Source organism: Eubalaena glacialis, chromosome 1 (assembly GCF_028564815.1).
Source record: "Eubalaena glacialis isolate mEubGla1 chromosome 1, mEubGla1.1.hap2.+ XY, whole genome shotgun sequence".
In the NCBI taxonomy this organism is placed as follows: Eukaryota; Metazoa; Chordata; class Mammalia; order Artiodactyla; family Balaenidae; genus Eubalaena; species Eubalaena glacialis.
In genome coordinates, this window is record NC_083716.1 from 172818400 (window position 1) to 173106757 (window position 288358).

Genomic DNA, 288358 nt, shown 5'->3' on the forward strand with positions numbered 1-288358 from the left:
AAAACAACAATAACAACAACAACTCTGCAAAAATACAAGAGCCGAAAACAAACCTATAAATATGTATTGGATATAAATACATCTATATAGGGATTAATATCGAAACATTAACATTGGTTATCTCTGAAAAGGGGATTGGGATGCTGGAGACAGAAAAGAGGGTAATTTCAAACCCTATAATTTACATAGAATCTGGATAATTTAAAAATAGGTATTATAAAGAAATAACCTGATGGGGAAAAAGAGGAAAAGCAAAATGCCTAGAGGCCAAAAATTAAATATGAAAATTGAAAGTTGGTTTTAAATCATTCCTGTATCTTCATTTTGCTGTCACTTAAGGATATGACTAGTTTTCCTATCCTTTCCCAATTGGGTAGAGAGTGTAGCACATGCTTTTCTCCTAAAATAATGTGGACAAAGCAACTTTTTCAGATTGTATGTGTACTAATGGTTCATATATATATCCCTGTAAGTCCTGTGTGATCTTTAAAAAAAATAACTACAAACTATTTCAAGTTTGCTAAAACCTGGAGTAAAACTTGCTTTCAAACCAGTTTGTACTACAAACACAATTGATGCTTCCTATAAATCTCCCCAATCCGATCTTCATTTCTTGATTCCCACCAGCAAACCTGTCTATTTTATTTTTTCTATATTTACAGCCATAATACATAGTATCACTTTGCATATTTTATATTTTATATAAGCATCATAAAACATTGTTGCACATTGTTTTCTTCCTTATTATTTCTGAGATGTATCCATGTGATATGCATAACTCTAATTTGTTCATTTTGACGGTTGTACAAAAGTCTATTATATGAATATACTATCAATGTTTAGCGCTGGCTAGGACTCCTTTCTGCTGTTTATATACAAGGCTGCCATGAACATTTTTATGTCTCCTTAAGCACACACATAAGTACTTCTTTAAGGTAACATGATAAGAGATCTTTAATTTTACTAGATACTGCAAATTTGACGGTTGTGCCAGTGTATTTTCCCACCGACAGTAAAAGAGTTCCCATTGCTTCACTGTCCCTGACAACACTTGCTATTTTGAAACTTACATTTTTACTAATTTGATGGGCGTGATGTGGTACACTTCCTTGTGTTTTTGTGTTTCCTTGATTATTACTGAAGAGTATTTTTTTCCATATGTTTGTTAGCCTTTCAGATTTCCTCTTGTAAGAAATACCCTTTATTTTTTCAGTGTGTGCATATTTCTATTCGGTAGTCTTTTCATGAGTCTTAGAAATGTTTACATTTTTATAAATTAACGCTTATATATATTAAAAACTTCTTGTGGCTTTTCATTTTTATAGCACTTAATGTACATATAAGTTTTAAATTTTAATATTTGTAAATGTATCATATCTTTTATGACTGTGCTGTTTTCTTATTTCAGTAATTTTCCTTTGCTGAGGTCTGAAAAATGTTGAATATATTCATCTAAGTTTTAAAATACTGCTCTTAAAAGTTGTCTTTAACTCAAATATATTTGATTATGGTTTGAGTTAGTTAGGAATCCAAATGTATTGTTTTCCAAGTGGATAATCAAACACAGTTTTTTAAAAAGTCACTCCTTTCCCTATTGGTTTATAATGACATAACTTAGGTTTCCATACATGAGGGTCTCTTCAAGTCTGATTCAAGGAAATAGCAGCAATATTTAACTTAATGTGTACTTGCCATGTGTCAGGAACTCTGCTAAACATGTTATGCATTTTGGAGTGAGTTAGAATGCATGGGCTCATACACACCAGGGAGCCCTGATAAATGGTCGGTCTTACTATATTACTTATTTGTTTACTGGCTGATGGAGATGTGTTCATCAGGTGAAGTGCACAAATATGCTGATTGACACAAACTGCATTTTAAAAAGCATCCCAAATATATAACTTGCTTTTATTAAACAGGGGAAAAAGCAACACATTTTCCAAAGAGGCAGATATCCCAGTAGCTTTAGTAAAAACCAACATAACATCAGTTTGTTTGACAAAGCTTTTAGAATAAGAAGTGAGCAGTTAAATTTTTAAAGTAGGAATAGAACATCAACAAGCTCTAGACCCCAAAACAGTTACAAGCCAACAAATTAGGCATTGTTTTGCTTAACAACTTTAGCTTTAATGTAAATATATATTACTATTTAGAATATTAGCATCTGAACTACATAATGACTATCACTTTAATTAAAACCAGGATTTCTGAAACCTCCAAGTAGTCTTTAAAGTTTTCCAATATGGACATAAACTAACCCCTGTTCCTCTCTACATATCGAATTTGAAATAATTGTCACAATATATCAACATCTTCACAGGAAGATTTTGAAGGCTTCTGGCACATAAAATGTGTAGTATCTGTGTGACAATAATGTTATAATTATATACAGAAACTATTTAAAATTCTCCTGTGCAATTTAAGTTCTAAAGATTAAAAAACTAAGTGTCCATGTTAATAAACTATTAAAATACCATGAGCGGTCCCATAAACTTGACACTGATTTTGTAATTACATAAAGAATACACAAGACTTGCACACTAAGTGATTCATCATTGAAATTAACAGTTAAACTGAATATACTTATTTGATATCATTAGTTTTCTAGATTATACTTTCATCACAAATAGGCTTTAATATAACATAAACATTTCCAACTAAACTGTAACATTGAGGCAGCAAATGTCAGATTTATGTTTGCCTAGTTATTTATGTGTCATACAAATATAAGTCTATGAATCTTAATTTATCCCTTTGTCTAAGTCATGATTGTAGAGAATGTGTCAATAAGTGAAATCAACAAGAGGTGACTATTTCTCATTTGAGAAAAATGAAAGTCATTAACACCTTGTCTTAAAGTTCTAAAGCAGCATATTCAGTTCTTAAGGCAAAAAAGGCCAAACATATTATTATAAATTATAAATTCTGGTAATTCTTCTTTTGGCATTAAAAGCCACAGCACAAGTTCTTATGCTTTAATAGATAATATATTAGTGTACATCTGAACATACATTTGCTAACATTCTCCATCAGTATGAAGTCGTTCTGTGCAATAGAGCAGTGAAGTGCGGCATGGCAGGCCAACATTTAATGGCCATCCTAGGCATCAAGGGACATGGAGTGGCTGAATCTTGACCTTCCATTCACAGATACTGTATTTGATGGAACTGTAACCTAAGAGAAAGAAACACACTTTGCACCCATCAATTTAAAATGGGACAGCTGTCTAATTTTCAGTTTTCAACAATTACCACATTTTAACTTCTACTTAATTGTAAATGCTAACATTTAGTATTTATTATTCAATAAATTTCAAATAATCAGGAATAAATGTTCATTCTACCATGAAATTAAAAATGAGTTATTTCCACAGCAAACAAGTTAAATAATCCAGTAACACACCTTAGTCTTTACAAAACTACCAAATCAACTCAAAGGACAAGAGCACAAGCGGACTGCAGGCCAAGCTGTTAAAGCGCATTTTTAGCTAGATTAATTCTGGCTCCCCCAAAGTACCTTGGAGAATGTAGAAAAATAAAGCAAATTCCACAAAGCAATGAATTCTATAATTTTCATATTGATGATATATATTAACTTGAAGTTACTCTTCCAGGTACCCCTCATTTATAAGAAAAACTAGCTTTGGTTTTTAAAATGCCTTCATTTGAAGGGCTAAAAAAGTCAAACCTATGACTTTTGCCAAAACAAATGCAGAATGAAAAGGAGTTTATTTACTAGAGAATAAACTCCTAAGTTCCAAAATTCTATGGCAAAGTTTCCTATTTACAAACTGTAAGTGAATAAAAAACACTAAAACAAAATTTCCTAAATAGCTTGAAATTCCAACATTACTTACAGAAATGTAGAAGAAATTTATCTGGATACTGAATAGTAAGTAGGTATAATATTTTGAAATATTACATATAAAATAGGACAATATTTTAAGAAAAATGGTTCATCTCTTGATTGTAATTTGACCAGTTCAGCTTTATAACCAAACATTATCCTCTTTTCATAAGAAGAGAACTGAAGTACAAAAGGCCACAGATTCTGCCTAGCAACAGAGTAAGTTAGTGAAAAGGAAAATAAAGTTGGCAAATTTAGGTTGGCTTTGGTTTCCTGGTGCTTCATTTCTTGCCTTTTACTAAACAAAGATAGATCATCTAAACTAATCAATTTTCTTGACTGTCTTGTGAACCCAGGATGGAGTAGAGTGGTTGACACCATCCACCTGAAATAAAATAGCTAAGCAGAAAAGTTGCCACCAAGGGAAGGAACACTTACTTATCTGCACCCTATTCAGTACTCATGTGGGGCTACTTTCCAAGTACAGCCAACAAACAGACAGGTAATGGCTTTTTGTTATGTAATCTTGGTCTGAAAAGTCTCTCTGTGTGTGAGGGGTTATTTTTGTAATTCTTCCCAAAGTTGCAGTTCTCATATTCTTTGTAAAGTAAAAGAGAGAAAATTTGGTTTAAGCATTTAAAAAACATACTGATGGTTCTAAATGTCTACAAGTAAAAGATGTTAATTGTAACATCATTTATAGAGTGAAAAACTAGAATCCAGTTAAATGTCTACCAGTAATGAGCAAATAAGCTATGGTTCATTCATACAGTCAAATACTATGTTGTCTTTTTTTGGTTTTTTTGGCCATGCCACGCAACCTGTGGGATCTTAGTTCCCTGACCAGGGATTGAACAAGGGCCCTTGGCAGTGAGAGCTCAGAGTCCTAACCACTGGACCACCAGGGAATTCCAAATACTACATAGTCTTAAAAGAATAGCATAGATATGTATGTAATAAAAGGGAAAGCTTCAAGAGACAGATATATATTTAATAGTGTTTTACAGAGGATTCCATTTTTGTTAGAAAAAATAAATGTTTATATACTACAAAAGTGGTCTGAAAGGTTACACTGTACTCTATCCAGAGCAGTTACTCTGGGGGGAAATGGTATTTTGTTATTCAAAAATTTGTTTACTTAAACTTCAAACATGAGAAGATATCATTAGAATACTATTCTATGAATTTTTTGAGGTCAGAGACCTTGTCTATTTTAATGCCACTTCATACCTACTTCATACTCATAGTTATTTTAGTGCCTGGTCAGTGTAACTCAATGACTATTTCTTAGATGAAATATGGTAACTTTTTACAAACATTTATGAAGTAAAAAAGAATTGCTTGAATTTTTTGAACAGTAACCACGGGACACTAGTAATAAAGATATCTTTAAAAAGTAACTTTAAGAATTTACTGATGTAAGCATCTACTAGTTGACTAGTTGTCTACCCTTGAAGTTCAAGAAATTTTCAGGAATATTCACATAGCTTTCTTACTATGAAACCATCATTTATTTTTACTTTTAAAATACATGGAAAGAGCTGCCAACCTGAAACACTTGGACTGTTCAAATTCAAACTAAGGAAATATGAATAAAAAGCACACTAATTAAACAAAATAAGCCAGGAAGATCCTGGGTGACTTATCCAGTTTTTCTCTTCCCTCCAGATTTCTATCTAGCTAACAATAAGTTTTATTTTCTGAGGAAACTCTTAATACCAAGCACTAAATATCATTCATCAGTTTATTTTCAGACTTTTATTTTTACAAACCTATATTCTCCTTATAATACTGTAATAACCTTAGTAAGTCAAGCACCAACAAGAACCAAAAGCAGCCAAAGAAGTTCTCGTGTCAACACAAGTCAATGGTAATAGATGACTTAATCTCTTATTCTCTGAAAACAATCTGCTGTCATACATACATCTTAACATCAAACACATTTTATAAAATACTGTGCTAGATTTATTAATGCTTTATATGAAGACAAGACAAATCGCTTTGACTATATGTGGGTTGACTTGGGGGTAAGGTATGGGAAAAAAGCCTTAAGAAACATGAAACTTCACGACTACATTTACACTAGAGCAATCAACTAGATAATTGTTCTAATGTGAACCAACTATTTAATGAAGGTTAATTGCTCAAGTATGAACAAGAGCCATAAGGCAGGTTGGTACCTGGAGTAAAAGTGAACATTTGGGTGCCAAAATACAGGCAAACACGGAGCCAACTTTCTGATGAACAATCTAAACCCACTGTCAAAATCACTGGAGATTTTATTTGGCACTATAACTGTTGTTCTATAAAAGAAATGTTAGAATGTAAAACAAACCAGAAGAAATGTTCAGAACAGGACAGAAATATGGGACTTAAGCAAAGATCACAAGAAATTAGAGCCTTCTTGTGTCCATTTTTACCACCTTCTGCAATTTTTTGAAATATAATACATGTACAGAGAAGTGCACTGAACAGCCCAATGAAAACAAACACAGACATATATGTAGCCCACCACCCAGGTCAAGAGAATACTCCCTACTCCAGCTCCCCACTGATCTTGTCTTGATTTAAAATTTTGACTTTATCATGGATTTTTGCATTCATTTGTACATTTTAAAATATTGCATTAAGATAATACTTATCTTGATTACTAATTTTTTTAGTTCCCTCTTAAGTTGTGTGCCCGTCTTGCTCTAATACGCCCCCAACAGCACTTTTTCTTCCCCTCTGGAAGTAACCCTATTGTGATTTTTGTAATTACTTCCTCACTTTTAAAAATAATTGCCACCTATGCATGCATCACTGAATAATATAATTTAGTTTTGCATGCTGTCAACTTTACATATCTTTTTATGTCTCTATCTACATTGTTCTGTTGTGTGTATTTTATCCAGTTTATTGCCATTTGATAGTCCATGCTTTGAATATACCACTAGTCTACCATTTTTGGATATTAAGGTTATATGTATTTGGAGCTATTACAAACAATGTTCTTCTGAGTCTTGGTATATAAAAACACATTTTTAGCATATATAAGTAGAAGTGAAGGTGCTGATCTTGAGTGTAGATATCGTGAACTCTACTAGACCCTGTGTCTTTCTTCAGAGGGAAGAAAAAGGATTATGTAAGGAATTTTCACTAAACAGAGTTTAGGAGCTGACACTATAAGGAGTCAGAGCTATCAATAACCTCCCACTGAAAGAGAGGAAATTTAGACTCAATAGAACCTAAAGTAATGAGTTATAAACAGGATACAATTATAGGATCATCATTTAGGGCCTGCTTTCTGTGTTGATTCACATCCAGCTCATTCTGGAAGTAATGAGAATTTTATACGTGAAGAGACTGCCAAATCGGAGCCCATAAGACACCAAGTATACAGCTGCTTGCCTGTAAAATTCTGTTGGCCTAAAAGGCATTTCCAACTTAATGCACTGTTTTCTGCAATTAGTTTACTGAAACTGATTAATATATCCACTGACTTAGTACAAAGGCACTGCGGTTATTTTCTGTTCTCCCATGAGGCTAAGGTACCACTGTTTCTCAGTCCCAGGCTATGAACACCCAGAAGGCAGAGGCTTCATTTTATTCAATTTTGTATCCCCAGTATCTAGTATAATGTTTGGTATTTTTCTGCTTTAAAAAAATATTTATCAAATTTATTGAATTGAGAACTTTGAAACTCATCCTTAATTTACAAGATTAGAAACAGAATTAGAAATAGAATTATTTTCATAAATGAGAATGTACAGTTTATTTACAGGGACATATTCCCCCCCCCACACACACACACAAAATATAGATGTCATGACCTGTGAAATACCAATTTCAATATTCCTTTTGGTTTTTTTTGGTTTTTTGCTGCCTGGCACCTTAATTTAAACTCTACAAAGAATCTACAAAATTCAAACCTACTCCCCTGAATTATTCCTTCATGTTTCCTCCACTCCTGACAGCACACAATATTTTGCCTTGTCACCATGTGTGCCCAGATGGGAGCGCCAAGTCCTCTGTGGGAATGGCCGTCACTCAGGGCTCCACTGAAACCCATCCAGGAAGCTGGCTGACACAGGCAAGGCTGGCTGTGTAGACAGGCGAGGATGCCTCCCCCTTTTTCTCTCTTTGTAGCATTCCTGTTCCTTGGCAGATTTCGTTTTTGTTGAGTTCAGTGTTTTGCTCAACAAGTCTCTTACTCTTCTCTAAATAGCTTCTAAAATGATTAGAGAAGGAATTCACAAAATGAAATGCCTAGGGAGTCAGTGAAATAATGAGCACTTGTCTTGTCTTGGGTGTTGAGGAACTTGCAACCAAGATGACTAAGGGAAGAACAAGAAAGACATTTAGGGAAACTGCAGCCTCTGGGAGGTCCAAGTGAGGATGCCAGGCTCAAGGCTGCACCACATCCTCTTTCAGAGGATGAAGGCGACAAAGGGAGGAAACTCATCTGCACATAATTCCCTGTGACGCTTTTTGGTGTTTGCCCAAGAAAGGGGCACACCTCCTTGCTCTCCTACACATCTCCTACATCCAGGAGAAGCTAGACTCTGGCAGGGCATTATTAAGATTGGAATTTCTGCATTAGGTCTCATCTAAATTCTCTAGATTTTCCCTACATTATTTTGGTTTAGCCTATAAAACTCCTCCCCCCGCCCAACCACCCAATCTCACGTATGGTAGTAACTGATTACTGTAGGAGCGATGACTGAAAACTTGCAGGCTCCTACAATAGTGCAGCTTTTCTGGAATAAAGGAGGGACTTTCTTTCCAAAAGACCTTTCTTGCTGTGCTAACACAATTTTTTAAAATAAGAGTCCAAGGCACTTTCTATATATAGATATATAATAATGAGCAAAACTCGTGTTCTGCACCTGGCCCATGTTTTGGAAAACAGACCTGACATATTTTTAAGTACTCTCTCAGCTTATACTTCAAAAATGACCCCTGACATAAAAGAGTAACTTCTGGCATCTTCCCTATTCAGACTTAAAAGCCAGAAAACAATTTCCCCTAAGTATGAGTTTGACAATGTTGAAAATAAACCCACTGTCACCCATCTGATAAAGAAAACTTACCCTTTTCAACTTGGCAGCAGCCTCTCCAGAACGAATTGCAGTCAGCAAACTCTGTCGGATCTGTTCTGGGTCAGAGCTTTGGAATGTTGAAGAACTTTGTCTCTTAAGGGTGAATGATGGGCCGTCAGTCAGAGATGGCATTTGGGGATTCTGTTCATTATGTGCAGAGTTATTTTCCTATAAAAATAAATGTGAAATATTTATATGAATACCAGGTGAAGAATGGGCCATTATGCAAAACATTTTCATCACCAACAGCTCTTTAAGAACCACCATTTGCCTCACTGGTGTTTTAGACTCAGCTCTCTTTCCTCATCCACTGAGTTATCTCTGCTGCCAGAGCTCAGCTGGAAGATGAGGGCATTACTTTCCCTCATCTTGAACTCAGGAGGCTAAGGAAGGAAAGTGATACCTCTTTTTGTTTCACAAATGCAGTGGTAATTTTAGTGTCCTTGAGTAAATAAAATAATGACGATTTCTCCAGTGGAGTTGGCTAGAAGAGCCAAAGTAATAATAAAAATTCCACAGACAAAAAAAAACCTCAAAAAACCATTTTCATAGTTCCAATACATTAGTGTTGTGAAATTATTTTTGATGGTACAAATGGACAAATATTGGTAATTTCATACTTGTTGAACCTAATATATCTTCTAATAAAGGAATATTAGTGACTATTTAACAGCTTATTTTGTGTTTCTGGAAGTCACAGGGGCTAACTGATGGCCATGTTTTCTTTATTTTTCTCATGAGACTAAAAATAAATATTAGAAATTTCCAAATTTAAGAATCAAAAATTTAATTAAACTTCTTAGGAAGGAATATTTAGTAACCGATTTAACTGGCAACTGTATTCAAACAATCTTAAAAATGTCTTTTTCGAACTGCCAGATGAGTATCTTTATAAAAGATGAGCTAAACAGAACTCAGGCAATTGCTCAAAAACTGTATTATCTAAATCAAGCTTCTGTTGTTTAGAAATGGTATTCCATTCTAAGAAAAAAACTCAGGCTTTATTCCCAAGTAAAGAATTAATCTCTGCATCATATATCGCTTCCTGAATATGATATCAAAGTAATAAACATAAATGTGAAAATATATGAAGAAATAGTTTTCAAGGTAAATATTGCTTTAAAATTATGGAAAAGTCTTTACTTGGCAATATGGTTAATGTTCTGTTACTCTGGGAGTGTTTGAAAAAATAGTATAAAAGCTTCTGGAACTGTCATACAAATATGAAAGTATTCTTTAAACACTATCAGAGTAAAAGTACACAATGTATTTTTTAAAAATTGCATGGGGATTATCATAATTCATACTGTGAATTTCTTCCTGACTATACTACTTGAATCTGGCAAATTATATCATTAGTTGATCAAACATGAAGTCAACAAATCCCTTTTTTGTACACCATTAAGGTTAGATGGTGGTTAAGTGATATTTTGCTCAACATACATATAACTGGAAGGTTGACACTGAATTAACAAAATGGGAAATTAAGAAAATTACCTATTTAAACTCTGGTTTTAATTTAAATTATATATAACAATGTTTGGTAAGCTCAGGTTGAGTGTATATGATAGAAAATACAGAGCTGAGAGATGTTTGGTTATTTTATCTAGTCTTTGATACTGCTTATGTTTTTATGTAATTAAAACTATTTTGCCATTATGGAGAATTGGAAAAGAAAATAAACTCAACCAGAACATCCAGAAAAGTTATAAACAAATTGAGATAAGCAAAACACACAAAACTAGAGAGTCAGAACTATAAACTAGTACACTATACAAATGTAGGAGCAAAGAAGCTTTAAATTTAAATATTTGCTAATGATACAATTATATAATGATGACCTTATAGTAATATCTGATCAAGTTATATGAATTATAATAACTCTGAGAATAAATAATCAGATTCTGTGTATTACTACTCTTTTCTTCCTACAGTAGCTTGATAGTAGATTATGAATTCAGAGTTAAGTAACACACAAACAAACCGACATGCTTTGTTAACCCCATTTAAACCATGTTGTATAAGAATACCTTACTTTTAAAAAGGTTACATTTACCTTGTCTTTCACACCTGGTTGTGGGATGTCCACAAACGTATTTACGGAAGGAATCTTCCCTCCCTCTGTGTCAGTTGGAGCTCGGGCGGATGCACCTCCGACCTCCTCACTGCATGACCCTGTACGACCTTTGCTGAAAGACTGTGACCGTTTCACCACAGCGAGGGCAAACGGTGAAGGAGCAGAGCTGGAGTATGGTCGAGGGGCACCAAAAGTTTTCAGAGTCTTCAGGTTAAGTGTTGCTAACTGACTCTTGGGAAGAGGAACAGGTTTGGGGGCTGCGGGAGGGGGAGAGGCTGCGGGAGGGGGAGAGGCTGTGGGAGGGGGAGAGGCTACGGGAGCGGGAGAGGTTTCAGTAGGCTTCTGATTGCTGTCATCATCAGTGTTTTGAATGTGTGGCTGTGGAGGAGAGTGATCTGTTTTACTTAAGGGAGAAAGAGCTGGCTCTGGAGGAGGTATTGTATCCCTTTCCACCTCTTTCTTTATTAGTTCCTTTGGAGTAGGATTAGGGGCAGCTTGAACACTCTTGGCAGCTGCAGATGTCACATAAAGACCTGAAACTCTTTTTTGCATCTGCAAGAAAAAAGAACTTGGTTTGGAGTGGGGATTTGAAACCCGAGATTTAAGTTTTGACTCCAAAATACTGTTTATATCTTCCAAATTTGGCACAAAAGGAGCTGTGCCAGTGTCTCTCGTCATTTTGGGAGTAGGTTTCAGAGGATTCGACACTGTGCTGTGGGTAAAGCTCTCCTCACTTTGCACCTGATGCTCTGTTCTCAGGGTAGGCTTTGGTTTCAGGTCTGCTTCTGGCTCCTTTGGGCTTTCAGAAATAACAGGATCTTCTGTTTGGATTGCAGTTACTTTCACATTCTCATGAGTGTCCTTTTCTCCTAAAGTACGTATCTCCTGATCATTTTTATACCCTATGGTTTCCGATTCCCAATCTTTCAATATTTCTAGGGATCTGGGAGGCACTATTTTGTAAGTAGTCATCCCAATTTTGGGTATGTACTCTCTTGTAATTTCATTTGAAGGTTTTGGCTTGGGATTATAGTCTTGTCTGTAAAATGGATAATTCTTTATATAAGAAGCTGTTGAATTTTTATCAGTCCCATCTACAGGAGGCAAAAGATCATCATTACCATGTGCACAAATTGGATCTTTTATGGTGAGTTGCTCTTCTGTATATATAATTAGGGCGCCCTGACTCCCAAATTCTCTTGAGGTATCTAAAGAATCTTGTGGGCTTAAAGATGAGTGTTGAGTTGATTTGTTGTTACTTGAAGTTTGCACACTTTCATCAACTTTGACATCAGACAAATTATGATCTTGGTGATTCCCATCAAAACTGTCACAGGAAGGGACTGTCTGAATTGCTGCATCTTGCATTTTTGTCTTTTCTGCACTAGGTTGAATCAGTTTTTGATCTGGTGCTGATGAAGCAGCAAGATGATTTTCCTTGTAACTTCTAGCAGTATCAGTTTTATATGCCTGATAGTTTGATAGTCTGTCAACTTCCATGTCCACATTGTTACTTTTGGCAACACCTGCTACATTGATTTCTGTTCTCCTCATTCCATTTTTCATACTGTCTTCTGTGTTTGTTGGAATGACAATTATTTCATTTTGATCTACTGAGAGAAAAAATATCATAAAGTATATGAAAAAAATAGAAAACCTCAAGTTTTCAATGCCTGCCTCCCCCAAACTGAAACAGGTTGATTTGAATTCTATAGATAATTTTCAGCTACCAATTATACAAAAATTATACAGGTAGTGGCATACAGAGAAAACAGCATGGGCTTTGATATCATAGAGACCTGAATCTGGAATCCAGCTTGACTAATTACAACCTGTATGGCCACATCATATTACTTACCCTCTTTGAGCCTCAGTTTGCTCAGATGTAAACAAAAACATGTATTATATATATCATTTATGTAACATGCTTATTAGGATAGTGTATTGCCCAAAACAAGTACTCATAGAAGATAGCTATGATTTTTCTTTTAAATAAAGACCATATTTCAGTCATTGTTAAGAATGACAAAAGACATTGACAAATTTAAAAAATGTTTTTATTCATCTATTTTTTTCCATTTTGATTCTCTGTCTTTTCTATAATCCCTAGTATATTTATATTTCATATCTAACATTAAAAGGGAAACAATCCCAGCAAATGCTATCAGTTTTAAATAAGGAAGACAACAAAACCTTACCTTTAAGAGTTTTTAAGAGTAAAAACAGAACCTAAGTTGATTGTCTTATTAATTAGGTGTCCTTGCTAAATACTTTTAGAGGACTTTGTTTTCAGTCACAATATGGGTGATTTCAACTACATAAAAACAATCATGTGGGTTTTGATTTTTCTCTGTGAGAAAAAATAACTATTTTTCTCATGTCTGAATCCAGGTAGAGAAAACAACTTCCCTCTCCCCAGCACTACCTTTCCTCTTAATTTTAATTCAGACCTCCTGAAAGCAAAAATCATTTTCCAGTGTCTAGGTTAACAAAGCAACAGTTGCCAGCCAACAACATGATGGCAAAGAGTTGGAATGAGGCATCTGGAAGGAAACACAGGCTTATGAATGTGTACCATGTGTCTTGTACTAAGCCAAGTGATTTATATACTGTGCTCCTCTAGTCAAATGCCATGAAGAGTCATTTCTTCTGAATAACCAGCTAGCCCTCATCTTCAAAATCCTCAGTGGCCTCTCCTTTCAGATATGATTGTTTGCACAGCACAAGTGAAATGTGAGCCTTGGAAGTCAAATTGTGAAAGGATGTCAAGTATTTCTCTATAGTTTTATAATCACTCACTTTCATCTGTAAGATAAAGTTCACTGCCTAAAATATATCATGAGCTATTTAAAATGGGTCCTCTGTGAAAAAAGGAAAAAAGAAAAAAGAAAGATATGCATGCAAAAAAAAAAAAATCATGTTGCCAGGTAAATTTGGATACAATTTTTTTTTTTAATCTTTATATTTTTAAACCCTGCCTAACTGCACAATTATTTGATCATGGTGGTTATATTTTCTATTATGTTGCAAGGTTCCTATATTACATATATAATTTAAAAATGGAATTAATTTTTATTCTTCCCACATAAAATGCAACTGGTTATTCGAATACATATTGTCTATTCAAGTGATTTCTTTTCTTAGTGACTAATAATTAACTTTTGTGATTTATAAAATTAAGGACACGTGATTAGGAACCACAGAAGAGGCACATCTCTGCCTATGTTCTTATTTACTTGGTTCTTAAGTGTTTTTAATATCTATATGAAAAGTGGTACTCTCAATGCTGATATGAGCACAAAAGAATTTAAGAAATGGTCCTGGCACCAGAAAATGAGCCTAAATGTATTTCCTTTTCTCTTGCTAATTTTTCATTTTCCACTGAATATAGGTATATCCCAGTTGCAGAATGGAAACATTTTCCAAAAGAAGGTAAATCAACATAAAAAATATATTTTAAATTAAATCCCCTCTAACAAACCCTAATTTACTGGTTTTAGAACTCTAAGTTTCTATTTTTCACATTTTCTGCAGGTTACACCTACTTCACCATTATCTAACTGAATTTCTCATCAAAATTTCACAATTTCAAAATTTTCAATGATTGTCAGGCCTAGAAACCTAGAATCACTCCTGAATTCATTAGCTAGTCCATCCTCCTACATATCGATGATAATGCCAATGAATGGACAGGCCATTTTTCAAGAATGGCCAGTAGAGGGAGGAGGTATATTTTGTACTATACTGTACTTCCCCCTACTCAACACTGACACCAATATCAACAACCTGATGAAAGTATACAGGGTAGGTTAAAAAAAAAAAAGGAGAAAAGGAGAATAAAACTAGTTTAAGGATAACAAATTATTTTTAAAATCACCTAGAGTTGACAATGGTCATTGTAAATCAAGTGCAAATCAAAATAAATGTATTACGGAAATATACTTGTGACCCTAGCACTAATATGATGCCAAAATCTTAGCAAAAATGATTTAATTTGACTATGATTTTTAAAAGAAGTAAACAGCTTTTAAATCATGACTTCTCAATAGAAATGCTATTGCCGTCATAGCGTATGTTGTAAAAAACTGAGTCAAGAAGAAAAAAGGGGGAAATTATATACAAGTATATAAGTTGTACACTTGTAGCTCAGGATGGTACTGACCATGAGGAAAATGAGTCAGAGACATACATATCCAAATTAACCAACACATACCACATATATAAAATGACATATCTATATCTATCCATCTGTCCATCTTGTTTGTGACATTGGGATAATCCATGTTTTATATATATATATATATATATATAAATATATATATATATCCCTATGTTTTCTATGAATCTTAACCTAGTTTTACATATTAACATAATAGATTGGACTATGAGAATAAGCACTTCCTTCATACCCCCTTAAAATACCATTGTGTATTCCTTGCATCTCCTATTTGTATAGTATCATTTTTCTGAAATTCAATCCTAAATATATATTTTAACCGTATCTCAGTATTCTGCTATAAGGAATTCAAACAAAGTATCAGATATAATTTCTATGATCGAAGACTGTCCAATCCAATTGAGTAGTCGAGACAGAGAACTACATGGCTTCTAGTAATCAAGTAACAGAATAAGTAAAGTGGCAGGATTTGGATAATAGTTGAATGAGTGAAGATAGGTGGAAAATTATTTTCCAGGCAAAGATAAAAATGAGCATAGGCCTAATGATAGAACTGAGTGAAATATATCATGAGAAAGAGAATAAATTGTCTTGATTTGGGTGGGGGGGGGGGGGAGTGGGAAATACTGGTGAGCACTATTACATAATTAGATGGTTTGGGCCTGAAAAATCAGGCAGACAAGTTTCACCTTAGGTATAGCAACCTGACTATGAAATAAAACAGGCTTGGGTTAGGGAGTCAGTAAAAGGAAAAAAGAGAAGTAGATCATAAGTATACACAGAGTATACATCTTTAAGATCCAAGATCTAAGTTAGATAACCTCTAAGATTTAACAACAACAACATTAGAACACATGGTAGTTAGAAGCACATTTTGGAATCAACACGTATTGAACACATACTGCCTGAGTTCAAATTTGAGGTTCACCACTTACTAACTGTGGGACGTCAGATGAGTTACATAATGTCTTTGTGGCTCTATTATCTGTAAGATGGGACTAAAGTAATAATACCCATAAATGAGTTAATATACAAGATTAAATGAGTTAATATATATAAAGTGTTTAAGAAAGGTCCTTGGCACATAGCAAGTGCTATGAAAGTGTTGGCTATTAGTGTTTATAGAACTCACCGTTCTTCTGGTTTGGGCCCGGTGACCTCAGGTTTCTTACACTGTCAGCTACCCTCGCTTTGTTGCTTGAATTACATACCATAATGTGTGGTCCTCTGTAAAATATGATATTGTATGTTATATATTGATACTATTGAAACACACACACACATACATGATGATAAAACAGGCAATAATTTCCAAAGACAGATGGACTGGAATAATCATCTTTTTCTGCCAAATATTAGAAATTTAATAGCAAAGAAAGAATACAACTGAGAGGAAATGCTGCTGTGAAACATTAGCTTTCATATGGTGACCCTGTTACAAAGAAAGATGTAAGAAGCTTGGTAAAATGGACACTTTCCCCAAGACAGTGTCTTTTTGTTATTATCAATTATTATCTTTTAAAGAAAAAGGAACTAAATGAAATGTACTCTCATAGACATTTTCCTTGCATCTGGCAAGTTCAGCTTGTGGCAAGTCAGGATGTGAACTGACTTCACTGGGGGTTTTTTTGGTGATACAAGAGATTAATTTGGAGACAATCCCATGCAAATTATAATAAAACTTTGACAAAATGGTTTATTTTGCCTACTTGATTTCATCTTTATTCATAGTGTGGCATTTCTAACAGAATGTAAGTATACTTTACTATAACTTTCGATTCCTAGGACCAAGGGGAAGGTGCATTCTCTGCTTCATAAAGTTGACTGTAAAAATAATATTAGTGATTTAACATCATATTCTAAGATGCAGAATTGTTTTATATAGCAGTTAGTAAAAATTCCTCAGGAGCATTTGGTGAAAATTGAAAATTAAATATTTCATTTAGGCCAAATAGGTGATAGGCAAAACAAACGCAACACAAACAAAAATGCTAATCTTCATACAAAATAACTACAAGTTATGGTTGATCTGCCACAGGGATACCAGAACTGTTGGATTTGATTTTATTTAAAAACAGTCACATGTAAATTGATACTTTATGAATAAACATTTTTTTAAATGGTTGTAAAAGGGATAAAGTATAAGCTAAAGAAATGACTATACTTGTGTTTAAAATATCAGTTCTACATTTCAGAAGACTAGTATCAATTAAACAAACCACCACCACCACTTCTGGCATACAGACTACTTACTGTCCATCTGTGTTTCTAGTTCCTTGTTTTTCTTCTTTGGAGTTTTGTGAGGACTCTCCAGTATCACTGCCAAGGGCTGAGTCAGGATCATTTTTCAGTGTATTTATTATATCAGTAGATACAGTAGGAATGTCTTGCGACTTCAGAGAAGTATTTTCAGCCTCATCTTTAGGCACTTCACTCAGTTCTTCCTTTTCATCTATCTCTTCAAGGCTGTAATCAGAGCTTATTCCAGCTACAAAGAAATGAAGATATAATCCTAAATATTAATTTGCCTCATTTCATCCTGTGCAATCCTGGCAAGGAAGGAATTTTTAAAATAATAATTAGTTGGACTCTTTTAAATTCTGATTCAAAGCTAATAGTAAAATACTTCTCTAATGGTGAATAATTATGTTAACATATAATCAGATTATCTCAGACATACATCTCTAAAAATAATATGCTGTCTCTCTCGGTTTTTTTCATGGTAGAAAAAAGAGGTTATTTAAGCTCATAAGCTTCAAGTTATATATTTCATTTAAGAATGTATCTTTCAATTTAAATGATTTTTACCTTGATGCAATGGCTTTAAATGTAAACAAAAAGAACACGAGATTTTTAGATTGGCTCCAAGTGTACTTATAAAGTTTGACTCAGTAATTATCAGTACTAACTACGATTGAGAATTATCTGAGCATCTTTTAAAAATACTGATGCTCACCTCTAATCCACATCTGTTAAATCAGAATCTCTGAAGGGAGGGACCAAGAATTTTTTTAAGGTTCTTTCAGGTGATTCTAGTGTGCAACCAAGGTGAAAAGCCATTTACTTAGATGCTTAATATAATTTTTAATATACAAATAGAATAAGTATTATGCAACGAAAATTAATTTTAACTCCTACTCAGTTTGATTCTCAGAGGCAACTTCCCTTAACAGTTTTTTTTCCTCTATATTATCAGAAAGTATAATGAGCATATACCGTTTAAGCAGATATACATACATTTCCTTCTTTCTCTCTATTCTTGGTTTATTTAATATAAATGGAAGCATAATATACCTGATGTTTTACACTAACTATTTTTTCCTCCACTTAACTATGTCTTAAAGGTCGTCCCATATCAATATATGTGTGTGTATGACTCTTTTCAATAGCTGTGGTTAATATTTCATTGAATGAAATTGTTTTATTATAATTTCTTAGCACTAACACCAAATGGCCAACAGGGTAAAAGAGGAGACATCCTAAGCAATTGGTGTCCACACTAGCTGTGAAAGTAAATTTAGACCAAAGAATGAGGTTCTGGATCTGTGCTTATTTTAATATAATTCAGGGCTTCCCTGGTGGTGCAGTGGTTAAGAATCCGCCTGCCAGTGCAGAGGACACGGGTTTGAGCCCTGGTCTGGGAAGATCCCACATGCCGCGGAGCAACTAAGCCCGTGTGCCACAGCTACTGAGCCTGTGCTCTAGAGCCCGTGAGCCACAAATACTGAGCCCACGTGCTACAACTACTGAAGCCCACGCACTTAGCTCCGCAACAAGAGAAGCCGCCGCAATGAGAAGCCCGTGCACCGCAATGAAGAGTAGCCCCCACTCGCTGCAACTACAGAAAAGCCCGCGCGCAGCAACGAAGACCCAACGCAGCCAAAAATAAATAAATAAATAATAAATTTATAAAAATAAGTAAATATAATTCAACACTTCCACTTACATAATAGCAGCTGAACAAAGTTTAGTTTTACCACAATAGAGGGGTAAAAAGGGTAGTATAGCACTGGATTATAGTGATCAGCACATCTACAAAATTTAACAAAAAGTTTAACGTATTTGAAGAATATGTGAAGTACTTAAAATGTATTTCTTTAATTGTATCTTTAAGCATATAGACAGAAAAGTATGCTATTTGTGCTTTTTAATAAACAAATATAGGGAATTTTAATGACATTTTTGTTGTAAATTAAAAAACAGATTACTTAGAAAAAACATTAAAGAATTTGACTTTAAGGGCTCCCTGGTGGCGCAGTGGTTAAGAATCCGCCTGCCAATGCAGGGTACACGGGTTTGAGCCCTGGTCCGGGAAGATCCCACATGCCGCGGAGCAACTAAGCCCATGTGCTGCAACTACTGAGCCTGCACTCGAGCCCACATGCCACAACTACTGAGCCCATGTACCTAGAGCCTGTGCTCCACAAGAGAAGCCACCGCAATGAGAAGCCCACACGCCACAACGAAGAGTAGCCCCCGCTCGACGCAACTAAAGAAAGCCCATGTGCAGCAACGAAGACCCAACGCAGCCAAAAATAAATAAATAAATTTATAAAAGAAGAATTTGACTTTAAGTAAATTTATATATAAAAATATACGTATAGTTATATATATAAATCTTGCTTTATCATGACATGAAATAGTTATTTTGATGCCAATGTACAATATTATGCCTTTACAATAGCATATTACATCTATACAGTAAGAGTGTATTTACATAATTTGAAAACTGTGTATCAAGGAAAAATGAAAGGCCATTATGGTTTAGATGCAAGTATGTTTTATAGATGGCTCCTTGGTATATATTAAGCTCTTTTGGAAATTATATTAACTGAGGTAACATTTAGCAAATTATTGATCTTTCTCCCTATTTCTCTCTTTACCGTCAGATGTGTTTTATATAGATACACTTTTCTTTAAAAAGTCGAGGTCCTCAACTTTCTTTAAGTATGAGGTCCTCACTGAGAAACTGGTCTCAAAGTATGAAGAATGAGTCACATGTTTCAGAAATCTTTTCAAATTATTTTTCTGGGGTTTTATAACTTAGTAGTTATAAGCATCATACACGCTTTCTTAAATATATATATTTGAACTGCATTCCTGTCATTAAAAGTCTTAGAAAAGGCTGTGATTCTTTTTAAAAATTCTAACCAAGAGCACTTTCATACTTCGTTGTTGTTTGACTAGTACAGATTTTTTCCAAGCTTTAAAAAATATTAAATCAAGTTTGTTTTGTATGTGTTAACAGACTTATACTATGGCCAAATTTTAGAACTACAGCAACAGCAACAAAACGAAGTGGGGGCTCTGAACAGTGAATAATTTTCACAAATGTTAGATCGCAACTATCATATTTCAGCTTCACATGTTCTAAGGGAAGAAAATTCACTTTCAAAGAACAGAGTATCCAAAACTTTAGTGTAGCTGTAACATATAACAACTTCCAAAATATGTTTAGAAAATTATAAAAAATCATTTGAAATTGTAATTGTTGAAGTTTCTTTTACACTTACTTAGCTTTCTAATTTAATTTGAATATATTTATCTTAATTTTTTCAGTCCCTCTAAAGATTGCAAAATTGATTGAAACAAAAAATAAAATTAAAAAATTATTTAAAATTCATAAAATGTAATATGTGTAAAAGAAATTTGAATAATTAAACTTAGTTTGTAGCATCTTATAAGTTATTAAAGCTTAAAATTTCACTAAGCCTTTTGGGACACCTTGTGTATTTTTCCTGGAGATGGTCAAAAGGGCAGAATTGTTTGACAGATACTACTCTTTGCTAAAACAGAATCGTATTAGATTAAATCTATTCTGGTGAACTTTTTTTAAAAAAATTCATTTATTCAAAAAAGTTCACTGTGTCAGACACTGCTGTAATTTCTGACAGAGTTGTTTTATCTTTCATTTTTAAAAACTGAGGTATAATTTCAGTAAGATTCATCATTTTTGGAATACATTTTGGAATGTCCAGTTTTGACATCTATCTATCTACCTATCTTTCTGTGACCACCACCACAATCAAGATGTAGAACAATTCCATCAGCTTCCAAAATCCCCCAGGCTCCTTGGTAATTAACTCCTCTCTCTAACCCCAGCCCCTGGCAGCAATTATCCCTATAGTTATGCCTTTGCAAGAATGTCATATAAATGAAATCATACAGCATCTAGCCATTTAAGTCTAGCTTCCTTCATTTAACAATGTATGTAAGATTTAGCCATGTTGTTGCATGTATTAGTTATTTGTTCCTTCTTTTGGCTAGGCTGTAGTATTCCAACGTATGGACAAACTACATTTTGTTTATCCATTCCTCAGTTTAGGGACATTGGGTTGTTTCCCATTTTTGGCAATTACATAAATTCTATAATAATTCACATGCAGGTTTTTGTATGCACATTCGTTTTCACTTTTCTTGAGAAGTGTTAGGAGTGGGATTTCTGGGTCATACAGAAAATGAATGCTTATTTTTATTTAAAAAAAAAAAAAAACCTGCTAATGTATTTCCCAAACTGGCCACACAATTTTTCATTCCTTTAATGAGTGTATGATAGTATACTGATTTTAAACAACTGGTTTGAGGTGATAAGGACTTCTTCTGAGTCACTGAAAAATTGAGTACAATTATTTATGATAGAATTCAAATATTACCTAACTATGAAGTTTTGCCATCTGGTAACAAAAAAATTTCGATCACTTAAAAATAAAAATCCCAATCAAAAGCAATACTGTAGAAAATAAGCCAGGCCTAGATAACAAAAGAGTAGTTCAATAAAGAAAAAATATATATGTATTCTTTTATATTTATATAGTTATATGTTGAAAATAATAAAGTTCAAACAGTTTTGCCAAAAAGCAGAAAGCTATATAGAAGAGAAGCTGAAATCCTTCAGAGCCACTGATTTTATCATCTTACATGTTGCCATATTCATTCACTATGTGATTAGGGAAAACATCAAACTCCAAGAATTTCAAGTGACAAGGCAGAAACTACTATTTTTTTTATGAGACATTTTTACACAAGGAATCAACAAGTAACCAAATCTAAATGTGATGACATCTCAATCTGTCTTAAAGCAGCAGGCAGGGAAGGCCAGGTCACCTACATGGCAGAGGTGCGGCAGCTACCTCGGGCGTTCCAGGGCACTCCGAGAGAGGGGCTTCGGCCGGCAGCTGGGGCACAGCGCACTGTTCGTGACCGGGGAACCCAGGGCCAAGGGAGGATTCTGCCAAAGAAGTAAAATCTGTGGAAATGGCACTTAGAAAACAGAATTAAGCAAGCAGAGACCACGAAGCATTTCAGAAGAAATTAGATATGTTAACTCACAATTAGCCATGCATTAAACAAGAAGAGGTAAAAGGGGGAAAAAAGGAAGAAAAACAGCTATCAAGCAAAGTTTGAATAGTGGCCACGTTTCTCTAATACTTCAGAAATCTTCTCATTTCATTTATATAGTTCGATATTATTTAATAAATTTCCTTTGTGAAACAGAATGGTATCATTGATATTATTCTGGGTAAGACTTGAGAAAAATCATTACTAGTTACCTAATGATAGTGTTTTTAATCACAGAGGAAAGGAGAATTCTATATCAAAATCTTAAATTCCTAAATATCACCTAAGGATTAAAGATTCAGGAGCATTTGGGTGCTTCTGAGTTTTTCTGTATTTGTGAATGTGAATTATAAAAATTAGGTAGTTATATTAAGCAATTTTTATACCTATCAAATTATTTCCGTGCTAAAGTACTGACATAGTAATATTCCATTTTTGATTAAACATTATTAGTCTGTCATATTCATTTACACCTAACTTTAAGCCTAACGATTAAGAAATTTTATCATACTTATAGCTACTAAATAGCTATTATTAAAAATATTAAGGAAGTTAGATTTTTACTGAAATTTCACTTATTTGAAGAGAATCGAAAATAAAACCATATAATAGAAAATATTTCATAATAAATTTTTACCATCAGATTAGGACAATATGAATTCACACCTACGACAGTTGCGTAAAGAATGATGCTTAACACCTTCATGTAAGTTTTCTTCTGAACACACCAAGGTACATTCCTAACTAAGATGTGTCATTCCTCTTGGGGAGAAGATTAATAAATGGCAAAGTGACATTGCATAAGGAAAAGCAGGAGACCTAGTAGGAAAAGCACTCAAGGTACCATCGCAGAACTAAAATTTTGATTTCTGTGTTTCACACTCTGAACTCAGGGAGGGGAATATTTTTCATTTCATACTATATAATGTGGGAAATGAAGACAAAGCATCTGTATCTCCTTCATATACAGAGCATTACGACTAGATTGATTCCTCAACTGTCCTGGAAGTTCTTTCTCAGTGGTTACATGATGCGGAACAGAGGTGTCATACCTGGGCTGGACAGGCCCTCAGAAGGGTTTGCTTCTAAAACACTGTCTGTAGGAATTGCAGGTACCGACTGCAGGGCTAGAAGACAAGAAACACAACTTCTGAGCAAGTCACATTCACCAATGAAACAATTCCTTAGTATCTTAAGTCATTTTTATATAATTCAGAAAAAGATAGCCCTAACCTTACTAGAAGCCACTGTACTTGTCTAGCTGTGATACAGCTAAAATCTATTTTGATTCCCAATCCTACATGTAGTCAATCCTGGAAAGGCAGTATCTTTCTGAATAGACTCACAAATTATAACATGCTCATTTTAGGATAATGGAGCTGTACAGTTTTAAATTTTATTTTGTTATGCAGATTTTTCAAAGGTAGTGAGAATAATCAGGGACTATCTAAGTATTACTATTAAAATCAATTGATTAAAAGCCTAAGTTTAAGGACTAATATTATTTAATAAAAATGTGATTTATAACCTATATCATTTCTATTGTCTATATTAAAGAAAACACAACACTAATGTTAATGGGAAAAGTAACATTACCAGTCACGTGACTATTTTCATCACTTTGTTGCAGGGCTGTTTTGGAGGGTGGGGAAGGTGCTTTTCGCTTTGTCCTTTTCAAAGATGAATTCCCACGGGATGTGCTACCGAGCTGCAGAGAGCCCGTCCTCACTCTGCCTGCTCCACAGGAACTCTATGGAAAACAAAGTGACCAAATAGAATCTCTATTCAGAAATGAACAGCAAACTTTCGGAAGACACTGACCTTTACATCAAACACATCATATGCCAATATGGAACATAATGGTCATTCATTCAAAAAGCATTTACGGACTATCTGCCACGTGTCAGAGACAGATATGTAAAGAAAAGTATAATATGATGCTTCTCAAGAAAGTTAGGCTAGAATGGGACGCCGGCATGTAAACAACTAATTAAAATGTAGAAGACTCATAGGCAATGCAGTTAAAAACTAGCTTTCAAAGAAAAATCTAGAGAAAATACTGGATGTAAAGTAAGAAGTGAAAAAGGGAAGAATATTTGTACATTAAGACTGGCTTGATTAATCTTTCTCTTTTTAGCACAATACATCAATGACAAACATTTCAAAAATCTATATGTCTACCAAAGGCAAGGTCATTTGAGGTCCTTGACTCTATACACAGCTAATGCTCACACTCATAGCATGTGACTGTCAGCAGGCTGGCCAGTGCCTCCTGGCCCATTGCCATGTCATCTTGCTCTTTCCCCTTACAACAAACCTGCTTAAAAGTGTTATTCATAGTTTTTTTTCTCCAATTTCTCATCTCCCACTTGAACCCCTCCAATCAGATTTTTCTCAACCTTTGATCCATTAAAACTATTCCTATCTGTGAGATGATAGAAAATATATCATGGTCTCTGCCCACATTCCTGGCACAGAGCTCCTAAAACCCTTGAACTTTCCTAAGTGACAAGAACACTAGAAGCATCTCTTGTTCTAATATTGGTCTTGGGCCCCAGTTCCTGACACAGAGCTCCTGAAACCTTTGTAATTTCCTGGATGATAGGAGTACCTTTTGTTGTAATGAGGCAACTCTGGATGGGCTCCTGGATGAGGGCTGGTCATGGGAAAGTCATGATTAGAAGCCTGGAATTTTCAGCCCTGCCCTCATTCTCTTGAGAAGGGAGAAGGGTTGAAAATGGAGTTAATGACTGATCATGCCTATGTGATGAGGCTGCCGTAAAATCACAAAAGTATGGAGTTCAGAGAGCCTCCAGGTCAGTGCACACGTGGAGGTGCTGGGAGAGTGGCATACCTGGACAGGTAGTGCGAGCCCCATGCCCCTTCCCACATACCTTGCCCTATACATCTCTTCCATCTAGATGTTCATCTATATCCTTTATCATATCCCTTAGGAAACTGGTCAATGTAAGCAAGTGTTTCCCTGAATTCTGTGAGCTGTTCTAGCAAATTAATCAAACCTGAGGAGGGAGTCGAAGGAACCTCTGATTTATAGCCAGTTGGTCAGAAGTATAGGTAAAAACCTGGACTTGTGGTTGGCATCTGAAGTCCAAGAAGGGGGTCATTGGAATCTCTAATCAATAGCTGGTTGGTCAGGAGCAGAGGTGATAACTTGGGCTTGTGACTGGTGCCTGAAGTGTGTGTAGGAAAGGGAGGGCCGTCTTGTGGGACTGAGCCCTTATCCTGTGGAATGTGATGTTGTCTCTGGGTAGATGGTGTCAGAATTTAGCCGAATGCTGGTATCTAAAAATTGCTTGGTGGTGTGGGGGAAAACCTCCACACATTTGTTGAACAGAAGTGAAATGTTTTGTGTGAGTAGCAAAGGAGACTCACAGGGAAGAAACACACAGTAGGAAAGAACTGGGTTTTTCCCTACATGGGTAGAAATCTGAGTTTTTCCTTTACACTATCAAAGTCATCAATGACCTCCCTCATGACTAAATCAGTGGTTACTTCTTAGAACTCATTTGTTTGACATATTAGCAGCATTAAACAGTTGACCACCCTCTAAAATCTTCTTTTTCTTACATCCAGAATACTATTTCCTTACTCTGCAAAGATCTGAACTCTCTGTTTTCTATGTTGGTTCCTTTTCATCTAGTCCTTGGACATATTCTCTTTAGAATCTATACTCACTCTTGGTAATGTCTGCTATCTCTGGGTTTTATGTATTATTTATATGTTGATGATTTCCAAAGTATGTCTCCATCCTGGACCTCTGTCTGATCTTCATTTAATGTTGAAGCCCATTTCAAACTCAGCAGGTCTAAAACTAAGATCCTGATAATCCTCCTTTCATCTCCCCCATTAAAAATAACCCTGTTCTCACAGTCTTCCCTGTTTCAATAAAAACAGCAAGTCATTCTTGCATTTGTTCATGCCAGAAACTTTGGAGTCACCCTCCCATGTCCCCTCTCTCTCACACTCCATATCAAGTCCATCCTATCGGCTCATTGAGCTCAACTGCTACCACAGAGTGAGCCATCACTAAGAACCTTCTAATTGGATTGCTTCTTCCACATTGCTTCCCTAGAGTCCTTCCTCAATATAGCAGCAAAGGATCCTGTTAAAATAAAAATCAGGTGAAGGCACTTTGTTCCATACCCACTAATAATTTCCCAATTGGTACAGAAAAGCTAAAGTCCTTGTAATGACTTCTAAGGCCATTGGCGACCTGGCCCCTAGATCTCTCTGACCACCTCCTTCTCCAGGTGTGGAGCCGAGTGAGCCACACTGGCCTTCACACTGCTCCTCAAATGTGCCAGGAGTGTTCCCACCTCCGGGTGGTTGCCCTTGCTGTCCCTGTCCCTGGAATGCTCTTCCGATAACTTAATGTCTTACCCCATCATCTTCTTCAGGTCATTTCTCAAATGTCACCTTTTCAGTGAGCTCCTCCTTGACCTCCCCCACCCCGCCTCAACAATTCCTATCCCTCTTCCCAGCTTGGTCTTTATGATCGGCACTTAATCACTCTCTAACATACCACAGAGTTGGCTTCTTTACCTTGTTTATTGTTGCTTCCACCAGGTTTGACTCTAAGGGCAAGGATATTTTTTCCTCCTATTTTGCTCACTTCCGTGTCTCCTGAACAAAGTCTGTCTCATAGAAGTTTCTCAATAAATACGTGTTGAGTGAATGAAAGAAATGAACCAGATACTGCCTTCTTCATTTGCAAATAAAAGGCCTTGATAAACTTGGACTAGGAGAGTATGTAAAGCTTGGGCCATTCCAATCTTAAGAGACAATGTAAGTACAACTAAGGGAAGCGGCCTAGTTCATAAGATGTTTATCAGTCATTATGGTCTTGCTATATACCACAACAAATTTAGCAAATTTACTATTTTGTTATGTTATAATATTCCTGCCAGAGAAGAAAGGAAGCCTGCTCTCACAGAGAAAAGTCTGAGTTAGCTGTCATCACTGCCAGTTCTGTTAGGGACAAAAGCGGAAGGCAGCTCCTCTCACACGGCAGCAGCAGAGTCAGGTCCACACGGCAGGCACTTGGTGGAGCACACCTCTCACTAAGGTTAACTCATGTTAACAAGGGGGTCAGACAGGGTGGCACCAGGCTGACCTTATCGGTAATCAGAACATTAAACTTCTTCCATACCAGTTAGTAAATAGCTGCAGCCACCTATCTCCTCTCCTCTCATCACCCTGGTCCCTCCTACAGAACTCTTCAGACGTCTCCATAATCCAGCATGAAAAGAGTTAAAGCCTGCCACCCAAACCCAGATTTTGATTCAAAGTCACTGAAGCCAATTTTGATTAAATCAGAGGGTAACCCCCCCCAACCCCGTGGGTGGGCCCTCAACTGCTGCTTGGACCGCTGAAATAATTAGGAGAAGGGCCCTTGGCGACAAAGAGCTGAGAAAGAAATGTAGTGATGGATCAGCAATATTTAAATATCATTTTGAATAGGACATAAAGTTTAAATTAAAATCTTCTTATTGATGATATGTCTCTGTGTTCGGAAACCTTCACTTGCTATCCTATAAAAGTAAGAAATTTAGGGATCGTTAGGGAGAAGGCCAAACATTCTCCTAAAACAATATGACACTTCATTTTTTAAAACATTGATCTAAAACATCAAAAGCAGTAGAAGACGTCACTTTATTTCTTGATGAGTTTACTTCTGTAAAGCCCTATTCAAGCATGCCTCATTCCTATCACAGACCTAGTTTATCCATAGGAACACAGTAGGTGAACAATAAGTAATTGGTGAATGCACGCAGTCATGGCAGCATTTGATTTTCCTTCTAATTCCATGCTGAAAACGTGTTTCTCATGTTTGGACCGATTGCTTTCATGTAGTCTGATAACAACCCGTGTTCCCCTTTAGGGCAGGTTCCCAGCCACTGTCATTTATTGGTCTGTTACCTGATAAAAGCAGTCACAACATGAATTTCTCAGACAGTAGTATCTGTTTAGGAGTTAGAGCTCTTAAATTCTGGTTATAATATAATAAAGCAAATAACACAGAGACAAAAAAGGGAGGAATGTATATACAGAGGCTCACAAATTTATATGGACCTAGTAACTCAAAGACAGAATAAAAATAAACTCATATATTTCATTTATCACCCTAGAGGTCTTAAAATAAGCTAACTTTTTTTTGTACAGGGTATTTATATTTCTATGGATAAAGAATTTAAAATTTGTCCAAATACACATATTTCAGTGTTACAAATGCTAAAACAGTTTTAACAGCATTTGTGAAGACAGTTGAGGGAATGCACGTTAGATGGGCAAAGCCATGAACGTCTTGGGGGAGCACATGTTTTATAACCTTATTCCGTAAGATTTACCCCCTTCCTCTATTGTACGGGCATGTCATGAAAGCAAATGGACTTATGTTTCCAGACCAGCAACTGGATCATAGGGACTAAGAACAAAGACCTTTGAAGAGAACATGATTGTCACTGCATGTGACCAGGTCATCTTACGTTACCTGCATCACTAGATTCCATGCTATAATCAATGGTAAGAGCTTACTAACTTGGTGACAAAAATGTAAATTTAACAACTGACATAAGATGGGCCAAGGCAGTTTTGAAGGAATAAGAATGGTGAGTTTGGGCTTCCCTGGTGGCGCAGTGGTTGAGAATCTGCCTGCCAATGCAGGGGACACGGGTTCGAGCCCTGGTCTGGGAAGATCCCACATGCCGCGGAACAACTGGGCCCGTGAGCCACAATTACTGAGCCTGCGCGTCTGGAGCCTGTGCTCCGCAACAAGAGAGGCCGCGATAGTGAGGGGCCCGTGCACCGCGATGAAGAGTGGCCCCCGCTTGCCACAACTAGAGAAAGCCCTCGCACAGAAACGAAGACCCAACACAGCCATAAATAAATAAAATAAAATAAATTAAAAAAAAAAAAGAATTTATAAAGAATGGTGAGTTTAATCAGCATAGATTAGTGAAAGGAATATAAGTTTTGTTCTGAGATATGAGTGATATTAGTATTAGCATTCAAGGAAATAGCTTAATATACATTTCTTGTTGTCCTGTAAGACAGAGAGACAAGAGTTTTTTAATTTATTTTGTGTGTGTGTGTGTTTTTAAGGAGACTTAGAAAAGAATTTCAATCAGCTAAGCAGCAGCCAAAAGAAAATCAAACTTGGGAGTTATTTTGTGTTAACTAAAACATTGCTATTAAGACTAAAATGGAGGAACCCCAGGATCCTATGTCTACAGAAAACATCCTTCTCTTGGGTAAAAGCCTGCAAGAAAGAAGGGGCATTTGAGGTAGAAGATCTAGGTGTTCCTAAATAGATTGTAGCCAAGAAAACTGGCGTGTACCGTGGGATACGTGTAGAATATACGGATCCAGCACACAAGCTTGCTAAGAAGTAGACGTACTAAACTACTGCAGTTATTTAAACATGTCGTGAGTTCCCATATACAATGTTGAAAGAAAGAAAGAAGGGCAAGGAAGGCCACGATGCATTCTTAAGCCCCATTTTGTTCTGTGCACTTCAGGAATATGCTCCTTAATAGGTTCCCAATAGTTCTACTCTTGCATTTCTCAGGATTGAGCTACCCAGGATTTTGAGTGTGACTTTGTCTAACTGGCGAGAAGCTTACAGAGGGTTTGCAAGTTGGAAGGCAGCCAGTGTAATGGTTACCAAACACATAAGCTTTGGAGTCGATGCCAGGGCTTGAAAGGGAAACGTGGCATTTATTGTCCCTGCAACCTTCTGCCTCCTTCTCCACAAACTGGGAAAAGTAAGAGTACCTGCTTCCTAGGGGCTGGGTGCTCACGTGAAATGACCTGTGTAAGGCACTTAGTGCTGCACCTAGTATACAGTACACGCTCCATAAGTAGTAGCTAATGTTATTACATGTAATTTGTCTATTTTCAAGTATGTGAAAGTGTAAAAAAATAAGCAAATGATAGTTGTAGTGTAGAGGTTAGAGTAAAAAGTGTGGATAAAAGGAGGTACTTATTCGAAGACTACTTTCTTTAGTGATGGCGGTGGTGGGAGTCCTATTAGGGTGAGTCTCAGTTATAATCAACCTTAAACAACTTAGGAACTTGTGCTTAGTCCACTGCACAAGCTAAATCCACTGTGTGTAAAACTCCACCTTTAAGTCACCTCAGGCAGCTTCATCATACCTTAAAGGAGTTTAATAAAAGCTAAATATTTAACACCAGTTTGTTAATTCTTAGTGAGGGGTACAGGGAAGTGAGTTATAGTATATAAATCTGAAATATTTCATACATTTAATGTGAACAATTAAAATGAAAGAAATGCTTAGAACTGTCTTTAGCTTTTACCACCTAGCCAAGGTACATTTCCTTTGGTCAAATTATGACTGAAAATTTTAAAAAGGAGTTGAGATCAAATTATATTTAAGTCCAAAGGATTTACAACACAAGAAAACAGACAGGTTTCTTCTTACTATGGGAAAAGCACTTTGGTTAATAATTACAGATATTCAATTATTTACTTTAGTTAGAGTCACTAAGTCTGCCTGCCTTCAGCAAAAACTGCACCTCTAACAGGAATGTAAATCACTGAATTTTACAGTCTGTGAAAAGAAAAATACTGCACAGAGAAACAGAATTCACTAATGAAAGTGGCAAGGTCAAGTTGAAAACCATGCCAGATAGTTGATCCTTCATAATTCACATCCAGATCAGAATTCACTGGTTCAAAATGGAACTAAATTTAGCTGAAGAAAATAGAATTGAATGGTATTCAATAGATTTACTTAGTACTAGCTCTGTACTTGTTATTAGATCACTTATTAATCACAGTTGAATTATAAGATGTGGGTCACTGAAATCAATATATTCTGATTAAGAGTGAAGAATACAAATAGGAAAATAATAAAAAAAGACTGAATCAAAGGATGGAAATACAGTGGCCCAACTTCAATCAATGACATCGTTAAATGTTTCTTTTTTTTTTTTTGGCTGCGTCGGGTCTTTGTTGCTGCGCGCAGGCTTTCTCTAGTTGTGGCGAGCAGGGGCTATTCTTCGTTGCGGTGCGTGGGCTTATTGCGGTGGCGTCTCTTGTTGTGGAGCGTGGGCTCTAGGAGCGCAGGCTTCAGTAGTTGTGGCACTCGGGCTCAGTAGTTGTGGCTCCCAGGCTCTAGAGCACAGGCTCACTAGTTGTGGCCCACAGGCTTAGCTGCTCTGCAGCATGTGGGATCTTCCCGGACTAGGGATCAAACCCATGTCCCCTGCATTGGCAGGTGGATTCTTAACCACTGCACCACCAGGGAAGTCCTGTTAAATGTTTCTATTTGAAGCTTTTGGATTCTAGTTTGTTTATAATACGATTTCCCATGTGAGGAGGAGTTGGGTTAAAGAGAGCTTAAGCAGTTTCATAAAATTGTCTTAAAACTCATATAATTTTCTTTTCTTTTTAAGGGACAGACTCCCATTATCTTTCTCCAATGTAGACATTCTCAATAAATGCTATAAAATATTATAAAATACCTTATAATTGACATTAGGGTTTCCTAATTTACTATGAATTAGTCATTAGTATCCTAATGACTGAACTTTGACATAACTGAAGGTCAAGCTTTAACTCTTAACTCTTGATAGAAGAATTCTAAAATAATTTTACAACTTAAACAACAAATCAATTTTCTTAAACGTCAAAACATAATTATTATACCATAGTGAATGTAATATAGAAGTATAAGATATTCTACTGAATTTCAAAATAGGCAAAGCTCTGAAGGTAAGTTTTTCTTACTACAGTGAAATCAGTTTTATTATTAATTTGATCATAAAATTAGCACAATCTCCTATGAGATGCAAACAGTGCATACATTGATGAGGAAAAAAAGAAAAGAAAAATTACTGTAAATCTCAGCAAATACAGGTCACCTCATAGAAGTTTTGGTGTCCAGCCTTTTACCTTATACCTGTATACACGCACACACACACAAATGCACGTGTGTTGTGACTTGTATTGGATGAAAGCATACATGCCAGTTTCTTTCTTTCTTTTTAATGTTTTTTTCACGCAACATGTTATCTTTTGGTGGGTCCCGAGCAAGTTTATTTTGCTGCCTTGAATCTCCTTGTTCTACACCATTTTGCCCCTTGGACAGCACTTCCTCCAGACTCCTAAAAATCTAGGACTTACATATTCCATTTTCTTATTCTGTCTATAAACCTGTTTTAACATCCTTCATTTATAGCACTGAAAGTCTTGCTTAGGTCAACTTAGATTTTAAAAAGTCATCAGTGAAGTGGTATAAGAAGTAGGGGTGACATTCCAGGTACCAGATGATTGTAATTAGGGAAAGAAGAAATAAGGCAGCATTATCAGAGCCTGGAGCTCTTAAATCCACACTATGTAAGCAGGCAACTGTTCTGCCAATTTCAAGGGTGTTTATCAATCTGCTGAAATAAATTCTACGAGAGGAAGCAATGAGATTAGAGCTCGATTCACTTACAGGTATCTAAATAACCACCACCACTCTTCACTTGTGACTTTTTGAGTTACTAACAAAAAATTAAATCTCTTCAGAGGATTCTGAGTGGCTGCGCTTGCCACTACGTTTCTCTCAAAATCATCTAGTTTTAAACTCACGATTAGTCAATGATAACATCTGTGTTCTCTGGTTAACAAACTCATTAACCTGAGCGTATCTTCCTCAAATTTTCTGTCTTCAACATCTGTTAAGTGATGCCCAAAACACTTGTGCTGACTTTGGTGTTACAGTTAGGAGTTCAGGGAGAAAGATCTCAGTTAGTCAATGTTTCATTTTGCTTTTGTTCTTTAGGGTTCAAAAATCTTTAGAGGAGTAATACCAAGACTAGATACCACTGTCTGGTAACACTGATCAAACCAAAGGTCCCTGCAGCAGAGCACTTTCATCTGTTAAAGGCCAATTTTAAATGACAACAACAACTTCTATAAAAAAATTAAAAAAAAAAAAGATTTTATAATACCAGAGTTGAAAAAGAGTTCTGGAAATTTAATTACAAAACGTTATTCTACAGAGGAGAAACCCAAACCATAAAGAAGTTCAATGGCTTGTTCTTCAAGGTAGAAGATGAAGAAGACAATGAGAAAGATGACCAAAAGCAAAGAAGAATATAATAGGCGTATTACAGATCCAAGACTCTCTCTCAAGCCAGACTAGGGTTTCTTCTGCCACAATATAATTCTTTCCAGCCCTTCTCCACGCATATCAGAATAAAACCAAAACACGAATTTTACAACCTGTGTTACACCTATCCTTGCAAGGGTTTTACATTCTCTCCCTGAGGCAATCTGCTTTCATTTCATCAACCCTCCAATACTTTGAGAAAGCGTGTAACCAAGTCTTAATAGTGGTAATCCCTTATAACATTTTTTAAATGCCCAAAGATGAGGGCCTGAGTAGTATATCTTGAATGAAAAAAGACAAAATGAACCAGGAAAAAGCAGAGATCAGGATCAAGTTAAAAAGAGGATGGTGGTGCGTTTCCCTGGTGGCGCAGTGGTTAAGAATCCGCCTGCCAATGCAGGGGACACGGGTTCAAGCCCCAGTCCGGGAAGATCCCACATGCCACAACTACTGAAGCCTGCGTGCCTACAGCCCGCGCTCCGGAACAAGAGAAGCCACCGCAATGAGAAGCCCGCGTAACCATGGTTCTCTGCGGTCATAGTGATCAAACAGAGGGGTGTCTAGGAGCAGGGCAGGAGAATACTCAACATCTATAGGTAACTGATTTAGGGCCTCAATGAGAGTAAAGGAGAAATCAAGGGAACAAGCTGGGGCCAACTCAGTGCATCCCAGAAAGAGAGTTAAGGCTGTATGGCAGGCATTATCCAAGTGACCTCACCATTTTATCACTGTGGCTCCAGGAAAGGGGCCAGCTTCTCTCCACTCTGACCTCTGTTAACATGCTGGTTACCAGAGAAAGGCATGTCTTTGAAACCATGAGGTCCCAAATGTCACAGTGGTAGAAAGGCTAAGTAAACTTCATACTATGAGAACTTGTAAAGGAAGACCCTAACACTGATTATTTTCAATGATATTTTATTAACTCAGTATACGTATTTCAGAGAGGAAAGCTAGATAAGGAAGATAAATCCACACAAATTCCATAAATGACCTATTGTTCTTTGAATAGTATTGTTCTTTAAAATTTAGCAACTTTATAATGAGCATAGCTCTTTACATTTAGGTCAGAGGTAAAGCTGGCAGAAACCTAAAAAGTAATTGTTCAGAGGATTTTTGTGAGCATTAAATGAGCAACGTGGTTGAGCCTTGTCTGAAATATTAGTAAGTGATATATAAGCATTAGTCATTACTTCTGTTCTTGTGTGACTATGACCCTTTGAAAATCTGATGAAAACTACAATGCAAAGTATATCTTATATCTGGGAAAGCCTTAAAAGAGGAAGAATATTAAATATTATACTGCGCTGGTGCATTTCTCTACTGAATGAAACAAGTCATATTTTTGGAAGTACAGACAGCTGTATCCCGTATATCAAGCTGAAAATGCCATGACAACCACTGTTCCTAGGCAATTGGAGAATTATGTGTGTGGTCCACTTTCTATATAATAAATATAAGTGGAGGTAAAAAAAAAAATCATATGTTATGAGATAACCTGGAGGAAAAAACTAAAAAGGGGTATATTTCTTAAAAATTATAAATACATGCTCTATTACAACAACCTTAATGACTGCATAAAATGACTAGATTAAACTCATTAAGTGAAGCTAAGACCAAATATATACTTGCACATTTCAAAATCACATAACAATCTATCATCTTATCTGCTTGTAAAGCATGATAAATATTAAAAGATGAAATTGGGTAAAAGATCAAAAATGTCAAATATTTTTAAAGAAACAAATCAGCTGTTAAAAAACTAACACTCTAAGTATTAAATTTCACTTGCATAAGACTATATGGCAAAGAATTTCAATTTCTCAACATTTGAGTGTTTGCAGCAGAATGCAAAATGAGACCAAGTGAAATGCCCAATCAAGAGCATTCCTTATTGTGTTCCCAGCCAAAAGCCAATATCCTAAAGAAAACGAGGTGCCATGCTAGTAGCCCGGGAAAAACAATTCACTGTTGTATACTCACATAACCAAGCAGCAAAGCCATACCAAATATGAAAAAATGAAGAATTCTCCAAAAGGTTCTGTGAATTCAATGGGTCAAGATTACCTACAGCTTCTGTCCAACTCTTCTTCCTCTTCTTCAAATGTAAAATAGGCATAAAAGGTTAATTTGTCAATAATACTAGGACATCCTTTGGCCACTGATTTCATTAAATGTGCTCTTCACAGATACTTGGTCAGCAGACACGGGACGAAAACTGGATTTCTGAACTTAGTTTCAATCCCAGAATTCTAAGTCACTTTTAATTTAAGTCAATGCCACTGCATTTCCGACTTCTGTCATGTATGAAGTAAATGACAATCTTATGTGAATAACTATATGCATTTTATGCAGTAATACATGTGATCTAGTCCATGTAAATGACAGCATGAGCCAGCTCTTACATATGTTGTTGTGCAAATGGCATTTCACATCTTCAGGCAGAATCATGTTCAAAAAGTGCTTAAAGAGTACCAGGAAAAACTGCCAGAAATTTTCTAATTGGATAGTTTTCTCTTCCAAATGAACATTTCCACAGAAGACAGTGTATTTCACCTTTACAAAGAAAATGACACAAGACCTGAAACCATGTGAAAAGAGTACAGGGAGATTCAGGGACATGCAAAGGACACTGTAGCAATGACAGTAAACTATGTAGTCTTTAAAATATATTCTTTCGGTGGATAGAATTTTAGATGCAGATATGTTCCCCAAAAAGGTTAAGATAAATTATCTTACTAACTGGGATCATCACTGAATCCTCTTTGGAAACTGCACAATCGGTTGCCAAAATTAGCTCAGAAAATCAACAGCCTTTTATGTGAATATTTTCAGTTGATGCTCCAAAATCACTATCCAAATACCTTAATTTGCCAGTACTGAGAAATGCCTTAGAGGAATGAGGCAAATTATTAAATATAGACAGCCAAAAAGCATAAAATAGATGTGGTTGACAATATTTTTTCCAAGCTACAGATAGACTGACTTATCTGTAAGCCTAAGGCAAATATAATATCAATGATTACTTAAAAGAACATTAAGATAAAAGCTCAAAATGAATAAAACTGTGCTAATTATAAATCACTTTGTTATGCATTACCGTTATTTATCTCTCTAGCTCTGTTTTCAGGCACTACATCCACAAGAGATAAGCATTTGCTATTTCTAATATAATGTAACTATTTCCAACATTTTCTTTCTGCTTTATTGAAAGGACTCTTTGGGGGGAAAAAAAAATTGGAAAAATCAAAATGCGGTAGTTCTGTTAAACAGCGCACCCTTGTGGTTTATCTTACCACCTAAACAATAAAAATTACAGGATAAAGATATATCCAAAATTCTTCATGGACTTGGAAATGATTTTGCCAGGGTTTTTTCCAGTAATTTTTTTTCCCAGCTTGGTATTACTTTTAATCAGTAAAAATAGTGCCTTTTTAAAATTTCAAATTCAAAATGAAATTGTTAAAATAGATATAAAATGTCTACAGTGATAATGACTCTTTGATTTTAAATTTAAAAGAAGCAAACAGTAAAATAAGTAAAATTCATCTATAAACATATGTTTTGCTGAGTTTCCTGAATATTTTCATCTAACACTATAAAAAATTTCAATTCAGGGCTCAATTTTATTTATATGCATTATGTAATGCACACTACCTTTTAGTTATTAGTCCTTAAGCTTTCAATACAACCTTGCCAAAATTCTGGCTTTTTTGTAAAGCTTAAGAAGAATATTGCCAAGAATTACTTGGGCCAATTACTATAAAAGTAAATGTAAGCAATTTTTAAGTTATCCAAGTATTTCTGAAAATTTACCAGATCTACACATGAAATACTAAAATTTTATTGGACAGACATCCTCATTGTATATATCAATACTATACCTGACTGTGTGAAAGCTGTGGTTAAAAGTTTACTTATCAATTCTCTTGAACACCTACTATGTTACAGAATTCCTCTGTGAAACACAATTCCCACCCTCTGGTTTGGAAGAAAAAAAAGGGGGGAAATTTAACAATGCTATAAGCTTTAAACAATAAAATAACCTTAATGTTTATGTTTAGAGGATGGGGTACCCACGCCATAACATGTTATATCCATCAATGGAATATTTATTATGCAGCTTTTAAAAAGGAAAGCCCTTTATGTACTGATAAGGATATCAAAAATACATCATTCAGTATCAAAAAGTGAGGTATAACATAATGCATGTAACATGTGACCATCTGAGAAAAAAATCATGTAGGTTGAATATTGGCTTGAGTATATATAGATTATGTCTGGAAGAATATACAAGAAACTGTTAGTGGTTGCCTCTGGGCATAAGAATTTGGCTAGCAGCAGGGTAGGAAAGGAGAATTTTCACTGTATTTTCCTTTTTATATTTAGAAATATATATCATATGAATATACTACCTGCACATATACATAAATTAAAACAAAATAAAAAGGCACAAGAGAGACAAATTCAGAGAAAGTAAGATCACTCCATCTGATAAGGGGCTAATATCCAAAATACATAAAGAACTCACACAACTCAATAGCCAAAAAAAAAAAAAAATGCAATTAAAAAATGGGCAGAGGAACTGAATAAATATTTTTCCAAAGAAGATTTACAAATGGTCAATAGGTACATGAAATGGTGTTTAACATCATTAATCATCAGGGAAGTACAAATCAAAATTACATGAAGATACCACCTCATACCTGTTAGAATGGCTGTCATCAAGAATATAAGAGCTACGTGCTGGCAGAATGTGGAGAAAAGGGGATCCCTGTGCACTCTTGGTGGGGATGTAAATTGGTGCAGCCACTATGGAAAGCAGTACGGAGGTCCATCAAATAATGAAAAATAGAACTACCACATGATCCAGCAACTGCACTTCTGGGTATGTATCCAAAGGAAATAAAAATAGGATACTGAAAAGATACCTGCACTCCCATGTTTACTGAACCATTATTCACAATAGCCAAGATATAGAAACAACCAAAGTGTCCATGTATGGGTGAATGGACAAAGAAGATGTGATATGTTAAAAAATATATATATGTGATACACACACGTGCACACACACACACAGAGGAATATTATTCATCCATGAGAAAGAAGGAAATCCTGCCCTTTGTGACAACATGGATGGACTCTGAAGGCATTACACTAAATGAAATAAGCCAGACAAAGAATGGCAAATACTGCATGGTATCACTTATATGTGGAATCTAAAAAAGTCAAACTCATAGAAACAGAGGGTAGAAAAGGTGGCCTGGGGCTAGGCGGTAGGGGAAATAGCAATTGGTAAAAGAGGGCAAACTTTCAGCTATAAGATGAATAAGGTCTGAGGATCTAATGTAAAACATAGTGACTATAGTTGACAACATTGTATTATATAATTGAAATTCGCTAAGAGAGTAGAACTTTAATATTCTTACCAAAAAAAAAAAAGATAATATGTGAAGTGATGGATATGTTAATTAGATAGTGGGAATTTTTTCACAATGTATTTCAAATTACCACAATGTGTACTTTAAATAGCTTACAATTTTATTTGTCAATTATATGTCAATACATCTAGAAAGAAAGAGAGAAAGGGAGGGGAGGAGGGAGGGAGAGAGCGAGGGGAGGAGGGAGGAAGAGAGGGAGGGAGGGAGGGGGAAGGGAGGAAGGAAGGAAGGAAGGAAAGAAGGAAGAAAGAAAGGAAGGAAAGAAGGAAGAAAGGGAGGGAGGAAGGGAGGGAGGAAGGGAGGGAGGGAGGGAGGAAAGCAGAGCCCCCCACACCCACCAGATTGTTATGCTGGTAGAGGACCTTGAATGCCTAGAAAATAACAGCCAGCTATCCAAAGTTTCTGAATTGGGAAGTGACAATTATAAAATATAAATGTGGCAGCTTGCCACATTCTTTGTCTTCTGAAGACAAGAAGGGGCCAGACAAGTTAAGTACTGACCTTCTCCTTACCCTCCTGGCCCTGGATTTCCCTGAGGCATGTTTTTAGCAGAGGGAATGGAAGAAAGGGACAAGGAGATATTGTGAAGGGAGACTGAATGAAGGGTTGGTCACTAATTGGATGTGAAAAGAAAACTAAAGAACATCAAAGATGATCTTGAGCTTTTCAATCTGAGAGAAAAAAAGTGAGGTTGATTTTTAATACATTGATTTCCAGGTAGTGATGAGTCAATAAGCAACCGTGAGTTCAAACTGCAAGTGGAACAATATTGGGATTGGAATACAAAGCTGACGTATTCGTTTCATAGGGCTGCTGTAACAAATTGCCATGACTGGGCAGCTTCAAACAACAGAAGTTTATTCTACCATAGTTCTGTAAGCTAGTAGCCTGAAATCAAGGTGTCAGCAGGGCCATATCCCTCAGAAGGCACTGGGGGAGAATCCTTCCTTGCCTCCTCTAGCTTCTGGTGGCTCCTGGCATTCTTTGGCTTGTGGCAGAACCACTGCAGTCTCCGTCTCTGTCATCACACGGCCTACTCCTTTGTGTCTTTGTGCCCGTGTCTCCCCTCTTATACCAACACCAGTCATTGGATTTGAGCCCAACTTAAGTCCAGGATTATCTCATCTCTAGATCCTTGACTTGGATGTATCTTTTGGGGGGACACTATTCAAAACACTACAACAAAAAACTCAACAAAGAATAGATGTTTCCTCTGAAAGAGTAAATAGAGGCTAAGACCGTGGATTCAGGTACCTCCAAATTTAGAAAATGGGTAAAGGAAGTGGTGGCAAAAAAAATATAAGAGAGCTGAGATATAAGAAGAGAATTAGGACCAAGGAAGAAAGAAAGGACCTCCCTGGAGGTCCATTGGTTAAGACTCCATGCTTCTACTGTAGGGGGCACAGGTTCGATCCCTGGTCAGGGAACTAGACCCCATACGCCACACAGCACAGCCCAAAAAAAAAAAGGAAGAAAGAAAAATCAAGACCAAAGGGTGATCTACTCCATCAAATATGGCAAAGAACTTAAGAAAATAAATGCTGGGATGCCTGGGAAGGGAAGAATTCATACGAGCATACACATGTACATGTACACATACCCCCACACACAGAACCACAGCTTAATTGTTAAGAATGTTCGTAATGAATAAATTTTAAAAAGTGGTTCTTCAGCTTCACTAGGGAAAAACAAATAATTCCAGGTCCTACTAAACAATACATCAAAGAACTATCCAGATGTCCAGATCAAAGGAAAAAATAATTAGAAAATTATATAAAGATGTCTAGTTTGCCAAAGGCACATACTAAAAAAAAAAAAAAAAAAAAAAAATTAGTCCTTAACACGGGGGCATCAACTGGTCATAGAGCAGAGAGTGAGAATCAAAAGAAATGGCTTTTGTCGAGGTCACTGGTAGCATGGCCTAGAATTTTAAGAAGCTGACTGTTAGAAAGACAACGTACACCTCTTCAGGCTCCCAACACAAAGGACATTTACTGGAATAGATTGGATGAAGTCATCTGGAATAAAGGTTTGTGAGCAGGGGCTAAGATGTATTTCTATACAAAGAAAAAGACAGACTTTGGTAACCACTCATGAGTATGATAAGTTATACTCTTACAGTGTAGTTTTATGGTAATTAAAAATATAAAACAATCCTGAAAGTGCTACCTTTTAAATGATTCACTATGAAGAAATGCAAACTAGTTATGGCCACAAAATGAGGTCTCTGGGACCCTGATTTGGTCCCTGCCTCTCTCCTCGCTCAAGCTCTGTTTCTTGCACATGCCCAGGCTTGCCACAGTCCTGACATTCACCGCATCTTTTAGCGGGATTCCTCTTGCCTGACTACGGCACTTCCACATGCTTTTTAAGGCTGAATCCAACTACCAAGCAGTTACCCTGGAAAATTCTGTAGTAAATGATTCTATCATTTGAAAAAATAACTATCCTCCTGATGGGCAAGGTGAGACTTTATACCACAACCATTAGGCAAGAGAGCCTTATAGAAATAAGAAGACAGTTTAACAGATGATTTTCCAAATAACTACCGAGTTCCAACATTTTTTATGCTCATTTCTATCTAATCCAGTTGCTACTTTCTAAAGACACATATGAGAGCTTATCAATTACAATTAAAAACTATAGTTAAAATTTTTCTAAGGTTAAGGAAGTACAGAAATGTTTATTAGTTGGTTGAGAAGTGTTCATTTACTTGAGCATTGAATTTAAGCTTCCAAGGGGGAAATAAAACCCTTCAACTAGATACAAGAAAACTTCTCGGTTTCTCAAATACCTCAAAATAAAATTTGCTCTCAGAGTTACTTAAATCATTTGATTACAAGCAACAAAAGATATGGTCTCATGTTCAATCACATTTACTTAAAACTTCACTTATAATTCACCTGAATAAAGCAAGGAATGTACAGACTCCATAAGCATGAAAACTTGTTTGCAAATGGATTTCTACAAAACTGCATGCTCCAGGAAAATTTGGGATTAAAGAGAGCAACAGTGAGAATGTTTGAGAAAAAGGTACACCTAGAACAGTGCCTTGAACATAAAAGTATATGATAGTAACTACAATATATGCTATATAAAGACTCTTTTTTATTATAGAGTATTTATGTATCAGGCAGACACAAGGATTTCCCCCCTGAGAATCTCAGAGTCAGGTCAAGACCCGACTATATCTAGTTAGAAACCCACGAATGCAACATAAAAATCTGTTGCTGTTTAAAAAAAAAAAAACGTGTTCAAAACTAAGTCTTTCCATTCCTAATACATGCATCAAGCAAGAATCTCCAGTTGGGCCTTAATAAACCAGGACTTTAAGGTTTATGGATGATTTATTTGCTTGTATATAAAAGCTACTTAAAACTGACGTATTTATTCTTTACTGCATTGCAGAGCTCTACATATAGAATCTCTTCACAGTACCAACGTTATTAGTAACTAGTTATTCATCTTATTACATATTAGTAACTGTTACTATTAGCAGCCTATGTGGAAAAGGACAAGTTAGTTAAGAGGAAAAATGGATGGTCCCCCGCCCCATCCTAAAAATACAAAACAAAACAAATTTACGTACCTCCTCTGTTTCATCCAGACTTGCGGATTTCACCAAACAAGAAGCTGGCCTCTCCTGGATGTGAGCAAGGTCCTGGGGGGCTCTCTGAGACCCTGGCATTGGAGGCAGTGGAGCACGCCTCTTCTTGGGTGCATCCGATGGCAGGGTGTTTGAAATATACTGTTTGGTGATGGTATTGCTCCTCATAAAAGCTGGACGATGCTTACTTACTAGAGGAGTTGCAGGGGCACTGGCAGTCTAATAAAGAATGAAAAGGCAAAATCTACAGGTAATTCCAAGATGAAAAGCACGTGCACTTAAAAACAGAGTAGAAGAATCTTATAAAATGCTACATAAGAAAATACGTACTTGCTCCCGCTTTTTCTTACTGCGTTGAAAAAGGCTGAAAAACCCTTTATTTTCTTTATCCTTCATAAGGTCTAGGTTTTGTGATATTTGGCAGGACTCTAAAATAGAAGAAAGGCACCTTACTTTTGCTTGAGGGGTTATATGTTCACCTCCGAGGTGAACTGTCCCTCAATTACTTTCCCTTGATAACTTTATCTAATGATAAAAGCTACTAATTATGCTCTACTATGAACCACGAACTCTGCTCAGCACCTCATATTTTAATTAATTCTCAAAGCAACAAGCAAATTTAGTATTGTTCCTGTTCCACAGCAGAGGAAACTGAAGCGACTCAGAGTCTGTGTTTTATCCATAACTACCAACATTTCAGAAGTAAAAAGGACACTTTGAATTAAATGAGATATGAAGTTGCTATCATACAGTTTGTCCCTTTGTTGATTTTGAATTATATATTTTGTCTCAGAGCTAAACTATTCTGAAATATTTAATTCTCCAAAACATGATTCATTATAATTACTCAGCACTCTGTTAAATGTTTTAAAAACTTTATTTCTTTAATCCAGTGGTTCTGAACTGGTGGTGATCTTGCACGCACACACACGCACATCCCGCCAAAGACGTTTAACAAAGCTTAGGGACAATTTCGGTTGTCACAACTGGAGGAAGGGCGAAGAGAATGTGCTACCGGCATATACTGGTACGGGCTAGTGATGCTGCTAAACAAACTACAATGCACAAGACAGCCCCCAAGAACAAAGAATTATCTGGCCCAAAATGTCAATAGTGCCGAAATTAAACCACAATTTAAGCAGAATGGCAAACGTCAAACCTCAAAGTTGTATAGGTAATATTTCATTTTCTAAAAAGTGTTTCCTAATGTCAACTGAAAGGGCCAAAAACAATGACAAATCCAGTACTGCTGAGTCACCCTTGCCCAGACTGTCTCTAAATACCATTTCCCACTAAAAGGAACCATCTCAGGAGCCAATCTGATATGGTTTCTCCTGGCCAAAGTCAGGACAATTTGGGCATCATAAGAATATCTCAATAAATTGAAACATAGCACATATGTTTAATTCCATGAATTCATAATGATACTAAAAAAAATAACTGATTCTCATTGTCCATTGTTTTAAAAATTGATTAAGGGAAAGAATCACACTTTTATCCTGTCTTTTTTGAATGAACTCTATCTAGGTAGACAAATAGCTGACATAGGGAAATCTGCTTTTTTAGAAATATCTCAACTGATAATTAAAGGAATATTTGTAACAGATTATATTTATTTTCTAACTCCTAATTAACCAAGACATTGGCATTGATGTTCTCAGCAGCACTATTCACAATAGCCAAAAGATGCAAACAACTTAAATGTCCATCAACAGATGAATGGATAAAGAAGATGTGGTACATATATACAATGGAATACTACTCGACCATAAAAAGAATGAAACAATGCCATTTGCAGCAACATGGATGGACCTAGAGATTATCATACTAAATGAAGTAAGTCAGGAAGAGAAAGACAAATACCATATGATATCACTTATATGTGGAATCTAAAATATGACACAAATGAATCCACCTATGAAACAGAAACAGCCTCACAGATGTAGAGAACAGACTTGTGGTTGCCGAGATGGGGCGGGGGGGGGGGGGGGCGGGGGAGGGATGGAGTGGGAGTTTGGAGTCAGTAGATGCAAACTATTATATATAGAATGGATAAACAACAAGGTCCTACTGTATAGCACAGGGAACTATATTTAATATCTTGTGATAAACCATAATGGAAAAGAACATAAAAAAGAATGTATGTATATGTATAACTGAATCACTTTGCTGTACAGCAGATATTAACACAACATTGTAAATCAACTATACTTCAGTTAAAAAAAAAAGACATAAGCAAAGATTATTGATGGCTAACATCAAAAAAAGATAACTTGTTATTACAGGTCTCTTAATGGAAATACACAATACCATCCATGAAATATTCTTACCCAAAATATCTCACCCAAATCTGATCAAGTCTCTAGATTTAACAATCAATTTACAGGAAGCAGAGGATAAAGAAACATGTTAAGTGGCACCACGGGATGCAATCAGCAAAATTCTGAATGTGGGAAACACCATAAGACAAATGACCTGGTTTCTTCAACAGATAAGTTGCAAATTTTAAAGAAAGATAGAGAGAGACACAGGAGTGGGGATTTATAAATTTTAAAAACATTTCTCCTATGAAACACATATGGGTTTTATGGTAAACCACAGTATAATTTCAGTGACACTGGAGACAAAGTACTATATATTGACATTTGTGGGATATATCTGTAGCAGAACTTACAGCTCAATGTAAAGTCTTAAATACATAGCCCTTTCTTAGGAGTAAATGTATAGTCTTTTTATTTAAATGAAATGTTTAAAAAATTAAATAAATTATGACAAAGTAGGAGTTATTCCACGGAAGCAAACATAGTTAACACCAATAAATACATTAACGCAATTTTCCTCAATAAGACACTAAAGGAGAACTATATTTCACAGATTAAAACTTCATAAATCTGACGCTTCAGATATTAAATAAGCACTATGCATGCTATACAATTCTGACAATGCTAACAATTAATAATAATAGACACGTGGACAGCACTTTGTGGTTAAAGAGTTTTTCACATGCCTAATTCACTCTTTAGAACAATCCTGTGAGGTAGATGTCACAAGTTATTATTCTGATTCCTTTTTATAAGTTAGGGAATGTAAAGAATTGGAAGCAGATGGTACTATCTCATTACACATCTGAGGCCTTGGTGATGGTGACTAGAGAGTCTGAATAACTTGCACCAAGAAAAACAGACATTAAATAGTAGAACTGAATCCAGTATCCATTTAAAGATGATGTGTAATACCTCTGACTTTTTTTTTTAAGAAATGCTACTATTTCATTTTAAGATAGACTCCTCCACTAATTGAATGTAGATATACAATTAAATTTAGTTGGAACAGTAAATAGAAAGTTCACATGGTGGTGCAGTGCAATAACTATAACCAGAGTACTCATGTAGTTATTTTTGGTAAAGCAATTTCCAGGCACCTGGGCATCCTCTACTCTGGTTAACTCCTAAGTCTTCACCTAAAGCTCACTTTCAGGGATCACTACAAGTCAGAGTTAAACACTAAGACAAGGAGTTGAGCTTACTTAGAAAAGCAACTCAAATACTGTAGTTTCCTATTTCCCAAAGAGAGGCTGTAAATAATTGCACACAAAGTTCTAAGCCTTCTGATAATATCAGACAAAATAAGGAGGCAGGAGCATTTACAACATTTGGATTGACCCTGTAGACTTTGACACTGTAAAAGGAGCTTTTTTTACATCTTCCTATTACAATCTCTTAAGATTATGTTCACAACATTTAATACTCTGCATAACCCACATACTTTTTTTTTAGCTGGAGGGGATATTAGAAATCAATGCATTCAACACCTTCAAACTGAGGCCAACAAGATTATGGAATTTGCTTTCGGTTATGTATGTAGAGACTGGCAAAGTTAGAAGCAAAAGCCAAGTACAAGTAACAGAATGCTGTTGCTGGAAGAACCAGAGAACACTTTTTCCTACCTCTAGATTATTATAGAAGTGGAAGGTGAGATCTGCACAAATAAGGCCATTTGCCCTATCAGTTTGCCAAAGAGCTTGAAAGCTAATGTAGTGTCAGAATTAACATGCCTATCTTCTGATTATTAGCCAGTATACACTTCACAAACATAAGAATTTTCAACTCCTTTGATTAGGCTAGTCTTCATGACAGCCGCTAAAAATAAATAATCACACTATTACTGATGTGGGCTTAATTCTTGGAATTGAGAGGCTCATTGTGTTATAAAAAAAAATGGAAGTGGTAAAGAAAGAAGATTCCAATAATCCAATAATGTATAATGTGTACACTTTATTAAGCTTTTTTTAGTAGGGGGTAATTATTATAGTAATCAATTACCTGAGCCTATCCTTATTTAATGGGGAAACAGATTTCCAGACCTTATTATTAATGGCTAATTTTTAATAAAGTTTTCCTCTATGGAAGTAATATATTTCCATTAAAAAATTCTATACTATAAAGAAAAGAAGGATATATATAAAACAGACCTACTGTATAGCACAGGGAACTCTACTCAATACTCTATAATGACCTATATGGGAAAAGAATCTAAAAAAGAGTGGATATATGTATAACTGATTCACTTTGCTGTACAACTGAAACTAACACAACATTGTAAATCAAAAATTTTTTTAAATAAAAACTTTAAAAAAAATAAAGAAAAGGAGGATGAAAAAAATTCACCCATAGCCCTACCACCTAAAGGTATCAACTCTTAAAATTTTTATGTATTTCTTTTCAGAAATTTCATGTAAAAGCTTTTTTTAAAACATACTGTATTAAACATTTTAAAAGCTTTAAAAGCTGATTTTAGCATAAGCACTTTCCATGTTATTACAAAATATTCACAAACAATTTAATGGTTGCAAACATTTCCTATGATGACTATATACCCTTATTATTCTGAATAACTGTTTCAAAAGAAATAATCTGAGACTCTTCCATGGAACCACCAAGTTATCAGTGTATGTACACAATAAAGATCGTAGCAACATCATTTTTTGTCTGAGAGTCAAGAATATGTTTTTCTTATTCTTAAGATGATATTAATTTTCAAACAATTATTGAAATGTAATTACTGAAATTAAATTCAGAAATCAAGGTAGGGGGCTTTAAACTATTTTTCAGGAAATAAAAACCAAAGATTTTCTAAATTAAAATCTTTTACAGAATGTACATATTAGTAATGATAAGAAAACAGGTAAAATTAGCAGCTTGTTTTCAATTTACCCAATAGAAATAGAGATTTCATATTATAATCTGTTTCTACTGATTCATGTGTCTTACCTTGTAAAGATGACTTATTGAAGGCAGTAACAGAAGTGGCTACAGAAGGAGGGGGTAAAAGAGGGTAAATTGACTGAAAAGATAATGTTTGTTCAAGTATAAAACATCACTGAGTTGAAATAGTCATCTATGGATTATTTAAAGCCACAATCTCAGGATAAAGTTTGAAGTTCTCTATACACAGAGGATGTAAGTAATCATTCTTCACTAAACTTTTATTTCTCCTAATAAAACAGATTTGTGTTGAATAAACTTGCATTTATCTATCAGACATCATAGAAACCAACATTATCTAAAATCTCCAAATTTTCATACATTATTTCTATAGATTTATACTCCAAGCTATTCCTATTTAGAAGATTTATGTAAGTAGACTGATTCATTTTATAAGCCAGTAGATTTTGGGTGCTGAACTTAGAAAAAAATTTGTCAAGAAACTCCCAAATTTGAAAGATAATTAAGACTCAGACAAATCCATGGTGAGTCTATTGTAATTCACACTTCTTTAGAACAACAATGACTTTACATGTAAACTTTAATTTTCTGTTTAAATCTTAAAACCACAAAGAATTAAGTTAAATTACAGCCCAAATATTCATAGGTAGATGGAAAGGTGTAAAATGTGGATGACAGCTAAGAAAGACGTTTTTATTCCAATTTGAATAACTGAACTCAAGTTACATTTTATTACTTTTAGTTTTCTCTTCTTATTCCCAGTGACATGTATTGACTTTACTACAGGATCCATTAACGTGCCATTATGAACTTGAGAACACTTATACATAAACACAAAACATGCACATATATGCACCAAATGAATAACATGAAAAGTCTACTTACCTCTGCTGACATCCATGGCATATAATTCTCTCAGTCCCAGCTCATTAAGAGATTTTGTCAAGTCGAGGGGCTCCTGAGACTGATAGTCCTTCAATAATAGTGTATGTAATGGATCAAACTCACATTTGCTGCATATAACAGGGGCAAGTTCTTCAAGTGGTGTATGTGGGCTAACTCTCACTATCGTCTTCTGCGTTTTCTTAAAATTGATCACTACTCTCACAGTTTTCTGAAACACAGATTAAAGCCAGTTATACCATGATTTACTGAAACAAACTTTCTACAATGAGATAATCTACAATTATATATTGGTACGATAAACAGTATTTTTCTACTTTGTTGTAAAATTTTCTTTTTGATTAATGTTACTTCCTAAATCCAAACCAGATTCTTAGAAATAGTTTGCTTATTAAGTAATCTAGATTAAATTCATAACTCTTGTAAAGTATTAAGTAGATTTAAATCCAAAAAGAAACATAAAAGCCTCATATCTAGTCCTACAGATGTTTTTGCTTTATTCCATATAATATTTACTATAAAATTAACAAACATACATAATAATAGAATTATATATGTTTTATTCTATTTTTTTTAGTTGAGAAATATTTATCTTTCTAATGGTCAGTTGTCTCAATGGGAAAAAAAGGGATATTTTAATTAAGACATTAACATTTTTGAACTTCTCTTATTTGAGGTAAGATAAATGAGTTAATCCATTATAAAGAGCTTAACAGTGTCTGGCACATTGTAAATTATCAATAAGTAAACGTTAACTATTGTGACTACCTATTGTTGTTGTCACTATTATTACTACTACTTTGGTTAATTTTAATATATTAGTAAAGAATATTATAATAGTCCTCATTTAAATATTTAATACTGCTAATTCAAAATTATTGAGAAGATTTTAAGCATCTCCACATTTTAATGTAACTGAATTAAATTCTATATGTAAATGGAATTTAGAAACATGTGACCATCTTAAGTGAAACCTACAGATTGCAGATCTTCAAAGTTTAACATGTATTCATAAAACTAAAATACCATATATAGTCCCATGTTAGCATAAATAATACTATTTCCATTTAGATAAATAGCATGTATATCTTGCTAGAAAATAGCCCAATATCCTGGTTAATATTTAATATTCATATTTTATAGAAAGCAAATGTTTTAGTATTGTCCAAAAAAAGTTAATTTTTTGAAGAAAATATGAGAATGTATTACTCAAGTCATATGTAAATGAACTACTAATTTAATATGTAAACCTTTATATATTTTGTGAAGTTAAAAATCGTTAATATCATTCCTAATGAAAGAGTATTTCTAGAAACCCATAAACTTCTACCCCTGTTGCTTACAGAAAAAGAACAATTTTATAAATAAAGGAGAATTGATATTAGAATCACTGTGGTTAAAAATTTTTGCTTAAAATTCATACATCACAGAAAACTGAGCCATCATGTAGCTCAAATCAACAATAATTTAAATAACTTACAACTACGGCTTACCAAGTACAGAGAAGCCAAAAAATTATTTTAATAAATTCTTAAAGGAATTTGTATTAAAAGAGTATAAAACCTTTTTTTAAATATAAACACTTTTTAAAAAAGTAACTTAAAATATAGATCTTTCATAATTGTCAGATTCTGATACTGTCATATAGATCACTATAGAGCATCTAAAATCTGAAGTATTCCCCAAATTCTAGTTAATCCAAGGATAAACAACTAAGAGAATCCTAAACAAAGTGGCCCAGGAAAACACAATAGCCATGTTTACCTCAAATTTGACCAGGAAAGGCAATTTTATTTCATTTGCAATGAGCTACAGATAATGACTAAAAAAATCAACTTAGTATTTTAGCTGTGAGATACCAAAATCTACAGTGAAACTCTTACCTCTGGTATTATAGGTGTAGGTTTTTTCTTATCCAAAATTTTTGGCTTTAAAATTACTTTTTCTACCTCCAACATTCCTATTGGTGTGTTTGGCTTAAATTTAATGGGGTTCTTTTCAGCTGACAGCAGATCAATTGTGTGACTTGATGGATTTAAGTGATACTGTGCACAGAGGAATATCAACAAGTCCATCATAGGTTTACTGTAAAACAAGAGTAATGTTGATCATAGAACAATTTCATTAACTGTTAAATTTATTGTTTCAAGCATTTTTCCTAGGGCCTCTTGTCTTCAGTAGATAAAACAAGGCTGCAAAATACTATTTGTGAAAGCGGCTTAAAAATCTAACTACAAGATATTTAAGCAGACAAAATTATAATAGTTTAAAACTTCTGAATAGTATTCAAGAGAGCTTGGATCCTTGTGTTGGTTTAAAAATTCTGTGTATTTTATCTGCCAAATTGTCTTCATATCACAGATTTCAGTAGAAGGAAAAGCCCTTCCTTATCCAAAAGCAGTCACTTGGTTTAGCAAATGCTCCTTTACAATGTCATTTGGAATATGAGCAATCTTTAGCTTATAAACTGGTTCTCATAAGCATAAAGTATTATCACCCTTTGGGCTTTAGAAAGCATAGAAAGAATCTACGTGAGGAAGCCCACAAATCCTAAAGAAGAGTGTCGTACAGATTTCTTAATTCATTCAAACAGCATTTAATATTTTCTAGGCACTGGAGACATGGTACAACTGTTACGGCATATCTTCTCTCATAGATCTAATACTCTGCTGGATGGACCAGACCAAATGTCAGCAAACTACAGTCTGCAGGTCAAAGTGGGCCCACAGCCTGTTTTTTGTAAATAAAGGTTTACTGGCACACAGCCATGCTCATTTGTTTACATAATATCTAGGGCTACTTTTGTGTTACAATGGCAGATTTGAGTAGATGTGACTGAAACTGTACGGCCCACAAAACCTAATATTTTTACTATCTGGTTCTTGACAGAAAAAGTTTATGGACTCTTGTGCTAGACAATGAAAAAATAACCAAGTAAATGTATGAGATAATTTAAAATAGTGATTAAGTGTTAAACACTAATGGTAATACATAACCTATCTCTATAGGGAATTGTTAATCCAACTTGAGATTCAGAGACACTTCGTAATTTTTTGCTTCCCTTTCCACAGACTCCAACTGTTGACACAGACTTTTGTTTCCATTCACAGCATCAACAGAACAGTGTGGTCTCCAGTTCTTTTTTGTCTTTTTTTTTTTTTAACATCTTATTGTAGTATAATTGCTTTACAATGGTTTTTTAGTTTCCGCTCCAATTCTTTCTTAACTGTCAGCCTTTAAGGAAAGCATACCAAAAAAATCTTTTGTATTATGTGCTTTCCTCAAACATCTGGAGATCCTAAGCTATTAGATTGTATTTAAGACTGAGGCACTAAAACACTGTGTAAAAGTCCTATTTTCATGAACTGAGGTATATAGGTTGATGGGCTTCATTTGAGGGTAATCAGGCGGCCAGCTTTTTTTTTTTTTCCAATGGGAGGTATAACTATCAATAAAAAATAATTCTCCAATTTCTTGAGTAGATATATGAACCCAACCACCAGTTTTTTAGAAATCTGACAGGGAAATGAGTCTAAAAATCTCACTGTTCAGCATGCTATTTTTAATTTAGTAATCTGTTTTCATATACACCTCATTCCCAGTCTCCTAAGTGGAACTCCCAGGTATGTAGCCTCTCTGGTTCAACATTTTCAGACAGGCAGTGTCCTGCTGGGGAAGGATTAGTTGTCTGGCACTGTGTGGTCTTGAGGTCAAACACTTTATATAGATTTTCAAACCATCCCCTGGATTCAGACCCTACCTCACCCTCACCTTCTACAGTTGTTGCCCATTCTTAAGCCATTCCAGTTGCTTTGGGAAAAAGAGGTATATTGCATAATAGTACACTCACCTCTCTTCTCTCTCCCACATACAAGTTGTACCCATTATACATATACCAAGAAAAATAAATAAATAAAAGACTAAGTCCCTCAGTAAAAAAAATGTTCTCTGGAATATGTTTCAATACCCAAAATACATTTCCTATATCTTTATTAAATGCTTGCACAGTAATATTTAGGAGTTTTATGTCCTTCTCTTGAGCTATCTAGTATGTTCATACATAAATTTTCTATAATTGCCCAAATTTTGGCTTTGGATAGTACATATTTAATTTCATTGAGAGAAAAACTAGCATAATGGTACTGCTGAAGTTCATTTTTTCGTTAACATAGTACTCTATGATAGCAATTTGATGCTACGTACCAATTCTAGATTTGGAAACTGGTACTTCTTTCCCTGATAGTAAATAAACTTAAGAAGGATTAGGTAATGCCTAGAAAAATACAATATAATTATAAATACAGTTAAGCTGGAAGAGGAGAGAATTTTCACTGCCAACTAAATGGAGAGCTGTCCACTGTGGTCTATGAGTAAATGGTGATATGTTCAGATTATATTTCTCTTTCTCTCTATATATAAATGTGCCAACTAATTCATGTAAAAATTCTAAACTTTACACGTCAAACATCTTTTACTTCTTAAATGTACAGTTCTTTAGAATCTCTGCCGGAAATATACACTAAAAGTTAATAAGACAAAAATAGTGATTAGTTTAAAGTTTTGTTTTTGTTTTGTTAACCCCTATTTTTGTGCTACCATTTTTTCATCCCTTTATGTACAAACATATAAACCTTTAAGGAAAAAGATACTTTAAAAAATTTTAAAGATAATAACAATTTGACACTCTTATTTAAACCTTTTGATATGCCTTAATGAATTACTGTATTTCTATCTGTGATATATAAATTTTCTAATTTAATAAAGGTGATGGATAATGGGCCAAGAATATTGTAATTATGGCCTATTCCTTTAGTCAATATGGTCATCTATAATCTTTGCACACTATAGTATATATAGTATACTATACTATACTTTTTTTGTAGCAAAAACGTTGCATGCTGACTAGAACCTTTGAACTCACTGCCTAAATGTTTTCTAATAAACGACTCTTGGAAAGGCAAGTAAAAGTTACAGATCTTCTTTATAACCTTATTCTCTCAGTCTATAATTACAGGTTCAACTTTTTATTCAATAATTCCAGAAGCCAATTTTGTCTAGAAAGTATTCCTATTCCCAGGCAGATAAATGCAAAAGACCAGAAAGTTCTCTAACAGACAAAAATACAGATGGGGATTTAATACTGCCTATGATAATGATATTTCAAATTTCTGGGGAAAGAACTGAACGTTCAATAACTGGTATTGGGAAAAATCTGATGAAAAAAAAAGCTATGTATCTACCTTATTCCTTACACTAAAGTAAGCCCAAGTGGACTAGCTATATAAATATGAGAATATAATTCTGGGCGGGGGGAAGGGGGGGAACCAAAAAGAAATCCATCTTCATGTAGTTTATGTTCTAGAGCAGGGCTGTCCAATAGAACTTTCTGCAATGATAGAAATGCTCTGTATCTGTCCTGTCCAATACTGTGGCCACTCACTGCATATAGCTACTGAGGATTTGAAATACATTGAGCTAGTGGACTAACAAACTGAATTTTTCATTTCACTTAAATTTAAACAGTTTAAGCACACATGTGGTGAGTGGCCACTGTATTGGACAGAGTAGCTCTAGTGCACTGATTCTCAAGTGTGATTCACAAATCAGCAGCATCAGTGTTGCTGGGAACTTATTAGAAATGCAAATTCTCAAGCCCCAGTCCAGATCATTGAATCGGAGACTCTGGGGGTGAGGCACAGGAATATGTGCTTTGACAAGCACTCCAGCTGATTCTGACACATACTATAGTTTTCGAACCAGTGATCTGGAGAGAAGAGGATAAAGAAACAAGTAAATTATATAGTATATCAGATAATGATAAATGCCATGATGAAAGTAAGATAAGGACGGAGATTAGAAAATGTCCTAACTGAAAAAATGACATTAGAAAAGAGACCTGAATGGAATGGGATACTGGGGAAAGAGTGTTCCAGGCACAGTTGACAAGTGCAAAGGCCCTGAGGCAGAAGTGTGCTCCACATGTTTAAAGAAAAACAGAAACCAGCCTGCTGGGGTGAAAACAGTAGACATGATATCAGAGTGATTTTCTTATAGATCTGGGAGGCCTGGTGAAGACTTGGGATTTTATGAAGTGAGGTAGAAAACCACAAAAGGGTTCTGAGGAGTAATGGGATCTATTTTACATTTTTAAAGGATAATATTCTGATTGCTGTATTCACAGTAGCCTGAGGTTACAAAGCTATTGCAAAAATTTAGGTGAGAGAAGGTGATAGCTTAGACTAGTCAGATTCCAGATATATTTCATAAGGAGGTGATAGGATTAAATCTAATGCGGGAAGAAAAGGGTAAGATGACACAAGAGACAGAAAGAGGAGCCAGGCAATGGGAAGAGGCCAGGATTGCAGGGACACTACCAAGTGGCAGCGTTGCTAAAAGGACTCCATAGAAGGCCTAAAATGCTCATTTAAGTTATTTGGTATGTGATATACTTACTAACCTCTCCCTGGTGACCCGCAAACCATCGCTATGGTCCTGGTAGCTTTGAGAGGGGTCAAATCAAGGAGAGAAAGGACATTTCAAAACGTAGAGACTGGAAAATAAGAATCCAAAAAAAGGATATAAAGTCCAAGCCAGAGGCGGCTCCAAGAACATAAACCCTTGGGAATTTACAATAATATTATAAAGGGTATTTATGGAACAGGGGTTCAGGCCAATCTTTCGGAGACCTCAAAGAGCAGAATGACCTAAAGACGTTATCTGGGTTCCATTTATACCTAGATGTGAACTCCTCTCTAGCAGGACCACCTCTTAGCAGACTTTCTTCCCAGGACCTAATACAATGTAGGTCAGGGTCATTGTATGAGGAATTTATAGGAACCAATGATTATTTATCTCTTAGGTAATTTTGCTTAAACATCCATGAGTTCAAACACATAGCAGATAATAATTCTGTTCAGTGTCTGATGCATGAAAAGATGAAATTGTTGAAAGGAGATTCACATGCTTTAAAAAAAACCACATAGGTGAGAAAGCTGTTTTGCTTTTTGTTTTTTAATTAACAAACTTGACTAGTAGCATTGTTGTGTCTAAAGCCAGTACATCTTTACACAGAAGTGGGATATAAGCATTAAGTTGGGCTAAGACCTTATCCGAAAACAGCCTCAGACCAGTTCAATTGCTTGAAATATTTAATTGAAAGCTCAGCATTTGGCACCAAAAGCACAGAAGAGATGACCCTGACCTAGCGGATTCTGAGGGTGGGAATTACTGACTGGCTCTACCATAAAGGAGCTGTAACACTATAAAGGCAGGACCTTAACTTTTAAGCAGGCCCTGCATGCAGTGGGGCTGCTTTGGGGATTAACTAGTCACAAAGTGCTCCCACAGAAAACGAAACCATCTCTTGAGTATAGTTTAGAATTATCCACCTGAATGCCAAGTTACTTCTACCAAAAACAACAATTTTGGTTTGAGGATAATTATCCTAAGCTGATGCACCTAACAGCCGTTGGCAAAAAGGTTTAAGCACGTGATCACCACAGGAAGGATGCTTGTTCTCCTGTTTGCTAAGGTAGGAGCACATGCCAGCAGTCTACCTGAAACCCAAGCCAAATAATTAAAAGTTGAAAAGGATTGGCTGAATTTGTTCATTACTTCCTCATTCAAATAAGACACAGTCTTTTCCTCCTCTATACTACCACATTACTTTGAATTTTGGTTTATTATTTAAGAGTCTGCTTTGCATTATTTACAGATTTTTTTTCTCTTATGACTGCCTAGAGGGCCGATTAAAAAAAAAAAACAAAATTCTTTAGAAACTCTTCTTTGAAATGGAAGAAATCCCTATGAGATTTCCCACTCCTTATAGAAAAAAACAATCCCTTGCATTAATTTCATACCTATTATCTCATTTGAGCTCACAACCACCACAAAAGCTACTCCCACTTTACGAATGAAAAAATTGTGGTTAGAGAAGTTACATGAACAGATTATGAGGAGCATATATAGAATTAGGGTGCAGTCAGGATTGAAATGTCCTGACTCCTAATCCAGCTACATTTTAGCCTCATGATCCCATGAATCAGGATTCAGGATAGGGTGGATGGTTTGCAACAGGCTATCTGCTATCTGCTGCAGTTTTACTTCATAGATTGATGGCATCACTAAATTACCCCCTAAAATCCTCCAGTGACCCTTCCTGCATTCATGACACATATTAAGGGTAATCTTGTCCTAGTTTTACTACCTGCTAGATAAGACAAGACTTCCCATTTTTGTGTTTTTAAGATCCACTTGGATATCAAAAATGAAAGTCATGATTCGCCAAAGAGCTTTCAGATCAGCTCCAACAACTACGTAGGTGAATTTCCAAAACCTAGAGGTGCTTAAACAAAGTCACTTACCAATAGGGTTGCAATGAAATTTATCATCCAATCTGGACACCTGAGATCGAAAGAGGGGCACTATTAGTAATTACTCTGGGATAATAGGTACAAACAGGGACTGTCATAGGAAAACGAAGATGCATGATAAGTCTTTTTTATGACTAGATGGATTTCAAGCATCTGATAAGGGGTTGAACCCGAATGAGTAAGATTCTTCCTTAGTATGATTCTTTAAATCTACCCCAGTATCTAATATGGTATTTTACCCATTCTCAATACATGCTCAAAACTGAGTTGAGTTGAATTGGTTCCAGCTGTCCCTTACAAATGCATACCAACAACCCAATTAAACTTACCAATAACAGTATAGGAACTTGTAAAACATTCTCTATTGTTACTGATGTTTATCTATCTTAAGCTAACCCACCTCGTTTAGTAATGAGTTCAGGAATGAAGCTAACACACCTAATTCAGAAGTTCAGGAATGCTCTCTAACTATGCTTGTGGGCATGAAATGAAGTGGATCAGGTACATAAAACAAATAAACCTAATCTCCAAGTTGAGAGTGCTTACTGAATTATGCAATAGGAAACATTTTGAAGAAAATAACACACAATTTAAATTTGAAGACAATAATAGATCAGGGTAGTATTAAACTGATAAAAGGTCTTATATCAAATACTAAAAACAGATACTTCTCAAAGCAAAAAAAAAAAAGTTGAAATTCTCCACTTTAGATTAAACTCTACTTGATCATTTATTTTGGATATTATATTCGAAGCTAATTATAAACAATCACCTTCATAAAAACTGTGATTGGGCTTCCCTGGTGGCGCAGTGGTTGAGAATCTGCCTGCTAATGCAGGGTACACGGTTTCGAGCCCTGGTCTGGCAAGATCCCACATGCCGCGGAGCAACTAGGCCCATGAGCCACAACTACTGAGCCTGCGTGTCTGGAGCCTGTGCTGCGCAACAAGAGAGGCCGCGATAGTGAGAGGCCCGCGCACTGCGATGAAGAGTGGCCCCCGCTTGCCACAACTAGAGAAAGCCCTCGCACAGAAACGAAGACACGACACAGCCAAAAATAAATACATAAATAAATAAATTAAAAAAAAAACAACAACTGTGATTTAGGAACATACCTATTAAACATACATACGCACCCCTTATAAAAAGAGAAATACCACCAATATATCTCACTGCAATTGGGACAATTCAAATATGGGCAAAGGATAAGCTAAAATGTTATTGACATGAAAGTTAGAAATTATTGACTGAAAAAAAAGGCGAGTTACAAGATAGCATGTACAATATGATGTCATACTGGCAAAAGAGGAAAAGGTTCCTATATAGGTATATGTGTAGATATACAATTGTGAGTGTGTGTGGTGTATGTCTATGTATATGTCTGTGTGAGTAAAAGGTTATATACCACAATGTTAATAACTGTAATCTTTCTCCTTAATAATGACATGGTGTTTTAAGTATTTTTTCTGGCTTATCTGTCTTTTCCTACTTTCTGTAAGGCCCAACCATTGCATTTATAGTCATAAAAAATTAAAAGTAAAATTAACAAGGGCCATTGTTATAAGGTGTAGATGCCAGGAAAGGAAAGGGATGAGGGTGGCCCTCCTAGGACTTGGAGGGCATTTGTTAGTACTCTGTCGCCGTTTCTCAAACCAGGAGAGCGATCAGCCAACAGAGGCTTACGTGCTGCCTGGTTCAGGGCAGTGGGGGAGTGCCAAAGCCTGGAGTACAAGATTCCAAATAGGTAGAAACTCAGGCAGGACTGTTACGCTTAAATAACTTAACAGCTAAAATTCCAACTTTTATTTTAAGCAGGTACAATTGAAAAAGTATCTAAACCAAAATTTAAAGCATCTTTATGGAGTTCAATGTGATTATGCCATGCAATAGATTTTTAGCAGTATGTTTTTGAAATCTATTACCCTATTATATAATGTATTCATCACACATCTGTCATATCTGTCATTTGACATTTTTCAATAAATATAAGAATGATACGAAATTCTGAAACTCTTCTGTGATCCATACCGTTCGTTGTATTACTGGTTTTTGTTTTTTGTTTTTTGGAAAGGGGTGAGTTAAACAAAATTGACCCACATTGATCCAGTAATTTCTTGTCGTTTTTCATAGTCTACTTTTTTCCAATAGGTGGCACTGTAGTCCATGTAAAACTCTCCTGAGTTAGTTCTCAGACCCACCCAGTGCCCTTCAAAACTCTGGTCTTAAAGGTCAGAGGTGTGAGGTGACTTGCTTGACATCTCATAGCAAGTTATGTAATAAACCGTAGAGCCTGAGCTTTCTAACTTCAAGTTCTATGCTTTCTTTGTGTTTTCATTCCTGGTATTCTAAGATTTGCTCAGATCAAAGCAAATTCCTATTTATGGTATTCAGGTCATAAAATAGCGTAAGTTACAGGAGAGAGAGGATGCTAATATACCCATAGAATGCTCTCCCTATAGGCTAACAAAGAGGGTTAATGTCAATCTTTTATCAAATTCCCAAATGAAAACTGCTTTTAAAGTGTCCCCAGAGAAAGAGGAAAAAGGAAAAATACTTATTCAGTGAGAATGACACCTGACTATAAGGTAAGGACCTACAGTGATGTACAAACATACCCACATATTTCCATTTTCTCTGTAGTGTCTATGCCAGTTTAGCCTATAAACTCATTTTCATTAAAAATTAACTTTTCTCAAGTACTGGTAGACACCACCACTTATGCTATTGCATAGTGTGGTACTTTCTTTGGAGCACAGCCCCTAGGCAGCTTGCCTCTAACAATAGTATTCTTTAATGCTCACTTTTAATAAGGCACAGAGCTGCTTTGCCTGGTGAAAAAGGTTGTTTACTTGACCAGCACACACAGATACAAACACACACACACACAGATATGTATACACATATACCTGTACTTCTTCCTTCAATCCAATCATTCGTAATAACAGGACACACAGAAATGCCCAAGAGTTTTCAGGCTGCCACTCAGCCATCTTCAATGTAAGTCAAGGATCGCAAAGGCAAGATAACAGACATCGGGTGACTTTTGGTCACTAAAGAGGCAATATCACTAAGCACTGGTGCCAAAAGATTGGTAAGCCTGCAGAAGGCTCCTAACCTGATTCAGGATAACAAGTTTTTAGTTTGCCCCTGAGCATAAAGTCTATTACCACCTCCAATCTTATTGTGTTCCTTAATCCGAATAAGCTCTTTGGTGAAAAATCAATGAACAAACAAGTGCATTCTTCTGAAAATAATGCTGTGTGTTACATTCTCAAAAATGAAACATTCTGAGCATATCTCTGCATGAATTGTATAAGAAGAGAGGGGAACTTTCTAAAAATCGTCCCCAAGAATACATTTTGAGAAGCAAAACTTTTCTGAACAGTTAAATGAAGCATATGATAAGTTTCTAAATATTTATTTCAGGCTCATATTGATATTATTCTCCAAAGGAAATATATATGTAAATAATACTATCAAAATAAATATAATATACAAAGAATATTTAGACAAATTAAGAAGAGATGGTCTCAAAAAATTAAATTAGAGATCCTTCACAGTAACATATGGAACTCTGATTTAGCTAAGAAAACCTTATGCCCTTAAACTTATTTAAAATGATTCTTCTGTAGTCCCCCACTAAATTCCTGTATCATTTTGTTGAAAATTTTCCTATTCCATTTATGGTAACAAAGCCCAGAAGAAATTTAAGTTATCTATATGATGGGTCTTCACATAGGTAGCTAACATTTTTCGGAAATAGAATAAATTTTTCTATTTGTACATTTTTGGTTTTGTTGTTATTGTTAAACGTTGATTTTTGTTTTTTTTTTTTTAAATAACGGGCCAGCAGTTGCTGCAACCTTCAAGATACCCCAAATCACACTCTTAAGATATCCTGAATCGCCTTCTAAAATATCTGGAATCATTCCTGAGATATCCAGAATCACACTCCTGAAATATTCAGAATCACACAACCACTTTTAATTATAAACATTTAATATAAAAAAAAATTAGTCATAGTGTCTACAACTTGAGTCATTCCTGAGTGATAAAACTATTATGAACAAAGTCTCAAAATCAAACGCCCTAGTAAAAACACTGATATAAAACAAATTCTACTCTCAGAAAAGTTTTTCAGCCCCCAAATTTAAAGTTTTGTTTAAATTTTTCAAACAAAATTTAAAAAGCAATCAGAATTTGGGGCATTCTTGCCTTACTCTCTACCTGAGGAAATATATTTAAGAGATTCTGGGAAAGCTACTGGGACCCATCCAAATGCCTCTTCAAGACACACCATTTAAGTTGCTACCTCCATCAACATGTAAGATTTAGGGAGACAATATGCTGAATTTACTAAATGCCTACTACATTGCAAGAAACTGCAAAAAAAAAAAAAAAAAAAGAAAGAAAGAAAAAGAAAAGAAAAGGAAAAGAAAGAAAAAAGAAAAAATAAACTGTGTTAAGCACCAAGAAGAAAAGTCATGATACCTGCATAGATCTTACGGTTTATTTAAGAAGATAAGATACACATATAAATTATAGCATAGGACAATGTATGATTGTCCTATCAATGGTATAAAGTATCAGAAGAGTTTGGAAGTCAGAGGTAATAGTTCATTCTGGGGAGATCAGGGAGCCTTTAAATCAAAAGTGTCACTTGAGCTACATTAACTGGATAAAATGTGGCTGGTAAGGTACTCAAGATGGAATGGCTTTCCAAAAAAAGTGTGGAGGTGGAAAAAGTAGAGTATCTGTAGAATCAAAGAGTCATGCAGCTGAAGCTTAAGCTATTCAAAGGGGAGTAGTGAAGGAAAGCCTGCTTAACTCCAGAGGAGAAGAGAAGGTGCCCCAGTGTCCAGGCTTGTTAACTTGGACTTCCTTACTTTGTTGAATTGCCATCCCTGCAGTCTTTTATCAAAGCGAATGCCACAAACAGAGGGATGTTTTAGTCAGATTAACCTGAGGGTGGGGAATGAATGGAGAGAGCCCAGGGTTAAGGAAAACAGTTCTCAAAAGAAAATGGTGGAAGTCACTATGTGCCAGGCACTGATAAGTATTTCATTTAATCCCAACAACAATTCAGTTATAAAACATTTTTTATAGATAAGAAAACTGAAGCAATTCAACAACAGTTGGTGGCCCAGAAACAAAAAGCTGACTGATGGAAAATTACTCCAGTTTAGGAACATGGAAGGCAAACATGCTGGAAGGTCAAAAGGGTGGGGAAAATCTAGGGTCCTTGTAAGTACAAATGTAGTAGAAATGACTGATGCAGAATCCAAGTCAAATATGAAGAAAAATGCAGCAACAGGAAGAGAAATCATCAATTAGACTTAATAAGGAGGATGAAGAACAAATCCAATTAAGAAAGAGAAAGTGGATAAGCTAGATTCAAAAACGTTGTGTCAAAGAGGGAACCTAAGATCTCAGTATTGGATCAGCTTCAAAGTGGTAAGATACTACGGTCCAGGTGGACATGGGATGTACACTATGGATGTATTTTCCCAGAGTCAAGGAAACAGAAGAAAAGTTAGCTCAGGGTAGCATGTGGAAAAGTTTAAAGTAATTATGATGGATGACAGGATAGAGGGGAAACCCATGATTCTAATACTGAAGTCACTGAGGTTTAAAAACAAACAAACAAACAAAAGAACCCAGAAGGCTGATAGTAGAGAAGATGGCAATATAAACAGATGACTGGTATATTCAAGATGAAAGTTTGAGGAGTACTGATAATGAAACCATTGTTACCTGTCAGCATCAGTGAAGAACTAGGAAAAAATACTGACTTTTTAAAAAAATTACCTTGAATTCAGGGAACATAAGAGGAATTGCCTTTATTACCCCTAGCCACATCCATTACCATTATTATTTTAAAACCAGGGTAATGGTGTGATTTAAAGGATTGAAGATGATGCGATGGCCACTGTCTCTAACTTACAAGATGCCTTCCTCCCTCAGAAGAGGCAAAACGCACCTGCATCTAAGGTGGAAGCCCACCAAGGTCAGTCACAGGGTTCTCAACCTCCTAAATATGGTTCAACGGGTCATCTCCAAAAACTACTTCCAATACAAAATAAATGGCAAAGTGCAACTTACTTAAATTTAATGAGAATTTAATACACAATACTATGTATTGTTTGCTAATGCTGAACTTTTCTATTTTCATGAACTTTCAATAATTCATAAAGTTGTACATAATCTTAAGAATAGATCTCAAGATTAAGGTTATCTTGAATAAATTTCATCTAGATAAAACCACGTTGCAAAAATGCAGTACTCAATATGTTGCCTGCTTATTCTTTCGTTCTACACACACATATATACATACACATACACATGCAATACTAAGGTCAAAATAGCTTAAATTTCTAAAACAGGACTCTTGATAACAAACGGGTAGTTGAAGGTGAAAGGTGGAACAAGACCAAGTATACAACTCATGTAACTTTCCACTTCAAAATGAAATGGAAAATTACACTTGGCTTTATTCCATTTTTCCAATTTTTATTCGGGTATTAAAAATATCAGTCTCCTAAATCACATATTCCCTTCTCACTGGATTAAAGTTTAATTCTATGTTTCTATTAAATTTATCCACATTTTAAATAAATTTATTAAATCATTCAATGATGTGAAAACTCCTGCTAGTTTTACAGAGAGATTTATCTGTTTTGATAAATAAAAGAGTATTACCTTTTAAGAGTAGTTAATAACTTCTGCAAAGTCAAATTTGGAGAAGCGGCTTAAAAGAGAAAGAATAATTTGGAAGGGAAGGGAAAGAGTTTTCTTATGGGTCCCTGGCTTGCTTTGTAAGTTTGACTTAGAAAATCAATAAAACTGATGACTGTTCCTCTGGAAAAGGCTATTAAAAAAAAATTTTTTTTAAATGACTAACAAAATGTAAAATAGTTCCAAATTCCAAGAGTCACTTCACTGGGGTTGTGGAATTCATAGATTTGATATTTAAAGCACTGTTATAAAAATTTTAATACCTTTTAGCATTTACTTTTTTAATAGATAAGTAACCTGAGTGATGAATAAAGTATCTGTCAAAGAAAAAAAATCAAGAAGTCTACAACAGAGGGTTTCAATTACAGAAGAAGAAAGAGAAGTCCTGGTATTTCCTTCACTCCATCGTACCTGCCATGAACAGTAGTAGATTTGATAATATCCCCAGGTAGAACCACCAAGAGTTCAATATCTTTATCTATCGTGTTTTCTTTCTGTTCCATGATAAAAGCAGAAGATTCTACAGAATCATCAACTGAAGAGGCATCAAGGTATTTGGTCTCAGCTGGAGGAAGCGGTGCCTTGGGTTTTGGTTTTCTCCTAAAACAAAAACAAAACACAGAGAATAAAATATACGTATTTTAAAAATAATTTGCTAATAGGATCTCATTTAATAAAAACACAAAATGTGTGTATGTATGTTTTTCACACCTAGGGGAAAAAATGCACTAAAATGTTAACTGTTAGCTTACTAGGGATGATGGAATTAAGTAAACTTTTTTTCTGCCTTTTAAAATCAGCATATTTGTTTGTTTGTTTTCAACAATATGCTTGCATTACTTGGCAATACAAAGAAACATGGTAACAAAAGAGATCTGATATTGGCCTTCATTAAATTCAATTAATGTGTGTTCACTACAGCGAAGCAAAAGTACTGCATTTTCTTTGGTGGAACAAATTATAAAAATTCTTACTGTCCTAGGATGGAAATCAGTATCTCATTTCCACACCTCCTAATAGCTCTTACCTTTGTGCCTCTCATTCTATTTTTTTCCAATCTAGTGTATTCTGCCTCTCTATCCAGATGAAACTCTACCTATGCTTCAAAATCTAGCTGAAACCGCCCTCCTACTACCCCCCTATATCAAGTGTCTCCCTATAAGGCACATACAACAGATTCCACAAATGTAACATTTTCCCCATTTTTTTCCCCTGGGTACCAGTTTCATCTCTCTGCCTACATTTATTACTCCCTGTAAGAAAGAAGCATGCTGTATTTCCCACTGTGCTCAGCAATGAACAGTGAACTGTGATTGGTTATTTGATAAAGTATATTTCTATTTCAATAAAAAATGTTACAAATAATTATTCTAATAAATATGTTTCAGTGTCACTTACTAGGACAACCCCTTAACTGATTTATAACAGAAACAGTAGGAGACATTCTACCCATGGCCAATTCAATGCTTTGATGATTCCTAGGCAAAAATAAAAACCATGCAAAATAAAAGGCCTTCTTTGTAAGTAAATACGTAACATCCAGCCATTAAGTATTTTCAAAATGTAAGGTCTTACAAATCCAAGCACGTTTGTGCACTCAGCATCATGAAAAAACAGAAACAAACAAACAAAAAAACAGAAACAAGGTTCCTACATTAATTTTCTAAAATAACAGGCCTTTAATTTTTAGGAGTATAACTGCAAAGTTATATTACATTTTAGAAAATATTTCTTTTACAATAGTGACAAAAATGAATTTTTAGACGTGTTTCAATAAATATAACAAGTTTATAAAATCTATATGAAGAAAAACTTTATCCAATTTCCAAATGTTTTTAATCTGCCCAAACTGACTACTCATCTATTCAACAAACATTTATCCTGTAACAGACAACCATGTAGCAGATTCAGCTAAACACTGGGGATGTAAAGACAGTAAGACCCAGTTCTCCTTCACCAAAAGGACTGAAAGATATATACAAAATTAGAATAAATCTTGATGATTGTTCTAATACAGGTATGCAGATGGTACAGCTGCAGCTTATCGGAAGAGAAACTTTCCTAGGAATCCAGAAATGTTTGACAGATGGGAAACATGAGTTGGGTTTGGGGGAATGAATAGAAACTCACAGGAAAAGACAAGAAATAATTGATATTTTAGGCAAAGGAAAGCAAATCAAGCCTTGAAAGAAAGTGGTACTTCTCAGAATTGAAGAGTTTGGTAAAATTCCAGAGAAAAGTCAAAGGAGAAGAGCAATCAGTGAATCAATGAAAAAGCTTTTATAAATTAAGAGAATTCAGCAAGGTGGCTTGGCACAAAGTGATACATGCCAGCATCAATAGCCTGTGTAAACATAAGCAAAACCTAGTCAAAGTACAATGAAAGAAAAAACTTCTTTTACAGTAGCAACCAACATAAATTAAAAAAAATTATTACAATAAATACAACAAGAATTTTGCAAAATGTATATGAAGAAAATCTTAAATGCCAAATAGCTTGGATCTCCTTTCCCTTCGACTCCAGATTTATAAATTCAATGCCTACTTGACATCTGGACTCAGATGACTAACTGGAATCTCCAGCTAAACTTCCAATTCCTCTTCCCATCTCCTCCAAACCAAATGTTTTCCTCTCCAAGTCTTCCCATCTCAGTAAATCTCAATTCTTTCAGTTGCTTGGGCCAAAAATCTCCTCTCTCACACACATACAATCCAATCCCTTGACAAATTCTGCCAGCTCTATATTATAAATAGACCCAGAATCCATCAACAACCTTGATTACCAAACACCTCTGTTCAAGCTGCTAAGTGGTCTTCCTGCTCCCAACCTTGTCACTTTACACTTTATTCTCAACATAGCAGCTGGAGTGATCCTCTTAAAATGTTAAGTTTGATCACAGAACTTCCTTTCCCACCCTTCGACGGCTTCCGACCTCAGCCAAAATAAGATCTGGAGTTTTATAATCTGTCGTGCCTTACCTCTAGCCACTCCAAGCTCCCCTCTCCCACTTTCGCCCTAGGCTCATTGCACTCTGATCCTATGACTCTTGCCTTTTCCTTGAACACACTTAGGACAATTCCTACTCAGGTTCCTCTGCAGAGTCTGTTCCTGACCTTAAGATTAACACCTCTATTTCTCTGCCTTACTTTTGTCTGAGGGCTTGTCAGGGCAACTAACATACTTGTTTATCCTGTCTCCTTCCATTAGAGTAATTAATCCCACCAGTATAGGTTCTTGTCTCCACTGCCTGGTGTCACACATATTTGCTAATGTATAAAATCTCTAGAATGTCTGCCACATGGTAGGCACTCATATTTACTGAATGAATGCATTCAGTGAATACTTCCCACAAAGATGAGGTACCTAAGCACGTAATTGGGAAGGAAAAAAGGTCTTACCACCAAGGTACTCAGAATTAGCTGTGTTAGGTTTTAGAAACTGATTATGTTTTATTTTTAAGAAGATGAGTGTTGAAAACTATGCACTGGACTTATTAGCAAGGAATAACTGGGAACCTTAGGGCTTTAGAAGAGTTTCATGAGAAAGGTCAGAAGACAAGCCCCGCCACCACGCGCAGGTAGGTAAAGCATCAAGAACAACCTTGCCCACAAAATGGACATGGCTTTCAAGAGAAGTGGTACCATAGAAGGTCTGATAGGCACCTCCTGCTGCTACCATCACCTCCCCATCCCCTGCTTTCATCACTGAAGGCACCTTCCCATCTCCAAGTTTTGCTCCCCCGAGTCACCGTTTGAATGCCCTCCCCATTCTCTCTGCCTTTACCTATATTATCTATCCTTCGAGGTTCAGACTGAATCACAATCCCTTGGTACATTTCCCCTGTCTATTGCACACTGCAATGAACTCTAACAGTTTTAATGTTCTTATATGTATGACTGTCTTATTTCCTAAGGTACTTTGAGTCTATGATGAAAACCCATCTTATAACTTTATTTATTTATTTATTTATGGCTGCATTTGGGTCTTCATTACTGCGTGCGGGCTTTCTCTAGTTGTGGCGAGTGGGGGCTACTCTTTGTTGCGGTGCGCAGGCTTCTCACTGTGGTGGCTTCTCGTTGCGGAGCACAGGCTCTAGACGCGCGGGCCTAGAGTAGTTGTGGCACACGGGCTCAGTAGTTGTGGTTCGCGGGCTCTAGAGCTCAGGCTCAGTAGTTGTGGTGCACAGGCTTAGTTGCTCCGCGGCATGTGGGATCTTCCCGGGCCAGGGCTCGAACCCGTGTGCCCTGCATTGGCAAGCAGGTTCTTCACCACTGTGCCACCAGGGAAGCCCCGAAAACCCATCTTAAATTACTAAAGGTAAACCAACTTAAAAAAAAAAAAATAAGGAAAGCAGAACAAAGCCCTTGTTGAAATATTATTTACATGGAACTTCTACTAAGAACATCTTAGTGTTCTCTATTATTATAATAAAGCATTTGTCACCTTTGGTCCTGAAAATTGGAAAGCATATTGGGAATCAAACCAAGATCCTTCCACAATGAATTAGAAATCCAACAGGGAAGATGCAATATGTAAGTAATTAAACAACAAATACAAAGCAAAAAAACGAAGTGTCATAAAACAGATGGGTAACCTTGAAGACTCAGAGCAATGACAGCAAGCTAAAATGAGCTCTGTGGGGATGTGAAGGCAGGTATTAAGGTAACTTCAAAGAAAAAAGGGACTCAGTTCTTGAAAGAAAAGTAGTATTTAGGAGGAAGAGCCTGTAGGATCATTTATATGTTGGTTCCCGACTATGATCCATTTACATTAAATTCAGGAATGTGTCTATCCAGTTAAAGTTTGCTCACTACATGGTATAGTCTAGTGAAAAGAATACCAGGCAGAGGCCTGGATTTGGCCTGAATCCTAAGTAGACTTAAGACTTTGTTAACTTACTTGATCTCTTACTCACCAGCAAAAGTTTTAAAATACCTTTTACCTACTCACATCTCTCCCAATGTTTTACATTTCTTAGTTGAAATGCTTGGAAACGATAACAAAATTAAATTAAATGTCACCCAAAGCCAAAAGTATAGTGAAACTAATCAAAGCTTTTAACATAATCTAAGCGTAGGAAATTCTGGTAAAGCAGAGTAATACATCAACATGCAGTAACAACTGTAATTTATGGCTTAGACGAATGCTAGTTTTCATTAATATATTAAAAATGCAGTAACTGCCATTGAAGTCCCCCCACCCTTTTAAATGGGAATGATGTTTGAGCCAGTTTCCTGCTCAAGGGATTTCCACATAAGCTCCTCAGTGGCCTAGTTTGACTCCCAGTTCCTGCTCCTCAGAGGCCACTACCTTCAACAGTTACAGCAACAAATTTTACACAAGGGTGGTGGAGAGAAGGTTATACTGAAAAGATATTTGAGATAGAAACCTTTTCTGCGTCAACGCAAAAATTCCCAAATCAAGCCCTAAAAATAACAAGCCACAGTAAATTATCGTTTAGGTAAAGCATCGTTTTATTCATGAAAATTATCTCAATATTATATTCAATGTTCATAATGAAAATTAAGGTACAATTCCACGTTATGCAATAACTGATCTTTAAAATACCCAAACTTAATTTTAACAGAGAATTCAAATTACCATTTGAATGGTATCCTGCTACCACTACTGATTGATTTTTTTTTATCACTTGATCTACAAAGCACTTCAAAATCATGTGTCCACTGTAATCATCACTCCATCCCTGTCAATATTAATATCCTTAAAATAAATGAAAAGGAGTAAAAGAGACGCTCAGCAAAGCAACAGAAATCTACTCAAATACCTCTACTTTGTTTGAAAGAAAAAAATCTTTCAATTGTGTATGAGATATATCAATACTTGCATCCTTAATAAGCTACTCAAGTCCAATGGGCTCTCAGCTGTTTGCTTTATTTATATAGTATCCTCATAGATTCAGAGAAATACTATACAAAAATACAGCTTTGATATTAAAGACAAAATATAAGAACGGAATTATAAGTCTTAAAACAATAGGTTTTTAAAGTATTACATTCTAATGACCAAAAAGAAATTTAACAGCCACCCTCTCTCAGTACAGAGGGCTATCAAACATTAGATGCATTATGGTAAGTGTTGACGAGACAGTCCTTCGAAGTACAGTATCTGGCAATGTTTTGATGGTTCCTACCTTACGCATTTCAACTATAAAGTGGAGATCAGTTCTTCAAAACAATTTCTTAGTGTGTCTCTCTGGGTTTAATGAAACAAGAGAAGATTATATTAAACAAAAATCTGTCCCAATGGTGGGCATAACATTGTGCTATGTGCTTGAGGGAATGCAATTAAGAACAAAAGGTCCCTTTTCTTGATGAGCCTTATATCTAATCAAAGTAAATATATCAAAGTGGCTTTAAAAGATAAGCAGTGAGGAAAGGCAACAAGGGGAGTCCCAAGGCATTATATGACTCTTAACAGACATCCTCTTGTCAAGGTCACCAATCATCTACATGTGTTCAAATCTAATAGATAATTATACATCTCATCTCACATTTGAGTAAGCGCCTAAATTCCAATAAGGACACACTTCACAGCTGCTCAAGCCCTCTGCTTGGGATTCTCTTCCCTTGGCTTTGTGTGACATTACGACCTACTGTTTTCCTCCTTCTTTACTGCCACTCCTCAGTCTCAATGCCCTTATCCCTTTGTCTGATTTCTAAGTGTTGAGGTCACCCCAGGGTTCCTTGTCTGCCTCCTTCTCTTCTCTTCTACAATCCTCAGCCCCAAGTAATTTCATGAAATTCCATGGCTTTAAATACCATCTGCAAGTTGATGACTCTCAAAATTCACATTTCCAACCCTGACCTGTTTATTGAGTTCTGACTTATATGCCCGATAATCTCATGGTCTTTGCCATTTGAATGTCCCATAGGTATCTCAGAATCAAAACTCTTGATTCTCCTCTCTACCCCCAGTTCTCATCCAAGCCTCCCCCCAGTAACCCCCATCCCTGGGAATGGCTCCACACTAACCACCTTGTTAACTCAAGCAAAAATTCTAGGCATATTTTAATTCCTCTCTATGCCTAGCTCCTATTTCCAATTCATTATCAAGTCTTGTGGACTTTTAGCTCTAAAACACATCCTGAACCTGTATACTTCTCACCTGTTCCTCTGCTACCACCCTGGCAATTAAGCCATCAGCTCTTGATTGGACTGCTCCAACAGCCTCCTGACTTGTCTCCCCGCTTTCTGCTCTTGTCCCTTAAAATGTATTATTCTCTGCAGTAGTCAAGAGTGATCTTTTTTTTTAAAATATATTTATTTTTACTTATTTATTTTTGGCTGCACTGGGTCTTCGTTGCTGCGCGCAGGCTTTCTCTAGTTGTGACGAGCGGGGGCTACTCTTCGTTGTGGCGCACGGGCTTCTCATTGTGGTGGCTCCTCTTGTAGCAGAGCACGGGCTGTAGGCACGCAGGCTCTAGTAGTTGTGGCACGTGGGCTCAGCAGTTGTGGTTCGCGGGCTCTAGAGTGCAGGCTCAGTAATTGTGGCGCACGGGCTTAGTTGCTCCACGGCACGTGGGATCTTCCCAGACCAGGGCTCGAACCCGTGTCTCCTGCATTGGCTGGTGGATTCTTAACCACTGAGTCACCAGGGAAGCCCAAGAGTGATCTTTTAAATATGTAAATCAGACCACATCACATCTCTGACCCTTCACTGGTCTCCCAATACATTGAGAATAAAACCAAATTCCTGTTCTTGGTTTGCAAAGCCCTAGATGAGCCAGCCTGGTGGTTCTCAAAGTGTGATTTCAGAGCAGCACCTGGGACCTTGTTAGAAATGCAAATTCTCAGGCCCTACCCCAGACCTAAATAATCAGAAACACAGAGGGTAAAGCCCTGCAATGCACCTTTGACAAAACTCTCCAAGTGCTTCTGATGTATGCTAACGTCTAAGAAATCACTGAGCCAGCCCCTGCCAACCTCCCCTCTGTTTACTCAGTTGCAACTCCCTATGTAATTCACACTGGCCTTCCTTCCCTTCCTTCGCATCTGAGGGACTTGCAGAGCTGCCCCCTCTGCCCCAAACGTTTTCACCACAGAATTTCCAACTGCCTGCCCCTTCAGCTCATCCAGACAGCAGGTCAAATATTTCCTCCTTGCATAGGTGTTCTCCGACCACTCAAAAGGGGGGGCCAACGCCTAGCCCCACCCATCTCAGCCCACTCTACACCCAGTGGTGCTCAAATTTGGCTACACAATGGACTCACCTGAGGACTTTTATAAAATGCTGAGGTTCAGGCCCCACACTCGGAAATTCTGATTTACTGGCTATGGGGATTTTTAAAATCTCCCCAAGCAATTCTAAAGTGCAGCCAAGTTTCAGAACCACTAGTCTAGTACAACGCCTGACAGATAGTAGGTATTCAATTAGAGTTAATGATTTACTTTCCTAAGAACTTTGCAATGTCTGAAACACTGCCAGAATGTTGCTACTTAGGTCAATCAAGTTCATGTAAATCCAGGAAGTTCTCAGAAGCACTCAATGTAACAATCTTAAAAGTAGTCCCAAAGTTTAATAATAACTTCTCCAAATTTAAATCCCCATTATATATATATTTTTTAAATCCCAACTTAGCTTTATATGGTTAGCAGTTTTACAAACATCGCATTGCTTCTTTTTTTAAATTTTATTTATTTATCTCTTTATACAGCAGGTTCTTATTAATCTATTTTATACATATTAGTGTATATATGTCAACCCGAATCTCCCAATTCATCTCACCACCACCACCCCGCCCCCCGCTTCCCCCCTTGTTGTCCATACGTTTGTTCTCTACATCTGTGTCTCTATTTCTGCCTTGCAAACCAGTTCATCTGTACCATTTTTCTAGATTCCACATATGTGTTAATATACATATCTGTTTTTCTCTTTCTAACTTACTTCACTCTGTATGAGTCTCTAGGTTCATCCACGTTTCTACAAATGACCCAATTTCGTTCCTTCTTATGGCTGAGTAATATTCCATTGAATATATGTACCATTTCTTCTTTATTCATTCATCTTTTGATGGGCATTTACGTTGCTTCCATGACCTGGCTATTGTAAATAGTGCTGCAATGAACATTGGGATGCATGTGTCTTTTTGAATTATGGTTTTCTCTGGGTATATGCCCAGTAGTGGGATTACTGGGCCATATTTTTAGTTTTTTAAGGAACCTCCGTACTGTTCTCCATAGTGGCTGTATCAGTTAACATTCCCACCAACAGTGCAAGAGGGTTCACTTTTCTCCACACCCTCTCCAGCATTTGTTGTTTGTAGATTTTCTGATAATGCCCATTCTAACCGGTGTGAGTTGATACCTCATTGTAGTTTTGATTTGCATTTCTCTAATAATTAGTGATGTTGAGCATCTTTTCATGTGCCTCTTGGTCATCGGTATGTCTTCTTTGGAGAAATGTCTGTTTAGATCTTCTACCCTTTTTTTTGATTGGGTTGTTTGTTTTTTTAATATTGAGCTGCATGAGCTGTTTATATATTTTGGAGATTAATCCTTTGTCCGTTGATTCGTTTGTAAATATCTTCTCCCATTCTGAGGGTTGTCTTTTTGTCTTGTTTATAGTTTCCTTTGCTGTGCAAAAGCTTTCAAGTTTCATTAGGCCCTGTTTGTTTATTTTTGTTTTTATTTCCATTACTCTAGGAGGTGGGTCAAAAAAGATCTTGCTGTGATTTATGTCAAAGAGTGTTCTTCGTATGTTTTCCTCTAAGAGTTTTATAGTGTCCAGTCTTACATTTAGGTCTCTAATCCATTTTGAGTTTATTTTTGCGTATGGTGTTAGGGAGTATTCTAATTTCATTCTTTTACATGTAGCTGTCCAGTTTTGCCAGCACCACTTATTGAAGAGGCTGTCTTTTCTCCATTGTATATCCTTGCTTCCTTTGTCATAGATTATTTGACTATAGGTGCATGGGTTTATCTCTGGACTTTCTATCCTGTTCCATGGAACTATATTTCTGTTTTTGTGCCAGTACCATATTGTCTTGATTACTGTAGCTTTGTAGTAGAGTCTGAAGTCAGGGAGTCTGATTCCTCTAGCTCCGTTTTTTCCCCTCAAGACTGCTTTGGCTACTCGGGGTCTCTTGTGTCTCCATACAAATTTTAAGATTTTTTTGTTCTAGTTCTGTAAAAAATGCTACTGGTAATTTGATAGGGATTGCACTGAATCTGTAGATTGCTTTGGATAGTATAGTCATTTTCACAATATTGATTCTTCCAATCCAAGAATATGGTATCTGTTATGGTATATGGTATTTTAACAAAATAAGAATTAAAACCCAAGAATTCTGCCAAGACTTCCTTCAATTATTCCCTCACTAAGTGGCACGACTTTCAAACCCCGGACCCATGGTTTTTGCTTTTACGTTGTTGGGGGGTGACTTTGTGCCAACCACCTGCTAGGCCCCTTTCACCTTTCCTCAAGGAGAATGATTCACAATTTCCCACTGTCTTCCATCCATCTTATTACCAGGAGAAATGTAGCAATATAACAGAATAAATCAAGTCTTAGAACACCTAAGGCTGCTAATTTCTGAAAGACTGCTGATTTCTATCTTAAACAGTTGCTACAGGCTCCTAAATGCTAGCTTACTTGCTCTCAGCTCTGTGGAAAATTAATTCTTTTGGATGAAGAGTTAGTCATTTTCTGATTATGCTCAAATAGTTCAACTGTTTAATAATTATCAAACATAATAATTAGCAAAATCTAGACTGTGGATAGTCTACAATCCAGTTTCTCTAACAAATTGACAATGTGGGGAAAAAGATGGGGGCAGGGGTAAGAACTGATATAGAATGAGAGATGTAAGTGACAAAACCACCAAAGTAATGTGTGAAACTCAATCCAATTTGGACAAAGAGACTGTTAGAGAAATTTAAATAAAAACTGGGCGTTAGATGATATGCAAAAGGAACTATTAATTTTGTTAGGTACAATAATAGCACAGAAGATATATTTAAAAACAAAAGTCCTTATTACTTCTTCCACTCTACTATTCCTAGTAAGTGCTTCAGGTACGCAAAGATCATCATTTTTCTTTCTAATATCTTTGCCCTAACTCTAACCCATCTCAAGCCCTAGGCAATCACTAATCAACTTTCTGACTCTATATACTTGCTTTTTTGGATACTTCATATAAATGGGATCATGCAATATGTGTCCTTTTGTGTCTGGCTTCTTTCACTGACTATAATGCTTTTGAGGTTCATTCGTGTTGTACCATGTATCTGTACTTTGTTACTTCTTGTTACCCAACAGAATTCCATTGTATGAATATACAACATTTTACTTATCCATTCACCAACTGATGGACATTGGGTTGTTTCTACTTTTTGGCTATTGTAAATAATGCTGCTGTGAACATTTACAGGCAAGTCTATACACACCCCTTCTTGGTACATCATTCATGTGAAGACTTCACAACAAAACCAATATAGCCTCTTCCTAGTACTCAGTGTAAAAATTCCTCCCAATTCCCACCAGGCACAAGAAAATAGTTTAAAGCCATGATTCCTCAAAGTTATTTGAAGTCACTGGCATTTAAAATGATCACATATTCAGGAAAGACCAATAGATATTCAAGAATTATAAGCCACGTGTAGACTGTACCAAACAGAGCTTCAGACACAAACTGATTATCCAAGAAACATTTTGATTATAATTAAAACAGCTCAAGGACCATAAGATTCTGCTTTTCCATTAAGCCATTCTTCTTTCAACTACAGATCAATGGGTTAGTATAAATATTAAATATACAATAAATATAATGAATAATATAATTAAACATATTTAAGACAAGATACAAAGTAACAATCATTGAATAGACTAACATATCTAACAAAGGAAGAGGTAGTTGGTGTAATGAAAACACAGCATAACTGCATTTAACTTATATACTAGCTTCACTACCTAAACCCAGAAAAGATAAGATTCCCCCATAAGTATTGCTTATACAACAAAGTGTAGTTCCAAACTGTACTTTTAAACTCACACATAAAGCTGCATAAATGTATTTTGTATTTTTCTTATATATTTAAAATTTTCATTTGGAGAAAAAAAATCTATCACGTTTTTAAATATATAAATAGAATAAATATTAATGTTATCTTACAGAAAACAGTTTGAGAATAGTGATTTAGGAAAATGATCAAAAAGGAATGCAAATGTAACAAAAATCCTTTAACATTTCTAATCAGTAGGTTATTTTAAAAAGCCACTTAAAGTGGGAAATCAAAAGTTCAAGTAGGGCTTCCCTGGTGGCGCAGTGGTTGAGAATCTGCCTGCCAATGCTAGGGGACACGGGTTTGAGCCCTGGTCTGGGAGGATCCCACATGCCGCGGAGCGGCTAGGCCCGTGAGCCACAATTGCTGAGCCTGCGCGTCTGGAGCCTGTGCTCCGCAACAAGAGAGGCCGCGATAGTGAGAGGTCCGCGCACCGCGATGAGGAGTGGCCCCCACTTGCCGCAACTAGGGAAAGCCCTCGCAGAGAAACGAAGACCCAACACAGCCATAAATAAATAAATAAAATTTTAAAAAAAAGTTCAAGTAAACCTTAGGCATTTTAACTTAAAATACACAGATAAATTAATTCATTGATGTAGAGTGAAATGTTTGTATTTGCAGCTGTACCCACTGACTAAATTTTCACCTTGTACTTCTTGTATAATTAGCACATAAAGGCTTGCCTTCTAACTTTTTAAAGTAAGCCAAGGATTTCAAGACAGCTGCAAGCAATTCGAATGCAAATTCCTTGATTTTAGCATTTTATTTCATTCTTTTAGTTGTCTCATTCACATATAATTCAACAGTACATTTTTTTGGAGGGGCAGGGTAGCTGGCTCACCAAAGATTCTTTCTGAAGTATTTAACTTCGCTTTTATAGGACAACTCTCTTAATGAATTCAAATCATGTGTTTATAATATTTAGGTTAATTACATTATTACAATAAGTAACTGTAAAAACAGGCCTTAACAGGTTAGGAAACAGTCAAAACAAATCTTTGATAAAATATAACAAGAGGCATGTACAGGCAATCTAGAAAGTAGCTTACTGCTTTGGGGGTTCATTGTGCCAGGACAGCCATTCAGCATGTTTTACTAAGGAAATGGAAATCTTACTTGACCCAGTGACTGAGCTGACTAAAATTTAAGAGCTTCTACAGTATTACTAGACATAAGATTCCTGGAAAACTCTGACCCATTCTGTGACAAATCTTTTAAGAAATTGTGACCCAAAACTCAATTTAGGTAGTTCATCCAAACACCTGCAGTCCAAGCAAAAATCACACCAGCTGTCTCTTAATTTCCGCTGAATTTTATAAGAAAGATAGTAAAAAATTAGAACACTATGGGTCAGATCAAACATGTCAGAAATGGTACTAATTTTTCTCTCAATAGAATAATAATCTAAGCAGTAGTGAGATATAAATACATAAGTATAACTCTCCAGAAACTATCATTTTTAACCTTCTGTAGAAATAATCCCTTTTATCCAAGGAAAAATGACCTAAAACAATTTATTTCTCTTTCCACTCCCGCTTTCTTATTGAAGTACAGTTGACCCACAATGCTTCAGGTGTACAGCAAAGTGACTCAGCCATACACACAACACACATATTATTCTTCAGATTCCCCTCCACTACAGGCCACCACAAGACACTGAATATTGTTCTCTGTGCTACACAGCAGGTCCCTGCAGTCCATCTATTTTATACAGAGCAGTTTGTATCTGTTAATCCCAAATTCCCAATTTATCCCTCCCCCAGAAACAATTCATTCCTATTAATTAAATGTTTTCATGACTATTTTCAATCCCCAAGTAAATAAAATAATTTAGTAAAGGGAAGTAAACAATCTATTAAAAATCTTATTTGTGCCATCATAACTAAAAAAATCACAATGAAATTGAAAACCAAACAATATTTATTGACAAAGAATATTGACAGAGATGAAGATCTCTGTGAAAGAGCTGGCCTTCCTATTTCCTTAATTATCTTTAGGTATTTCTTTATTTATTGCAAGCACATAATGGTATACTAAGCAAAGAGATCCCAGTTTACATACTCTATACTTTTCATACAATGACAGTAATGTTCCAATGGCTTACTTTAAATGGTCACAATTCTGACTAGTGATTAGTTCAGATTAGTGAATTCTGATGAGTGAATGAAAGCTCACTGAGTCCAGGCACTTTTACTCTCTGGTTTAGTGCTATATCCTGAAGGATCTAGAATATTTTTGGCACAAAGAAGGTGCTTAATAAAATATTGTTGAATGAATGAATTCTCTCTTTCAGATAGATACACACACACACACACACACACACACACACACACAGAGTCAGGTCCTCAAATGTTTTCCCAATTAAAAAAAAAAAAAATCCTAATTTCTTAGAAACACACTAGGATAGGACATTTGATATTTTTGGTATGAAATGGCAGTCTCCTTTCACCATTTGACCCTGATTCTCAGAAAAAAGGAAAACTTGTACAAAGAGTAAATTATTCCCAATCGTACTAAATCTGATTGTCTTTAAAGCAATGTATAAAAATAATCAACCAACCACTAGGATTCCTAACATCTATAGCCCATTAAAACAGTTTTCTCTTCCTCCTCCCGTCTAACATAAAGTCATTTACCTTTTTTTTTTAAATTAATTAATTTATTTATTTATTTTTGTCTGTGTTGGGTCTTCGTTTCTGTGCGAGGGCTTTCTCTAGTTGGGGCAAGCGGGGGCCACTCTTCATTGCGGTGCACGGGCCTCTCACTGTCGCGGCCTCTCTTGTTGCGGAGCACAAGCTCCAGACGCGCAGACTCAGTAGTTGTGGCTCACGGGCCTAGTTGCTCCGCAGCATGTGGGATCTTCCCAGACCAGGGCTCGAACCCGTGTCCCCTACATTGGCAGGCAGAGTCTCAACCACTGCGCCACTAGGGAAGCCCAGTCATTTACCTTTACTAATATCTTCTTACATTGTTAGTCAACTCTTCCAAAGAAATTATTTTATATATATTCTCCTGCAATCATCGGCAAGTAAGAATGTACTTTATATCTCTGTTTGTGAAAAAGGTCAAATTATAGATTAACTAAAATGAGCTCCCTTAATGGAGTAACCATACAGAGTTAAAGGTTATGATACATGAGAAAGAACTCTGAACCAGGAGGTAAAGAAACACTAGTTTCCCACACACACACTTCCATACAACAAGCATTTATTCAGCACCTACACTGGCTTTGGGTACAGAGAAAAATACATCAGTTCCTGTACTCAAAAAATTAATAGTTTATTATTGTACCATTTTACTCAACTACACATAAAAAGTCCCAAATGTTACCTTGTTCTTCCTTTCTCTTTAGGTGTCTTCAGTTTGATCAATCAATGAGCACTGGTAAAGCACCCGTTAATAACATCAACAGTGCAATCTATTAAGATACAATGGGCGGGAAGCTATGTATGCATTACAGTTAATTCTTAACAACAACCTTGTGAGTAGCTGTTATCTGTATTTTACAGCATAAGGAACAAATCCCCAAGAGGAGAATTAACTTGTCCTCAGTCACAGTGAGTGAACTGCAGATCTAGGTTTTAACCCAGGGTAGTTCATTTCCAAGCCCATCTCCTTTCTCCCATGCCATTCTGTTGCTCAGTCTCCTACTGTGTGCATCCAGCTCTGACGAAACAACAATCGGAGATCTTAAAGTTCTACTTGGAGTGACAGATTGGAAAGAAAAAAACCAACATTGTGTGAACCTATCCAATAAATACAATTTATTGTTACTTTCTCTGGGACAACATCTGAAAGAAGCACTGACTCACCTGAAGAAAACCATGAGACGTGTATGCTAAAGACTAATTCATCAGAACCATGCCTTTGTGCTGTATAAAACCACAGTCCTTTCAAATAAAGGAAATCACCCACATTCTAAAAAGTAAATTTTGTGTCATCTGCCTGATTTAAGCAACCCAGAATACTATTCCAGGCCCTCCCAACTACCATATGTTTCATTTCCACAGAAAGGTAGCTAATGTAGTGTAGAAATACTGTAAAATCCATTGCAACTCTTCCTCCTGAGAAACAACAGAAGGAAATGACAAAGAAATATACAGTAGTCTCATTTATATAAACTTTCCCTGAGGAAATAGGTGGAACTAGAAACAAAGGCATATATAACATGCCAAGTACTGGTGGTCAATACAGCACAAAGTCTTAGCAAACATTTTGTTCAAAAATAGCTCTTAGAATATCAAAGCCATTAACAGCTTTTTTTTTAACACAAGAATTCTGGTATAATAGGTGTGGTCCTGTTATTATAAATGCCAAGATAAAAGAGCTAAAATAATAACAACACATTCACTTTTTGATCCTAAAATAAAAACTAATTGGATATATTTATTGCAGTGATCTCACAAAAAGATCATTACATTCTCCTTTTTGTCCCCCAAATTTCATAAGCACCGTTCCCATGTTATTTTTACATTTAGGAAAACTATAAAAGTAAAAAAAATAAAAACTAGAAAAGATAAAGAATGTTATTTATATTTTATCTCAAAAGCAAAACTAAATCCTTTTTCTATTTCTCTTTGATAGACTATTGCATATTTTCATGAATTAGATGAGATATCTTTTATGTATTGATATCTGCCCTTCAAGAAATGACAGGTAACTTTGACCAGCAACCTTTTTTCCAATTCACTATGAAAACTGGTAAATCATCTTTATGTGATTCCACAAGAGTAACTCTCAAACAAAAAACCAAGAAACCCTCAATCAAATGTAACCAGTCATCAATTTAATACTCCATCCAATTTTTTTTGTTTGTTTGTTTAAACAACAGTTTTACATTGTTTTCCAAATAGTTTCTCTTTGGGGGGAAAAAAAAAAGAGCTTCGGTAGGTACATTTTTTACAAAGTGAAAACCGTTAACAAACAAGTTACCTTGACAAATAGAATTATCAGGGACTTTCCATACGACTTGAGAGTTCAATGACATAATTGACAATAGGCTGAAGTTCAAAAAAAAAAAAAAGGAAAGGGGGGAAAGAGAGTCATTACCAGGGACAGCATTGTGGGAAGGTTGAAACTGTGGGGTTTAGAAAAAATGAGTTTCTAATTGTACATCTCCATATATATATAGACTAACCACTGCAATCTGTCTTTGTGCAAATAACTCTCCTCTTTCTTTTGACAAGGTTAATGAGTGATAAGAAGGCATCCACACAATCCATTTAAAGTCATAACTATATAACTCCAAGATTCTGCAGAAAATACCCAAATTTAATTCTAAAGATTAATGCATAATCATTTCAAACATGAACATGGAATATAATTATGCTCTTAATGTTGAATGTATAATGACTTTGTGTTAAATAATTCTATTACTCACCTTAGTTTTTTCCTATTACATCTGACTCAGTAATTTCTAAAGAACATATGCTTAGTGGGAGTAAACAAGACACCGGAGAAGTACATTCTCCTCTTCCTTATTAATGGCATCATTAAATCTGCTTATTTATAGACTCAACTATCTGACCTCATGGCCTACATGGATAAGTGGATTTGTTTAGTTTTTAATCCTCAGTGTGTGTTTAGCAGCAATTAACCAGAGGGAGATAATAACATGATATATCTTTTTGATCTTTAAGATAAAATATGATATTGCATTTTTTGGTTTTTTGACTTATGTGAACCTTAAGTATGATAAGGTTTCTTTGTGAGTGAAACTGGAAAAATATAAATCTTATGTATTTATTTCTATGGGAAGACTAAATTTGAATTATGCAAGTCAGATTTCTACAAGGTATTTAGAAACATAGCCCTTGTTAAAAATATATATAACCACTTTGATTCTATCAAACAAATTATTTTCCAGATTTAAGATATATTTTATAATAGCAAGTTGATTTATAATTTGAAACATGTAAAATCTTTCCTAGGTACAAGTAATTGTTACTTCTTCTCTACTCTCTAAGGTTTTTATAATCTTATCACTTCTAAGAAGACTTTTTAAAATACTAAACATCTATGTTATAAGTAATACTTTTATGCACTGTTGGTGGAAAGGTAAATTGGTGCAGCCACTATGGAAAACAGTATGGATCTTCCTCAGAAAATTCAAAATAGAACTACCATATGATCTAGCATCCCACTTCTGGGTATATATCCAAAGGAAATAAAAAGAGGATATCAAAGAGATATCTGCACTTGCATGTTCATTTCAACATTATTCACAATAGCTAAGATATGGAAACAACCTAAATGTCTATCAATGGATGAATGGATAAAGAAGATGTGACACAGATATATATATATATATTTATAGATATAACCTATTATATATATATATAACAGAATACAATTCAGCTAGGAGAAAAAGGGAAATCCTGTCATTTGTGACTAGGACCTTGAGGGCATTATGCTAAGTGAAATAAATCAGACAGAGAAAGACAAATACTGTATGATACCATTTACATGTGGTATCTAAAACAGCTGAACTCAGAAAAACAGACACTAAATGGTGTTAACCACCGCTAAGGAGTAGAGAAAATAGGAGGTGTTGGTCAAAGAGTACAAACTTCCAGTTATAAGATGAATAAGTTCTGGAAATCTAATGTACAACATGGTGACTATAGCCAATAATAATCTACTATATACTTGAAAGGTTTTAAGAGAGTAGATCTTAAATGTTCTCACCATAAAGAAAAGAAATGGTAATTACGTGATGTGATGGAGGTGTTAGTTAAAGCTACGGTGGTAATTGTTTTGCAATAAATAAGTGTATCAAATCAATATGCTGTACACCTTAAACTTACACAATGTTATATGTCAATTATATCTCAATAAAGCTGGAAAAAAATAGTTTCCACCACAAGACAATGCTAGCTCACATTTTTCTTCATCTTATTATTTTTTTAAGTCACCAAATCTCCACAGATATTCTACCCCCAAATTTTAGCATTTCATTTTCACATTTCATCTAAGATTATATAATGCCAGGCATCTATTTAAGGGATGAGGTTAGTATGGCCTTTATTTTACTTTTATTTTTTTTAACATCTTTATTGGGGTTAGTATGGCCTTTAAAAAGAGAACAAATATTTTCAAAGGAAAATATTAGACCGTTTTTAAAAGCAGATGATTAGAAAATGCGAAATTATTTTAAAAGTTTTACAAATCATATTTCCACATTTTTACAAAAGAAGTACAGTACTCTAAGTGAAGTCATGAGTCAATCTGTGTTCTTTGGTTAGTTAAGCGAGCAAGGTTATATGTAATCAAGCACCAGCTAAGTCAGAATTTCCACTAGCAACTTTCTTATTCACATTACATGCTGACAGAGTTAATATTACATTCAGGGTCTGCTCTAAGAGTAATGTGAAAAAAAAAAAAAAAAGAGTAATGTGTTAACCATTGGGTTTTTTGCGTGTGGTTTTTTTTAATTCAGGTAAATTTTACTGAATGCTATTTTTACTCACTACCTAAAGGGGTGTTAATACAGAGAGATCCCATGCCAGGACGGTATAAGGGAAAGAGCCCAAATCTAGGGATCAAAATGCTTCATTCTAGTTTGAATTTCTCTGTTAAGTAACTTCACACCTCTGAATCTCAGCTTTCTTGTTTACTGATGTTGAATGAAGAAAACATCCAAAATCTGCTTTATAGGGTTCTTGTGAGTATTAAAAAAGAAAGTGATTAGTACTTTGTAAAAGTGAAAACCCTAGATAAGTATAAAAGTATCATGAACTGAAATGTTCATGATAATTTGAAGAAATTTTACCACATCTTAAAGTTCGAAAGTTATCAAGAACAGAAATGAACAGCAGTAATTAATTTTATATATACATGGAGTTTAATGAATTATTATATTAAAACTTTTTTCTTCTCAAACAAGCATAAGTCACATAATTGCCCATACATTTAAATGTGTCAAGGAAAATAAATTAGGTAATTTACTCTCCAAAACATCAATTCAAAACCCCATAAATTCTTCAGCCTTTTCTGTAAAAATTCTGATGGTTCTCACACACGTTAAAAATTTTTGAGTAATAATAGTTCAAAGGAAAATATTAGACCATTTTTAAAAGCAGATGATCAGAAAATGTGAAATTATTATAAAAGTTTTACAAATCATATATACTTACAATTCTTTCAGAAAGTCTCTATGAAACAGTACTGCTCCTTTGACTATTTACACTTAGAGAATGTTAAACCGACTTTCCTGTCCTGTTACTGACTCTTCTGTTTATCATGTGTGTAAGTGCCAGGCACTCCTTACCTCTGGCAAATATGTAAAAGAAGGAATTCACTGGTCTTACAAAATCATTCCGGGAATGATCATGTAACATTTTCACAGTCCTTTTTCTGAAGAGAATGTGTTTTGCACGGTAGTTTTAAAAGTAACTCCTTACCAAGCAATTTTAAAACCGGAGAATTCAACGTTTTTGTCTCCTTTATAAAGTTATAAATGCTTGCAGATGCTCAACATACGTAATTTTTTTAAAAAATTTAAGCAACATCTTACTAGATAATTTAATCATTAGATGGTAGTGTTAAGAAACACATCCATATAATAGTAAAGAAAAAATTATTTGTAGATAGTGTGAAGAAAGCTGGGTATATAAAAATCAGATTCAGAGAAAAGATCAGTCATTTAATTTTGTAAAAAGGAAAAAGAAACAGGTAAATTCCCTGCAGATGCTCCAATTAGTTCAAGACAAGCACCATTTTCTACGTGGAAACCCCAATATAGTCAATGGAAGCTGATACTTGAGTTACACGGCTTCACCCCACTAATCCAGAACAATATGAGCCCTGATGTGAACGAAGTGTAATCTGAAAGGGTAAATTTTATAGTCAGTCCTTTTTTAAATCAAAGTTCATCTTTGCAACAATTCAGATTTTTCTAGGATATTCAAAATCAAATACAGATTATTCAAATAAAAACAACAGAAACTTTGATCCAAAATTACGTCCCATTATTTTCACTAATAGAAGCATTATTTCTGCTTCCATATGTGCAATATTGAATCTCATGCAGCTGTAGCCTAAAATAAAACTGAGAACTTCCACTGGGAAGTTCTGGGACTTCCTTTCGGGTTTTGATGAGACTCAGTGGTCTCTTAGAGCACTCTAGATATTTTTCACCAACGTCCCTCTCCACAACAAAACCTCTTTAAAAGAGTAACTGTAGTTTCCATCTCTATTTTCTCACCCTGTATCCACTCAGAAGTCCACACCCATCTGGCTGCCATCCCCTAACCCCACTAAGATAAGGCTGTCCTATGCTTTTATTATCACCAGTGATGCTCATATTTTGGTGGATATTGAAGAAGAGGCCTCTTCTCCATTCTTATCTCGCTTGACTTCTTTGTAGTATTCTAAACATCTGATACTGTCAATCCTGAAATCTTTGCCTGGAAGCAGATTCCTACATATCATACATTCCAGTTTGCCAAGACAGTCCCGATTTGCCTTTGTTGTCCCAGCTTTAGTATTTAAAATCCAAATCCCACTCCACCCTCCTTTCACTCTCAAAGGTGTCCCTGGTTGCAAAATCAATTGCATGGTCACCCTACCTGGGTACTGCTACCCATTTTCTTTACATCTCCCAGTCGCTATCTAATTAGGCATCCTAAATTTGACAACGCCAAAAGTGAAATCTTTGTCTCTCCTCCCTTGGTCTTTCCCATCTCAGTAAACAGCCCCACTCAAGCCAAAAACCTAAGAATTAAACTCGAGTCCTCTCTTTCCCTCACTGCCCACATTAAGTCCGAAACAGATGCTGAATCCATATACTCAATCTCCACTACAACCATCCCAGGTCCACCCGCCACCCCTCCCACCGGCAACGCCACTACAGTCTCCCTGACTCTGCGCTCACGCCGCAATCCAATCTCTTCCAAAAACTTCCACGGTGATCATTTTAAAACATAAACTATCAATTCATTCCCTGTTTTAAATCCTCCAAAGGCTTCCTACGGCTCTAAGAATGAATCCCAAAAGCCCCATCCTTGAATGAAGCCCAACAAGACTGGCCCTCTCAGACTCTCACAGCGCTTTCATAGTCCCCTGTGCCCCAGCAGGCTTGGCTTTCTTGTAGGCCTATTATCCATAAGCCTTCCCAGTCTTAACAGCCTTGCCTTCACTGTTCCCAAGACCTGGGATGCTTTTCCCTTTGAACTTTCCTCATCACTGAGATCTCAGCTTGTTGTAAAGACTTTCAAGGATCTCATCTACAGTAGCAAAGCAGTTGCTATCACATCACCCTATTTTAATTCTCTTCAAAACACATATCACTGTTATTTTTCTTTATATGTTTTGTTGGTCTGGCTGTCCCCCCCAAAACCAGCTCCCTTCAGAATCTAAATTCTGACAAGAGATACCTTGTCAGTCTTTTCACTGCAGGACATCTCCCAGCCTCCCACAGACACTCAGGCCCAGGCAGGGCTGTGTCCTCAGAGCAGGAGGGTCCCCTGCGAGCACCTCTGCCAACAAGGCCCTTCAGCTCCTGCAACAGAGACCGTACACACTAGGGCTCCTCCACCAGCCACTGTCCCAGTAATTCAGTCTAGGAGGAAAGAAGAAGAGTTTCGGGGATTGAGCTCCACTAGTTTAGATGCAAAACGAAAAGCAAAGTAAGAGATGTGCAGGTGGGAAATGTGGGTCAGGCCTCCACCTGTGGAAAGTTCTCCTGTTGCACTGCTCCTAAGGTGAGGCCTGCTGAGAACAAAGCTTGCCTCGTGCACTTTTCATATTTTATGGGGTAAAGTTATGATAACTTTTATTCCTTTTTTAGTTTAGGTACATAATTACAGCATCACTCCCCTGTCCTACAATCCAAGCAAAGTGCTACTTTTGCTAAATGTGGGGCAGTCTATCAAGATAGAGGCCGATTCCCAGCCTAGTCACTAAGTGGCTGTGTGATCCAGGGCAAGTTACTTAGCCTCACTCTATCTTAGATCCTCATCTGTGAAATGGGGTGGTAGTAATGTGTACTCAGGGGTAATATAGAGAAAGTCCTCAGCACAGTGCCTGCAGCATCGAAATAGCGAACACTTATTGAGATTTCTAATGCCCCAAAGAGAACGTAAGCAGACCTTTGTAGTAAACAATTTAGAAAGTAATTCTATTCAATTCCCCCTTTAAAAAAGGGGCAAATCAGTTTAAAATTTTTTAATTTATAAGTTAGTAGTCAATTTAAACTTAAAGATACACACAAATATATATATATATATATATATATATTTTTTTTTTTTTTTTTTTTTAAGGGATTCTGAGTGACTCACATGGAAAAGTTTTGAGATTTTTCATGAGGGCTTTTCCTAGACCAACTTTTTTAGCGTGGCTTCCTCTCGGAAAATAATTAATAATTAAACATTAGTTGAAGAATTAAATATTATTTTCCTTGGCTGCCAGGATATTGGGTTATGAGCTCTACAAAGACATCATCACCACAAAGTATGGAAAGGAGCTGCAGGACTCCTATTTATTTAGCAACCACTCTACTTTTGTGTATTTTCAGCTTTGTGCCTTATTTAGAAACCTAAATACTGTTTGCCCTGGGCGGTGCTGCCAGTGTCTCGGCCAGGCTAAGTGGAAATCCAAAGGCAGGGTAAGCAAAGACACAGTGGAGATGCTGTGTTTTCAAGAAGATACGTTGTCACCTTGTGAGGTCTCTGGGCAAGGGGTAAATATAATTCCCAGTTAATAATGTGTTCTTCCACTTCGTCAAACTCTAGAACAGACACCCTTTAAGAACACCTTGCCTGTGATGTGCATATTTTCCCCTTGGTGTTTCTTTCATCTTGGGAGAATTTTAAATACACGTACACCCCTCCAGAATTTCACCAACGGTGAGTAATATGTTCTCCTCTGTAATATTCTGAACTTCACAATGTTGCATTTTAATTGTAAAAGTAATTTTCACGACTTTAAAATCAGAAACACGAAAACAAGATTCAACACCTTATACGTAGATCACAATGAATAATGCATAGAAAATAGCCATTTATCTACTTTGGGTTAAATGATTAGACTTTTTTTTAATCAAAAAGTCTTATTTTTTAGGTGCCTCATATCCATATGACAAAAACATCACAATAACGGCCCATGTCCAAAGAAAAAAAGTATGTGGACACTTACGGAGAGGGGTTGGAACAGTCTTGTGAAAGGTTGCTGAAAATTAAGTTGCTCCTAATGAGTTGCACAAATGTTGGGCTAACATTTTAATTTTTAGATAAAGAATGCTTTGGCGTCATCATGGGGCTAAGCAGCAGCTCACACCCACTGGACACTTATTGCAGAGCAATAATTCAACATTTGTAGAATGCTCCTCGGGCCCTCTTTCACTCTCCTCACAACAACCCACAAACAGGCACTCTGCTTGTTTGCAAGATACTTAAGGATAAGAACTATTTACAGAGTCTTGTCAGTGAAGTAATACAACTGAGGGGCAAGATTTGAACCCAAGCAGTCTGACTCTAGACCTACACTCTTGCCCACTAAACTTATAGTCAAATTTAATTCCAAATGTGCTCCAAATTAAATCTTCCCACCTGATTTTGTTTCAAAGGGCTTCACTGTGAAAGGGTGTATCTATAAGCACTCTGTGCTCAAAACATTTTTTTTAGAAGGCATAAGGGAACGACACGCACAGAGAAAACCAATAAAACAGATACTTTTCAACAGATATCAAGAGCATAGCTAGGTATTCAAATGTCACTACTGCTTTTTAAGGAAAAAGTAAAAATGCTTTACTAAATAAATTGATAATATCATGCATTATCAATGCATATAATTTTTAAACCTGAACAAAGTCATACATTATTTTATAATGGTATTTTTTCTTTAGCCTCAGAGAAGACTATCCAGTAGAGAAAAAGGGAATTTTTATCCTTGTAATTTAGGACATATTTTCATTTAGACGATACTTTTAATTCCTTTGTTACTCTTCATTGCCTTTTACTTTTATGTTTTACAGTTTTAGATTTCCACAGATTACAAAAGTGTGAATAACCTTGATGGCTAGCATGGTTATAACCGTTCATTCTCAGTATTATAAAAGCTTAAGAAAATGCCTGACCTACTTATTTCCAATTCTGTGAGGTTTTTTTTACTCCATTAATAGAATTACTAATGTTTTAATATTAAAGAAAACTTCTAAAGTAGAGCTGCTCATCCTTAAATAAACTCTCTATGATGGTTAATGTTTTTTTGGTTTTTGGTGTTTTTTTGTTTTGTGGTTTTTTTTGGCTGTGCCACATGGCCTGTGGGATCTTAGTTCCCCGACCAGGGATAAAACCCACGCCCTCGGCAATGAAAGTATGGAGTCCTAACCACTGGACCACCAGGGAATTCCCGTTAATGTATTTTTTAAAAAAATACTCACCTGATCAGAAAATGAGTCTAACAAACCGAAAAGAAAAGTTTTATTATACCACTATATAAACTGAGCAATAAAGATCAAACCAGAGTACTTCCATTATTTTGCAAGCTATGACATCGAAGTATACACATCAAAAGCCAAACAGAAAACAGATTAGTGGTTGCTGGGAGCTGGGGAGGGAGGATGTGGAGTGACTGCTTAATGGGTATGGGTTTCCTTTTGGGGATGATGATGAATGTTCTGGAACTGGATAGTTGTGGTTGCACAACACTGTACATGTATTAAATGCTACTATATTATACACATTAAAATAGTTAAAATGGTAAATTTTATGTTATGTGTATTCTATCACAATTAAAAAAAAACAGCCAGATATTTTAAGACTGCTTTAACATAACAAGTAGATTTCTGATGAAAGATTTACACTTCATAACAGCAATTAGGATATAAAGGTAACATGTCTATTAATATATCACTTAATCATAATGTTTACCAAAAGTTGAACATATTAGAATGTTTGAAATAGTAAGAAAATCTATTGCAAGTATAAGTTTTATCACCTAGAAAATTATAACTTACCAAAGAAAGTTATATTTAAAATAAAATGGCTAGGTTTAAAATGTTACCGATAGTTGGGCTTCCCTGGTGGCGCAGTGGTTGAGAATCTGCCTGCCAATGCAGGGGACACGGGTTCGAGCCCTGGTCCGGGAAGATCCCACATGCCATGGAGCAACTAAGCCCGTGCGCCACAACTACTGAGCCTGCGCTCTAGAACCCACGCTCCGCAACAAGAGAAGCCACCACAATGAGAAGCCTGCGCACCGCAACGGAGAGTAGCCCCCGCTCACCGCAACTAGAGAAAGCCCGCACATGGTAACGAAGACCCAATGCAGCCAAAAATAAAAAAAATAAAATAAATTTATTAAAAAAAAGTTATCAATAGTTCAGTAGATTGTCACTTTCCAACATTTTTTTCTGATATTATACAAAGGTAAGATTAGTATGTGAGTATGACGACTATGTATTTTTGCACTTCCACAGCAATAATCCAACAATAAATGCCAACATTCCACAGGTCTCTCAGAAAGGCAGGGTGCATACCTCTCAGGTTGTGGGCTGTGGCCCTGAAAAAGGCCATCCAGTTAATCAGTGTCAGAAACACGTGCCCTGGCTGGGCTGGCCAGAACCAAACACTAAAATCTCTTCCTCCATCCCAGACATTCCAAACACATCAAAGATTAAGAGATAATGGCATCAGACATTCTAATCTTGCAGCAAGAGGTAAGAATGAAGTTCAAACCATCAAACACTACTGATGGGAGTGGATATTGTTACACTCTTTCTACGTGCCAAACCAGGCCACGAAGAGGAGAAGCAGCAGGTCCAAGTGGACCACTGTAACCTTCTCAGGATTCTTTTCTCTCCTCAACTCATGATGGTTTCTTTCATTTCATAGTGTTCACAGCACTTATCTCTAATTTCATTCATATCAATTTTATGGACTGACTAAAATGCTAAGTTTTCATTTATGTGTGTTTTATATTCTCAAATACACTTTAAGACCCTTGAAGAAGGGAGTGCTATCCCCACAGGCACAGATGCAGAAGCCACACCATAAACACTTGGCAATACTTATAATCCTAGATTGTCTTATTGTTCTATTTTCAGGTCTGCATTTTGTATCTCTAACTAAATTTTAAGTTCCATTCTTTCAAAATAATTCATAGATATCTCTTTAGTCCTCCCAAGTTCCTTACACACTGCTAAAGCATATAGAAGGTGTTCACATATATAATTATTTTGCATGGCTGCTTCCATGAATTCCTTTGGTGATGTGTGCACATCCATTGTCCAAAGCACTGCTTCTCTCTAAAAGGCCAGTCCTTTTTTTTTTTTTTCGCCAGTTTTTTTTTTTTTTTTTTTGCCACATCGTGCAGCATGCAGGATCTTATTAGTTCCCTGACCAGGGATGGAACCCATACCCCCTGCAGTGGAAGTGTGGGGTCTTAACCACTGGACCACCAGGGAAGTCCCTAACAAGCCAGTTCAAATGTTAATCCCTCTGAGAAGACATCCCTAACCCGTCCCCCTTCCTCCCAGTGGAACATTCTAGCCCCCTGCCCTGTGTTCGCTAAGCACTTAGCAGAGGCCATTCACAAGTAATCAGAGTGCAAAAGCTCTATATGATACTTATTAAGCATTTATCTGTTTCCCTTCCTACACTGTGGATTCCTTTAGGTCAGGAAATTTGTCATTTTCATTTTTCAATTTCATTGGTACCAGAAGGGTCAATAAATGATTTTTAAAATGATGAATATAAAAAGTAAATGGAGGGCTTCCCTGGTGGCGCAGTGGTTGAGAATCTGCCTGCCAATGCAGGGGACACGGGTTCGAGCCCTGGTCTAGGAAGATCCCACATGCTGCGGAACAACTAGGCCCGTGAGCCACAACTACTGAGCCTGCGCGTCTGGAGCCTATGCCCCGCAACAAGAAAGGCCGTGACAGTGAGAGGTCCGTGCACCGCGATGAAGAGTGGCCCCCACTCGCCGCAACTAGAGAAAGCCCTCGCACAGAAACGAAGACCCAACACAGCCATAAATAAATTAATTAATTAATTAATTTTTTTAAAAAAAGTAAATGGATATAAAAATAAGGGTATTTGGACATTCATGAGAAAACTTCTAGAGACCCTCATGAATGAATTGAAGTAGTCAAAGATCTAGAGAGTTGGGTTTTTTGTTTGTGTTTTTGTTTGTTTTGTTTTCTTAAAGGAAAAAAACAATAGGCAAAGCTCTTTATGATGAAACAGGGAGAGAGCCACAACTTCCAGCAGGGGAAGTTACACCAAACGTTTTCATGTGTGCTAGGAGATCCAAAAGTGAGAGACAATGCAATTGCTAGTAGTTGCTATGGTAGCAAAAATAAACCTTGTACAGAATCTCCAGTCATCGTTTAACTATGCTATCTACTCGCTGGGGTGTTTTCAGTGGTGTTTGAGCCCAAGAAAGGAAAAATAACATCTGAGGCTTATTCTCCAGGAAGAAAATGGAAGCTGATATATGGGCAACAGCTGAGATCTTCCTCAATTAAAACATAGCTAGAGGAAATCCTAACCCCCTCTCCCCAAAAGGTGGACTTTTTTACACCAGCCATGTATAAAATAGGAAGCTAATGGTAATAAAGGGACTGAAATGAAGCAGTGACATTTAAAAGATACTACATCTAACTTTTCAGATGAATATTATGTCTTAAGTTCAATTTACAGTTTTCCTAAGTATAAAAATAATTCTAGTTAACAAAGTTGTCCTTGCTGCATGAAGAAATAAATCAAGAGTATTTGAACACATGGGCTTCCCTGGTGGCGCAGTGGTTAAGAATCCACCTGCCAATGCCGGGGGCACGGGTTCGAGCCGTGGTCCGGGAAGATCCTACATGCCGCGGAGCAACTAAACTGCTGTGCCACGACTACTGAGCCTGCGCTCTAGAGCCCGCGAGCCACAACTACTGAGCCCGAGTGCCACAACTACTGAAGCCCATGCGCCTAGAGCCTGTGCTCTGCAACAAGAGAAGCCACCCAATGAGAAGTCCACACACCGCAACGAAGAGTAGCTCCCACTCGCCGCAACTAGAGGAAAGCCCGCGCGCAGCAACAAAGACCCAAGGCAGCCAAAAATAAAAATTAATTAATTTAAAAAAAACTTTCCCTAGACCCATATGAGGCTTCTGAAGAAAGTAAACCCCATAAAATTGTTCTATTATTGATTTCAGATGGTCCTCTCTTATGATTTAGTCTTAATTTCTGTAACAAAATCTGAAATAAACTATTAGAATTTGAAAGTGTAAGAAGCCCTTTCATTATAGTGAATAAAAATATCAGCCACCATAATAGACTCTTGTCAGTTGCTTCCTCAATATCCATTTCATACTTCTTGTACAGTTTAGCAGTTCTGGTGACTAGGTGGGATTGATTTCCATAAGCTAGCCACATAAGTGGGCCCTAATGGCCTAAAACAAGCGGCAAAAATCTCACAACCTTACTACCGTGATTGGCAATAATTCAAGCCCAAACCAATTAGAGGCTGGCATTACTCTGGTCATAGGAATTGCTATGAAGACCATGGCTTAAAGCTGACCCAGAGTGAAGCCCAGGAGTCTTTTTTGACAATCAGGGGAAGAGGGACTTTCTTCCCCAAGAAAGACTGATGTGCAGATGTGACATTTGGAACTACTGCATCTATTGAACTATCATGCATCAGAAGGCCTGGATTCAAATCAACTTTGCATCTTCTTCTTCTTTTTCTTTTTTTTTTTTTAATGTAGAAAAAGATGATAACAGTAACTTCCATGGAGGTTCGGAAAATTACATGAGATATATGCAAAGAATCTGCCACCAGGTTATCCAGGCCCACTTTCTCTCTCCAGGAGCACCCACTAGCTGGAGGACTGAAAAGGGGGATATTATAATTTCGGCTGATTCAGGTTTACGGTTGGTGGCATGTTGAGCCAAAGTTTGTCTAGGGAGAAAATAAAACTTGAAACTGAGCTGGCTATTGAAGGGAGTTTAAATGACTGACCTGGGAGGTTAGACAGAACAAAGAAATAAATGCATAAGAAGCCAGATAACTAAAAACATATAAGAAGAGATGTAAAGAGTAATAGAATGGGTTTAGTAGGAAAGAGAGGAGGATAAGACTCTGTAGAGGACTTCCCTGGTGGCGCAGTGGTTAAGAATTCACCTGCCAATGCAGGGGACACGGGTTCGAGCCCTGGTCCGGGAAGATCCCACATGCCGCGGAGCAACTAAGCCCGTGCGCCACAGCTACCGAGCCTGTGTTCTAGAGCCTGCGAGCCACAGCTACTGAAGTCCATGCACCTAGAGCCCGTGCTCCACAACAACAGAGAAGCCACTGCAGTGAGAGGCCCACACACCGCAACGAAGGGTAGCCCCCGCTCGCCGCAACTAGAGAAAGCCCGCGCGCAGCAATGAAGACCCAATGCAGCCAAAATTAAATAAATAAATGAATAAAAATTTTAAAAGAAAAAAAAGAATCTGTAGAGTGAGTGAAATTTCTGACTTTATCGTTTCAGAGGTATGCTAATTCCAGTAGCAACAAGGGAGACAGTTGGCAGGACCACAAGACAGGGGGCTTTTGTTTTTGTTTTTAAAATTAAAAAAAAAAAAGCACACAAAACATTAAGATAGGGTACTAGATGAGTCAAATACTCCATCTTAATAGAGATCATGATGACAGGGAAAAGCTAGTATTGGTATTACCTCTGTGCTTAGGAGAATGACTATCTTCCAAAAGAAACACAATGTTCTTGAAGGGCATGAATAACGTGGACAAGCAGAGGGAGGTGTGTAATGTGTTTATCCCTGAGTAGAGAGGTTCAGAGGGTACAGCTGAATACTTAGCCAATCCCTTAATTCTCAAAAGTCTCTATATTTTTAGCATTGTATTATTTCTATTCAGATTTCAGAATAGGTGAGAAGATTAATTTAATTACTACTTAAATATCTACCTGAAAACCTATAATCAGCAAGCCTATTTCTCACATCAAAATCTAGATTGTAATTGCAGATATTCTCTCTGCAATTACCCCTTTTACAGGACATTTTCCAAAATAAGTAATAATTGAGTGTAACTGGATAATGCTCAGCTAAGATTACTACTTACTTTCCTGCCCTTAAGTTGATGGACGTTTTATACATATTGGGCCAATTACATAACCATGAACACTTCCAAAAGAGCCAGCTGGTTTTTTTAGCTTACCAGTTAGTTTTTTTTTTTTTTCTTATACTCAAATGCATTGAGAGGAAACAGATGAAGGCGATAAAAATACAAATATCAAGATAAAAGTATGAATACAAATTATAATTAAACATGAACCAAAGACTCCTTCCTCAATTTTTTCACTTAGCTTAGAAACTGGTATCGTATATTTGCTAAGCATAAAAACTTTTAAGAAGATAAGTAAAGAAAAAAATGGAAAGACTACACAAGGAACTCCAGAAAAGAAAACATGGTTTACATATCACAGCATCGGTCACTGAGGGAAAGTTCTGGAGGACACTCTACTTCTCTCTAGAAGTCAATTCAGCTTTTGACAGTTTTAGGCACCTGAACTAAAAACAATGCCAAAAGACACAATTTTAGCTTAGAAATAACTTCCTTCCTTTCCACACTTTTGCATAACTTGAACTATTGTCTTATAATGTGCTCTCCAAAAGATAACTCCCATCAGAAATCTCCAGGAAAATCCACATCTAAATTACTTTCCATCCAGAAATAAGGTATATATAAATACATAAGTTTATATTGTACACACACACTTTATTCTCTGCAGCTTACCTTTGAAAAAGTACTCTGCTGAATACTCTCCCAGAGTTATATCACTAACTACTTTTTTCTGGTACTTTGGGATTAAGAACTAGAGTTTAGCTCTAGCATCCCCTGCTCCATTTGCTATAATATCCAACCTCCTAAAAATGTTTTTTAAAAAAGTATAACTGCACATGTTAATCAAATATTTATTTTAAAAGTATTTATTCACCAAAAAATTCCCTAATGGCATGGTTTAAAAAAAGAATCTTTGTGGTTACCAGAGGCGGGGGTGGGGAGGGATAGAATGAAGGTGGTCAAAAGGTACAAACTTCCAGTTATACGATAAAAAAGTACTAGGGATGTGATGTACAATATGATCAGTATAATTAAGACTGCTCTATGTTATATATGAAAGTTAAGAGATCAAATCCCAAGAGTTCTCACCACAAGGAAAAAAATGTTTTTTAAATGAGATGATAGAGGTTCTTTAAACTTAGGGTGGTCATCATTTCGTGATGTATGGAAGTCAAATCATTATGCTGTACACCTTAAACTTATACAGTGCTATATGTCAATTGTATCTCAATAAAACTGGAAGGAAAAAAAATGAACACTCATCCTAACAGCAAACAGATTATATCTAGAAGCTGCTAACATATCATGATGGCAGTTTCTCAGAAATTAAATTATTGTTAGAAAAAAAAAAAAATCTTGTCAACTATATATGTACCCCCTCAAAACACTGGAAAGGAAAGATTGGAAAATCTTCCACAGGACACAGGACCAGAAAGGCCCAAGGTGATATTTTAATGAGGGTAAGAGGTGAGGAAGGTCAGGAAATGTGGTCATGGAAAACAAAGCGAGGTCTCCTCCATCGCCATGATTCTTTTTTAATGGTATTAATGGTATGATGGATATAGTAGACTGGAGTTCAACCTGCATACCAACCTCCTTCCTGTGTACCTTCCTGTATGACAGAGGCCAAAACCCTACACGTTTCTTTTTCCAGGCTCCCTTGCAACCAGGGGTCTACTAATTAGATATGCAGTCATGAGATTAGGAAGAAGAAAGTGAGCTAAGCAAGGTTGTGAGACATTGGGTTTTGCTGCCACAGCACTCGTTTGTCCAGTAACTAATCTCATGGTTATAAAAAAAGCAAAGCATGGATGGGACACTTTTTTTTTTCTTTCTGTATCACAGCGATACTCTAAGGGCAGCTTCTCCACCTTCCTGACTGTAACAGAAGCAGCAGTGCCCCTGCCAGGCCAGATAAAAGGCATTAACACACCTAAAGGCCTAGCCTAGGTCCTGCTGCTTCTAACTGCCAACACTTTTATCAGTATCGTTCCCTTCTTTTCTATTTAAAACAGCTAGGTTTTCTTTTATGTTCTGAAACTGAAAACTGATACTACACATTTGTATTAAGATATTTAAAAAGATAAGTGCTATGCATGGGTTTGGATTTATGGCAGGCCCATCCCCCTGGGCCTCCCATAGTGTCCCATGCTGGAGCAAACTGGCCCCGAACCATTGCCTGGCTTCTGCCTGTAGGCTGCAGGCACTGAAGCGGGTTGCACAGGGGGGAAAAAAAAAAGATAAGTGCTCAATTATTTTATTTTTTTAATCCAAATCCTCCTTTGATAAACACATAAGAGAGGCTATCTTAAGTAAGGAATAGATCCACTTCCCAAACCAATTCCCATTGGCTCCTGAAAGAAGAGTTAGGGTCTTGGTTATCTCATAATTGAAAATGGTCAGCTTTTTACAAAGCATCATGACTAAGAAACATATAACACAAGTTAATACCTAGGGCCGATTTCAGGCTCCTTTACTCACTATGTGACCTTGGGCCTCAGTTTCCTCAACGTTCAAATAGCGCAGTACCAACCACACAGAAACACTGCTAAACACTATGTATTAAACTTGCATATGTAAAGTACCTTAACAAGCACTAGATGCCATGAGGGGGGAAAAAAAATCCCTTTTCAAGTCACTTAAAAGTTCTTTTGGCTCAATAAGACTTCTAGGAATACTTAAAGTTTTGAAACATCCATTTTTTTACTAATGCTCTGTATATGGAGAGAACACTTTTAAGCACATACTCTTTCTCTGTGAAGATCCTACCCTTCAAAAACTCCTGCCCGAAAATCAGTATTGGGGAAGATTAAGTGACCTACTGCTGCCCCACCCCAGGGTTAATCCCTTCCATGGCCTACAATACTCCAGACCTCTCCTTGGAGTGGACATTCCATGGGAAGACACACCCTGTAGTTCCCACCCATAAACATTCTTACCACGAAACTCCACTGAATTTCCAACCAGGGATCACTACTCAGCCTAGGGTAAAAAGAATCACCAACTTTATCTTCTGCCCCTTAATTCCAAAAGCAGTCCAGAGATAATATGCTCCTAGACGCACCCCCCCGCCCCACCAGCAAAGGGCAGAAACTCTTAAATTTACCCTTATGAGCCAGATCTACCCCCAAGTAGATTATGATTCAGGTCTCTGAAATACCCAGTATATCCCTTGCTGGGGTGACTTGCACACTATTTATATTGTAGAAATAAATGGAAAATTTTTTTCAGCTGGAACAAAACCCTGCTACATGATAGTGGTTTATAAACCCTTTTAAAGAAAGGTTTTGGCCTATTCTTTAAAATATAAAACTAAGAAAGAAGGGATTTATACCATCTTAAATTTCCAGCACTATCAAAACTGAATCTTTTACAAATGTGATATATTTTAGCTAACAAGACTTAATTTCAAGTATTTTTGCATATAATTTTGACATACATTTTATTTTGCCAGAAAATTCTAGAAGAAAACAAATGAGAGACTTTTATGATAATGTTTTGCCCTAATTAATCTTTGTTTTTGCATCGGATCCTTATGACTCAAATCACTAGTGACCAGGAAACATGCTGTACTTTGACAGATTTTTGTTTTTATAGCTTCCATGTTAAGTTCTACGTGAAATTCCCTTCCAATATTAATGGGTCTACATGTGATGAGAAATAAAAAGGAAAAAAGAATCCTAGTATTTCATAGAATAAGAAAGACATTTGTACGAGAAACCATTCAGCAATTCAAAACCAAGCATAGTGCCTATTTATAGCAGGCTGAGGTTAGTACCATTTTACTCATCAGAAAAATCAATAAGACCATAAGTATTTTCCTTTATAAAGCATGAAGTATGAAAATCATTAGGGTCATTCATTATAAAGGCAGTTTTCAATTACAGATTAAAGATTTGTGTGTGTATATTTTAAAATTCATATTATGAAAAGTTTTACAAGATAGTTAAACAACTTATACGTAAGTTATTTAATTACTCAATCATAGTTAGGCCCCCCAAATCATATGGTTTTCTATTTATAATCACCAGGTCACATAGAAGAGGAAGAATGAATTTCAAGGAAGCAACAGCAGAACTCTTTGTTAAGCAAAAGAATTGTCTGCCTTTTTAATGTGTCAATTGCTTAAAAGGAAAAATCCAAACCTCAAAACTGAAGTTGAGCCACAGCCTTCTCATCTGTATCCTGGCAATAGCAGTACCTAAATCATTCCATAGATGTAAGATAAAAGAAAATTGCACTCATCTAAATGCTATGTATTAAGAGTAGAAGGAATGTCTTTGAGTTTGAGAGGCATCTTACACCTGGGGGCAGTCCTGGTAAGAATTTTCAGAAGTATACATATACAAGTTCATTTCAGGTGATTTGGGGGAGGGCATGGGGTGAGGTGCGTAGGGAAGACAAAAATCAGGTGAGGGAAATGCAGACGTCCTTAAAAATCGTACGATGCCACACTTAGAATTCTGACGTTTCAGTGAACCTTTACTTCAGGCACAGTGATGACCCAGCAAATTTCATACCATTTGGCAAATTCCATTGTTCAGTCAGGGGCACACCCCTGAACAATGCAGTCAGAGACGAAGGGAGGAGAAAGAATAGGACTAAGTGGGGCTCAGTACATACACGGCACAGGTACTAAAACTCCCCAGGAATCACAAGGGAACTTCATCTTCCTACACAAAGTGTGATGGTTCAAAGACATCCCCTTGCACCCCACCCCTTTCTCCACCCTCCCTGCCTTGGGTTGCTCTAGTGTTTTCTTCTTAAGTCAATACCATTTATACATAAAAGCAAAAGACATTGTTAAACTCACAAATCCTTTCCCCACCCAACGAGTACTAGTATTTAAGACCTGGTATTGTTCAGAAAAGCCAAGAATATGAATTTTTAAGCCTCCTAAATCAATGTCAACAGCAAGAGCCAATACAAACAAAAGTGAATTGTGAGAAATACTTATCACAGTTACCAGTCTTCACTAAGCCCACTTCCTTCTAGGACTCTTCTCATCTCCATCTCTAGGGAAAAGTTGCTTCCACATATCAAGTAATCAAATATGTTTATTTTGAAAGGGAAACTACCCTAGATGCTTCTTTTAAAGTTACTCCTTTATAACAGCATGCTAAAAGGAGAACTTTAATTTTTTTTTTTAAAGTGACACAGTACTTTGAAGCGCTCACAAGGCTAAAAGGATACACACCGAAAAGTCTTCAACAGAAGAGGAAAATTATGCATATTATACACATACACAGAGAGAAAGAGAAAAAGAGGCAGACGGAGACAGAGAGAAGAAATTATAATAGAAAAAGGATATTTTTTACTTCTGATAAAAATATGCAGTTCCCTCAGGGTTTAGCAAATTAAAGTGAATTGAATGCCACTTAAATTTCTTCATGGTATTTTACTACTCATCATTTCCATTGATTCATTGTATTTTATTAAACTTACCATGCAAATACCTTCCAAACCCTTCTTGTACCTGGAGTGGATAAACTGTCCAATTACCACCTCCCAGTTAAATTAACTCTCTCTAGGTTTGCACGCTAAGAAAATTGAGCCTGAGCTTGTGCCTCCTGATGTGACATGTTATGAAATATATGATGCCATCTACAGTATATTCTAGTCAAACACCATTTAACTTCAGTCCATGTTGCCTAGATCTAACTGTTCCATATAGAGGGATTTAAGAACAAGCTAACACCACCACAAGGAAACAACAGAAAAATCCAGAAAGTGCAATATTTTGTAGGACAAATGGCCTGGTCCTTTCAAAAGTCAGCGTCATGGGCTTCCCTGGTGGCGCAGTGGTTGAGAATCTGCCTGCCAATGCAGGGGACACAGGTTCGAGCCCTGGTCAGGGAAGATCCCACATGCCGCGGAGCAACTAGGCCCGTGAGCCACAACTACTGAGCCTGCGTGTCTGGAGCCTGCGCATCTGGAGCCTGTGCTCCACAACAAGAGAGGCCGCGATAGTGAGAGGCCCGCGCACCGCGATGAAGAGTGGCCCCCGCTCGCCACAACTAGAGAAAGCCCTCCCACAGAAACGAAGACCCAACACAGCCAAAAATAAATAAATAAATAAATAAATTTATATATTAAAAAAAAAAAGTCAGCGTCATGACTTGAGAAGTTTACAGGACATAACCAGATGCACAGCAAAGCCCCAGAGTAGATCCTAATTAGAACAAAGTACCTATAAATGTTTTGGAGGCAACTGAGCCAATGTGAGAATGGACTGGGTATTACATAAAATGAAAATGTATTGACATGGAAAGGTGAAGAGCATTAACAGAAAAAAACACACAAAAAAGCAGTTGATAAACCAGCATGAACAGCATTTCATTTGGGTAAAAACAAATGTGTGTGGGCATAAAAACAGATCTTGAATTCTACACCTTGAAGGGTAGATAAAGATAATCTCTAGATAAGAGAATGTCACTTTACCTTACTTTTGCTTATTAATATCTTCTAGCTTTCTAGAATGGATATTTCTAATAAAGTAATATTAACATAAACTTATTATAATTAATAAAAACCTTAAAAAGAGGTTGGGTTTCTGCCCGGGTAACCAATCTCATAAAATTTTATGGTGTGTGATGACAGATGGAGTCGCTGGCCTTCCAAAAAGAAGAAAAGGTGTTTAGTTAATAAAACTGTCTGACGGAAAAAAAATTAATTGAAATCCTTTCACATCTAGAATTGCCCATAAAGGTTCTAAAAGTCAATGTTATTCACAAGGCTAGAAGGAAAATGAGGCATTACTTCTAGGAATTTTGCTGATGTCATCAGTCACAGGTAAAATATCAATGTAACTGAAAGTCCTTTCATGTGCAGGCATTACCAAGCTAGGCAATGCTGGGTCCCTGCTGGCTGAAATCTGCCAGGCAAGCTGGGAGAGGGGGTGATAAGGGGTATCAGAGAGGGAAAGATGGACCTGCAAACTTCTCCCCTTAAACTACAACCCGAAACACCCTCTACAAACAAGACAACCACGATTAACTTGAGACCAGCTGATGCAAACTAAACAGCTTCCAGAAGATTTAAGGGATGTTATGATCAAAGTTCAGCAAGTCTTTCATATACCATTGGTATGATTTCAGTTGTCATAAGTTTTATAATTAATTCCTTCAGAAGATAGGAAATTGCATGCAAGGCCAAATGAGTACCAAGTTCGCATTTTGCATAACTTCTAGATTTGATATGCTGGCATAACCCCTCACAACAGATGCTGTGTGAGTTATCAGTTTACTGCCTCTCAGTTCCAAATGCTTCAATGCAGGCCTTGAGCTAAACAACGGAATTCCTTTAAGCATCCCTCCTTTAAAGTAGGCATGATGTTAAGCTTTCGTATGGAGGGCACTGGGACATTGAAGAGGAAAAGGCTTCCTGGAATTCCTGGCCTGGGCTGCGTGGGGTTGGGGGTCCACAGGGAGAGACATCTGGTAGACCCTGCCCCAGCCAGGGGCACAGAACATCATCCCCCATCATCTTGCTGCCTCTTCCTGCAGCAACTTATCAGTCTAAAACCTTCACGAGCTTACCTGAGAGACAAAAATGTCCAAATAAATCCTCGGTGGAATCTTTCTGATCCCGGAGTTTATGCTCTTTCATTTCATCATGACCATCTTCCCCTTCCTCCCTTCAGATGCCTATCCTTCATCAAAATGAAGCATAACTGAAATATTTTGTCAGCTTGTGTTTTCAAGACACTCTGATTATATTTTTTTGAACTAAGGTACATTTTTCTTCCAAGAAAAACGGGAGGGAATATGGAGGACACTTTGCCCACTTTTGAAAAAGCCAGTGAGTACTTTCTTCCTCTACGAAAGAACTGACCTCTCCTTTGTTTTCTTTTTCGCCAAGCAAGAGCTCTTCTAACAGATACAAATGTTACTAAATAGTTTCAATTTCTGGGGAAACCAGATTGAAACTATATAATTTTACTCCTAAATGATTATGCTTGGCTACAGAATTATTAAAATTTACATTGAAAGGATCAGTTATTACTGGAGATAAGGTCAGAAATCTATGGTTATATTGGCTTGTGCTTAGTATACCTAAAGCAAACTTTAAACACAAAAGTGGCCAACAAATTTAAAAGAAAATGTATTTGCCCTAATTTCAACACAAAAATTGTCAATGCTCTCACTACAGAATTTCTGAGTGGATAAATCAGCAGTGAATAAAAACACAAACTCTGAGACTCCTATGCAAATTAAGGAAGTTTATTCCCTCTTTAAAACACCCTCCTCTACATCTCATCATTTGTATAAAATTTTTAAATGTGTAACAGATTTCCCACAATTTGTTTCATACACACAGATTTGTTTTTTAAATATCAATTCTCCAATCCTCTCTAAAGTTTGCCAAGGCTGCCAGCAGAATCGGTCTTATATAGCTCAAACATAATTTTTCATGACTTCTCTTCTTTAAGGAAAATTGTCATAAATATGTTACTCTGACATCACATATTCAACTCCAATTACTCAAGCCAAAAATTATTATTTTCCTTTAATAAATACTTTAAGACTATAAATAGGAGTTGGGTATTCAGAGTTGAGAAAAGAGTTGTACTGTAATTTTCCTGACAGGGAGTAGACAAGGGAGATATTTTACAAGATCTCAACACATATGTGGATTGCCTGATAATAACAAACAAAATTTTTTTAAAATAAATTCCTATCCTTTTTAAAAAATTTATTTTATTTATTTATTTTTGGCTGCATTGGGTCTTCGTTGCTGCGCGCAGGCTTTCTCTAGTTGTGGTGAGTGAGAGCTACTCTTAGTCGTGGTGTGCAGGCTTCTCATTGCAACGGCTTCTCTTGTTGCAGAGCACGGGCTCTAGGAGCACAGGCTTCAGTAGTTGTGGCGCTTGGGCTTAGTTGCTCCACGGCATGTGGGATCTTCCCGGCCAGGGCTTGAACCCGTGTCCCCTGCATTGGCAGGTGGATTCTTAACCACTGCGCCACCAGGGAAGCCCAACAAACAAAATTTGACATGTGATTGGAAAGACTTAGTTACAGTCACTGCAAAAGAGATTGTTCTTGGTACTAGGTGCAGGAAAGATGAGGTAAGCACACACTACCCTGTCTCTCGAATAGAATACAGATATAAAGCTTGGATGGAATGCATGAAGCAACAATTTGAGGACCCAGAGTAAACTGGAGCAAGTGGACTAAAGAAGACCAGAATTCAAAGCACCACTGAACTGGTGATGAATTAACCATTTTTTTCCCTTCAGTATACCCCAGCAAGGACTCAAGGCAGCCCAAAACTCAGAAGCAGACAATAGATGCAAAGAGAAGCCCGGTAGTTCAGAGTCAAGGAGCAGGAAAGTGGTCTCTTAATGCACAGAAATAAGAAGTAAAATATCTTTTAAAATTTCCTTTCATAGAGAAAAACAAATACTATATGCTAACACATATATATGGAATCTAAAAAAAAAAAAAAAAGGTCATGAAGAACCTACGGGCAAGACGGGAATAAAGTAAAGACACAGGCCTACTAGAGAATGGACTTGAGGATATGGGGAGGGGGAAGGGTAAGCTGTGACAAAGTGAGAGAGTGGCATGGACATATATACACTACCAAACGTAAAATAGATAGCTAGGTGGGAAGCAGCTGCATAGCACAGGGAGATCAGCTCGGTGCTTTGTGATCACCTAGAGGGGTGGGATAGGGAGGGTGGGTGGGAGGGAGGGAGACGCAAGAGGGAAGAGATATGGGTATATATGTATATGTATAACTGATTCACTTTGTTATAAAGCAGAAACTAACACACCATTGTAAAGCAATTATACTCCAATAAAGATGTTAAAAAGAAAAATTTCCTTTCATAAAAATCAAAAATATTTCTACATAATAGCCAAGAAAAAATTTAAAATACCACAAAAATGAACTACGTGGATATAACTTCATCAAAATGTATACAGAATCTATATTCTGAAACCTACATGACACTGATAAAAGAAATCAGAGAAGACCTAACTAAATGGAGAGGCATACAATGTTCATGGATTAGAAGACTCAACACAGTAAAAAGGTCCATTCTTCCCAAATTGATCCATACATTTAACACAATTCCAGTCAAAACTCCAGCAGATTGACAATATATACACTAATATGTATAAAATGGATAACTAATAAGAACCTGCTATATAAGAAAATAAATAAAATTAAAAACAAAAAAAAACCTCCAGCAAAATTTTTGTAGCTATAGACAAGCTGATTGTAAAATACATAGTAAGGCAAAGGATTGAGAATAGAAACAATCTGAAAAAGAAGAGAAAGCTAGAGAACCCACACTACTCGATTTCAATCTTACTATAAAGCTAATCAAAACAGTGTGGTATTGACAAATGGATAGACACATAGATTAACAAAACACAATAGAGAGCCTAGAAAGAAAGTCACACAAATATAAAGAACTTATTTTTGACATAGGTTAAAATTCAGTAGACAGAGGACAGTCTTTTCAACAAATGATGTTTGAATAATTGGACATATATATGCTAAAAAACAAACACACAAAAAAAACTCTATACCTTTAACAAAACTTAACTCAGGGTAAATAATAGCTCTAATTACAAAGGAAAGCTGTAAGGCTTACAAAACACACAAAACATACACAGGAGAATATCTTCATGATCTGGGGTTAGGCAACAACTTCTTAGATAAGACACCAAGGAACAATCCATAAAAGAAAAAAATTAACAAATTGGACCTTATTGAAATAAGAAACTTTTGACCTATAAAATACACCCATAAGAGAATGAAAGGACAAACTATAGTCAGGGAGAAAATATCTGCAACTCACATTAGACAAAGAATTTATATCCAGAATATATAAATAACTCTGAATGTTCAACAATAAGAAAACAAATAAGCCTGTTTAAAAAATCAACAAAGGGCTTAAACAGACAGTTCACTAAAGAGGATCAACAAAAGGCAAATAAGTACACCAGAAGGTCTTCAACACCTAGCACCACTAGGGAAATGTAGATTAAAAACAAAATGAGATCACTACACACCTACTAGAATGGCTGAAATAGATATGGACAGTACCAAGTGTTGATGAGGATGCAGAGCAAACAAAACTCATGCATTGTTGGTGGAATGCAAAATGGTAGAGTCACTCTGGAAAATGGTTTGGAAGTTTCTCATGAAGTTAAACACACACTTACCGCATGACCCAGCAATCACTTTCCTAGACACAAGAGAAATGAAAACCTAGTGTTTACACAAAAACCTGTACATGAATGTTCTACTCATAATGACTCATAACTGGAAGCAACCCAAATGGCATTCAATGGGTGAATGGATAAACACATTGTAGTACATCCATACTATATAATACTACACTAAGCAATAAAAAAAGAACTACTGATACACATAAATAGTGAATGAATCTCAAAGGCAGTATGCTAAGTGAAAGCAGATGGTCTCAAAAGTTTATGATTCCATTTTTATGACATTCTTAAAAAGTCAAACTATAGCGAGAGAGAACAGATCAGTGGTCACCAAGGGTCAGTGATGGGGGAGGATGTAACTACAAAGAAGAGTTTCTCTGGAAGGATAGAACTGTTCTGTGTCCTGATTGTGGCAGAGTTTTCATGAATCTGTGCATGAGCCAAAATTCCTGGAACTGTACACCCAATTAATGTGAAGTTTACCTATGTTAATCAAAAAAAATGTTATAGAATGGACTTATTTATTTCCAGATGGCCACATAATTTTTGACTTGTTCCTTTCTCCATGCCATTTTAAAGTAAAAATATCCATGACAGGAGAAGGAAATTGCACAAGTAAATAACACATTTATTTCCGTTATCTGTGAACATGCAATACATTTCTAACAAAACAATGGGCTCTAGAGGCTGAAGGGAGATTGGGCTACAGTATAAACTCCCACAGACACTGCTAGTCATCTGAACCACATTTTATTTCTTGAGCATTCAAAAGGAAAAATAAAAAGAACATAATAATAATGTATTTTCCTGATTCTTTGTAGTTACACTTGAAGTAAGTGTGAAAGTCCATTTGAGTTTAGAAGCTAGCAATACAGAGTTTAGCAACTAAATAACAGAAGATTAACATTCACAAATGGATGCCATTAACCATCCAATCAAAAAAGAAAAGCATATCTGTGTGGAAATTAAAGTTAAGGATCTAAAAAAAACAAAAAAAGTAAAAGATTTGTATTTTTGTAGACCTCACAGTACTCAGCACAGTGCCTGGCATGTGGGGAACACTCATCATAATTCCGTAAAGTATCACCTAATAAAAAGGAATATCCAACATAAAGCCCACAGACCAAACATGTACCTCTACATCGAAGGCTAAGCTCTAACAATTCACGCATGCAAACACGTGGGAGCATCTGCCAGTAATAAACGTGGGGGCAGGGAATGATTTAAATGTGGAAAGACTGAGTTCACTTGGGCCAGCACAGCAGGAAAAGGCAAGGGATGGGGGTTATTGAAGTCAAGGGGAGGGTGTATGCTCAGCTTCCTCTGCACCATTCACCTGACAACGCTGACTTACTTTCCAAGTAAGGTCCACTGGGTGACATGAGGGAGGGCGTTAAAGCATGAATATATTCAGGGATGTAGGCTACGGGAAACTTGCAACAAATTAAAGTAAAATTCTGAAATAGTTTTATTTTCATACTAACAGGTTTCATTCTCGAAATACCAGTATTTTGATATATAAGTATTTTGAAAAGTCTCTACAATTCTCTTGAGAAACATCCAGTTACATTTACTATCAACAAGTTGGGAATAACATTTAAAAATCAAACTCAAACTTAAAATAAGGGAGTCAGGAAGGAAAGGGAGGAAAGGAGAAAGGGAAGCAAACAGAGAAATGATTAAGGGAAGACATGATAGATGTTGTCCAAAATCAAACAAGAATCAGACAGTATAATAGTGCTAAATGATCCATCCCTTTCTGAAGAACAGAAATCGCCACTTCAATCAATGACTAAAGGTTGCAATATTGTAGGGAGGGGGGTTCGTTCCCCATGATAAACTTTATTGTAAAGAAGGGAGGAAGGGTAATATCCAAAGGATCAGGAGACATGCACTATGATCACTAATACTGAAAAGTAATCGCATGGAAAGCGACCCCCGAACAATTAAAAAAATATTGCCACGCCTCCCCACCCCACATACTACTGGGATCCTGACCTCTACTAATATTTAGTTTCATGAGCAAACAGATTTCTAACTGAGGCAGCAGAAACTCAACTCCACAGTCCAAGGGCCCTCAAAGAATGGAATTAAAGAAGCTCCTACTGCTGCAAGTTTCTGCCAAGAGCTCCAAGAAGCACCAGACACAAAAACACAGGATCTTAAGTTAGGCTCCACTTCCATACCCAAAAGAGTGCTTTCCTGAAAAGATCAAGGTATGGAAAAGGGGTTTGGAAAAGAGAGAGAAAAGTCCACCTATTTGTCCATTTGTCCATCCCTCTTTGTAGAACCCAGAAAATAACCTGCCCTCCAAAACCCCATACTTAAATTGCAATATGAAAGGTAATAACCACATGAGGCTGGCAAGGTGGCCCCCAGCTCAGCGAGCGCACCCTCTCTTCCCACAGCATGACTCCAGCACCACACACAGAGTCTCTGACCCACAAACTGAGTGTTGTCCTCTGTGCCTATCCATGTTTTAAATACCAATAAAAATTAACTTCTGTTTCTTTTAAAATTACATATTAACAATGTTCTAATACTCTCTTTCTCACACCAGTGAGTCATTTCCTACTCCCCCCTCCTCTGGAGATTCCACTGATTTGGAAGATAATGATGCACTAAAATGGCTAAGGGGCAAAGATGCAGATTTTTCCATATTAAATTTTTTAATAAACAGACTTTTTTAAAGAACAATTTTAGGTTTATAGAAAAATTGATCAGACAGGTTAAAGAGTTCTCATATACCCTGTGCCCCTCCCCTCTCCCATATTCCCCTGTTATTTACATCTTGTATTAGTGTGGTACATTTGTTACAATTGATGAAGCAATACTGATAATTATTAATTAAAGTCTGTAGTTTACTTTAGGGCTCACTCTTTGTGTTGTACAGTTCAATGGGTTTCAAAAAATATAATGACATGTGTCCATCATTACTACATCATACAGAATAGTTTCACTGCCCTGAAAATCCCATGTTCCACTTATTTGTTCCTCCTTCCCCCGTCCCTGATGTCTAGCAACTAATTTTTTTTTTTTTTTTTTTTAACTGTCTCCATTGTTTTGCCTTTTTCAGAATGTTGTGTAGTTGGAATAATACAGTGTGTATTTTCAGGCTGACTTCTCTCACTTAGCAATTTACATTTAAGTTTCCTCCATGTCTGTTCATGGCTTGATAACTCATTTATTTTCATCCTTGAATAAAGTTTCATTGTATGGGTATACCAGTTTGTTTATCCATTCACCTGTTGAAAGAAATCTTGTTTGCTTCCAAGTTTCGGCATTTATGAATAAAGCTGATACGAACAATCATGTGAATGTTTTTGTGTAGATATAAGGTTTCAATTCATTTTGAAACTTATACATACCAAGGAGTGTGATGACTGGATTGTATAGTTAAGAATATGTTTCGTTTTGTAAGAAACTGCCCACCTGTCTTCCAAAGTGGCTGTGCTATTTTGCATTCCCACCAGCAATGTATGAGAGTTCCTATTGCTCTATATCCTTGCCAGCATTTGGTGCTGTCAGTGTTTTGAATTTTAATGGTTCTAACAGGTGTATGTATATTAACTTTCACATCCAGATAACTTTCTAAACCTTTTCATTTGGTTTTAAATGTTTTCCCTGGATTATCTTAGGTGTTAGATAGCTTACTTACCAAAGGGGGGGGGGGTGGGGAAGACAGAAAAAAGGGAGGGGAAAAAAGTACACTCCTTTGAAATCTGTATACCTCTCATTGCCATATCTGATTTAATGGCACTATCTAGAACTTTCAGGGAAAAAGTTGATGATGTATAGTATTGATGATGACAGGCATCTTTGACTCATTCTTGATTTCAATGATAAAGCTAATATTTCATCATTAACTAGAACGTTTTCTATTAGCTTAACATACATATTGTTTAATCTATATCCCTCCATTTCTAGGTTTCTAAGTTTTTAATTTTCCATCATCTTTTGAGAAGAGCTATTCAGTGGCGGAAGAGCCAGAGTCAATGCTTTATCTCTTTAGAGGACATGATTATATATAACTATATACAACTATAAAGCAGAAGTTATAAAGACACACACTTCACTTCCATAAAGAATATTATTCTGTCTGAGCTACCCAATTATACTACCTAATCTTTCCCAATCTTTATTTCCTTTCAAGGTTTTCACCATATTAGTGTAATATTAATGTTTTATTTATATATCTTACTCAATTTAACTTCTTTTATTTTAAGCAATAACATATCAAACTCATGAACTGATAGGTATTATTTTATAATATAGAATAAAAATGACCATTAAAAGGAAAAAATCACATCCTCTCAAAAACAGTTTGTTACAGTATTGAGAAGTATTGATAGACCAGGCACCTTTCCAGTCAGGAGCCCTCTATTACTGATCTTTGTCTCCCTAGATTGTAAAACAGTGGCTGGTCCTGAGCAGGCGCTCAGTAAATATTCACAGGATGAATGGACAACCATGAGGTCAAGGACATTCATTGGCTCAGAAGGATGTGCACCTCTTGCCTTGGAGTCATTTTAGCATGAGAGGGAAGATAAAACTGGGAAACAAGGGAGATGACCTCCAAGAAGTCTAAGATAAGCATTTCAGTTTGTAAGGAGAAATAAGAGTGAGTTCCCAGGGATGGGTAATGACCAGCTAACTTTTGCACCACAAAACTGAGTTTGACACCTAGGTCTGCCACTTATAAACTATGCAACCTTGAACATGATTTTCCCTTGATTTATTAGTGTGAGATATAGCTTTATACTAGTAAGCCATTTTTGAATTCCTGTAATAATCATACTTAGTGACAGATAAATTTATCTTATTAAATATTATTTTATTTTACAGCTATACTCATAAGAGAGGTTTCTTTCATTCTGTGGGATTTCTTTGTAAAATGGTAGTCGAGATGTGTTCACTATGTAAAAATAAACTCAGAAACTTCATAGTTTTTTCTATGCTCTGTAAATCTTTAAAGACAGTTATCTCTTCCTTAAAAGACCAAATAAGCTTGCCTCCCTGACTAACCCCAGAGCCTTTTGGAGGATAGCCCTCTGATAACATTTTTCATACTTTTTTCTACAATAGTTTGATTCAACAGCTCTAATTCTTGATTAAAAATTTACAGATTTTCTAGATAGTCATCCATTTCACCTGGAATTTCTAACCTACTACCGTATCTATTATATGTAACTTAAAAACTCTTGGAATCTATTATAACATTTTTGTTCTTTTCATTAAATTTGCAGGAGAGCTGTGTCACCCTCCCCCCCCACACAAAAACCTACAGTTTTTCAATTCTGTGTTTCTTAAATCATTAATTCCTACTTATTTATGCATTATTTACTTCCTCCTGCTTTCATTTGTTCTGTTTTAGCATCATGAGTTAAAGTTCTTACTTCATGTTCTAACATTTTCCAGTTTAATAATGAAAATGTATGAAAATACATTTTCAGTATGATACAGTATGAAATACAGTATGAAAATACATATGTGTTTGCTTCTGAATATAGCTTACTATTATATTAGCATTGTTTTCTTAATAGTCTATAGCTGTTATTTTGATTTCTTCTTTGTTACCCTAAGAGCTTATGAGAATTTTATTATTATTTCCATGTGGTTAAGCGGTCTTTGTTTGAGCTTTACTTTAAATAATATCTTTGGGTTGAAGAATGTCTCTGTACAGCTCATACTTATGGAAGTAAACTAGGTTTTCCTTCTGGCCCAGTCTATAAATAGTTTTACAACCTTCTTAAATATAAAAAGCACATTTTATAATACCTTAGTTTGATGCCTTATGGTCTCTCTTGGTAAATATTATTTTCGATGCTCTATGCTTGCTGGATTACATAACACTTTAGGGGCTTACCAATATGGATGGGCCCTCATGGTAAGGTCTGCAGAGTCCTTGAATCTAGTTCTAATAGTTTTTCTGCCTCTTTCTTTCAGTCATCACAACTTGCTGTAAGTGTGTCACACTCGTAGCAGTCTATCTCCACTATTCTAAATCACTACTTCTATCTTCTGCCTTTGCTTTTGAAATCAAATAGTACCATCTGCCCTTTGAGAAAAATGCTTGACCTTTGTGACATATGCTTTAGCTACTCTGACCTCATGTTATTTACTTACTTCCTTGTTCTCAGTTTAGTTTTCCAAAGTACAGTGTAAGTTTAACCAATATTTAAAGATTAGTAAAATACTTTAAAGTATTTATGTACTTTATTGTTAAGGATTTTTAAAGTACTTAAATACATTGAAACAATAAAATACTACCCACTATTTTTTTTTAATTTGTGTTAAGTATAGAGCACAAAAGTCCACAGTATTTTTAAAGTGTAGTGTTTGCTATATCACCGCCTTCGAAAGAGACTATCACTAAGTGAAATTGTTTCAACCAGAAATAGTTGGTTTGTTGCCCCACTCATATAGTCTTAAAAAGAAAGAACAATGTTTCTTTTTATAGCTAAACAATGTGGTACTTTCTACAACGTTCACTAAATAGTCTCAATGTACCTACGCTAGAGAACAGCACTACACCATACTTATAATTCTTTAATCATCAGACTACATCATCCTCAAAAAATAATGCATTAAGTAGCTCATATTCTCATCTTGTCTAAAACAGTGTTTTGTTGACTTAGTGAATAAATTCCATCATTTCAATTGGATCTGAATAAAATTTACACTTGATGAATTTCAAGAAAAGAACCTTCAGCAATCTCCTCCCACATTCCTATAGAAACCACAAAGTTGAAAGATATATGCAGTTTATGTATTTTAATATTCTGGTAGGTATGTTTAATAACATTCATATAAACCATGTGGTATAAAAACCCATGTACAAAGGAAATAAATATTTACTATTAAATAACAAATCTGATGATGAATTATTCCTACATTACATAATAAAATTTCCCTAGACAGCAAAATTCTTGCTCCTGAGAAGGTCATGCTGGGGATCCCTATTCTTCACCCGTATGATCAGAAGATTAATATAAAACTAATTTTGTGGTCTAAAATTCTAACGGATTAGTTGCCCAAAGTAAATGTAAAATACTTCAAAATTACAGGATTGTTCTTCAAAAATTAATAGCCAATTCTCAGAGTATTGAGAAATGACAAGATGACATTTGACCTCTAAGTTATCAATTACTAAGGACTTTATCAGTTAGTAAATTTCATATTTGGGGCTTTAAGGAACATAAATAGTGGCAAAACAAACTTGCAACTCTTCTATTGAGATCTGTCACTTATTATCAACTTTATACAGTAATGTACTGATGTATTTATAATAGAGAGGACACAGCATATTCCTAGATTGTTATATGACTGAACTTCAATGATATATACAATTTTTTAAGAATCTGAGTAACTCATCCAATTAAAGACTATCATAATCATTCTCATTAAATATACCACAAAATTATTTATTACTTTTGAAACACCTTGAGTCAGCATCTTTCTAGTACTATGAGTTGCTCTGATCATCATATACAAACTTTCAAACATAGGTACCTTTACACACTTCAGCTCAAAATTTCATGCAATAAATATATTCACATGACATTCATATCATACACAATTCTAGCAACATTCACTTAAACTCTCTAGTAAACAATGTTAACAAAAAAGTTGAGTCTTTAAAATAAATGCCAAATATTTCATTAAAAATCATCTATCTCATTTTACTTTGAGATGTTCAGAAAATTTTAGTTATCTCAGAAAAAGTAAAATATCAAATTCATATCACTAGATATAGCTTCCCATGTACAAAAGATAAAAATATGGTTGGATATGGAAAATGAATTACTCATTTTTATAGATTTCAACATATATCTATGTCACCTTCTAATCATAAGTTTTTTGTTACCTATACTTCTAATGAAAATAAACATATTTTTGGATGCTTGCCTATGGAATATTTTCCTTTTCTGATATTTGAGATGGATTCGATTCGAGATCTTCTTTCTGAAGAGACTTGAAAATTCAATTTGGGGTGGGGAGCAGTTAATGTTCCAAAAATGTAAGAATGTCATATATCATATTTCCAGAGCAAATATTTATCAGGAAAATTTGTTTTTAAAAAAGCTTGATTTCTAAAAATCCAAGTTATATAATCTAAAAGCAATTATGTAAAGAATCATGTGCCATATAAGAGTTAAATAATGACACAGCAATGCAATTGAATATGATGGGGCTTCCCTGGTGGCGCAGTGGTTGAGAATCTGCCTGCCAATGCAGGGCACACGGGTTCGAGCCCTGGTCTGGGAAGATCCCACATGTCGCGGAGCGACCAAGCCCGTGTGCCACAACTACTGAGCCTGCGCGTCTGAAGCCTGTGCTCCGCAACGGGAGAGGCCCGCGCACCGCGATGAAGAGTAGCCCCCGCTTGCCGCAACTAGAGAAAGCCCTCGCACAGAAATGAAGACCCAACACAGCCAAAAATAAATATAAATTAATTAATTATTAAAAAAACGAACAATTGAATATGATGTAGATATTAAAATTTTGATGACGACTGTAGCAATATAGTATTTATGACTGTCATAAAAATACAGAATCTAGAATTTTAAAGCAGTTAAAGAAACACCTAAAATCAAAATATTTGACTTTTTGGATGGTAACATTGAAGTTAATTTTTTATTGTTATCTATGCCATGAACAGATTTTAAAAATTAGTAATTCTCCAAATCACCAAAGCTCAAAATTCTTATTGTTGAATTTTATTCAGGTCCCTAAATGGAATTCAGGTATCAGAGATGTGGTTCACAGTGGGAGCTTTAAAAAAATAAAACTATCCTAAACAAAAGTTATTTGAAAAGAAATATAAAGAAAAATAAAGAAATATGTGAAAAGTATATACCAATTAAGTAAAATATAAAAGCATTCAATATATTGCTTATACTTATAGAAGTATAAAAATTAGGCCAGAAATACACACACCATTATGTGGTATTGGTCACTTCTAGAAGGTGACTAGAACAGGAGTGGTGGTTAAAGGGTACTTTAGCTTTATCTGTAATGTTTTCTGTCTTAAAAAAAGATGATAAAATTTAAAAATGCTAAATGATTTCTGGGTGGTGAAAATTTGAATATGTTTTGTAACTTCTAAAGTTTATCTGTGCTTAACTTTTCAAAACAAAATACAGAGAGCAAAACAACATAAAATCCTTTAAACATTTGAACAGTATTATGTTAAAGTCACTTATTGAATCAGGAAGCTGCCATGACTTGAGGAAGGAATTACCAAGTGTATATTTCATGTCAATGCCAAAGTCATGGACTTTCCTGCCACACCACAACATTTAGGAGCAGGGACCACAGAATTTCACACGATGATAGAGAAACTTGTGTCTCAAGAGTTATCAACCATACCTTTTGGGACAATACGTTTAATTTCATACAAAGGAAGAAAGTGTGGAGAAAGGAGAATAATATTTTTTCAATTCTAAAAAAGAGAAGCAAATACGTCAAATTTTTTATGCAAGTATTCATTAGTTGTAACAATTCTCTGAAGTTGGTATCATCATCATCCCATTTCTCAGATGAGAAAAAAATGAGACAGGGAATGCAAATAACTTCCAGAGTCACAGGTTTATAAGCACAGAACGAGAATGCAAACAACCCATCTGTCTGACCACCAAGCCAATACGTTTGCTACCACACCAACCTCCTGTTAGATCAAAACATCTCTCCCAGGGGTATCATGAAAAGATCTTCAAACTAGCAGACAGAAACCCAGTGTCTGTCTTCAGCTTTGCTCCCAAAGAGCTCTATGACCCTAAACTAATCATTGTGTACCTTAATTTCCTCACACATAAAAATGTGTAATGGTGGACATAAAACCCTATGTTGTCAATTCTAATCCACACTTTTTTTTCACTTTTTAACCAGTGTGAACTGTAGTTGTGTCTTATACTCATTGGCATCTTAAACTTGCTGTTGGCCAGGTGACAGTCATGCTGCAGGAACGCCAACATGTGGTTCCAGGTATCCATGCTGCCATCAACCCCAGGGAATTATGTGCACTGTTGCGGCTACACATTTGGTACTGCCAACCAAGCAAAACAACAGGAGGAAAAGAAACTACCAAAGCTCTTGGAGAAGATGAAGATATTTGAAAGTAACAAACAGCTGATGAGACCAATGACTTAATGCATCCAACAAGACTAACATACAGGCTTCAAGCATCAATTTGTGAGAAAGTTCCTACTGACTTTGAACAGAAGTTGCTTAACTTTCAGTGACAGTATACTCAATTGAGGAAAAAACAAAACCTAGAGTTAGTCAAATAAGAAAATGGTAGCTGTGGGGACTTCCCTGGTGGCACAGTGGTTAAGACTCCGTGCTCCCAAGGTGGGGGGGCCTGGATTCAATCCCTCGTCAGGGAACTAGATCCCACATGCATGCCGCAACTAAGAGTTCACATGCCACAACCAAGGAGCCCGCCTGCCTCAACTAAGACCCGGCACAACCAAATAAATAAATAAATAAATATTTTTTAAAAAAGAAAGAAAAAGAAAATGGTAGCCAAAACTTATGTAACAGACAATAATCAACTTGAAAGAAAATCCCAGGAGCAATAGTAGAACATATTTCCAGAAGTGCTGTATCATCTTCCACGCTCTCGATTGCAGAGGACAAGACTGAGTAAAATAACAGTCACTGACAACTCTGAGTCCAAAAGAAGAATCAGACTCAGAATATGAATAAGTTTAAGAAAAAAATGTTTAATTCTTTTGTTTATATGTTCCTTTTTATGACTGCACAAAAATAATATAATTAAATGTGTCAAATTTAAAATCCCTTTCAACTTCATTAAATATAATATAAAAACTAAGTGGTAATACATTGTGTAAGGAATTTTTCTATATTTCAGTTTTGATGGTGGTTGGGATGGTGTGTTATGACTGCCTTTGTTTGTCAAAACTGGCAGCACTAAACATTAAACTAAGTAAATTTTACCATACATAAATTATGCCTCAATAAAAAAAATTTAAGAACAGTGTACTAGTTTAATTGGCAGTGTTTTTCTTTTAGTGGTACATAAAATAATGGTGAATCTAAAATCTGATGGCATCTTAGATTCAATAAAATACAATATATCTAAAGAATGACTATTAGAGGGCTAAAATCCATCATGTGTGACCACTGTCTATAACAGGTTAGACTTTCCCTACCCCAATGCAAATATGTGCACCAGTTTCTCTCTCAATTTCCTTGCCTCTGTGATGACTGGTTTTAAATAGATATTCTGAAAAAAAAAAAAAAAAAGATATTCTAGAAAAAAATCAAAGTAATATTTTTTTAAAAATCCTTATCTGAAAGACATTAAGGATGAAATCAACAAGAGGTAAGTTTAAAAAATGGCACAGACAAAAAGCAAGTCCAGGTTTCTGTCAAGTTAAGGCTAAGAATAAATCAAGAATCTGAACAACAATCTACAAAAGTTCAGGAAAAAAAAAAGTTTTCATTTATATCCTCCAAATCAAACTCTAGACATCTACTCACAACTATTAATATAAATTTATATCCCTCTGTGGTAGCATTTTTGTAAGACATCACAACTACCTAGAGGTATTCTGAGACTTATTTTCACCAGCATCCAGCACCACAAATGAAAGAGAATAAAACCATTATAATCTCTGACACTCGTTGTATTATATAAGAAACTAGATCAGTAGTCAAGAACACCAAATGCCTTTATGGTGAATGCCTGTTTTACAGACAAAATTTAAATCATTATGCATGTATAATTTTTTTTCATATCACTATGCTACAAAAATGTATTTTAATTGATTGAATTTTAAAAATGAATTAACTGGCCTACTGTGTACTAGGCATTTGTGATTTATGTAGGGAAGTAGGTAAGGCATACATTGTCCCTGTATTCCTAAAGTATTGTAATCTACTTAGTTCACATCTACTATTTATCTATTTATATTCTAGAATAAAATATTAATGATAAATTTCATTTACACAGGAAAAAAACCTTCATAAAAAGGGGAACACTTTTGTAATACTAGAGAAGCCTAGGTAGACTAGTGGTTAAGTGAATGTGAGCAGGTCCACACTACTGCTCCCACCACCTTCTAGGTCTTTAGCCTTGACAAGGTCTCACCTTTCTCTTCCTGAATTCCTCCAGCTGTTAAACAAGCATCTTAGCACTCATGTGTGAGTTGCTACAAAAATAAAATATATGTTAAGCTCTTGGTGCAATGCCTGGCTTATAGTAAGTAAGCACTTGATAACTGTTTGCTGGGTTCTATGTTTAAAAAAGTAGGTCCCTGATTTATTTTAATATAGGATGGACCTTATTTTTTAAAAAGTCATTAAATTTTATTACGCAATTGCAACCCATTGAGTAACGAGCTAGTCCTTTTTGTATTTTCCCCATAAATATGGCATAACCCAATAAAGTTCATTTATGCAAACTCAAATAAATTAGGGCTTGACTATTCACCTCACCAAAAATTTCACATTGATTCCTTTAAGTAACAACTTCTTTCAGTACATATAAGACCAAAAATTAAATGTCCAAATAAAAAAAAAAAAAAACTATTTTTAAACTTTTCCAGAATTATATTTTAGAAAGTGACATATACTTCTAGTTATGATTCATATAGGTATATTGTCAAATAGATTGATGTACATGGAAACATTAAATTAATACAGTATTACACATTTTCACTGTAGTCAGTTGTTACTTTAAATCTAGTTTTTCAGCACAGCTAAACGCAACAATACCTAAAGAAAATCCACACTGTCATATGACATCCTCGTTTAATCAACAACAAGGATTTTGTAGTCATGCACTTACTTTAACCACTGTATAAACAACCATGTACCTTCAAAAGACCTCATGGGGGTAACCAAATGTTACGAAATTATAAAGTCAAACTGGGCACTCAAAAAGCTTATCTGTGAGGAAAGATTTTATCTAGAATCACGGTTGTTTAGTTTAGCTTAAGAGATAAAAACAGCATTATTCCCATTATATAACTGACTCCCATCATCCAAATGGAACATCGAGGGTGTGTTATTTCTCTACCTGACTGCAGAGTTGGTAGCCCTTTCAAGTACCAACAGGTAGTAAAAGTCACCAGGTAATTATTAAATGAAAGCATTTCCACCCCTCTTAAAATAAGAAATGGACAACAAAGTAGCAAACTAAACACAGGACTTCCAATTTCAGGTCCAATGTTTACTTTCCAACCTCAGCTGAACTTACTAGGCTGCTGGAACTCCTCAAGTGGTTCGCAAGAAAACTGCAAGCTAAAAAATTCAGTACTATCTTTTTTATACAGTTTCATGATTGTTTTGAGTCATTTTTTGGAAAAGTGAAAGAGAAAAAGGAATGGGAACTAAGATTGTAGGGTCCTACTACCATGTGCTTTACACACACATGAAAATGTGTTTTAATCCCCATTTTATGAGCAAGGGAACAGAGGCTCTGAGAGGTTAAGTAACTTGCCCAAGGTTACCCGATAAGAAAATGGCACATCTTCAATTCAGACCCAAGTCCATGTGACAAAGTCAGAACAGGCAGATGGAAAGTTATTTTTTAAGAAGGTTTGGGAAAGTAATCTCTTAAGAAAGTCTTTCACATGATACATACTAAAATCACATATACTTTGAATAGATGGATCAAAGCAGTAAGGTACCAAGTATGATATTGGAGAAGGTGCTTTCTCTCTCATTGTCTCAAGTTTTGTTTTGTTTTGTTTTCTCACCTGATAAATAAGGACAAAGATAGTAGTATCTCTCACACAAGGTTGTTAAAAAGACAAATACTCTAATATATTTAACATTCTTAACATAAGACCCAGCATCTAATAAGGTCTTAATAAATGTTGGTCAATTTTTGTACATTACTCTTGTTGTCATGTATAAAATTAAAGAGTTTTTACTCTCTGCTAGGTCATCAATTGTGAAGTCTCTGAAGAAGTCACTGGGTCTGTCCTATTCTCTGTCCTGAAAGAGAATAGAGTAAGTGCTCAACAGTCATTGAATAAATACATCTAATAATTTCCCATTCACTTTTATCTCAATGCATAAATATTGATCCAAACGCCTTGATTCAAACGTTCTCTGAGGACAAATGATCCTTCATAGGAAGTCCTACTTGGTTAAAGAGAAAAAAAAAAAAAAAAAACCAGAACCTCCATACATCATGTAAAGAAAAACTAGGCAGACATACATGCAAAAAAAACCCTCAATTCACAGCTTTTTCTTCTCCATTTGAAAGTAATCACCCCGAACTCTAGAAAAATATATAAATTCTCATCATCTTCTGAAATCTTCTACCACCCTCTAACAGGATCTTATTACCAGTCCTCTAATCATACAGCAAGGAAAGAAGAGCTAAAAATCAATATTTCTGTGTCTGTCCACTCGACTCTATATGATATAAATGTCTTTGAATTAATATTTACATTTTTAACTTATTGTCTTTATAATTCAATCAGATAGGTTACTTTACTTGTTGACACCTTAAGCATCTACAAGTTGATAAGCACTAGTTTGGGGAAGGGCACACACTGAAATCACTTCTTCCACTGCCAGCTGATCTCGAAGCTGAACTAGATTGGATCTCTGCAGCAGGAAGGTGGGGTCAGAAATGTGTACTTTTCAAATGTTCAGGTAAAGCAGGACAGCACAGTGATGAAGAACATAGGCTTTGGAATCAGACAGACCTGACATGAAAACCTGGTTCCATCTCTTCCTTAGTCTCAGTTAAGAAAACTGTATGAGCCTCAGAGTGTCCTTCTGTGTAAAAAGGGATGAAACATGAACCTCACAGGGTTGTTGGGAAGACTAGGGGAGCCAGTGTCTGTGCAAGTGCTGCCATAGTACTTGGTTTTAATAATATCAATGACCTATTTTCAAGCAACTTTCAAAGAAAGCATTACAATCACCTTAATTAGTTAAAGGTCCATGGGGAGTGTTCCTTCCCAAGCTATTCCTTTTACAGCCTCAAGCGTTCACCCAGATTCCTCTATCTGACATGTATAAGAAGGAGAAAAGGGAAAGAACAGGCTAGAAGATAATGGCAACTATTGGAAAAACACAAATTCTTCCACCACATCCCTCTTTGCAGAAAAGTTTCTTAGACCACCAAAATCCTAATGTGGACAAAGCAATAATTGAAAACTCACTGTGAACAAAATAATGTGAGCCAGTGCTATTGTGAATAAAAAGATGGATAAATCTTGCTCTTAAGAAGCTTACAACTTAGTGAGAAACAAGCTTATAAATAAAACAAAAATAAAAGACAGACAGTAGTACATGCTCTGACAGAGTCAAAGTACCATGAAAGCAAAAGGGAAAAAGAAATATATCTGGTTCAAGGATCTATACAAGCTTCAAGGAGAAGGTGGAATTTGCAACTGGGCCTTGAAAAAATGTGTGGATTCCTCTGGGCAGTGAGTTGGGCCAGTAGAACTCCACACTGGAAAACACTAGACAAAAGGAAGGAGGTTGAAACTTCCCAGTATTCAGGAGATGCCATAGTCTGTCTCTCAGGTCTGAAAAGAATGTGAATAGTAAGAGATTATGGGAGAAAAAGCCAGAAAGGAAAGTTAGGACCAGGCATCTGTGCATTCCCAGTGCCTACTACAGTCTGGCCTTTTCTGTACAGGCAGCAAAGACCTTTTTGGGGAGAGCAAGGGAGCTTGGTAAGAACCAACTCATGATTTGGAAATATTCCTATAATTACATTAAATCCTAAAAAATAAAAACTCAGAGCAAGAAGGGGCTATCAGAATAGCCCAGGCTTGGGCTTCCCTGGTGGCGCAGTGGTTGAGAATCTGCCTGCCAATGCAGGGGACACGGGTTTGAGCCCTGGTCTGGGAAGATCCCACATGCCGCGGAGTAACTAAGCCTGTGAGCCACAACTACTGAGCCTGCGCGTCTGGAGCCTGTGCCTCGCAACAAGAGAGGCGGCGATAGTGAAAGGCCCGCGCACCGCGATGAAGAGTGGCCCCCACTTGCCGCAACTAGAGAGAGCCCTCACACAGAAACGAAGACCCAATGCAGCCAAAAATAAATAAATAAATAATAAATAAATTTATTTAAAAAAAAAAAAAAAAAGAATACGTTAAAGTCACTTTCGTAGTTTACTTTAAAAAAAAAAAAAAAAATAGCCCAGGCTTAAACGAGGACATCAAGAAATGGAAATTAAAAAGGACATTATATTGTAAGAGTCCATAAGATTCAGCAATTTCTAATCCTTATAAGGTACAAATACATTTCTTCCACTCAGGATAAAAGTTAATAGTGGGCTAAGTGGAGCTGGGACGAGAGGGGCTGACCAGCATGTGAGAGCAAAAGTCAAAATAATCCCCCAAAGTTGCTAGCCATAGGTCCAGTATTGGTTATAAGGGGTGTCTATACTATAATAAAGGGGTATCAGTTGGTAGATGAAACAGAATAGCCAAGGTCTCAAGGCACTTTTGGTACGTATAGAAGTCAGTTTGGGGATGTGGTCAAGGTTCTTGGTGGGTCTCTCTGGCTCACGGCTAGTTACTGAGAACACAGAAATCCAGACCCCAAGAGGAAAAGATTAGCTAGCCAGGGAGGCAGGGCCCAGTCAAATGGCCTGAAGTTCAAGGCAGGACTCTAGTGAGGCATAAGAAACATCCAAGGGCTCAGTGGGGAAGCCCTGGGTGTATGCATGTTGACAGCACACTTAACAGTGGAGCTTGAGGTAGCAGGAATAATTCTAGACCACACCCATGGGTGGAAGAGGCTTTGTCTGAATTAACTAATCAACTTTTGAACCCACAAGTTGAAAGTCTTTAATACTGAGAAAGGCCGAATAGGACCCAAACTAAGATTGCTATATGAACATGAACTTGTAACACAAATGTTTTTCTGAACTCCTAACCTAAATTCCTTACGTGATATGAGTGTAATGGTATAGCTTACCAAAAAAGAAAAAGAAAAAGAAAAAGATTAAGACCTAGTACCCACTGAGATAAAATACGTTTATCCAAAAACAAGACGAAGTATTAAAACAAAGTCTTTCAGTCCATCATAATCTTAGGAGAACTTGCACACCTGGGCCCAGCTTTGCCTGTAGCCTCACCTGTCCCTGCCCAGCCCATGTGCTCTATTCACAATGGACTACACCATATTCTCCAATATTCAGGGCATTCTGGTGTTCGTATGCCTCCATTTACAGTATCCATCTTCCTTTTCTGGCTTGGCAACTTGCATGCATCCTTTAAGTCACCTCCACTGTAAAACCCTGGTACCATCAACCAGAACTAATCACTGGGTGATTTCTTACAGCATTTTCTACATACCTCTCCTGGAGTAGGATCTACTTGTCTTTCAAGATCAGCTCAAGAGTTATCTCTTCCATGAAGCCTCAGGGCTCTCACAGCCATCCACGTGTGCCTTTATTCCTAGCCTTGCCACCAATAGTATCACATCAATTGGTTGTTTCTACCATCCAATTAGGAATCATTCATAAGCTATATCTAAATTCTAATCACTATTTTATGTCCACTACCTAGCTGTTTCTGACATAAAGTAATTCTTTCATATGTTGAGTAAGTTAACATTTTTTCCATTTTCCAAATAACTGATAAGGTTTTATGTATTTATTTACTTTTGTATCATATTAATCTTTACTATTTGAATGAAGATATTAATCCTTATTTCACTTGTATATTCTAGTTATCCTTCCATCAATTTCTTAGAAATTTGCTACAATAGATTTTTTAAAACTAGAGAAATATGACAGAAGTTTTTATTTCATTCAATGTAACAGTTGAACTGTACTAATTTAATCCTACACATATTGTTAAGGTGGAATTCAGGGATGTCAATAATAGTAGGCTATTGTGTCTGCCCACATAAAGGGCACCAACCCTGAATAAGACTGAAAGTGTTTATCCTCCCCGCCCCACACCAGGAATTTTTATGCCCTTGCTGGCATCACCCATTATCTAGAACCCATCAAAACCAGCAACACCCCCTGCTTTCCAGACCTTTGCCTCCATTCCCCAAGACACCACCACAACTATCTAACACTCATATTGTGCACTAGAAAGCAATCTGATAACAATAATAGCTACTTGGTATCTATACCCTTTGCTTATGGACACATGTAATTCTCAAAGCAGCCCATATTACAGATGAGGATATGTAGACTTAAATATATAATTTACTCAAAATTTCACTGGAGTAAAGGGCTAAAGTAGGAATTTATATTACAGTTGACCCTTGAACAACATGGGGACGGGGGCACTGACCCTCCACGAAGTTGAAAATATGAGTATAACTTTATAGCCGGCTCTCTGTAGCCTGGGTTCTGCATCCATAGATTCAACCAGCGAGGATCCCATATTACTATAGTATCTATTTAATGAAAAATATCCACGTACAAGTGGACCCACGCAGTTCAAACCTGTGTTATTCAAGGGTCAGCTGTATGACTCCAACACTATGCTTTATCCATTACAGGGTTCTCAACCTTTCCCTTCAGCTAGAATCACTGGGAGGGCTTATTAAAACAGACTGCTGGGCTCCACCCTCAGACTTTCTGATTAAGTAGGTCTGAGAATCCACATTTCTATCAGGTTCCCAGTTTACTGACACTGCTGATCGGGGACCACACTTTGAAAACCACTGCACTATACCATAATGATAAAGTTAAGTTACTTAATTGTAGACATCTCGTTAATTCAGTAGCCCTCAAGATGATTTGCTCTTGACAGAGGGCACCTAAGAAGGCATACCTTCCCAACGATAAAATCTGCTGTTCTTAACAAAGAGGTGAGACATCAGGGGAAGAAAATAGTGCTGGGGACATGTTCCCAAATGAGAAATTCAATATAGTAACAATACCAAGTTCCTAAAAATTTGTATGGAAACTAAATGCAAGTAATCAATTCTCATTCCCAATTCTAAATTCAACATGGAAAAACAAACGCCTGAGAGCAGCCAGGAGAATTTCTAAAAAGAAAACTGACCATTATGACTTACCGTACCAGATCATTTAAACATACTAAGGAGACACTTAACACATTTTAGTAAAATATTTTAGGTTGATAGAAAGGCAGGAAAATCAATAGAGCTGAATAGAAAGCCCATTAACAAACACAGAAATAAAAATAAATATAATATATAATAAAGGTGCCATTTCACATCAGTGGGAAAAGATCACTTGTTCAATAGATAATGTTGAGACAATTACTTTTTAAATTTAGACCCTATTTCATATGACAAAAGAATAAACTTCAGTTTGTTTCTGTCAAACATTTAATCTATCATACATTTAAGGGAATATTTTAAAGACATAATGCATTTCTAAGCAAGTACATGCATTTCTGAGTAAGACAAAGGAAAACACATGGAACTGTCTCTCAAATCATAAGAAACTAGAATGCTAAAAATGCTTCTATAAACAAAGCTGCATGATAAGTGATAAAACTGGGGAACATAAGAACATAAGAAATAAAAGGTCAATACTTTTTCCATATGAAGAGCAAAATACATATTAAGAGAAAGATAAATATAGAAACGTAAATGAGATAAAGGGTATGAAGTAGATTTTTAAGAGAAAAATGAATGAAAATTAAACATTTTAAGAGTTCCTCAATCACCACAAACGATCTAAGAAATACAAATTTAAAATAATCATAATCATTTTCCCCTATTAGACTGGAAATCATTTTCCCTTACTAAATCAAACTGAAAAATGGAAAAAAAAGAGTGAAGGCTCAGTGGTATCAGGAAGGATGCCAAATTGTCAACCACAAAGTGAATATTAAGTAGAGAAGGAAACAACTGCTCAGAAACTTGATATGTGTCTACTGTTTATAATCTTGAGGCCAGGTTTCCACCGACTCTCATTTAAAGTGTGCCCTTGACTCTAAAACATGAAGGATTTCTAAAGGTTTTTGTTTAGTTATTTCAGAAGGGGTGGTGGTGGAAAGGAACAGCTAGTTTTGTCCCTTGATTTTTTTTTTTATTAAAGTATAGTTGATTTACAATATTATATTAGCTTCAGGTGTACAACATAGTGATTCTATATCTTTATAGATTATACTCCATTTAAGTTGACTGATTTTTTTTTTTAACTTCATGAATTCTTTCTCTTTTTGGAATAGTTTAGTGCAAAGAGTAAGATGCTGCTGTTTTCATAAAATATGTAAGTACCGTCAGGAAACTCAGTGACGCTTGACAAATCTTTAAGAATGCCTGCTTCTCTGAAATCGCAAACTAGTAATGTGTGACTAGTGTTCATACCATTCAAATAACAGCCAGTTTCAATAAGAATGCTTGCATTTTTAAGAAAACACACCAGTTCAAAATGTGAACACACTATAGTGTGCTATCCTCTTCCATGATCATCCCTTCTTTCTTCAGGACCTTATGACCTAGAAAATTGGGTTCTCACCAACTTTCTACAGTTTATGATCAGTGGTAACCTGGTTATGATACCTTAATGAGAAAAAAATGTAGCTGTTCACTTTATGACCAAAGTAATAATCTGCCTTCCTTCAGAAATGGCATTTGACAATTTTTAATTGAATGAGTATCCATGTGGAAATGAAACTGGCAGGACATGAAAATGGCACCAACAAACTCGATGAGAAAGAACACCTTCGTGCAGATGTCACCTTATGCTCCACACCCAAGAGAATCTGTGCTGTCAAGAGAACTAACCTCATCAAGAATTTAGGAAGGAAACGCATAACCCATTCAACCAAATCACTTCATTTAAAGACATGTATCATCAACAAACAGTCCATAAGCGGTTCCCATCTTACATATCACTTTTAATGTAAAGGGATTATTTATAGTTTACAGATGTGGAAAGTATGTGACCACCATACAAGAGGTTCCCAGCCTGTATTCTGCTCCTGCAGCTTCCTGAAAAAAGGATGAAACCTGAGCAGTGGATATGGAAGGTCCAAAATAAAAATCTAGTCTTCTTATACATGAGGGAACCGTCTTGGAGTCTCAAAGATAAGCTCTTTTCATTAGGAAACACTGTCAACAATAAAGCCCAGTGAAAGAACATATGTGGTTAGTTGGTTATTTTCTTTTTTAGAGGAAAAAGGAATAAAGGTTTACAATATACACATTGTGTGCTCACTATCTCCACATCTTACCAGGTAGAGGCTTTTCTAATGATTGTAACGAGCCGGAAAACCTGCTTACAGAGAATCGCGTTCCATGAACTAATGAATTACAAGACAGCATGATATGTATTGGGGAAACGATGATCCTTAACCAAATATCAAATACTAATTTATTTATTAGAAACCAAAAGTCAGAAGCTTAAACCAATCTTGTGAACTTTTCATATGGTTGATGTTCAAAAACTTTAATAATTTAGCTACAGAGATTTAATTGTGAAATTTAAATCATAGTCAATGAGTTTTATTACTCTGTCAATATTTCATGATTCCACATATGAATACTTCCAATTAATCCCAGGCTTGAGCCTATGAGATAGGTGTCTTCATTTGCAGATAGAAAGAAGAAAAAAAGAAAGAAAACAGATGCAAAGAGGTGAGATAATTTGTCCAAAATTTCCTAACTGATCAGTGGCTGAGCCAGGGTACAATAACAGGTCTCCCTGAAATGCCAAGACTATTCCCGGTGCTTCTTGACTGTCACTTCACATAGATAAGTCACAAGTTTAAGGCTACAAAGGTGACTGCTGGAGTCTGGTCAGATGAAGAATAACCTCTATGTTGCCTGATGTCAAACTGGCAGCTCTGCCCCTGTGCCTGCTGAGCTAGCGGCCCTGGGAGCCCCAGGCAGGGAAGGAACAGGCCACAGCCAACCACCTCTTGCTGCCATAGCAACGATCCTCAGGCCTCCTGGGCTGTTGGATATTCCCTTAAGGAATTTTCCCTTTGGCACCTTCACTGGGCCTTGCGATCCACTGCCCCAGTGTGGGCGGCATTCTCCAGTCTTGCCATTAACAATCCCAGGCTGAGAAAGACAGTTTTGATACTCAGTTCTGACTGAGAAAAGTCAATGCTAACAACTTCCCAGAGTTCGGTGAGAAGAACTAATCTCAGGGAGAATTTTCATGGAGGTAGGGAGAGGGCACATACACATTTACAAGTTCTGTATTCAAGAAAAGGTTCATCTGAGGAACCAGACATAATGTTAACCAAGGCAAAAAAAAGTATTTGAAATTGCACAGTAACTGGCATTTCAGAGATCTGGACTTTCCTTATTTTAAAACAGAGAGAGTATTGTTTACACTGCCTTGGAGGTTGTTCAAAGATGTGTATTTTTAATAAGATTGAATCACATTTTCATTCCAGCCAAAGTAATTCTATTCCATGAATATAACTTCCATGTACTGCATATTTTCAATACAATTAGCTGCCAATGCCCAGCCCAATACCTGACACATAGTTAGCCTTCAATAAGTATCTGTTGAATGGAAAAAAAAAAAATCAGTGAACTGTTGATTCTTTCAGGGAGATTTCTTGTATTGTTGTTGTTAAAATGGGTTATCTATTAAGGAGCTTCAAAGCCAAACCTCCCCAATTAATCCAAGTTTAAAACTACCCTTCTCAAAATCCAAGGGGTGGATTTTCGAAACTGGGGATCCAGTTTCGTCACCCCTCAGTGGAGCCTGAGACTCCCAGCCCTCTCACCCTCCTTGACCCAGCAAAGATTAATACCCCAAACTCCCCAAATGTCCTCCCCAGTGCTGCTGGGAGGAGACCAAGCCTAGCCTGGGGACCACACAGGCTTCATATGAAGCAATGCATTCTTCCAAACCAAGTGGATAATTACACAGAGACACCTAACTTCCTAGCCCATTCTAATAACTGACTACTCCTATTTTCCCCCTAAGCATGTCCTTTCCTTGGCATGTCTCTCTCGGATGGCAAGTCACAGGGCCATCCCACACAGATTTCTCTGAAACTTGTAATGGCTTTCACAGTTTCTAGCTGAGCTGGTTTCCTCACTGCTGAAGACTTTGCAGTCTTTCAGTTCTGGAATCACATTTACCCAAATCTGAAACTCATACCCTATCAAGGTTAATGATTTCATTGGAAATAGCCCAAATGTTTAACAACAGATGAAAGATTAAAAAAAAAAAAAAAGCAAACACATACACAGACCCATATATGGTTTGTTATACAACTATTTCAAAAAGCATTTTTAAAAGAGTTTTAAATAGATGAAATAACCTATAATACAATCCTGGAGAAAAGGAATATAAAAATAGCATTTGTAGTTAAAAGTCTAAATGCTTATTTAAAAGTCTAGAAGGATGCATTCTATCCAAACTGTATCTGAAAGTACACTGGTTTCAAGATACAAATACTGATACCTATTTATTTATACATATTTATCAGTATTCTTCTGATAAATAAATTTGGAAAATATTGCTTTCCATATTTCCATTTTGGAAGCCCATTACACATATTAGCATATTAAAGTTTCCCAGAAGACCTTTAGGGAAGAAAACAGTTTAATTTTGTTTAAACCCAGACCTTCCCAAAATTATTTGACCATATAAGGTGTTTTTACAGAAAACGCTAACTTGTGTCTTATTCAGAAAGCACCTTGGGAAATGCTATAATGTAAATCATGTTAACAGTGGTTATCTCCAGGTGGCCTAGATAATGATTATTTTTCTTTACATATATTCCTATTGCTTTCAAACATTCTGTGATAAGCACGTCATTTAATAATCAGAATAAAATAAAATAAAGTAAAATACACAAAAAAAAATGTTTAGTCCCACTTTACGTTACTCCTACTATTAGTTATTATATTGGCTTTGCCACCCCTGGCAATTCTGGGGAGGGAGGGGAGGGAGAGGAGGGGGAGGAGGTAGGAAAGCGGAATGCAAAGTAGTCGTCAAATCAATGCGTCCCACTCTCAGAACTGCCACTGCATAGCCATGTGACCCTGGACAGGACGCTCAGCCTCCTCTTCTGCACAACCTGGATGACAACTACATCAGCTTTATAGAATGATTGTCGACTGTTAAATGCAGTAGCACGTGTCATGCATTTAACACAGAACCTGGTGAATAGTCAGTGTTCCATAAATGCTTATTGCTTGTATGACCAGAGTCACTCAAGCCATCATCCACTGTTCCTAAACAACTGTGATGCTGATCCTTTTAATTAGTAGAAATTTGAATGAATTTACAAATATTCATTCAGCCTCTGAAGCAATTAAGACTCCATATGATTTTACATACTATCTTGTAAAACACATTATTTAGAAGTAAATTTACCAGGAACACGTTATTGCTCAAGAAACTTTCCAGGTGCAGAGTCTGTGTGTGGGTATAATTTATTCTGCCTGAAATTTTTCATTAAACTTACTAAGGAAAAGTGGATCTTAATTATGTTAAGAAATGTTGAATTAGTCTTTCCTCTTTGACATTAAAACTCACCTCCAAGAATATAGAAAATATTCCTATATTACATAAAAAAGCAAATCCAGAAAAACAAGTAAATAAGGCTAATTTAACTGTATTTTCTCTACTACAGGCTTTCAGTCAAGGGTGTGCTGGGTTAATTTTCAGACTATGCCATCATGCTGCCACCAGAACCTCAAGAGGTACAATTTTACACTAGCTGGACAAATGTGCCCACCCACCTCCTCTGTACTAAAGGATACAGTCACAGCATCCCTAAGGGTGAAGGAGTCAGCAATTGGAGATTCCTCTTCTCTTATCAATAACTAAAGTTAGTTTCTAGATTGCCACTTCATTCTACAGCATTTGTGGTAAAGTATAATGGCTCAATTTCTTGTTTATAGGAGGTGACAGATCTTATTTTAACCTATATGTAAAAAAAAAGTTCTCTTCAATATATGACAGCCTATGATTAGAATGGTGTCTCATGTCCCAACTCCCTCTTTTAAATAATGATGTTCTTGTGTATGATATTACAATTGAAAATTTTCAGTCACTGCATATCAGTCTTAACAAAATCAAAGAAATGCAGTTAGAGTTACTCTAATCTTACATCAGAGAAAAGTGAAACATTAAAAGGTAAGGCAATTCCCACAATAGTGAAGCGAGGAAACAGAATTACAATCACCTTGGTAGCATATTCCAAATCTCAGAGGGGGCATTTTTCTCCTTTAAAAGGGAATGTGATTTTCATTAAGATTAGTACCCATTTTGCTTTCAACGTCCCAAGAACAACTTCCCTGCATCTGGCATGGGGACCTTCACAGTGGACTTAGGAAGAAAACCAACCCACCACCCACTTCCTGGGAGAGGAAAATAAGAACAGGGCCCACCTCCTCACTCCGTGTTTTCCAATTAGTATTAATAATGATGCCAGCATTACAAAAGGTTGTTTCCCAACAAAGTAGATAATATTTAAAATTAAAAAAAAAAAAAAAAAAGAAATGCCTGGCATGCGCTGGTGTTACTTCCATACTTTCATTCTGTGCTATCATCTTCTTCCACCAGGGAGGAAACTGAGGGCCAGTGAAAGGAAAGAAAGTGCCTAAGCCAGTGAGTGGCAGAGCAGAGATTCGGTTTTCCATTCCAGGTCTTCTGCTTCCAACTCCCTTCTACAACAGCTGCCTGTCAAGTGCTTATTCTGACCTCTGACTGGACCACTTTTATTTGAAACCAAAACCAAATGCTGTTAAATGCCAGAGAGCCAAAATAAATGTTAAATGTACTGGTTCGCTGCATCAGACAACAGTAAGGTAGGCTGCTGAGTTAAATGGAGAGTAACAGACTTGCTTAAAATGCTTTACGGAATGCTCTATCACCTGCCCATGCATTAAATGATCACTTTTTAGAGGTTTTTTCGGATGAATTCTGGCTTAGAATTTCATCCTATTTTGGAACAGTGTAAAATGCCAACTTGTTGCCAAAAGCATTCTTAGAAAAAAAAAAAAATGGATGAACTTGTTTTCCACTATGATATTCGCAGTTTTGGACCCATTTTGAAGTGTAACACTCAAAAACACTGGGAGAAGGAGTACTCATACTGATTTTTCTTTCCTAGGTGCCTATTTGATGATGTAATTTCTTTCATTGATGATACCTCTAAATTCTCAGCCTCTTCGTTCATGAGCTGGAAGAATACACCCTCTATTTTTTGATCTTACTCATCAGCTATTACTGTTCACGTCAAAAGGCTAATTTCTTCTACCGATAGAACTGAATCAAAATAGCAAGGCTCTTGACAATTTAGATTTCAGTGTGTTGACACAAATGAGGAGAATTCTTATGCACTAATTAATCATATAATTAATGACTAATTGCTTTACTCCCAAAACCTGTAACTTATTCTGTAAATCAAATGTTACTCAGCTATCATTATTCAAATAGGACTATTTGGGCTGCAAATAATAATACAGCACTTATGTCCCGTTATTCAATTCTACCCATGAAGGCCAAAGTTTTTCTTTGCTGGAAGTTTGAGATGGAAGTGTCATTACTCAGAATTTTCACTTGAACTACTAACAAAACACATATTTCTTTCATAAATACTACTGCAGGGATTAATGCTAAAAAAGAATCTCAAACCAAGAATAGAGTTTTATAGCAGAATACTGAGAGATTTACAACAGCACTTTTAAGGGTGTAGCCATTTGATGGGGTCTTAGCAATAATTCATTGATTGATGGCTGCAAAAATGAATGTTAACTATACTGTACACCTGTAACTTACATAATATTGCACATCAACTATATTTCAATTAAAAATATCATTGGAGGATTTCAAATAAAAAGATGAATGTTAACTACTCAGTTTTTGTGTAACTAAGCTTATACCACTCTACTAGACAAATAATTTGCTGGTCTACATTCCCAACATTGACCTCTTGTTTAGGGTCACACAAATAATTCAAATAATACCCATCCATCCAATAACTGATCATTATGTGTCAAGGTATGTTCATGCATTAAACCCAGCAGTACACCCAAGAACAATATTTAAGAATATGGTCTCACAAAGGAAACCATCTACAAAACAAAAAGACAACCTACTGAATGGGAGAAAATATTTGCCAATGATATGACCAATAAGAGGTTAACATCCACATGTATAAACAGTCCATACAACTCAACATCAAAAAAAAAAAACCCAAACAACACAATTTAAAAAATGGGCAGGAGACTTGAATAGACATTTTTCCAAAAAAGACATACAGATGGTCAACAGGCACATGAAAAGATGCTCAACATCATTAATCATCAGAGAAATGCAAATCAAAGCTGCAATGAGATATCACCTCACACCTGCCAGAATGGCTATCATCAAAAAGACCACAAATAACAAACGTTTGTGAGAATGTGGAGAAAAGGGAACCCTTGTACACTGTTGATGGGAATATAAATTGATGCAGCCACTGTGTAAAATAGTATGAAGTGTCCTTAAAACACTAAAAATAGAACTACCATACGATCCAGCAGTTCCACTCCTGGGTATGTAACAGAAGAAAATGAAAACATTAATTTGAAAAGATATATGCACCCCAATGTTCACAGCAGCATTATTTACAATTGCTAAGATATGGAAGCAACCCAAGTGTCCATCAACAGATGAATGGATAAAGATGTGGTGTATATTTATATATATACACACACATACACACACACACACAATGGAATACTACTCAGCCATAAAAAAAAATTAAATTTTGCTATTTGCAACAACATGGATGGACTTAGAAGCTATTATGCTTAGTGAAATAAGTCATACGGAGAAAGACAAATACTGTATGATATCACTTATGTGGAATCTAAAAAATAAAACTAGTGAATATAACAAAAAACAAACAGACTCACAGATATAGAGAACAAACTAGTAGTTACCAGTGCGGAGAAGGAAGAAGGGGAGAGACAAGATAGGGGTAGGGGATTAAGAGGTACAAACTACTAAGCATAAAATAAATAAGGATATGTTGTACAGCACAGGGAATATAGCCAATATTTTATAATAACTATAAACGGAGTATAACCTTTAAAAATTGTGAATCACTAAGTTGTACACCTGAAACTGAGATGATATTGTAAATCAACTATACCTCAATTTTTAAAAAAGGTTAAAAAAAGGGAAAAGAAGAGGAAAACCAAGAGGAAAGAGAAATGGATAAAGTGCTATATGTTTTATGTCGCATATAAGAATAATAGCATCCGCACGGAACTATTGTCCAATATTTTTAGTAAGATTGAAATAATGTCACAGTACATGATTAGTTAATAATTTATCTTCAGTCATTTAGTGATCATCAAGCATGTGCTAAGAACCACATGGAATTAAGAAGTGTGTGTGTGGGGCGGGGGGGGGGCGGGGAGAGAGAGAGAGATGAGGTTAACTCCAAGTTATTCAGCCAGAAGTGAATCTTTATGCCCATGAAAAGACAGGTACAAAATTGTTCATAGCAGCTTTGTTCCTAAGAGCTAAAAACTATAAAAGGCCCGAATGTCTATAAATATTACAATAAAAATATATACTTATATAATGGAATATTACACAGCAGTGAAAAAGAATGAACTACTGCTAACTTAAAAAAAATGGATGAATCTCACAGGCATAATGTTGAACAAAGGAAACTAGACATAAAAGAATGATTTGATTCCATTTATATGAAGTTTAAGAATAAGCAAAACTAATCTATTGTGATGGAGGTCAGAACAGTGATTACCTTTGGGAAGTACTGCTGAAGAGAGAGCAAGAAGAAGGACTCTAAGCTGCTAGAAGTATTCTATATTTTGATCTGATTGGTTATTACATGTTCACATATGTATTAATACAAATTCATTGAGCTGTTTGATTTCTGCACTTTACGGTATCCAATTTTTTTAGTCCTATAAAATTTTAAAAAAAGAATATGATCTCCACTTTTTAGGGTTTCACAATCTAGTTAATTTAATCAAACATATCGGGAATGAGTATTAGTACAATAGATTGTACACTGCTTAAAGGATGCTAAAATGATCACTTAATAACAGCAAAGGGGGAGGAGAGGGAGAAATAAATCCAAGTATCCATCAATAAGGGACTGGTTATATAAATTATGTTCATCCCTACAAGGACATAATACACAGCTATGAGGGAAAAATAGAGCCCATTATGTAATAAAATGGAATAAAAACCAAGTTATATTATTAAGGGAAAAACAAGGTACAAAGTACCACCAACTGTGTATAAAAGAGTAAGAAACAATATGCATACACACACCCATTTGCTCCTGACTGTAAGGAGATGCTCTGTCCAGTGGAGTAGCCACCAGCCACATGAGGCTTTTCAGCACTGGAGATGTGGCTGATGTGACTAAGAAAATAAAATTTAAATTTTACGTAATTTATTTAAATTTCAAATCTGACAGTGGAAAATATTTTTGCTGGTAAAGACAACTTCATTGTTTTCTAGAATTAGAAGCATGTTAACCACTGCATCGTATAATATATCATTTAAATTGAATTTTTAAATCTAGCTCCTAGAAAATTTAAAATTACATTTGTGGCTCACATTATATTTCCATTAGACAGCACTGGTACAGAGTATCCTATAAGGATTTGTAAGGACCGTAACATTGATTGCCTCTGGGGAGAACACCTGGTGAATAGGAAGCAAGGGGTATAGGGGGGCGATCTCTCACTATTTTGTCATTTTTCTCTTTTGAATTCTGTGCATTTGAATATATTGCCTATTAGAAAAATAATGAATAAAATGAGGTGACCTATAAAGAGAATAATTGTCATTGGCATAACTATCAATTCACTTTGGATGGAATCTCTCCCCTCAAAAAACATACATGGTACTTTTGAAGAGGTTATATACAGTTTGCGGCACAAAATGCTTTCTAATAACCTAAGATCACAGAAGTGCTTCACAAACTAATGTACCAGAGTTACCAACTGAACATAAGAGATAAAGACCTCAAACCTCAAACTTCTAGTTTAGTGCCAGCACAGTCCAGCAATTTAGCACCACTGCCTCTTCTTTTGCGATCAGAGACTGTTCTGCTTTTCATTTTTCCATCATTGAATATATTTTGCCTGTTTTCCTGTTCTTTTCTTCACCTACATCCCCAAATAATAAAATTGTAATTATCTCTACATTTCCATTTAGCTCTGCATGCATCTACTTGGCTAACCAAAGAAGGAAAAATGCCAGGAAAATTCTCCCCTTCACACCCATGAAATTTAATTTTTTTCCATAAAACAATAGTGTAAAAACATAAGCAGATCACAAAGGGCTCAAGGAAGGGGAGTAATGAGTATTATATACACAACTGAGATACACTTAATGTATTTAAATATAAAATTTAAAAACCTAAATTGCATACAAGGTATTACCATTTCTCCCAAGTTTTCCCATTTTATTTTAAAAATAAACACTTTGAACATTTTTTCTGCATTGACATAGCCAACTTTAGAACTTTAAATGCATATGGCAATGAAAACTGTCTCGTTAGCAGTGTTCATTTTAAGCTGGTTGGTTCTCTAGGATTCAAGGACGAAAAAAGCCTCCATGCTCAACTCCTAAAGGCTCCCCTCCTTTTCTCACATGCTCTCCTTCCACTTCCACAAGAATGTCTGACACAGGGCTGCATTGGTGAGTATCATTCTGAGGAAATGCTCCCAGGGCCACAGAGATAATGTGTGCAACGCTCAGGCCCTGAGACAGGCCCTCACCAGTCACACAAATCACGTGCCGGAATGAACAATGATCACCATAAACAGAGGCTTTGACTAGGTTTGATTTGAGAGCATGGCATTCTAAATAACCTTTAACTAGTAAAACAAAATGGCTAAGTGCCAGAATTTTTAAAAATTGTTTCTTGACCGGAAATCTTATGATAGCCCCTGTGAAGAACGGTAAGTGGTAAAGATGTCGACAATGAAATTAAATAGCTACCACTGTACTACTCCCTGCCTCCTACACTGTGTGGGCCTTCAGCCATAGCCCATCACTTCTGAGTGCTCCAAGGCTGCTCCTTTAAAACCAATGGTACTTGGGATATTTTTGTGTTCAAACCGTTACAATTATCTGTGGAGTTCCAGAAACTTGGTCTCTACCTTGCCTAGGTTTTACAGTGATACAAGGAAACTGGGAATGCCCCAAATCCATGATATTCAAATATCCAATACTGCCAACTTCAACTTTTGATGTGCTTAATACCTGGAAGAATATGAAAATGATAGCAAATATTCATTCAACACCTTCAGATAACTTTTAGAATTGCCACTAAATCGAGCTTGCATAATCTTAGTGTCCTAATTATGAGTTAACTAAGTAACTATGAGTCACACAAAAATAAAAGTCCCAAAGTGTTGCACACCAAATATATATATATATATATATATATACACACACACACACACACATATGAAATGCTGAATTTGATTAGGAAACTCTAAAAATGCCTGTAAGTGTGTACATTCTGGGCGATACCGCTTATAAGCACTAAATTAGTTGGAAACACGTTCCTAGGCTTCACAAAGTTACCACCACAAACTTTGGGACTACATTTTCTTAGCATCATCTAAGAGTGAATTTCCTATGTTTTCTACATACATACAGGATCACAAACAGATGAACAGATGATATGAACTACTCTTAGACATTGCTCCTTTCAGACCAGACTGTATTTCAAAAATAATATATGGTAAACTAGAGTAAATTACAGGTTGGAATAGGTTCTAGATACAAAATTTGTCCTATTTAAATGTAAGGGGAAAAATCAGTATTATTTCCCCTTTCAGACCACTAGTGTTAAGTATTTTTTATTCAAACGAAGTCACACCTAACTTTCCTAGGTGGGGGGAAGTTCATAGGTAATAAACTAACACAGTCAAACTTATCCTCTTTTAGAGAAAGAGAAAACTGAAGAAAGAAGACTGGTAGCCTAGGATCACAACCCAAAGTGTAAAAATTAGTTTCTTTCCGCATGCCAACATTCTTTGCCACTTTCAGCTTTGCTCTCCTGAAGCAGAGCAAAAACAATTTTTGCTTTAAATTGAAGCATCTAATTGCTCTCTGGGAATGGGCACCTTATGTAGAAACAAAAGATAGGAAGAAACCACTCTCATAACTTGGTAGGACACTTTGCTCAGTAGTTTTGCAGCCAATGACTAACCGAATCATGAACACCTGAGAATAATGAGAGCTGCCTCAGACCACGAAACACAGATGCTGTCCTGTAAGACAGGGACCCTGTCTCTTTCCTAATTCTCCTAGAGCAGGGATACCTGACTATCAGGCATAAAAAGAAGAGACAAACAAAGGGTTGCTCCTCTCTCTGCCACTTCTACTTTGTGTATAACATGCATCCACTTTAGCACAAAGAAGAAAATCAGTTCAATGGCTCTTATAATTATCTTGACTACTGTGGACTCAACTGGTCTAGAAACTACAGCACATCCATCAGACATGGGAATGGCAAGGTGGCAGCCATTTTCGGATTTAGCAACTCAATTTCCTGTCTTTCCAGCACAACTGAACTGATACATGACTGTAGCAGCTGTTAAAACTGGCTATTCCCCTTGGGGTTATCTAATACTTCTTCACTTCCATTTTTCCAGGGACAACAGCATGTGTGAATGTGCATGTAATAGCAGGTGTGCAGGTTAGAGAGACGAAAAGTCCTCAAGGACTGGTGATAAACGGCCCACCTAGATTTGAGCATCTTAACTCTATTTCCTTACAAATATATATTGGTGTAAGAACAGAAGCTGCAATGGTAGGCTCCAAAGTGAAATGGTGTATTTAATTTTTAAAAATACAACATGCACACAAAGTAGTTTTAATCTCTCAAATTAATTACAATGAGAAACAATGCACTTTTTCCAATGATATTATCGTTTAAAAAACATATTCTGATTCCTTTGGCATTCAACCCTATTTAAAATCAAGCTACAGCCCACACAAGAAAATCAGAATCATTATTTTAAAAGCACAACCACATTTTGGACCCAAACTATTGTACCTCAGGTTCTTTTTCAACCCCACTTCAGAGGCTTGCCTCTGAACCACTTTGGTTATTTTGCAAAATCAAATCCCACCAAATATGGATGGCATTTTCACTCTTTTAATTCCATCCAAAGTAATCTTCTACAAGCCTGAGGCAATTACAAAGGAAAACCTCTGTCCTATTAACCCATACTCTCTTTTATAAAGTGATTATTTATATTATCTCTAAAGCTCTGCTTTCAATGGGGGAGGACATTCAATAGGAAGGAACAAGAGTACCTAAAGGAAATGAAAATGAGGTATTCAGAGGTCATTCTTTTTCCTGCTCACCTAGCACCTCCATCCTCACTACCTCACAACCACAAACCTGAAAGTCTTGATGGGGCTACATTTTTTTTTTTTTTTTTCCCCCTCTAGAGAGTAGAGGTTAAGAAAACAACTCGGCGGCTTCCCTGGTGGCGCAGTGGTTGAGAATCTGCCTGCCAATGCAGGGGACACGGGTTCGAGCCCTGGTCTGGGAAGATCCCACATGCCGCGGAGCAGCTAGGCCCGTGAGCCACAACTACTGAGCCTGCGCGTCTGGAGCCTGTGCTCCGCAGCAAGAGAGGCCGCGATAGTGAGAGGCCCGCGCACCGCGATGAGGAGTGGCCCCCGCTTGCCGCAACTAGAGAAAGCCCTCGCACAGAAACGAAGACTCAACACAGCCATAAATAAATAAATAAATAAAATTAAAAAAAAAAAAAAAACTCAGTTCTGTAGTGTACTGTGCTTCCCACCAAATTCCTGAAGGCGTGCCTCTGAACTGTAAGCCTGAGCTGAGCTATACAGCATGAAAAGACACAGATATAATCAGGATATTGCCCAGTACAGGGCACCACACATACTGGAAACCCAAATATCTTCATTTATTCCCTATGAAACTTGGAAATTATGATCTTTGTAAAGATGTATAACTATTTAAAATATGGTAAAAGTTACAAATAAGCTATGAGTTGAGCTTAAACTACTTCTCTTGCCATTGCATTCTTTGCTGTCGTAATGAGATGACCATCTCAAAGCATTTTGTTAAACTACTCCACAATTCAACTCCGCAGGTTTTTTTAATGTACAAAGTCAATAAATAGTTTTAACTTATTTATTTATAAACAGCAATGTGAACTTAAAGTATACGGGGGACAAAAACAAGCTCACTCTAGCATTTTTCTAAAGACTAGTCAGTCTTTGAGAGTCTTTTCTAAGGGATTCATTCCTCAGATATGAAGTTTGTATGCAAAACTGAAGACATTTGGCCCTTTATAAATAGTCATGGGAAACTTCTTTCTCCCATACTTTTAGTTTGTTTTTACTGTAACAGATGGGAAAAAAATTTAGCAAAGTCATAAAAAAAAGGTCTTCTAATAACTGTCACCCTAATGTTAGAGCACTAAACGCTTAAGGATATGAAATATCTTTAAGAGCAACAACAAAAACACTTGCTGAAAATTATAAAGACAGTTTGCTTAACTCATAAAATAGGTATAGGCTGAAAAAAACTAGATAGGAATTCCTTCTACCTTTGGTCCAGCTTCTCCTAGGCACTTTGGTTCTAAGCACCTTAATCATATAATGACCAAATGACCAAAAATGACCTCAGTCATTTTTCATGAAAGTGTCTCCAGCACAAGTTTAAAATATATTCTGATATCAAATAAATGTTAAAATTCTACATGGCTTGCCAACAAGCCAAGCCTAAGTCTTCACCTGTGGAAAAAAAAAACCACCACTAATCACCATTCTGCAAAATCTCTTACTATAAGAAATATCTTGCTTTATGCAAACAAAATATCATTTTGTTCTAATTCATATTGAAGTTCAATACTTATATGTCCCCCTCCCGGCAGTAAATAGATTTTGAATTAAATAATCACTACTTCATTTACAAATTTCATAAGTTGGCCCATGGGATCAGCAAACTTGTATATGGACAGAGGGCAAATTTTTTTTTAACATTCATTCATTCATTCATTTAGTTATTTATTTATGGCTGTGTTGGGTCTTCGTTTCTGTGTGAGGGCTTTTTCTAGTTGCGGCAAGCGGGGGCCACTCTTCATCGCGGTGCGCGGGCCTCTCACTATCGCGGCCTCTCTTGTTGCGGAGCACAGGCTCCAGACGCACAGGCTCAGTAGCTGTGGCTCACGGGCCTAGCTGCTCCGCGGCATGTGGGATCTTCCCAGACCAGGGCTCGAACCTATATCCCCTGCATTGGCAGGCAGATTCTCAACCACTCTGCCACCAGGTAAGCCCCCGAGGGCAAATATTTTTAGCTTACAGGCCATAATATCTCTGCCTGGACTACTCTAATATGAAAGCAGTCATAAACAGTATGCAAATGAGTGGATATGGCTGTGTGCCAATAAAACCCTTTACAAAGACAGGTAGAGGATAAGGGGTTAATATCCAGAATATGAAGAAAATTCCTAAAACTCAACAACCAAAAAAAGCAAACCCAACTGAAACATAGGGAAAGGACTTGAACGGACATTTCTCAAAAGAAGATATACAAATGGCCAATAAGCACATGATCTGATGCTCAACATCACTAATCATTAGGGAAATGCAAATCAAAGCTACAATGAGATACCACCTCACACATATTAGGATGGCTGCTGTCAAAAAAATAAAATAACAAGTGTTGGCACAGATGTGGAGAAACCAGAAGCCTTGTGCACTGTTTTGGGGAATGTAAAATGGTACAGCTGCTATGGAAAACAGTATGGCAGTCCTCAAAAAAATTAAAAATAGGATGACCATATGATCCAGCAATTCTACTTCAAAAGAATTGAAAGCAGGGTCCCAAAGAGATATTTGAACACCCATGTTCCTAGCAGCATTATTCACAACAGCTAAAATACGGGAAGCAACCTGTGTCCATTGACAGATAAATGGATAAGCAAAATGTGGAATGCTATTCAGCCTCAAAGAGGAAGTAAATTCTGATATATGATACAACATGGATGAACTTTGTGGATATTATAATAAATGAAATAATCCAGTCACAAAAAGACAACGACTGTTTGATTCCACTTATATGAGGTAGCCAAAGTGGTCAAAAATCATACAGATAAAAAGTAGAACAGTGGATGCCAGGGGCTGAGGGGAGAGGAGAATGGAGAGTTAGTGTTTAATGGGTACAGAGTTTCAGTTATGCAAGATGAAAAGAGTTCTGGAGATGGATGGTGATGACAGTTGCACAACAATGTTAATGTACTTAATACCCCTGAACTAAACACTTAAAAATGGTTAACATGGTAAATTTTATGTAAATTATACCACAATTAAAAAAACTGGAGAAAAGAAAAAAAGACAAACAGGTGGAGGGCCCATTTCAACCTTCTGGACATAGTTTGCTCAGCCAAAGTTTGCTGACCAATGAGCTAGGATACTGCACTTTAAGTCCTAACCATATCCATAATATGCTTTTAAAGTTAATATCAAAGTACCACTTCTACACTAACAGCACCTTCCCTCCTTTTTCTTCCTGCATCGTTACAGATAGTTTTTTTAAATAAAGCTCTTAAGATCAGAAGCCAATCTCCCAGTGCCTAGAAAAACGTGTTTATATAAAACAAGGGCTCACAAGTTTTGACTAATTAATTACATAAGAGCAGTTGTCTCCATAACATAAAGCTTGGCATTTGTTATTATATAAATACAACTGGCACTTCAATAATAAGGTTAGGTGATAATGTTCTTAAATTATCCTCTAACACATTCAGAGGACATTAGACTTTGAACAAAATGTCTAGCACTGTCTTAATAAACAATTTCATTTTTCTTATTTGGTCAAAAATCCTACTTTTGAAATTAAGCTATAATATATTTAATAGCCGCCTAAGAGCAAAAATAAGTACAGCTATGACATAATGTCATCTGACAAAATGGCTGTCAGTTTACTATGTTAAATCATCCCAAACACATGAAAATGTTAATTATGACTTTAAAGAAATAATTAAGTTCCTTTTAAATGCTAGGCATTGGGGTTTTTTTATATGCATCTGATTTTGTAGGAGTTTTTTTTTAATACACTATAAATATAATTTTAAGAAGAATCAAGACAATGCATCTGTAAAGCCTCTTTAAATAATCTATTCAGTATAATCCATGGTAGCAAACATCCTGGGTAACAGGCCTAGTGATGAAGAGCACAGGTTTGGGTATCAGACCTTGTTTCTATTATTCTTGCATCCCTTAGTGTTGTATGGCCTTGAGTGTGTTAATTAAGCTCTCTGAGCCTCAGTTCCAAAATTATAAAATGGAGTTAACATACTTCCTCAAAAAGGAGTAAAAAAAAAAAAAAATTTTTTTTAAACAGTACCGTAGAGCACCTAAATGGAATCTTTCAAAAGGCAAAATAAAGCTGAAAGTTAGTCTTGAGTTCCCTAAAAATGCTAAATAGCAGCCTCCATTCCATTTATGGCTTCATCTCCATCTCAGCTGGTGATACCGACTTAATCAATGGTTCTCAGATCTGGCTGCATATGAGAATCACCTAGCAGCATTTTAAAATTCTCCATGCCCCTGTCCCCTCCCAGGCCAATTAAAATTAGAATAGGTAGGAGTGTGAGAGCATGGGTATTTGTTTTAAAGATACTCAGGTAATTATGTTGAAACCTCACCTAAGGCATTCAACTTCTAAGTAGCCAGTAAATGTTAGCTAACAAGAACTCAGTTTATACAATCAGTACAACTTTAGAACCAATAATGCATCCAAATAAAAGCTTAAGAAAGCAGCTACTAAATCATTTCTTAATTTTTACTATGCCTTCAATTAACTCCATAGTTACAATTCTGCAAAATTATAAAGAAATAGGCTTTTATACCTGAACCATGCCCGATAATTTGTTTCAGAATCAAAACACTAAGGTCCCTCAAAGCAAGGTCAACTACACTTTTGACATTTAAATTTCAGAGTTAAAAATATATATCTCGGGACTTCCCTGATGGCGCAGTGGTTAAGAATCCGCCTGCCAATGCAGGGGACACGGTTTGATCCCTGGTCGGGGAAGACCCCACATGTAGCGGAGCAACTAAGCCCGTGCACCACAACTACTGAAGCCCGCACGCCCTAGATCCCATGCTCTGCAACAAGAGAAGCCACCGCAATGAGAAGCCCGTGCACCTCAGTGAAGAGGAGCCCCATTTCGCCGCAACTAGAGAAAGCCTGCGCGAAGCAACAAAGACCCAACGCTGCCAAAAAAAAAAAATTCTACCATTAAAAAAATATATATGTGTGTGTGTTTTGGCAAGTAAAAACACCAGCACTAGTAGTTCTAAAGATAATGTACTCAGCTGAAATTTATCATATTGTGGTCTGGAAAAGATTAAAAGCAGTTAGTGCACTGAACTAGGCAACTAACATCCTGGGTTTTCCTTCAGGTTTTGCCACTAATTTGCTCTGGGCCTTCTGTAAAAATCACTGTGTCTCTGTGCTTCAGATTCTCATTTGTAAAATAAGGAGTTGCACTAAATTTCTTTAAAATGACATGTTACAAGGATGTAAAACTTGGAAAATTACATACAGACGGATTCTTTAGAGCAGTAATATCCAAGGATAAGGTGTAAAGTAGGCCTCAGGCTATTAATGAGTCATGATTTAATTAGTTTTATAGTAAAGAATTTACTTTCCAAACCTAGCATTTTATTATAACATATTGATTGGGACTGCTCCCTGCCACCTCCCAAAGCCTCATATCTAGGATAATTCTTGTTTCCCACAATTAAAATCTTTTTAATGTTTTGGGGTTTTGAGAAAAAGAACAACAGTAATGTTGAATAATGAATATTCAACAAATATTATATAATAGGCACTTAGGATATGCCAAAGGGACAAGACAGACAAGTGAAAGAAGACAAAGTAGAGAAGTAATTTTTTTTTTTTATGTTTATACCTTTCAGATATTGTTAACGTCTCTGAATAAGGCAAAGTAAAATGATACAGGGGTGGCGGGGGGAGGTTATTTCAGATAAGATGTTGAAGCATTTTTCCACATGTCTCTCCTTAAATTTGGAGAGGGAAGGGCAAATTTCTAAAAAGTATTTTCCTCATATTTGAGAAATTAGATAAAGCAGTTTTGTACATTCTTTTGAAGCAAAGAATTTCGGTTTAACCTTTAAATCCTCAAAAGTAAAATCCAAAGTGTCTTACTATAGTTGTGCTTATCACTAGAAAGCTCTTTCCATTTCCTTCGTGTCAGAGCCATCTGTTCTCACCTATTTTACTCACAAGTATTATATGATTTCTAAACACCCAAGTGTATTAGTGTATTTTGTGTATGTGCATTTGCTGGGTTCTTTTCCTTTTTCTTTTTCTTTTTTTAAATAGTACCTAATCCAATCCATTTTTTAAATCCACCAGTCAAATACTATCTTATTTTGGGGTACCTGAGTACATTTCAGTATTCCTGCAGCTCCATTTAGAGGTCCATGCTTTTATAATTAATATCTTCCTGCCAATGTATTTCTTTCCTCATACATCCTAATGTGATAATATATGAAAGAATATATGATAATATCTAAATAATGAAAAAACTGGGGAAAGAATAGAAACGGAAGTCAACAGAAATATGGCTATTTGCAGAGGGGAGAAGATAACTAACTGGAACAAAATGAAAGAATTAATTCATACACTACATGTTTCCTCTACGTAAGCATTATACTAAATATCTTTTATATTAGTCATGTTGCTTTGAGACTTCTCCATGTTTCCTCTAGACATCTGCCAATGTCCGCATGGTCTCTGATGAATAAACATGCTGTGACTTGCTTCTAAGGAAACGTGTGTCATGTTCCAGGGAAAAATGACTTCTCTACTCTCAAATCAGGAAAACTGTACAAATCTCATTCATTAGGTACAAAGCCGCTTTTTCCTTAACGTTTCTTTTCTGAAATGTTCATATTCTCTTGAGTGCATTTCTGTGCTCGGATTAACTATCAGAAAAGAAATTGAGTTGGGGGAACACTTGTAGGAAAAAGTTACACTTCACCAAAGGGTTTTCCCACTTCAGGAGCTCAAAGAGCGCCCATGTTAAGCCTTCACTGTTTACCAAGACGAAGGTTATTTTCAGGTTCTTCCCATCTCTTGCAGAACTACCTGTTCTCATTACTATTTACCCAAACGCTTAGCAAGGTGATTATTAGCATATCTGGCAGGAAGACGTGCTCCATTTAATATTAACTCACCATGTGACAGCCCCTTCCACTCCAACCTCTCCTAAACATGTGAGGATACGAAGAAAAGTAATCGTGTTGGCGGTCTGACTCTGCGCTAGGCTTTGGCGCTAGGCTTCGGCACTATCAATTGGCCACAGACAATCAGAGGCGCGAACCCGGCCGTGTCCCGGAACTGTCATGCGGGCTGACAGCTGGCACACTTTCCTGTCGCCCTCCACCCTCTTGCAGAAAGCCCCTTCCTTACATTCACCTTGACACTGCTCACCTGCTGGGCCTCAGCCCCCGGCCAAGGAAACTGTTTTCCCCTTCCCAGGAGCTCACTAACAGGTATCGTCCGCCGCTCGCCCAGAGCCCCAACAAGGGGCCCTTTGTTACCATTTTTGCTCCCGGACTCCTTACCCAATTCCTGGCACTCAGCTGCCCTTCAGCAACTCAGAACAGCCCCGGTAGGAAAGCAATCAAAAACTACCCGAGCCCCCATCCCGGGCGGCCTCCTAGGAGGCCGGGAGGAAGCAGCCTCGTCGTCCGCATGTCCTGCGGCGGGTGAATCTGGCCGCCGGCAAGGAGGCGACCTGCCAGCTAGGTGACCGGGTGGAGGCCCGGCTGCCCTCGCCCTCGCCCTCCCCGGTGAGCGGCGGCGTGGAGCGGCGCTCGAGGCTTACCCTGCGGGGGTCGCCGGCGGGAGCGCAGCCGGGACGTCCTGCGCGCGCTGGGCTCGGCCGTCCATCGCCCTGCGGGGCGCTGCGCGGGCTCCGGCTCCGAGGCGGCGCGTCACTGCTGGAGTGGGAGAGGCCGGCGGGTCAGGGCGGGACGCACGCTTTCCCGAAGCCTGAACGGGGCTGGCCGCGCGTCAAGAGCCCGCCCGAGCCGCCCCCAGCCCTGGACCAGCCCGCCCACCTCCCGGGTGCGCTTCCACCTGCGGGCCCGGCTCCCAGCCCGCGGGCAGCGCCGCCGGCGGGTCTAGCGGCTGCCGGGAGCCGCGGCGGCTAGAGGCGGCGCTGCAGCCCCCGCCCCGTGGGGTTACTGGGTAGCCATTTGGCGCCTCTTGGGGAGGGAGCGGAGCTACCCAGGCTGGAAGGAGGAGGAGCGGGGCGAGGGGCGAGGCGCACAGACACAGCCGCCAAGGCGGCAGCGCGATCCCGCGCTTCTCAAACAAAACGCCCTGGGAAAACTTTTCGCAAAGAGAAGTTGGGAGGGCTCCTTTCTCTTTTCCCACCCAGGGCTCCTACTTTCTTTTCAAAAGGAAACAGTGGCTCCCTGTTCTCTCCCGCGGCTTCCTCTCCCACTCTTCCCTCCCCCGGCCGGCGCGCTCGCATTCGGCTCTCAAGCCGGGACTGGGAGGAAGGGGAAAGCGGCAGCCTCTCCGCGAGCTCAGCCCAGCGCCTCCCCTACCCCGCGGGCGGGTGCCGGGCGCGATGGAGCCTCTCCCCGGGCCGGCTGACTCACCCTGCCCCATTTCCCTCCCCGGAGCCCGGGAGCTCGCAGCTGTCTCCGCCGGACTTCCACCCCGAAGTGGCGACGGGGCTCGGCGGCATCGGAGCGAGACAGGCAGCGAGCCGGAGAGAGAAACGGGGCGGGGGTGGGCGAGCACCGAGTGGTAATTTCCTTCCCCCGGGGCTTCGGGGCTTTGGGGTCCAGCTGGGGAAGCCGAACGGAAAGGAGGCTCCTGCGCAGCGTGTTCCCATTCCCACCGCTAGGGCGTCGTTTCGGGAAGCCCGGCGCGCCCCAGCCGTACAGGTGGGGAGGGAGGGAGGGTACCTGACCTGCGAAGAGCGGAGGGGAGGACCCGGGCGCCGCGGAAGTGCCGGGAGAAACTGGCGGAACGGGGCCTGCAGCTTGCCCTCCCTGCAGTCTGACCTTCCCCGTCCAGGGTGCTTCCCCCTCCCCTAACCTGACCTCTAAGGCTGCTATTCTGTTAAAAGCATGCCTGTAACACTGTGATCTTTCTAATTGGTGGCAGGTTTAAGGTTGCCCTGTCTTCAGACGTATATGTTTTTCTTTCTTTTTTTTAAGCCTGTAACAGCTGTGACCGGACAATATTATGTCTGATGACAATCTGTAAACTAGGAATCGAATGATAGGTTTTATACACCTCTTGAAAGTTTTACGGGAAGAAAGGAATCCCTTAGACACAACCGTGTACTTGTTTATAAGTTTTACTTCCCACGTGCATGCTCTTTACGTGATTCTTTACACCTGACAAACAGGTATATTTGCATACCTTTATGTTATTATACGTGCCAATTGTTGTAAGGTGCAAGCCATTTTTGATGGGTCTAAAAGCTTGCGTTCAGAAAAAATAACGTGAAATTAATTAAGAAATTAACTTTACGGTTTAAAAATTAAAATATTTCAATAAACTGTAGTAGAGAGGTTAAGTGAAAGAGCGTCCTGAAAGGGGCTCTACTGTGGTATTAGCATCATGTAACACATCTGTGTTAGCCCCTTCAACCAGTTGATAGAATAATATTTGGTAGGTGGTAAAAATTAAATTGATACTTAGGACCAATGCTTGACTAAATGCTCTTTAAGGTATATATCCATTGTAGCAACCAAAAAGATTGCTGAAACGAAGTAACATACTAAATACTTAGTAATATGCCGTTTGTCTCTTATGGACAGACATCAGTATTTATTCCTTCCTGTGCAAAATATATGCCTTTCAGTGTATCTCTACGTATGAAAAGAAAAAAAAAAAGTAGTTTATTTGGATTACAATATCAGAACCATATATGAAAAAGTTGCTTTTTAATATTTTAATATTAGTCAAATCAGTTCATTTAAATCCATCTGGATTTTAGTCTAAACACAGTTTAAACAATTTCATGAATCAGTTATGCCTCTGAATGACTAGCTTTTACAGTTGCTCACACAGAGAATACTGTAAACATTGAGTAATAGTGAAACTACTTAAAGTCTGTAGCTTTCAATCACCAGATGAAGATTAAACTTTAGTTTCAGCCTTAATTTATGGCATGCTAGTAATTTTATTAACTCCATTAGTCTAATCTGACCATAAAACCCTAGCATAACATTTCATAACCGCTGAAGGCATTTGGAGTGCTTACCCATTTTTTCTGTCCTCTTTCTGGTTTTAGGTGTAAGGGAGGATTATACTCTCCACCCCACTGAAATTAGGTATCATGATGTAACTTGCTTTAGTAAGTAAATGTGAGCAGACATGAAATGTTTCATTTCCTGGTAGAATCACTTAAGGGCCAGTGCTGGATTTTCTATGCTCTCTTCCCTTGCTGCTGCAATCATGGAAGTTTATATTAAGATGGAGGTGGCACAGGACTGAAGGATCCTGGCATGCTGTACAATAGTACAGTCCTGAGCACAGCTGTCCTGGAGAGCCCAGAACTTACAGCAGAATCTGCATAAAGCAAGAAATAAACTTGTGTTGGGGTAAGCTTCTAAAATATTGGAGTGATTTGTTGTCCAGCATTACTTAGCCTACCTTAGATATAATTATATTTGACAACTTTCAGAATCCCTAATAGGCTAGGCTTGATGTTCTCATACGGTAGGCACTAAACTATCCCCCCTGTAGTCTGCTGGTTACATAGTTCATTAGCAAAATAGTAATCAAAGTTGCTATAAATCTTTGTACATGATAGTGGAAAACTATCCCCTCCCCCACATCCATCCTTCCCTCTCCTTGTGATGACCTATTGCAAAACTGTCCAAGTTTCCAAGATTCTGCTCAATTTCTCTCTATTCAGAAATCTCCCTTGCCCACTCCATCAAATCATGTTTAATGCATGTGCTTAAGTGTTATATCCTCTGGAAGACTTTCTGGACTGCACGTGGAGAATTAGCCCTTCCTTTTCTTAGCCCCCTTTAGATTCTGCCAGGTGGGACCAGGCCCCATGACACTTTGTTTCAGTTACTCATTTACACAAGCAAAGAGTTGGAGTGCTTAAGGGGCCACATCTTATCCTTTGTGTCCTGAAAGGACAGCGCAGAATACAGGAAGCTCTCCGCATATATTTGTGGAATGAATTACGGAGTAAGGGAATCCTTAAGGACTCCACTCCTAGGGGACTTGTAAGAGGTGAGTGGGACCTCAAGTCGCAGAAAGGCTTTTCAGTTCAGAGGGACCAGTAGACCATTTTAAACAGAACAGATAAAAGTTGAGTTTGTCCTAGTAGGGAGAGAAGATTTATTCTCCACATGGTTACCTGATGGAGTTAGTTTCAAAATCACTACTGTCTATAAAGTAAAAATATAAATTACACTTTTCATGGCTCTATGTTTGGATTTATAATTGTATTATCAAGTTATACCTTTTATTTTTATAATCAAACATTCTAGAGATTAAAAGTACAGAAATAGTGCTTTCTGGTCAATTTCAATGAGCTTTTAACTCATCAGATTTTATACTTTGAAACTTGGGCAATCATTGAACTTTTTTTCATAATAGACTTTTCAAGTAGATTATATATTCATGAATTAAATTTTATTTCAATAAAGGGAATATTTATTGAATGTCTGCAATACGAAGCATTGTGCTAGGGAAACAAAAGATGGCAAAGATATTGCCTCTGCCCTGGAGGGGCTCACAGACCACTGGGATCATCAGTAATATTTTTGTGGCACTCAACCAAATGAAAGTTAAAGGAAACTGGTCAATAATCTGTAGGAGTCTCTACTTCTCTCCCAAAAGATAAAGTTAAATGTATTTTCAGTCCTACTTATCAAAAGAAGAAATGCCTAAGTTTAATATGCTATGTCTCTTATAAATGGCACTATATTTCTATATCATCATATACATTTCTAGGCAAAGACTCTCTTATTAACATGCATACTTTCCAGGATAAAGGTAAGGCCTGGAGAAACGTGCACAGGCATGCAGATGTGTAAAATATTTAGTACAATGGGCATGCAGGAGGGCCAAGTTTTCAGTGCCCATCCAAGTTCTAAGCTGCAGATTCAGATATGTCAGCACCAAGTTGTCTAAAACCCACTTTCTCCTTCCCTCTTTAAGATGTCCTTTTGTCAAAGTGAATTTGTTTCTGGATTATGTAATCTGTTACTGGTTGGCAGTAAATTTCTTACTCACTGGAAGAGAATAAGCCCTTTTATGGCATTAAAGTATCAGTGCAGTTAAAAATACCCTCGTGATTTAAAATTTAAACACCATTCAAATAATGGATATTTCCTCTCTTTAAAGAAGAAGGCTAAGGATGAAAAATCAATTCAAATATGTATCTATTTGACATAATACAATTAACAAACTCTTGGTGTTTAGCATTTTAATATTGTCTATTAAATTATAACTGTAACTGGGAACTACATCTCTCCTTTTATAAGTCTTGAGCTTGGTAAACTCTTAATTGCTTGTCAGTTTCCATGTATCAAAATGTACAATTTTGAGCCAGGCAGCCACTGACTCTGGCTTTCCAGGCATAAAATCTAACAAGTCTCAGCACATTTCCTTCTGGCAGGGCTTGCCACCCCCTCGCCTGCCTTTTCTCTTGGGAGGCTGAGCATGTGTGTGATTAACTAAGTACTACAGTGGTTAAGAGCTCAGCCTCTGGAGCCAGGCAGATTTGAGTTCACATCCCTGGCTTGACTACTTACTATCTGGGTGACATTAGGAGAGTTACTGTTCTTGGTAAAGAAAAAAACACCAGTGCAGATAAAATCAGTGTCCCGGGAGGGTAATGGAGATCCTTTTCTTAAGAATGTTACAAATGAAAAAAAAAAAAAAAAAGAATGTTACAAATGGGAGCCACCTGTGTCTTGGTTAAGGCTCCGTTTATGAAGCATAAGTCTTCCTGCTCCAAGCTGAGAGTTCTGGCTTTTTGTGCTTTTGATGATCTTGATCAAGTGACTCAACTAGGGAATCTTCAATTTCCTTATCACTATAATGATTCTATAAATATTCCACGGTCTTTAAGTTCTTTTTGTCTCTATGCTGAGTAATCAAGCTCACTGTGTCAAAAACTATTGAATTTTTATATGTGGATGATTAATAACAAGACTTCGCATTGTAACACCTGAAAAACGCTTTCCTTTACTCACTCTACCTTGAGCCTTTCAAGAGCTTGCAGAGTCAGTCCTATCCCTACTTTACAGTTCTGAGAACTGAAGCAAGTGACTTGCCCGAAGCTGCAATACTAGTGAAGTAGCAAAACTAGGATCAAAAATTACTTCTTCTGGTTTCTATTTTTATATTTTTTAGTGACACTACAGCTACCTTGCTGCAAGGATAGCACTTAAAAAAAAAAAAGTTCTACCACAGCAAATTAATGTTATTATGTAAACAACATGTTGAACATCTTTTCCCATCTCTGAACTCTAGGTCAGCTTTGAAGGTACTGGCTACCTAAACGTGCCTCGTCCCAAAGGACCCATTTTAGTCTGGGGAGACTTTGAGATTGTGGATGTTTCCAGTTTCATCCAAGGAATATGAAGGTCTGGGAGGCAAAACAAAAATTCAAGGATGATCAGAAATTCAGATGCATTCTGGAGTGAGCTACCCTTGACCAAACAAAGAACAAAGTTGCTATAAAATATAAAATCTAGTTATTAATAATCCATGTTCTCCTGTGGGATCACAGAACCACTCAAGACACTCTGAAAACTGTACAAAACGGGAGTAAGTTGAAATAGATCCCTCTGTGGTCTTATCAAAAGCCATCCTGTGAAAGATTTTCAGCTAAATTAATTATACTACATATTTTCCTCTACTTACAGGAAAAAAAAAATCTATTTGGGAACATGAAAGGCAGCCAGACAAGGAAAAGAAATCACAAAATGTATATTTAGGATACTGATATTATGATAGAAAACACTCACTACCAAACTCCATCTCATGTATAGAGATTATCACACATATCAGGTATGTTTTTTTTAATTTCTTTGAACATTAGTTATTGGCTATTTTAGCTATTTCACCCTGGTGACTGAAATAGAAGTGGAAAGATGATAGGAAAGCAGAAAAGGATGGAGTTATAAACTGACTGTATGTATATGAGTGTGTCAATATTGAGTCTTTTTTTTAAGCTTATTTAGTAAATGGAAAAAATAATACCTATTTCATTAACAGACTTAGCAGAATGTCTAGCATATAGAGGGCACGCAGAAGCAGCTCTAGCCATAGTAGTCTAAGTCTGCAATTAAAAAAGGTACTAGAAGGAGCTTTGCAAATCACTGTTGACCGAAATAAAAAATTTTCTCCTGGGCTTATAGTATTATCAGACATCACAAGACAAGTAGGTAGAAGATAAGACTACTTGAATAAAGTGATTTTCTTATTTGGTATGTTTTTATATGATGACATATTTACAGGGATAATGATATATATTTTCTAGATCTTTACAATTTTTTGTTGTAATAAATAAAGTGGATGACTTTGGTCAGAAAGGAACAAATATTCTCATACAGAGATCTAGGAATGTTCTAAGTAAATAAAGAGTTATTTTTGGAATGAAAAAACATAAAAGTGGGATTAAGATATTCTTTCTGAGGGTGCTAATGAAAATGATATACAAATCATTTTTAACATCTTAATTCTCTGATACATAGGAACTATTTATTATAATCAGTGGCCTTTTCTTTGGAATATTACTAAAACATAGTTTTACATCTGGCAAATGTAAGGCTACTTTTCTCTCTATATATTTTGATTTAAATTAAGTGTTGCCTCATAGCTCTGGGCATGATTCTTACGCATGTTATAAATTTTGCAATCTGTTAATGCATAGAACAAGATGAGCTATTGCTAACACTACTATTTCAACACCCAAGAGCTTCCTTCCAATTCTTTCTGAAATATCTCACCTTTTTTTTTTTTTTTTTATCCCTAACGTTAGAGGAGGTTAAGGAATTTACGAGTAAGTTGGTAGAACATGGTAATGGTAGTTTTGGAATACAATCCTTCCATTTACATTTTAAAGTCAAGTCAATTCAGTGAAGCTAGTAATTTTATAATTATCATAGTTTTATTAGTGGGAGCTCATAATCCCATATCTGAAGGAAAATTTAGAAAATAATTTTGTAATTTTTAGCTTGTCCATCAGTAAGATGGTGATAAATTAGTATGATATTCTATGTTACAAGGTTTGAATTATGAATAAATATTTTTTAAAGGTCTAACTGTAATAGATAGGGATCATACAATGTTAAATCTGAGAAAGACTTTAGAGATTGTCCACTCAAGCCACCCATTACATTTATTAGAAAACTGAGACATAAATAGGGCTGTCAGATTTTGCAGGGTGACCAGTTAAATTTGAATTTCAGATAAACAATAGATAATTTTGGCATAAGTATGTCCTATGCAATATTTAATTATACTAAATAATTATTTGTTGTCCATTTGAAATTCCAGTTTAACTGGGTATCCTATGTTTTATCCAGCAACCCTACCCACAGAAGTATCATAATTCTTTTCTTTTTGTTTTTTTTGGCCATGCCACACAGCATTCAGGATCTTAGTTCCCTGACCAGGGATTAAACCTGTGCCCCCTGCAGTGGAGTCCTAACCACTGGACAACCAGGGAATTCTATAATTCTTTTCAAAGGGTATACAGTTAACTATACACTGATGAAGGAATAGAATCTGAACAATTAAGGGGTTTATAGAAAACTCTTACAAAGGATTAAGTTCTACAGTAGAATGTTTTAGAAAAGCAAAATAACCTTATGTCATAACCATAATTTTATAGGAAACTGAAAACAATCGAATCATTTAAAATGGAAACCTTCAAATCTATTGACTAGTTATCAAGTTCTGAATTGCTTTATTCTCTTAGAATTTGAAAAGTGCTCACATTTAAAAATCAGAGTTTCTTTTTTTTAATTTTTGCTAAGACAAGAGTAGCTCAACTGGTCCTCACTGTTAACCAGAACTGAATACCACCTATTCCTCTAAGCATGTTTTCTGAATTTGTCTAGTCAATGATTAAAGTAATTTTTAAGTGTCGTGAAATCTTAGTTATGAAAAACTAAGAATTAGAATAATTTAGTATCTTATAGCTCTAGTCCGATCTAAACTTGATGTTTTAGATTGTTATCCCTTATTTTATAATATATTTTTATCATCACAAGCTACCTTTATTCATTTTTGCGGGTAACTTATAACAAATCCAAGACTTAAATAGCACTGACATGTTGTATATTAACCAGCCTCAGCTACAGAGAGGTAGACAGGGGTGTCGCATGGGGGCTTCCTGGAAACTGAGGCATGGCTCTTGAGTTGCCTTATGTAGTGAGGGCATGTGCCCCAAAGTTCTTACTTAGGCTTCTCCATTTCTCCTTGAGTAAATTTATCCTTTTCATATAAATCTCTAATCATCTCACATAAGTTTTCAAAATTATCAACATAAAGTTGATAATATCCTATTTGTTTAGTCTTGAAAAAAACTGTAGTTAAGTTGCATTTTTTTCATTCCAGATGTGTTTATTTGTCTTCCCTCTTTTATTCTTGTTAATCTTGCCAGAGGTATGTCAGTTTTATAAGACTTCTAAAATAATCAACTTTTGGCTTTGTTGATCCCCACTGCATATTTACTTCCAAAATTTTTTTTCCAAAATTTTTAAATGTAATACATTGCTCTGTGAAGTGGTTCCTGGGAAAAGGTCAAATTGGGGTTAGAAGTCAATTTATCAGGCATGTTATAGAGATGATACCTGCCCTGAGTGGGAAGTTGGACCCATGTTTTAGATACCCTCCAAATCTAAGAATCTTTGTTTTTGAGAGCTGTGTTATTTAGCAAGAGTAGTAGTTGTAGCTAACTCCAAATTATCATTTTTTAAAAATAAAAGTACTCCTTAGAAATATGAAATAAGAAAACATGGTAAAAAAAATAAAAGATTTTATAGAGAACAAACTAGTGGTTACCGGTGGGGAGAGGGAGGAGGGGCAGGGGCAATATAGGAGTAGGGGAGTAAGAGGTAAAAACTATTATGTATAAAACAAGCTACAAGAATATATTGTAGAACATGGGGAATATAGCCAGTATTTTATAATAACTCTAAATGGAGTATAATCTTTAAAACTTGTGAATCCCTATATTGTACACCTGTAACTTACATAATATCGTACAGCAACTATACGTTAATTAAAAAAATAATAAAATAAATAAAAATAACAGGTCCTAAAATTCTGTAAAAGATTTTATTAAGAATGCATACTACAACACATGGTACCTTTTAGCAAGCCATAAAGAAAGAAAATCTCATGCTAATATTATAATAATAATACATTTTATATTTGTTATATTTACTTATAAGGTGGTAAAGAGCTCTATATATTTTAAAGATATAATTAATTCTTGCAACATGCTTATAAGGCAAAGAGAGGGCATAATTATTCTTGTTTTAAAGATGAATAAATGCAGCTCAAATTTATTGTGGGATTACCTTGCGGCCACACAAATTAGTGGAAGAGTAGTGCTTGAGTCTCCACATTTCAGTAAAGAACGCAGAACATTCATGTATCTTAATACCAGGAACTATTTTTAAATTACTTATGGAATATAACATTATTTTCAGTTATTTTAACATTAGATTAAGGTTATTATAATTAATAATAATAATATTAGATCATTGTAAAAATGATAAAATAGAGTAAAAAATGGATTGGAATGTCTTTCAAATTTCTTTTATAAAAGTAATCAGTCATGGGACTTCCCTGGTGGCGCAGTGGTTAAGAATCCGCCTGCCAATGCAGGAGACACAGGTCCGATCCCTAGTCCAGGAAGATCCCACATGCCAGCCCATGAGCCACAACTACTGAGCCTGTGCTCTAGAGCCTGCAAGCCACAACTACTGAGCCCTCGTGCCACAACTACTGAAGCCCGTGTGCCCAAAGCCAGTGCTCTGCAACAAGAGAAGCCACCGCAATGAGAAGCATGTGCACTGCAACAAAGAGTAGCCCCTGCTCGCCACAGCTAGAGAAAGTCTGTGCACAGCAATGAAGACCCAACGCAGCCAAAAATAAATAAATAAATAAATTTATTAAAAAAAAAAAAGTAATCAGTCATGCCAGGATGGCATTATCCAAAAGTACTATTTTATAAAAAAAGTATAATATACAGATATAGTGTTTTAACCCTTAAAATAGATCTCAGAATCAACTAGATATTTTCAGATCCTTTAAGAAAGGATTCTTCTTTAAAAAGAATTCATCAAAACGCTGTTCACTTTTGTCATATAGTCTACATAAGTAGATAGCACATTTAGATGAACAATATTTTTCTATAATTATTTTAACTCGTTTACTAAAGCTATCTTTATCGGGTAAAAGCTCCTAGGAGATGATATTAAGTATCTAGTACTTCTGGGGGATTTGGTTACTAAATGTGGATAGATTGAGAAGCTGTTAAAACAACAGCTGTATAGTGAATGGGAATATTTGCAGAGTCTGGTAATTATTTTTATGTTATTTGTAATATACACTTATTTAGTATTATAAATTTTGTTTAATTTATACATTTCATGTGATTTATACCTTTAAGTATTATAACAGTATTATACATTTACTATTTAGCATTAAACATTTACTGTTTACTTACATTTATTTATACCTATTTATTTACATTTACTATTTAGGTATTTAATAAAACTATATTAATGAAAATTAATATCCAGACCTAAACAAAATATATTATGTGGTGTTTGATAAATGCCTACTATAATGATTTACACCAATAAATAATATCAAGATTCACATATAATCTTGACAAAAATCCTAAAGGACTTCCTTTAGTCTAATCCCCATTTTGACTCTCCAAGAGGTTAAGATTCCATGCCCAAACTCCCAGTTTAAGGGGCAGAGCCAATATTTAAATATAAATTCAAAATGTTTAATTTATCAGAGGTTAAAGAAGTATATAGATAAAGCTAAATTATGGAGTTCAATAATTGTGACATTTCTAGGATCTGATCTTTATCAATGGCAGAGAATTTTTTACTGGCTGAGCTGCATAATCACTTGGTATACATGTTACAAATATTGTTTCCTATTGGATCCTTCAGATCCTCTCCCACCCTGCCCTTCCAGCCCAACTATAAAATATACCTCAAAATATGAGAACCTTTGAGGTGAGCCAGTAATAAAAAAGAAAAAAAAAAAACCTTTTATTTCCCTTCATTTGTCTCTACTGAGACAAGAATCGGGGGGTATATTGAGTACTTGTGAGATTCCTGACTATACATAGAAATTCTTAAGGATGTCAGTATCCCCAGTGCTTAGCCCAGGGTTTGGTGTGCATCAGGTCCATCATACATTTATTGAATTGAAAAGTGAAAAAAATAATAATAAAACCAGGTTCCTGCCTTCTAGCAGCTTGCTCCCTTTCCTGGGTGTGGATGCACGTATACACATGAAGCCACAGCAGTACACAAATATATCCCTGTATGCAAACAGGTGACTCAGAAAGCAAGTTCTTCAGAAGTTCTGAGTTGGAAGAAATCTGTGGAAGGCTTTGTTAAAGAGAGAAGCTGGATAGATGTAAATTTGGATAGATAAAATATAGATGCAAAAGTATTCCTCACTGTGGAAGCAGCTTGGCCTAATGTGTGGCAACTGGAATAAACTCCCAATCTGAGGGACTTCCCTGGCAGTCCAGCGGTTAAGACTCCGTGCTTCCAATGCAGGTGGGTGCGGGTTCATTGCCTGGTCGGGGAACTAAGATCCCACATGCCGTGCGGAGTGGCCAAAAAAAAAGACTCTCAATTTGAGAGACAACATGGACCCCATCTAGAAGGGCATTTGCTGTTAGAAAACTAAAGAACAGAGAACAGAGTGTTGTCAAAACTAAGAACTTTGAATTCAATGGTAGGATGTGTATATCACATAAAAGGCCAACTTCCTTTGATAAGTGATAATTTTAAAAATGTGTAACTGAGTGAATATTCAGGAGACAGTCTGAAGAGTTTTACACATAACCAAGAGAGGACAAAGGGAAATTGCTGGCTTCCCAAAGCAGGCTTTTGGGGAGAGAGTAAAATGATGTTATCCTTTTTATCTGTGTCCACTAATGTTTAGAAGTGGTGAGACAAAGTTCAGAATTTTGTCATGTCTAATGAGTTTTCATCATTGCTATGAAAATCTTGGTTGAAATGAAAAGAAAGTACTCTTTAAAGTGCCTTAAAATAGAAATTGATGTGCTCCATAGTGTTTTTGAACCTCACACTCTCTGGGTCTTTCCTCATCTCAATGTCTCTGCGAGTGATAACATTTGCCGTTTTATTTCTCATCTCGGGATAGCCATTGACTGCTACCTAAGCGAACTACTCCATAAGATGACCCTCAGAAGGCACAAATTCACATTTTCTTTACCACAAGATATTAAAAACTAGCCATGTAGTCTCTGCAAAGATTTTCTCTCTTGAAATTGAAATGAACTTGAGGTTAAGACAGGCAGTAGCCTGCCTATATTAGTTTCTGACTCAGGTTATACAATGATTCCCAGGGGGAAAAGTTTAAGGAAAGAAAGCAAACCCATTTTCACAAAAGTCTTTACTTCTTGGCTAGCACTGTCTTATCATATTTGAAAACGTGGAAAAAATGATGGAGAATTTTCACTTAAGACATTTCTATTTAACTAATTTTGTAAGGCACAGCTGTGATTCTATTAAAGAACACAGACTTGTCCTCCTTGGCCAGCTCTGTGCTCAAGGATTGTGGCTGCCCTCAGAGAACTCTGGTTCGGCACTTGAAAGAGTTGCTTGTAGAAACACACAGCTCTGATGCAACCCTGAACAATACGAATGCATAATGAATTGTAATAGATAGTGCCAGCTAGCACTGGGGAGGACAAAACTCTAAAAAGATTATTTAAATCATCCAAGTTGGCTTCTTTGCAGTCACTTTTTAAGCAGTCTTTTGGATTTCTTCAAACAAACAATCTCAAGTCGTGTATCTTCTACAGAGAAGCCAAGAAAACAATAGCAACTAATTACCATATATTTGACTTACCAGATTCCAGACACTGTATTAAGCACTTTGTAGACATTATTTAAGAGTCTTAAAAACACAGTGTGGTTAATATTATTACCTTCTTTTCACTGATGAGAAAACTCATAATTATCATTGCAAAAAAAGCACTTCACAATATTATAGTATAATAAGGATGAGCCACTAGTATCTTTTTCACAAATGTAATGTGGGTAGCACAGCACTATAATAGGCTCTTATGAGATGATGCTATTGATTTTCTATATAAATAGTAATATTGACTCAGAGCATTTCACACCCAAGAGAAGAAGGCCATGGCCCATGACAGACAAATAAAGGACAGGTCCTTCACTAGTCTTTTTCATCTCTGTCTCACACTCATTCAAATATATTTTTATCAAATATCCATGATTGCCTTTACATAAGATATTTAAATAAAGGAAGCATTTTCAGACAAAATGGAAATGAATGACATTTGTTCTTTTCCACCTTCTTTTTAAATTAAATATGTAATTGAACTTTTATTGTGTAATTCTGGGCTTAATGCCCTCCGGTAAATTTCTAGCTGTCTAATTTTTACTGGACATACCCCACACTTTTACCGTAGGGTAAGTTTAAAGATTGTCCAAAGAAAAATATCTGAGAGGTCTCTATTTGCGTTGATTTATTACTCAAACTGTTGATCTTTATTAGAGAAAGGCCTAGTCTTTTTGAACTACCACGTAAGATAGAGGTTTATTGGACTTCTGTTACCAAGATTTGTCTCTAATTTCATTCACTGGCCTCAATACTGGACCCGTACAATTATAGGAAATTATGTCCTTTTATGTTGTAGTTATATTCATAGATTTCTTCCTAACACAAACAAAAAGCCATGTAGATACCTTCTCTTTCAGTTGTAATTTTTATTTTTCTTTTAATTGTTATTTTCATTAATGAAATGAGTAATATTAGTCATCTCGTTAAAAAAAGTAACATTCACTCAAGAAAAAAAATGCATAAATGACTATACTTGTACAATCATTTTATAAACATATGAGACAGGAGTTTTCCTTCTTTGAGAGAGATTATAATAACTTTTCTCTATGTTGTACTGCAGCACATGAGGTATTTACTATCTACTTTAGAGAACAAAGTTGTATAACTATTGTTTTATATTTACTGTTGTATACTTAGTAAATGAGCAAAAGTGTCTAGCTCCCAAGATTAGTCATAAAACTAAGAATAAAATTAAGTTAGTGATAAATTCAGGTAGACGCTTCTGACTAAACTTTAATACCCTGTACTTCTGCCAACTGAAATATCTCCCTCCACCAAAAGATTCTTGCTGGATGCAAGGTACACGTTAAAATGAATCACAGTCATGCCACTACTGATTTGTACCTGCCAATTTATGATTACTGGTATTTAACATAATTATGAATAATCGTGATTCAGAATATGAAAAGTCACGCAAGGAAAACAGGCCAATTGTGATATGTATCATATGTAACCAAGACAACCAGTCTTGTTTGCCTTCTGGTTATAAAAATGTTTACTCCATAAATGACTCTAATACAGCCAACAGCTAACCCTTGGATAACTTTAACTGTAGTTTGGGATAATACTCTCCCCTATAACAATTATCAACATTGTTTAGTTATTAACTTACTTCTTGCGGGAATAAAACTGGAGATTCCATTCAGCCAAAACCAGGCAACTAACTTATACCATATATGTTTGTAATATATTTACATATAGACTACATATGGCATATAAGCATATACCTGCAACTTTTAGGCCCTTTATCCTGGTTTAAACTCAATTTTTTATCCTATCTTGTAACAACAAGAACAACAAACAGCATGAGAAGGTGACTTACAGTCAGATAACTGCTATCTCTTAGGACTGGTGACTATGTAACTGTGCTGTTACATATAAAGATGAAGTAATCAACAAACAATGAAGCAAAAACAGTCACTGGAAAATTATCTTTCAGATTAGATGGCTTAAAGCTCCTTGTGTATCTCAGGGTCTTTTTAATGTTAATTCTTGAACATTTATATAAAAATAGGTATAAAATAAGCCTAATAGCAGTAGGGTTAATCACTCTCTCATAAACTAAATACTCCCTGAAGTCTTCTGCCCTTTCTCTGTGATCCCAGACCTGGCCCTTGGTAGGGTAGAAGAATTCATTGTCTAGGACACAGAAGAGATAAATCGATTCTGTACTCCTACAAAATCACCCCTTCCCATATTTTCCTCTCTTTGGTCTCCCTCCATCAACTTCATTCCAATCTCCTTCAGCTACAGAGAGCCTGGAATTTAATCCCTATTAGACTATAAAGGATGCTGGACACTTAAACACCTGTAACAGAAATACTATATTTGACATAATACACCAATGTATCTTCCTGCTTAGTCATCTTCAGAGCCTGGTGATGCAGCAGCTTGCTTTTTGAGCACATGCTTCATATGCCCAGATCTTAAGCTTTCTTCCACTGAGTAGACAAACACAACACCTAGCATTAAGGCTAAGCCAACAGGATAAGTGATCCTTGAAGAAATAGGCTGTGACTAAATTGAAGTGCTTGCAGAGAGGAAGGGCAGGTAGAAAATAGCTTTTCCAGTCTAAGGGAATGGGTAAGAAAAACTGACAGAGCCAGAGGGACAAGGTCAGATCTGTGCGTCCTCATCTCCCCTCATCAAAGGTGGAAAGTCCAGAAAAAGGAATGTATTAGAAACACTCAGATAAGTGTAAGATAACCTGGGAACACAAAAGTGCGTGGCCTGCATCCTGAGGCCTCTGGTAGGAGCCAGCTTGTTGACATACAAATATGGTGCAATGGTGAAAAGGATGGGTGAAGAGGATTGGTGAGGTACGTAAGATCAACATGGCACTCCTGTCATGCCCTCTTCCTTGTCTAGGAGCTCTTAGAAGGTGTTGAGAGATCCAGGGGGCTAATATAGGCTGGCCTGGAGCCTGGACCGAGCGCTAGTGTGTGAGGATGCCTCAAATGCAATAAGCATCCCGTTGCATCATAGTGGTAACAAGTACAGGAATCATTCTGACCCAGTAGGATCCAGAAGACTGCACATGTATGGATCACTGGCACCATTATCCCTTTCCCTCACAAGTTCACATAAGCCCCTACATGTCCAGAAGCCACACTGTAGAGATAGAAATCTAAAAAGCTGAACACTTACTTGAAAGAGACTGAATCATTTAAAGTGATACATGGGGCAGCGTGGTGACTTCATAACCTCTTGCCGTGCCACTCACAGGTGGGAGCTCATGAGGATTAGAATGATTCAGCCATCCTTGTACTGAGCACACAGAAGCATCGAATAGAATATGCTTATTCTTCACAGGGCAGTAAAAGGGATGATCAACCACTGCTTGCTTCAGTCTGGAGAGAGAAAAGAAAAGAGTGAGGAAGTTGGTACCCAACCTTCTGATTCTGTGTAGTTGTTTCCACGCTCACCCTCTTTTTTTAACTGTCCTCTTTCAACTTGACATGGTTTGGCTGGCTGTAAATTGGCAGAGGTTTGGCTGACGAAGCAAGGGTGGCTCTCTTTGATGTCTTTGGTTGTTAAAGTTTTTTTAGTTAAGAAACAGTCCAGCAGCTGCTGGCTTCTTACCAAAAAACCAAACCACAAAACCCAATGCCATTTTTCAACAACTGTATGAATCATTCCTTTTACCTTTTCATTCTAACCTCTGTCTGAAGCTAGTTTTTGTTCTCTTATATTGCTTTTCCCTTTTAAAAAAAATATGGCACCTATAAAAACTTGCCTGGGCAAAAGGAGGGAGGGAGATGTATTACAATTAGTTCTAATTAACCAGGCCCCCCCTCGCAGAAAAATCGGTAAAGAAATAGATGATATGTACAATACTATAATCCATTAAGACCTAATTGATATTTATAGACCAGTAGACCCAACAAGTGCAGAATACACATTTTCAAGTGCATGTGGTATATTCACCAGTATAAAGCATTTGCTGAGCTATGAAACGAACCTCAGTATATTTAAAAGATTTGCAATCATACAGAGTATACGCTCTAACTGCAATGAAGTCAAACTAGAAATTAGTGACAAGATATTTAGAGAAAATCTTAAGTACCTGGAAATGAACACACTTCCAAATAGTTCAGAGGTGAAAAATCACTAGGGAAATTAGAAAATGATTCAAACTTTATGTTAATGAAAATAAGTCATATGAATATTTGTTGAATGCTGCTAACATAGTGCTTATGGGAAATTAACATTGTTACCTACTGTTGCATAACTTAGGGTGACTGATTGTCATCAGGTTTTGTTGTTGTTTTTTGGTTTTTTGTTTTTTAAAATTAATATATTATTTATTTTTGGCTGTGTTGAGTCTTTGTTGCTGTGCGCAGGCTTTCTTTAGTTGTGGAGAGCGGGGGCTACTCTTCGTTGTGGTGCGCGGGCTTCTCATTGCGGTGGCTTCTCTTGTTGTGGAGCACGGGCTCTAGGCGAGTGGGCTCAGTAGTTGTGGCTCAGGGCTCTAGAGCGCAGGCTCAGTAGCTGTGGCGCACGGGCTTAGTTGCTCCGCGTCATGTGGGATCTTCCTAGACCAGGGCTCGAACCTGTGTCTCCTGCATTGGCAGGTGGATTCTTAAGCTCTGCGCCACCAGGGAAGTCCCTGTCATCAGATTTTTCAAAGGTTAGCCACTGTGTCTAATTTAGAGAAAAATGTCAGTGGAAATGTAGGCAAATCTTGAGAATGTACATAATGTGCGTGTAAAAGGGATTTTTAAAGTAAATACTAGGATTAAATGTGTTGTAACAACATTTGGGGATACATTTTCTTCAGTGTTTGAGTATCTCTGAAATGTTGCTATAAATCAATGAAAAATGTGATATTATACCCAGATGTTTGTTTTTGGTGAGCATTTAATGGAATTCACCTAATGCATAAAGCAAAGTTAAATTTACGATATACAGATGAAAAAACTTACCTATTTATATAGCACCTAGGTTATTGATATTGTTTGGTAGAAACATCCCCATAGAGCTAGTGCTTTTTACATTCTAAATATTCACAGCACAAATTGAAACAGTGAAAGTATTGTGCAGATGGAAATTCATTTGTTTAGACACTGGATTGAACTGAAGGGGAAACTAGATAGATTTTTCTGGGTGTAATAATTAGTAAATGTCAGTAATTTTTATAAATACACAGTGGCTTTTTAGGGCTTTTAGAGTACCTGGAATATTTTTCTTTGTGCTTTCTGATATTTGAGTTCACAGATTATTAGTATCATTTGTTAAGCAGAGAGGGGATTTGGACATGTGCACAGGGCTTTTTATGCAGCTTCATTAGCTAAATTACAACCAGAATGTCCTTTTTCAGTATTTAACATTGATATTTTTCTCCTCTATAAACCCAGGTCAAACCTTACCTCCTTCAGGCAGCCTTCATTAAAATCCACTCCCGATCCCCAAACATAGGAGCTCTTACCTTCCTGTTAGCTGCCTAGTCTCTTAGTTTATTATGTGTGGTCCTGTCTTTATTTGTACTTCCCATATTCCTTTCTGATATATATGCCCTTGATGTGAGGCACTCAAAATACCTATCATGGTGATTTGTACTTAGTAAGTGCTAACAATACTTGTGAATAAATAACAAATATAATAATACAGATGACTAACCTTTACTGACTTTTCCCTATAAGAAAAAGATCCAAGAAATGGAGGTAACAGACTTCCTATAGTTTGTTCTTATCAACCCTAAAGAGAGGTTGAGTTTTGTGGCTGCAGTGTTCCATGAGAGCATCCTCTGACCCCATGATTCCTTGATGCCAGCTTGAGAAGTACGCTTAGAGTTTAACTAATACATACATGGTATAGTGGAGGGCTCATCAAAATGCAAGGAAGAATGGTTTTCACATTTTTAAATAATTGAAAAATACCAAAAGAAAAATAGTATTGTGTGATGTGTGAAAATTATATGTAATTAAGATTTTGATGTCCTTAAAGGGTTTTTGGAACAGATCCACACTTATTTGTTTGCATATTGTTTATGGCTGCATTCATGGGAAATGAAGTCAAATAGTTGCTATAACAGAAACTGTATGATTCACAAAGCCAAAAATATTCACTATCTGGCTCTTTTCAGAAAAGTTTGCCAAGCCCTGGTATAGTGAATTATCATGTCAATATGGCACATCAAGTTTTCTCTTTAACATTTATATTGTGTGAATCTGATAAAAAACAAATCTCATAGGCAGAATGGTTTGGAATATACTTTTCTGGGGAAAGACAGTGAACATATCCAATGCTGCATATATTTTACAAGGCTATAGATTCTACCTCGCATGGATCACTTTGTTTCATGACCTCTGACTTCACAGTGAATTTTGGATAGCAGTCATAAAAATACAGGATATAAAACTGTAGGTAGATTTGTGTAATTTCATCAGCACTGTTTGTGTAATAATTTACTGTTGACTATGCTACTGAGAGTAATTAATAAATAAAGATGAAAACAAAGATGACATATTTTGAAGCACCTCTTACTTTGTAAGCTCTCAATAAATAAGAGCAATTCAACCATTTTCAAAGCCCTTAAAAATAATACAACAGTATTTGTTCTACCCTAATGTAGGGCATTTTGTGCTCTGTGGATGATGTGGAGGGGTAATACAACTGTGAATTTAAAATGGGAGACACAGACAAGAAAAGAAGGGAATGAGGACTACAAAATAGGAGTTTGGGGGGCAACATTTTTTCCTTTTAACAAAGAAGCTAGTCCAGAACAGAAATTGTTATTACTTGGTTGGCTTTTCAAAATAAAATAACGATTTGGGGTGATTGTAATAGTAAGAACTCAAAGAAAATGGAGTGTAGCGAAAACTTTCACAGCATTTTTTCTTTTGAAGTCTTTGTGGGGTTGCAGAAAAGAGGCTGGAGGAGGGAAGCTGTGAATTGGGAAGGAGGTTGATGTTCAAACCCAGCATCTTCCATGAGGTTAAGAAAGGTTTAAGAACAATGTGAAACATATAAAAATCTCTCACACTAATATTTTTTAATGAGTTCGACTACTCTGAAAATATCATTTAGATAAGGATAGATAAGGAGTACTGAGTGTGAAATTATGAAATAGCAATTTATTTGTAACACTCGGAATTGTCAATGCCCACACTGTCCATAATATATTCCTTTTCTCAGGAGAAACATTGATCAAATCCATCTGAAATCGTTATAAATTACACCCCAATAAAGGATTTTACTCTTTTCTATTCAGATGTTGTTAGTTATTGTAATAAATTATCCTCAAGCATTCAGTCATATTATCAACATGTGGCTTCTCCTTTCCTCTCTCCCTTCTTTGAAGGCCTTCTCTAAACTATAGGCTAGAACAAAGGAAAGTCTTAGAACCTTGTGAAAAGGATTATGTGGTCGGCAGAATCCTAAAATGCTACCTATCCCAATCAGCCCTCAAGTTTTCCCTCTTAATCCTCAGGACTATGAATGTGATGAGCTATTAGGTCTGTGATTATGTTATGTTACATGACAAACGGGACTTCACAGAGGTAATTAAGGATAGTAATCAGTTGACCTACAATAGGGAGACTATCTAGTTTGGTCTAACTGGATCACAGGTGCTCTTTAAAAGCAGAAAGTTTTCTCCAGCTGATAGAAGAAAGGAAAGCCAGGAATAGTTGAAGTGTGAGAAGGATTCAACTCACTGTTGCTGCTTTGAAGATGGAGAGGACTAGGTGAAAGGGAATACAGAGAGCCTCCAAGAGCAGAGGCTGGCTGGCTGTCAGCCAACAAGACCTCTGACCTACAGTTGCACAGAACTACATTCTGTCAACAATCTAAATGAGTTTGGAAATGGGATTCTTCTCCAATGCTTCCAGTTAAAAGCCAGTTCCAGCCAAAACCTTGATCTCAGAATTGTGAGATCCTGAGCATTGAACCAAATTGAGCCCACCAGGACTCGACCTACAGAATGGTAAGATAACAAGTGGAAGGTTTTAAGCTGCTATATGTGTGCTAATTTATTATACAGCAATAGAAAATGAATATGGATTGTACATGTACTCTTAACTGTTGATATATCAAGATATAGACTTATGGGTGTAGGATATGGATTTAAACTGTCACCACTTAGACAACTGTCAGATGGTACTAAAAGACTCTCAGGATTTTCAATACTCTTTTTACTTCTGAAGAGGACAATTGCATGAAAGCAGACTGTGACCTAATACCTAAGATTCAAATAGGAGGGAAATCTTATTGTTGTTATTATTTTTAGTGTTCTTTCTTTCTGACTGAGTATATAAGGAAACCTTTTTTCTTTTTCTCGATCTCTCCCTAGTTCTTAATTTAGCAGACTATGCTTTTGCAAATTGAAATAAAACATTCTTTAAATGGTAACATTCTCCCTAAGGCTTTGGAATTCAGGAACACACACTTCCCTGAGTCTTTTAGCGTTTATTATGGCAATGATTGTTAATTGTACTAGTTCAATAAAAATCTGTTCTTATTTTTACCAGGACATAATTGGATAGATTGTGCAACCCAGACAATACCTGGAAGTGTCATATATGAGAGTAAATCTCATTTCTCCAGGTCTGACAAGCCCACCAGGAAAGAACAAAGGTGAAACCAATACCCATAAAACAATCCCAGAAGATTGGTCTGATATGCGTTCTAGAGCTTACAGGCTGTAAATAATGTCACTCCTTGGTAGGCCAGAGATCCCACTGTATTTTAGGGACCTTGAGGAGAGATGAATTTACCCAAATTTATAGATCTTACAGGTGCACTTTGTTGAGATGAATTTCTTGGTTTTGGTTTCTTAGACTCAAATAAAATAGTCAATATAAACAATTTAAAAACTATATCTGGAATAATATTAATAGATATATTATTCCAGATAATATCTGAAAATTTAATCTGAGATTCTTTATGAAATTTTTACAAAAATTAATTTTCTGACCTGGGTAGTTTTTCAATGCTATTTGGCTCTAGATTAGCTGACCACAGCAAGCAGACTTATCTAGTTAATTAACAACTCCTGCTATACCCACATGTCAAGATAAAATGAGACCAGCCTCCTTTTGTTTCCAGGAATAATCTTTGGGAATTACTTGTTTTGTGTTTCTTTGTTTGTATATTTGTGAGTTCAAGTGGATTGGAAAATATTTTGTGCCCACTAAAAAGAATAAGTTTTTGAGATCCTGACTGGTAAATTTTGGTATTTCTGCCCCTGGAACCAGATTTAACATCTTGTTTCCTTAATTAATGAGCTAAATAAATCTTTGCCACATGTTTATTGTGTACAAAAAAATGTTTCCTGCCATTCTAGTAAACAATCAATATTGCCCACTGCAGCCACCCCCTGATGGTGAGCCCTGGGGGGGGCGAATTCAGGATGGAGGGAAACAGAACACTGTCCCTAGAGGGTTAAGATGCATACTTAAGGAATAATTTCAATGAGCCCAGACTCTTTCTTCTTCCCATACACAGAAAAGCACTAAAATCATTAACTTGAGATGTTTGTCTTTTGTGATTAGCAGTAGTCTTTTGGTGTTTGACTACATGGGTTTTCGTTTGTTTGTTTTGTTTCACTTTTGTTTTTGTTTTTCCCCAGCAAAAACTCCTATATATCCTGCCTCTTCCCTTACCTCTTTGGAGCAATTCCTCAGAGCTATCTGAAAGGCTGTCTCCCAGGCTGTGGTCCTCAATAAGGTCCCCTAATAAAACATAACTTGCAAATTTTAGGTGGTGCATTTTTCTTCAGTTAACATTATATTTGTATTGCAGTCATGTTTTCAACTTCTTGAAAATGATACATTATCAAAAATATAATTAAATCCACTTCAGTTTGCACACTTAACTTTTTATAATTTTAGTTTGATAATTTTTAACTTTGAGATTTTACTACAACATAAAGATTGTTTAACTTCTCTTAAAACCATTAGCTTTTAAAATTTTAAAGGAAATGTGCTATAATTTGATGCTTAACTTGCTCTTGGTCTTGGAAATTTCTATAATGTTAAATGAGAGGAAAAGATTATATTTCTCTAAATCAACTGGTTAATTTAGGTTATCACTCTGTTTCAACATAAAAATCACCAGATCTATTTCTTGCTAATTTGTCATTGTCTTACTTGTCTTAAATTTGCAACAGTATTTTCCAACCAGTGAATTCATGGATAGCTTTGATATCAACATTCCCTTAGTCAATTTTACATTGAAGAAACCTGAGAGAGCATGCTTTTTGAGTATGATATGCTACTTGCTTAGGAGCAACTGTAATTGGGTGAGAGCTGGTACGAAAGAAGAGCAAATATCAATGGCTGAGTGTAGAATGTGGTCAGTAGGAGCAATAGGTAGATAGTGGTATCAGTGAAAATAAATTTATTTTTAAATTATTTTTCATGGGAAAAAGGAGCTAATTAGTTTTAGTAAATTCCACATGGAAAAAGAACATGAAATATGTATATATTTTGCTTTCCCTTTGGATTTCTTATAGAATGTCTTCAATTTTTATGTACACAATAAAACCAGTTACAGTATTTTAAACGACTTGAACCTGGATCAAATTATATTTTGTCAAATAATATTGAAATTATTCTTGCCTGCCTTATTCTGGAGAGAGATTTTATAAGAGGGATAGAATAGTTGATCTTGGTTAGTCAATAAGTCTTCGTGACCATCAATTTTCCCCAGTAAGTCTTAGACACCAATCTATAATTTAAGTAATTACTATGGTATTAGCTTAATTGCTCAGCCAGGAAACTCTTCCTAACCAGTTACTGACAAACAAAAACAACAACAGGATATAACTCATTTTCATTTCAAAAATAGCAATTAAATTCAGCAAATGACAGGACAAATTTCTTTATTACATGATCAATGCAAAGGCTGAGATCCTGTTACCGATGACATTGAACTAGTCTTTCCCAGATGAACATAGAATTAAAAGAAGAAACTGCCATTAAATAAAAACAAGATATTTTACATTGTTTTCCAAGAAAATATTTTAATTCATAAATATTACATGTATTAAGGGATATCCTGGGAATTCCCTGGTGGTCCAGTGGTTAGGACTTGGCGCTTCCACTGCCATGGGCCCGGGTTTGATCCCTGGTCCGGGAACTAAGATCCCGCAAGCTGCATGGAGTGGCCAAAAAAAATAAAATAGAAGGGATATCCTGATTTGTACTTTTTACCTGCAGTCACAGGACTGTATATTTGGTTGGTGTTCCATTTGGAAACAATTTAGGATATCAGTTCCTAAGCTGGGTGTTGGTTGGCCACATGAAGAATATACAGGAAAGTATATGCTGAATTTCACTGAAACCATGAGAGAAGAAGAAAGTAGACTAAACTATGTGTATAGTTTTTATACATATATATTTTTATATTTGATACACTCCAGATTATGTTGAAAGCCAACATTTCCATAATTATAAAAGCTTATTTTTCTTGTCTACATAACTTTTCTCAGAAGTGTAGACCCTAAGACCCTGGACAGAGCTGAAATTCTATCCTGTCCCTATAATGATCTGTGTGAAGTCACATGTGAAGAATTGATTAATTAGGTTGGTTTCAGATCAACCACAGTATTTTAATTCCTGGTTAGGGAGGTAAGGGATGACGCATCTGCTTTAGTTGTAGGGTAAAAAATTCATTATCATACAGATGTGCAAAAAAAAAAAAGTGTGGGCTTTTATTTATCTATAACTGATAAAATTTTCCTGAGCCCTCAATTCCCTCAGTGGGGATAACTGGGGTAGGAATCAAAACTTCGATTTGCCATTTCAAGTTATATCATTTTCTTTCAGCTTAGACAGTTTCCTTCTAGTTAAAACAATTTGATTAGGTAAACATTTAGTCAACTAAAAAATCAACTTTTTAAAGTCAGGACTATTTGTCTTGTGCTTGCTTCCTTCATAAGAGGGCATCTAAATGAAGGGGAAATTTAGGGTCCTCATTGGAGGGATGGGGTGCCTCATTATGGTCTTTGTGCTGGTTTGGATTTGCAGTGGTTGATGGTTGACATCCACTGACTTGTCTGATCCAGTCCATGAGTGTCTTGCTGGTGTTCATCAGTGAAATCTATGGAAATTATGCTCTGTTAGTCTTGACTAGGGCAGAACTTGATTGTTTTCCCTCTGTGTGCTATCTTGATCCAAGAGGGCACCACAGACCCCCTCATTTGTTCCAGGTGTGTCTCCCACTTACTTGCTCCCTGGTCTGGGTGCCTGCCTTGAAGTTCTTTGCTATAAGGAGTGCTTTGATTTCCTCATTGTAACCACCTTTTTAACCATTTCCATCCACTGCCTCAACACTTACAACTCTCCTCTCCCTGCCCCACTGTGAAGGTGGTCTCATGGTACCTACTGCCAAAGTATGAAGTGGGAGATGGGGCCAAAGCTCCTGCTTCCAGTTCTCCTTTCAACTTAACTAATACCCATCTCCCATGATTTTAATCCTGAGAGGTGTAGGTAGATCATAATATACATCTGAATGGTTGTTTTCTCTGCCTGTCCTTTCCTTCCCAATATCACCTCTCCTGGAAGAGAAAGGCTTTCTGCTCCTTCCTCCTTTCTGAAAGAAAGTCGTTGATGCCAAATCATGGGTTTCCTCTTCCCTATGGTCTGTAATCAAACCCTGCCATCCCATTTGCTCAGCCTTGTTCTTAATACATTAATGAGAGCTAAATAAATTTGGAAAATATTTTGTTTCTCAACAAATTTTGACATTCAAGCCTATGGACTAGCTGAAAAATTACACCTTGGTTGTCAAAAGCTGAACTTTTTTTTTTTTCCTCTCTGGATTTCTATTGTAATCATCATAACTATCCTGGAGGCAAATGGATGCCTCTGAAACCATTTGTTTATTTTTTTCATTTGGCAAAAATTTATTGAGCATATATTACATGCTTGACACTGTTTCAGGTGCTTATGTGCTAGTGGCAGAGTCAGACAATAAATCAAAGAGATAAGGAAAGTATTAGAAAGTGATGAATACTAAGGAGAAGGCATGCAAAGAAGGGCAACTGGAAGTGTTTGGGTAGGGAAGTTGTGCTGTTCCTCAGGGCAGGGGTAGGAGTGGGGTCGGCTAGGGTCGGGGTGGGGGGAATGCCTCACTGAGAATGTGACAGTTGAGACAAGTCTGAAGGAACTGAAGGATTCATCATACAATATCTGGGGGAAGACCATTTTAGGCAGAAAAAAATAGCAAGTTCAAAGGCTTAAGAGCAGGAAGTGTATCTGCTTGGAGCAAAAAAGGAGTTGGAGATGAGGTCAGAGAGGTAATGAGTAGTCAGGACATAGAGGACCTTGCAGATCGGAGTTGGACTTTGGATTTTACTCTGGTTGGGTCAGGAAGTCACTGGAGCCTTTTAAGTGAGGAATGACATGATGTGACGCGAGTTGTAACAGTCTGTAGAAGAGTAGCGGGGCAAGTAGGGAGACCAGTGGAAGTGACTGCAGTAATACAGGTAAGGGATTATGGTGGCGTAAACCAAGCCTGTGGGTATGAGGAAGGGGCTAAATTTTTGGTATATTCTGAAATTTGGAAACATGTTTTGAACTGATTTGATAACCAGATATGGAAAGTAAAGGAAAAGAAGCAAGGATGGCACCAAGATGATGGTACTGAAAACTTGAAAAAATGGAATTGACTGAACTGAAAAGTAAAATGAGTACATTTGGGGCGAGGGGATATCAGGAACTTAATTTTGGACATGATAAGTTTGGAATGTCCATTAGGCATGCAAGTGGAGATGCTAAATCAGAAATTAGATTTGTAGGTCTGGAGTCCAAGGGACAGGTCTGGGTTGGAAACATTCTTTACATTGTTACCATATTAGTCTTAATTTGTTACCTAAGAGTAATAAAAACTTGCCTTGTTTGACAGGAAAGAAACAAAAACAGAGTAAATTTAAAGGAGTTAATGGAATGCCTGAAAACCAAACCAACATTTTTGGTTAATAATCATTTTAAAGAACACCTAAAATCTGCCCTTCCCCCATGAGAGATGTTGAAGTAAAAAATTACAGATGGAAGTTATTCAACAGTTCTTAAAAATTGAGAGTATTCAGATTACTTTTAAGTTTCAGTTATCTGGGTGACTTGTTCCTTCACCTCCTTCAAGTCATTGCTCAATTATTTCCCTTTTAAAAGAGGGCTACCCTGACCAATGCATTCAAGTTTCAGACTTATTTTTTTTCACCCTCTCCAGTCCAAATCTCCTTAAACTGCTTTATTTTATTTTATTTTTTGTTTATCAATAGTATTGGTCACTTTCTCAAATACTATGTGATTTACTAATGTTTGTTCATTGTTGCAGTGAACTCAGCTTGTGCAAAGCTCTCCACCCTGCTGGCCTCACCTATAATTCCAGCTTTGGCCATGAGCAGTGGTTCCCTGAGGTCTCTGACCAGCTTCAAGCAGCTTATCTGAAACCTGAACATGCCTCACCATAGACTCACATCTTAAATTCCAGCCTTAGGGCTTCTTTGCAGACTGCCTTTGGAAACCTGCTGGGTACAAAATCAGCATAACCTGAAGGTGGGGGAGTTAATCCTGCAGGGCTACTCTGGACCAATGGGAGGTGAGCATTTTCTTCCCTCAGGCAGATGTTCTTGGACGCTTTACACAAAGTATCCCAAGGGTTAGAACACACAGTCAACCAGAGTGGTGGCCAACTTCCTGCATCCATTAATTGATTCTTCCGCCATTCTTTTATTCCACTCATCCCCTACCTCCCACTGCCCCGCCCCCTCCCATCTCTAAATCCTATCCACTGTGATCATACTCCTAAATTAACCACTTATGCCTAATTAACCATTGGTCACAGGCTTTGCTTTATGGAGAATTCAAGTGAAGAATTTTTTTTAATTTTCCTATCTTCTACCACTTCAGCTGTCCAAGGAGAGTTGATATATCCCAAGCATCCAGAAGACTTCCTGGCATCTGACAAGTTCTCAACAAATATGTGTTGAAATGAACTGAATGTAATTTGGTTCTCTAATTTCTAAATCAGGTACGGAGTAGGAATTTGGAACTTCAATGCCAAAGCACAACTATCAAAATGATACATAACCTCATAGGTCATTGAACTACACCATAGAGGACTTCAAACAGGAATAAAATAGAGAGTAGGGTTAGAGAGTTTGCATTCAGGAGGCATACTGCTTGGGTTGTGTATCGCTGCATGTATAAACTTGGAAAGTTCTTGAACTTCTCTGTGCTGCAATTTCTTCATCTGTAAAAAGGGGATAATAGTAATCTCTAATTCAAAGAGATGTGAGGAGCAAATGAGTTAACATATATAGAACATACATGGCATATAGTAATATGTTTGAATATATAGAACATACATGTTTACCATTATTATTTTTGTTATTGTTATTATTATTATTAATTTCCACCATACATATTATGGAGACTCAACACCAAATTAAAACAAGTGGACATTGCCAGATTTTAAAGAAATCTAGCCAAAATCAACCATTTTCTTATATCTCACTTTTAGTTACAATTAATATTTACTCTAATAAACATTTAAACAATATAGAAATATATAAAGTTCCATGATATATTCCATTGCCACAGCCCAGCTGGTTTCATTTTATTCAAGCATAAGTTCATTTGTTTGCTAATAATATCAGCTCAATTTATAAATGAATTAACCAATTCATGATAGATACTAAAATTTCATCGTATACTACCTTATACTTGGGCCCCAATGCCAGACGCAGACAACATCAACTTATTTTGCTACTCTGAAGCTTATGGACACACATCAAACTAATTTTCAGGATCCTGAAATTTCATTTGTGAAGTGGAGATTGCCATGCCTACCCCACCATGTTTGGGGGAGAATCAGATGTCACAGTGTTCATGAAGGGGCCTAGCACGGCCTCTGGCATGTAGTTGAAGATCAATAGCACTAACTGGAATCAGTGCTAATTGGAATAACACTAACTGGAATCTCATCCATATCCCCACTTTTCTGAGTTTGGTGCTGTAATTTTTCTTAAGAATTCAAACACAAATTTTAGCCCTACACATGTCTCATTAGTACTTGGCAATTGGAACACTTTCATGAAAATAAATGTTCTGGAGATGTGTGTTAGAGATTGAAACCTTTTCATTAGCCATAACAGCACCAGTTACAGAGTTATTTCAGCTGCATTCAGTTTGTAGTTTAATTTAGTAGGTCATAATGAGAATTACTAAATGCAACCAAACCCGCGTTCTTTGAATTCTTTTAACTTGGCATTATGTGCTGAGCAAATGGGCTTATTAAGCCAGCTGCTTGTAAGGCATGATACCTTGGTTCATATACTAACCTGTGTTTTACAAAGTTTAAACTTATAAGACATAAGTGCTGAGTGTGATTTTTAAGATAATAAAGATAAGGTAATGAATGCAACATTAGACTTTGTGTTAAAAAATTAATCTCGAACTGGATGACCTTGACTTAACCCTTCTTTACTTTGTAAGTCTATAAAATATTTGGTTATGGCAAGGTAGAAGGAGATTATAGTAGAAGATATCTTCTCCTATTTCCTTCACTGGTATTTATGCCCAAAAACTCTACAAGGAAGGTCCTATATACATTCAAGACATTGTTCCTTTAGCAGTTGGGAACCTCAGAGTGAGATTCAAAGACTAGGAGAGTACGTCCATGAATCTGAAGGAGGAAAGAAGACTGCTTAGTTTTATTGCAGACGGCTGCCAACTTCAGGATGTGCCAAAGTCTTTTTCTATTATAAGGTGACTTATGAAAATCATATAATACCCAGTTTAGCACTTTTACTGCTTTTAGATTAAGTGCCATAAGCTCATGGGATCTGTAACCTCACAAAATCAAAAAGAGGAGGAAAACATGATTTTTAATCAGTCAGTCCTCTAACATGAATTTATTTACGACCACTTTGACTCCTGAAACTATTTAGTCCTAATCACACATTACAAGTGAGATGATTTAGGATAATAAAATTGTGCCTTTTTACATCAGTACTAATTAAGTGCCTGAGGCAGAGCAGGTACTAAATTAAATACTGTAGTAAATTCCCATGGAGTTTTATTTAGGGAGAAATGATTATTACTAAAGTAAACCAAAATACTGGAAGAAACACATATGAGGTCTTTTTTCTTTTTTTTTATAAAGTGGAACAAGAGTGAAACAGACACTTGATTAATTTATTTATTTTTTTGGCTGTGTTGGGTCTTCGTTTCTGTGGGAGGGCTTTCTCTAGTTGTGGCAAGCGGGGGCCACTCTTCACGGTGCGCGGGCCTTTCACTGTCGCGGCCTTTCTTGTTGCAGAGCACAGGCTCCAGACGCGCAGGCTCAGTAGTTGTGGCTCACGGGCCTAGTTGCTCCGCGGCATGTGGGATCTTCCCAGACCAGGGCTCGAACCCGTGTCCCCTGCATTGGTAGGCAGATTCTCAACCACTGCGCCCCCAGGGAAGCCCCAGAGGTCATTTTTAAAAGGGGTTTCTGAAGCTTAAAATGAAGTAATATTTTACTTGAAATAATACTGAATAATTAATGAAAAGGATTGAGTCTGTATAAAAGCTTGCACTAAAATCATTTTCAGAATAACTCTTCAAAAATAGGATTCTCGAATCTAATTATCCCTTTCTGCAAATTTAAGAATGTACTTAGACGATTTGAGGCTACATACAATGTTAAAATCTACATAACCGAAAATCCCAGAAATGGAGATGAAAGCACACTATAATTCTAAACTGTTTGGGATTATCATTTTTCAAAGGTATTTCCTGCCCAGTTTTAAATGTCTGGTGCTAAAAATGATAAGCAAACACTTCTGTCAATAGACCGCTTGTGTTCCTTACTCTGTTCTTCTCAAAGTGACAAAGTGCCTTGATTCCAGCAGTGATTCCCCAGTCTGCTTTCTCCTTGGGTTTCCATTGTGACCGTTAACTGCTGAAACCGAGCCCAGAACCGAGGATCACAGGATCTGAACGTTGCAAGTGATACCAAAGAGGTAAATTAACTCATCCCTCTGCCTTTAGGAAGGACAAACTGTGTCCAAATATTTCCAGAGGAATAATTTTACATCCTAATGAGAGTGAAAAACTAACGAGTGGGAATTCTTTAGCAGCTCGTTTGCATACTTTTGGACTATTTCTATGCTAATGCAGTTGCAACAGCAAGGAAGCATTCTAAAGACACATGGGCGTTGCTCCCCTCACCGCCAGATTAGCGCATGACTAGGATTAGGCATCTAACTGTTACAAATTCATTAATTTGCCTGAGAAAATTCTTTTTGCAGATTAAACAACCGCATAGAATATAACCATTTTTACACATCTTATTTTACATGGGTAAACATTTCGACTCAGTGTTTTTTCATCTCTCGCCTCCCTTTAACTTCCCTCGCCATTCTTTTGCTTTTAAAATTTGGTCCTCTTTCTCCCTGGCCTACTGTTTACCCTCCACCCTGGGTAATGACACCACTAAACTTGAAGTTTAGCTCATTACCTTGGCACCATCTTTTTCTGACCTTTTATATTCTATTGGATGCCAAATTCTGTAATTTTAATGCTTTAAAAATGACTCCTGAGTCAGTTTTTTCCATTCTGTTACTACTACCTTACTTTAGGCTTCTATTATGTTTTGCTCGGATATAAATTAACTCCCCTATTCTTCTCCTTGCTTTGATTTCTCTCCAGCTCCCAAGTGTATCTCATGCACTGCTGTCAGAGTGGTCAGCACAAAGCACAGCTTGGACTTACTCTTGCATTGAAACCTTCAACAGTTCCTCAGTACCTTCCCAAGCGTCCAAACTCCTTGACTTGACTCTTACACCCCTCTTCCCATGTTATGATCCAGTTCCCACCTAACTTTCTAGCTTTACTATCTACTTTTTCTCTTTCACATGGATGACAGTCTTCCTAAACTATACAAAATTTTCTAAACACACTCTAAATTTTCTTACGCATTTTTCCTAATTCCATGTTTTTGCAATCTTGCTTCTTATTCTTCCAATATTTGCCTGTGGAAATCTGACACCTCCTTAAATTCCCAATCAACCAAGAAACTAACGAACCAACCAACAAAACAATTATAAAAGCAGCTCCATGTTACCCTGTGCTCCTACCACATCAGGACCATACTGAACATCCTAAATACGTAAACTCTAGTCCCCACTCAAATACCTGCTAGAAAGATATTATTATAACCAGTTCACAGGTGAAGAAACTGACATTCAGAAGTGTTAGTGACTTGTACCCTAGGCTGCACAATTATAAGTGGTATGTGGCATATCCCAGTAGTTACCAACCTAATACTATTTCTTCCTCTTTTTCTTTAGCAGAACCCTGATTTTTTTGGGGGGTGGAGAAGGGGAAGGGTTGGAACAGTGTAACCAGATTTTAAAAAACAAAAAACACAAAAAAACCATATATCCCAAACTCCTTTATAGCAAAAAGTGCTTTGTGACGTAGTTCTAGCCAAGAAGATTTATGTGGCAATCTGCTGGGGATTTTGGCAATGTTGTGTTGTCACTTTCATGTCTCTTCCTTCCTCATTCTTTAGAAGCACGGCTGAGATGCCTGGTAAAGCAGGGACCATCTTGGGACTATCAGTTTGGAGTCTAACACTAAAATAGGTAGAGCAAAACAATGAAAAGAGCCTGAGGCAATGATGGTACTGGGTGGGAGCTGCTGCACTGTCAACTGTCCAGAAATTCTTGTTGGGTAAAAGACTAAAGCCTAACTTGCTTAATTTATACATTGGGTTTTCTGTTGCTTAACTGGTGCATGATGGAAATGGGCTTCATACCTAGATCTGTGTCACCTGGATTCTCCTTTAGAGAATCATCACTGCGTTCTTCATGGATCCACTTAAACCTTACCTGAATCCTAATCTCTGAAATAAAATTTTCTTTCTTATGTACTCTCATGAAATTCTGGGCTACTTTTTTTTTTTTTTTTAGTAAGAACATTTCTTTTTTTTTCTTTTTTTAATTAATTAATTAATTTTATTTATGGCTGTGTTGGGTTTTCGTTTCTGTGCGAGGGCTTTCTCTAGTTGGGGCAAGTGGGGGCCACTCTTCATCGCAGTGCACGGGCCTCTCACTATCGCGGCCTCTCTTGTTGTGGAGCACAGGCTCCAGACGCGCAGGCTCAGTAACTGTGGCTCACGGGCCCAGTTGTTCCGCGGCATGTGGGATCTTCCCAGACCAGGGCTCGAACCCGTGTCCCCTGCATTGGCAGGCAGATTCTCAACCACTGCGCCACCAGGGAAGCCCTGGGCTACTTTTAAGGGCCCTATGATTTCCTCTTTTTATTTGGAATTTTTATTGTAGATTGTAAATTTCTCAAGAATACAGTCTATTACTTCCTTTCTTCCCTATACATAGAAAACACTGAATGAATGTTTACTGTGTTTGATTAAAATCCATTAAATTTACTGTATAGTTTTCTATTATCTGAGTCTTTTATGAATTTGTTTTAATCTTCTTTAAGTTTGTTAGGAACATACATGTAACCCAAACCACACTGGTTTGAGCTCCCAATGAGTCTGCCAGAAATGAGCTCCCTCAGGTCTTCCTGCAAGTTTCTCAGTTTATTGCCTTAGGAGCACTTAGAAACAAGGTCCTCTGGTTGGTTCATCGGCTAGCTCTCTTCATTTTTCCCTGAGTGGCCACTTCTGATGCTGCTGAGACTGCCACTCTGCCCATTCCAGACTTGGGGGAGGAAATGCTGTTCTCATTACCCCTTTACTCCATAGATCTTTTCCTAATTACTCATTTTACAACTGAAACCAGACTTTGCCTCAAAGAAAACAAAAGAATGGGGAATGAGGCAGTGGAACCATGTAGATTACATTCTGGATCTTGTACATCATAACTGGTTTCCAATAGCTGATGAATTTTATAATAATAATACTGTAACAGTGTTATTACTGTAATACTGTAACAGTGTTATTGTCAATTTTGTCATTTGCTAGTGACACTGGGACATTGTCACTAATTTTCACAAATAACAAATGAAATTTTAAAATGTAATAGAGTCTTGATTTCAAGGGGTTTAAAGAGCTGGGAAGTGAGTGTAGATACATTTTTAAGGTATTTTTGTGGAGAAAGGAAAGGAGTAAATATCAGGACTGGAGCTGGAACTTAAGGGAGTGTTACGGACCAGGTTTTTGCTAAATAAAGAAACATGAAGAAGGAAGAGGCGGATGGAAAGGAAGAGAAGTGAAATAAAAGGGAGAAAAGGAGAGATTTAATTAAAGACCTGTGAGTAATATCCTGGTATTCTCCTATGCAGTGTACAAACAGTGCTCTGTGCTCTTAATAGGAAGAGGAAGTTCAAGAGATAACGTCTTTGAAGAGGAATTATTTAGGAATTAATGTGGAAAGAACTTAATGTCAAGTATTTTTTCAGGCACAAGAGCAATATAATTAAACTAGGTTCTTTTATACACAGTCAGTACTCTGTACCATATATACCAGCCTTCTGTTGGTCAGTTTATAATTTTGTAATACTTTTTGATGTTTTACTATCGACTTCAAAGTGAGGTAGGCTTTGATAACACATTCTGATTTTAAACTACTATAGTAGAAAGTTGTAAAATCTACTATTATTTTAAATCTTTTAAAAAATAGGACACTCCAAATGTGTTCCACGGGACTGAGGCTGATGCAAAGAGACATTGCAGCGCTCTTTGGCCTTTGGGATTCAGTCGTTAAGGGAGAGCTGCCAACTCCGCCTTACCAACTGGGGATTGAGTTTGTTCACTCTTCTCTGGCTCCAGCACAGAAGGCGGGCTGTCTGCAGCCTTTGTAAAACTTAAGGTAGTTCTTCCCTTGGAAGACAAGACAGACCCTCATTTGCTCATTGATCCCTTCCTGGAATCTTGTGACAGAATAGACACTAACAGGAAAGGCATGTAATGAAGAGAAATTAAGGAATGTGTCCTAATGATGAGTTTTATAGATTAATTAATAATGATTTTTGGTTGGCATATAGACTTTCTGGGTTGGCTACATGATAGATGTTTTAGACTCTTTATATTCTTTCAAATTCTAGAATATTTTATACTTTTTGAGGTAAGTTCTTTCAGATTGAGAGATTCTTGGATAGTTAATTTATATTTTTTGAGGCCTTGGGATATATCAATTGCCATGAAGAATATAATTGATTTGTAAGATTTAATTGAGCTGGTATTCTTATATGTAATGTACAAACAGTGCTCTGTGCTTATGGATAAAAAGAGCTCAAGATATGTCTTTGAAGAGAAATTATTTAGGAATTAAGATGGAATATGAGGTTGGATATCTCAGTGTATTTCAAAGGAATATATCCGTTCTGCCCCTGGAAGGCAGGATCTCTCTCTCCCTCTGTGTTTTCTTGTTCCAGGCAGGCAAAGCCTTCTTGTTCCTCCTTAGTAACTGTCATTGCCTCCTGCTGGTCTTTCATTTAGCAGGAGAGGGGGTCAGATGAGACTTGATTAATAAATTGTCATTCCTCTCCTTCCCACCTCTCTCAAGCTCTGCTATCATAGAATCGATGTTAAATTGGTATCTACACTATCTTAAATAGCTCAGATCTAGCAAACTGAAATTTAATTGGTTAAATATAAATGCAGATTTCCCCTGTCCCCTATCCCACATCCTACTGTGAAGTACGTAAGTGCAGTAGAGGAGAGGTATATTAATAGTAACTAATAAAAAAAGGTTTTAGTTTTACACTTCTGTATTTTTCTAAAATAAGCAGCTATTATCTTTCTAACAAAAGTTTAAGCGTCATTTAAAATTATTGTGAAAGCTCATGGTAGATAAAGTATCCCCTCCCAAATTTCCTGCCTCCAAATGTTTATATAATTCTGTGCATAGTGGACTCTGATCTTTGCCAACGTTATCAACTCCATGAATATATCAACTCCATGAATATATCAACTCCATGAATATATCAACTCCATGAATGTTCTATCATTCAGTATCTAGCCAGGAAAACAGAAACTACCCTCAGTCTTTCAAATAGAGGGAATTAATACAGGGAATTGGTTACCCAGGTGATGTAAAACAGAGAAGCTAGACAAGGGTTGGTGAAGGCAACCCAGAGAAACTCTGATCACCCTCAGACTGGAAGCAACAGATGAATGTGTGGTTACCAGACAGCAGAAGCTGGACTCAGGTTACAGCCAGCACATGATGAGAGCTGGACCAGTGATCATTGGGCAAAGGGTGAGGGTGCTAATGGCAAGAGCTGGAACCGTGGAAGAGACATGACACTGTCAGAGATTTTTTAGGATGCAACCAGAGAAGGGATGAAATACCCTAACTTTTCCCTGTAACGAAGACCCTGTTTGTTAGGATAACAAAATCTTGCTTGTGTCTTTTAAAGACTCCTGTGTTTTGGCCCTGAGGGCAGGAATCAGCTGTGAGCTAGACTGAATTCTATTCAATAGAGACATTTGTAGTGCTGCAAAACCAGAGTCAGTGAGTAGGAGGACTAGCTCGTCATAGATTAGATAATATTTACCAGTGGGGTAAAGCAAGGTTGTCTTTTTGTCCTTCTCTTTATATTATAATTACTGAAAGACTCTGATTTATGCCCTCCCATTTGTCATTCTGTAATACAGAAAGTAGAAAGTTAATAATAATAGCTGTATTTATTTGTATTATGTGCAAAATTGTTCTAAGAGCTTTATAGGTATTAATGCTTTTAATTCTCAAGATAACCTCATAGGCAAAAGTACTACTATTAGCCCATTTTATGTAAGAGGAAGTTGAAGAATAGACAGGTTAGCTAATAGGCACACTGTTACATAGAGGTGACAGTTGTATTTTGGGGTACTAGAAGTGGCCTTTGTGATAAGTTCTGCTGTGTGATTATTGCCACAAAGAAGGTCCTCAGATAAACTCTTCTAAACTGGAGCACTGTTTCCTTATAGACATTGCCCATGTGCCAGTGCCTTAAACCAAGCCACCATCTTCTCTTCCCTATCCACTACTGTGGACTCTGGACTCATCTCCTCACTTCCATACTTGTCCTCTTCAGTTTATTCTGCAGAGCAGCCAGAATAACCTTTTAAAAACACATCTCCTGGGGCTTCCCTGGTGGCGCAGTGGTTGAGAATCCACCTGCCAACGCAGGGGACACGGGTTCAATCTCTGGTCTGGGAAGATCCCACATGCCGCAGAGCAACTAAGCCTGTGAGCCACAACTACTGAGACCGCGAGCCACAACTACTGAGCCTGCGTGCTGCAACTACTGAAGCCTGCGCGCCTAGAGCCCGTCCTTTGCAACAAGAGAAGCCACCGCAATGAGAAGCCCGCGCACCACAACGAAGAGTAGAGCCCCCCCCCCCGCCGCAACTCTGAGTCTGCCGCGCGCAGCAACAAAGACCCAACACAGCCAAAAATAAATAAATAAAATAAATAAATTTTTAAAAAGAAATGCCTTAAAAAAAACAAAAAAATACATCTCCTCTTCTCAAAGCCCTCCAGTGGTTTTCCATTGTTAGTAAAGTCCTACATTACTTAAAAATATTATACCATGGGTTTTTAGTGGACAGGCATAGTTTGGAGTTCTGCTGCTTTCCTGGTGTGATTGGGCAGCCATTTATTTACCAACCTGTCTCCTCTTGAAGGGACATTGTCTTTACCTCTTATACTCAGAGGCCATGGGCAAGCTCAGAAAAATCATACTGAAATCATCGTCACCTCCTGCCTATGAGAAGAGCATTGATCCATAGGGAGCAGAGAGTTCCAGAAAGTCTGGAGATTTGTATGTTAGACTGAACTCACCCCCTGGAACCCCCTTGGGGGCTTGTGAGTCTGCTGGAGCTTCTGGCAAAGTGACAGACATTTTGTAATGTCTGTCAGTGGTGCTATTTGTTTTGGCCTTTTCTGGGTAAATTTGGTGGGCAGCCAGGGCAACAAAGGGCACTCCTCAGACTAGGGTTGGAAGAGGAAACTGGGGTGAATCTCTAAGTAGTAGAGAGGGGTGTAGGGCAAAGAAAACTGGCCAAGGACAAGTATGAGCTAAATTCACTATTTGCTTATCTACTTGCTTATATTGAACAAACAGTGAAAGCTAAAAGAATGTTACAGAGGGCCTTAACATGCTGGAGAAGTGCTTGGTCCCCAGGGTACTCTACATTTCATCCCTGTGGCAATGAACCATGCCAGGATTCCAACCTACGTGCTGCCCTTCACTAGCAAAATATCTTAGGTGTGTCATATGTGTGATTAACAAATAAGGGACAGTGTGAAAAGCTTGGCGCTGTCTTTGGCATTCACAGTTCTGAGAACTAAAGAAGAAGATTAATTGATATGTAAATATATGGAATATTTACTAGCTGATAAATAAAGGGCATGACAAAATATCTTAGAAAAAAATTGATGTTCTTATACACTAGTTATAGCTGATCAAAATTACTAGAATAACTATAGAAAAGTTTTTGGTTTTGTTTCTAATTGCTTCACAAAGTTGGAGAGGGTGGGCTCTGCATGATGACTACAACTAGAATAATGTTTTACTAGTTGTTATATTTTAATCTAAATAAGATGCCATGATTCTTCCCAAGACTTCACTGCTTACGAATTATATTGAGCCCAATGGGTTCTGTAAAAGAACTTTGAAACCTCTTTCATTGCTTCAGACTTTATTCAGCCAAAATAATTACTGAGGACGTTTCAGCCTGCCTTTTTTTCAATTCAGAGGTCGTTCACACTGACTTTTCTTGCTTTGAGTTCATGCAAGACATCATTAATGCATTACATGTGCTCTTAAAATATTAACTCTTCAGATACTTCATTAATGTACATGTGTATATAGCTATTTATATATTTTTATCTGAATCGATGAAAATACCTCTTAGGTGAAGAAAACACTTATTTTATTGCGCCTTGAATTGCAAGACATCACGATCTAGTACTTCATAAATATTTTTCCTTCTTAAGTCATTGCCTGGAAAATAAGTTTGTCTCACTTTTTCCATAAAGCTAAAGCTGTAGAGATCAAATTTTGTAGATGACACAAAAGAGTTTCCTCCATGAATAACCACAAGCTCATGCTATTGGAAAGGTCTTCAAGAAATGACACAGTTCAGCCTGAATCCAGATGGGTCCACTACACACTGACAGTTATTCTGTTGTTCAGACCCCCTGAGACAGACTATCCAGAGCCTCTTGCTATGGTAGCCTAGCTGTCTCATGTTAATCATCTTTTTCTTTTTTTTTTGGTTGTTTGTTCTACAAAGCTTTATCTGATGTCTAATTTCTGTTACTAAGAATTATGCCCATTCTTGCTATGGTTTTGATCTTGGCAGACAGAACAGCTGGAAAAAAGAAATGCTATGACAGTGATTATTGAGTGAAAATTGAGTGGGAGCTAAAGTTTGGTGATATTTTACTATTTTAGATGCTTTAATGCCTTTTGAGTGTTGATATAGAGATGTCACATTTAATTTATTTGAAACAAATTTAAGGGAAAAATCATTCTGGAAACTCTCCTATAAATGACTAAAATTCTTATATCAAACTAAGTCATTTTTTATCTAGTGTTGATATGAGAAAACTCTTTTCTCAGTAGAAGTGCTCTATTTCTTAAATTAGCTCCATAAATCTCTACATTCTTTCCAACTGATTAAGACAAGTTCACATTTGAAATATGAGGAGTCTGAAATGGAAGTTGAAGGTACTCAACAGTATACAAAGCACTTTCTAGACTAAAAGCTTTCCTTAGAACTGTGATATTAAAAGCAGTGACTAAATATATAAAATGATAACCAGATTACCAGTAAGTGTACATCTCAAACACAAATCATTACTTTGCATTTAGGGAAGACAAATATTAAATTCTTGCATCTTGCTTAATGTTCAACCTGCTTATGTAAGTAGATGTTCTTTTTTTGATTAAGGGTTTTTACATGTGAATATGAATTCTGAATCTCTACATGTTATATAAGCACGAAAAACCCTGCCTCATATCATAGTGATACTCGTGAAATATCTTGCTTAATCAGTTAATGAACACAAAGCTAAATAAAATCTATTTTTTTACCATAAAATATCATTTATTTAGCAAATATGAATTGTGCTCTAATATTAAGCAATCTTCTAGGTGGAGGAAGCATAGCTTGTGATTTTCAATACAAACAACCATGATCTAGAACTTTTTCTTCATGGGTTAACGTGTAGCAGATGTCTTTAAGAATCTATAAAAATTATGTGAGCTTACATATTTTAGGAAGTTTTGCTTTTTAAACATTTCTATTTTCTTTGATTTTATTGTCCATTTGTATTTAACATTTATCATTATGAAAATAAAATATTCCCATGATAATTATCTCAAAAATATAGACAAGCAGAAAAAAAGAAAAACATCCTAACATAAATATAATATTTTGATGTATTTCCTTCCAGATTTTTTACACACAGTTTAAAAAATGTTTATATTGTATTATATTCATAACTGAGAAAAATTGGAAAAAATAAAATTAAGGTGAATTTATCCACCATAAAAATGTGTGTTCATTGATATGATTTTCAGGCATTTAAAAATGTATTTGTAACATAAAAAAGTAAAGATATGATATTAAGTGAAAAAAGTCAAATTATGAACTTTTATATGTATGGTTACATGGTTTAATATTACATAATAAACTTGGAAATGTGTTAGGGTTTGACTTATAAACCAGATCAATTGTTTGAAATGGTTTCTGGAGCTGATCACATTTCTGAACCACGTGTTATAAAGGAAAATAATCCAAAATATTTGGGAGCAAAGATATAGGGCAAGAGATTGTATTCAGGTTACTATATGGATAAACTAAATCCATCCCTTTTCTGTTTAACTTTTACTAAAAAAACCCCACATAGGTAAACTTTGATTCTTAAGAATATGGAAATTGAACACTAGATTTTTAAAAAGCCAATACCCAAGAAATTAATACAATAGAAAAAATTAGCAGGGGATAATTGGTTTTTCTTTTCTTTTTTTTTTGGTTGTGCCACATGGCTTGCAGGATCTTAGTTCCCCCACCAGGGATTGAACCCGTGCCCTCGGCAATGAAAGTGCGGCGTCCTAACCACTGGACCGCCTGAGAATTCCCTAGCAGGGGATAATTTATTCCTTAGATTTTTTGGGGGGGGGACTGGAAAGGAGGTACAAACTTTTTCCTCTCAAATTTTGGTAATCCCGGGATGACCAGTTTTACAGAATTCGGGGGATTGTTTGTAATTAAATGTTGGCATGTTTATGGCATGGACTCAGTATGAATTCTCTAGAAGCTGACCTTGAGATGAGGATTCATGTATTAATATTTGACATTTATTAAGGAAGTGCTCCCGGGAGAAGCAGGTAAGGAAGTGGAGGAAGCAGGACTGAAAAGGGGGAACAAGACAAGCAAGAGAGAAATTGCCCGTGATTTCTGAGTCTCAGATTCCACAGGGTATTCTGGATCATAAATTACATCTTAGATTTGTCCCACTCTGAGGCAAAGAATGGTCTGTCAAACTCCCACACAAGTCAGTACTTGGCTATAGGTTTTCTCAGGAATGCAGTGCCTTTCAGGAACTTCTGCTTCTCTGTACAAAGAACAAGGGCAGAAGGGGCTCCAACAGCTCAAGGTCAGTTCTTGGAGAGAGGATCCAAGGGAATCTGAATGATCCCTAGGGATGTGTGTTACATGTGGCGACAGCCATAAGTCTGCATTTAAGTTGGGAAACGTGATTCTCCGTGTTTTGCTGGGCCAAAGCATTCAACTGTGAGGTAGAGTTTACAAGTCCAGGGATGCATTTAGAGCCTGGGCATTTTCATAGAAACTGCCATTAGAATTTGGCATGGAGGGTGGTGATGGGGAAGCCTTAGGTGTATGTGATCAGGAGTGAATAATACAAGTTCTTTAAAAATTGGAAGCATAGGAAAGAGAGAGGGAAAAAAAAGTAAAACAATTAAGAGGAAACTCAGAACATATTGATTATGGGAGGATGCTTAGCTCAGGGAAACTGTCGTTGCCCAGACTCCAGAGGAAGGTTGGGCAGAAAATTCTCAGCTCACATTTGGAGCTACCAGAACAGTTTTCATGTGAGTGCAGAAAGCTTGAGTTGGGCCCCAGACTGGAAAGGAGCCTGGTTCTCTAAGGGTCTAGGAAATCAGTAGAAGTAAAACTCAGAGGAGGCCTGGGATGATGGTAAGTCTAGCAAGAAAGGACAGTGACCCTGGGTCAAGGCCAAAGGAGGGGCCAGCTGCATCTAAGGGGAATAAAAGTGAAGCCATCCAAGAACAGATTGTTTAAAGCTTTAAACCCGTGCCAAGTTTATTGAGGAATGTGAGACTGTGTACTTGCAAATTACCTCAACACTATATCATTTGTATTCTGAAATTTTCTCACACTGTAATAGAGACTCAGAGCCTACTCAAATGTTTTCGTTTATGATTCTGTGATCCTAAATGAGTTGTGTAAGTTGTGCATCCTGAGGGTGCTGTGTTCCTCTGGACATCACCAGGGTTGAGTATTACTGGGAAGAAAAGTGAAAAAAGAAAAAGACGGTGGTCTTCCGTGTGTGGTCTTGGGGGGAGTATCCTGCCTTGTGATTACCCAGAAATTTGTCCAAAGCAAGTGTCTGAGGGCACTCACTGAGGAGAGACTATTTTTTTTTTTTTTAATTTTATTTATTTATTTATTTATTTATTTATGGCTGTGTTGGGTCTTCGTTTATGTGCGAGGGCTTTCTCTAGTTGTGGCAAGTGGGGGCCACTCTTCATCGCGGTGCGCGGGCCTCTCATTATCGCGGCCTCTCTTGTTGCGGAGCACAGGCTCCAGAAGCGCAGGCTCAGTAATTGTGGCTCACGGGCCTAGTTGCTCTGTGGCATGTGGGATCTTCCCAGACCAGGGCTCGAACCCGTGTCCCCTGCATTGGCAGGCAGATTCTCAACCACTGCGCCACCAGGGAAGCCCGAGGAGAGACTTTTTATTCGTGCCTTAATTTGAGTGTCCCATCTGGAAACCGTATGTCTTTTAGTCACATTTGCATACTGGCAAACTATATTTATGAAAACAAATTCACAGCAGATAATAAGTCTTCTACATGATTAGAGGATAAGCTTGCTTTGTCTGTATTCTAGCCAACTACATTTGTCACATTAAAAAAATAATAGAAAGCTAAGAAAAAAATACTTGATAATATTTTCACTTCCATTTTATTTTTGCAAACAGGAAAATAAAGTATTACTAATAAATATTATTTGAGTTCCAGGAGCTAACTCTATCATCTTATACTAACTATTCTTTAAGTTGGGTACAGATAAAATTTCTTTCACAAAGACCAAAAGATTACGAGCTCATACATTTTTTTCTTAATACTCAAAAAAACTAGTTCCCAAAGAGGTACAAACTATTATGTATAAAGTAAGCTACAAGGGTATATTGTACAAAACAGGGAATATAGCCAATATTTTATAATAATAAAGGAGTTATTTTAAACCACTGCTATTATTATCCTGATTGATGCTCATATCATCCTGTCTTTGACCAGTGGAAGCAAACCTCTGCAAGCTGACTTCCTTGTTTTTTTGATAGTTCTGCTTCTTTGTTTTTGGTCATCCATTTTTATTTTGCACATTTTCTGTTCCACTTCTGCATTGAGCCATTTCTTCAAAGAGCCTTGGTTCCTTTTATTGGGAAGGTACTTGGAGAACACAGTTTTGGTATTGCTGTGCTCAATATGTTATGCACTGGTCATTTCTTTCTAGCCCTTTGCGGTGGTCAGAGCTAGAAAATAAGTCAATTCTTTTAAGATAAAATACTCTTTGAATTCACACAGATATTTTCAGTTCAATTTTAGGACTGCAGGAATTTTACAGAATTTTATTGATGTTATATCTGCATCCTATGTCCAAAATCCTGATTTTTAAGGGCATCGTTATAATTTCTCATTTGCATCAAGCCACAATATCCATGTAATAGCCTTGGAATAACAATGCCTACACTACCACAAATACCATCAATAAAATATAAAATAGTGTGGGGTTTTATTAATGTTCTTTTTGTTTTCAAAGCATATGACTGTGGGGATGTACAGTCAAATTATTGTGTTTTAAGAATGGCTGAGGGACTTCCCTGGTGGCGCAGTGGTTAAGAGTCCGCCTGCCAACGCAGGGCACACGGGTTTGAGCCCTGGTCAGGGAAGAACCCCACATGCCACGGAGCAACTAAGCCCATGTGCCACAACTACTGAAGCCTGTGTGCCTAGAGCCCATGCTCCGCAGCAAGAGAAGCCACTGCAGTGAGAAGCCCACCCACTGCAGCAAAGAGTAGCCCCCGCTCGCCACAACTAGAGAAAGCCCGTATGCAGCAACAAAGACCCAACGCAGCCAAAAATTAAATAAATAAATAAATATATTTAAAAAAAAAAAAGAATGGTTGATTAAATCACTGACTGTTGGTGATTAACTCTACTCCAGTCCCTCTCCCCTTCCCACAGGTTGAAGGTGGCAATAAAAGTTCAACCTTTTGAACCTTTGGTCTTTCTGGTGACCAACACCCAACCTGAAGCTATCTAGGGGCCCCTAGCCCCCAGTCCTCTCATTAGCATACAAAAAGACACTCATCTTTCTAAAGATTCCAAGGGTCTTAAAAACTGTGGTGTCAGGAATCTGAGTCAAAGACCAACTATTAGGACAAAAGATGCTCCTAGCACCCTATCACTTAGGAAATTACAAGGGTTTTAGGAGCTCTGTGTCAGAAACTGGAGGCTGAGACCAAATATATATTTCTTATTATATCACAATAGCATGTCCCAACTTTGGAGAAAATATAACAGAGAAAAATGGCTGGATGGTAGTAAACCAAAATATTAACAGTGTGGTGATTTTAATTTTCCCTTCGTGCTATGTTATTCCATTTTAATTTACAATGTGCACTTTATAATTTTATAATAAAAATAAAAGACATGAGTGAACTGTAATTAATTCAAAACTAGAATACTGGTGTAAAGTATTATCTACAGATCTTCCTCAACTTATGATGGGGTTAAACCCTTCCTTAACTTATGATGGGGTTAAACCCATCTTCTGATAAACCCATCAGAAGTTGAAAATAGTATAATTTGAAATGCATTTAATACACCACTGAACATCATAGCTGAGTCTAGCCTGCCTTCAACATGCTCAGAACATTAACATTAGCCTCCAGTTGGGCAAAATCATCTAACACAAAGCCTATTTTATAATAAAGTGTTGAATATCTCATGTAATTTACTGAATACTGCACTGAAAGTGAAAAACAGAATGCTTGTATGGGTACAGAATGCTTTTAAGTGTATCATTGTTTACCCTCCTGGTCTCATGGCTGACTTGGAGCTGCTACCACTTCCAGCATCACCAGAGAGGATCGTACCACATATGTCTAGCCTGAGAAAAGATCACAGTTCACAATTCAAAGTACAGTTTCTACTGAATCCGTATTGCTTTTGCATAATCATAAAATCAAGAAATTGTAAGTCAGAACCAGTGTAAGTCGGGGACCATCTGTACCCTTAAGTGGAAAAACAACTTTTACAAAAACTATTGAAAAATCTTAAAATATATATATTTGGCTATATAAAATAAAAAAATTTCATCAGGTAAAATGATCAATAACAAAATTAAAAGACAAATACCAAAATTTTTTTTAAGTTACTTAGTACATTATTCATAAAGGCATGATATCATTAATTCATCAAGAAAAAAAGCAAAAACCCCAATGGGAGAAAATAAGTATGTGTAATACAGTACATAGTAATTCAAATTATCAATAAATACAGGAAAAGCTCTCATAGAAACCTAGGATATTATGATTTCTTCATTTTACAGGTGAGGAAAGTGAGGATCAGAAAGGTTAAATCACTTGTTTATGAGAATAAGGACAAAGTTGAGATTCATCCTTCTAACTCTGGACTAAGATCTCAAGCCCTGTCACACTTGTGGCTGAGGAAACCCAGTCTCCCTCACCTAGATACGACTTCTTGTGGCTCACCCTCATAGTCAAGAGTTCTTGACATTAGAATGAGGAATACTCTCCCTTCTCTGGATACCAGACCCTTGCTAAATTTAAATTAAATTGTATGACTCAGTTATTGCTTAGTTCTAAATAGAGCATACTCCTTTCATTAAGTTTTTTTCTATTAAGTTTTTAATGTTAACAAAGTAATTACATGTTCAACTTCATTAAAGTAAAATGTATTTTAGGCTGCTCTTCAGTCTAATTAAAGCGCATGTCTATGACAGTGAATATTTTGTTTAATCAACTACTTAATCTAGAAGCAACAGAAAGAGTATTGTTGGTGACTTCCATCCATTAATCTATTAGGTTGTCCTCTTTATGCATTCAAATATAAATACTATGCTCAGGCTTTAAACATTTATTGCCAAGATATTCCTACTTATTTCTACTCTTCACCCCCCCCCCATTTGTTTATGACAGATATAATCATAAACTGAAAGCTCATTTCCATGCTAAAAACTTTCTGACATTCATTAGGGCTCTTTACATACAAACTAGAAATCAACAGGATGTCTTAAGTCTTCCTAATTTGTAACATTGTTTCTACTACAGTTACAAAAAAATTTGCTATTATGAGCTAACGAAAATATATGGCTAGTGTGTTCAATTTTAGACAATGTTGGAAAAAATCATTTTTTAAATGTATGATTGTTCCAGAAAAAAACACAATAAACAGAAATGGACTTAATTGTTATTGCCATAAATGAGTGATTTACAGTTATTTTTCCTACCCCAATTCCCAGAAATATGTTATCACACGTTCTCATCAGTAACAGAAGCCCTAATGTAGGCATAATAGACTCTCCAGGAGGTGGTTTCCTATTTAAGATTCCTAGCTGATTCTGATAAGCCTCCTTCCCAAAGGACACAGCCACCTGCACACTGGTGCTTTTCAAACTTGAACATGAACAACCTGGGGCTCTTGTTATAACGCAGATTCTGGTTCATTAGGTTTGGGGTGGGGCCTGAGATTCTGCATTTTTAAAGAGCTCCCGGGGCGATACCAATGCTGCTGGTTCACAGACCCTGCTTTTCAGGGTAAGGCAGTATAACCACCTCCCAGCTCTTAATCGCCAATAGATGCTGCACGTTTGTGAACCCAATCATGGGTTTGATGCATTTGTCTTTATCTTGTCTGTAATTGGGTTCTATTCTGCTTTTAGAGAATTTCCTCCAATCAAAGAGGGAAATTAAAGAATTCATGGATCTATTTGACACAATTATTAAACAGTTCTTTTAGTGTTTCCTGCAAATATCTTTCCCGTAAGTAGAAAATCAGGAATGATGACAAGAAGAGAATGAGAACTGGTCTCACATGCTGGTCAGCAGTGGCAGCAATAACTCCTGCACAGACCCGATGGTAGAACAAAGGAAGCTGTTGAAGGATCCCTCTAACTCCCTGTGAGCTCTTATATTTCAGTGGGACCTAACCCCTAGACGTTTGGTGCTTGGTGATGCTGCTTCATGTCTGCTTTATTCTCTCAAGGTTGTTTTCCCTTCCCTTTCTTAACCTCCCTTCAAAACCAGCTTTCATGGTTCAATCCATAAATTTTTCTGATCACTAATTCTGTGCAAGGCAGTCTAAGCACTGAAAAAAATATGAAGGACCACTGGTTTTAAGCTGTTTAATATTTATTTAGAAAAAAAAAGGTGTGCAAAAATAAGTGATGAAGGAATTCCATAACAACTCTGTATTTTATTTTATTAGAGGACACAAAGCTGTACCTAGAAGCTCAGCATTTGGGGAGACCTTAAAGATCAAGTTCAATTTTTATCCAGCACGTGAACTGCCCCTACCACGCTGTGGGCAATTGTTTGTCCAACTTCTAAGTTGTTCCAGGCCCGGAAGGCTCACTAAGTTCCAGGGTAGCCCATGCTGACATCCGTTGCCTCTAATTGTTAGAAAGTTCTTATTTACACTAGATTGTTCCTTCTATTGATTGTCAGACATATACCCGTTGTCTTGCAGAAGAAAAGTCATGGTCTGGCTGGTGGCTGGGCTTACCGCTGCCCTTGGTCGTGGGGTTGTTGTTGGCACCAGGGCCCCAGCATTCATGATGAACTTACTTCAGACTGTGCGTGACTACTGGGTACATATACTTTTCCCTTTGGGATTTGTCTCTGGATGTTGTCTAGACAGAAAACATGATGAAAAGCTAACTGCCTTCTGGAACAAGAGTCTGTTATTTAAAAGGAATTGAGGCCCAATGAAGAAGTCATCTGGAAGTAGAGACTGTGGCTGAATTACAGAATGTTTACCTTTTTTAAATTATGAGAGAAAAACAAACTCATTATTTTATTTTATTTATGTATTTATTTTTTTGGCCGTGCCATGCAGCTTTTGGGATCTTAGTTCCCCGAAAAGGGATCGAACCCAGGCCCACAGCAGTGAAAGCGCCGAGTCTTAACCACTGGACTGCCAGGGAATTCCCCACATTCATTATTTAAAAAAAAAGAAAAGAAAAGTTATGGTCTGCTGGAAATGGCTGGGGGGAACTTTCAGAGGAGGAGGCATTTGGGCAAAATCTTAAGTGCTACTAGAATTTAGGGAGATGGAGAGAAGTGGGGAGGCAGCATTCTCATCCTCTTAGAGTTACACTTTCTAATTGTCAATCTGGATCCCCTAATTAACGCCCCCATGTTAAGGGATGTCTCTATTTTAAATAATGCAGAGCAATCAACAATATGTCAGATACCATGGCATCATTTACACAAGATATTTGAGAAAATGAGTAGAGGGACTTTTCATATTCTCCTCACTTATAAAGCAGATGATTATCCACCTACTACAGCTGGGCCTGCGGAAATCTAATTCTGAAAGGCCAGTTTTATCTGGCGTGCAAAGGAAGTAGGCAGACACACAGCGGTTGTTTGGAGAATAGTACAGATGTTGAGGCGAGAAACTACAATGGCTGGAGATACACAAGAGGGGCTTGTGGGAGCACAGCTTTAAGCCATGAGGGTTCACTGTGTTGGGAAACCACAGCGGGAGCTGGTCAACCTTGTGTTACCCATTTGGATGGAACCGCTCCTATTTAACGCCATGAACCGAGTTTTAACTTTATGCAAGCAGAAGTCTTCTCGTTTCTCTCTTTTTTTTTTTTGGCCGCGCCATGCAGCATGCGGGATCTTAGTTCCCTGACCAGGGACAGAACCCATGTCCCCTGCATTGGGAGCGCTGAGTCTTAACTACTAGACTGTCAGGGAAGTCCCTCGTTTCTCTTTTTACGGAGAGTGAAGTCACCAGAAGTGCAATTCAGAATATAAATGACAGAGTACCTATATGTCAGGAAATGGAAAAATATGGATGTGCTGACAGCTTCCACCTGAATTCTTCTTAGGAAGAGAATGGCATTTGTGTCAAAAATACAATGACAAGGTATGGGGTAAAGTGGAATAGGGGTCTTCTAGAGGCCTGGAGGTTCTGGGACCTTGCTGAGAAAGTCACAGGGAAATATTTGCTTGTTAATCTGAAGGAGATGAAAAATGAAGAGTAGAGGAGATGTTTAGGAGGTGAAGCCTAAACATTGGTCGAAGGCCATGCCCCAGGGTGTGACCCTTCCTCCTAAGCACTCTAAATCTTCAAAAGGTACAACAACAACACAAAAAATACACAATGCATGATGTGAATAATTTTTATGGAAAATGATGCAGGTACTGTGTGTTTTGCATCTGGAGTATTGTGGAGTTTTTCAGGTACAGAGCAAAAGAACCCTGGCTTATGGCGGCATAGAGAATCACGAGAATGTAAGCCCGGCTAATTTACCAGAATTATGGAGTAGGCTCCTGAGTGTGGAATGGGGTTTAAGATCAAGTTTAACCAATTCACTTGGGGGTGAGGAGTCCTCAGCTGGCATTTAGGGTACACATTTAAAATCATTTGTTTCTGAGAAAAATTTCTACCTCAAGCTAATATTTTAAAATTTCTTAATCTCTTGTTTAAAATGTCTACTTTGAAGGGTCAGATTGTCTTCTAGAATAGGGAGCATCTCCCGCTGTGTTTGTGCAATCAACTAGCCACTTCTACAAAACCCAAAGTTTTTCTAAGCCCTATTTTTCTAAATATTTAATGTTGATTTCCTTCCCTGTCTATTCTTACAGCTTTTTAAACAAATCTAAATTCATTTTGAAATGCTTTGAAACATAAAGCACATAAAACCCAAGGTCGTATCACTCAACTTCCAGTTTGTCTATGTCTTGCACATGGAGAAACAATAGTTAAAAGGTATAACTTAGAAAATTCTTTTTAGGACTTTATAAGAATGCAAAGTGGTGTAGGAAAAGTCAGAAGTCACCCAAAGGCTGCCATTCTGGGGTACAATAATTTTTCCTCTGTCTTAGAAGACGCTTTACTATTTTTTCTCCCAGAACCTAAAGAATTAAAGAACAATACTGTTCTGACTTCTTACCTGACTGTAAGAAGCCTGGACTGGATTTATTTTCCTGGAACTGGCCTTGTTGTCCTCCGGCAACACAGAATTAAGATAATACACTGTGCCTTGGAAATAAAATTTTTCAGTCTTTCAAATTTTAAACTGCAAACTCATTTGCTGTCTGGGGTGTTTTTCTTAAATTGTTGCCTGCATGTTCCTAAACCACCTCTTCTTTTTATTGCTCTATCAAATTACTGAGCTGTCAGATGAGAATAAACAAGGTGATAATTGTATCTGAACCATAAATACATTTTGCTTTAAAGTTTTGACTATTTCTTTAGGAATAATATTAAATGAAGGAATTAAGGTAAGTTTTCCTGGTAAATTATAAATTTTAGTTAAATACATCTGAATTAGGTAAATTCAAGTCATTAAATGTTTATCCATGCATCTCAAATTACTAAGATATATGAGCATACACTGGCAAAAAATAAAACTAAATACAACATGGTTTTAGGTCTCAAAGAGCTTGTAATTAAGAAAGAGACAAGTAAATATTTAGCAGTCAAAACAAGTGAAAAACTATGTGCTGATTGGTATGCACTTGAAGAGACCTTTTAAGAATATTCCAAACAGTCTAAACTTAAGAAAATAATTGAGAAAAATGTAAAAAATGCAGATTAAACTAAAAGTGTGGTGTGTCTGTGGCCATCACATTACGAATAGCACAGAACATTAAGGAAATATTCTTCCAGTATTTGAAAACTATTATGCAATTCAGCACAATAGTCACTCACTTCACTGACAGGTGATGAAGTTATGAAATATGTAGTGCTAAAATTGAAAGAAATTTCAATTTAATGAGTATAGTTTATATGAGGATAAAAATAGTTTAATAGTAGATCACATTTCAGATTTAGTGACAATAAATTTATTGGGAAAAGAGTGAATTGGAATGGAACTCCATTTGTCAAGTCATGGTTGAACTACAATCATAGGTTGCTTACAGATATGAGAGTTCAGCAACAATCAACCAAAGCACCCTGTAATATTCAATTGGCTATAAAGAGCTTATGATACAGTACTGAATACTCTATTATTATTTGTAAATTATGTCTTTAATATTATTAAAATTAATAATAAACATATATGCTTATATGTAAAAAAAAAAGAATATTCTAAATAAATTCTCTGAAGGTTCGATGCTTAATAAAGCAAAACGAGAAACTCAACTTAATTATCTAAACCACCTTGTTGGATGAATGACTATCACATTAACTTGCTACTTTACTGAATGACAATCATTACAGATGGAAAAATCCAATTAAAAGAATATGTATGGCTGGGTTCCCTGGTGGCACAGTGGTTAAGAATCCGCTTGCCGATGCAGGGGACATGGGTTTGAGCCCTGGTTCCGGAAGATCCCACATGCCGTGGAGCAACTGAGCCCGCGAGCCACAACTACTGAGCCCACGTGCCACAACTACTGAAGCCCGTGCGCTTAGAGCCCGTGCTCCGCAACAAGAGAAGCCACCGCAATGAGAAGTCCACACACCGCAACGAAGAGTATCCCTGCTCGCCTCAACTAGAGAAAGCCCACACACAGCAACGAAGACCCAATGCAGCCAAAAATAAATTTAAAAAAACAAAAAAAAGAGTATGTATGGCTATAGGTACAATCAGCCATTTTCCCTTCTATACTATCAATCTCACTTCAAATACTTAAGTGTTTAGTACATTCAAGGTACCATGCCATGGACTATTAAGAGTAAAAAGAGGCTTTAAAACACACTGTCCTCAAGGAACTTTTAGTCCGGTTGGCGGGACATGGTTTCTTCACATAACATAAGAATTACAGAATTCCAAAGGAGGAAAATTAACCTGCAGCTAGAGTTGTCAGGGATGGCACAGGGAGAAGATTGGAGGATTGATAGAATTTGATGAGGGTGGGAAAGGAAGGTTTGGATATTTCAGATGAGAGGATGGCAAGAATTCAAGGGCAATGGCAAAAGGGGCAGAAAGCAATTTTACTGTAAAACAATGCTTTAGTTATGTCAGAAAAAAGGGTTCCTTCCTGCAGTCATGGGAGATGAGGCGAGATATGTTGAGGCCATTCTATAAAAACTTTGAATACAGGCCATGGAGTTTGTACTTTATCCTATAAGCACAAGAGTTTCATGAAAAGCTTCTGAGCAAGCATTTGGTGTTATCAAAGCATCAGTTTAATGAGATGATTCTTGGAGTGATGCACAAATCATCTTGAAGGGAGGAGAGCCTGAAGGCAGAATGCTCAGGTAAGAGGCTGTGGCATTAGTCTGGGTGTGAGTTGGTAAGGACCAGAAATAGGTAGGTGTTAGGAATGAAGGACAGATTAAATCTGTATGTGCCTTTTTTTTTTTTTTTTTTTTTTGTGCCTTTTTTTTTAAATGAGACATTTAGCATATTGCTATAAGTGAACAATATAATAAAAATTCCAAAGCTAAATTTATTCATAATCTTCATTTTCAATGAGCAAATATTAGAAAATGACTATTGAAATGTCCTATAAAGATAGCTACGTGAATTCTTTATCAGCATGATGTTATTATGAGTATAATCCAATTTTACTCATGTTCCAAATAAGATTTTTTTTCCAAGTAAGACATTTTATTGAGTTTAGTCCTAGGAAAACTTGCTGTACTTTTGAGGAACCGGTATATTTTCTTCCTTCTCATAATAAGAGCTATGAAGCTCATGCAATCTTCCCTGAACGCCTGTAGGTTCCAAACCAGGTTTATAGTTTAACCACTGCAGCTGTGTTGACTTTAGACCATAATCTCTGTTTTCTTCTTTGTTAACTCTCCTCCCCTCCCTTGTCATTACTCTTCCCTAATCTCCCTGTCTTGGTCTCTCCTCTCCCCTCTGTAAGCTTCTCCAAAGGAATTTTCAGAGAGATGAAGGATAAGTACAGTTACTCTCTGACAAGAGCTCTCCCTCCTGTCCCCACTCTCAGTTTCTTCCTGACCTCCAATCTGGCATTCTACGCCCTGCCCAGCCTCTAAACACATGGCCCCATCTGGCATCTCTTTTATGTCCAACCTCCATCCTTATTCAAATGTGATCTTTGAATCAACAGCAACCGCATCACCTGGCAACTTTGAACAAATGCAAATTCTCAGGCTTCACCCCAGAGCACCGAACCAGAAACTCCGCATGTGGGCCCCAGCAATGTGTGTTTTGACAAGCCCACCAATGATTCTGACACGTGTTGAAGTTTGGGAACCACTGCTCTAGAGAATGTACTGTTTCCTTTGTCTCCCAGTCTATGTGTTCTCTAGGTCACGGTGCCTCTTGTCCGCTCTGCCTGTCTACTCTGTAATCCGGGCAAATCCTTTATACTCTTTTTAGAAAAATTACAAATTCTTCAAGGAGGTTATCTGATTGGTGTAGCTAATTATTACCTCCATCAAAGTCAGTTAAGCATTTATGGGTACCTTACCTCATGGTCATTGGTTGGTCCATGCTTGAGAATACCTGACAACGCCTGGTCCTGTCAGCGGCCAGCTATACTAAAAAATGGACCAGCACCACTTCCCTGAGAAGACTGCCACAGATCAACCCGAAGGAGGCCTGCTGCTATCCAATAAATTGATCTTTCTATCTCTCATCTAATTAAGTAGATGTGCGCAGTATGACTCCAGCAAAGGACTAGTTGGGATTTTCCTAGTTGGATAACCTGGATTTCAGAGTTCTTTTAGGAAAGACAAGAGGCAACAATTATTGCTTGACACCACTGGGGTTGGTCAGAGGCAAAGCAGTCTGACCTGTTCTGATATTTGAAGACAGTTCAAGTTAGGGTTGAGGTTAAAGATCCAATTATAAGTGACATGCATAAGGACCCGATTTGTAAGTTATACAGATACCGTCCAATCTACATCCTTAAAGGAAATGTATTGCTAGATGTTTGCATTAGTGTATAAATATACTATTCCCTCCCCTCCTCTTTAAAATTAAGAAGCACTTTATAAGGTCAAATGTAGTGACAACTTCAAAAACTGGATTAAATATTCAAGTTGTTTTGTTACAGGCAAGAAGTAGCAGGGAGGGAATGAGTTTCAGTGGAAATCTCATTAAATTGAGGCAGAACATAGATGGGGGTGGTTCCCAAAGTTCTGCACGTTGGCAAAATAAACATAAGTATTCCTGTGAAATAGATGTGTTTCTAACATTTATTCTATCATAATTTGAACGTGGTAATCCTTGCAGCTAATAACTGGGCCCAAGGTAGTCTTGTTCTGCAGTTGATTTGGAAAACACACACACAAAACCAGAACAAATATTTATTAGGCATTAACGCAGCACTCAGTTCTTACCCGGAGCGTTTCACCTACTTGAGTCAAGGTTAATGTATCTGAAGCAATAGCAAGAGTACAAGATAATAGAAGGTTAAGTACTAAATTACGTTATCCTTGACGTACTTTTCTTTGTACACCCTTGGAAATCTCCTCTCTCATGACTTTATCTAACAACTATGTAGGTCAGTGTTTCTCAGTCCTGAGTAATGTAGATGGACTGCTGCAAAAATTTCTTACATTCCCTCGGTATGGAATGAAAGTATTTTTATAAGCATTTTACCAAAACATGTATTGATCTAAAAATGGACACAAATCACCTTATGATTCTTAACCAACTTTAAAAAACAACTCTACAAATGAAATACAGAAAAGCTATACGGCCAATAGAATTTAAATTAATTTAGTGGCACGGATGATGTTTTGTTGAAGCGAATGCTACCACGCAAAGCCTGAGCACGGCCCTGCTGGCTAAGGGGCAGCTTCCTTTGCTTTCAAGAGGCCTTGCTTATTATTAGTCACATGACAACTCAGCTTTCACCACTTCTGTATTCAAACTGCTGTGAAACTATCCCTTATACACTTCCTGTGGGAATAATTTTTTTTTGGCCTGTGATTTTTACAGATACGTCAGGTGTGTATTCTCTGCTTGTGATATTTTCTCACTATTCGACAACAATTAAAACAGTACTATGGATTGTCAACTTGATTGAAATACAGATGAAAAGGTGAGAAATGAAATCTTGGGTGATACTTGATTTAAGATACTTGATTTTAAGCCAAATTTTCTTGTTACTTTTAAAAGATTGTCATAGATATGAAAACATGAAATCCTCCTTAAGAGATATAAAAAAGTTCTCATTAAAAACTGAGGCCAGCTGTGGCGAACACTGCTGTGCCTCCCAGACCCCGCACAAGGAAGCATTAGTGTCCCAGCCACCAGCAGATCACCTCCAGCTCTCAGTCCCTTTAGGGTTTGCTCAGCTGCAAAGAGCTGCCCACATTCAAGGACTGATGGAAGTAGCAGTATTAAAACTTGGCTATTTCATCTGAACTGAGACAACTCTGATGGGTCACGTATGCTCCAGACTCCTTATGCACTTGGCTGAGGCTTTGCCAGCCTGCACTGCAGTTCCATTTTGCCCACCTGATCCTGCTTTCCCCCTCTCTCACACTCATTATAATGCCTAATAAATACCCCGAATGCCAAACTCCATCTTACTGTCTGCTTCTGGAGAATCTAGTCAACGAGAGCGCCCAAGAATCTCTCTGAGGACCCCCCCGTAGTAGTGGGAATGCCTCTTTTTTGTGCCCTGATTCTTCTCTCAAGGCTCTAGTCTGAAAGTTCAGCTTCCAGTTGTTTATTCCTGCCAGCACTTCACATTCAACGGGTCCAAAACTGATGCAGAACTGATCTCTTTAAGCTTGTGCCTCAGAACAACTTGTGGTTTTCCCCCATTTTATAATTCATTTAATGGCACTACCATCATATTCCCACAGGATCAAAACTGCGAGGTAATTTTGCTTCCTCACACACCTTGCTCTGTATACCCAGTCTATTAGTCACGCTTTGTAACATGTGAAGGACTTTACTCATTTCTCCAGGGATTCACTTTCCTCTAAACAAGGGATGCTGCTGAAATCATAATGGACAGCTTCACTTTGCTCTTGGGATATCTAGTCTCTTTAATAGTCTTGAGTTTTCCTTCCCTTTGAGTCCTTCTTTTAAGACAAAAAATGTATTTTTCTCATAAGGGACACATACACAAAATTGCAACCCACAATCATCTACTCATTTTACAGCACAATATATTGGCTCACATATTAAATAAGAGAATACTGCTTTGAGAGGGTGGCAGCAGACGCCACAGGCTTCACTGCTCCTGCATTTAAGATTAGTGCAGCCCAGTCATTAGAACAAAACATTTATTTTGTCCCAGTTTAAGATAAAATACATTCAACTTTCTTTTCCTTTTTATCTTTTTTTTTTTTTTTCCACACTGTGTGGCTCGCGGGATCTTAGTTCCCCAACTAGGGCCCTCGGCAGTGAAAGCGTGGAGTCCTAACCACTGGACCGCCAGGGAATTCCCTCCTTTTTATCTTTTACTTTTTTTTTTAAAAAAAAAATTAATTAATTAATTAATTAATTTATGGCTGTGTTGGGTCTTCGTTTCTGTGTGAGGGCTTTCTCCAGTTGTGGCAAGCGGGGGCCACTCTTCATCGCGGTGCGTGGGCCTCTCACTATCGCGGCCTCTCTTGTTGCGGAGCACAGGCTCCAGACGCACAGGCTCAGCAATTGTGGCTCACGGGCCTAGTCGCTCCGTGGCATGTGGGATCTTCCCAGACCAGGGCTCGAACCCGTGTCCCCTGCATTGGCAGGCAGATTCTCAACCACTGCGCCACCAGGGAAGCCCCCTTTTTATCTTTTATACTGGACTAAAGAGTAAAGAAAAACCAAGTCTTGATAAATGCCAAAGTAATAATTTTATAATATAGAGACTAAAACATGTGTGAATGTTATTGTGCAGTTTAGAAGTCTATGAAAAATACCTATTTTTTAAAGCGCGCAACTCACTGAAAGATGCTGACGTTTAAAATGGAAAGTTGTGTTGTCAGATGAAAACGAGAAATTGAGATGTTTGTGAGGGAGAAATTGTCGGGAAAGCAGTAGAACATTTCCTGCCCGTGGGTGCAGTCTTGAGGATTGGTGACGGCCATGACAAATCCAACAGCCATCACCACAGCACCAATGGGAAGCATGACACAGGACATAATCTTATCTGAGTGTGTCCTCGGTTCTTCAGACAGTTTCAGATAACATGCTGATGGGATGATAAAAATTAGAGGAGTTGCACAGAGCACACCCTGTGTATTCAAAACAAGAAATAAGATAATGTTACTGAATGGAGCACTCCTTGGACTGTTTTTAAAAAACATTTACAAAATGTATTTGTCATCATGCATGTTAAAAGTTTGATAGGTTCAGTTAAATCAAACAGAGGAAAGAAAAATAATTCCAAGAAAGACTTAGGAATAGGTTTTTCCCTTACTGATGGTATATTTACAAATGAGAAAAGTAAAATAATATAATAGTATATCAGGCTTAAATAATAATCAGAAAATACTATAAAATAAAGCAGATGGTAAGACTGACTCCTGGCAAACTCTTAAAAGTTCCCATATTTTCAGTCACATCATATTTCCTTATACTCTTCATTTCAAATTGCTGGTTATCTATTATGCCATTCAAAGCTGAGAGGTCAGTTTGTCAGCTGTGTACAAAAGGGGACTATTGGAAGGTGTATATAGGGCATAACGTCTTATCTCTCCTCTTTCCTTGACTTTGTATGAAAGTAGGTGCCTGTCTGTATGAGAAAGGAAAACTGTACCCCTAAGGGTACTTAGCATGAAGTAGCATTTCTAAATCCTCTTTCAAGTAAAACTAAACACATTATTTACCCTAGAAAATTGACAGCAGAACTAAATAACTATGACTCATTCACCCTTCCCCCACATTGGCTTATGGATAAGTCCAACCTGAGGAGGAATGTTAGATTGAAAATTATGGGAAGTGGTGTTATCTATTATAAAAAGACCAAGAGTTACTGACTTCAAAGGAAAGAGACTTTCCCCTTGAGGAGGCCAAATCTGCACTAGTAGCTCTGCGAATGAAGTAATGTTAAAATTTAATGCATTTTAGGTAATATTTTTTCTAATTATGTTAAAAATTAATTATATATTAAACAAAACATAACACATATTATTAACAAAATATATTTATATGATGTGACAAATGACATATGACAAATGATATTTTCTTAAACCATAAAACAGAAAAATTTTAAGACATACAATAACAAGTATGATACAGTTTAGAATACAAAAGAAGCTTTCCATAAAAAGTATATTTTAGGGCTTCCCTGGTGGCGCAGTGGTTGCGAATCTGCCTGCCAATGCGGGAGACACGCGTTTGAGCCCTGGTCTGGGAAGATCCCACATGCCGCGGAGCAACTGGGCCCGTGAGCCACAACTACTGAGCCTGCGCGTCTGGAGCCCGTGCTCCGCAACAAGAGAGGCCGCGATAGTGAGAGGCCCGCGCACCGCAATGAAGAGTGGCCCCCACTTGCCACAACTAGAGAAAGCCCTCACACAGAAACGAAGACCCAACACAGCTAAAAATAAATTAAAAAAAAAAAAAAATTTTCCATACCTGAAAAAGTTATTATGGAAATTTGTAAACATACAGAAAAGTAGAAAGGATAGTATAATGAAACCCTATATGCCTATCACTATGGTTTGAAAACTTTTGACACATTATTTTGGTAGATTGTCCCTAGGGAAAAATCATAGAAAACTGATTTTGAAATTGGATGATGTGAAAGAACAGATTCGACCTTAAAAATAGTTTTAAAAGAAATATTTTTCTCAGTATCACCATTTACTAAGTTTACTGTATTTTACACTAATTACTACTCTCATACAAGAAATATACAACTATGATTTCAAAAATGTAACTTTTTTATTTTTTACAAAAACAGCAAAAGTCTGGAGAAATATCAATTGAGGGGGACAAATTATGAAGTCAGACTAGCCAGGCAGCATCTAAAAATATGGGGAAGAATAGAAGGGACCACACTTCATGGAAAATATTTCTACAGAGATATAAGAATGAGAAAATTCTAAGAGGTACCATATTCCAATTTAAAATATATGGACAATATAATTTTGCTATTCATAGCACATGAATACAAATGAATACCTACAATGGTACACAGCATATAAAGGATTAGTTTTCATATGGCCAGAGTTAAATGAATTATGGATTCCTTAGGCTCCATCATGTCACTTGAAACTGACAATGTTTTTCAAGTTATAAAAAATACTGTAGAACTCCATCTGTGCTTATAGTAATTATCCTTTGATTTCTATGAAATAATTTTTGAAGACAATTATATATGTACGTGTGTGTGTGTGTGTGGAGAGAGAGAGAGAGAGGGAGTCTCTTCATAGGAACAAACATGTGAAGCTACTTCATCTGGAACTGTGGAGTGTGAAAGTGCTATCAGGATGAAAACTGCCACCAGCTGCTGCTAAGAAGCTGTCATCAGTCAGCATTTTGGGACTCTTCCAAACCTAACTTGCTGGGCAGTGCAAAGTAATGGGTGTTCTGTTTATGCCATAATTTTTAAGGGTTGAGAAAGTAGCAATTAAGTGGGAAAACTGTATAGCTGATGTCTGTACTGGAAGAAGTCCAGTTGAGTATCTTGTCTTGATAGAGGTTACTTTCCTAATATTTGAGAGCTCCGTCTTGCTAGAGATTGTTGTTAGGACCTCAGATCATCAGTAAAATGATAGGACAGTTCCATCTGCTCTAGTCCCTATAAATGAGTCCAGCTAATTTGATCTATCTAATATAGCCTTGCCTGAGGTCACACCACTGGCTTTGGGATAATTTTTGAAATTTCTTGACAGGACATAAATACCATAACAGTTTATCAAAAAGACAAGAAAATATAGCCTTAATTATAAAAGGGGGGGGAAGCACTATCCTTTGATAATAACACCACAGATGCCAGTGCATTTTGAAGTTTGCAAGAGGGAAATAACAGAAAGTGCTGAAGATTTTTACTGGCAATCCGGATTGGAAAAGTATCTGAATTCTCCTACCTGAAGAGAAACCTCTTATTTGATGCAAGGAAGCTGAAAACTAAATAAAAGAATGCTGGGGCTTCCCTGGTGGCGCAGTGGTTGAGAATCTGCCTGCCAATACGGGGGACACGGGCTCGAGCCCTGGTCTGGGAAGATCCCACATGCCGCGGAGCAACTAGGCCCGTGAGCCACAGCTACTGAGCCTGCGCGTCTGGAGCCTGTGGTCCGCAACAAGAGAGGCCGCGACAGTGAGAGGCCCGCGCACCGCGATGAAGAGTGGCCCCCGCTCGCTGCAACTAGAGAAAGCCCTCACACAGAAACCCAACTCGCACAGGAGACCCAACACAGCCAAAATTAAATAAATAAATATTAAAAAAAAAAAAAAAGAATGCTTATACATATTTAAGATTTCTACTTTGTAATCAATTTGAACTCGTGAAATGTGTTCCTATACCTTATAAAGAAACTCTAGGGGCTTCCCTGGTGGCGCAGTGGCTAAGAATCTGCTTGCCAGTGCAGGGGGTACGGGTTCGAGCCCTGGTCCAGGAAGATCCCACATGTCGTGGAGCAACTAAGCCCGTGAGCCACAACTACTGAGCCTGCACTCTAGAGCCTGCAAGCTACAACTACTGAGCCCGTGAGCCACAACTACTGAAGCCCACGCGCCTAGAGCCTGTGCTCCACAACAAGGGAAGCCACCTCAGCGAGAAGCCCGCGCACCACAACAAAGAGTATCCCCCGCTCGCAGCAGCTAGAGAAAAGCCCACGCGCAGCAACAAAGACCCAATACAGCCAAAAATAAAATAAATAAAATAAAATAAATTAATAAAAAAAAAAAAAAAAAAGAAACTCTAGCTCAGAGGTCTTTGGCAGCTTGGACTACGGCTCCCTCACCCTGTATGTGGGCTCTTGCTGGGTAACTGGTTTGCTGTCCTCCTTCCACTGTAAGCTGCACAAAGTGCTTGTTGGGCTGGTTACTCCGACCACAAGCACCAGCTGCTTCATCTTTTCTCTTTGCTCTCCTGCACGTAGAAACCCATAGGACCCAATTACTGCAGATGCCTCTTCTCTCTAAGAGCACCATCAGTGCCAAGATGCTGGATTCTTATTACCAAGAATGGAACCTCCATTTATTTTATTTGTTTCTAAAATGAATCCTTTAAAATTGAGGGTGCATTTGCCTTGGAAAATATGTCGTTGTCTGCTGCCATGAAAACAATAAAATAAAAGGGAAGCTAAGTTCTAAATGGGGTTTTGCTTTTTATTAAATAACTAATATAACCCTGAATAATTTATTCTGTATTATTTTAGTTATACTAAGTAACAGCATTCCCCTAACTTTGCAAATTGAAGGTCTGATTCTATTACACATCTCATTTGTAAAGGTCCATATTCTACTTATTCTTTTTTTTTTATACATTTATTTATTTGTTTTTATTTTTGGCTGTATTAGGTCCTTGTTGCTGTGCGCGGGCTTTCTCTGGTTGTGGCGAGTGGGGGCTACTCTTTGTTGTGGTGTGTGGGCTTCTCATCATGGCTTCTCTTGTTGCAGAGCACGGGCTCTAGGCCCGCGGGCTTCAGTAGTTGTGGCACATGGGCTCAGTAGTTGCAGCTCGCGGGCTCTAGAGCACAGGCTCAGTAGTTGTGGTGCACGGGCTTAGTTGCTCTGCAGCATGTGGGATCTTCCCAGGCCAGGGATTGAACCCATGTCTCCTGCATTGGCAGGTGGATTCTTAACCACTGCACCACCAGGGAAGCCCTCTACTTATTCTTGATTCTACCACTTAAAACTAGTGTGACCTATTTAAGTGTTCATTAACAGATGAATGGATAAAAGAAGGTGTGGTGTCCATACACATACACACACACACAGAGAAATATTACTCAGCCATAAAAAAGAATGAAATTCTGCCATTTGCAATAACATGGATGGACCTAGAGAGTATTATGCTTAGTGAAATAAATCAGAGAAAGACAAATACTGTATGTTGTCACTTATATGTGGAATGTAAAAAATAAAACAAAGTAGTGACTATAAAAAAAAGAAACAGACTCACAGATATAGAGAACAAACTAGTGGTTACCAGTGGGGAGGGGTGAAGGTGGGAAGGGCAGGATAGGGGAAGGGGATGAAGAGATATAAACTATTATGTATAAGATAGATAAGCTACAAGGATATATTGTACAGCATAGGAAAATATAGCCATTATTCTATATTAACTTTAAATGGAGTATAATCTATAAAAATATTGAATCACTATGTTGTACACCTGAAAGTAATCTATTATAAATCAACTATACTTTAATTAAAAAAAAAAAAAGAGTGTGACCTATTTAATCACTCCAATCACTCCGTGCCTCAGTTTCTTTATCTATACAATTAATACAGATTAAGAAGATAATGCATGCAAAACACTTGGCACAGAGTAAATACTCCCTATATGTTAGCTCACACTGTTGTTCAGAAGGGGAACACCACATGCTTTAGTTACTTCTAAAGTGTTGCGTGACCTGGCTTGCATTACTGACAGAAATGATGCTTGATCTGGCTTTATGAAACATGACAAATGCCCACACAAAACGGAGTTGAACAAAGACCTGACTATGATATTGTGCTAACCAAAAGACTTTTGTTGACTGGAAAAATATGCACTCAAGTGGTCTGGAAGACAATGGAGATCTTAGATTTTATGAATTCCTACAAAGTGTTTTAAAACTAGTGTAATTGAGTTATTAGATCATGACAATTTAACACTCTGTTTTTTATGAATGTTTATATAACCAGGTTTTAAAAAAATCTAAGGATCTAGAATCATGTTTTAAATTTTTAAAAATAGTCCTCCAAGCCAGCTCAGATCTTGACTTTATAACAGATATTCACCAAATATTATTCTTTGACTACAACACCAGAATTCTGTCTTAACCACAAAAAATTTCAACATAAGCATAACAGGGAATATTTAATGTGATTATGTGCTTATAATTTTATTGTGTGAGTGTGAGGGAGATTCACAGTTAACAGAAAGTAATGGTCAAATTTACAAAAATATATCATTCCTGAAAAATAAGCAATATGTGTATGCTTGCTTAACTTAAAGGGAACAAAACATTCTTAGGCTATCAAAATAGTGAGTGGCAAGGCACTTGATAAAGACATTTTCTCTCACATGACAATCCTACAATGTTCTAACGAACAAACAAACATGCGAACTCAAATGAGACATTTCACAAAATAAGAAATAACAGAGCTGGGAGTCATGCCGATCATGTCCTCAGCATAATTAGAGGGTTACCATTACTGTCAACCCCAACAATTTTTTGTAACACTTAATTTCCTGGTGCTACACTAAGAATGTCTCTTATGTCCGGGGCATTTGCAGAAATAGTTCCTCAACTGTGCTCCCAAGGGCAATCGCCCATGCAGTAACTGGAGTACTGTGTTCTTAGCACTGTGCTATATACTGTGGAAGATGGAGAAGGCAGCTAAGTACCATTCTTGTCTCCAAAGAACTTGCACTTAGGTAGGCAAGGCAAGCTTATGGACAGTCCAAACAATACATGATACAAGATAATATATAAATCAAGTTAGCACATTTAGGTAGCAGTCATCCCTTTACATAGACCAAGGTTGGAACATGAAATGATTTTGAGTGAACCTACTAGTCTTTGGCCTGTGCAAAATTAGGACATAGGTAAAAGTTACCTTGGATAATGGTCCATCTCTCCTATGAGCCTTCTTTTCATTGCTAGTGGAATAGATGTTTCCCTAGTCCCATGCGGTTTTGGGGGAGCTGCCTACTCCCTACTTGCCACATACTCTGATGCAGGAGAATTCCCAATAGTGTGTTCCTGACTGAATCTTCCACTACCTTTGCCTGGACCTTCAAATCCAAATGGCACCTGGAGGGAATAGTGTCTCGGGCACTGACAATAATACACCTTCACCTTCCCCTTAACTCTCAGTGGAGTGAGTAAATGATGACTTGGGATTCCATCTGTAAAAGCTTGTCCTCCCTGTGGGGGCATGATTGATAAATGCTAAGTGGTGTGATTCTGAGTAGAAATTTCATTAGGACTGTAGAAGGGGAAGATGAAAGACTCTAACGTGGTAGATTCATTTCTATTCATGTTTCGCCAAATGCCATCATTATCCTACTTCCACAAAGTAGAACCAAGGAGTCATTCTTTTTTTTTTGGTCACTTTTAAAAACTGACATATAGTTGACATACGATATTATGTTAGTTTTAGGTCTATTACATAGTGATTTGACATTTACATACATTATAAAATGATCACCACAATGAGTCTAGTAAATCATCTGTCCCCATACAAAGTTATTACAGTACTATAGACCATATTCCTTATGCTGTATATTACATACACATGGCTTATTTATTCTATAACTGGAAGTTTGTATCTCTTAATCTCCTTGACCTATTTCACCCCCCTCCCCCCTGGCAACCACTCATTTGTTCTCCGTATCTATGAGCCTGTTTTTGTTTTGTTTTTTTTTTAATCTTTCTTAGATTCCACATATAAGTAAGATAATACAGTATTTGTCTTTTTCTGTGTGACTTATTTCACTTAGCATAATACACTCTGGATCCAACTACGATTTCATTTTGTTTTGCCCAAGTAGTATTCCATTGTATATACATACCACATCTTCTTTATTCATTCATCTATTGATGGACACTTAGGTTGTTTCCATATCTTGGCTACTGTAAATAATGCTGCCATGTACTTCAGGGTGCATAAATATTTTCAAATTAGTGTTTTTCTTTGGATAAATACCCAGAAGAGGAATTGCTGGATCCCAAGAAGTCATTCTTGATGTGTCCCTCTATCCCCCTGTCCTCCCAGTTGAACTGGTTACCAAATTCTGTCAATCTTTTCTCAAAAATGTCTTTTAGGAGTCCACTTATACCTCTTTCTTTTCTTCATTGCCTATATAGCAGCTGAACTTTTATTTGTGAGATTGTAAGCTCCACGATAGCATGTTTCCTTTCTGATTTCCTCCCATCCTTGTATCTCTGTTGTGTGGAATACAGTATACTTGACCCCTGAATAATGTAAGGGTTAGAGGGGGTTTCTGAGCAGTCGAAAATCCATGTATAACTTATAGTCAGCCCTCCACATACTTGGTTCCTCCATATCTGCAGATTCAACCAGCTGAGGTTCATGTAGTACATATTTATTGAAAAAAATCTGTACACAAGTGGACCTGTGCAGTTCAAACCCATGTTGTTCAAGGGTCAACTGTAATTATTCAATATATATCTGATCAACAAATAAACAAGTTAGAAGCTGCACTAAATTTTAAATCTTTGTAATATTTGCACAGAAAGGAAAGGAAAATAATAATTACAGGAAAGAATAAACATAAGCCAAAGGATAAAAGAAAGAATTAATATGGCTTACTCATAGGTCAAAAATAAGATCGACTGGAGCTGAGGGCAGATTCTGGGAAGTTAATGGTAAATAACTTTCCATAGAAGGTTTGGGGTCAGATCATAAAGGCAACAGATTTTATGCTTGTTGGTAGGAAAGTGGAGATTTTTAAGCAGGATGGTGATAAGCTGGAAGCAGAGCTTAAATATATGCTAGTTGAAGCAAAACGCCAGTACTAATTCAGATGTGATATGATGAGGACCTAGATTTGGGAAGCAGCAGTAGAGATTACAAAGGAAAGCCTAGAGGGAGAAAAAAATACTTCAAAGAAAAAAAGAAGAACTTGCACCAGGGTAAGTGAATGTGGGGTGTGGATATAAGTCTCTTCATTACATATTTTAATTAATCTCTCTAGACCTATCTTCACTCTGCATAGGACTTTCCAGATCCATTTAATTTATCGTTATTTTCAGTAACACGTATGCTGTACAGAAAATAGAATATGAAAAAAGTCCTTTAAACCAATATCTTAATTTCAGCACTACTGACATTTTGGATTGGATAATTCTTTGTAGTAGGGGTCACCCTGCACATTGTGGGATGTTTAGCCACATTCCCGTCCTCTACCCACTAGATACCACTAGCACCAGCCTACCCAGCTGTGGCAACTAAAAATGTCTCTAGACATTGCTAAATGTCCCCTGCAGGTGGAGAGGGAAGGGCAATGTTTCCCCCATTGGAGAACCACTGCTCTAAAAATATAGTCCTATAAAGTACACAGTATCATCTTTATAAATATTTACTATAATATAACAAACACATTTTCATTCCACTTTAGGAAGTGACACCTTTGTTAAGGGAAAATACATCTCAGGTTAAATGTAAACATTATTTTAAAAGGGATTCTTAGAATCTTTAAATGTACTTACATTGAGCTCTAAAACTATTCCAAGGCAATCAATCAGCAATGACACAAGTGTGGCCACAGTAATGATAACCACTGTTATGATAATGTGGAAAACTGACGAAAGAGTCCCACCAAAAAACACATTGGCAATTACCTGCCAAATATAAACAGATTATTTAGAGAGGGAGTCTCAGAGTTGTGCAGGACTTATTAAGAGAGTATTTTAATATGTATATGTGTAACTGATTCACTTTGTTGTAAAGCAGAAGCTAGCACACCATTGTAAAGCAATTATACTTCAATAAAGATGTTTAAAAAAAAAAAAAGAGAGTATTTTATATTCTAGTAGTTAGGACTGTATAAAATACTACCAATTAGGCAATCAATCAAATCTTAAGCCAAAGCCATATGAATGAATGTTCTATCGTTTCCAAAGTATTTACACATAGACACACACATATATCAATAACAAGTATTCTTTGTTGAACTATTAGACAGGCAATGGATTACATTCCAGACTCAGAACATGGCATACTAATGTGTGAATAAATATATTTCTCAAGTGTAAGAGAGACCTTGGGAAGTTACCTTATCCTTCCTCCTTGAGTCCAACAAGGTTACCACTTACACAAACTACAGATGCTATTTAGATTATTTGAATGACCTCTAAGGAAGGGGTTAGCACAATATCCTTTAATAATAATGGGTGTGTAATATCCTTTACTAACAGGAAATTAATTTCATATAATCTAAATCCTATTTGATACAAGCCAAGTCTATTTTATCTCGCCTTTCCTCAACAAAAATGGAGAAGAGTTGATTACCATTTTCCATTGATACTCAGATCAGGAAATCGATCAACGGTTACTTATTTACTGTGTCCCACAGTTTGTTATGATTTGCTAAGAGAAAATGTCTAGGAGATGATTCCTATTCTCAGAAATTAACATCCTAATTGGAGAGATCCAACCAATCTAATGAAACAAATAGTGATCAATTTTTGACAGATTAAAAAGATCAAATACAATTCAGAACTAGACAGTGCTTTAGTTATCTAGATCTGTCTCCCTGAGAGTAATCAGCTTTACAGTATTCCTGAAATGTGCTTGTCCTACCTTGGCTTGAGGCAGGACTTGAAACATGGATGGGATTTAGAACAGAATTATAGACCAAGGCAACAGTGTGAAAAAGAGCAAAGAGGTAAGAACAGTAAAGATACCTACGGGGGACAAGGAGGAGACAGCCTGAATAGGGTGGTAGCTTTATGCAAAAGAACCATGAGACAGGTATTGGAAATGGTGGGAGAGGGTCAGATGTTGGGGGACCTTAATGACTGTGGTAAGTAGCATTCCTAGTTGAGTAACAGTCCCCCATTGACTGGATACTGCCATAACTCTGTTAATAATTAAATGGGGATACTAATCACTCTTACTCATTTATGGTTTTACAATTGGTAATGTCCTTCCAAATATTACCTAATTTGAAGTTCATTCTTACAGATGAAGATCACTGAGTGGGGCAGGCTAGTGAGAGTATTTATTAGGCACAGACTGGCTTTGTGGCACCCTTGTACTTGGCTGGCTACTTTACCTGTGAATAGAAACAGCTTTGATTATATTTAGGCCAACTGTATATTTGTGTGTGTGTGTGTGTGTGTGTGTGCAGAAAGGAGAGAAAGAAAAAGGAAGTGAATGGGTGAGGTATATACAAAGTTCCTCTGCCTAGTATTTGCTACCATGGCAGAGATCTTGGTTCAGTTCTGTCTTCCTGTCATGGCAGCTAGAAAGGAAACACAAGTTCCAAGTACTGAAGACATAAGCTATACAGGTGGAGTGACTCTGACAGACCACGAGCAGTTCACCAGAAACCACATGAGAATGCACCATTTATTATTGCTGATCTAGAGATCAGATTTGAAGCTAAAGTACTGGGCAGAAACTAAAATAAAACCATTTCCGGAATCCAACAATAGTTGGTAAAAATTTTAAAGGCTCTTCAATTTAAAAAATATTCATCAAGTTCAGTCTACTGCTCCCTGTATTTGAGGAGAGCTGGCCTATGAGTTATACATTTGTAAGTGAGGACAAGTGATAATTGCAAAGGATGTACATAGTGCTGAACACTTCCTCATTCCTTTTCCTTGTGCAGTTCCCTATCCGCAGAATTGGCATAAGGTAAGCACTGGTGTGCCTCTAGAAGCCTGCCCATTAGTTAGTGTATTTGAAGCTCTGTAGGCATTTCGCTTCACACATTAGACCCATTGACATGGTGCACTGTGTACACAGCCTCTAGGAATAGATCCTAAGACTAAGCCTTTTCAGTGTGATTCCTGAAAGAACCACTAAGAAGCAGGATCATGTTTTTCTGCTAAATGGTACAGCGGATTTTTAGCTTACTGTATAAGGGATTCCTGACAAGCCACATTATCCAATTTTACACAAAAAAAATTAGTTCTCTTTTACCTAATCTTCCTCTACAAATTCAGGTGGGCTATGTAACATAACTTGGAGTAGACTTTATAAGTGAAATATATCAATATACAGATATAAGTAAATAATATACTCTCTATTATTTTATATGGTATATAAGTATAAATAGATAAATATATTTATCATAATAAACATATTTATAAATTCATGAATGAATAAAGAAATGTTTATTTTATATTTACATAAACAAACATTTATAAATTTATAAATATATAAATAAAATATATCTGTAAAACTAATGGTTTAAATTGAATTTTGGGTTTTCATGAAAAATAAAATACTTTTTGAAAATAAAACTACCAAATATGATTTTAAAATCCAACTTTTGAAAAAATATCTTGTAAACATCTGAATATAAATTTATCTTTAAACTGGTTAAAAGAGAAAATTTTATACATTATATTACTTGTCATGCACTTGGGAATTTGCAAAATCAAATGATTTATAAATCGCCCCAAATTAATGCAGTGGAGAAATGACCTAGGTAAAGTGGCGGAAAGAAGTTGTGCTTACCTCTCTAGTCACAAAGCATTCAATCGGGTACGTCAAAATGACAGTGACTCCATAACAAAACCTTCCAAATGTTACCAAGTCATCATTTCTGCAATAATTTTCAAATAAGTCTCCTAGAGAATAATATAAAATAGATTTATTTAATAGATACTGGGTATTTGAGATAAATATCTAATAAATGAGATATTGGATATTTACTATATAAGTGAAGCTACATAAACGTCATTTAATTTAATAGAATAGACTGCCAAATCTAAACATAAATTTTGCATTCAAAAACTATATAATTACTGATGGGTATTAAAAGTAGCACATGTTCCACTTGAAAGCAAATTCATCACTAATACTTTTTTTCTTACTCTCAGTGTTTGTTTTTAGAAGATTAGCCTTAAATTTGTACCAAGTTCTGAAAAATACTTTTATCCATTGTCTTCTTACACCAGAATCAACTCCCTAAATTCTTGTGCACTGGTTTTATAAACTTGCTTCTGGTCTTTGTTTCTGGTAAGTAAGTGACTTCATTATTAAAAAAAAAAAAAAAGTCTGTTAAAATAAACAAATTTCCTTTTGAAATGTTATTCTTAGATCAAGGACAATCCTGAAAGGAACAGTAGGCTAGTACATGTAGGGAGCTGAATTTCCTGTATATCACGCTATAGAGTTTAATCACAAACTCAGGGCCACAGCAAGGAATTCCAAACATACATTATCTTCCACGGTATCTGATGAGCCCAAGGTAAATGCACTGATTCAAAACTGAGAAAATATGGTTATTTCCCAGGCAGAGTATTATATTTAATTAGTTCCAAACTAAACGATGGACCATATATACATTGAACCAATTCTTATTTAGAGACTGTATTTTCTTAGACACCTGTGAGGAAATGCAGGGATCTAATGAGGGCACAGATAATGTCAGCAAAAAGTTTCCCAATGTAGAAACAAAGAATATTTGAGACTGTTTATTTCCTAAACATAACATGCTTACATTTTAAAATGTTGGTCACATTTTTCAATTAGACTGAATAGAAAATTAGATAAAAGTCACACACTACCACACTGTTTACAAAGAAAACTAAATAATAATACTTCTGTACTTTTTTTTTCATTAAAAGACTAAATGACCTGCCTCTTCCCAAGACTTACTTTAAGTGACTCTTTTCCCCTCCCCCTGTTAATTGGAGTAAATGTACATTACTTTTTAGTGTTCCTTTTGGGCAGAAGGAGATTAAATCACAAAGCAGTAGTGGCAGAGGTTCATCCAAGGTTGATTGAAAGGGTTCCAACACTCTGAGAAAAAAGGACCAAAGCTCCCTGTTCACTAACCTCCACTAAAAAACAGGCCCTGCACCTTTTCAAAAGTCACTGGGAAATTCAAGAACAATGTGGAGTTCTCACTGCCTCACAAGCTGGAGATTATGTAATGAAAGGGAAAAGAAGCATGCAGTGTGCACAAACAAGACTAGATTTGCCTAAGGCAAAATGGCCTGAAGAAACAACGTCAGCTTATTCTAGCTTGAGTCTAAGTGTATTTTAGGGAATTATAGCTAGAAAAGAAAGAAAAAAACAAAAGACAACCAAAACCAAAACCAACCTGTCAGCTTTGTTATATAAAGACTTAATTATATCTGAACAATTACTAATGATTAAAAACACCAGGAAGGTGTGACTAAGAAAAAGGGTTTATATCTTATAGAAAAGGCATTTAAAACCAAGGTCCTGTGCAGACTGGAGCCTACAGGCTATTTGTCTTTGCAAACTATGTAGCAATAGTGATACATGGCAATGTTTTGAAACAATTTTTATCAAGATTTTCAAGGTCACTTCACTACTGCACTCTAATGGCACACACAGGTATTATATTTTTGATGGCACTGGGATTATGTTATTAATCACTCTTTTATGAAGCCATCTTCTTTATTTCTTGAGAAATCTCTCCCTATAATCATAGTCACCTGTAACCTGCATTTGGAACAATGTACCACCCACCCAAGAGTACTTCAGTGTCATCTGAAAAGTAAGCTAAGCAGAACTAGAGGCTAAGAGACAGTTTTTAATGGGCCAGATGTAACCAAAATGGGGTAGACGACAAGATGGAATGGAAAGAAAATGGGACTGAAAGTTAGGAGATGTGTTTTCTACTTTGTCATCAGCCAGCTTGGGCAAGTTACTCCGCCTCTTTGTGTTCTAGGCAGGGGGTAAAACTAGTTATTCCACTTACCTTCCTAGGGTTGTCTGAAGGTCAAATGAGATAACAGACCTGCAAAAGCTGTGAAATGCATGAATCACAGTATTTAGCAGGCTGTCAGAATACCCTAACTCTCACACTACAGAGATGAGTGAACGTAAGGGTCAAGGATGTAGAAGAGATGACCATTCAGTTGTTGGGCCTGGATGAACAGAAGAAAAGAGAAGTGAATTCAGTGTGGGGTCCTGGGATGAGAGTTGGGGTGAGGAGGGAAAGCCCTGGTTTTGTGGGAAAGATGTATTTTGTGTTTAAGGCAAGAGTGAAACAACTAAGTAGAAATGTCCTGCAGGCAAGAGGCTGGAGATGAAAAGAAAGTTCTGGACTAGAGTTAAAACAATGAAAATCTCCAAGAATTTGTTGAGAGAAAAAAAAGCCAACTTGCTTGAGCCAGTTAATGGGGGTTGGAGGGAGAGAGGGAGAGGAGGTAGGAGAAAGCAAAGATGAATCACTCAGAGAGAAAAAAATATTAAGGGAGTGAATGATGGTATGGTAGTGCTCTTTTCTCTGCGGGAGGAAAGAAAGAATGTACAGAACTGTTAAGTGATTCAGAGAGGTCCATGAAAATCAGAACCAAGAAGACTGTTAGCTTTGAAGAGTGGGAGGATATTGGTGTCCCTGAAAGTGAAACTGCATTGGACTAGTACAGAGGGAAGCTGGAATTCATGTGCTTTGAAGTGATACCATGGAAGGAAGGAGAATGGACTACAGAAGAAGCTTAGCAGTTTAAAAAGGAGAAAATTAGGAAAACTAGGAGAGGCAGGAAGGTAGAGGAGAGAATGGGTTCTACTCTGAAGTAGAACATTGGGTATAATTGTACTTAAAATGAGAAGTGATAGCACCACTCCATATCAACACCAAAATATGCTAATACTGAATTTTTCATTTTACCTTGGGTGTAGCCAGTAAATGTCAAGTATCCACATGTAGCAAAGAGAATACTGATAAATACAGAAATCAAGGTGGACACATGGATGACGCGAGACCACTTAGCTACTGTGGGTTCTTCCAAAGAACCATAAACTAAGAAGCAGTTATGGTGGCAAATAAATGCTGCAATACAAGAAAAAAAAAGCATTATTAAAGCAAGCACCATAGTTCTCCCTTTCCTTCTGAAAATTCAGAGATGTATGCTACTTTGAAATACTAATGAACTGAAGTTCAAATATACTAATTTACTAAATATGTCAGAAATAATCTTTCTTTCTAATGGCTGTAGGAATGAGAAATTTCATTCGCATTAGGCTTATATTCTCCTCATGTCACTCTTGATATATACCAGGCCTGTCCAACTTTCTCTCCCATTTCCCAGTGGCCTTTCCAATCTTAAAGGAAATCTAAACAACACCATATTTTCAGTCCAGGGCTTCCTTTCCCATCTGGGATATAACAGAGTAACTTTAGAGGGCCAATTCACAATACTTTGTGTGCAAGGTTTTGAAGAAGTCCATAACACTTGCTAGATTTTCAAGTTAAGAAACAAGAACACTTAAATGAGTTTTCTGCAGGAGGAAGAGACTTGTCCAAATTGAAGCAAATTCTGGTGATGAGTGAGAAAAGTCTGAGCCTAATTTTATGTTGGCACAAACTGGATCATATGCTGCTAATGGGAAGTCTAAAACTTAGGACATCTGCTCTCCAGACACAAATATGAAACACAGCACTTTTTCATGGTACAGAAGACTCCATATTGAGAAAGGGCCTTGGAAACTATCTACTCACCAAACGACATTACACCAACAGCCTGAATAGCACTGGGCTTTGCAAATGTCCAGGCATCTTCTGTTTTTGGTCTAGAAGAGAAATCAGTTAATTTGACGAATGATTAAACAAATGCAAGCATAAGCATAAAAGAAAACAAGAAATGATGTCACACTATAAATTGAACATCTTTAAGTCAGAAATTAATAAGGGGCTCCCATTCATCTTTTTTAAATTGTAAATAAATTTCCCAGGAATACCAATGTTACTGTTAACCTCAGTCCTTGAAAATGCATGCCAATGACTTGGAGAGACTCTAGTTTTACATATTTAAAATGGACCACTTAACTCTGTGACTTTATCTACTTATCAATTTAACAACAAACATTTGTTATGCACTCATCATTTGAGATACTTGTTGAGGGAGATTCAAACACTAATAATGCAAAGTTCTTCCTCAGTTAATCAATGCTGCCCTTTATTTCCCTTTAACTCTTCCAGGTTCATCCTACCCATGGGAAATTCACAGTTGGCACTACACCTTATTGAGAAAGGTGGGCTTGAACTAATATTAATTGAAAAGGTACTTAACTATGTTCTAGGAACTATCCTATGCTATCTCAATCTTCACAATAACACTTAAGTATTATTATCACCATTTAATGCACTAGGAAAGTCAAGCTCTGGGTGGTGACATATCTGGTCAAGCTTCCACAAACAGTAAATAAAGAAGTTGAGATCTGTCTTTTTGGTCTGTCCATCTCTTCCTTACTGAACTGCCAGTTGCCTCAAATTCCCACCTGTATATACACTTCTCAAAGAGGTTTTAGAAATATATGCACTTTAAATAGCTTGAATACGTCTCTGCACAGGCTCCAAGGTCAGACAGCCTGTGTGATCTTCTGGCCCCATCCACTTATTAGCTATGTGATCTTAGGCAAAGTACTTAACCTTTCTGTGCTTCAGTTTTGATATCTATAAAATGAGGATAATAATAATAGTACCAAATTCACTGAGTTATTGTGTAAATTAAATAAGAAAAAAATGTAAAACTTTGGAAGAGAGCCTAGCATACAGTAAGTATTCAATAAATGGTCACTAGTATTATCAGCTTATGTATTAACATTGTTATTATTATACAGTGTCATTTAATAGAAGGTAGCAAATGTCCAACAGTATGGCCAGCTTCCCTGAAAAGGAAAGGCTTCAGTGAGACCCAAAAAAGGCATAAGATAGAAGAGGGGGACAGGGAAGAAGGGTCCTAGAAAGCATAAAGGCACTAGGTATAAATCCATCTATTTCCTAAGTTTGTTATTCATTCTCAATGTAGACACAAAAACGTCTCATCTGTTTTGTCAAAGTTAGTGGGATTTATGCATTATATTACTTCTTTCCATATTTGAAATGAACATTACAGACACGAACTAAGGAACATGCAAGGGAGGCCTCCTGCTGTTACAAATGCTTGCTCAGAATCCCATAGTTTGTTGAGTGGGAGCTGCTGCCACCTGCTGCTTCCACTACTCATTGCAGTGAACATTACCGACAGCAGCATACCTGTCAAATTCCAATGTTAATGTGGAAAAATACAAATTTTGTCCACAGTCCTTAAACATTTTTTTGAGAAAAGGCAGCACTAACAATTGTAGAAGCTTGAAGATTTTTAACTTTCTAATATGTTTTAAATGATCTACTTTCCCTGGTAGGGTATTTCCAGGTGAATAATATTCATTTTTCCTTTCAGTACAGATTGTGGTGGTGCCCTACTTTTTAACTCTTATATTAGTAATGAAAAGGTAGGAGTTTTATTTTTATTTTTCTTCTTTCATTTAAGTTTAAAAGGTTCTTCCTGGTCCATATGGTTCCTTGAATAAGATGGAGTGTGAAATAGTACCTACGATGATTTTGGATTTTCTGTGTTCAGCTTAATGATGCTGATTTTATAAGATGGAAAATACCAAAAACATGTTACAGATAGGAAAAAATGTGTGTCCAAATCTAGATAAAGAGAAGGAAAGAGACATTGAATATGGTTTTCCAACCTTTTATAAATTAGCCTGGGATTGAGTTCCAGAAAAATGGTTCCACAGAAAAAAGAAAGTTTCTTGGTATATTTTATGAAACCTTGATACTCAGTGTGGGTGAGAAAATGAAGTTACAGACTGCTCTGACTTTAGAATATAGATGCTGAAATAGAAAATGAAATATTATCAAATGCAATCAAGCAATGTTTAAGAAAAAAATCATGTCTAAGAAGAGTTTTTTCCAGTAAGTGCAAGAGTAGTTCAGTAATAGAAAAATCTATTAGTATAAGTCATCACATTAACAGATTAATGGAGAAAAAAGCTTATGACTAACCATTTCAAAATAGGTAGAAAAGCATACAATCCAGTATTTATTTTGACAAGCATGCTAAGCACGCTATTATTAAAGTAGAACTTCCTTAACCTAATAAGGAATATATACCAAAACCTATAGCAAGTGACATACTTAAAAGTGAAAAGTTAGAAATATTACAATTAAAGGCAGAAACTAGATGAGGATGTCCACTATCACTGCTTTCAGAATATACTATTGGAACTCCTAGCTAATGCAATAAAATAAGACTTAGTGATAAGATATGTAATCATTGGAAAGTGATAAATTATTTGGACACAATATAATTATGTACACAGAAAATTCAGAGGAATCTACTGACAAGCCATTGGAATTAATAAGAGCATTCAGCAACTTCACTGGATACAAGCTCAATATACAAAAATTAATAGGGTTTATGTATACAAAAAAGAACCAGTTAAAATGTTTTTTAAATGGCAGTGACAACAAAAACACTAAATATTTTTAAAGATATGCATAATATTAATGGCATGACACAATTTTATTGAAAGACAAACAAATGGAGAGATATACCATATCCATATTTATGAATGGGAAGACTCAATATCATGTAGATGTCAATTCTCTCCAAATTAATATTTAATTTCAAAGAATAAAACATAATATCGATGGAGGAGAGATTGTTTTAAACCTATAAAGGCAAAAACCATAAAGGTAAAAATTGATAAACCTGATAAAATCAATGGAAGATAAATATTAATATAAAATGTCTGTAGAGTAAAATAATCCATATTCAAAGTTAAAAAATAAAGAAAAGCTAAAAATTGGGAGACGAAATGTGTCTTGCATATAACCAAGAAAGGGTTATTATCCAGTGTATATTAAATGCTACTGCGTATCATAATAAAAAGATATTCCAATGAACAATAGACAACAGGTAACTGACAGAAAAGGAAATGAGAATGGCCAACAAATATGCTGTATGTTGCTCACCCTCCTTCATAATTAGAAAAACTCAAATGAAATACATTAAAAAAAAATTTTACACCTAATTCAATAACAGCAATGTTGAGAAGTTGCTAGGACAAGATACAGTTATTATGGAGGGAATTGTAAACTGTAAAACAGTTTGGAGAAGATCTTGGCAATATCTAGTAAAGTTTAAGGTACTCAAAGCTTATAAGCAAACAATTACATTTCTAAATCTCTAAACCATCAGATTGTATGCTGTAGAGCAATTAAAAAGTCACCCAGTGCTAATTTTATCAAAATGGAAATATACTGAATACGATATTGAGGGAAAAATAGTGAGTTATATTAGAGAATGTACATTTTTTTTACCATAGTGATTATTTATGTATATTTTACAAACATACTAATCAATACTAATACTATTGCCAATACATAAGTGCATAGTATAAGTATAAAAGCATGAACAGGAATGATTCAAACCAACTTAAGAATAATAGTTATGTCTGGGAAAAGAAAAATGAATCCAACTTAAGAATTATAGTTACTGCTATGGAAAGAGAAGTAAATTGACTTTTAAATATGATAGTCTATTGTCGATAAAGACTGGAACCAAATATAGAAAATTATTTCAAAAAAGATTTAGCCCAATTTAAAGCTTTCTGAACTTTATATAATTATACAATATTTTCTACATGAAACCTTTTTTGGATTTGAACTTAATTTTTAAGCTGAAATTTCCATAAATAGTTTATAACTGAAATTACATTCTTCCTGCTGGAAAGTCATTCAAATCATTCAATTTTCAACAAATATTTGCTGAACACTACCAATGTGGCAATCAGTGTTATGACCACTGGAAATGCTGCAGAGAAAAAGACAAAACAAAGAGGTCAAATATTTTTTATTCTGTATGATAATCTAGAATAGCAGCATACAATAGTGTGTTGGGGAGGAAGACATTTTCCGCTATTCTAGGTTCTTCTGGCTGCTCTAAGAGTTAAATTGACATGAGACAGATTAACAGGAGAAAATCAAACAGAAGTTTAATGACAGGTATACATGGGAGAGACCCAGGGGAACTGAGTAACTTGACAAAATGGCCAAAGCCCTCACCTTAAATACCATCTTCAGCTAAAGACAAACAAGGATGTTGGGGGTAGTAGTTTGGGACTTTGAAGGGGAAGAAGGCAATTCACGTGAAGATGGAAAAGTAAATGTTTGGTAAAGAAATGTCTGCTGGGCCATGTGGAGACATGGGACATTTAGTGGACCCTGATCTCTAGCCCTTGCCAAGTTTCTCCACCACACCTAGCACATATTCTTTGCAGGTATCTCTGGTGATTTGCTCTATTCCAGGAACGTCCCTCTATCTGAATTCTTTTAGGCAGTGAGGAAGAAGGTCAAAGGTACTTCCTGAGTCTTTTGGGTCTTGATTGTTTTCAGCTCAAAATAATCCACCTGCCAAAGAGACACATTTTGGCATGGCAAATTTTGCTCCCTTACAATTGCTTTCTGTGCTGATGGAAATGTTCTACATCTGTGCTGTGCAATATGGTGACCACTATACACATGTGGCTACTGAGCATTTAAAATTATGGCTAGAGTTAATTAATTTTTAATTCTATTTAATTTTACCTAATTTAAATAGTCACATGTGGGGGGAGATAAATTAGGAGTTTGGGATTAACATATATACACACTACTATATATAAAATAGGTAAACAACAACAACCTACTGTATAGCACAGGGAACTATACTCAATATCTTGTAATAACCTATAACGGAAAAAAATCTGAAAGAGACTATATATATATTTATATATATACATTTATATGTATAACTGAATCACTTTGCTGTAAACAACACTGTAAATTAACATTTGCAACTAACACAACATTGTCAATTAACTATACTTCAATAAAAAGTCATAAAATAAAAAAAAGTCACATGTGGCTGGTTGCTACTGTGTTGGACAACATAGATCTAAAAGGAGTGGTATAGGTAACTTTTGTTGCAGAAAACCTAATTAGCTTCTAATGGTCTAGAAGAGTTAAAGAAATTACTTAAAGAGGGTTTATTTTTCCTGCAGTGTAGCTTATGCGGTAAGTTTCAGCTACTATTTACCAACTGAACTTCCTGAGAGGCAAGTAGAAGAATGGAGGAGATGAGTGTAACAGTAGACAAGAATAATACTTTGTTAACTTATAAAGAACCATGGCTACCAGAGAATTTGAGAAAGAAAAAAACAAGAAGAAGAAAAGAAAAAGAAGATGAAGAAAGCAAAAAAATAACAAACTGGGAGAAACAAATCAAAACTGTCATTATGAATACAGACATAGAGGGAAAACACAGTACACAGTAGTCATATTGAAATATTATTAAATATGAATCAAGTAAAGACTAATCTGTTATTACAAAGTGATTAAATTATAGGATGAGCACTTTCCTTTTTTTTAATTTTAAAGAATAATTCACAATAAGTAACCTGTAACAGGAAATGGTTTTCAAATGATTTTTCAAAATCAAACATATTAACATACAACTCTTCAGGAGTATTTCTTTTGTACAAAGAGAGGCTAAGTTTCTTCTGAAGAAACCCCCAAATAAGAACTACTCTCGGGTTTCTTTTTGTTTTAGATTCTTTTGTTGGCGCAGTCAAAGTTCATTTCCCTGAGAACTGAAACCAACCACATTTACTGGTGTGTGTCTAGAGTTTGCAATGGAAGCCAACAGTTTTGAAGTTAGTCCACTGCGGTCGATAGCATCTCTTCAGCAAGTGTTAATGTTACCTAGTAATGCATAAACCAGCTCTTTATCCCCATTTGGCCCCTACCTGCTTCTTTCATTTAATGTGATTATTTGCTGGCTATAGATAAAACTGTGATTAATATTATCAATAAGGGACAACTAGAACAATAATGAACTTAATTTCCACTGTGAAGGAATTTTCTCTCGACTAAGGAAAAACATACGGAATACAGCAAGCTGAAATGGAAACAAATAATGAGCTTTGGGGTCAGGTGGATTTGGATTTAAATTTTTTTTTTTTTTAAGAACATAAATTACTGTTTTTCTTTTCCAGTGGTACAAAACAATTTTGTCAAAAACAATTTCCAACTTAAAATGAAGAGTAGAATAAAGTTTTCAAGTATAATTTCCAAGATTAACCCTGTACAAATGATATACGTATTTTAGAAGTTCTAATACTTGCTGGGGAATTTTTTTAAACACTAAACATCTTTGTGATTAAGGCTACTTTAATCTTATCAATTAACCTTCTAACAGCATACTGTGAGAGAACACAAGCAGAGCAAAAACACCATGCTGTTTTCTGCACAAGAGAGACCCAGGTGATGCGGTGACACGAGCGTGTCTGGCCTGATCAGTAACACGGCAGACTTCATCTTCAGACCAGCCGACCTGCACAGGGGGCTGCACAGACCCGTTCTCTCGCTCTCTCTTCTCTAACTTGGAAGAGTAAACATTATTTTAGATCATCTTAGCAAACTAGGGGCAAGCTTACACACCTCGAGGCTCACAGTCATTCTAGGTGGGACCTCACACACCTGGGGTGTCTGATTTCAAATAAGCCTCGGAAGACCCTCTCATGCTGACCTGCCCCTTTCGCTGCTCTCCAGATGAGAGGGTCAAGGGCCTTCTCACCCTTCTGAAGGCTGTCACCACACAGAGGCCAGCATATCTCTTGATGACCACACAGGCGCTAGTGGACATTGCCACACAAGGGCAAAGAAGTGTGAGGCCTGGGGAAGCCCTGCTCCCTGGTTTGGAGCCTGCGGGAGCCCTGGCCCTGCTCCTCCTCCTCGCTTCCCCTCCCCTCCTCTCTTCAGGCCTCGCCCCACGCCTCACGCATCAGGTCAGCGTGTGCTGACCGTGGTGTCTGTGTGGGCGTCCTGGTGGCCATCAGGCCTGCCCGGGGGTCGGCCAAGGTGAGTGAGGCCATGCAGGGCCAGGGGTCAAACAAGTGGGCATTGTGCGCTCATAACAAGGAAAGACCCTCAAAATAAAGTGAAACTAAAACAACAGAGAGGGCTTCCCTGGTGGCGCAGTGGTTGAGAATCTGCCTGCCAATGCAGGGGACACGGGTTCCCTGGTCTGGGAAGATCCCACATGCCACAGAGCAACTAGGCCCGTGAGCCACAACTACTGAGCCTGCACGTCTGGAGCCTGTGCCCCGCAACAAGAGAGGCCACGACAGTGAAAGGCCCGCGCACTGCGATGAAGAGTGGCCCCCGCTTGCCGCAATTAGAGAAAGCCCTCGCACAGAAACGAAGACCCAACACAGCCAAAAATAAATAAATAAATTAAATTAAAAAAAAAAAGAGAATTACTTCTTGAATTAAAGACAAAAGTACAGTTTAAAAAAAAAAAAAACAGAGAACTTCTGCCTAAGAATATTTGGCTTTAGAAGGTAAATAAAATAATTACATTTCTTAAAATATAATTTTCTGACTGACATTCCTAAATCCTACATGTACATTACTTCCTAACTGCAGATTTTCAAAAGGCAATTAATAAAAAGACAATTCGGGTCATTCTTAAATAATATGAGCATAAACTCCTTAAAAATTAGATTATGATTTCCGGTATTTATATACACATTCTACGGAGAGATGGCTATTGAAAACAAAATAAAATAAAATAAAAACCAAAGGTGCAAATGAAGTCTCACTCCTGCAGGGAAGTAAAGCTCTTTCTGAATCAGACAGGAAAGTGAGAAACCGGACCCAGCCGTGCAATGTCTCCACCAGCGACCGTCCGAGAGCAGTGACTATGGTCATGCCTAAGATACCTCCTTCTGCAAATAACCCTTCAGACACATTCAAAAATGTCTCACTGAGACCTAAATTAGGTTTTTAAGATTTGGTCACTTTGTGGGAAAAGCTGGTTGTGATCTGCAAATGACTATTATCAATTCTCGACTCTTGTTTTGTTATTTTACTCCTTGTAACGGTAAACGCAAAACTTAACTTTCATCTCTTAGACAAATATAGAGCACAAAGTCAAATAAATAACGCGGAGAAGAGAACATTCCTCTGGGCAGTTACAAACACTCGGGGTGGGGATGCTCGGCGGTCACCATTCCAAAGCCCTCTCTCATGGCCCTGCTCTGACCGTGTCGCTCCGTGTCTCCTCTGGGGTTGGCGTGATCTCCCGGGACGGAGGGGCTGGCGGGGTCCCCCTGCGTCCAGGAGGACAGCCACTCGCACACAGTGACCGCGTGTGCCTCCATCTGGCGCTGCAGGATTTAAATTTTAACTTTAAGGACCTGCAAGTTCATGAAATGCAATCTTCATCATGGTATTCATATTCTTTTAGAGAATGAAGGGACCTTGAGAAAGGCAAGCTATCTTATTTTAAATAAGCAAACAATTAATCTTGATAACAGATGATACACATGCAACCAAACAGGCAGCCGTTTGGTTTTGATTATGGTGAAAAAGATGAAAAGATTCATTTATGCTTTAGATATTGACAGATAAATGTTCGGTATTCCATCCCACCCACCATACCCCATACAGTTTTCTGCACAACTGGGTCTGCCAAATTAGTGCAGCTTCCAGCTGCAGAAAACCCCTTGGGTAATCTCAGGGCACCTGGAGCTGCTCACCTCACTCCAGGGTACAGCTTAGCCCAGCTATCAGTTCCCCAGCTAAGCTGTAGCTTCTCTGTGCTGATATAAATTTTGCTACAGTGGTGTGGAGACTACCACCAGTGGAAGATAATTCAATGTTTGAGTAAAAGAGGGCACTCATTAAACCTTAAGATATTGGACATCTAAAATGGATAGAGAGGCAAATTGCCTGATTATTTAATCACCACTTGGATTACATCTTAGACTTGAAAGGAAAAAAAGTATAAAATTAACCTTTACATTTTTAAGATTCTATCTATACACACATGCACATAGATTAAGGGTTATTCTTGGTGTTAAGTTACAACGACATAGAGGGAGCTAAAGATGTGAAAGAGCTAACTCACTTTGCTAAACCCCCGTGTGTAAAGGGCTCAGACACACCAGAAAGCTACTCAGGATGCTCCAGCAAAAGGGGAAAACAAAGAAAAAAAGAAAGATATGAGAAACTGGAAGTAGGGTGTCTAACACAAAAAAAGAGGTGAAAGGAAGTCCTAGAAAGACAATGGGGCAGCAAACTGAGAAATCACTCTATCTAGAAAGGAGCAAGAGGACAAAGGTTCTGAGAGGAGGTCTCTAGGAAAAATAACAAGATTGGTAGATTATCTTATGTGTTCAAGCATTTGGAAAAGGAGTAACAAAAATAATCAAAGTCAAAAGCTAAACTAGGAGAAAATATTTTGAAAAGACACATTTCACAAAGGACTCATTATCTCCAAAATATACAAAGAACACTTCAGACTCAACAATAAGAACACAAACAAGTCAATTTAAAAATGGCCAAAGATCCACTGACCCCCAATAGACCCCTCACCAAAGAACAGATCCTGAGAGCAAACAGGCATATGAAAAGATGCTCCAAACCATATGTCACCAGGGAAGTGCAAATTAAAACAACACTGAGATACCACTACACACCTTGAAAGAAAGAAAAAAAAAGTACAGCCATTAGACTGGCCAAAATCTAGAACACTGACAACTCCAAATGTTGGTGAGGATGTGGAGCAATACGAACCCTCATTCTTTGCTAGTGGAAATGCAAATTGGTACAGCTACTTTGGAAGACAGTTTGATGGTTTCTTATAAAACTAAACATACTCTTATCATAGGATCCAGCAATCACATTGCTTGGTGTTTACCCAAAGAATCTGAAAACATATGATCCACACAAAAACCTGCCACACCGATGTTTATAGCAGCTTTCTTCATAATTACCAGAACTTGGAGGCCACCAAGATGGCCTTCAGAAGGTGAATGGATAAATAAACTCTGGTACATCCAGATGATAGAATATTACTCAGTACTAAAAAGAGCTGAGCTATCAAGCCACGAAAAAACAGGAACGAACCTTAAATGCATATTACTAAGTGTCAGAAGCCATCCTGAAAAGGCTACATACTATATGGTTTCAACCGTATTTCATTCTGGAAAAGGCAAAACTGTGGAGACAGTAAAAAGATCAGTAGTTGCCAGTGGTTAGGGGTGGGGGAGAAGGGATGAATAGAGGAAACACATAGGATTTTTAGGGCAGTGAAAATACACTGTATGATGATATAATTATGGATACATGTCATTACACATTTGTCCAAACCCACAGAATGTACAATACCAAGAGTGAACTCTAATGTAAACTATGGACTTTGGGTGATTATGATGGACTAACCTAGATTCATCAACTGTCACCAATGTACCACTCTAGTAGGAGATGTTGATAATGGGTGAGCCTATGCATGCGTGGGGCAGGGCATTTGTGGGAAACCTCTGTACCGCTCTCTCAACTTTGCTGTGAACCTAAAACTGCTTTGAAAAAATCAAATTTTTTTTTTTTAAAGCTAAACTGAACATCCAACTAAACATGATTAAAAACAAAACTAAAAGCAAGTCTTGATTCTAGAAAAAATGTACCAGAAGGGAAATATAACTGATTTTGAAACTTGTGTTAAGTCTTCACGTATTATGATATGGAAGAAGAAGAAAAATAATTTGAAAGAGCTAAATCCTCATCTACTATATGACAACAGTGAGAATCCAGAAATAGCAGTTACAAGCACATTACCTAGAAGTAAAAATGTAAATGCCAAAAGATACAGCTGAAATAGGAAAGGATTTGGTAGGAGGCAGCTCTATTTCATTAAAAGCAATTTGTAATATTTGATGTTGTAAAAATATGTGAATATTCTTTCGAGAAAAATAAATCCAAATGAAAGCAATATTGGGAAGAGGCAGGATCTTTTAAAATGTCTTACAAAACTTCAAATAAATCATGGCAACATAATGAAGGTTTATTATAAGGTTCAGATCATTTAAGAAGCGATGCAGTGTTTTAACATATTTTAATACTGACAGAAATACAGATTGGCTTGTAGCAGTTTGCAAATACTTTTAAAAGAATGATTGCTTCTCTTACTCTGAAAAATCCAGACATGCTTAGTTACAAAATTTTTAGAAGCCTTTTCCTTATGTGTGCGAGGTGGGGAGGTTTTGGGGGCTTAAATTCATTTTGCAAAATTATCTCAGTTTGGGTTCTTGGATTCAGGTTTTGCATCCTACTTTGAAAGACATACTTTTCCTTATCTTTATAACAGCAGCTTTGTAGTAATAAGCAAGTAGGAAGCAAGTCCCACCAAATACATCTCCAGTCTTCACAGACTGGAGAAAACAAGCTGCATAGGGATTGCTTCTGATCACCAGAACATCTGACCTCCGATCAGGAGGATCGGACACCACATGTGCCTGTTGTACCTGACCAAACTCTTTTCAGCTAAACACAGGCACCTTCCAAATCATACAATCTCAGCAGAGCCTGCGTTTTTGTTAAGAGAGCCTTACATATTAACCTCTTCAACCAGATACATCTGGGAGTTAAGTGCTCTGGCTGGCACACAAAGGCTCCACGTTTCCTGTCACACCCCAAGCTATTAGTGACATAAGCAGATCTGCCCACTTCCCTAGCTCCACACCAGCTGACAGCTCTCTGCCATTTCCTCGCTCTCAGCTCGCTTTTCTTCTGAGTCTGTTCTATAGACAGCTGTGGTCCACATGAACACATACAACTGTTCAGGAACATTCTTCCTGGGTATCGCTCTAAACATCAAAACTGATCCTTTTGTTTTTAAACGCAAGTGCTCAAGGTTTACATTAAAATAAATGTAATTTCAGATGTGAGCTCCAGATGATGGTAGTTGACCCTTGAACAATGCAGGGCTTAGGGGCACTGACCCTCAGAGCAGTCGAAAATCCAAGTATAACTTATAGTTGACCCTCCCTATCTGAGTTTCGCATTCGTGGATTCAACAAATTGTGATTGTGCAGTACTGCAGTATTTACTATTGAAAAAAAATTCGCAAATAAATGGACCCGAGCAGTTCAAATGCATGTTGTTCAAGGGTCAATTGTATTTACCATTGGGGTTCTACTTGGGTTGTACCTCTCTTCACATTATTATTATTATTATTATTATTGGCCGTGCCATGCGGCATGTGGGATCCCAGTTCCCCGACCAGGGATCGAACCCGTGCTCCCCTCCCTCCCCCACAACAGTGGAAGCGCAGAGTCCCAACCACTGGACCGGCAGGGAATTCCCCATCTTATTATTATATGCTGTCCCTGTACAATCCTGTACATATCAGACTCTCCCTAAACTCCAAACTTGCATTTCCAAAACTTCTTTTTCCTCTCTCTCCACCCCAAGGGTTACTCAAAATCGATATTAAAATTAAAAACTTATGTTTTTTCCAGACCTGCTTCCTTTTTTATCCTGGTTAACAACTTAAAAGAAGCTGGGGTTTTTCCTCGATGTTCCCAAGCATTTAGCAAATGCTTACTGGATGAACAGACTTTTTCATTTTCTCCTTTTGGTGGTGAGTTCTGGACCATCTACAATTCTGGTTGTCCAAGCTGGAAACCTTGGCAACACCGTCCTCTTTTTCCTTTTCTTTTCTGCCAACCTTGCCTTTATACTGTTCCAGTTGTCTTTTGCCTGGATGCTTGCTACAGATAGCCTCCTCCCAGGCCTTTAACCCCCATCTATCCTCACCTCTGCAGTGCGAGAAGTCCAAAATGAAGACTTGCTGTGTTACTGTCCTGCTGAAGAACTTTCAATGTCCCATCAACTAAAGAACAAATCCAACTTTCTTGGCACTACATGTAAAGCTTTCCTTCCATGTTGGTCTCTACCAACCTCTCTACGATCATTTCTTTGTTCACTCTAGCTAAACTTTCAACTCAGAATCACCAACATTCTAGTTACTTCCCTAACACAGAAGCTGTATAGGTGGTGGCGATGAGAGAGCAGAGGTCAGTAGATTAGGAAAGCACCATATTTGGCAGTTTTTCAAAAGAGATAATATGGAGACATGACCATTGTTAAAACTATGATAAAATATATATTCGAGGAGAAACACAAAAGCAAGATAGAGTTTTTGAGAAAATTCTCAAGGGATGCACTTTTATGTTCTTTGATAGTTCCCCCAACCAGTGGCAGTGTCCTTCTTCTCCAAGTACCTCCTGCTAACGTTAAATCTTTAGGTCATTATTCACATCACACCTCTGGGCCTCACTCACTTCTGCCAACAGTAGCTTCCCACTCCTCCCTCCTCTCCTTTTTTGACCCAGCTAATCCCAGTACATTGTTTTAAGAACAGCAGATCACATACTGTTTTATCTTGAAATATTACCTGCCTGCCCAGGTTGGGCTAAGGGCCCTTCCTGTTTCCATTGCGTTTTGCCATAATTCTATTAAATATTATATTGAGATTAACTGTCTATTCTCCCCGTTCACAAACTATAAATATCTGAGGTCATGGACTGTGCTCTCCTCATCTTGGCAGCCTCAGTAACTAGAAGAGGGACTGGCATAAGCCAGACATTTAACAAATGCTTAGTAGCTGAAAGAACAGGCGACTCGATTTTTGCTCTTCGGTTGTTAATCTGTACCACAGACCAGTCTGGCTTCTAATCGGAAATAATACACAGGTGGCACACTCCACTAAGGCAGCCATTTATAAAAAATAATTGATGATGAGTGGGATGAGTCCTTAACACCGAGCCACCTAGGCTGCTCCTCCAGCTCCACTGACACAGGGACTGGACTGATCTTCTCGGAGAACATATTGTCTTACAGCTGTTTTTTTCTATTTTCATGCAGACTCAAGTCAGATGATGGTTCTATTTGTTGCTTCATGTCAGCAACTGGTCTGGGAAAACTTAACACTAGCTCTAGCAGTGCTACAGAACAGAGTCAAATGGTATTTGAGCAAATTTTGTTAGCATGGGACAAATTTTGAGCAAATTTTGTTAGCATGGAAGCAGCCTTAGGAACATTTTCTTTGCCAGAGAATGTTTCTGTATGAAATTTTTAATGTCCTAAGATCATTTTCATTATCCCATTACTTCAATCCTCTCCAAGGAGCACTCTATATCATGAATTCCAACTTTTCAAGATCTCCTGGGGAACTTTCACTCCATCTTCTGCCTTGGTCTATAACATGTTCCATATCTCCCATGGTAAAAACGGTATTTTTTAGACTTCTTACTGCCTTAAGCCACTGTTTTGTCCTGAGATTTGCATTCATTGAGGCTCTTAAAAAACAAAAGGGTTTGGTTTTTTTTTTTTTTTTTTTTGGCCAAATTCACTTAGATCTTAATTCACTCTAAGCTACCTTCCACCTATATCATTTGATTGAAACTCCTGAAGGTCACCAGTAACCTCCTGTCACCTCAAGTGGACATCTGTAGTTTACACCACGCAAAGTCTACTCCCTCTTCTCGTGGCATCATCATTGCCTTGATTTCCTTTGGGATACCTTTTCCTCTGCTCATAGTCTATGTGCTTTAGTTGAGCTGATCCCATCCTTAGCTTCAAAGGTAGGCATGTAACATAAACATAAGCAACTCAATACAAGGCATGAGCGTCATGGGTCCTCACTAGAGCCAATCAGAACTAATACTGGAAGTGAGGTTTGAGGTAAAATAAGAGAGAAAGCTCTATTTTTATGGACTTGGACTTGAATAGATGTAGGCTAAGATAGCCATTGCCATCTTGTCACAATGAGGGGAAAGTCTTTCAGAAACTAGAGCCAAAATAGGATATGAAGCCAAAGGATAAAAAAAGAAAAACTATGATTTTGTTGACTGAGCTCCTAAATCCAACCAAACCTAGTAACAGAAATAGCCTTGAACTTTATAGCTGTGTGAGTCAATAAATTCTCTCTTGCCTCAACCAGTTATGGTTCTATGGTTGTTGTCGTTTGCAACAAAAAAGGCAATAATTTATGCATCATCAAAAAAAATCAGTGGCTGGTATTTGCCAGAACTAACCATTCCCTTTTCAAATATGCACTATTCCTTTGTCTTTACCCATTTTTTTCTGATCCTTCTTTAATCCCCTCTAGTTCCTCTTTATATATAGCTATAATTGTGGAATTTCAGGGTTAGAATGAATAAGGGGTAACAAAACTAGAATGTATTGAGATCCTTGGAAAAGGCACATTTTATATGCATAAATACCTGTTAAAAGTGTAGATACATTTTTTGAAATTATGTTTGGAACACTACACTATCGATTAAAATGCTGTAAAAGAGATGTTATATGAAGGGAGACTAGTTATAAATTTGGACTGCATGCTATCATTTCCATCCTGAATGTAAAGAACTGAATATTAATGAGGCACAGAATGAAGGTTTTCACAGTGATAATGCCTCTGATTGTAGTTTGAAAAAAAATGGGAGAAATGTGTTATTGCATTTTGATACTAGCACACTTTCTGGAAAGCAATTAGATTGCCTTGCCACCTCAGTTTTTAGAAAGCAAAAGGTTAGAAAACACAATAAAACTGAACATTATTTCCAAAAAGAAATGAAAGTCATTGGACTGTGAGATATTTGAAATCATATCAAAAAGCAGAGTTTATGGCCCTATGAGTTATGGAAAAGGAAATTGAATTGTATGTTTTATTTTTAAAACACAACCACTACAAAGGTGTTTCCATAGTAACAAGGTCAATACCAGTCGCCATTGCAGACCTTCCTCTTTTCTGATACTGGGTTTAAAGATCTTTTTCAAATACCACTTTAAAAGCCCTATGAAAAAGTACAGGGTTTCTGATCATTCAACTGAACAAAAAAATGAGGAAAAACACACATGGAGTATTGAATTTCTCATGTTTTATGGATGATAAGCATTCGCGGCTGTCATATTTTCAGAGAAAAGCCTGCCTGACTAGCTACTATCCCAGCCCCTAAACATGGGATTTGATTAGCCTGATTGTAAATCTGGACAAACAGAAGTTGTTTGCAGTAGTATTCAAACAGAAATAAAAGGCAGCACAGTATTAAAAAACACACTTCCTTAACATTTAAATATTGAAAGAGTTAACTAAATAATCCCTGTTATTAGAAAAATTTCAAAGACTCAGATAAAATATGATTATCAGCACTAGAGGAAGGTTAAAAAGATACAGGTCACATTTTGTTTACAACAGAAATAAATAGCTCTTGGCCATAAAAATCAATTCATTTAGCACCACCAGGAAGTGGTTTCTCCTTCCTCTTTCCTTTGTATCAAGATACACTGCCTATATGACAGTCATTTGTATCATCTTATCTTCCCCACTAAACTGTGCACCTCTCTGAGCAGAGATACTTTCTCTTTGTGTTCACCATAGTATCTCACACACATTTTGTATATAGAAGACACTGAAAAAAATAACTGAAGGATGAATCATGAAAAATAACGACACAACAGTAACTAAAATAACACAAAGTCTCTGGCCTATTTTTAGAAATGTGTCCGTTAAAATGTGTACTCATGATTTTAATCTTCAAACCAAGAGGCTCTAGATCCTTGTTCACAAACTCAAAACCATTAAGTAATAAATCCAGTTGCCTGACCCCTACATCAATTCCTTCAGAATCTCTGCAAGTGGGGCCCTGGCATCAGCATTTTTTAAAGCTACTCAGGTAATTCTAATGTGAAGCCAGAGTTGAAAATCATTGCTTTAAACTGTTCTGCTTGGGCTCAACTAATGGCTTATTTATTTACTTCCAACTTTTAGCTGCTTGCTTTTTTTTCCCCTCAATAATCCCTCATAGTACTCTATTTACCAAATCTATAACACTTTTTATTATAACTTGATTTATTCTCTACATGATAAAGGCTTCAATTAAAATAGTTCTGGCTTATAAAATTAAAAATTTTAAACAAAAATTATTATTGTATTTTGTTCAATACACTTATTAGCTTTTCGTTGCTGTGAATTCAGCTTTTGAAAACCAGAGCCGAATACAGTACCAATATTATAGATGTTAAATACATCTAGTAGAATTTAATATGTGCTTTTGTGCTTTTAAGCTTACCTTTCCCAGGCCTGTAATGCCTTTTACACCCTTATCTATCTGGAAAAATTCAGATTCCTCTTTCAAAACGTCCAGATCATATTTCTCTTCCTCTAGGAAGCCTTCCTTAATTCAGACTATCAAGAACTCTCTTCTTCGGCGCTGACACTGTCCTTCATTTATGCTTCTATTTTGCACTCCTAATACTGTATTGTCATTTCTCTTTCTTTTTGTTTTTAAAATAAATCCCTCATCCATAGTTGATCGTGAACAATGTGCAGTAACTGCTGCACAGCAAAATAGTTAGAAGCCATAGGTACTCAATAAGTGTTTACTAGATGAAGGAATAAATGGCCATATTGAAGTGAACCAAGTACATTTCAAAAACACTATCGCTATGGACTGAATTGTGCTCCCCACAAAATTCATATGTTGAAGCCCTAACCCAAATTCGTGATGGTATGTAAAGATAAGAACTTTGGGAGATAATTAGGTTTAGAAGAGGTCATGAGGGTAGGACACTCTTAATGGGATTAGTGCCTTTATAAGAGGAGACACCAGAGAGCTTGCTGTCTCTCCCTCTGTCTGCCACATGAGGACACAACAGGAAGGCAGGCATCCGCAAGTCAGGAAGAAATCCCTCACCAGAACCCAACCAAGCTGCCAGCCTCCAGAACTATGAGAAAATAAATATCTGTTGTTCATGTCACCCAGTCTGTAGTACTTTGTTCCAGCAGGCCAAACTGACTAATACAACTATGAACTGGGATTAAGTTATTTGAAGAGAACATTAATATAAACATTACAGATATTTATGCTATCTCCTTTCATTGTAATCCTTAAAAAGAGTTTTTTTTAAAAAAAAGACCATATGAAATGTAGTTAGTCTAGATATGGCATACTTCCTTTCAAATAAATTTAAGGCATAATTTTTGGTATTTTCCTGGTAAATTAAGAAGCCTGACATAAATCATATATAGTGGAAGATGAAGTGATTTTGCAGAACAATGATCAGTAGGAAAAAAATAAGTTACCTTGGGGATGGCATTATCAATTATAGCTATTCACCAGGTTTCTTTTTTTCCTCACAGATAACAACTGAAGACCCAGCATGTTCCTTGCACTAGGTTAGAGACTGTCTTAAATTAATTTTATTTGTCTTATGTAGGATAAAGAAAATATTTAAGGTGTCATGGAAACTCCATAATGTATTATTTATTAATTTATTCAACAAATAGTTATTGTGCATTGTGGGAACCCAGTTTTGTGTTTAAAGCTATTTTAAGCTAGTTTCACTATGGCATTCTCTTGGGACTGTGGATACAAACTACCCAGTCCTTATCTGATAAATCTATTCTATAATCAAAGCATAAGAACTGTGTGGCTTAGAGCAGTAGAATCTCTACTTTGAATTTCACGGATAAGTAACATTTTTAAAATTTGTGGAACCAATGCCAAGTTCCCAACATTTTATTTGGCCAAATAATAATCTAAAAAACAAATAAATATCATTACCAACTATCACTATTAGTTCACAAATGACAAAGCATTTTAACACAATTAAAGAATATAATCTTAGTAGAGAATAAAGGGTGGTTTTCAAGGTGACTACATTTCATTAAATAGAGAAAGACATCCACTATATTCTTTATTCTTCTCATTTCAACCTAGACTGGTGAAAACTTTGTTAAGAACAAATCCATCTGTGAGATAGATACAGAAATTTCTACCATCTACCATTTCTCCTCCTTCTGCCATCTACCACTTCTCTACTTTGTTCCTATTTCTCACTATTCAAAATCCCTTCCTTATTTTAATTCTTTAGGCAGGCCATTAAAATAATAAGCAAACTCAGTTTAATCCCATCAGCTACTACTTAAATGTAATCATTTTCTCTCATTTTGTCAAATACTGAAGATAAATGATGCTTCTGGTACCATCATAACTTTATGTTTCTGCATTTATAATATATCATATGAACATCTGAATGATGGGTATAAATCAAATATCAACCAATGAAGCAACAAAACTTACATGTGTGGACCCAATGAAACTACTCTTGCCATTACAATTCCAAGAATCAGAGTTGTTAAAACTGTAGAAATAAGAGAGATCTGAAAAAGAAAATGTAAAGATATATGGTCAGTTTAGAATAGAGACAATTTTATTGAAAATATTAGGTGATTCATTTTTTACTTGAGTAAACTTATGTACAGTTTTTAAAATACAATTCTCTAGTAGTTTATTCTTACAGATTGGTATTGATAATCTCAGGCAGGTAAATTTTCATCAGATCATAGTCTTAGTTTTTTCCCCCCCAAATAGAACAAGTACCAAATATGACTATTTCATAAAGGGAAATTATGTTTTCATTTTTCTTCAGGTTTTATTTTAGTGTTGACTTGTGCTTTTTTCTATCTATAATTGCTTCTTGCTTCTGTAGTTATCCTACCCTGCCCCTTCCTACACAACGTCCCCCCACCCACTCACACACATTTTCGGATGCCTCTGCTTTTTCCTTGCTGCTTTCTAGCTCTATTAAGTCTAGTATTCCTCTGTGGTTTTGTCCTTTGGTCTGTGTTTCTAGAGTCTTCTCTGCTACTTCCTCTCTCTTCTGTCACTATTTTAACTGGTTACAATATAAACTGGTTTGTGTGTATATGTGTTCTTTGCACTCTTTACATTAAATCTGTGTCCTACTCTTAATTTTTTAAATGGATAAGCACAATTTAGAAATTTTTGTCTGATAAGAAAAATATAAAATTGCGTTTATTTCATTTGATTGTTGTTAATCTTGTTTCCTGGGTTGTTAGTTTTTAACTAGAGAGAAGGTTCTATTATAAGTCCTCTGATCCACTTAGATATTGGGAAAGAATCTGGTCACATAGCTAGTAAGTGGCCAACAGGGAACTCAGATGCTCAGCCTGACTCCAGATCAGTGTTTCTAACTACTCTGCTTTGCTCATGGGAGATTTATTTAAATACATCAATATGACATTTTAAAGGGACACAGGGTCAAAATGTTCAAGTATTAGCAATATGATAGAATATTAGCTTTCTTTTCATAAATGCCTTGCCTTTTGCTCTCAGAAGAAAGCATTTATGTTTACATTGAGCATGTGGAATGGAAAATAGTTCAGACATTTCAGAAAATTCACCAGAAAAGTCCCTTTTAATACACTTTAGTTTATTTCTGGATGCCTGTTATGGAAGAAAGGAGCATGGTCAGAAAACTCTGGAATATCATCCCCATTCTCAGCTCTACCTGGAAGGAGGGGCTTCGTCACTGTGGATACATACAAAATATCACAGTGAAAAGTAAAATTAATTAACTGTTGGATTTTTCAAAGTAGAATGTAAAAACACATGAATAACTTAAAATTTTTTTTTTTTTAATCAGAATGCTTGGCATAATGAGGATGCAACACCAATAATATTCTCGGTAAAATACAAACACTTCATGAGAGTAAGGAAATAAAATACAGCCAGATAAAGGCTAACGCATGCAGATAAGCATATGTGGTGAGTTGAATACGTATTTGGTTGGTTTCATTAGAAATAAATCACCATTTCTCTTTAGCAATAAGAATCATAAATATTGGCCAAATTCTCAACAATTAATCAATCAAATATTGACATTTAAATTCACTGGATAAAAAATGGGCACAGCAGACGTTGTAATTTACAAAAAAATTTTAAGCCAATGAAGTGATTCATTGTTACTTCATTAAAGTTAATGTAATTTTAAATTGTTTAAATGACTATCTACAAAAAATGATAGAAAATAGGCTAGATTTTTCAGTAAATAGACTTGGTTTAAATAGAGTTCTTTATATTTTCTAAAATTAAAGTGTGCTGTCTGTGTCAGAGTATCTACCTTAAAAAAAGAAAGGACCTACTTATTTCATAGTCATCAAGTATTTAACCATCAGTTCCCCCAAATAAGATAAAATATCAAACATAGTTTACTCCAATACAATTATAAGTAAACTAAAAGAAACTAAAGATGAATACTGTAATTAAGAACTTGGCCATATAGATAGTAGTTTGACAAAATTAATGCAGGTAACAAAGTGCATTTCTTTGCCTATTTAAAATGTAAAAATTACCTTTCCAAGTTTCGCTATATCTCGATACAAGGACAAAGGCAGAGTGAAGGCAACAGTGGAAAGCACAATAATGAAATGGTGACCAATAAGCAAGTTTTCAGGATCAACTAAAACACAATAAATATTATAAAGTGTTTATGAGTAACACCAGTGACACAAGTAGTCAAATATTTAATTATAAAAATGACTTAATACAAAGCGCTACATAAATGACAATTTTGCATAAATAAATTCCATAGAACCATGTAAAAACAGAAATAATTCACAAAAAATGTAAATACAAAATAACTTAAGGATGAACCTATAATTCAAATAATGTTATAATCTTTTGCATTCCAATTATTTTAGTAGCCTCTGCATCAGTTTTCCTGCTTCTTCCTTCCTTTGTCCCCTTAGTGTATATTTTTAACCTAGAAACTACAGAGATCCTTTCCAAAGGCTAAAGACATTATGTCACTCCTTGTCCTAAACCCTCTAATGGCAAAACCCTTCATTCATAAAGTAAGCAACATGGGGACATGGTATGTTCTGTGGCTTTTTTTTTCTAACTTCTGTATTCCAGAGAGACTTGATCAGTACAACTTAAAATTTCAAACCTCAAGGTTTTGATAAAAATATTCACTATATTTCTAACCTTCCATTGAGAAAGAAGTGATTTCCCTGAAGGAAAGCAGACAAAGCAACTTTTTGGATAGGGAAGATGTCATAGGGAAGCTGCTGAAACCTGGTATTCACTGCAGACTCTTGGCTATCAAAACAAGGAAATAATAGAGTGTGTGTGTGTGTGTGTGTGTGTGTGTGTGAGATCAAATACAAACAAAATTTGTAAACATAAAATAAAACATACTTACAAGGATTTATATATAAATATCTATATTTAAAGCTGTGCTAATCACAGTATTCACTTTAGGAGCTATGTATCTATTCCAATGAAGACACTACTGTTTAAATTTTTAGCTCATATTGAATTCCTTCAGAGATCATGTGATTATACTTTTGAAATGTCCTCAGTGGTACCAAGTCTTTGTGCATTCATTTCTGCAAAATCTAAAATCTGTAGAAGCCAAGTCTGTCAAATAAGTAAGTGAATGTGGTTAAAAAAAAAAAAAAAAAAAAGAGAGCTATTACTCTGAAAAGTAAGACTAGTTTTCTTATATGGCTAATAAACTAACATACAAGGAAGTTCCAAGGTGGGAATTTCAAAATGGCATAAATTATACACACACACACGTATATACCAGAATGGAAGTATTAATTGTGGGTTTTTGTTTAACTCAGTCATAACTAAACAATCATCATAACGTTGTGAGTCAAAACAATAAAACAGGAAATTCAAGTTCCAAAACCCTTGAACTCAACTATTTACATATTTCTGGTGAACATAATATGAATTAAATTATTTGTATATCTGGTCTATTTACCCTTTCAAACTGTTTGCTCTACTAATATAGTGTTATCTTATTTATACGGATGTCTGAAGTTACATGTATCCTTAAAATTCTGAAAGTATAGATTAAAAAGGAAGGAGAAAAGGAAAGAAGGAAGGAAGTGTTGGAAGGATTATGCCTACTTGGTTGTCCCAAGAGAAAGAGACTACTATGCTATGTTTTCTAACATTTTCCTCATACATATGTATTACTTCTTAAATAAGAAAAAAGAAAGAATTTTTTCTAAATTAATAATGCTCCTTTGAAAAACTGAAAAAATAGCAAAGGAAACAAAAAATTCCCATGAATCGCACAATTAAAAGATAACCACAGTTTATATGTGAATATGTTTCTTATTTTTTCCTTATTTATGGAAATAGAAAATTTACATAATTTAGATCATATTGTATATATGGTATTATATTCTTCTCATTTTCCTTAACATTCTATCCACTCACCTAATCTCAGTTTATGAAAACAGGATTTGGAGGTTGGGGGCTACGACAGCACCTACAGATAATAGCTAACAGTGCTGGGTACACCTCCTATATGCTAGGCACTGTCTGCATTGTCTCTCGTTTCACACCATAATTCTATGAAGCAGGTGATACCCTAATTCATAATTTAGAGATGAGGGGCTAGAACTCAGCGAGGGCATTAACCTTCTCAAGGTCACACAGCTAGCAAGTAGTGGGTCAGTGATTTGATGCTCAAATCTCCCTGGTGTCAGTTTCCACTAAACCCTGTGAGAGGAATAGGCACAATTTCCAGTTTTACGTTTTGTTTTATTTTGTTGGCATGTCTCTAGGATAGGTGATTCACACACTAAGAGAAAAGGTGTTTTTGTATCAATTTGAAGGATAATAACAACTATAAAGTTAGGTGACTATGAAATGGGGATTATGTGGCTTGGACGAGGAACTCTTCGAAGCAAAAAGACTCACGATCTCTGAATTATTCAAATAGCCATGATACGGTGAAAGGATGAACAGGGAGTGGCGTTGTGGCACATGCTTAAAAGGTCTGCTTAAAATGTTCATAGCGGCTTTTTCAGAATCAAGCCAAACAGGAAACAACCCGAATGTCCCTTAACTGGATGATAGATAAAATGTTTATATCCATATAATGAAATAATCCTCAGCAATTAAAAAAAAGAACACATTACTAATAAACCCCAAAACATGGAGAATCTCAAATGTACTATACTAAGTGAAAGAGGCCAGACCCAAAAGGCTAGCTCCTATAAGATGCCATTTATTTGACATTCTGGGAAAAGCAAAAATAGGAAGAGAAATCAGATCAGTGGTTCTCTAAGGCTGGAGATGAGAGAAAGTTTGACTACAAAGGGGAATGAGGAAAATCTGGGGGGATAATGGAATGGTTCTGTATTTTGATTGTGGCTGTGGTTATATGACTATATGCATGTGTCAAAACTCATAGGACTATACATTAAAAAGGGTTAATTTTACTATATTAAATTATACCTTAATATAAATAATGGGGACAAAGATTAGCTTGCTTATTTAAGAAATGATGTAGTATAAACAGTACATGAAAAAATGATACTACAGAGAGTTAGTGATACATAAGATATTTAAAATATAAAGTATTTTAATTATATAAATAATAAATTTTAAACAGCTAAATTAGAACTAAACTATATATAAAAGGAGATTAATACTTTAGGATCAGATTGGATCATGGATATTACTGGATATTTGAAGTCATCCAATTCCTCCACTTGCAAATATTTTATTTTTAAATTATTATGAATCACATTAACTATGAAAAACTACATAAAATAAATATACTGACTTACCTCCAGGGATTCTTTGGAAAACTTTGCTCAAAGTATCTCCAGTTATTATGTTGTAACTTATCATAGCTAAACACATAATTAAAACAATACAGTCACCAACAAGCCATCACATATTTCATCTTGAATATTTTGAAAGTAATCAGTTATCACTTCCCAAATACTGGCATAGTCTACTTTCAAATATATATTGTGATTACAAATATGTACAACTTTAAAAATAACTAGACAGCAGATTTGTGGGAGAATATCAGTTTGTATTACAAAAAGATTTTCACTTCACAAATTGATTCTTTCCAGGACATCTTTAAATAATAGTGAGTTTTGGTAGTCATTTAAAATGCAATTTGTTTTGTTATTAAAGTTCAGTTTCCAAATACTCTTTAGGAACACATATTTTGCTCAAAGTGAGGAACAGTAATAGCAAACTGTCAAGGCTCCAAAATGTCACATTTGAAAAAGTAAGATTTTGGAGAAATATATTCTTAGCTTTCTGTAGAGACATAAGAAACTAGTTTGAACAATAGCTTATGTATTACTAATTTTGAAAATGAAGTCAATTTGGCCATTGATGAATGTTAACATTTTGCTTATTTAAGAAGTGCTGGGTGCAAACTTTAAATAGCATGTTGGCCTTGGACATGACTTCCACAAATCCTTAGGTTTTCAAAAAAATTTTAGCCTTAGAAGAAATCTATCATTCTATTTTTCATCAAAGTAGGGAATCACAAGCATTAACTCAGTGAGAATCACACTCACTTTATTTCAATGAAATACTCAGAAAACTGACCAAAAGGAACAGAAAACAAGGAAAAATGGCTAAAGATAAACACTTAATGTGAAAAATATTTCAACTACTGGTATTCTTTAATGACTATTAAAACTATTTTATTCAGAAATGGCTGTTTATGAAAATACTTACAATATTCAATTTCACATTCATCCTTACCTATGAAAGGATACAAAAATTGTAGAACAGAGAGTAGGAGATATCCTGGTAAGCCAAAAGTTTTATTGACCAAAGACTGGTAAGTGTCTGTCCCAGAGAGGGCCCCTCCTTTTATCAATAAAACAAGGGAAAAGTCTGTGGCAAAAATAACCATTAAACAAATGTCAGATTACATTTAATACAATTTTTTTTTTTTTTTTTTTTAGTGTTTTGACTTAAAGAAAAAAAGAACTTTAAAGAAGAGTTTAATGCTACGGTAAATTAGCATGGCAAGTCTTACTTTCTTTTCATAAAACTGCACTGTTTCCAGTTATGTATTTTTCAATTGAGATGCAAATAGACTTCATATATCCATGCAATGAACTGGACAGATGAGGGTATGCAAACTAGAGTTAAAGCTTCAATTTTCCATTTTACTTTCTTAACCTAACCAGTGCGACGACTATTAACAGGATGTGGCTCAACTGTCCAAGCAACAGAAGGTAGGTAATCCAATATCTCACAGGCGTTCAACGTGTGAAGACCGAGAATAAAACGTGCTGGAAGCATTCAGAACAAAAAATAGATTTAGGAGAATCAGATCATTTGTTTTATAACAAGGTACAACTAGTAACTTTATAGTTATTATGGTTTACTTTACTATATTATTATTATAGTTAAGAGAGCACTCTAAGAATTTTTTTTTTTTTGAAATTTACATTTTAGAGATTTAAGTTCCACTTTTTATTTTTTTAAAATAGAGATGGCCAATTTTCTTTTTGTTTATTTATTTATTTATTCATTTGGCCGCATCGCGTGGCTTGTGGGATCTTAGTACCCTGACCAGGGATTGAACCGTGCCCTTGGCAGTAAGAGCTCGCAGTCCTAACCACTGGAACGCCAGAGAATTCCCAAGTTCCACTTTTGGTGTTGAAATTGAAGACACAAACATACAGAAAATATATAATTAAAAGTCTCTTTCATTTAACCCAATGTTTTTTGAACACCTAGTGAATGACACTGCAGTTGTACTGGGTACACAGCTACACAGAGGGTGTGATTCTTGCTTTTTCTTTTTTCTTGCTCATGCTTCCATCACAGGTGAATTTTTTATCAAGTTATTTGGAAATGTACTAGAATACAAAGAAGAAAATACAAATCATTGCAATGTCGTTTCCACCTTGATTCCCCACCCCCAGTTCATTGAAACTTCTTTTAACAAGTTCATCAATGAGCTCCAAGTTGATAAATCCAATTGACACCTCTTAAATATTAATCATATTTGCTTTTTCAGTAGCATTTTCCCCCTGTTTACCATTCCCTTGTTTCTCAACCATCCTCCCTTGGCCTTTCTGACGTCACTTTCTCTTGGATTTCCTCCTACCTTTTGGGCCATTTATATTTAGTTTTTCACGTCTCTTTAACTCTCTTCAAACCCTGGATTCTTGGACTTTTTCCTCACTCTTCAAGATGTCCTAATGTGATCCTATTCATGGTCATGCTTTCAATTTTCATAAAGATGTTAGTAACTCCCAAATTTGTACCTCCAGCCCAGATTCTTCCAAAACTCCAGATTTCTACATCTAGCTGTCTAATGAACATTTTACCTTGAAGATCTCATAGGCATCTTGATTCTAGATGTCCAAATTATAATTTATATATTTGTTCTGGAACCTGCTTCTGCATTCATATTTCTCCAAACTGTGAATAATATCAAGAGAAACTTGAGAATCACACTAGACTTCTCATTATCCATCACCTTCTATTTTCCTTTGGTCACTAAGTCCATTAACTACTGCATCTTAAAGTATTCAACTATATCTCCTCACTTCTAGTCTCTAACCTGTTTTATTTTAGGGCTTAGGCCTTTATCATTTCTTGCTCGGATTACTGCAAAAACTCCTATTAGTTCTCTCATCCACCATCCCCTCCCTACTAAGACTTTCTTGACATCCCCCCTCTACCAGATGAATCTGACCATAGCATAAATCTGACCATGTTTTCTGCTTAAAATCCTCCAGGGGAATCCTTTGATGCCTTTGGATAAAAAACAACACTTTTTCATAATTTTTTTTCAGAAAAAAACTGTTTATTAGCTGTGGGCTCTTGGATGAAGGACTCTGAGTTTCATCCGTAAAGTAAGGCAATACCCCAACCTTGAAGAGTCTATGAGGATGATGATGTTTAAATGCCTACCACAATGCCTGGCATGCTACGGAGGCTAAATGAATGAGAACTCGTGCTATTTTTAGTTATCTTCTATAGGCTGCGTGTTGTGGTGGAAAAACATTGTATTTGGAGTCTGATGATAATGATGGTAGCGATGATAACAACCACAAAAACACTAGCAAATACTTCACAACACTTTCTGTCTGCCAGACCTTTTTCTAAATGCTTTATGTATAATTAACGTGTTTAATCATCACAACAGCCCTAAGAAGGTGCCATTATGATCCTCCATTTGATAGATGAGAAAAGTGAGGCACAGAAGCTTAAGTAAATTGCTAAATTTCACAGAGTAAAGGAGAGACAGGACTCAGACCCTGGTAGTCTAGCCCCAGAATCCAAGCATTTAAGCAAAATCTCAACTCTGTTGCCAATAACTGCAGACCTTGGGCAAATCATGTTAACCTACTGAAGTCTCAATTTCCTCCTCCATAAAAAGTAGAACATGAATACCTACTTTATGGAGTCAGAAGGATTAAGTATAGTGGTTGCATTATGCTTAGCATCTAGCCAGTCTTCAGGAAATGGTAATGATTATCATTACATGGGAGCCTTCATAAATGCCTCTGCAAACCTCTCTAACTTCATCTCTTTCCACTTACCAACATCAACCCTATAACTTTAGCCAGGCTGAACCACTTACATAGTTCTCTTTTGCATTTCCACATTACTATCTGCTTAGAGTACCCTTCCATTTTCTTTGCTCACTCACATTTTTTCATAAACAGTCAGTGAAGCTGTCTTTTCCTCCCCAAAACATGTCTGCTCCTTTAAGGCTGGGTTAAATGCCAGTATCCCTATTGTCATGCACATATTTGTATTATGGTATTTTTCATGAAGTATTATAATTATGTGTTTTTTTTTTCTGCCTAACATACTACATTGTGAGCTTCATGTGGGCAGGAATAATGCTATAATTGCTATAGCTATCATTGCTATCATTGTTATAATGGCATCAGTGTCAGTAAATATCTGTTGAATGAATCAGTGATCAATAAAGCAGGATTGCTAGGCGTCTATATATCTGATTCAAATTTAATGCGATAAATGACTTAATAAATATATTTTAAAATATTCTGCAAGCACAAATGACATACTAATTCATCCTACATCCTTTGTTTAAAACTAGGAAAATCTTCACAAAAGAGTTGAGTAGTGCCTTGAAAGATAAACAGGATTTCACCAGGTAGAGAAGAAAAAAAAAATGTCAAGCAGGGGGATGATCCATGGGAAGTCAGTGTGAAGGTATATTCTATATGTGGGTAATGGAATAGTCCAGAATGGCTAAAACATAAGTCCCACACAGGGCAGTGTTGGTGACAGGGTGAAAGAAAGGTCATATTAGTGGGAGATAAGACCAGAAATGCAGACTGTGGCCGAACCATTTAAAGAATTTAAATGCAATAAATTTTTTTCTGTTGTCATTATAGAGTCTTGGAACGTTTTGACTGGGGGAATATCAGATCAGGCTGAGGTTTCATAAAGATAACTTTTGCAGTAATATGGAGGATGGATCAGAAAGCAAAAGACAGATGCTAAAGGCAGGAAAACTAAATAGCAACTTATTGGCCAAGGAAGAGAATCAGTGAGGACTGGAGTAACAGGGGGTAACCAATTTCATAGATGTTGTAAAGTTTTGGTGAAGAACTGTATGCTTGGGATGAGACTGCTGAATTGTATAACGGTTCAAAATGTACTGCTTGAAAGTAACAATTTGCTAAGAATTTAGTCAATAACAAATGCTATACGGGCTATAGATAAAGCTCTCAAAAGTTTTAGGAATCTCAAATATCACTATAACATTTTGATCTCCCTTTAAATGTACTGTATGCAAATTTTAGATAATCCATGAATGAGTGTACGTTATTTAACAGGAAAATTTTCTTTTACATCATTATGCACACTTGGACAATAAAAATTATTTTACTCTAATCAACAAATATGAGAACCTTAAAGTAAATTAAAATAAAATCATCTGTTGTAAATATTTACAATTCTTTCTTGTTCTCCAACATTTCACAAACATGAAAACAGAACTTAGAAACACTACTTGTTGAACTGGACATAACTCATTAAAAAGACAAAGGCCTTAAAAAGACAAAAGAATAATTGTAGAGACAAACAACTGTATAATTACAGTGTCAATTTAAAGAACAATTCAATATTATAACCCTACTTGCAGATTTTGCTCTTAAAAGCCTAATTAAGGAACAAAATGAATCACAGTCTATTTTTTGTGTCTGTGTGGTCATCCTTAATTTATCAAAATTATTTAAGAATTTTCATCATGCAGCCAAATTACTGAGTAACTAATTTCCGCTGATTCGTTGCAACATATGACTTTGCAAAGGACTGCTCACAGACGTTGCTGTAGGTTTACGTATAGCATCAGTTGAGAGAGTTATTCACATTATGATCTATGTATGTATAACGTGACTTGGCTTTAAGAAACTATTCATTCTCCTCAATTATTGATTGAATCCTTAGGTGATATATGTTTTTAAATGCTTTCTGTCTACTGGTTAACAATGTGTGTACATGTTCATAATGCACTTAAGCCATGGTTATTATGCCTGGGAGGAAATTATTTGTCAGTACTGATTGACTGGAAAACAGGAAATTAAAAACGACAAGCGTAAATCCTTGAATAGGGTTTTTTAGTGTGATAAATGTGCTCATAAATAAAATACACTTTTTAAACACCAGCAACTCCGAATAAGCACAAAGACACAGATTCCACATTACTAAATTATGGGTCTTAAGCTACAAATTAAGAGCTGTAGAAGCTAAAAGCATCTTAGGGTTAGGGAGTGGTGGGTGGTGAGAAGAAAGCAGGGAGGAAGGGAGTTGAGGGCCTCTGCAGCTCTGACTTTGGCATCTGCTGCATGCTTTACTTTCTTCCTCAGCCTGAGGAAAAACAGCTGAGTTACAGGCTGGTTTTGGAAGCCTGAGATTTTATGAGGGATGGCATCTTAGTCAGAGTCTCCAGAAGTAGAGCTGAGACAGAGATTCTTGGGCAAGAGATTTGAGGGCGTGCTCTTAGGAGAAGGGGAGTGAAAAGATAGGGGCAGGGGAACAGCTCACGAGGACTCCATCTCGATCTCGGGGGACAGCAGCTGCAGCCCAAGCCCCGCAGTGGTGGCGTCTGGAGCTCCAACTGCCCCGCACATTGGTCCCTCCCGGAGGCAAGGAGGACAGCTTTGGGGTTTCCGTTATTCAGTCTTTGGGGAAATGGTGGCTGGGGTTCATAACCTCACAGGAAGGTGATACTGTTAAGGCCCGGGTCGCCACTCTGGAGCAGGGGACAGCTGAGGTGTTTTGTATTACCTGGTAAAGGGCATCTAGGTGATCACACATAGCAGCCCCCTAGCAGCAACCACTGCAGGGGGTGTCTGTTTGTGATTGCTGCCTCTTTCACAGTGATACTAAGGTAGAGGAAAGACCTTGTGTTTGCCTTGAGGTGAACTGGGGGGACGACATCTTCTCTTCCTCACAACAGGAAGAGAAGATGATTAGGAGTTGTAAAGCCTGCACTTAGACGGGGGAATGGGTGTGAATGAACATGTTACATGGAAAGCGGGAAGCAGAACAGAAGTGATACAGAAGCACCTTATTGCTGCCCTTGAAGACAGCGGCAGGCAGGAGGCTGGGCAGGCGGGGTGAGGTGGGGAGGGCGTGGGGATCCCTGCTGGTTGAGCACCGGGGCTCTTGGTGCCATCTGCACAAACAGAGCTCGAAAAGGTTGTTCATCTGTGTGCACCTGCCCGAGGTTTTTGTGGGAAAGGAATCCCTGATGTCTGCATTTTCAGAGTACAGTCTTGGCCTTAATCAGTCTTTAAAGTGACTCCTCTATCTACCACTTTTGGCATAAAGCGAAAAGGCACATGAAAAGGATTTAGGCTTGGTACTATATAATGCTTTTCTAATCTGTTCAGAGGATTAGCAAGAAAAGTAAATCTCCTCGGACATAAATGTTTAAATTCTTTAGGCTTCTTTGATGCACTTTTTAATTAGGAAATTCAATTACAGGGCGTGTGTGTGTGTTTGTGTAAAACAGTCACTGCACAATTTAAGTTGCAGGAATACGCAATTATATAGTATTTTACCTGTGACATATGAAACCCAGAATAAAAGCAATATTCCCAGAGGAAAGCCAGCTTGCTTCATTGAATAAGGCAATCCTAGAAAAAACATAAAATGTCCCACCCATCACATTAATAAAACATATGGAAACACGGAAGTTTTCCCCCAATTTCTGTATATAATAGGCTAAGTAAATTGACATATTTATATGACATAGTTGTAAACAGTATATATGAACACTAAAATTAAATGTTAGCATATTAATACCTATTTCAGAATAAAATGTTGTCAGTTAATGGCATGTCAAGAGAGCAAGTTTATGAGGTGGAAAAATAAGAATAAGAAAGCATCAAATGAAAAACAGATGACAGTTCACACAAATAATGTTCCCTTCAGGGTGAGGGGGACATATGACCTACAATATGTGGAGAGTAATGACCCAGAGTTCTCCTTATGCGCTGGCCGGGAAAGCAGAGATGATAATAAGAGTATAGAAGGGTTATGAGATATGAGGAAAGACCAACCCTGGGGTCAAAATGGGCAACTCTGTAGGAAAAGGAGAGGAAAATGAGAAGGCAAAAGTATTTTTTATAAAGCTAAAAGGAGTATGTAATGTTATTTCTTATGAATCTTTTTTGGAAATGGGCAATTTTAGATTATGGACAATGAAACATTTAAAATAAAATGTACTTAAAATAATTCCACCCAAAATATTTATTCTCTGAAACCTTTCCCCTTTCAAAAATCTGCTGAGCCTAAATAAGAAGTACTTTTTAAGTTGACATGAATCAGCTTAAAGTGTTCATATCAGGAATTAACTCTGGAATTCGGCCTACACCTCTATGGTACATGGAGGCTGAATTTCAAAAAAGTCTTTGCGCCTACTTGCTACTACTTTGTCTCAGGTTCCTACATTTTATTTACCATTTGAAAAAAACAATTTGCCTGTATATGGAAAGTAAAATCAAGAAATACATCAACTTGTGAAAGTTAAGAAAAGTAACTCAATCCAGATGACTGAGACTAAAATGTCATAACTTTACAGGAAAAAGTAATATTCTCAATGCGTATTTGCAGGATTTTGTTTTGTCCTTGCTTTTTCTTAAATTGGATGTTTCAAATAACAAAAGCGCTGAAAAAATAACTGCCTTCATTATTATAATGCAACGCACTTAATTTTTTCAGAACTTTTCCTTTGCTTCAAATTGGGAAAATATGAGCTGCTCATTTCTTTCAATTCTGATTATTTGGCTCCTTTGTTTTAAAAAATCATTTAAAAAACCATTTCTATTTATTGATTAAATTATATTTACAATTGATATATCATAATAAGTTTGTACTTTAAAATTTAACACTCTATAAATGGGTAAGGAAATATTAACGTGGATTTGATTTTTCACGATTGTTATGTTTTCACATTAAACTTTTGTATCTCCAATATTTGCAAGTATCTGGAGGTTCTACACCTCTAGAAGGTTATAGAAAGGTGATTCAGGTAACGGTTGGCCACTCCAGGAACAGGGAAAAAAGTAAATTAGGTAACATTATCACTTGACCATGCAGCCTATGAAAAAAAAATTCAGCAATCTCCCATCTGCAGCTCCACCTTAATCTATCACACATGGAGGATGCTCTCAAATGTGGAAAGAGTGTGAATCACCACCCCATTTTTAGTATAAGAGAGACTGATGTGTGCACATTGTTACACTGGAAAAAAAGGAAGGCTTTTATGAAAAACAATTACCAATTTTATCATTTAAGATTTTTTCCTTTAAAATTAACCTATGAATACTAGCAACATAATAAGTGTCTTAAATTTGGCCTTTTCACTGAAAATTAAAAAAAAAAACTTACCTATTATACCAGATCCTATAATCGAGTTGACAACATTAAAAACAGCAGCAGACTGACGACAAGTTTTCCCTTTGTGCTTATGTTCAGAAACGAGGGTTTCTCTGTCATCTAGATGGCTCTATTTTAGTATATAAAAGTGCAATTAAATAAATATTTAACTAGCTCAAAAACTCAGAAAATTGTAAGACAAATACGCAATTTAGGAGACTAACGTGATATTCGTAATAATAATAAGTAATGCCAATAACGATAAGAAAATGAGGATAATAATAGAGTAACAACAATATCTAGTAATTCAAACAGAGCTTGTGAACAAACTCCATCCTAAAATGTCCTGATTACAGCTGCGCCAAGTTCGTGGACTAGTGCACGAAATCCTAGTACTCTAGGATCTCTTAGGGAGCAAAGGATGTGATTTTTGTGAAATTAAAGGGGTTATATTGAAAAGTGCCCGCTATGAAAAAAAAAAAGATCAAGGCAAAATTTCTTTTTTCTCCTGGAGAACCTTCTGTGGTGCTACATCAAGACGCCGGGTGAAGGTAGCTGAACGCTGTTGCAGGGTGAACGAAACTTGCAATGACCTGCCTTCAGAACTAGCCCCAGTCTCGTTACCTGTGGCGGGATGACGGGCCGCTGCCCCTGGTAGCCCATGGCTGCACCCGGGTCCTCGGCAGGTGGGAGGTTCGCGGGCGCGGGTACTCGACTCGCCGGAACAGCCTTCTCCGCGACCTCCAAGCCCGGGGTCAGCGCGCGGCGGGCGAGCTGGGTCGAGAGGCTTCGCGGGCGCCCTTGGCCCCACCTCCGCTGCGCGCGGGCTCGGGCTGCGCGCGGGCTGCGCGCGGGCTGCCGCCCCAGCTCACTTGGACGCCGCGGCCGAGGCGATTTCCCTCGGAGGTTGCCAAATACGCCTTCCTCCTGAGGCGGAGACGCTACAGGGTGTTTCTGATTCGGGCAGCCCTCTCTCCCCGCACCTCGCCTTTTTTTCCTTTTTTTTTTTTTTTTAAACCTCCAGCTGCGGCCTCTCTCCCCTCGCCTCCCACCCAACCAACAGCTGCAAAGTACAATATGTTCCGTCCACGCTGACTTGCTCAAATTGTACAGAGTTAAGCTGGCCTTATAGTCCATTCCCAAATTAGCTGCTCCTTGGCTGGAGTCTGACGTCCAGGTAAGAACGCACTAGCACACCTGTTCCCATGGAGCATCTTTTCTATTACTACCGCCTCCTGCTCGCTACACCGATTTCTGTCAGAGCTGACAGATGAAAATGTAGGACTGTTACATGAAAATGTAGAACTGTTAAAAAACTTTTCTCGAGTTTTAGCAAATTTGATTACTGAGCATGCTTTGGTCAAATGTTTCCGGGTGACTTTTCAGAAAAGGAGACTTGGAGAAAGGAAAGGAAGATGGAGTCAGGTAACGAACCTTAAAAAAGTGGCGGGATGGGGTGTCAGGGGATGGGGAAGGAAAGGCACTTAGAGTATCTGAGCTACAAAGAATCTGAAATGACCATCTGTTCACCCCTCTTACATTACAGGTGAGGAAGCAGGCCCAGAGAATATTCAATCACAAAGAGACAGAATACATAGAGAACAGTTTCAAGGATAGTTAGAGCGGTAATATAACACAACATCTGCTTATCAAATAATTCAAGTGGTTCTTTTTTCATAAACATTTATTTAAAATTATGAAGCATTTAAAAAACATAGAAAAACCTAAAGAGAACTATAAACTTCATATACTCTCCACTATCAAAGTAACAAATACTAATATTTTGTCATATTTTCTTCAAATTGCGAAAATAAACATTTAATGTCACAACAGAAACCCCTTTGCCCTTCCGAATTCCTTTCCCTACGTTGCTAGACTCATCCAATTCATGAAGTTTGTGTATATCTTTTGTATTCATGCTTTATATTTTAATTCATTCATTTGTAGCCATAAATGATATATAACAATGATTTGAGTATTTTCAAGATTTACAAAGATGGTCCCATACGGCACTATTTTCCTCCTAGCATTATTGTTGTTTACCCAGTATACTGTTTTCAAGATGTATTATATAGATTCATGCAGATACAGTATATTCATTTTATCTGTGTCACTGTTCAGTTAGCCATCCTCCTACAGAAAGACATTAAGATTGTTTCTAATTTTGTACTCTTCTGGAGCATATTAAATGACAGTTTCTCTAGAAGTAGAATTATGAGGAAGTAGTTCATGCATATTTTCAGCTTCACTAAATATTTCCAAGCTGCTCTACAAATTGATAGCCCCAATTATATTTCCACCAGCAGGGATGGAATTCCTGCTCTGCACTTTTAACATCAGGACTTAGTTTCTTTTTAAGTTTTGATGTTGTGATGAACTTTAAAATGGTATATAAATATTGTATAGATATGTATTTTCTTAATCTATAGTGATGTTGAGGATCTTTTTGTAATGTTTAATGAATATAATTACATATTTTGGTTATCCTCTTTGTTAATTTCATTTTTTTTTATCCTTTGCCCATTTGATTTGATTGTTAGTCTTTTTCTTATTGATCTGTAAGAGTTATTTGTATATTTGGGGGGCCAACTGTATGTCAGTTACATATTTTATACATATCTTCTTCCAGCTTCTTTCTTCTAAAATTGTGGTATTTTTTTCATGCAAAGTTTACAGTTTTGAAATATTTAAAATTAGTAATCTTAATCCTGATACAAGTACATTAAAAGAAAGAAAATTATAGCCCTTTCACTAAAAAATATAGATTCAAAATCCTGAATAAAATGTTAGTAGATTGAAGCTAACAGTGTATGAAAAAGCTAACAATATCATGACCAAGTTGAGTATACCCCAAGTATGAAAGGATGGGTTAACCCCCAAAAAACTATAAATATAATTTCCCACATTAACAGATTACAAGAGAAAACTATGTAATTGTTTTACTAGATATAGAATAAAACATTTGATAATGTTGAATTCACGATTGGAGAAAACCTCTTTGTAAATTAGAAACAGAAGACAGCTTCCTTAAACTGATGAACTATAGCAGATATCTTCATTAATGGGGAAAGTTTGGAAGCATTTCCATTTAACTAAGAAATGAAACAAAAATGCCCATGATAATGACCCTTATTTTACATGATGTTGGAGTCTGTAGCCTAAAGCAATAAGAAGAGGAAAAGAATTTATAGGTATGAGGATTGGAAACGTAGAAATAAAGCTGTCATTTTGGGATGATGAAATTGTTTAAAAAGAAAAATTCAACAGACTTTAAAGGAAAATATTAGAAGCAATAAGAGAATTTAGGGAGCTTAACAGATATAAGATTTGCCTGAAAATATATTAATTTTTACAGCAGCAACAAACAACTAGGTATAATAATGAAAAAAGAAGCTCATTTATAATAGTGTCAAAGAATACCAAATACTTAGGAATAAATTCAACTAAAGACACATGCAAACTCTTCAGAGAAAACTGTAACAATCAAAAGACATTAAATAAGGCTTGAATAAATGGAGAGAAATACCAAATTCATGGATAAGTAGACTAAATATTCTAAAGATATCAATTCTGTCCAAGTTGATTTATTGATTAAAAACAATTAGTTTCACCATATTGACCACAAACACCTGTGGTGTAAATTTATAGAGCTTGTAAAAGTTTCCTTTTTTTAATCTACCAAAGAAATATATTTGATTTTTAAAAGTAGAAAGTAAAGTAAAAAGGAGAATTTTTAATAAATTTTGTATTTCTACTTTCAGTGATAACTTTATAAATTTTTTCAATGTATTAAATATTTGTCTGTGTATGTGACAGTGGTGAATTCCTTTTTGTGAATAGGGCTCTATGGGTGGTTTAAAACATGTTTACACATTCTTGATACTCCTCCCATCAAGAAGTGGAGTTTCATTTCCCTTCCCTGGGTGTGGGCTCGACTCAGTGACTTGTTTCTAATAAACTGCATATGATGGAAGTGACATGTGTCATCTCTGATACTAAGTCATAAAATCATTGTGGTTTCTGCTTTGTTCTCTTTCAGATCACTCACTCTGGGAAAAGCCAGCTGCAATGTCATGAGGACATTCAAGGGTCTCATAGAAGAAACTGAACCCTCTGCCAATGCCATGTGAGTAAGTCATGTTGAAAAATGACCTCTTAGCCCCACTCAACCCTTCAGATGACTGCAGCCCCAGCCAACATCCCAGATGCAACCTGAGCCAGGGCCACTCAACCAACCTGCTCCTTCCTCGTCCACAAAAATGTTTATTGTTGTTTTAGATCACTAGTTGGGGTCTATTTGTTGCATGATGATAGAAAACTAAGATAGGATTTCTATACTATTTTTTTTTTGGTGGTTAGTTTTTATTAATTAATTAATTAATTTGCATTTTTGAATTTATTTTATTTTGAACAGTTTTAGGTTCACTGCAACACTGAGCAGAAGGTACAGAGATTTACCATATATGCTTTGTCTCCAGACATCCATAGCCTCCCCTGTGAAGAACATTCCCCACCAGAGTTGTATATTTGTTACAACTGATGAACCTACATTGACATATCATCACCCACAGTTCGTAGTTTACATTAGAGTTTACTCTTGGTGTTGTACCTTCTATGGGTTTGGACAAATGTATAATGATATGTATCCACCATTATAGTATCATACAGAATAGTTTCACTGCCTTAAAAATCCTCTGTGCTCAGCTGATTTATCCCTGTCCTCCCTCCCCTAAATCCCTGGCAACCACTAATATTTTTACTATCTCCAGAGTTTACCCTTTTCTAGAATGTCATATAGTTGGGATCATACAACATGTAGCCTTTTCAGATTGGCTTATTTCACTTAGTAATATGCATGTAAATTTCCTCCCTTCTTCTTCATGGCTTGGTAACTCATTTCTTTTTTTTAAAATTTATTTATTTTATTTTATTTATTTTTGGCTGCGTTGGGTCTTTCTTGCTGCATGGGGGCTTTCTCTAGATGTGGCAAGCGGGGGCTACTCTTTGTTTTGATGTGCAGGCTTCTCATTGCGGTGGCTTCTCTTGTTGCGAAGCACAGACTCTAGGTGCCTGGGCTTCAGTAGTTGTGGCTCACAGGCTCTAGAGCGCAGGCTCAGTAGTTGTGGTGCACGGGCTTAGTTGCTCCGCGGCATGTGGGATCTTCCTGGAGCAGGGCTTGAACCCGTGTCTGCTGCATTGGCAGGTGGATTCTTAACCACTGCGCCACCAGGGAAGCCCCTCTCATTTCTTTTTAGCACTAAATAATGTTCCATTGTCTATGTACCACAGTTTATTTATCCGCTCACCCACTGAAGGACATCTTGGTTCCTTCCAAGTTTTGGCAATTTTGAATATTGATGCTATAAACATTGGTGTGTGGATTTTTGTGTAGACATAGGTTTTCAACTCCTTTGGGTAAATACCAAGGAGTACAGTTGCTGGATCCTATGGTAAGATTATGTTTACCTTTGTAAGAAACCACCAAACTGTCTTTCAAAGTGGCTTTTATATTGAATGGTACAACGAATGAATGAGAGTTCCTGCCAGTGTTTGGTGTTGTCAGTGTTGTACATTTTCACCATTCTAATAGTACACACATAAGCACATATGATTGAATACATCGTTGCTATTATTATTTTGAACAAATTGTTATCTGTTAGATCAATTGAGAATAAAAGAATAGGCACTTCCCTGGTGGTGCAGTGGTTAAGAATCCGCCTGCCAATGTAGGGGACACGGGTTCAATCTCTGGTCCAGGAAGATCCCACATGCTGCGGAGCAACTAAGCCCACACACCACAACTACTGAAGCCTGCGTGCTCTAGGGCCCGCGTGCCGCAACTACTGAGCCCGCCTGCTGCAACTACTGAAGCCCACATGCCTAGAGCCTGTGCTCCGCAACAAGACAAGCCACTGCAATGAGAAGCCCGCGCACTGCAACAAAGAGTAGCCCCTGCTCACAGCAACTAGAGAGAGCCTGCGCACAGCAACGAAGACCCAATGCAGCCAAAAATAAAAAATAAAAAAAAATTAAAATTAAAAAAAAAGAATAAAAGAACAAAAGTTTTTATTTTACCTTCACTCACTCCTTCCACAACGCTCCTCTCTTGTTTATGTAGATCCAACTTTCTGACATATCATTTTCCTTCTCTCTAAATAACTTATTTTAAAATTTTGCAAGGCAGGTTTACTGGTAACAAATTCTGTCAGCTTTTGTTTGTCTGAGAACGTCTTTATTTCTCCTTCACTTTTGAAGGATACTTTTGCAGGGTACAGAATTCTACGTTGGTAGGTTTTTTTTCTCTCAGCATGTTAAAGATTTCACTTCACTTTCGTCTTGACTATGTTGTCTCTGAGGAGAAGTGGATATAATTCTTACCTTTGTTCCTCTATAAGTCAGGTATTCATTTTTTCCCCTGGCTTTTTTTAGAATTTTTTCTTTATCTTTGGTTTTCTGTAGTTTGAAAATGATACTTAAGTGTAGTATTTTTTTGTATTTATCCTCTTTGGTGTTTTCTGAACTTCCTGGATCTGTGGTTTGGTGTCTGATATTGCTTTGGGGAAATTTTCAGTCATTGTTTTCTCAAATATTTCTTCTGTTCCTCTCTCTTCTTCTTCTGGTATTTCTACTGTCCATCTGTTACACCTTTTGTAGTTGTCCCACAGTTTTTGGATATTCTGTTCTGGGATGGGTTTTTTGTTTCAGTCCTTTTTTTTTTTTCTTTTCATTTTTAGAGGTTTCTGTTTAGATATCCTCAAGCTCAGAGATTCTTTCTTCAGCCACATCTGGTCTACAAATAAGCCCATCAAGGCATTCTTCATTACTGTTACAGTGTTTTTTACTTGTAGCATTTTATTTTGGTTCTTTCTTAAGATTTCCGTCTGTCTTCTTACACTGCCCATCTGTTCTTGCATGCTGTCTACTTTATCTATTAGAATAGTTAGCATCTTAATCATAGTTTAAAAATTCCTGGTCTGATAATTCCAGCATCCCTCCCATATCAGAGTCTGGTTCTAATGCTTGCTCTGTCTCTTCAGACTGTTTTTTTAGCTTTTAGTATGTCTTACAATTTTTTTTTTTGATAGCTGGACATGATGTACTGGGTAAAAGGAACTGCTGTAAATAGACCTTTAGTAACATGATGGTGAAGAGGAGGGAGGGGAAGCATTCTATGGTCCTATGAGTAGGTCTCAGTCTTTTAGTAAGCCTGTACCTCTGGACTGTGAACTCCACTCGTGCTTCTCAATACTCTCCTCCCCCGTAGTTGGAACAGGATGATTATAGTAGGCTGGAGATGTGTATTTTCTCCCCCCAGGTCAGTTAAACTCTGATAAAACCCCAGCAGGTTAGGCTCTAGTTAAATAGTTTATCCTGAGGGCAGACTTTGTTAAGAAGTACAGAATGCTCTGGAGTGTTTAAAAATGGTTCCTTTCCCCTTCTCCTGCAGGAAGCAAGAGGAGATTTTTCTCCAGTATTTACTGTGAGAACTTGGTTGAGCTCCTGGAAGTAAAATTCACAAAAGTGTGGGGGCCCCTGATGACTAGGTACCCCTAGATTTTTTATCTCTCAGACTTGTAATGTTAAGCCTCCGGAAATTCATCAGTTACAGCTCAGGTTTCCCTAGCTGGTGCTGGTTCCCCTGGAGGTTTGTGATTTCTTGTATTTGTCTGTTGGTCTGTCTAATTTTGGGGGCAGTGGTTTGCCCTGTGACCTTACTTCTCTGAAGGGTCTCAGAAGAGTTGTTGATTTTTCAGTTTGGTTAGCTCTTTACTTGTTTTTTTAAGGCAGAGTGGCATATTCCAGCTTCTCATATGCTGAATCAGAAACCAAAATTTCTTTATACTTATTTTAATGATCTTTCTTAGAGATCTTTTTTTTCTAGTATAAAAAGTATTATTTGTTTAATTTCAAAAGTACTCTATTCTCAATGAAAAAACATGAGGAAGAAAGAATAGAACACATAGTCACTGGAAATCCTTCCATGCAGAGGTAAACACAGTATGCGTTTAGAGCCTTGCAGTTTACTCAGATTATACAGTGTTTGAAGTAGAGGATAAGTGCATGTTCACATGCAGGTAAACAGTTTTTGAGTCTGTCTTAGCCCCAGATAAAGGCCATGGAAGCCAGACTTTCAGGAATGTTAGAGAGCCTAAATTTGAGCTTTTTATCAGATTGTATAATTATGTAAGTAGTGTACTATGCTTATGCAGAATTATTACTTTTCTTCATTATTTGGTTACAGTTCAGACTAGGTGACCTCTAAGAGCACGTGGCTCTCTTAGAAATAATCAGGGAAGGCTGTATCTTGGCAGAAGTCTGAATTTACAAAGCTCTCCCTGATAGCTAACCTGACTTCTTTCTGACATTAAGGTTCAAGTTTGGATGAGACTAAAGACAACAGTTTTCAACCCACATCCCCAGGAAAGTTACTTTTTCCTCAACTTTGGAAAGGAGTCTAGAAGAGGAGTAATTTTGTTTTTTGTAAAAATGAATGCTTGATATGCTCCACAGTATTAGATTATTAATTCTACTAGCATTAGTAGAGCCTTAATATGCAGAGTCTGAAACAAGATAAACCTTTCTTTTTTGCTTTTTTAACTTTCCAAAAGCAGGGTGGATAGGAAGATCAGAGACCCTGCAAGATAGTACTCTCAACGATATCAGCTCAAGAACTTGCAGTCCTGGAGCAAAGAGTAGGGCGGAATTTTGGCAGCAGAATTGTTAGCGACAACTGTGACTCTGTATCCTCTCCCAGCTGGTGCATTGCCTTCTCCTGCATGATGTGCACCAGAAATATTCTTTCTCGCCAAGAATGGCAAGCGGGGTTAAAATCAGGAAGTGGGAGCAAAGGGACAAAAAAGAACTTTATGACTAGAGCCAGGATTGCCCATAGTGTAGAAATATGGAGCCGGCCAACTTTTCCCAAATCTCCTAATCTGATTTATGTCTCCTTTCTGGTCTCAGGAAATTTTATTTATTCCTAAAATACAATACCCAATCCTTTACTTTGTGCTGTTGGTAATTGTGAACTTATCAGTGGAAATGGTAAGCTCCTTGAGGGAAAGGATCACATTTATTTTGATCTGTTGATGATGTTGTTTTTTTTCTTCACTGAACCTAGCACAGTGATTCATACAATGGCTGCTGCTCGTTAAAAATGTACCAAATGGAAGAAGCAATCTTGAGAGGAATCAGCTTGTAAAAAGCCTTGTTGTTAGGTGAGAATAAGTTTAATGTGGCCAGAAATAGGACCATCAGGAGAATACTTCAGTAATGAGATTATGATGCTCATTTGCCTCGAGGGCCTCTGTGAAACTGAGAAAGTGCTGGCTCATCTCCATTTATTAGTGCAACCAGAGTATTGGAAAAAATAAAGAAATTATGGAACAGGGTGACACAAAGTTGTGATGTAATCTTAAATATTTCCATTTAACAAACTAATGCTTTGTCTTTAACTGCAAAATACAGTGCATTGTCATTCTGTGATTCATACAATAATTATAGGATATATTAATATTTAATATATTTATTCCTAATGCATGAAAATGAAGTGGCGTTTTAATGGGACCTGATTTTAAAATTTATTGTGAGTGACATAATTTAACCTCTATAGTGTATCTCTGTAGCTGTATGTACAACTTCATTTAGAGTTAATGTCTAATTCTGAGAATTTTCAAACCTTGAAGACTCAAGCCAAATGACCCTTTCAACTACCTATGACAGGTGCTGTTTTACAAATGTTTGCTAGAAATATTTTAAATAGATGCAAAGGACATCCAAAATACTAACAGTTGAAGGCAAAAATTATCCATTCATGTTTCAAGAGGATTATCCACTCATCCTCCATAATGAGGAGAAAGAATGTACAAGTCTCCATTGCATAAGCCCACTCCTGTCACATATCTGTAAGCTCACAGGCGTTGACCAGAAAAACAGTGTAGGACCCACTGGGTATGCTTACAATATTCATTTTTCGATCATTACTAGTTACAAATAAAGTTTTTGAGTACTATAGCACTCTCTAGGTTCCAAAAATAAGATACATCAGCTCTGCACTTTGAAGTCAACCTTCACTAAAGGATAAATAACTTGATTAAGTTGTATAAATGATACACCAGGGCTTCCCTGGTGGCGCAGTGGTTGAGAATCTGCCTGCCAATGCAGGGGACACGGGTTCGAGCCCTGGTCTGGGAAGATCCCACATGCCGCGGAGCGACTAGGCCTGTGAGCCACAATTGCTGAGCCTGCGCTACTGGAGCCTGTGCTCCGCAACAAGAGAGGAGGCGATAGTGAGAGGCCCGCGCACCGCGATGAAGAGTGGCCCCCACTTGCCGCAACTAGAGGAAGCCCTCGCGCAGAAACGAAGACCCAACACAGCCATAAATTAAAAAAAAAAAAAAAAAATGATACACCAAATGAATGCAATAGATGCATTTGCTACAGCAATATAGAAGATCAAGTGATCATAAAAGGCTGGGGTGGATGGTCAGGGACATTTGATGGAAGACTAGAAACTGATAAAATTTAGCCTAGCAAAGATAAAATTTAACTCATAAACTTAATATCCTGATCTTGGATCTAAAACCCAACTACATAGGTCCATGGGGGGGACATGTAGGTTATCTGAAACTCATTTCAAAATGAGTTTTTAGTGCTTTTGGTTAACAATAAGTTTAAAATGTTTCAACAACGTCATTGAAAACAGTTTTAACCAACAGTACTTAAAACATATTACACAGAACAACAAAAGTGGTAGTCCAGGCCATCTGTGTTGGTCATACCACACATGGACAAATGTTTTCAGCTATGGAAGCCACGATTTGGGAAATTTACAAATATGCTGCGACATTTTCAGAAGAGAGTAATCAGAATGATGAATGGTCTCATGAAGCTTTAAATAGCTGGAGAATATTAGATTCAGGGAAGTAAAGATTTACTCAATATAGGAAATGGCTTTATAATCTAATTACCTAGAGATATACTCGGATAACTTGAGTGGTAAATTTCTACTGGAGATGTTTAAACATGGGTATGACCATGGGCAGGGATGTTGCATGATAGAGTGAGGAATGATGAAGGATAGGAAGGGTGCTGGGTGTTCTTCTTTGCTTGCAAGTAACAGAAACTTACTTGAGCTTTCTTAGGAATGAGGAGAGGTGGTTATTAGAAGAATTTACATAGTAGATTTAGGACTAGAAACTTGGTAGTGTTCCAGATAGCCCTGAATGTTTGCTTTCTGTGTTTATCATGGCCTTCGTGATCTTTATTTCATGGAAATTTGGCTTCTTTCTGTGGATCTATCCATTCCTCTCTTGCAACTGACCAGCTAGTCACTCAATTTTCCTGGGCAAATTCTGGAGGAAGTGAATTTGACAGGTTCAGCTAAATACCTTCACGTCCATTGAGCACAGCCTTTTGAGGTGTACCTCCTCCTGGGAAGTTGCCAGCCTAGAGATGAGTTCTCTTTGGGTTAGGTTCCAATCTCTTATCTAGTCAGTGGCCAGACCATTGGACTAACTACTATGGCTTCCCTGCCAAACACTGGGGAATATGGCTGAGGAAAACAGTTTGAGCTAAAGGTGGGCCTGGGCCGTGGCCTGAACCATGACCAGTATAAATGGAAACACTACATATTTTTCAGTTTCCTCTGGAACTTGTAATTTCCCAATTCTGTGATTCAGGGTAGGATTGGAGTTGGACCTTGATCATTAAAAATAAGATAAGGGGAGGTTATGGCAATTCCTGATATGAAAAATAAGGTGGAAACATGTATTATTGGGGTAAATAATATAAAAAATAAAAAGGGGTGTTTGGAACTAGAGAAAAGCAGATTTTAGTTAGTTTTATTATTATTTCTCATTATTTTTCAGTTTGTAATATTGACCTTTACTATATACTTTCCTCCTGTTAACTGTGGAGGTACCATGTATATACTACTAAACAAAAAGTAGAAAAGGTAATTTGTCGAGATATAAAATATTTTAAAAAAATATGAAACACTATGAACATTTCATAAAGTTAAAAATCATATGTTGTAGTAAGTGGCTTCATTCTTATTAGTGGCTGATTTCTCTACATTAAAAGTCATGTGGGAAAATGGAGTGAAAGCAAGAATGAAACAGCATTTTTTACTTGATCCTTTCTTTTTTTTGAAAAAGGCATTTGTTTTAAATTTTAGTTCATTTTGCTTTAATTTTCCCTTCCTCAGCTGTGTTTTTTTTCTCATAGCTATTACAACCTATCTCTTTCTCAATATGAGACTCTATGATGTTTTCTAGAAAAATGTCAGTGTAAACAAAGTGTCCTCTTACCACATAGCCAGTCAGGAACTCAGCCCAATTATAAAAAGAAGTTTTAAAATAGTATGGGCAAGAATGATAAGAATCTATGTATATTTGTTCTAAATACTACTACCTTCTTCAGCTTAATGTCCAAAAGGACCTGCATTTCCCTAAGGGCCAGAAAAAGAGCAACGCAGAAGGCGGTCACATTCTCACGACCTTGCTTTGCAGGGACCTGACGCAGATGTGGTGGGAAACACAGGACAGCAAAGCCCTTACTGAGTCTTTGTATGCATGATGCTGTCCTGGCCTTAAGTGTCCCTACTACAAAGGAAGAAAAAATGGTAATTTAATAATGTAAAACATACTGCAATTAAAAAGTAAATTATCTAAAGGGAAGAACCCATGGACTTAATGATTGGAAATGTGGAATAGTAGCAACAACCAGAGTAAGTAGACATAAGACTGTGTGCGTGTATATGTGTGTGTGTGTGTGTGTGTGTGTGTGTGTGTTTTAAAATTTAATGTAAAAATCAGAGAATTTTTTTGGTATGGAGTATGTCCTACCAAAAAGTCTATAAATTTTCCCCATGGGTGACTTCTAGGGAAAAATAAGAGCAATCTGATAAGTTTAATGCATCCCTTTCCCCAAACACACACACACACACACCCCCACACACACACCCCAAATTAAATTAAATGAAGGAAATGAAAATAAATCATGTACACTTTTGCTCTTTTCTGTCTTATTTCCCATATGGGGAATTGCCATAACCACACCCTTATCTTACTTTTAATGATCAAGGTCCACCTCCAATCCTACCTTGCATCATGGAACTGGGGAATTACAGGTTCTAGAGGAAACTGAAAAATATGTAGTGTTTCCATGTATACTGGTTATGGCTCAGGCCATGGCTCAGGGCCACCTTTAGCTCAAACTGTTTTCCTCAGCCATATTCCCCAGTGCTTGGCAGGGAAGCCATAGTAGCTAGTCCAATGGTCTGGCCATTGACTGGATGAGGGATTGGAACCTAACCCAGTGGTTATCAGGCACCATAACTCTTCACTGATTCAGTTAGAGGGAAAAACAACAACAATTTTCGTCATTTGTCCATTTTTCTGTACCCTAGTTGAAGAGATATTTCCCTTTTAGAAATTCCTTTTGAAATAATTTTCTATTTTAAGCATTATGTGACTATACATACTTGTTTTATGTAAGTCTCATTTATCAACTCCACAAATATTTATGGGTAAAGGTAGGATTAAAAATGATGTTAAAAAATGAAATGTAAAACGCAACAAACTCTGAAATTATTATTATGCCATAATCCATTTGTGATAGGTTTCTGTTTTGATTCAGGTGACCTCTAGTCACTTTTCTGATAAGCCACTGACATCTTTTTTTTCTTTTTTTAAATTTATTTATTTATTTTTATATTTATTTTTGGCTGTGTTGGGTCTTCGTTTCTGTGCGAGGGCTTTCTCTAGTTGCGGCAAGTGGGGGCCACTTTTCATCGCGGTGCGCGGGCCTCTCACTATCGTGGCCTCTCTTGTTACGGAGCACAGGCTCCAGACGTGCAGGCTCAGTAGTTGTGGCTCACGGGCCTAGTTGCTCCGCAGCATGTGGGATCTTCCCGGACCAGGGCTCGAACCCGTGTCCCCTGCACTGGCAGGCAGATTCTGAACCACTGCGCCACCAGGGAAGCCCCACTGACATCTTTTTATGTATGATGTGTCTGCTGATAAGATTCAAGGGAGGCAACCCCTTCACTGATTCCAGTGATAATAAAAATATTAACAGTTAGAGAAACATGGTCTTTGGTGGTTAAATGATTCATAATTCATTTTGCAAGATCCAGTGATCTAGTCCTTAAAGAAGTAGGAAGCCCGGGTCTTGGGATCAATATTGTGGGGACATCTGATCATCTAGACTTCTATGTAGTCAGTTTGGCTACACAGCATCTCTAGAGCATTACATTTGGGGTCCAGAGGATGGTACAAATATTTAAAAACTTTTCTCATCATGTCACCAGCCAGCCCTAATAGAGTCTACCTTAGGAATCTTGGAATTCTCCTTTTTTTCCTCTTTTTTTTTAATTTTTAAAAATTTCTTCCCTCTACCAATTGCCTCAATCCATTCTTCCTTCCTCTTTCTTCCCAGAGGCTAGGTTCCAGTCTGGGTGTAGTGATGTGGAATCTTTACTGTCTCCATGCAGAAGAACTTAGGTCCTTCTTATTGTGCACAGTAGAACAAGAAAAGGCTAACTCTTCTTAACACTGTCAGCTGCTACTTACAGTCTAAATCATGTGCACAGTTTCCATATGCTCTTTTTAAGATTCTCTCTTTACCATTTTAGTTTTTTTTTTTTTTCATCCAACAAGAAGCCATAACTTTATTAATGATAGAAACAGTACAAATTTCAAACCCAGCTGCAGTTACTCTTTTGAAACACCAAAAAAAGGTCCTCTTTTCAAGATGGTTACATTGTTAATTCCATAATAGCATTTACAATATCATTACTGTTGTTCTTCAGGGCTCGGACTGCCTTTGCTCTTGACACATTTGCTTGTGACATGACCAATTCTATGTCCTTAACTTCCACACCTGTTTCATCAACCTCTTCCTCTTCACTCTCCTCTTGTACAGTTGGAGTCTGTGTGTTTTCTTGAATGTTTGAGACAGCTTCACCTTGAACTTTGAATTTCTCAGCAGCTGCTAACTGTGCTTGCTGAGATAAATCCTCGATCTTGGCTTCCCCAAAAACTATGTAGGTATCTGAAGCTGGGCTCTTGTATACATCTGGTTTTGTGATGACAAAAAGGATATTCTTAGATTTCCGGATAGTGACTCTAGTAACCCCTGTAACCTGTTGAAGACCCAGTTTGGACATAGCCTTCCGTGCCTTCTTTTCACTCTGGCTCTGTTTTGCTTTACTGACTGGTTCTTCATCGATTTCAGCTGCCGCTGCCAGCTGGGCTTGTTGTGTGGTTGCCTGTGTAGAATCCTGTTCCTCAAGCTCTGGTACTGATTCATCACTATCAGATTCTGTTCCAGACCCTGTCTCAGCCTGGGGCTGTGGCAACTCCTGCTCTGTAGCAGGGACGGTTTCTGTGGCTTCACCGGGCATTTTGTGCGGGGAACGCGGAACCAAGATGGCGGCAGAAAGAGACCATTTTAGTTTTTAATAGCTACACACATTTTAAAGAAAGGAACAGCAGCATCTACATTTTAGCAAAACGACTCTGGTCTCAGTCGTAACTGATGGAAGCTTCATTTTCTAGGCAATCTGATTGGAACCAGTGAGGAGGCGACTGGAGGCCAGGGGATGGTTCATGGTGTTACCTTGCTTGTTTCAAAGTTGCACTGGCGTAGCAAACACTGTAATTAAAACACAACTTTATTTTTGTTTCTTGCTTCTCCGCTTAAAATTTATTCAGTAGGAAAGTGTTCCCTCATTACCAAATGGTATTTCCAATAGCCCCTATGACAATTAGGTAATAGACTCTTATGGTCTCAGAACTTTACCACCAAGGTTGTTTACTCCCTCAGAAGCTCCTGGCAATCTGGCAGTCCTCATTTTAAGTGTATGCTCTGAGTTTTGAAAAAGTCATACATCCTTGTAACCATCTTGCCAATCAGGATATAGAATATCCCCATCACCTCAGTGAGTTTCCTTGTACATTTTTATAGTCGATCCTCCTCCAGCCCTGAGCTCAGGCAACCTCTTATCTGCTTTCTGTCATTATAGATGAGATTTTCCACTGTAAAATTTCATGCAAATGAAATCATATAGTATGTATTCATTTGTGTCTGGCTTCGCTAACTTAGGATAATGATTTTGAGATTCGTTCATGTCAATGAGTGTATCATTAGTTCATTCCTTTTTATTGTTCAATAGTATTCCACTAATTGATACAGCATAATTTGTTTATCAATTTACTTGTATATTTGAGTTGTTTCCCGTTTTCAGCTATTATGAATAAAGCTATTGTGACCATTTGTGTACAAGTCTTTGTATGGACAGTTGTTTTCACTTGGTGAACACTTAGTGGTATTTTTGAGTAACATGGTAAATGTATGTTTAGCTTCATAAGTGATGCACAATTTTGCTCTCCCATCAGCAATGTATGAGTGTTCCAGTTGCTCTACATCCTTACCAATATTTGATATTGGCAGCTTTAAAATATTAGACAACCTAGTAGATATTAGTGAAACCTCATTTGATTTTAATTTGTATTTTACTGATGACTTATGAAGTATCTTTTAAAATAGTTTGTTCAGACACATTACCCACAATTCAAAAGACCCTCAATAAATTTTTGTTGAGCTTGTAATAACTGAATATAGAAAATGTCACTCATCTAAGGAATTGAGTAAAGTTTAAAGCATTCTGTGGTATTTATGAGTCATTGAGCAAGTTATGAAAGGAGAGAGTTAAAACTAATTCTCAAGAATTTAAAAGAAATTGTATGTTCTCTTCTGTCTATCAAGTATGATCTCCAGGCAATTGCTCAAGGCCACATAGGTAGTGCCAGAACGAAGGTTAAAAGCCACATTTTCTCATTCTCAATTTAATTCTCTTTATATTTAAATCAGGATAAATTTAAAACATTGCTTTTTTTTTGTAAAGCAACTATACTCCAATAAAAATTAATTAAAAAACATTGATTTTTATACCATTTTATTGAATTTATGTTTTATTCAATTACTATTTTGCCACAGTTATTTCTTCTGTTCATCATTGCAAACTTTAGCTCTGTGATAAAAACTTAACCATCACTCAGAATTTATTGCCCTTCATGAAAATGTATTTCAGGTTTCAGATAACTTATTAAAAAATGAACCTTTAATAAGGTTTTTATTTGGGGAGACCTACATATTAGGTAGTATCTTTGTTTCCTACCTTAGTATTATTATTATTATTATTATTATTTTTGGTTCATAAATATTTATTAAAATTCCAAGTTGGAGAATTCCTTGGTGGTCCAGTGGTTAGGGCTCTGCGCTTCCACTGCAGGGGGCACGGGTTCAATCCCTGGTGGGGGAACTAAGATCCCACATGCTGTGCAGCATGGCCAATAAATAAAATAGGCTTTAAAAAAAATTGAAAGTTGTTTCCTCTCCTATCCCATGAGCATCCATCCAGCTGCCTGTCAACTGTTAAGATGCATGACTGCTGTCATAAATGCCCTTGAAATCTTCAGGGTAACACATTTGCCTTTGCTTAAAACTTCTTGCTCCCTGCATTGTAGCCAGTACCTCTCTTGACACCTTTATACAAAAGATCTCCAAAATTTGCACCCCAAGCAAGCCATCCATGGATAAAAACGTGTACCCAGGATCAAAAAGTTGGCCTGGACAGGTCAAGGATTCAAGTCCACCCCTTCAACTTTCAGCTTAGTGCCTACATAGTGCTTAACTTCCTGCATAGTGCCTGTTTGCCCATGGATACAGCATTAAGCTTGTGCTTTAAGACCCCAGCAGCGGTTCTCATCCCTTTGGTACACAACTGTCCACCAGAAGCCATCAAAAGCCACATTGCATTCATGCCTGGCACCCATGCCTGGCACCGTTCCAAGAGCCGTCTCATACCTTCTACCTTAGTATTATTTTTTAAGCAATTATTTCATAAGCACTTCAGAGGTGAATTGCCTGAAAAGACACTGCTCTGTGTATCACCCCTGAGTTCTGTAACTGCATTTAGCCTTGCCTCAGGTGAGCTGTATTTGTGCTATGTGCAGCTAACTGATAGGCTGGGACACTCCATTGCACAACCCAGGGCATCAGTCCATTTCAGTGCTTTGTTAACATTAAGCAGCCAGTGAGAAACAATTTGATAAACATCCCTAGTTTTTACACACAGAAGTTCAGACAAAAAGTTGCCTGAAGTAAGATTCTATTTAGGCAAGGAAATACAGGAAATAGAGCATTATAATAAGGCTCAGATGTCAAGAACAGGAAGCTCCTGTAAGCATCGTTGATTTGGCCATTTTGATGGAATTGTTTACCCCAAACCTCCTCCTTTGTAGTATTCTTTTTTTTTAAATTAATTAATTAATTAATTAATTAATTAATTTATTTTTGGCTGTGTTGGGTCTTCGTTTCTGTGCGAGGGCTTTCTCTAGTTGTGGCAAGCGGGGGCCACTCTTCACCGCGGTGCGCGGGCCTCTCACGATCGCGGCCTCTCTTGTTGGGAGCACAGGCTCCAGACGCGCAGGCTCAGTAGCTGTGGCTCACTGGCCTAGTTGCTCCGCGGCATGTGGGATCTTCCCAGACCAGGGCTCGAACCCGTGTCCCCTGCATTGGCAGGCAGATTCTCAACCACTGCGCCACCAGGGAAGCCCTGTAGTATTCTTTAACAGAAAAAAATCTTACTTAGCCTTTGAGGCATATTTTAATTATTTTTCCTCGCTAACATGGCACATTACATTGACAGCTCATTTTAAGTCTGATTTTTTCTTATTCTGAAGTACTTGCTTTGCGTATGCTTTTTTTCTTCATTGAATTTTAGTGTACATTGAGAAGTGGCCTCTCAAATCACCAGCCCCACCCTGGTCCGTGGAAAAATTGTCTTCCATGAAACCGGTCCCTGGTACCAAAAAGGTTGGGGACCGCTGCTTTAATACATTTAAGAGGGCTTCCCTGGTGGCGCAGTGGTTGAGAATCTGCCTGCTAATGCAGGGGACACGGGTTCGAGCCCTGGTCTGGGAAGATCCCACATGCCACGGAGCAACTAGGCCCGTGAGCCACAGCTACTGAGCCTGTGCGTCTGGAGCCTGTGCTCCGCAGCAAGAGAGGCCGTGACAGTGAGAGGCCTGCGCACCGCAATGAAGAGTGGCCCCCGCTTGCCGCAGCTGGAGAAAGCCCTCGCATAGAAACGAAGACCCAACACAGCCAAAAAAAAAAAAAAAAAAAAAAAAAAAAAACATTTAAGAGGTATAGCTTTGGCAGTCTCTTTTGTTTAACTTGCGCAGGACTTCATATTAATTTGAAAATATTTAAAACTACCTTAAATCAACCAATGGGCTATGTTTTCTCTTTTAATTTGTATTAGTTTGATAAATATTTTGTTGAGTGTTTTCTGTGCATCAGGTGCTGAATCAGATACTAGGGATGAATAGGAAATGGGCCCAGCTACCAAGCACTTCACCATGTGGCTTCAATTAAACAGAAAAAGTTTCATGGTAAATAGTAGATCCTAATAAAAGCACGCTGTGTGCTGGGACTTAAAAGCTTGCATTTGGGTAAATGATTTAATCTCCCTGGACCTCATTTCCTCTCTGTGAAACGAAAGGGTTGAATTACATGGTATTTTACATTATCTAACATTATAAAATCATTTTACCAGAGGTGTGCTGGTCCTGGGCCCGATTGCCCTACGTTCAATCCTTCACTCCTCTCCTATATACTCCGAGGGTGCAGATGATCCCCTCCAGGGGACTTTTCCAGGCTCCAGTATTAGCTGACATCTGGCAGGATTAAGTCAGGGAGAGGCTGGCTTAAGTCAATGGTGGAAGATTGGAGGGCAGGGTAAAGAGTGGGTTTGGAGCAGAAAGAAATCAAGATCACCCCCTCCTCTTCTCAGCCTCAGATGGCTTCTCTCGTGGTTTTTATCTCCTTCACTGCTCCAGCCTCCACTGCATCCAGACCCACCATAGTTTCTAGTTTCCATAGGGTCATCCTGGCCTCTTGGTTCCAGGAATTGCCTATTTTCCCATTATCCCTCCAGCTTAAGAAAGATAAAACTTTCTGCTCTTGCCCATTGCCAGGGTTATTTTATAGTGCCCTGTTAAACTCTCAGCCTCACCATTCTCCATGAACCTGTGTATTTTCCATTCCTTCTTCTGTGAACACTGGAAGTGGTTTCTGTTTTTCTGGTTAGACTGTGACTAATCCGCAGTGTTTACTTCCTATTTACTTTAGAGCAGTGAAAGTGCTTTCAACAATTGAGGAAGAAAAATATAAGCATGGATACACTCACTGAGCTGACCCAAACCAGTTCTTACAGTGGATACTGGCATCAAAAAAATGTTCGTTTTATGTCCCTTTTGGTTGAGTATTGAAGGAAATACAGGATCCACTTTTTTATTGAAGCCGCCAACTTGAATCTTTTGAAAGTTAAGTCCCAGGTAAATCAAGGTGCGGGAAATCTTTAAAGAAGTACTACATTAGGGGACTTCTCTGGTGGCACAGTGGTTAAGAATCCGCCTGCCAATGCAGGGGACACGGGTTCGAGCCCTGGTCCAGGAAGATTCCACATGCCGCGGAGCAACTAAGCCCGTGCACCACAACTACTGAGCCTGTGCTCTAGAGCCCTCGAGCCACAACTACTGAAGCCCGCGCACCTAGAGCCCGTGCTCCGCAACAAGAGACGCCAACGCAATGAGAAGCCTGCGCACCGCAATGAAGAGTAGCTCCTGCTCGCCACAACTACAGAAAGCCTGCGTGCAACAATGAAGACCCAACACAGCCAAAAATAAATAAGTAAATAAATAAATTAAAAAAAAAAAAAGAAGTACTACATTAGATTGTGTGCTTCTTGGTTCTTAGGGCAAATGGCTTTATTATAGCTTCTACATCTCTCAAACATGTCACTTTTCCACCAAGAGTATTAATGAAAAATAAAATTATAGTGATAAGTGTATTAGCAACCTAATGTTTTGGTAAAAGAAAGAGACGTAAGAAACTGTTTTAAAGACTTGGCTAAGCACTGTACTTTTCTTGCATCTATTTTATCTCTACTGTCTTTAGGTTGCTAAGATACTTTCTTCATTTCTGGCAGTTTCACCAGGAGAGGACAAGAATACAAACTGAGGTGATTTCACTTTTAAATGATATGTAGTTGTCTCTTGTGGAGATTTTTAAAAATTTAATTTATTCACCAAAAAAGAAGGGGATGGGATAAAAATTCACTCTATTTCTCCCCCCCCGCCCCAACTTTGGATATAGAGATAAGAAGAAGAGACATTCATGGTGATTGGATGACAAGGAAAATAATGTTATCATTGCTGATACATTGAGAATCTCATAGAGGGGAACTAGGTAGATACCCAGTGAGAAGGTCAGTGTATTTGTTTCCTGTGGCAGGTGACTTAAAACACACACTTGATGGCTTAAAAGGGCACAGATTTATTTTTTATTTTTTATATTTTTTGAAAATTAAATAATTCTCTTTTTTACTGAAGTATGGTTGATTTACAATATTATGCTAGTTTCAGGTGTATAACATAGTGATTCAATACTTTTACAGATTATACTCCGTTTAAAATTATTATAAAATATTGGCTATATTTCCTGTGCTGTAGCCCCATTTTAAATATCTAAATATATATTCTAAAACTTGATGGGATCTTTGGCACCAAGAAATTTAGTGAATAATTCAAAGCAACTATTATGTCATGATATCAGTGACATGGAGAGATGATCTTTCACTTCTATTTTTAAAAAGTAACCTGAGGGTATATATTAGTCCCCTCTGCTATATCAGTCAATCAGAGAACTGATATCTTTCCATATGCAGAAATAATACATTGCTGTTGTTGTAGCTGAAAATATTAAAAATTAAATTACATTCCACCCTGCTGTCAAGATAGTATTAACCGAACTTAAATATACAAAAAATGACAGTACAATAAAATACGGAGTATGATAAATCACTAAGCTGCTCTTATTTCATATATGTGGAGAGAGGGTTGAATTTAATGCTTGAATCTCCCTACTCAAACTTGTCTGAATGTCCTAACATTTGTAGAAAAGCAGCACAGATTTATTAATTCACAATTCTGGAGGCCAGAAGTCTGAAATCAGTATTACTGGACTTAAACCAAGCTGTCAGCAGGGCCACATTCCCTTTGGAGGCCAAAGGGGAGAATTTATTCCTTAACTTTTCTAGCTCTAGTGGCTGCTGGCATTCCTTGGCTTGTGGCCATACCACTTCAATCTCTGCCCTAGTGTCACATTGCTTTCTCCTCTTCTGCGGCAAAATTTCCTTCTGCCTTCCTCTTATAAAAAGACTTGTGATCATATTTAGGGTCCACCTGAATAATCCAGGATAATCTTTACATCTCAAGATCCTTTATCACATCTGCATAGAACTTTTTACCATGTAGGTAACACTCACAGTTTCAGGGTATTAGGATTGGGACATATTTGGAGGCCTTTATTCAGTCTAGTATAGTCAGGTAAAGTGTGTAAAGAGGCTGGTGTGACTTTTATTTACATGCGGTCTCTAAGAGTCTTATGAGACAGCAACCAAATCAGGGATAACTCCTATCTTTAGGGCTAAGATCTTTTAAGGATTGGAGAATACTGATTACTTCTAAACATCCTGAGTTTCATGGTGGATATGAAAAGAATATACCCTTTGGGGTGGATGAGTAAAAACGCTACTTTATTAAAACTGATAGAGGCATTTTAATATTTGTTCTGTGGATGTTGTGGAAAAGTGTGCATTCTCTTTATAATGTCAAGTTTAATTATGCCTATCACTGACATTTTGTAATTCTTCTTGTAATTCTTATAATTCTTCTTGAAATTGTTTCATCTCCTTGATCTACTTGTTAAAAGTTATGTTAAATTTTAAGTAAATTTTTATTTCTTTCTTAATAGTTTATATTTTATTTATTTCTATGCTATATGTATGTTCACAATTACTATATTTTTATTGTGCATTATAACTTTTATAGATATATAATAATTTTTTCTCATTTCATATTTTTGGCCATGATACATGACACTTTGATTCTAATATTTTTACTTCTCTGCTTCTCTGACTTTTAAATATTTATTTTGACTGAAGAAACTTTCTGAACCTCTTTGAACCCCAGGGAAATTTCCAACATTTCTTTCTCAATTTGTTTATATGTATGCTTCCTATAATTAACAATGACTTCAATTTTACCTTTTGATCCAATCTGACGGTATTTTCCTCTTAAGCCATTTACATTTACTATGGCAAATGATTTATGGTTTTATTTTGCCATTTTATTTATTTATTTATTTATTTATTGGCCATACAACATGGCTTGCAGGATCTTAGTTCCCCGACCACGGATTAAACCCGGGCCATGGCAGTGACAGCACTGAGTCCTAACCACTGGACCACTAGGGAATTCCCGTTGCCATTTTATTTTATTTATTTATTTATTTATTTATGGCTTTGTTGGGTCTTCGTTTCTGTGCGAGGGCTTTCTCTAGCTGCGGCAAGCGGGGGGCCACTCTTCATCGCGGTGCGCGGGCCTCTCACTATCGCGGCCTCTCTTGTTGCGGAGCACAGGCTCCAGATGCGCAGGCTCAGTAATTGTGGCTCATGGGCCTAGCTGCTCCGCGGCATGTGGGATCTTCCCAGACCAGGGCTCGAACCCGTGTCCCCTGAATTAGCAGGCAGATTCTCAACCACTGTGCCACCAGGGAAGCCCCCTATTTTATAATTTATGGTTTATACTTATTGTTTCTTCTCACCTGTGTATTATGTGTCATTGAAAATTGTCTTTTTCCTATTACTTATTTTTTCCCACAAGTATTCGTAGAATGTGCGTTTGTCCCATTTCTGTTCTACGGTGTTAGCTTTATAATTTACACATATTTTCTACATATTACATAAATGTATAATTTTTATATATAAACAGCTTAAAGTACATATATATGTAATTTTAAACCAATGACAAGAATATAAGATTACTCTTAATTCTCCTGTATAACATGAGACTCATAAAGTTCTTACTTTCCCTTTTTCCTCCCTCAAAACACGTATTACACTACCAAATGTAAAATAGATAGCTAGTGGGAAGCAGCCGCATAGCACAGGGAGATCAGCTCGTGCTTTGTGACCACCTAGAGGGTTGGGATAGGGAGGGTGGGAGGGAGACGCAAGAGGGAGGGCATATGGGGATATATGTATACATATAGCTGATTCACTGTTATACAGCAGCAACTAACACAACAATGTAAATACTCCAATAAAGATGTTAAAAAATAAATAAATAAATAAAATAAAAACACCAAAAAAAAGCCACAAAAACATGTATTAATGATTTTATTTAGATCAAATTCTTTGACAATAAGAATTTTTTTTTAATATCATGTATTCTCTTTCCCAAGAAATATTTTTATAGATTATGTAACATAGTTGTGTTAAAAACTACTGATTACATATTAATGCTAATTTTAATGGGTGTATTACATGTTACCAACTTTTAAATATCATATAACCTCTTGAGATTTTATAATTTTTATTTGTTCTTTTAGTCAGCTGTAGTAGTTTTTCAAGTATCAAGTACTTTTTTTTCCCAAGAAGTGTCAAAGGATCCTTGCTTTTCTGGTTTCTAATAAAAGTTTAACTAGCTTCAGGTTTTTTTTTTTTTTTTTTTTTTACTATAAATCATTTCTCTGCAAAACTCAGTAGAACAGTATTATTCAAATAATGATTCTTGGGCCATCTGCCTCAGAATCTACAAAAATACGGTCCAGGAATCTGTATTTTAAATAAGGTTTCAAAGTAATTTCAAATTTTAAAAGCTATTTGCGTAGAATTTGCTCTAGTCACTACTGAAATTTAGTATTATAAAAAGAAAGTGTAATGTCAACTTGAATTATTTTTCCCTTTGTGTATTGTTTGTAGTTTCTGCCTATAGGAATTTTCATTATCCTTGAAATCCATAAATATCAAATATATTTGTAGCTGTGGGTTACATTACATTGATTTTGCCTGATTGGCCCTTTTAAAATAGAAACAGGCATTTCTTTGGCTTAGCATAATTCTCCTCTATTTCTTCTTGATTGTTACTTTCTTCAACTTCTTCCTTCATGTATGTGTATCGGATCTCTTCAATTTAGTGAGCACATCTATCATTTTTTAAAACTTTTTATTTTGAGGTAACTACAGATTCACAGTATATTGCAAAAATAGTAGAGAGAAATCTTCTGTATGCTTCATCCATATTCCCTCAATGGTTACACCTTACGTAACTATATTACAATATCAAACCAGGAATCTAATACCGTGTTAAATGCCATTTTATCACATACATAGATTTGTGTAAGCACAAATGTATAGTTAAATGCCATTTTGTCACATACATAGATTTGTGTAAGCACAAATGTATAGTTAAATGCCATTTTATCACATACATAGATTTGTGTAAGCACAAATGTATAGTTAAATGCCATTTTATCACATACATAGATTTGTGTAAGCACAAATGTATAGTTAAATGCCATTTTATCACATACATAGATTTGTGTAAGCACAATCACAATCAAGATATAGAACTATTCCACCTACACAAAGATCTCCTTCCCTTTCTAGTCACACTCCTTACCCCTTACTATCCCTAGTCCCTGGAAACTGTTAGCCTGATCTCAATCGCTATAATTTTGTAATTTGAGAATAAGTGAAATCAAATAGTATGTGACTTTTTGAGATTGGCTTCACTCATCATAACGCCCTTGGGATCCATCTAAGTTGTTGCATGTATCAATAGTTCATTCCTTTTCATTGCTGAGTAGTATTCCTGGGTGTGGATGTTCCACAATTTGTTTAGCAAGTCTCTTAATTTCTTTATTATCTTCAACTATTAATACATTTTCTTTTCCTTTTAGTTCTGGAAAAATTTCCGAAGTTGATTTTATAAATTATCCCTTTCTCCTATTTTAAAGGAGTTAATTTACTGTTTTTTGTTTCTATGGGCTTTCTAAATTTGATATGCACATTTTTGCCCTTATGAAACTACTCTTAATGATCTCAGATTTTTCTCTTTAAATAGATTTAATGACTCAAATCTTTGTAATATAATAATTATAATTAATATGACTATATTGCTGATAATATAAATTATAATTTTTAAAGTGTTTTTATGTTTCATCCAGGCAATATAGTGGAGCGGCTTAAAAGCATGGCTCTGGACTCAGACTTCTCTGTACAAATCCAAAGTCCCTCGTTAAAGTTGGAACACCTTTTGATCAGAGCCAGCTGTGATCGTATTTGCTGCTAAGTGGATTAATGAGACTGAAGTTCACTAAACAAAAGAGAGATGGCTACTCAGTGAGGTGAGTAAATATAAACACCAGGTGGGCGAGTGATCACCACCTAGGTTACTTAAAACTCTGTTGCTTGTCTTTTGTTATCTGAAGGTTTGGTAAGTCATTCTTCAACCTGTACCACTCAGAATTAACTATAATCCATGACTGGAATGATTATATTTGAAATCAGAACCTGGATGTATGCAGTGTGAATAGGGGTGTTTGAGAGGATGAGTATTTTATATTATGAGAAAACATTGCATTGGGAAGAAAAAATACACACTTGTCCTAGGATAGTGATATGGCACCAGAGTCATTTCCCCCCCAATTTTTTCATTGTGTTAAAATACACATAACATAAAATTTACCATCTTTACCATTTTAAAGTGTACAGTTGAGTGGTATTAAGCACATTCATATTGTTCTGCAAACATCACCACCATTCATCTTCGGAACATTTTTCATTTTACAAAACTGAAACTCTTACCCTTTAAACAATAACTCCCCATTCTCCTCTCCCCCAGCCCCTGGCAACCACCACTCTTAATGTCTCTATAAATTTGACTACTCCAGGTAAGTCATATAAGTATCGTAAAATCATACAGTAACTTCTTTTCGTGATTGGCTTATTTCAGTGTACACAATGTCCTAAAGTTTCATCCATGTTGCAGCATGTGTCAGAATTCTCATACTTGTTAAGGCTGAGTAATATTCTATTGTATGTATAGACCACATTTTTAAATTCATTCATCCATTGATGAACATTTGGGTTGCTTCCACCTTTTATCCATTGTGAATAATGCTGCAATGATAGAGTCATTTTAAAATGTGGATTTAGAGCATTTTTTTTCTGATGGAAATATGCTAAAGATAAATTAACCATCACAAGAGCATAAATCGTGAATCTCTACAAATGAGCTGGAACCAGAAGTTCTAGTCTGAAAGCATGAGTTGTAGGAGCTCATGGAATTAAATAATAACTTATATTGGTCCAAGTGTCACCTACCAAGAAGATGATCTTATGGTGTAGGAACACCAATTGTTTAGCTATAAAATGTTTGGTCATAATGACTTTTAGGACTAAACTTTGGTAAGGTCTCCCACAAACTTTCGGGATTCCTGGAACCCGTCCTTCATCCAGCAGTCACCTTCATGTTGTACATATCCTGAGCATGAAGTTACTCAAGTCCCAAGTGAACACTTGAAGGTTTGAAAAAGAAAAAAAAAACAAAAAAACTACTGAGAGTGAGGAAAGAGATTCATGGCCCAGGCAAGGACTTCCCAAATGAAACACACAGTGGGTGAATGCAATGACTTTAGGGGGAAATGACAATGACAATAAAAGCCTATTTAAGAGGGGGACCATTGTTGCTAAATTTGGATGAATTCAAGATTGCATTAAGACTGGACTACACTGAAGTTTTCAGGTAGGGTCAGGCATGTAACCTTTGCTTCTGGGTTTCAGGACTGTTGATGGCATAGAACTGAAACTAAGAATAGATCTGTGGTTGACTGTGATTTGCTTTTTTCTCTCTAATCTTGTTAAATGACTGGGTTTCCCTTCAAGTTATACCACCAAGGCTTTGCTGGGATCTTAATTATTAGGTGTACGCTTTTGTATATTCCTGCTTTATCATAGTGTTAGTTCAGTATTATGTGGGTGAATTTAGGGAAGAAGTGGGCAGAGTCTGCATCAGTCCTGGCCAATGAAAAAAGGATCATCTTGCTAAAATGTTTTAAGCATCTACCCTGACCCCAAATGAAAGTTGCTGTCAATATCCAAAAGGAGCACAGAGATGCATTGATATTTCTGTTATTAAACATCCCTTAGATCTCAGCTGACTATATGGGCTGATTTTCTTAAGCAATTCTGGGAGGGGAACTGTCATTTTGGAGAATTGTGTGTTTAACTTCCATTAATAATACAAAGGGAGAGAATTTAGTTGAGAACAGTGTTGAATTCTTAGAGGTCCAAAGATATCTTTGTGGAGAGAGCATTTGCTCTATTAAATCTCCATTAGGTAAAATATTTTAGGGGAGCGGTAAGAGAAAATTTCTGCAAGTATTTAAGCCTAGGAAAATGAGAGAGCAGAGATACAAAATGGGGCTGTATGAACTAGGGGTTGTATGTGAGAGAAGTGAGAACCAAAGAAAAGCTCTCAGTGAGTGGGAGAGGTAGGGAATGAAAGGGAACTTCCATAAAGAAATGCAGGGGATCAACCAGATTAAAACTGCTGAAAAATAAGTTTCAAGGAAAAGGAAGGCATTAGTGGGGTCAAATATTGATTAAAATTGACTGAGATGAAGATGGAGAAAATGTTATTGGACTCGAGAGTTAGATTATTAGTAACAGTCTTCATGAGCAAGTTTCAAAAGAGTTGTAGGAATGGAAACTAGGGAGTAAGGGAACTATGGAAATTGAGGAAAGATGTGAAGAGTCAGTATCTTTGCAAATATTTGCATGTGATGAGACTGATGAAGATGAAACTATAATTTAAGATAGCATCAAGCAACCATCTCACGTTGGCTCATGGAGACTTGGGCATGTTTGTAGGAATAGGTGTGTTAAAAATAGAAAAAAATTAGAAGAGTAAAGAAAATATATTAGAACTGATAGCTGAATGATAAATAATAAACTCTTATTTTACTAAATATATTTGGTTTATATTAATTGTAGAATTTTCCTGGTGAATGTTGTTACGCATTATGTAACATTGTGCTATTTTCTTTTTTCAAGTTTTCCTCTTACAAGGTAAATTCACCAAAGCTTCTTTCTGATTTATTTGTGATGGAAATTGAGTTATTAATTTGTTCAGGTTAGAATAAGGACAAAAAAACTCTGTGATAGAAATTTTATAGAGGTAGGCCACCATTTGCTGGAGGAATCCAGCCACATAGCCTTCTCTATAATCTTGATAAATCTCTTGGAAAAATAGCTGTTGTCCCAAAGTAAAATTTGAACTTCAGTTCACATTCCTGCATATTAAACATATTTGTTCAATACACTATTATATTTAGTTTGTAAATAGAATTAACAGTTTATATTTAAAAATCCTGTCCTACAGGAATATTTGTGCAGAGCATTTAAAAATGGATAGTTTAAGAATAACTTATCTTTAGTTTTGAAACATATACATACTGATTTGTTATATATAAAAGGAAATTCTCCTTCATAATTGTATCTTGCTCATACTTAAAGTTTTTGTGTGTTTTGATGATGTAGCCCTGGATGGCTATGGAATTTCAGGCCAGGCGTCTTAGGAAATGCCAAAATTTGGGATGCTTTTTTTCTCTGGGCCAGACCTTTTTATTACAACGAAAAAGAAAGTCCAGTGCACTGAGGAAGAGATTGTACAAAGGGTTTCAGTTTCCCCTTCTTTCCTACGAAATGCAACGCCCTGCCATACTCAGGTATTTCATGCACTGCTCCTGCGTTCTCTGTGAAGTTAGGAATCTCCAGTTATCTGAATAATCTAGATCCCTAAAATTGCTTGAGTAGCCTAGGCCACTCCAGCTTTTTAAGCAGAGAGGGTCCACTTCCTACAGCCAGGTTTCTGACAGTAAGAATGGGTGGCTCTTCTAAAGGGGAAGTTTCAATCCTTATTACTTTTCTCAGGACAGAAATTGTGGTCCAATGATGATATCCAATCATGATTATCTTACCTCATTTAGGGTAGGTCAAGGTAATACTCATTGTGACTCTAAGGCGCACATTTTTCTGTTTGATGCAAACTTCAGAAAGCAAGAAATCATAATCTCTCATCTTAGAAGGGTTTTTCACAGGGAAGTTGCCAACATCACATGATCTCCTTCCTTGTGGTAATATGCATAGTGTGTCTTCAGTGAAGACACTCAGGTGGCTGCAATAACTTGCTTAAGATTGACTCTGGTGCATCTTTGAGGAGGACAGATTGTACATGGTGCTGCTGGATGACCTTAGACTATAATGAGATTTGCTGAGAGATTATTTTAATACTGGGATTAAAAATTGCCTACAAAAATCCACAGAATGAATAATTTATGGAGGGATAAACAAAAGTTAAGTGTAATTTTAAAATTATATTTTTCAGCTTATTACCATGACATGCATGTAATTAAGGAATAGGACTTGGATCTATGGCATGAAGGAGATAGCTTCCTACTTTGTTAAGAGATACCTAAACTGTTTGGACAACCTTAACAGTTCCCTCTCTACCCATAACCTATTCCCCAGTGTCCTTATAAAAGTTGAGAATTCTGTCTTTTATTTTGTGGGCTTTCTTGTTCTGGAATGGTATAACAACTTCCTTCCATCACATTATAAATAGCTTTATCTACCAATTTCCTTCAGATGGATTTCTCCACTTCAAGCTCCTTCAGTTGGATTTCTCTATCTCAGCATCCTATTTGCTCATCAAATAGGACAGGTGAGGTGCCATATACGGAACACTTGGCTTTTGCTGAGATGAGATTTAAGACAGGAGAAATAGGAAAGCTAGTTTGCTACTCAGAGGGAAGGTGATGTGTTCAGTTTGCAGATAGAAAGGTTTAGATGTCCTGCAGGCAACTGTGGAGGTATTGGAATCCAGGCTTAGGTGAGAGGTTAGGTTTGGGAAATCAATTGTGTAGTCATTAGTAGGAAATGATCATTGGCATTAGAAGGCAGGAGCAGTAGGCCAACATAATGTAAGTGAATTGATATTGGGACTGAGGACTGAATCTTGCAGCAAAAAAGAGGAAGAAGAGTTACTGAAGGAGAGGCAGAAGCCAGATAGAAAAGCAGGACACGCTTGTCACTGTCCTTTCATGGTGGGCCTTCACAGTCACCATGACTTCAGGTTTAGATTTGTGATGTGATCGCCAAGTGAGATCACACCACTGTATTTTGTGAGTATGTATTAAACTTTGAATTTAATAACAGCACACATTTAAAACATACCAAATTGTTTGGACTATTAAAAAATGGAAGTAGTTTGGAGTCCTGCTAACCAATGATTTTCTTGGGAGGAAAATCATGAGACTGTTCTGGGAATGGGTGATCAAAGATATCAGAAGTGTCCAATGTTGAAGAGACACCAAAGAGAATAAGAACTGAGAAAAGATCACGGTATTAACCCAGAAGATCACTGGAGTTCCTTAAGAGAGAGGTCCGTGTATTGTGGTAAAAGGAAGTCAAGGAATTAGTAGATGGTAAGAAAATGGCGCTGGTCTCAAACATCCTTTAGAAGAGAGTTTGGCAGTTAGAATTGCACATGTGTGTGTGTGTGTGTGTTGCTTGTTCTGTATATGTTCTGTGTGAGGGGGGGCACTTTCCCTTAGTTTGTTCATTTTTGCCTCTTATGCCCTATGTCTTCCAATACCTCCTGATCTCTAGGGAACTGGAATCCTGGCTGAAAGGCAAGCCTGTTGTCTAGTTGTCACACTGCCCAAGCAGAGCACAACAGAGTTTTTTATTCACACGGTGGTGCTGAAAGGCAGAGGTAGATGCAAAAAAATACCCTGGAGTCTGTTGTATTATGACCAAGTCAAGTTATCTATAGCTTTCCAGAAAATGGGAGTTGAGCTTAGAGGAATGGGGCCGAAGAGCAGGAAGCTTCAAACAGCCCGCAGTGGAGGGAACAAGTGGGGTCTTGTGTGGAGAAGCCTGGAGCCAAGTCTAAATGCCTGCTGTAGACTCCACACTTTCCCAGCTGGCTCCTTCAAGGGCAAGCAGGGGTCATTTAAACAGTCTGAACCAGGCAGGCTTTTAATATTGTTACATGTTATTGCATGACAACCACCAACATCACCGATCATTCACAGAGCACCTGAACCAGAAACAGTGCCTGAGCTAAAATCAGGACCTCAGAGACTGACTTGCTTCTGTGGTGCCTCCAGGAACCATTGTTTGTGATATTTCTACCAAGTTCCAAGGAAGCATTGATTTGACTTGTACATTTAGTTCTGTGGCCCACCAAAGAGCATTTCCTGAGGGTAGTAGGGTGAGGAACCTGTTGCAACCTTCTCAAGTTTTCTACTCCTCTGCTTTTGTTCTCAAGCACCTGCATAATCCTTGTAGGGCCTACAGAAGGGGCAGGCAGAGCCAGTGTCCATTTCTGCTGTCAACGGAGTGCAGTAGTGATCCTAGGCTTGATTTGGAGTTGTTCTTGCCTTTCTGATTTTTAAAAAATAGCTGTGCACTGTGGCCTCGGAGCCAGTATTTGTATTTGCGCAATGAATAGTATTTTTTTGTCTCCTTAAATAAGGGTGATTGTTCTACCCTCTATCACATATCCATCTGTCCATTCATCATTCATTCCTCATTCATTCAAACATTTATTAAGCACTCCCCAAGTGCCATGCCCATCCTAGGGGGCACAAAAAGACTAAAAAGACTAAAAATATTCCTTGCCAACAGGACACAAGACCTGTACAAATGTTGAATCAAGTCTGACTGGAATTTGGATCAGGGAAAGAACACATCTGGCTGGGAACAACAAGAGATAGGTTCTGATACATTTTCTATTGAACAGTTAGTCTAAATAGTTCTCTATATGGTAAGGATTGGACCAGAAATTAAGATAATTGGATTTTAAGTCAAATTTTGAACTCCTTGCAGGAAAAATCTACTTATATGCTGTCATGGTAATTAGAGTGTTGGGCCCCATTTTGAAACACTTTAATCCGGTTTTATTCAGAGTTTCATTTCTTGAAGGGTTTACTTGCATCACATCAAAGTGCTCTAGTCCTTTAAATTGCAAACCCTTTTAAAACCTGAATACTGCTCTGTGCCTAGGCCTCAGCCGCTATTGAATAATGAGTAAGGGACAATGAAAGTTTTCATCAGTTTTGTACATTGACCACTAGAGGGTAGCATTCTACTTCTTTTAAGATTTGCTCTACAAAATGCTGAGCTGTATCTGGAGGGCTTTGTGGTGTGGAAGATCTTCAGATGAAACCCACCACTCCCTGATTGATATTCAAAGAGCAGAAGAAATAATTCTATGTGACTTTTACCAATACTTAGGCAGAAAACCAAATAATTAGACCAAGTTGTTAGTCTTCATGGTTGAGAAGTTATCATGGCATTTAAAATTGAAATTCATAATTACAGAGCCCCATCAAGATGATTTGCTTTTAAAGTACATTTTTGATGTACTTTTTCTGGTCTATATTATCACCCTCTGGGGTGGGGGACCTTCTAAATGCCCCCCTTCAAATATGTTACATACAAAAATGTGTACATATCACAAAATCTCTTGGCAGTGACACCAGTGCAGGTTCCATTTCCCTTTCACCATGCCTTGCTGGTGGACCCCACATACGAGCTGCTTCTTCTTCTTGTCGTCCTTACTACACTTGTCTACTTTCTGTTACCACTTATTTTTGTAACTCCTCATTTAGTATATTTTCATGTGTGTTTGCCTTGTATGTGTTATCTCCTCAGTTAGACTGTAAGCTCCTTGAGGATGGGAACTATGTTTTATATTTCTCTTTGATACCCTACAGTGTTCAGGA

General features: G+C 36.8%; 3 protein-coding genes, 1 non-coding gene and 1 pseudogene across 7 annotated transcripts; 2 read left to right on the forward strand and 3 right to left on the reverse strand.

Moving 5' to 3' along the window:
* Nucleotides 1–1895: 1895 nt before the first annotated feature.
* COBLL1 (cordon-bleu WH2 repeat protein like 1) lies at nt 1896–148011 on the reverse strand. Of its 4 annotated transcripts, none has more exons than XM_061184569.1 (16): nt 147773–148011; nt 146989–147103; nt 64352–64540; nt 50717–50918; nt 48816–49044; nt 47976–48014; nt 43036–43133; nt 42688–42924; nt 24116–24269; nt 23572–23646; nt 22290–22409; nt 17435–17669; nt 16314–16408; nt 10984–12614; nt 8919–9095; nt 1896–3174 (listed from the first exon to the last, which is right to left on the reverse strand). In XM_061184569.1, exons 1-16 carry the CDS (start codon nt 147780–147782, stop codon nt 3100–3102), a joined length of 3681 nt encoding a protein of 1226 aa, XP_061040552.1. In that variant the 5' UTR covers nt 147783–148011; the 3' UTR covers nt 1896–3099. The 4 variants fall into 4 exon arrangements, with proteins under 4 accessions (XP_061040552.1, XP_061040544.1, XP_061040571.1 ...); XM_061184561.1 differs by having other exon boundaries at nt 10984–12617; XM_061184578.1 differs by lacking the exon at nt 1896–3174 and adding an exon at nt 7268–8162 and having other exon boundaries at nt 10984–12617.
* On the forward strand, nt 97115–97246 carry LOC133079266 (small nucleolar RNA SNORA42/SNORA80 family). The gene has a single exon (XR_009698146.1). It is a non-coding gene; the product is annotated as a small nucleolar RNA SNORA42/SNORA80 family (small nucleolar RNA).
* Nucleotides 148012–195280: 47269 nt separating the features above from the next.
* Nucleotides 195281–195483, forward strand: LOC133098141 (NADH dehydrogenase [ubiquinone] 1 beta subcomplex subunit 1-like; annotated as a pseudogene).
* A 9045-nt stretch (nt 195484–204528) lies between these two features.
* Nucleotides 204529–255382, reverse strand: SLC38A11 (solute carrier family 38 member 11). Its single transcript, XM_061200859.1, has 12 exons — nt 255206–255382; nt 254594–254711; nt 252763–252837; nt 246452–246586; nt 245506–245571; nt 242260–242366; nt 240185–240264; nt 220875–220945; nt 220044–220205; nt 216908–217020; nt 213928–214059; nt 204529–204822 (listed from the first exon to the last, which is right to left on the reverse strand). Exons 1-12 carry the CDS (start codon nt 255242–255244, stop codon nt 204529–204531), a joined length of 1392 nt encoding a protein of 463 aa, XP_061056842.1. The 5' UTR covers nt 255245–255382.
* Nucleotides 255383–269225: 13843 nt separating this feature from the next.
* Nucleotides 269226–270026, reverse strand: LOC133098155 (nascent polypeptide-associated complex subunit alpha-like). Its single transcript, XM_061200872.1, has one exon. It carries the CDS (start codon nt 269988–269990, stop codon nt 269343–269345), a length of 648 nt encoding a protein of 215 aa, XP_061056855.1. The 5' UTR covers nt 269991–270026; the 3' UTR covers nt 269226–269342.
* Nucleotides 270027–288358: the final 18332 nt, after the last annotated feature.

Coding starts and splice junctions, on each gene's coding strand:
- SLC38A11 (XM_061200859.1), bottom strand. CDS start 255,244: ATGGGCTACCAGGGGCAGCGGCCCGTCATCCCGCCACAG. Junction 252,838..254,593: donor TATAGGATCTGGTATAATAG/GTAAGTTTTTTT, acceptor TGTTTTTTCTAG/GATTGCCTTATTCAATGAAG. Junction 240,265..242,259: donor ATATAGCGAAACTTGGAAAG/GTAATTTTTACA, acceptor TTTCTTTTTCAG/ATCTCTCTTATTTCTACAGT.
- LOC133098155 (XM_061200872.1), bottom strand. CDS start 269,990: ATGCCCGGTGAAGCCACAGAAACCGTCCCTGCTACAGAGCAGGAGTTG.
- COBLL1 (XM_061184561.1), bottom strand. Junction 42,925..43,035: donor GTAAGAAAAAGCGGGAGCAA/GTACGTATTTTC, acceptor ATTCTTTATTAG/ACTGCCAGTGCCCCTGCAAC. Junction 22,410..23,571: donor TGAGGGCCTGTCCAGCCCAG/GTATGACACCTC, acceptor CTTCTTTGGCAG/AATCCTCCCTTGGCCCTGGG.